Here is a 244,332-nt window from a genome sequence, read left to right on the forward strand (position 1 = left end):
CCGCAAGACGAATGCCTCGCAAGACGGAAAACTCGCTAGATGAAAGGGTTTTCCGTTTTGGAGGTGCTTCGCAAAACGAATTTCCTATGGGCTTGCTTTGCAAGATGACAATGTCTTGCGAGTTCCTGCTGGTTTTTTCCCCTTCCCCCCCTTTTTCTAAGCCGCTAAGCTGCTTATCAGCTGATCTGATCAGCAGATAAGCTGCTAAAAGCCGCTAATAGCGCTAATCCGCTAATCCGTCAATGGGCTTGCTTTGCAAGATGAAAAAACCGCTAGACGAAGAGAATCACAGAACGGATTATTTTCGTCTTGCGAGGCACCACTGTATATGCTAATATAGAAAATCATAAATTAGATTCCCACCCACTCATACTTATGTATCAATACAGTTTATGATATGTTTGTAAGTGGGTCCATATGTGAAATGCCCTTGAAAGAACCTGAGTTGCATGTGAAGATAATTGGAAAGAAAATGCCATGAGAAAGTGCTATTAAATTGAGAAGATCAAACTATTAAATTGTTGTTTAATGGTAATAGTTGTTGTAGTAATGGGCCTGGTATTTAATGGATGCCCATAACATCTACAATGTGGATTGGGATTGTTTCTAAAAATTAGTACTACCTTTGTTTTTATTAGTACTACTTTTGTGGCATCTGAGAACAGAAATATTTGACATGTAGCCATATATTTGCAATGCAATTCATCAGCTTCAGATTTTATAAAACTTTCCCAAAGCTGTTAATCATATTTTGTGAAATTAAAATATTTATCCAGTAGATCCAAAGACAGCAGGTGTCATTATGTTTCATTTCATTAGTTCACCCACTTTTACCTCATTTTTTTTTTACATGCAGTAAAAAGAAATGCTTGTGTGGTCTCTGTACCTAAGTCTCTCTGTCACCATATGCTTCTTTTTGTTCTATTTTTATTTCTCATTGCTGCTTTATGTTCCTCTTACACTGTTTGCATATCTGTAACACATTGCACACAAATCAGTACTCTTTCCCTGTAGGAAAAGAGAACAAATAAGGGAATAATGTACAGGTCTCACAAGCAAGCTGAGCGTTTTTACTCAGATTTTCTTGAAATGGCACATTGTCCCCTATCTTTTTGAAAGCGACTACATTCCTTGTAAAAGAGAACTGACTTAGTGTGGCAAGATGAGCCAGGAAGTTCAGTTGAAATCTCAGGTCAGCTGTGGTTTCACTGAGTAGTTTGCCCAAGGTTACTTGGCAAAATGAAAATGAAAACAATGGCCTGCCTTAAAGGGGTTGGGGCTTTGGGTATAGGTTACTGACATAATGTGTGCAAAGCAATTAAGAACACTATATGCATACAAAGGCTGTAAATCTACAGTTAGTTCTGTTGAATTTGTTGGCACTTACTTCCAAGTAAACATGCTTAGTATCAGTGTGTAAGTATTAAGGCCAGAAGTGGACCCTTTCAGAATTGTAGATGATGATAGTACAGTGGTGCCTCGCAAGACGAATGCTTCGCAAGACGAAAAACGCGCAAGACGAAAGAGTTTTCCGTTTTTTGAGTCGTTCTGCAAGACGAATTTCCCTATGGGCTTGCTTCGCAAGATGAAACGTCTTGCGAGTTCTTGCAAGTTTGTTTCCTTTTTCTTAAAGCCGCTAAGCCTTTAATAGCCACTAAGCCGTTAATAGCCGCTAAGCCGCTAATAGCCGTGCTTCGCAAGACGAAAAAACCACAAGACGAAGAGACTCGCGGAACGGATTAATTTTGTCTTGCGAGGCACCACTGTATATAGGGATACCAATTGGCTTTCTTAGGACTAAAGATTCCTGACCCAAGCCTTCCATTATGCAATCTTTATTAAAACAGATACAGGAGCAGTATAACACCAAACAGTGGTTTGAAGTTGCATGAATAAGCAATTGAGGACATTCAAGCTCTCCTACTCCCCCTCCTTCTTCCATTGCATGCAATAATTCTCTTCCTTCTATCCTGGTGTGGGGGAAACCATGCCTTGCTGTTTGATGTGAACTGGTAATTTGTGATCTGCTTCAAAGGCAGTGGACATCTGTTTGTGAGGTTGAAGAGGGAGTTTGTGAATCTAAAGTTCCCAGCTGGCCTGATCTGCCCTATACAAAGACAGAGCAACAAGGAGCCTCTTAGCATAGGTGTGTGATCCATATAGGCACAGGTAATTGCCACCCTCAGTAGGACCTACTGAATTACAATTAAAAGGTAAGGTCCAAGCTATCCATATTGATACTCTGCTGCTAGGGGCCCATAGAGCTGCTAGGAGCCCTTGGATACATTTGCAACCTGGAAAAACTAGTGGGCACCACAGTCTTGTATGCACTCACACCACTGCTCTTTCACCAGCAATAAGGCTTGGAGAAATATCATTTTTCAAGCCTAATGTGGGGAGGAATTCTCCTGGAGAATGTAGCACTAATCTTCCTACCCAGTGGCAATATCCAGGAAAAGCACCTCCTCCTACAATCACAGAATTAGGCTAGAAAAAAGCTTTAATTGGATCCAATTACTGGAACCAATAAAAAGGCTTTTTTTCAACTCTTAATTGCAGCAATAAGGGCAATTCTAGATGGGAGTAGTAGCTGGGGAAAGAAAGAGTAATCCTTTACTTCCTAGCTCTGTCTTCACCTGTAAGTGTCCTCCTCAGGTGTAAGTTGGCTTCAAACAAGCCTTGTGTTGGCCAGTTGCAGCATGTAGCTGTTTTCAGTGAGGTTGGGGGTCACAGAATTGTAGAGTTGGAAGCAACCCCAAGGGTCATCTAGTCCAACCCCCTGCAATCCAGGAATCTCAACTAGATCATACTTGACAGATGGCCCTCCGATCTCTGCTGTAAAACCTCCAAGGAAGGAGAGTCAGCACCTCCTGAGGGTGGCTGTTCCACTGTCGAACAACTCTTGTCGTCAGAAAGCTCTTCCTGATGTTGAGTCAGAATCCCATTTCTTGTGACTTGAAGCCTGTGGTTCAGGTCCTAGCCTCCAGAGCAGGAAAAAACATGCTGGCTTCATCTTCCATGTGACAGCCCTTGAGATATTTGAAACTGGCTCTCATACCTCCTCTCAGTCTCCTCTTTACCAGGCTGAACATAACCAGTTCCCTCAATTGTTCCTTATAAGAATCATCTTGGTTGCCTCCTCCAGCTTGTCAACACCCTTCTTAAATTGTGGTGCCCAGAACTAGACACGAACATTCCAGGTGTGGTCTGACCAAGGCAGAATAGAGTGGGAGTTGTATTTTTATTTAAATTGTAGTAATTGGGCAGAATTCAACATTGTTCTATGGTGAACGTCACATTAGTGTGAAAATTGCAGCTTGCTAGACAGAATGACCCCCCTCCCTCCCCCCTGCACTGTTCTGGAGGTTCTTCTCACTCCCCACAAGCCAATTCTGGGGAGCTCCTGGGGGGAAAGGGGGCAAAAACCTCGTTGTGCAAGTAGAAGTTCTCACGCAGATGAATTTGTTCTAAAGTCACTTAAATGGCTCTATGTTCTTTTTGTAAAGTGTTTTGACTTTGAGGTGTTTTACAATCAAGTGGGATATAAATTGTTTGAAATAAAATAAATAACTATAATTCAATTTAGTTCATGCTTTCTGATTCTGCTTTTTTGGCTAATTGAAAACTATGGTTTAACAATTCAAATATACCACAGTTAAGTTTCCTTAACCCTGGTTCACTGCAATGCGAGAATGAGCCCAAGTGTTTCTTCTTTACTTTACAACTTAGTATGATGGCACTGAGCACACAATTGATTTTACAGCATATTGAGAAGGGGTGATGTTGTGGCAAAGCCTGGGCATTGTTGGCTGCTAGAGTGAGTGAAATTGTGGACACAGTGGCAGTCATTGTTCATATCCAGTGAATGCATCCGACTTGATTTAAGAACATTAACCAGCACCACAGTCTTATTCCTACTTGGGAGGAAGCCCCCTTGAACAATAAATTTGAGCGCAAGGGTGTGGTTTAGAGGGTGGAGTATTGGACTAGGATCTGGAAGGCCAGGGTTTGAATCCCCACTCAGCCACAAAGTTCACTGGGCGCCCTTGGGCAGTCACTTCTTCTCAGCCTGACCTACCTCACAGGGTTCTTGTGGGGATTAAATGGGGGGGGCATGTACATCACCCAGAGTTCCTTGGAGGAAAAGGTGGGATATAAATGCAACAAACAAACAAATATGCCTAGGCTTGAATCGTCCCACACATTCTCGCCCCTTCAATGGTAGGGAAATTCTCTTGCAAGTCCACCCAAAGAAATTAGATGTGGGGGGGGGGGAGGCTGGTTTGCTGCTTTAAAGAGATCCATCATGAATGAACATTTTGAACTCATTGAAGCTTATGTGATTTACGTTCTCTGTGACTGGGCCTTACCTTGGTGACTGTTGCCAAGGGAGCCATGTACACAAATAACAGTCATTCTCCATGTTTTAGGAGGCTCTTTTCATTTTTCTCTTTCAAAGCAACCCAAACTCTCTCATTCTGATGAGATTCTTTTAATCTATTCTACTGTGTTTCAAAGACATAATTTGCTTCCCTGTGAAGTTCACACCAATTGAAATAGATTTGAAAGAAAAAAACTCTTCATGATCCTTCTGAAGGACTTTATAGCTAACTGGAAATGCTTCATTGTGACAAAGAGTGATGCTGTAGGACTTAAATGATGATCCCTGGGGGCAGAGGAACCTCAAGGAGGACTGCATGTACTGAAAATGTACCACACTCACTTAATACTCCTAGAAGAGGAATATTAGTTTGAATTTTTAATGCCCATTCTGCAATAGAAGTCTTAAACTGATCCCGTTTGTTCTTATTGTCAGTACTGAAATCGATCCTCTACTATTTCTGACCCATATTTTGGAGGTGCAGCCTGAGATAAGGAAGCAGGGAGGTGCTGAACTGTCAATGAGTCTGTTGTGCTTTTAAACATCACACATCGTTATGCAGCTAAATAGGTGGTAATAACATCATTTTAATTATGTGTGGTCATTGCCAGTTAATTTGTGCTTTGAGTAGGGGTTTATGTTATCAGTTCACAGGAACATCTTGACTGGAGTAAATTTTGAAGTTAGTTTAAATCATTTTTAGTTTCTTGACAGGGCACCTGGGGATGGAGAACATAGATAGGCAAATAATGTCTTGGTGTAATGACTCCACAGTAATGTCAGCTGCCTGTTACACTAATTGAAATCATTTTGCATGGTGATGTCTTAATATATTCAAGGACAAGGTAAACTCAGAAGAGAAGGGAATTCATACTTTCCTTATGGCTCTGTATTGGTATCCTGACACCCTTCACAGTCATCTCAAGCTTCCAGTCTCTGCTATTAAACTTCTTTGCTTCTTACCTGACTGTAGCTCCTTGCTTGTCTATTGTTGCACACCTTTTTGCATTTATTTTTTACAAAAACAGAAACCTTTTACTCTGGTACCCTGATGTAGGCAAAATGTGAAGTTACTTTCTCTGTCCTATTTTGAATAGTCTCTGGGGATAAAATGGACCTCAGCACAGATGTTTGGTAGTTTCAGCGTTCATTTCAGCAAAAGTAACTTGCACCCTTGTAGCTAAGTAAGTAAAGCATAACTTTTTAGAAATTTGAAAAGGTGAGGCAGAGGAAGGAAACATCGCAGGACAACTGGCCCCTTAATTGTTGAGGAATACAAAGAGTATGATGTGACTCAAGTTTGCTTTTAAAAAAATGCTAATAAAGTTTTACAAATATTTCAAACAGATGCCGGAAGGGTTAACACCTGTTACTTAAGGTGAATGTCCATGTTACTAAAGAAGGCTTATACTATTGAAATACTGTACACATGGTAATTTCATTATATCATGCCGTAATTTGTGTTTGTAATTCATTTTTTAAAAGACAAAATATGTCTCTTTTGCACAAATCCCAAGGTTCCGTAGCAGTAGGTGATTCTCTGCAGAAAATTAGATTTGATGCATAATCTTCCTAAGAGATGCCAAAGTTTTTTTGTTTTCTGTTTTTTTAATGCAGTGGTCTGTTCAAAATATTTTCAGTGCTGCTGAGCTGCTTCAGTCTCTAGTGTGCATTTATGAAACTTCTTGTTTTGCTTTTCTTTGCAAACAGCTGGCAAAACTTGAGAAACAGCAGCAGAGGAAAGAGAAGACCCGGATGAAGGCACCCTCTGAATCAAGCAGAGAGAGAAATGTTCCCAGAAGTAAAAATGATCCTAGTGCAAGCAGTGGGGCGGAGGGGGACGTGTCTTCGGAAAGGGAACCATAACCTATGAAAAGCAGCTTCAGGTATGGACTCTTGTTTCCCAGCTAATACCTTGAACTCACTCTTTGCATGCTTCCGTTCAGGGTGAAGGGGAATTCATAGGAATGCATAGTTCCTAATATTTTCAATTATTTCCTTGGTGCTTAAAAACACTGAGCTACATCATGATCAACTCTCATATAATCCAGGGATGAGAAGAGGGTAAGTTGGGATGTGGGATCTGTGGCTCTCCAGATGTTGCTGGTCTACAACTTCCATCCTCCCCGACCACTGGCCACTTTCACTGTAGTTGATGGGAGTCTGGCAATATCTAGAGGGCAACAGGTTCCCAATCCCTGGTCTATTAGTTTGCCAACTGGCAGCTGCTAGTTGCTGAGATTCTTACAAACAGTGCTTGACTAGGTTGACTTCTCCAGCAAACTTCTTGCATTTCTAAGCAAAATTGTATATGACTTAGCACTAATTACTTATGCCATAACAGTTAGGAGAACTTGAGTGTATATTGTTGTTTTGTGAATTTAAAGCAAGTTAACAGATCATGGCAGATAATGAGGACTAGACCATGCAAGACCGAAGGCAGCCTGTTCCTGGCCTGCTCAGCTCTATTCCTGCTGGCCTCCCATTCTTCCATTATCTTCTCTCAGTCAGTTTGATTTGTCTCTGCTAAATTTTGTCGACTGCTGTTGAGATCATTTCTCTCCTGCCACTCTTTGCATGCACTTCAAGCTTTGGGTCCTTTTAATATTCTCTTTCCAAATGACTTAAAATTTCTTCCTCCTCTTTCCTTATGCTTAGCTTTTGCTCTTTTGGCACATAATACCTGTTACAAGGTCTAAAGGCTGGTAGGCAACCAAAAATCAGCCCTACCACACGACCAGTTCTGCTTGCATTACAGATAGTCACGTGGCAAATCTGTTGTTTAACTTTTCCGTTGGGTTTCTTGATCCACTGCTGCACAGCTTTTTCTGGAAAAGTAAAAATCAGAGTCTCTGGATCATCTGGATGTAGCTCAGACTGTGGCTTCTGCACATTGATAGCGTCACCCCTCTTGCAAATGGAGACAACAGTGGCTTGTACCACTTCCATGTGACCTATGGCTTCCTTGGGGAGTTGTGATGCCAAAAGTAGTATAAAAATAAGACTGTTGCTACTCCTTTGGGCATTCCTAATTTGAGATTAACATAGCATGTCATCCAGAAATGAAACAGGCTATTTTGAATGGGATGCATCATGATGCACAAAAGATTTATTGGGGCAGAAGGTGAAAACAATAAGCCCTTATGATCAGCAGGGTGTGATCCCACGGGCCAGTCATTCCACAAACAGCTCATGCTCCATAGTGACAAAGGAGGCATCATTTAGGTTGCAATTATCCGAGTCCATCTCTAGGTGGAGTTGGTCAGCCAAGGCCACAGGAACATTGTTTTTGCCATGCAGAGGCTGAAAGCCAGACTGGCAGGAATCCAGAAAGCTGATAGAATCCAGGTGTGCCTGAAGTGATCAGGCTACTCCTCACTCAGAAACCTTCCCCAAAAAGGGAAAGTTCAAAACAAGGTAGTAGCTGTTTGGAGAATCTGCATCCTGGTTTGTGTTTGTTTTTCTTCGGAGCAGAAACTAAGCAACCACAGATTTGATGCCATAAAATAGTATCTAACAAATCCTTCTCGCTTTTTGTGGCAGGATTTTATTAACTTTGAGTGGACATTGGTCCCATTTTTAAAGTGATTACTTGGGAGGAATGAAGTTGAAGGAGATTTAAAAGTTGTAACAGTTACTTGGAAAATGGGTGGGTGGGTGGAATAAGATAATAAAATGAAGGGCCCCCACTGTTATGTTAAACAGGTTTCTGTTTAACTAACATTAAAGTTATCTGACACAATCTCTTTCACATGCCACCTCCCTTAATCGTTTCCCCCTTAGGCTGATGAGATGGCTACTCTACTCTGACCACTCCACATGTCCCTTGACCCCTTGACTTCCTGACTCCCAGTTGCCTTCTCCCCCATTTTTATTGCCTTTCAGCCACTATGTCATCAGCCAATTTTTCTCTGTCCCTTTCCTTATTGAATGCAAACATGCCATCACCTTTCCTATTCTAAAAAAACAACAACCCACAACTGAGAATGGGTTTTACTTTGCTAACCAGCAGCCAATTTCATCTGTGAAAGAAGTTGATATTTCAGGTATCCTTTCCACCACTTCATTTGCAAATCCAAAGGTTGGTACTCTGGCATTTATCACGGTGCTCCATGTGCCAGAAGTGGTTTAGTCCTGCTGGCCACATGACCTGGAAAAGCTGTCTGTGGCCTGAAGCAAGATGAGTGCCACACCCCATAGTCAAAGTTGACTGGACTTAACCATGCAGGGGTCCTTTACCTGGGCTACCTTTGATACAGTTGATCATCCTCCTCAGCTTGACTTCATCTGTGTTGTAGATATCTATGACTATTCTTAACTGTTTCTTCCCCTTCCTGTCTGATCACTGATTTGTTCCCACTGGGCGAAGCTCCTCTTTAGCCTTTCCCTTCTCTGATTGATTTCTCAAGGTTCTTTTCTTGGTTTTCTTCTATTCCTATTCCACTCTTTTCTTTGTGGGGGGGAGGGGACTCCATAAAGGCAAATTATTTTCAGTATCCTATGACAACATCTAGCTATAGATCACCATTTCCTCCCCTCTGTCTAGTGCCCCTCTCTCTGCCCGCTCGTTGTGTGTTTCCTCTCACTTGTTATGGCCAAATCCCTTGTTCATGCCTTGGTCTTTCTTACCCCTCCAGATATCATTCTTATTTCTATCCCAAACTCTTCTGTGAGAATCTATCACTTCTGTCTCCCATACTTTTCTGTTTAATTTTGTATAGCAAAATTAACCTTTTGTAAAAGGTAAGAGTGGTGGGGATAAATGGGCCAATTTCAGATTGGAAAGAAGTAGAAGCCGGTGGTAGTTTGGCTGTGTGCTGTTCATGCCTTGGATTAAGGATGAGGTGTGGCTTGGCAGGGTTGCACACTTTACGCAAAATGTGGACCATTAGACATTGGTGTGCTTTGAGAGGGACTGAAATCATGAAAAATCAAGCTACTGTGTTGGGTGCATCCTCAGTTCCCTCTCTTTCTACCAGTACATGGGTTGTGATATCCTGGTAGAACGAATAAGAAAGCACCAGGTATTTCTTGCTGCTGCCCATGTGACAGCTGATAGTCATGCAGGAATCCTGGAAGCATCACAGTTGCTAGAAAGTACAGTTTTAATCAAGGAAAACTTTGCCCCAGGTATCAGAAGTGTGGGACATCCTGCTAATGAGTAATATATAAACAATATTTCAAAAGATTAACAGTTTTCAAACTGATGTTTAAAATGAAGCTGTCTCCTTGTTTATTAAGGTGAGGAAAAGCAATGGCAATATAAAATAATACTGTGTGTTTGGTGAATATCAGCTCTCCCTCCATGTCTTGTGATACTCCACTTCTTGCTTTGACAGAAGAAAAACTCCATCAGAAGCTTCTGGCAACCTTTTCTATTCATTAGCTGACAGCACTCAATTCCTTCACGAACAAATTGGGACAGAAAGAGCATTTGGAACAGAGAAGTAAGATGTTACGGACCTGCACCATGTTGCATTCAGGAACAACCAAAGGGATGTTACCTGTCTCCATTGCTAAAGTGCTTCAAAGTGGGGGTAGTAAAGGACATTTTTCTGGTTTTCTGGTTCTTATGTTGTTGTTACTGAAGTGTGCCTGCCATATCTGTCTGGTTGGTTCCCATGTAAATGGGAAGTGATCAGATATTCCACATGGTTCTTGGCACACGTCTACAAATGCTTTTTTCATGGCAAGTGTCTCCACCTACCTCTTGCAGTGAATATGGCAAGCCCACTTGTAGTGGGGGAGGGGGGTTGGAGGATTGGGAGCAGAGGACGACCCTGCAGCTGTCCTGTGTTCGGGATAGGCTCCTAGCACATTGGAAAAATAGCTTCCCTCCCCCAATCTCAATTATTGGAGGGAGCCTGGGGCTCTTCAGTGTTGCGCTGCTCTTTTGGAGCCACACTTAGTGCGGCGTTCTCCAGGCCACTTCTTGAACTTGGAACTGGGGAAGGGAACAGGGGCTTGTCTGTAACCTCATGTGGAGCTCCAGAGGCACTTGGAACCCCTTCCAAACTCAGAATGATGTTAGAGCCATCTGACATTATTCTGGTGGTGTGGGTAGTGAACTCCTTTCCATGCCACCAGGAACTGTGAGAAGATGCAGGCCATGCAGAAGGGGCCTCCACTGCAACTCCTCCCAACCCCTTCCAGAAACCGGAACAATGTTGTTCTGAGACGGCCTGCAGCACAGCCTCCTCCTCCCATGTGGCACAAGGCTTTTCCTGCTGCCTTGGTGATAGAGGAAGGAACTCTCTGCAGCAGCTCTTTCATCAGCATCATGTAAGAAGAGGGCCATTGTTACTGAATGAGGAATGGTGGTTTTTTCCTGTGCAGGTTGTAGCAGTCCTGCTTGTATGAGCTATTGATCGTATGCTTTGGTTTTATAAAATCCGGTTTTTCCCCTTACATTTTCACTTGGAATCTCAAGAGTAAGCTTATATTTTGATTCTGTTGGTGTGATGTCACTCGTGTCTCTTTTCATAGCCCTGTATATGCCTATTGTATTGTCTATGTGTGTCTGGCTGTACAATTTGTGGGAAATAATTGAATTTAAATGAGACTGATTTGCCTGTTATTTATTTATTGTGAACAGCGTGTGTCTCTGTGTGTGTGTCTTTTAAACTTTTTGACAGAGAGAAAAACTTTAATAAAGTGTGCCTCCTGAGTACTTCTTCTGTAGGAGTCTGTTCTTTTAGGAAATTCAGTGAGGCTTATCCATGCGAACGGCATGGCGTATCAAAATTACGTCTTAAATCGGTATTTATACATAAGTGTGTCTCAATCAGCCTTCTCAAAAAAGCTTTGCCACATTTCTTTCATGAGGTACATTCAGTATGTCACACTGTTCTGACCACTGACTGCCAAATTACACACTGAATGCAAACGTACGTAACTGCAGCTCTTAGACCTCCTCCGCCCCACAGTATTTCTGCACTTGAAACCCAGTGGGGAGGAAAGCTGCAGTGGGGGTGGATTTGGAACAGGAGAAAGGTTGACCACTCTCTCACCACCTGCTACTTCTGTGCTCCCAGAAGCCTTTTTCTCCTCGAAAAGGGCGGTTGAACTACGATTATTTGTGTTTGTGTTCTGTGTCTGATGGCATTTCTACCTGAGCCAGCAAAGGCAGACTGGTCTGCAGCGTTGTGCAAAGAGAGCAGAGACAGCAGATTGCAAATTGCTGTTGTTTGTGCTGGTAAGTCAGGGAATTTCAGCCCCCTCTAATCCACAGCTTGGCGGATGCCATCTGCTTGGCCAAATATGCCATTCTGTATCTTTGTTTTTATACCAGAGTCTGTGGCACAGGACTTCTAGGAAAGAACAGCAATTTAAAATTCTATTGTTATCAGATAGCTTGTCAGGTCAAGCAGCTCTGCTATATATGTGCTTTTAGGGGTTCTATGCATTTGGATTCATTATATATAACTATAGATTAGATCTTCATTCCAATTGTTACTTGCCTTGACCTTTCAGGCTATTTTAGGCTGCAGATCTGAATAGTCAATATACTGAAGCATTGAAGACCCTGGAACTTGGTTTTTAGGCTTATTGGTAAGGAATGTTCAAACATGTAGCGTGTGATACATGTCTGGAAAACTACATTTCAGATACACATGTCAGTGAACATATCTGAAGCTACCCGGTGAGTGTATACTTGGTGGCACATAGAGATTTCCTGGCCAGTATGGAATGGCCTAAAGGTCAAAAAGAATTCAAGCTTCCCAAAATTCTTTTCGCTTTCTGAGTGACTCAAAGAAGCCATATCCCAACACTGATGTAGACTCTCTCTTTCAATATCATGGGATCAGCCACTTGTATTTTTTCCAGTGTTGTTATGGAAGTTATTATTATCATTCAAATCTATTTACTCTGTATTATTTCTGGAGAAGATTTAGGCGAAGGGTCTACCCACCTGAAATTGTATTGGACAGAGGTAACAGTTGTTCCATTGCAGGCTAACAAAGCTATTGTTATAAGTTGTGGTGGCTCACCGCTTGTCTTGAGGACCAGATTCAAATATGGTCAACCAGAGTTGACCCGGGCAAAAGACAGTGGAAATTTCCCTCCAGTGTAATAAACCAAAACACAAATTAAAAACATCCATCCAAGCGGCTTCTCTCTCCATTAATTGTTATCAGAACACCTTTCTTCCAAAACAAAGTATCATCTGTCTCCCCAAAAGAGTGGTTTTCACACACATCTCATTTGCAGTTTGATGCATGAAGTAAGACTGATTGAGAAGTAAATAACAACAGAGTGGCAGCAGTGTTATCCAGGCACTAAAGCAAAGTGTCCTCAAACGCAGCCATGAAAACTCATGGTAGGAGCAGTTCAGAACCCGGTTTGCAAAGCGCTTTTAGCTCCCAGCAGTCCAAGTAGCTTCCTCTGAAAGGGAGTGGGCAACATTCTGCTGTGAGTCAGGACCTCTCTAAAGCAACCGCTGAGCTGCTAATAAAACGTACCACATTCAGGCTCTGCATTTAAGGAGGAGAAAGGAGGGACAGGGTTGCACTACAGTGTACCAGCAAAAGTAGGAAGGCACAAAAGGTGCAAAGTTCATGCAGTGCACCAGCAGCTGACCTGTGGAAGCAAGTGGCAGTTTGCAATAGTGCTCCAGAGCATCAGTAGCAACCACTGGCCCATTCCCCCTGACTACACTGAGCGGGGGCCCGGACTGACTCCAGCTACAAAAACTGAGGCTGCTGAACAAACTCTTGGGCTGGGGTATTATTTGAGGAGTTTTGTTGCTGTCATTAATACTTTTTTTTGCATCTTTATTTTTAGATCTTATGGAAACTCTTTTTGTGTACTTTTTGGTATATTTTCCATGTTTATGACTACTTTTGTAATTACATAAATCTTTTCATGTTGTGAGCCGCCTTGAGCCTGGTTTTAACTACAGCATACAAATAAAATGGCTGTGGTGATGTTTAAAGATGCCCCTCTAGATTAATGGAAGCTGCAGCAAAGAATTCGCAGCTGAGGCCCCCAAGGAAAACATGGAAATAAAGCTATGGAGCGTGCAGTAATTGACATATTGACAAGTGAGCAGGAAATGGCCTAATGGGCAACTTTAGACCTACGGACTGGAAGCTCAGCTCTGCTGGTATAAACCGTGATGTATCGTGTTCAAAAGTAAGTGCTGTGGAGCATATTCACCAATGAGATAACAGCATGCAAATTAACCAAAATTTGATGCTGACTGGCATCACCCAACAGGCAAATGATGCCTGTGAAACCCAAACCCTACTCAGCCAGACATACAAGTAACACAGGTAACACAGCTGTTGTGTCCGCACTGAGGTAAATCTGAAAGGTACTCTACTATCTGGAATCCTACTGTTACCCTACTATCTGGGTAATAATTGGTAATTCTAACACACACACACAGTTGTGGAAGGGGAAAGAAAGAAAAAAAATCTTCAGATGAAGATCAACACATCTGAGGAAGCTGCTGTCTCAGAGGTGTAATGTCTGGTATCAGCCTCCTCCAAAAATTCTTTGGCAAAAGCCACCAGGCTTCAAAGTGGGCTAGTCTTTGAAGAATTTGACTGCCACATCAAAGAGATTGACAGTACCTTGTGATAAAGGTGAATGCCATCTTTCAGTGGGACGTCATGAATGGAGGGAAGATAGCATAGGCGCCGACTCCATGGGGCTTGAGGGGGCCCGAGCCCCCTCAAAAATTCGTTTGGGGGGGCTCCGCCCCCCCAATAATCTCCAGCGCCCCTCCAGCAGAGCGCCATCGCCGCCCCTCCCCCAGCCCAAAATGCACAGGGTCGGGCTGCATGCCTCCTGCCCTCCCGAGCAAAAGCTCCACCTTCGGAGCTGATTAATAGGAGCAGCACGCTCTCCCCTATTCACTCACAAGAAGGCGGCGTCACTTTATTTGCATATTCATGAGCTTATTTATTATTCATGAGCTTTCCCGGGCCCCCCCAATATTTTTTATAAGTCTGCGTCCCTGGAAGATAGTGGACTCTAGACCTGAAGACTGGCTCTGGCGAGGTCTACCGTGGTGCTTCCTGCAAGGCTGCAAACACCCTTCATTCTCTCTGACCAAAACTTACTTCATGGAGCTTGCACTGGGCAAGATAAAGCCACAGAGAGCTTTCCTGGTTGGGAAGGGGAAGGTGAGGGGCAATATCCTGCTCAGTCATAAACTGGAGGCTATTCTCGGCTCCATCAGCAAGAAAACTGATCAAATCCCTTATTCTTTTTAGTCAACATCTTGGTCATAAGAGAAAGAAATTAAAATGCAGAGTATTTTAATGGAAAGGGGTACTGTTCAAATTTGGTTTTTTATTCATGGTTGCTATTATAATGTTTTATTGTGTCAGATTCATTAATATCTATTAGCTACCATGCCTTTGTTATCTATTCACTATGTCATGGATTTGTGCCATCACTTCAGCAGTGTGAGTAATCATGATGTATTGAAGCTGAAGCTCCAAATAGGTTCTCTATTCTATTGTTCCCATACCTGTGTGCACTCTGTGTGCACTCATACAGTTGTGCACCGCAAGACGAATGCCTCGCAAGACGGAAAACTCGCTAGACGAAAGGGTTTTTTGTTTTTTGAGCTGCTTCGCAAGACGATTTTCCCTATGGGCTTGCTTCGCAAGACGGAAACGTCTTGCAAGTTTGTTTTCTTTTTCTTAACACCGTTAATACAGTTGTGACTTGACTTCGAGGAGCAACTCATAGAACGCGGTGTGGTAGCCTTTTTTGAGGTTTTTGAAGACTTTGGTGATTTTTGAAGCTTTTCCAAAACTTCTTTTGCAGCCATTTGGTAAGTTTTTTTGGGGGGGTTTTGGATTTTGGGTTGGGGTGTTTGGAATTCAAGGACTTGGTGTTGGGGAGGGGTTTGCAAGAATCTGGAAGCTTGTGTGTTTTTTTCCTGCATTTTTATGATTTTCTGTGACCATTGGGCCACTCTGCTGTTTTTTTTTAAAAAAATCTGGATTTGAATTTCTGTGGTGGGCGGCTGGGGGAACAGTTGAGGAGGGGGTTCTTCAGCAAGAAGCAAAGAGTGGAAGAGGAACCTTCTTCGAGTTGTCCCCCAGAGTTTTAGAAAATGTACTGTACACTTTGTTGATTTTTAAATGTTTTTCTGTCATGTTTAGAAACTTAATTTATTGTTCCTTCAATTTTTGAAATGCTCTTTACAGTATGTGTGACTTTAAAGAGCACTTAATAAACTCTTGTTGTACCAAATTTGGCTTTGTTTGGACTTTTTTTGACCATAGGAACGCATTAATTGAATTTCAGTGCATTCCTATGGGATTTCGTGCTTCTCAAGACGAAAAATTCGCTAGACGAAAAAACTCGCAGAACGAATTAATTTCGTCTTGCGAGGCACCACTGTAGTAGTCTGTGGTGAATGTAGGAAGAAATAACAGCCGAAAAAGATCTAAAACAAAGACCTCTCCTCCGAAAGCCCAAACAAGACATTTTGAATATATATCAGGATTTGGAGCACCCTTCCTCAATAAAGGGAAAAATTCCCCATTGGGCATCTTCAAAAAAACACAAGTAATTACTCTTTAAATTAAGGAATAATGGGGATTGTGCTTTTTAAAAGCAAGGTATAGGGAATCTCATTTGACAGAGTGTATTCATCAGTGTATTTATTTCTATATCCTGCTTCTTTATGATCAGTAGATACATATATTGGCTATATAAAACTCTCTGAGGGCGGCTTCCTTCTCTTGCGTTATTTTGCATTGAGTGCAGATACCCAGTTACTGAACATACGTGCATTACATTTATTGTGAAGACATACATGTATATTATTTGATGGTTATTCGTTTGAAACATGCGGAAGCCCTAGTGCTTTCCTGTACACAGTTTCTGGGACAAGCAGAAAATAATGCAAATACATTCCCTTCACAACAGGCCTGCCTCATACATGTCAGCTATATTTGTATCCAAAAACAAAATGTATGCAAAGCCATCCTGAATTTCCAAGGTCCTTTGGGAACTTGGCTGTTATTTTTATCATGGAGTGATGGTGGGGTGGGGTGCAGGGAGCAAAGCACTCTTCTGGCCTTGTTAGAAAAAAGTCCTGTCTTTTAACAGCAGCCTGATGTGCAGAAGTCAACCAGTGAACCTTTTCAAAGCATGGCGAAAAGCACTATCACCTGCTAATATCTGTACATAAAGCTCTGCTCTTAGCGGCAAAGCTATGGTGGCTAGTTAAAAAGTTTTTAACCTTCTAAATGCTCTACCCAGTCAGTAACTGCCAAATTAAATGGAAGTATAACATCCTGAACATGGAAACTGCAGCCCAACACAGAATTGGATTTCAGTGGATTTAAACACCCCTAGCTCTGCAGCTTGGCAATTCTGCTCTTCAATTGCCTGTTTTAAGTTTTGCCTTTACTTTTTAAGGAATAAACTAAATAAATAGTGAATTCAGTTTAAATCATACCGTATTTTTCGTCCCATAGGACGCTCCGTCCCATAGGACGCACCTAGTTTTTTGGGGGGGAAATAAAGGAAATTTTTTCCCCTTTATTTCCCCCCCCAAAAGCAGGTCGGGGAAACCGAACCAGGTCGAGGAACAGCGGGATGGCGGCGCTGCACCTCCCTGCTGTCCCCCGAGCTTGTGGGGCTGGCCCATGTCTGCATGGCGCGATGGGCGCTCTGTTTCAGGGCGCCCTGCCCGCCGGGCGGCAGGCTGCTATCCGCAGCGTGGGGAGCTTTGCGGGGAACTCCTGCAGGGCTCCAACACGCTGCGGATGTCTGCCTGGCACGGGGGACGCTCTGCTTCAGGGCGCCCCTCGCGCTGGGCAGCAGGCTGCTATCCACAGCGTGGGGAGCCTTGTGGGGAACTCCCACAGGGCTGCCTAGGCTGTGGATGTCTTCCTGAAGCCTGGAGAGCGAGAGGGGTTGGTGCGCACCAACCCCTCTCGCTCTCCAAGCTTCAGCAAAAGCCTGCATTCGCCCCATAGATGCACCCAGATTTCCCCTTCATTTTTGGAGGGGGAAAATGTGTTCTATAGGGCGAAAAATACGGTATATCATTGCCTTGACGTCTGCCTCCAATCTTAGTTCTTTTCAATGGTTCCAGCATCAGTATGGGTTAGAATCACAGGACACTGGCAAAAATGTCATAGGAACCTATGACACTAGCATGTACAGATCCCTGTCTGCACTGACGAGCAACAGCTTTCCAAAGTCATGTGCAGAGACCTTTCCAATCCTCTCGTATAGCAGTGAGAGATTGCAGGGACTGAACCTGGGACAGAGGTGGTTTTAGGGTGGCACAACCAGTGCAGTGGCACTGGGCACCGTGCTGCAGGGGGCGCCACAACAATGCTGTGGAATGCTGCGGGGGGGGGGCACCAAATTTTAGTGTCGGCAAAGGTCACCACTGCACTTTGAGAGCCCAAAGTCCTGCCACTGCCTGAGAGCTTCTGGACTTAAAGGCAAGTGAGGAAAGAGAGGTTCCCTGTTGTTCACCTGTTCATATATATATGATTTTCTTAGTTTACAAAAGTACGTGCATTGTCTCATTTTTCAGGTTGTGTTTTCTACAGATCAGTTACATTTGCTGTGAGACATTAGCATTAGATACAGTATAAGGTTGGGAAGAAAAGAGGTGGGAGAAGGTGGTCATTGTCACTTGTGTGGGTTCTCTTTCTATTCACTCGTTATATTTCCTTGGTAGTGAGAGAGGGTGGAGGTGGCCTAGGGCATCGTTGGTTGTATTTGGTGAGATTTGGTTTTTTTTTGGGGGGGGGTGTTGGATCAGGTTAGCCATATTGATTTCTATGCTGTCGATGGATTCTTGTTGGGCTGTGTATGTGATAAAAGGAAGCCACACCAGAGTGAAGGCGTTATCTTCAATTTCCCCAATGTTTCAGTCTATTGGTTAGCTTCTCTAGTAAGGCTGTTTCCCATACAATTTGATACAGTGGTCCATGTTTACTTCTGACAGGTCTCCAATGTCTGGCTATGATGCTTCTAGCTGCTGAGAGTAGGTGGGTTATAAGCTCTTTATATAGTGTGAGAGGGCATTATTATCTTGGAAGATGTTCAGTAGGGCCAGTTCTAGGCTGAATTCTAATACAGTGGTACCTTGGGTTACATACACTTCAGGTTACAGACGCTTCAGGTTACAGACTCCGCTAACCCAGAAATAGTACCTTGGGTTAAGAACTTTGCTTCAGGATGAGGACAGAAATTGTGCTCTGGTGGTGCAGCAGCAGCAGGAGGCCCCATTAGCTAAAGTGGTGCTTCAGGTTAAGAACAGTTTCAGGTTAAGAACAGACCTCTAAAACGAATTAAGTTCTTAACCAGAGGTACCACTGTACTTGTTTAGTTATTTTGAATATTTCTGGTATGACTGTTATCCAGAAGGGTTGGACTTTGGGCTATTCCCACCAAATGTGGAGGTATGTGCCTGTGGTGAGGTCCTGGGCGTATCAGCTCTAGTTTCTGTGGGTACCATGTGTAAGTGGGTTTCAGAGTGAGTGCTTTTCTTTTGGCAGAGATGGATTTAAAGGGAGGTTTAGACCACATTCTAGTCCATTGGGTGGGGTTAATTTTGCAGCACATGTTATCCTCCCATTGTTTTTTTTTTATTGCGTCAAGGTGGTTTGTGGGGTTCACATGTTGTTTCTAAGCTCCAAACACTTTTCTGAAAAAGTGGAAAAACTGGAACACCGTTTTGCTAAAGTCAAACAGTTTGGAAGGAAGTCTTTAAAGAGATGTTTCGTATTACAGCTCAGGCAATCCCAATAACCCCAGCATTAGTCTTACTTAATTTATATATTTCAGATATAGACCAATTAAGAAGTAGGGAATTAACACATTAATTAACAGCTGCTAGAACGATAATAGCCAGAAATTCTAAAACCTTGCAATTAATGAATATTGACCATTTGTATAATATAGCCTGACCAACAGTTTTCACAAAAATTGATGGTGGCAAGGGGGGAGAGGAAAAAATTACACTATATGCTATTATTTTTATTAAATATTCAAATGAAAACACATGGATGAGAAGTACCTACAACATATAATGCAATATTACAATAAATACAACATTGCAATAAATAGCTCACTCCTGTTCTGTTTTCCAAGTTGATTAACTGAATAATCTATTGAACTGCTGTCCTGTAATCATCTCATTATTATGTCTTGTAAAATAATGTTTAGTATTTTACCCCGTGCCCTATATTTTGCCAGTCATGTAATGTTTTATGATTTTATGTTTTATGTTATGTTTGTACAATTTTGTAACAAAAAAATAAAGAGAGAGAAGGGGGTGGGAAGAAGGAAAATATAAGAAAAACATACCAGGTGGTTCTTCCCCCTCAATTCTATCATCAGAACAACCCTGTGAGGAAGTTAGACTGGGAGATAGCGACTAGCTTGAGGTGACCAAATGGGGAATTGATCTTGACTCTAGTCCTGATGTAACCATGGCCCCTAACTCTTGGGGGACCAAAAAATTCGAACCCAGTGTAAAATAACATTTTTTACGCTGTCTGTATTATTTTCCTACTATGTCACATTTTCAAAGGCACCAGATGGTGTCTTGGCTTTTTGTGCAATTCAAAGCTACTAATATTTCATAGAAAAGGCAAACACCAGTGGTTGAAGTGTTCCTGGTTTCACACAGTATTAGAGATTTTCAGGAAAACGCTTGATGGGTTTGTTTCTCTTAGTACAGAACTTGAGCATATGGTACATCAAAACCAGAAGGCTTAGTAAAAGGAGGCAGGCAGATGAACAGTTTGGCGGGCAGGATGCATGCGACTGCAGTCACAAAGGGAAATGGTGAATGAAGGGAAATAAGCCTGATGTTGCCATGGAACTCATTTGCCCCAACAGCTTCAGCGTGGGTGGTTTCTTATTGGTGCTATTAAAAATTGAATTAATTCCTCAAAACCCTACCTTCCTGATTCCTATAGCTCTCTCACACGAGGTTAGACATTCCCCAAGTGTGGGTCTGGACACGATAATGCACCACATAAATTAACTGGAGGAAATAGTGCCCTGAGACCAAAGTATGTATCTACGGAGGAAGCTGCCCAATGCATCTCTAGGTGAGCCGCTAGGCTTACCCTTGGTGCCTTTCAATTGGTTTTTGCTGGAAGATGGGTGTCTTGCAACTTTGGTTGTGGGTGCATCATTCAATCAGTTCTGATACTGAAAAGTTGTAGAATTACAACCCTCCTTTAAAGGAGGGTGCCTGTTGCGTATTGTTACACAACACCCCAATCTATGAACCGTGTGAGATTCCAGAGGTTCCAGGCGCTTATCCAGGGTTCATGTTTCCTTTGGGAAATGAGGCCCAGCAGAGACTGGTTTCGATATGATAAATGGTTTATTTACATATATAGATGACTTGAGCTGGAGGGACTCACAGCATTACCCACCAAGAGGTTATTGCTTCTCCATGACTTCAGTTTCATGACTCATTGATCCAGACCCACCCCTCTGCTACTTGACCACTGTGTCCAGAACAATGATGCACACAAGCACAGAAGTCAACTGTTCTGAAGTGTAATTCTTGCTCTTACATACTCTAAAACTTTGGGGGCAGGAGTGTACCAGTCAACTGTGCATTGAATTTTAATTCAGAAAAAATATTGGTTGCCTTGGTTATCAGGAATCTGAGAAAAACAGGTGAGTGCTAGCGGATTCTAAGGCCAGCTAAAGTAAAATATACTGGAAAAGAAGTACAAGAGGAAGATGCGAAGATTCTTCTAACAGCATGCACACTGGAGATGGACCATAGCTCAGTGGCAGAAGGTCCCAGGTTTAGTCCTTGGCATAGGCAGGTTGGGCTGAAAAAGAACCTCAATATTCGACAGCCACTGAGAGCCAGTATTAAAAATGGACTATATTTAGATAGGGTTAGTGTTGATATTAGATTTGGGTTAGGGATGGGTAAACGTTGAATTATGGTTAGGATTAGCGTTAATATTAGTGTTGGGTTAGGGTTAGGGTTAAGGCTGAATTAGGGTTAGAGATAAAGTTGAATTAGGGATAGGGATGGGATTAGAGTTGGGCTAGGGTTAGGGGTTGATTTAGGGTTAGGGTTGGGGATGGGATTAGAGTTGGGGATGGATGAGGATTAGGGTTGGGTAAGGTTTGGTTTAGGGTTAGGGTTGGGGTTGATTTAGGGTTGGGGTTAGGTTGATTTAGGGTTAGGGTTAGGGATGGGGTTAGGATTAGGGTTGAGTTAGGGTTGGTTAAGGATGGGTTTGGATTAGGGTTAAGGTTGGTTTAGTGTTAAGGTTAGGGTTGGGGTTGGGTAAGGGTTGGTTTAGGGTTAGGGATGGGGTTAGGGTTTGAGTTAAGGATGAATTAGAGTTTGGATTATGGTTGGTTTTAGGGTTAGCGTTAGCATTAGTGTTTGGGATAGGTTTGGATTAGGGTTTGGGTTGGGTTAGCATTAGGGTTCAGGTTTAGGTTGAATTAGGGTTGGGGTTGGGTTAGGATTATGATTAGGGTTGGGTAAGGGTTGGGTTAGGGGTAGGGATAGGGTTAGGGTTAGTTTTGGGAAAGGGTTGGGTTAGCGTTAGGGTTAGGGTTAAGGTTAGGGTTAGGGTGAACAAAGGTCCGCCCCTTGTTGGCCGTAGGAATGTTTGTTTAGGATTTTGCAGCCCTTGGATGGGTTGTGTATTTCTTGTAATTGGGTAATGTGGCTTTTCATGGGACTCACGTATGAGGTGATGCACTTTCTTTTCAAAAGGTTCCCTACGCTAGCCATTCCTGCTTGTTTTTCGTATAGAGTGTTTCTTTGTCAACCTGACTGGGTTGCTCTGACCTATCAGGAGTATCTATGTGACTATATAATCAGAAATCAGTATAAATAATGGGAAAACAATGAGTTTGGAGATGAAGCGCAATGCAATAAATTATGGGGGGGGGAGAGACTGGAATCTATATTGCATCTTTTGGAAAAGTATTGAATTTATGAATTATTGTGACTATAAAATTTTGAAAATAATATATATATATTTTAAACACACACTTGCCTGGCACCTATAGTGAACAAGAGGAAACCAGCCGAAGAAGCTGGCCAAGACCTCCTCCCCTCCCCCCATTCCAGGCCCTTCCTGATGGGCCACAGGGGAGTGAGGCAGGCATTCATGAGCAGGTAGGCTAGTCAAAATGTTTGTGGCCTTACTTGCCAGGCTGCTTTAAACTGTAAAAGTACTATGTGTGCATCTGTGTGTGTGTGTGTGTGTGCATGCATGTACCTAAGAGAGTTGCATATGAGCATATGGGACTGTGGTATGATTGCTAATGCCTCTGTGCCCATCTCTGAAATAAAAAAATGAAAACCAAGAGGAAGAAAAATAGTATATCAGGCAGAGAATAGTATATCAGGCAGTTTTACAGATGTTTGTAACTCTGTGCAACAAGACTTTGACTAGTTAAACCAGGTGGAGGCTTGGTGCAGCGGCAGCGTGTAGGGGCCAGACGCAGCAGCTCAGCAAAAGAGCCGTCTCACTCCACCCTTTTTGTCAGATGCTTGATGAGGCAGTTTGGAAATGCAAATGTTGGCCCCTGCAGCCTCCCTCTAGTGCTTGTCCTTAGCTTCTCTGCCATTTGGCTCTCCAAGGGTCAGCATCCTAAGCGATAAAGAGTAAAGAAGCTGTCAACTGGGGCTGGATCTACACTGAGCTAAAAAAAAAAAAATGCTGTACAGCACCCCCTGGTGTCACATTTGAATAACACATTTATAATATAAATTTATAATATAAATTAGTCCCAGGTGAGAGTCAGAGGCAAGCTGCCTAGTCAAAAGCAGGCAGAGGGACACAATTCAGGGAGGAGTGAGTAAGGAGGATTTTCCTACACATGGGGTGCAGATGTGTGAGCAAATGTGTGGTCCATGTGGTAAAATAATATGCTTCCAATATGTAAGAGGAATTGATTGATATTCCATTCTTCAAGGAAATTCTTCACAAAAGCAACTTACAAAATGAACCCAAAATGCAACAGGTAAAATCTGATTTGGCACAATTTAACACATCTACTCCACCTTACTTTTCACTGTTTCCCTTCTCCATAATTTTCACACGTTTATAATAAACATATAGTGTCCCCTCTTAAAATGTATGTCTTCTGTTCAAAATGTGCATTTTGATGCAACTAACAAAACCACCCTAAAATCAACCATGATATAATAGAAGATTCATATTACTCAATAGCTTAATTCTGAGAGCAAATAATTGTGATATTAGGTCCAGAGGGAGGAATCGAGTATTTTTATTTGTAGAGGAAACATGCAATCTTCATATTCAAAAATGCAAAAACATTTTAACAAGTTTAACACATGGAAGTTCATTAAGTTTAAAATTAAGTTTCTTTCATTACAGGAGTTAAACATATGCTTAAATCTTGCCCATTGAAATCAATGGGACTTAAAATGCTTACGTTTAGTTGGACACTGCTCTGTGCAGTTTGCTTTTTGGGGAAACTGAGTCCCATGTATGTTTATTTGGAGGCCAGTCGTATGGAATGCAGTGGTGACTTACTCCTAAGTAAATGTGTGTTGTAACCCAACCTTAATCTCTTGAGTTGGAGGAATGCGGCTTGTTACATTTACACTCTCCTTCCAAACCGTATCACTTTAATCTCCTCCATAGACTTTTCCAGTAATGCCTACTGGCAATGGAAAAACAAATTAGCTGAAGTTCATTTATTTTCTCCATAACACTTTAACTCTTGGGGAACTTAACACCAAAAGCAAATCCATGGGGGTCAGTCACTGCAGCATATTCACAAAGGCTGCAGAGTCTTCTGGGAATGGAGGCGTTAACAGCAAGGTTTAGTTGCAGTCACTGCTAAAATACAGAAGCAAAAGTTGTCACTGGCCCAGGCATTAATCTTGCTAGTACTGGGCCATTGGAAGGTTGTAGCTAGGAGGGCATGTTTTAGGATAGGAGAATAAAAACATTTCTCCAAGCATGTAGACAGTTTGTGTTATTTTCATGTTACTTTTTTAATGCTTTCAAACTTCAGGGTTAGTTCTGCTGCAGGAATGAGAACTTTTAGAGCTCCTGAACTGCTCAATGCTCAATGTGTTCCTCCCAATCTTGTTGCAGGCCACCCCCCCCCCCCCGAGCGATGCAAGATTCCAGGGGCTTCAAGGGCTTTCTCAGGGTTTGTGCTTCCTTTGGAACAAGGGACAGTGCTGCTTTTATGATATATGGCTTATTTACACATATATGCAACCTGAGCGTACGATGCAGGGGTTCACAGCATTAGCCCCCCCATGTGGGTCTTGCTTCTCCCATAGTCACAGCCTTGGATTCAAATAGAAACCAGGCCTCTCTCTCTCTCTCTCTCTCCCTCCCTCCCTCTCTCTCTCTCTCTCTCTCTCTCTCTCTCTCTCTCTCTCTGGCTTCGCAGTCTGCTGTTTTTTCAGCTTCTGGCCTGTCGCTCGCATCACTCACCCCTCTGTTCTCAGCTCTGCCGTTGTCCTTCTAACCACCCACGAGTTGAGGAAGGGGCCGCACACATATTTGCCCTCCTGCACAGATCCACTTCCTTTGTTCCCTTTAATGACCTGCCACTTCACCAGGAAGCTAGCTTGGCTAGTCCAAGAATTGGAAGGGGATTCAGGCATTGAGTCTACCCTCCTACCTCCCCTCTCAAAAACCCCCACAAATAATATTTTGGAGTCATTGGAAAGTGAATATCAGGTCATTTCAGAGATAATATTTCAAATTGTGGCTCAATAGATTTGAATAGCTGAGCAATTCCAAATTATATGTAAAAAATCTACAGCGTACCTACTGCATCTCCTACCCTGAGTTACTGAATATAGGCAACTCTCAACTTATGTGGCGGATACATTCCGGGACTAGAGCATAAAGCCAAAATCGTGTATAGTCAAAACACACAGGGTTCAATGGTGGGTGGGATAGCCAAAATCTTCCTCGATGCCAAATTCCACCTGCTTTTAAATTGTTTTAAATTTTTTTTGCCATGTGCATAAAGCTAAATGCATGCAAGTTAATGTATGTAAGTTGCACGTTACATGTATCTTAGTGAATGGGGTCAGATACTACTGATATCCGATCATTTTTTAAAAAAATCCTTTGAATCTATTGACATAATTTGTGGTGCAATTTCAGGCCAAATCTATTTCCACTCTACTTTATTCACATCCTGTTGTAACTCCGTATCTCATTTCATCATAAACCTTTCAATTTTATTATCCAGATTTGTGATTGTAGAATAATTTTTGCCAATTAAACTCTTTTTGTTTTCTAATACCAATAAGATTTCAAATTCAGATTCATCCCCAAGAACTCTGGTTTCTTTATTAAATGTAATAGTGCACCTCTTACTTGAGAACATTGACACAATTGTGGGCCACAACCTAATGTGGCATTCAGAGAGTGGTACTTAAAGTGATAATCAAATGTTCTTGTTTTCACATGTACAATTTTGCAGGGCATACCCTTTCATTTATTATTATATTTGCCACCGTGGTGAGAATTATTTGTATTTTTTGCCTTGTGCACTTATTTTATTTATTTTGACAGATTTATAAACTGCTTAAGCAAAGAGTGGTCTCTAAGTGGTGTACATAATACAACTGTAGATAAAGCACAACTAAAACCTACACAACCATTACAAAACAAATATACATGAAATGATTATCATTAAAATACATATCAAAACAGAAAACAGTTTAAAACAAATATAGGTAACTATTATATGCCGAAGTGGGCATATAATTTTTATCAGTTGAGTTTTCATCACTTGCCTAAAATCTGAGAAACCTTGGCAGCTGTGTGTGAAAGAAAAACTATTTGTGGAATTCTGAAGTAAAATCTACTTTAGAAAGGCACCTGGTGTCATAGCCTTATGCATAGGTTGTTCTATACTGTATATATTAATGGAAGAGAGAGAGAGGTTTGCACTGCTGCTGCAACCAACTTCAAAGCTCTTTCACTGCATTTCAGTGCCTCTCCTGTGGTCAGCCAGGCTATGAAGCTCCTTCACCATCAAAACTGAAGAGAGGCTCATGATAGCATCCAAACATCACAAAACAAATGGTCCCCGTCCCAACACAGAGAGTGATGTTTCTGCTGCAAAATTTATTATGTGAAATGGCCTGAAGCTGACCTGATTTCTTTGGGTATCTGTACCTGCATATTTAGCTAGAACTGGATTCCCCCAGATCTTTAGAGAACTGCAGAACTGAATAGCCAAGCTACTTCAGTGACAGCTTCATAGTTCCCTTAGATGGGCCGCAGGTGGCGCTATGGTCTAAACCAGGGGTAGGCAACCTTAGGCCCGGGGGCCAGATGCGGTCCAACCGCCTTCTCAATCTGGCCCACAGATGTTCTGGGAATCAGCGTGTTTTTACATGAGTAGAATGTGTCCTTTTATTTAAGATGCATCTCTAGGTTATTTGTGGGGCATAGGAATTCATTCATCCCCCCCCCAATATAGTCTGGCCCCCCACATGGTCTGAGGGATGGTGGACCGGCCCCCTGCTGAAAAAGGTTGCTGACCCCTGGTCTAAACCACTGAGCCTCTTGGGTAGGGGTTGGCAACCTAAGGCCCCTGGGCCACAAGCGGCCCACGGAGGTCGTTTAACCAGCCCACGAGCCGCCCCCCAACCGAGCCACCCGCTCGGCAAGTCCCCGCACACTGCGCTAAACCGGTGCAGCGCAGCGCAGGGACTTGCTTCCGCAGCACTGGAAATCACGTCTGCGCAGACGCAGGCGCCAGAAATCAGTGCGCGATCCAGCCAATGGAGGGATGTCTGCTGGAGTGAACTGGAACAGGTGAGGTAAACCTGCTCTTGGGCTTGCTGATCAGAAGGTTGGCAGTTCAAATCCGCACAAAGGAGTGAGTTCCTGTTGCTCTGTCCCAGCTTCTGCCAACCTAGCAGTTCAAAAGCATATCAGCGCAAGTAGATAAATACTTGCTGCAGCGGGAAGGTAAACGGCGTTTCCATGCACTCTGGCACTCCTCATGGCCCTCTGTGCACCAGTAGCAGCTTAGTCCTGCTGGCCACATGACCCCAGAAAGCTGTCTGTGGACAAATGCCGGCTCCCTTGACCTTAAAAGCGAGATGAGCGTCGCACCCTGTAGTCGTCTTTGAGTGGACTTAACCATCCAGGGGTCCTTTACCGTATTACCTAGTTCCCTTAAATATTTTCTTTGAGGTGGGTTGTCTTCCCTTGCTAACACTGACCAGAAATCTAAGTGTCAAGATGGAGTTGTGCTGCTGTACAGAAAATACAGTTTACATTCTGAAAATCAGAAATTCACCAATGACCATGAGCTTCTTAGCTATTCACAAGTAACCTGAAGGGTGATGGATCTTTATGACATTTCTGGTTAACCTGACCCAGAGAATGCTTCTGCTAATGTCACTAGCTGTTCTGTCAAAGCCATGGTGACCTTCTGGCTTGTATGCATTTTCCTTCACTTACCAGAGCTCAGGAATCTCCCTGGTTTACAGGGAGTCTGTTTGGACAACACCTAGAGAACAAGTAGAAGAACATACTCATTTTGGCCAAATATCATCATTTGGTGATATTGCAGAGCTATTGTACTTTTCCGTAATCTCTGTTTTATCTCTAATCCTACATTAGGCAGGGACTTTGACCTACATTCCCCTCTTCCTCTAAGATTGATATCGCTTGATTGTAAAAAAAACACAAAACAATTGGATAAAACAATAAATTTAGGAAAAAATCACAACCATACTTAAAAACATAGAAAGATTTTAATTACCTAAATGACCTCCAAAGTCCTTTCCAAGTTCGGTAGTTCCACGAGAAGAGGGAGATACCTTAGGGCTAGGGCACCTCACATGTGTGTGCATATTGCTCACTGATTGTCATTAATGTCAATAAGCAATGTTTTTGTGTGTGTGAATGAGCTGATACAGATGAATGACCACAGGCAGAGTTTTCATATTTTCCACTGTCTCTTCAAACCATGTTTTTTTCTGCCCCAAGGGAGTCCTTTTTTCAGACATTCTAAGACTGTGTTGAATCAATGTGTTAGCTGATACTAATTGTGTTTTTTTGTAAAAAAAACAACAACACAAAAAACCTGCATGTAAGATTCAAAGACCCAGCTTACTTTTATGACTAGTTTGGCCCCAAATTACCTCAAAGTAGGAAATTCTATACTGTAAATGTTGCCTGTAAGAGTTAGCTGACAGCAGTCTAGTTACTTGAGTACAGGACACAGAACAGTATGCTTTCCACTTGCTCAATGTGATCTGCTTTCAGATTAATTTGTTGCTAAAAAAGAGGAGCCTTTGCAGGTAAGCAGAGGGTTGGTTGGTGAGTGCATTAAAATGGTGCTTCAAAAGAATAGGCCTTGTTCTCTTCCCAACTCAAGTACCCATAACTGATTATATTTGATGAATGAATGAAAATTGTACACATGAGTCTGCAATCCCTGTGACAAGCCTAATTTTTCTGGTTGTAAAAATAGCCACCTTGGCTTTATGAGGCTCTGCAAATCTGCGCTCTCTTCTCCCCATCAACATTCTCCCCTGAGAGATCTGGGTTGTTCAACTATTTGGTTTATGTCCACACTTAACGCTCAAAAGTTCTGCACATCCACAATCTTACAAGGCAAAGGAGCTGCCTCAGGCATCAGATTTTGGATTTGTGTAGATTTGATCCTGAAAAAATAATCTATTAAAATATTATTTAGGGCTTAGGCAGGACAATGTCTTATTGTGTCCTGTGTTAAAATATGGGAGGGGAAGACCCCATTTTCATTTCATTTTTTACTTCAAGCACAACTGTGTTCTAGGCCAGCTGGCCTTGGCTTCACGTTGGCACCTATATAATTATAAACTTTTCAGTGAAATCTTCATGTTCCCATTTTTCTTGAAACAGTTTTGTGCTTTTAAAGAAATTCTTGATAATGTGGAGTTTTTAATAGCTTTTAATTCATTGGTTCATAATGTGCAAATTGTCTTTGATTACAAAACCCAACGTGATGAAAACCAACTTGGTTTTATGTCATTTATTTTAAACTGCATCTGGGTAAAATGTGAGAACAAGAAGAGTTGTATTTGAAAGAACTAAAGAAAGAGAAAACAACCAGGGCTGTTTATTAGCGAGAAGGACTGCATTCTGAGCCTAAACAGTTTCCCCATCATGCTTGCTGCTATTCATAATGTATTTAGGCCATTAAATTGTTAAAGATGCACCACACTTATTCTACTCAGCTGTTGGTTTAAACTGAAGCAAGCAAATGCAAACATGCAAGAAATCATAGAAAGTACTGTACATCTTGGGGCAGCGGCGGGCGGGCGATAGTGGTAAGCACATTAGACCGGTTCATGCAATGCTTGTTAATTACGCAACATCAAGTGTTTTGTTTTTTGTTTTGTTTTACATTTTAGTCTCACCCTTTCTCCAAAGGTTCTTCTCATACCCATTTTATCCCCACAACAATCCTGTGAGATAAGTTAGGCTAGGAGATAGTGGCCAAGATGACCCAGTAAAATTGACCTCTGTGTGGGGATTTGAACCTGAAGTCTCCCCAGTGCTTGGAATGGAAACCTACAGGAGGGGTGGGTGGACCTGTTTACTTGCCCAGACACCTGGGCTGCACTGATTGGCCGTTAAGTCAAACCCTAAAAACAACACCACCCAAAGACATCAGTGTTCCTCAGCCTAAGTGCTTAGCTTGAAAACTTTAGCAGTCCCACCACCTTTCTCAGACCCACACTATTTCCTCCTCTGTCCACCTTGTCAGTTCCCCTGTTCCTCAAGACAAAAGCAACAGGACCTGCAGGAGGGGGCAAGAGGAAGGGGGCAGGGGAGGAAAGGCCGGGGGGGGGCTTTTTCCAGGGGCAAATGATGTTGTCTGCTGCCAAAAATCAGGGGGCCTGCAGTCAAATTCTATGGTTGTTAGGAAGTAATACCTGGAGCAAGCCACTTGCTGCCAGTGAGAGGCCCTTGGAGATCCTCTGGACTAATTTTACGCCATGCACAGCCTACTCCCCCCCCCCCCATGCTCCCATATAAGGAATACTTTTCCCTTGGATATGTCGAGGTTTGTGGAGCAGATGAGGTGGGGTGTGAGCCTATTTTCAGTGAGGCTCAGCTCAAAGGTAAAAGACTGGGCTAAACTCAAAAAGGGTTTGTGCCTTTGAGCAGAGGAGAATTGCAGTTTTGAGGCCCCGCCTTTTCAAATATGTTAAAAGTCACCCAATATAAGTATTAAATCCATTACAAACGGATTCATACAAAGGGAAGACTGTTGCTGCTTTGAAAGTGGTTTCAAAAATGCATAATTAGAGAAGTCAGCCTGAAAGCAAAGTAGTGCAGATTATAATACAGCAGCAATTTTCATTTTAATAAATACCGGTATGTATAATGTAAATAAGATATCTGCTCCATAAAGTCAATGGAAGTGCAGTCCATCATTTTGGAAGAGCTTTGTTAGCAGCAATAATTCACAAGGCTTAATGGCATAGTAATGAGTTGTGTGGACAATCGTTCATAATGATACACTCCTAAGAGTACAAAGAACAGTTAATCAGTCACAATACATTTATCCATTCATTTGCCTTGAAATGAGTACCAATCTATAAACCTGAGCAGTGCATGTCCAGATGCTGCCCCAGTGTCAGAGCAGCTGAAAACCCAGTAAATTATGGAGACATTTTGCATGCTTTCATGTACACTAATAATTGCAAATCTTTTCACTCTAAAGGATAAATTTAAGAAGGGCTTAATTCTGTTTCTCTTTTGGCAGATGCCACAATCCAGTGGAAAAATCTCTCATGGAAACTCCACCAAAACAAATGGGAGAAATGCAAGAGGGTGGTAGTAACTCACATATAGACAGGTAGCATATTGGTCACTATTGCTGTCATCACTTGTCAAACCACGTCACTTGCACTTCATTGCAGACAACTTCATTGTCCAGAAAGTGGGAGAAGCAACAAGAGGAACAGCCATTTTTGATCTGGTCCTAACCAATGTTGATGACCTGATTAGTGGGGTAGAAGTGGAAGGATCATTAGGCGCGAGTGATCATGCTCTTCTGAAGTTTACTATACAGCGGAAAGGAGCAGCCAAGCATACTAGGACTCAATTTCTTGACTTTAAGAAAGCCGACTTCATAAAACTTAGGGAAGTGCTGGGTGAGATCCCATGGACAGTAATACTAAAAGGAAAGGGAGTTCATGATGGCTGGGAGTTTGTTAAGAGGGAGATAGTAAAAGCACAACTTCAGGTAATACCAATGAGACGGAAACATGGAAGGTGCCTAAAGAAGCCAGGGTGGCTATCTAAAGAACTTTTAACTGAGTTAAGATTAAAAAAAGGATGTGTACAAAAAATGGAAAAGGGCAGAAACCACCAAAGAGGAATTCAAACAAATAGCCAGCACATGTAGACACAAAGTCAGAAAAGCTAAAGCACAGAATGAACTCAGGCTTGCTAGAGAGGTTAAAAGCAACAAAAAAAGGCTTTTATGGGTATGTCCGTAGCAAAAGGAAGAACAAAGAAACAGTGGGGTCACTCGGAGGAGAAGATGGTGAAATGCAAACAGGGGACACAGAAAGGGCTGAACTCCTCAATGCCTTCTTTGCCTCAGTCTTCTCCGATAAAGAAAACAATGCCCGACCTGAAGAATTTGGAGCAAATGATTCAGCAAAGGAAACACAGCCCAGAATAACTAAGGAGATAGTACAAGAATACTTGGCTAGTTTAGATGTATTTAAGTCTCCAGGGCCAGGTGAGCTGCATCCAAGAGTATTAAAAGAACTGGCAGAGGTGATCTCAGAACCACTGGCCGTCATCTTTGAGAATTCCTGGAGAACAGGCGAAGTCCCGGCAGACTGGAGGAGGGCAAATGTTGTTCCTATTTTCAAAAAGGGGAAAAGAGAGGACCCAAATAATTACCGCCCAGTCAGTCTGACATCAATACCAGGGAAGATTCTGGAGCAGATCATTAAGCAAACAGTCTGTGAGCACCTAGAAAGGAATGCTGTGATCACCAATAGTCAGCATGGATTTCTGAAAAATAAGTCATGTCAGACTAACCTGATCTCGTTTTTTGACAGAATTACAAGCCTGGTAGATGAAGGGAACGCAGTGCATGTAGCCTACCTTGATTTCAGCAACGCATTTGACAAGGTGCCCCAGGATATTCTTGTAAAGAAGCTGGTAAAATGCGGTCTTGACTATGCTACCACTCAGTGGATTTGTAACTGGCTGACTGACCGAACCCAAAGGGTGCTCATCAATGGTTCCTCTTCATCCTGGAGAAGAGTGACTAGTGGGGTGCCACAGGGTTCTGTCTTCGGCCCAGTCTTATTCAACATCTTTATCAACGACTTGGATGATGGACTCAAGGGCATCCTGATCAAATTTGCAGATGACACCAAACTGGGAGGGGTGGCTAACACCCCAGAGGACAGGATCACAATTCAAAACGACCTTGACAGATTAGAGAACTGGGCCAAAACAAACAAGACGAACTTTAACAGGAAGAAATGTAAAGTATTGCACTTGGGCAAAAAAAATGAGAGGCACAAATACAAGATGGGTGATACCTGGCTTGAGAGCAGTACATGTGAAAAGGATCTAGGAGTCTTGGTTGACCACAAACTTGACATGAGCCAACAGTGTGACGCGGCAGCTAAAATAGCCAGTGCAATTCTGGGCTGCATCAATAGGAGTATAGCATCTAGATCAAGGGAAGTAATAGTGCCACTGTATTGTACTCTGGTCAGACCTCACCTGGAGGACTGTGTCCAGTTCTGGGCACCACAGTTCAAGGAGGACACTGACAAACTGGAACGTGTCTAGAGGAGGGCAACCAAAATGGTCAAAGGCCTGGAAACGATGCCTTATGAGGAACGGCTAAGGGAGCTGGGCATGTTTAGCCTGGAGAAGAGGAGGTTAAGGGGTGATATGATAGCCATGTTCAAATATATAAAAGGATGTCACATAGAGGAGGGAGAAAGGTTGTTTTCTGCTGCTCCAGAGAAGCGGACACGGAGCAATGGATCCAAACTACAAGAAAGAAGATTCCACCTAAACATTAGGAAGAACCTCCTGACAGTAAGAGCTGTTCAACAGTGGAATTTGCTGCCAAGGAGTGTGGTGGAGTCTCCTACTTTGGAGGTCTTTAAGCAGAGGCTTGACAACCATATGTCAGGAGTGCTCTGATGGTGTTTCCTGCTTGGCAGGGGGTTGGACTCGATGGCCCTTGTGGTCTCTTCCAACTCTATGATTCTATGACCACAGGTGGTCAGTTTCATTTGGTGTACATACATGCTGTTGATAATTAGCTGTGGCTAATTTATTTTGATGATGCTCATTATGTACCAGGAAACACCTTCTGATTTGATATAAAGAGAATGGGGCCTAATGTTTCCTATTACTTTCCGTAGTCACAAAAAGAACAGCTCAGCGTACCCTTTCAGGCACTGTTGTCCTAACTACAGAGTTTTGGCCTTTTAAATTAAAAGTTGAGTGTACCTGTGGGTGGTTGTAGGTGAATGATAGCAATCTTTGTGTCTGTTTGAAGGTAGTTAAAAGTGGTATCTGTTGTTCATCTGATTACACCCCCCTCTTGCTCTAGGGCGTATATGTACATGCTAGGCTGGATCTGGATGTTACTATCTACGCATTTTTCTGCACACAAAGCATGCTTATCAGGTAGGAAATTGCTAATTATGAAGGAGTGTTTAGTTTAATATGGCAGCCCTGTTTAGGGAAGCTTTTAATGTTTGATGCATTACGGTATTTTAATATTTTGTTGAGAGCCGCCCAGAGTGGCTGGGGAATCCCAGCCAAATGGGCAGGGTATAAATAAATTATTATTATTATTATTATTATTATTATTATTATTATTATTATTATTATCCTTCTGGTGTAGTTCCATCTGTGATGGGACTGCAGTAAGAATATGTGATGGAAATGGATGTGTGGTATCATTTTGGGGGGGAGATAGGAAGCTGCAGTATCCTGAGTCTGTTCATGTTGCACTGAGCTTAGTCTGGGCTCTCCTGAGAGACAGGCTTTCAGGCTCCTCCCGGCCATGTCTGCAGATGTCAGAGACTGGACATGCTTGCTGAATATGTGTTCATATTCAATTTTTTTCTTACGTGCACGGATGATAGTCATTGTTTGGATGGTGTGTTTTTTTTAATCCATTTCTGCAGTCACACCATCAATCAGCAGCTGAACTGGGTTCCACACAGTCACAAAAACAAGTCACAAAAACAAAGTCACAAGTCACAGTCACAAAAACAAAAAAGCCACACAAACAAAAACGCAAACAAATAGCAAAAACAAAAGCTCCAAATATCACCTCTGTGTTGCCTGGGTGCTGGGGACTCAGCCTCTGATTAGCAGTGGGGGACTCAATTTACAAATGAATATATTCGACAGGAAGCTGAACAAGGCAAAGCTCACAAAAAGGGACACCTACTTCCAGGTTTGCAGCGTTCTATTTCCAAGTTGCTCATAAACTAAGCTGTTCTAAAACCAAGGTACCACTGTACTCTCCTTCCTGTTAAAACCCACCACACACAGTGACATGATTCTGAAACTTTGGGAAGTTCTCTTTAAAATGATCTACAACATGTTTAGGAACGATGAGCCTGTAGGTTGACATTTTAATGGAATGACCCTGTGATTTCAAGGTGTGATGTTTACACAGCCTTAGAGTTCAGAGAATAGAGGCATGGAAAGGTCATATGGTTCAACCTTGTAACCAGCCAGATATTCACAACAGAAAATATAATCTGGGGACCACAGCTGAGGACCTGCCAAGCTGTCAACATCTGTGGACAAGTCAAGCAAGGGAACCAAGCCACATGCACCAGTGACAGGTGACGCTAGTTGTTGTTGTTGTTGTTGTTGTTGTTGTTGTTATTTCCATGCCCCTCATCTCCTCTGGGCCTTGCAGCTCCTCCTACCTTCAGAGTTCCTTTTCATCATAACTGTTGGGCACATTTGTCTCAGCAAGTCTCTCACCATCATCTGACAGGCATCCCTCTTGCAGGCCACCATAAGGCTTGCTTGCAAAGCAGCACTTTGTGACATCAGCTGGCAAACAGGGGCCAGGCTGCTGGGCTGCCAGGCAGCTGAATTCAGAAAAAAATAATCGGGGTGTCAAAGTGTGCTGGGATGAGGCCACGGTGAGTCAGGCCAGAGGGTGCTGTTGGGGTATGTGGTTGTGCCTTCCCTTGTTCTGCATCTTGCTCCCCCACCTATTCCTTTAGCTGCTTGATAGAATCATAGCATGGTAGAGTTGGAAGGGATGCCAAGGGTCATCTAGTCCAACCCTCAGCAATGCCAGGATCCTGCCCACAGCCAGCCTTGGCTGGGCTCCAAACTCTGGCCATCTTCTTACCAGCCAGATGCACTGACCCCCTTGCAGTTCTGCATGGGGGGGGTGAGAAAGGGGAGAGGATTTTTTTTGCTTTCTCTCTCAGGACATTGATATGAGAGCTACACCATGCAGCCCTGTCAATATCTCAAGGGCCGTCACAGGGAGGAGGGAGCAAGCTTCTTTTCGCCTGCTCCAGAGGCCCTCAGGACCTGAAGCCATGGCTTCAAGTTACAAGAAAGGAGATTCTGACTCAGCTTCAGGAAGAACTTTCTGACAGTAAACGCTGTTTGACAGTGGGAAGGAATCCCTCGGAAAGTGGTAGACTCTCCTTGCTTGGAGGCTTTTCAGCAGAGCAGGGCCATCTTACTCATAGGCTGAAGGGGCACCAGGGTGCCAGGCTCCCAGTGGTGCCAGCCCGAGAGTCTGGGGCCCGAGAGTTGAGTCCAGGGAAGAGCCTGCCCATCAGTTGGAGCGCGGTGGCGGCCTCTACTGCTGCGGGCGGCTCTGTGCGAGTTCGGGGGCAAGCGAGACAACAAGGCGCTGAGGCAGCCTGCCAGCTGAGCAGTGCAAGAGCCCATGGGGTTCCAGGCTCTCACCTTTGGAAAACTGAGACATGGCGGAGACTGTGGTAGCTTTAAGAAATACGGTTTGTTCCCCTATCCAGATCTTACAGCAGGGTCCTCTTAAGAGGGACTTGTCCCCCCCCCCCCAGCAGGGCAGCCAGCCTCCCCAATTTGGATTCCAGACTCTCTTCCTTCTTCTTCCGAGCACCTCTTGCTCAAAGCCTCTCTTTTCCTGCCACCTAAGCACCCAGTTATCCTGGCCCCCTTTCAAATCCTTCCTCTCTGTTCACACCGCAGGGCAAGGGAGAAAGACTTCTCTTGAATTTCCAGTTAGGCTCTCAGGGGCCTTGAATTGTTTCTTAATGGCCCTTGCAGCTTGTATTTCTCCATTCAAAACCCAAATAATCCCAAATCCAACCATTTTCAATTTCCAGGGTATAGTGGGATTCCACCCCCCAAAAAACCTATAAAAATATTGTGTGTAATAGGATAATTGAGGTGTTGCTATTAGAGTTCCAAAGGGAATGTCAAGCAGGGAGGGAGGGGGGAAGAGAGAGAGTGGAATTCTGGGGGAGAGAGAAGCTTGGAGGAGGCTTGGAAAGGGAGAGTGAATGTTGTGGGGGGAGGCAGTTGAGTGTCGGTTGAGAGCGGAGGGTTCTAGAAGGGGGTACTTGGTGGGGGACCTGAAGCTGGGCTGGGCAGCTATTCAGCTTGGGATCAGTATGACAGTCGCCACCGCCCTTGTTTGTCGGTGGCCAAAAAGGATCAGAGATACAGAGAGAGACTGTAAGTCACCTGTGGTGACCAGGGAATGTGTCAGTCCCATGCCCAGCGAAGAGGGGCTCTGCCAGCTGCACAGGAAACAGAATTCCCGCGATTTAGGTGGGCCACGGAGCCAGGGCATGGCGAGCATTGCTAATGCTCAGATGCCTCACACCAGGCCCTCCAATTACCTGGAAAGTAGCTCTACGGACCTGGGCTATGCCTGGTTATCGTCTTCCCAAGCAACATAAAAATGTAATGCTGGTAGTCAACAAAAGAGGTTTAAAGACTCTCTCAGGGCAAAGAAATGTAGTATAAACAATCGGGAAATGATGGCCTGCGAACGCTCCAGTTGGAGAACAGCCTTTACTGAAGATGTCATGGACTTTGAAGACACTCAAACTCAGAATGAAAGGAGGAAACAAGCTAAGAGGAAGGCATGTTTGGCAAACCCTCACCGTGATCAACTCACACCCGAAAACCTATGTCCTCACTGTGGAAGGTTGTGTGGATCCAGAATTGGCCTTCACAGTCACTTATGGACTCACTGTTAAGACCGTGTTCATGGAAGACAATCTTACTCAGCTACAAGTGATTGCCAAAGAAGAAGATAGATTTGGGGTCTACGGCCAATTTCATGGACATGGACTTCATGGAACACACTTGGGAAGATGTCTCACATGTCCATGCTCCCCCTCCATCTGGTTGGTCCGTCATGCTCCCCAAAAGCCGGCACACACCTGGCAGGTGGAGGTGCACCTTGGGGAAAGGGCATAGAAGTCAACTTTGCCTGCTGAACAGCAGTCTGAAAGAGGAGAGACTCCACCTGCAGATGATCAGTGAAATATACTCGGAGTCGAGAGTGGATTTCATGCTCTTTATTCAGCTCATGGTGAGGAGGAATGGGAGTTCCCCCAGAATGTCTGCTTTATATACATTATTTACACAATGGGCCCCACGTGATTGGCTAATCCCGGCTTCTCCTGTAGGCCAATCAGGTTGCGGATTCACTTCCACCTGGAGCTGGATTGGGTGGCTCCTGTGGACCAATCAGACTGCTGCGTTTTGGATCCTATTCAACTCAGTACATAACAATCAGCCTTCAAGAACTCTGAGGAGAAGACGTTGATGAGAACCAGTTGGCTTCAGCCTTCTTAAGCAGAGCTCCCAACAGCAGTCACAGAAGGCAAAGAAGGAAAGAAAGAAAACAGCTTGTTATTTATTCTTTTTAACATTGTTTATTAAGAAATATTATTTGATTCTTGGCATATCAAAAGCAACCAGTTCCTCCAATTTATTGATTGAGCTTTAACATATGCCAGTGATGCCCTTCTCCCCTTGTCAGGGACTGGCACATTCAGGCAGCAAGCGTGGCAGCCCAGAAGACATGCAAGGCACCAAGCAGCATGGATTCCTTCAACGACTTGGAAGGACTTTACAATCCAGAAAGGCCAGACTGGAACGCCACAGATGACGGAGTTTGGCTCTTGTCCATCAGCATGGGAAGCGGCAACAGAGACCATTCTCTGGAAGCGTGGCCCTGTGAAGGAAGAAGGTATCCTCCTGGCAGACGTGGAGAATGAATGCCCAATGCTCCTGCCCTGACATTGCTCCTAAAGAAAGCTTGGCCAACCCACTTCAGAATGAGAGCACCTCCTTTCTACTCTCATGCAGGAATGTTCTTTAACCTCTGTGAGAACACAGGGCTTCCACCACCACTGGCTAGTCCCAGTCTCAGCTCGCATGCGGCGCTACAGTTCCCAGGTGGACGCAGAGTACAACTGTGAAGATTACAAAACTCAGGAGCCACCAGTGATTTTATGCCCTGCAAGTTTGTTCAGCAGCATGGTGTGACAATGTAATAACTGGGGAATCTGTGGACAGCAAGAGCCCATTCACATGAGAGCCCATACAATATCCTGCTTCCTCCACAGAGTCATGCCTCCAGGGATCAGGCTCCAGCTCCCAGGATGAAGAACCAGAGGACATCCTGGTGATTCCTGGCTGCCATTCCATGCGCCTCTTTCCCACTGCCCCTTCTCCATGCGAGTATGGCTTCTTTCTGGCCCTGTTGGCACAGAAGCAGCAGCCAAAGTTTCCACTGATTAAGACCACATCTCAGCTAATTTCTGAGAAAGTGGCAAAGTGGGGAAAGGTTCAGGTAGGTGGAAATGCCACTTGAGTGTCCTATATGATAGGGATGCTTCCTTCCTGTGTCCCCCCCCCCCATCCCCATGTGTTAGCATGGCTGGGAGCCAGGCGCCTGCTGATGTTTCCATTTTCTTTGCAAGGACAGAGCCTTTCCCCAGTGTTTAACTTGTTCTGGCCAAATCCCTGGAGAGACGTGACAAGCCTCAAGTACCGGGGCAGAGGGAAGGAAGGGGTCCGTGGGAAACACATTTGGGAGTCATAGGAACACACTTCCCACCTGTGGTTGTGACAGCTGAATGGGCGTCTGAGGTGACTTTCTGTCCCTGGCGTTCAGTCTGTGATAGCCCTTTCACATGTTCAGAGATTCTTCTTTCAAAGCAGCCCATAGCGTAGAGTTGTCTCATGCTTCAAAGATACCTTCTTTCTTGCAGGAACAGCTTTGTGCACCACTGTGGCTCCTGCAGAAGCGCTTTGTGTAAAAAGTTGAGCATAAACAGAGAATGGAATAATAATAATAATAATAATAATAATAATAATAATAATAATAATAATAATAATAATAATGTGTCACCTGTCACTGGTGCATGTGGCTTGGCTCCCTGGCTAGACTTGTCCACAGATGTTGATAGCTTGGCAGGTCCTCAGCTGTGGTCCCAATATTATATCTTCTGTTGTTAATATCTGGCTGGTTACAAGGTTGAGCCATATGACCTTTCCATGCCTCCATTCTCTGAACTCTAAGGCTGCTTACACATCATACCTTGAAGTCACAGGGTAATTCCATTAAATGTCAGCCCACAGACTCATCATTCCTAAACATGTAGATCATTTTAAGGAGAATTTCCCAAAGTTTCAGAATCATGCCACTGTGTGGGATGAGTTTAACAGGAAGGAGAGTATACGTTAATTGAAATTTATCCCTCCAGATACCCACAAATGTGAGATGAACAGAGTTTTAAAATCCCCTCCATGACAGCAGAACTAAAAGGTTAGGAATTAGGCTGTGAAACCTTGTTTTGAGCAATTCCCGCTATGAAGTCAGCTGTCCACTTCAGAAAGAATCGGGCAGCAAGCTGAAAAGTTTAAAAATAAGCCTTCCTTACTTTATTATCATTCATTTTTTCATAGCAACAATAGCAGTAAAACCTATGCAGGCAAGAGAGTGTTGTGGATTTGCAGGGGACACCCCTAAACCCTAGAGATAAATAAATGGTAGGATTTTGATAGTTTGGAGTATTGAAGGAAAGACTGGAAGTCAGTGGGAAAGTACAGGCTCAGATTTGTTTTTAAGCCAGGACCTCACCTGGGATAGAGACAGGAACATGCCCAAAGGGGTTGATGGCCCACTGGAGAGCCAGGGAGAGATGCCTGGGACCCCAGGGCTGCCCTGCTGTGGGGGACAAGCCCCTCTGGACAGGACCAGGCAGTCAGATCCGGACTCCCTCCACACAGATGGAAAGAGCCAATGAGGAACAAAGTGTATTTTATTTTATTTTTTTTATAATAATATTTATTGAAAAAAGATTTTTTTTAAAATTACAAAGAAAAAAGACAAAATTACAAAGACAAAAGACAAAAACAGAAAAAGAAACAAAACAAAACAAAACAAAACCATCACTTTCAAATTCTCCACTTTCTTTACCTTCTTTCCATGACCTCCTCCTCCTCCCATCTCTTGTATCTTGATTAATAATTGTCACAGCAAACTTCCATAATTTGTAATTCGTAATTCGTAACAGCAAACTTCCATAATTCCATAATTCGTAATATTCTGTCATTACAATACCTTACTCTATTTTCATCTAATCTTATAAAAAACCTTAAAACTTAAGACTTAAATCTTATTTTTACCAGCTTCTCATAACCATTACCTTTTTACCTAATTCTTTAAACATTTTTACAAGAGCCAAGTAATTTCGTTTCAACATTTTCCCAACGTTCATAAAACATTACTGATGATAAAAAAAGAATAAAAACAATCCAATCTTCTTCCAGTGTCCCCTCTCCCCGGTCCCGGGATTGTCAGTCCTTTTTATCCCTTTAGTCTGGCACATTAACCTGGTGATCTTATATCCAAGGCCTTCAAATCTCTTCCATGTCCCTTCCGCAGTCCTTCTTCATATTTTCCTTTCACTCGTGGGAGCTCCAGCTTGGTAGTGTTTTTGACCCTTTTGCACAAATCAGCCCCTTTCTCATAGTCCAGACTAGACTCCATGTGGTATTTTAAGACATATTTCAAATTCCCTCCAAGATTGAAAGTCCCAACAGCTCCAAACTTCTGACGGCCCATTGCCAGGCTCGGAAAGTCCAAACATCCCTGCATAGGGGGGTCAGTCCAACCCCCCATTTCCAAATCAATCCAAACTTTGTCTTTCCAAATCTGTTTTTTTCCAAGTTCATTTGTCGAATCCAAAGGCTCATTTTCCTGCTGGGCCAAAAGTCCCTCCATCTCTGGCGCCCAAGATTCTGCAACATCCTCTTCTATCATCTGCTCTGTCAGGACACACTCCTGTTTAAATTCCTGGGTGGGCTCCATATAATTTCCCACTACCTGTTCAAATGTTCTGGCCGCATTAGTCATCAAATCTGTCTTCTGACTTAACTGAGCCAATAGGGCATTTATTTTAGAGAAAGCACCCAACAGTGCTTCTGATAACATTGTCCTGCAAGGTCACAAATCCTTTTCCCACGGTTGTAATCTGTGGCAGCTGCAAGCTCCCTAGAATTGGTTACAATTACAGTTCCCCTCTAAGGGGGGGGGGACTTCTGGTTGTTCTTTCTTTTACGGACAATAGCAACAAAGTTTCTTTTTTTAGATATTTTGTCAATATTAGTTCCTTTAAAATGCGAAAAGAAACAGTGGAATCACAATGCTACTCTTCTTTTAACTATCTGTCAAAAACATTTGTCTCTGGTCAATGAGCTTCAAAACGTCAATTCTGACACCCCGCTCCAGGGTCAGGACGGTGGAAAGTTACTTTACTTTAAACTCACTTCTGCAGGTTTAAACAGTCCAAAAAAGACCCCCCTTCTTCTCCTGCTACCGAAGGGAGGTTTCAATGATTTTTAATGGTGAAAAACCAATCCTTTAAAAGTAATTTTCTTTTTTTATTTATTAATAAATTTTATTTCCATTATGCACTATTTTAAAATCACAAACATACCACAAAAGAAAAAATTAAAGAAAAAATAAACAAGGTTTAACAGTAAAACATCATCGTAAATACATTTCTCCAAAAGTACTGATTAACATATCATCGTTCTAACTTCCCTCCACCACGATTTGAGCTGTATCACCATATTACCTTTCTTGCATTTCCTTCTTTCAACCTTTATGATTACTTCGCAGATTCTATAATTCACCTACTGTTATTTTAATATTATCCAAATTTCTTTCCATGTATAATATAAATTTCTTCCAATCATTAATAAAGTTTTTGTTACTCTGGTGCCTGATCTTCTGTGTCATTATTGCTAGCTCTGAGTACTCAAATAGCTTGTTTTGCCATTCGCTGATAGTTGGGATCTTAGATGATTTCCAATTTTGTGCCAACAATATCCTTGCTGCTGCCATTGCATACTGGAACATGGTTTGATCTTCTTTCCTAATCTCCTCACCAACCATTCCCAGAAGGAAAGCCTCCGGTTTTTTAGGAAATGTATACTTCAGTATCTTTTTCAATTCGTCATAGAATCCCAAAACCGCTTCACTTCTTCACATGACCACCACATATGATGGAAGTCACCCTCTTTTTTTTTACACTTCCAACATCTTTTATCTCCAGTTTTGTACATTTTCCCCAGCATAACAGGTGTAATATGCCAACGATACATCATTTTTTCCATATTTTCTCGGAGGCTAACACATGCTGTAAATTTCATATCCTTAGTCCAAAGTTTCACCCATCTCTCATATTCTAAATTATATCCCAAATCCATGGCCCACTTTATCATGACCTCCTTCACCTCCTCGTCTTTAGTATCCCATTCCAGTAATTGATTGTACATTTTAGATAGGAGTTTATTTTTTCCTTCTAGTATTTCTACCTGGAATTTTGATTTTTTCTCATTCATCCCTATTTTTTTATGTTCATTCCATAGGGCGTTAATTTGGTGTACCTGTAACCACCCTATTGATTTATCCTTTAATTCTTCATATGACTTAATTTTCCACCCTTTATCCGATTTGATCAAGAGGTCTTCGTAGGTCCATTTTTGATTTCCCGTATTTAAATTTTTGGTTGATGAGATATTGACTGGTGATAACCACCAAGGTATGCCCTTTTCCAACAATTTTTTAGTTCTATTCCATACCTCTAACAACGCACCTCTAACAATGTGATGGGAGAATCCCTTATGCACCCTTTCCTTATCCTGCCATAAATAAGCATGCCAGCCAAATCTAGCATCAAATCCTTCCAGGTCTAACACATCCAGATTCTCCAGAACTATCCAATCCTTAATCCAGCACAGACATGCAGCCTCGTAATATAGTTGTAAATTCGGGACGGCAAACCCCCCTCTTTCTCTCCTATCTGTAAGCAATTTAAACTTGATTCTTGCTCTCTTCCCCTGCCAAATAAACCTGGACAGGGTCCTCTGCCAGTTCTTAAACATTGTCGTGCCTCTGATTACTGGAATGTTCTGAAATAAGAATAATATTTTTGGAAGGATGTTCATTTTTATGGCAGCCATTTGTCCCTCCCAGGAGAGTGTTAATCTGCTCCAGCTGTCTAAATCTTTTTTAATCTCATTCCAAGTTTTATTATAATTGTTTTCCACTAAATTTATATTTTTTATGGTTACCCAAATGCCCAAATACTTCACCTTTTTCACTACCTCGATCCCTGTTTGTTGTTCTAATTGAATTCTTAAGCCATCATCCAAATTCTTTGTCAATATTTTTGTCTTCGTTTTATTTAACTTAAACCCGGATAGTTTTCCAAACTCCTCAAGCAGCTCTAGAACTTTTCCCACACCTTTTAATGGTTCTTCTAATGTTATTACTAAATCATCGGCATAGGCCTTTAATTTATATTCTTTCACTCCTAGTTTAATTCCTCTTATTTCTTGTGTTTCCCTTATTTTATTTGTAATTATCTCCAGTACCATAATGAACAGAAGGGGGGACAAAGGGCACCCCTGTCTTGTACCTTTTGAAATCATAAAGGAGTCTGTTAAGTTATTATTAATGATTAATTTAGCTCTTTGACTCGAGTAAATTGCTTTGATACCCTCCAAGAAGGGCCCTTCTATCCCTACCCTTTCCATACACTTTAAAAGAAAACACCAAGATACATTGTCGAAAGCCTTTTCGGCGTCAACAAATACTAGAGCCGCAGGAATTTCATTTTTAAACTCTAAATATTCAATGATGTTAATTATATGTCTTATATTATCCTTCAACTGTCTTCCTGGCAGGAATCCGGCTTGATCTTTATGAATTGATTTCATCAAATATTTTTTCAATCTTTTTGCCATTACTTCAGCAAAGATTTTATAATCATTATTAAGTAGTGATATCGGCCTATAATTTTTTATGTCAAGTTTATCCGCATCTGGTTTTAGTATTAGAGTAATGTGGGCCTCTCTCCACGAGTCCGGTATCCTCCCTCCCTGTAAAATGTTGTTAAATACATCACATAGAACAGGTGTTACATATTCCTCCAAGACCTTATAATATTTTTGCGACAGACTGTCTGGACCTGGGGCTTTTCCTGGTTTCATTTTTTTGATAGCTTCCTTGACCTCATCCATCGTTATTGGTTTGTTTAAATGGAATATTTCATCTTCTGTCAGCCTCTCACTTCCATTTTTCTCCAAATATCTACCTATCTCTACTATATCTTCATCCTCCTTTCTTTTGTACAAGGTTTCATAAAACTGAAGAAATTTTTCCTTTATTTCATTTGGGTCTTCTATTATAGATTCCTCTATTTTAATCTTATTAATCACCATTTGTTTTTTCCTTTTCCTTAGCTGCCATGCCAGCAATTTCCCCGTCTTATTTGCAGACTCAAAGTATTTTTGTTTCATTGATTTTATCCTCCATTCTACCTCTTGCCCTATTAATGTTGAGTATTGGATTTGCAACACTTTAGATATTTGTTTCATCTTTTCATCCTCGGGATTTGTTGTTAGTTTTCCCTCACACTCTTTCAATTGTTTCATTATTTCTTCCTTTTTTGATTCCCTTAACTTCCTTCTATAACTATTCTGTTGAATCAGAAATCCCCTAAGAACTGCCTTACTTGCTTCCCAGACTATATCAATTTTGGTTTCTTTGTTTAAATTCCACTCAAAATACTCTTTCAGGGTGTTTTTGGCTTTCTCACTGATCTCTTCGATTTCCAATAGGTAATCGTTCATTCTCCACCTGTACTGTCCCGATGATTTACATTTTATTTCCAAACTAATTGGATTATGGTCGGAAAGTGTTCTGGGTTCTATCTCACACTTCCTTGTTCTTAATGAAAGTTCTCTTGAGGTCCAAATCTGATCGATTCTTCCCCAACTTTGATGTGATTCTGAAAAGTGTGTAAATTGTTTTGTTATTGGGTTTTTATATCTCCAAATGTCAATCAGATCTAGATTTTCCTGTAAGTCTTTAAAGGATTTTGGGAGTTTCCCTTGGTTCGTTTTTCTCCTTTTTTCACTCCTATCCATTCCTGGGTCAGGGACTCCATTTAAGTCCCCTAATAAAATTAACTTATGATTCTCTAATTCTAGCAACATTTGTTCTAACTTTTGGTAAAATTCTGCTTTTTTTGTATTGGGGGCATAAACCGTTATTACATTAAATTTTTCTCCTTGATGATTAATTTGAACTCCCAAAATTCTTCCTTCTTCATCTTTACATATTAACGTCGGTTCCCATTTCTCTCTAACATAAATCACCAGTCCTCTTTTTTTGCTGACATCTGAGTTAATAAATTCCACCCCCAACCTTTTGTTAATCAATACATGTTTATGTTTTTTAGCTATATGAGTCTCTTGGCAGCATATCACATCATAATTTTTGTTCCTCAAAACTTTCGTTATTTTATTCCTTTTGGATTTTTCATTTACACCATTTACATTCCAAGACAAAAACTTCAAAGACATTAATAAAACTAACTTCTAATTGCTCCTTGTTCTCTTTCTAACCTTCTTCTTCCGCTTCTTCTCCGCTCTCTAGTCCTTCTTCAGTCTCCCCCCCTCGTCCCCCCTCCCCTCGCCCCCGCAACTTCTCCCCCTCCCCCCTCCCCCCTTCTCTATCTCTTGTTCTGTCTTCAACCTGCCAAGTTCCCTCTCATATCTCCTCATAAATTTTTCGACTTCCTGTTGGTCTGTCAACTTAAATTTTTTGTCCTTAAAAAAGAAGGTGATTCCTTCGGGAAATTCCCATCTGTATCGTATCCTATTTCTTTTCAGGACCGCTACTATTTGTCTATATCCTTCCCTTTTGCGTAGAATTCTGACTGGAATTTCCTTGAGAACAATTATTGGCCTACCACCAATTATTAATTTCTTATGGTAACTCGTTTTTAATATTAAATTCTTCATTTCAATTGAGTTAAATATTACTAAACAGTCTCCAAGAGGTCTTTTGGTTCTATTTTGAAGTACTCTCATTCTTATTCTGAAGGAGTTTTCAATTGTATATGCAACATCTTCTTCTTTTAATTCTAACCATTTTGCTAATTCTCTAATAATCTTTTCCTTTATATTCTCATTTGTCTCTTCCTCTATCCCTCTAAATTTTAAATGTAATTGTTTCTGTCGCATTTCTGTCATAGCAATATTATCCCAAATTTGTTCCTGCCTTTTATTCACCTCTCTCATCTCTTCCTTTATTTTTTCAGTCTCTTTTTTCTGTTCTCTCATATCTTTTTGCAATTTTTTATTAGTTTCCTCAAAAGCTTTTGATTTGACGGATAATTCCTGGATTTTTGTGGAGAGTTCTCCCACCGCTCCTTCTATCCTCCTATCTATCATTTCTTGCATTTCTTCTAATTTGCTTTCTAGGTGACTTTCATTTTGCTTAAACTCCTCTTTAATTTTAAGCCATAAAAAATCAAGGTCTTTAATTTCCTCTTGTCTGGATGTTTTCCTATCAGCTGGCGTTCCTCCCACCTTTTTCCCGTTTTTCCCTGACATTTTAAACCTTCTATCCTCTATTTGTGTTGTCACTAAATCTCTCCCTGTTAGGGGCTCACAATCTCTTTCTATCAAATATTCAAACTATGCCTCTTTAAACGTATATGTACACTAGAGGGAGTGATTAAACAATGGGCTAGGAGCAACCAGTTATCGTATCTTCTACTTAGCCTTAACGGCTTTTGGTTAGTAATCCAGTTCTCTCTTTTTCAATAAACAGCTAAAAGTCTCAAAAAATCTCCCAAGATTTGTTTGTACTCCTTACTTCATTCTAGTCAATCTGGCTTATTTCCTCCAAACTTCAGCCACTTGCTGGCCTAATCCCGTATAGAAAAGAGGTGGTGTGAATCTCAATGGTGGCTCTCAGAGGAAGCACTTAATCCGTTGGTATAATAATCCACTTGCACAAATAATAAACAATTGAAACTATTAAGTTCGTTCCAATGAGGTGAGAGTCAATATACCTATTAAGGTGAGGGACAGTTTTAAATTAGCAGTTTAACCAGTATTCTCGTGTTAGAAGACTGTTTTTCCTCCAGTTTAAGCAACCAGACCGCTTTTTGACTTTAAAAGTAATTTTCAAAGCTCTAGTTTACATTGTCTTTGCTTTCTTCTGACTACCAGGAAACGGAAGGCTGCCTTCCTGTTTAGACCTTCCCGTTTCAGTGCCAAATGAAGGTAAATTTTTAAGTCCAATTCCTTTCTAATCGCCAGTTCTTATTTGAAGTCCAATTGTTCAATATTTGAGTACTCACGGGTGATTACTTTAGATGCCAAATTGTCCCAGGAAAAAGGCAGCGCTCTCCGGCAACGGCTATGCGGTTCGCTCCACGGAAATAGCAGTTGACTCACAGCACCGCGCCACTTCCCCCTCTTCGCTTCGGAGCCCGTTAGTGGGTTCCTTTGCAGGTTGAGGGGCGCTAAAGGTGCCCACCGAGTCCCACGGTCACAGGCTTCATCCGCCTGTGATTTCTGAAAGGGTCCCCGCTTCGCCGCAGCGGAAAAGACCCGTTTCGCGCGGAGCTGGTCCCTCCGGTTCAGAGGCGATGGCGCGACCCCGGAAGTCTCAGGAACAAAGTGTATTTTTAAGTGGTACAGCAGTCTCTGCCGTGTCTCCATTCTCCCAAGGAACACGTACCCTGGGTGAGTGCCAGGACCCCCCTGGCATCTTGCAGAGTGTGGGGGTGGCAACCAGCTTTTGTAACAAAACTGACATTTACGTAACCAACGCCAGGCACATGCGGAAGAGGCATGTCTGCACCCAACACGGGCCCAAGGAAGAGAGAGAGGGAAACGAAGTACAATATGCTCCTTTCTCTCCATGAGATCAGGGAAAAGGACATCACACAGAGCCGTCTCTGCCAGAGTCCCTGCTTATCAGCAATGCAGCTCTGCAGACTTAGCTCCTTTTCATGCTGCAGGTATTAAGGGAAAGGTGTCTAGCGGGGTTCATCTTGCACAGGGCAGGAGCGTAGTGTGATTTCTTTTGTATTATTTCTTTGCACCATTGCTGCGTGTGACCCTTGAGAAAGAGGTTCCTGCCCCAAGGGGCTTACAATCTTTAATAAGACACAGGGAGGTAACAGAGAAAGGTTGAGGTCCAGAGTGGATCCTAAGTCCTCCTGTGAGACATAAGTCAGGGTCTCTGAGTTTAGACTTTGGGATTCCTGGACATTTCCCATCTGTAACCTGTTCCTCTATTTGTATTTTCCTTTCTGTCTCATACTGAGAGGCTGCTGTGGCGCCATGAAATGAGGCAAGAAGGGGAAGCCGCCATGGAAGTAGAGGTATGTTAATTCCATGGGGAATCCACCCCCCCCCATGGGCCAGGAGGTCATGGTGCCAACCTGAGTGAAACACGGCTGGGGTGGGGGCAGGCCTGACTCCCCCCAGCTGCTCACCCCCTCCTTCTGAGCCAGGCTGGGCCCAGGCAGGAGCAGTGAGGTTGACAGCCAGTGGTGACGTGGGCATGGGCAGCATGGCAGGGAAGCTTGTTCTGTCCCCCTCCTTGCCTGGGTCAGCTGGCCAGGCATGCTTGCCAGTGCTCAAGCTGTCCCTGCCATAGTTTGGGGGCTGCCCTCCTACGGGGCCCTATGTCCCCACCACAGGAAGGCCCTGCCTCCGCTGGCTCGCCTTCCCCTGCGCTGCTGCTGAGCTGCTCTGTGCCAGCAGGAGAAGGAGGGAAGTGGCTAGAGGGAGGCAGCAGATTGAGGACAGGAGGGAGATGGGAAGCGGGGGGGGGGGAGAGAGAAAATATTGAGGGTGATGTGCCCCAGAAGAACATTACTGGGGAGGGACCACGGGATCCCTGTCCCCTAGAGTGGATTCCTGTGCCAGGGGAATACTATGTCCTTCTTCCTTCACATGGTCGTGTTTGGGAAAGGCTCTGGCCAAGCAGTAGCAGCAGCAGCAGCCCAGCGGTGCCGTGGGGAAACCCAGAATTTGTAGGTATGCTGAACAGGCTGGCCGGGATGGAGCCAAGATGCCTGTGTGAAGGCCAAGTGGGAGAAGTTAGTAAGATCTGGTAGGGAGAAATGCCCCCTTCCCAGGTCCCCCACTCTCCTGCCCCAGACTGGGAGCCAGGCGCCTGCTGACGTCTTCTTTTGCTTTGCAGCAAGGGAAAGATGCAGCCTGGGAGGGACTGCACCCAGACAAAGGACACCTGCCTCAGAGGTATGGGACGGGGGAAGGAGGGGTGCCTTAGGAAACACACGAGAAGGGTCTGCAGGATCAGGCCAAGGGCCCACTTGGTCCAGCCTCCTCTTCTCCCAGGGGCCACCCAGATGCCTGTGGGAAAGCCGCCAGCAGAATTTGAGCCCAAGAGCCCTCTGCCCACCTGGGACTTCATGCAAGTGCTTTTCTGAAGCATTGTTTCCTCCATCAGGACTAGTAGCCTTTCACTGCCCTCTCCTATGCAGTCAGAGATGCTCTTCTGCTGCATCTCATGGTCATCTTGTGAGCTCAGCAGTGGGCTCTGCTTTAAGTCCCTGGGGTGGGTGTGACAGATGAATGGGCATCTGCCATTGTGTCCTGAGACCTTCCAGAGCAATTGCTGGTCTCTCTCTCTCTCTCTCTCTCTCTCTCTCTCTCTCTCTCTCTCTCTCTCACACACACACACACACACACACAGAGTAATGAGTAAGGCAGATTTCATGCTGCTGTCTTGTAAAACACAAGCATTCATCAGAGTTCAATGTCAGTGTTTTGCTTAAAATAGCATTCAGTGCGGTCTGAGGAGTAATTTTGTGGTTGCAGTTATCTAATATTAATATTTAACATTAAAACATTGAGATATTTTCTAATGAGCTGGTTGTATACCCTCTCCAGAGTCTTTAGCCTATGTCTAAGATAGAAGCCTGGAAAGATTTCCCTGCCAGACTTGGCCTGCAAAGGCTGGGGGAGATAACAATCTGAGCCACAGAGCCAAGAAGGCTTCCCACCCTTGTGATAGGAAAACAAGCCACCAAAATACTTGGGTCATGTCAGGCATCCATTGTGGGAAAGAAGATTTCCGTTTGGGGAGTTAATTTTCGCTGACACAGAAGGTGAAAGGGCCTGCGGCTCAAAGATAGCTGTTGCTGAATCACTTGCTTCTTGCAATATAAGGCATTAATATATATATCAGCATGTACACAAAAAGAGAGAAACCCCAGGAATGAAGGAAACAAGCTGAAGGAAATCTTGAGGAGACAGCTGAATAACCTCTAGGATTCCCTGGCAGGACAATTAGTTCCAGTTGCTTTACTATTGCTGGCATTTACTGGAGCCTCTAGAGCAGGATGGTCCAACTTTTCATACCAAGTGGGCCACACGACTACTTTGACACAGAACCTATGGGCCACACACTGCCTTCCTGCACGGGATGTGAGGAGCAAGCCCAAAATTTGACACCCCACCCTCCAGCTTTGGTGCTGCCTTCTCAAGCCTGGCTAAGTAACATGCTGGGCTTTGGGAAGGTGTGAGGGCTCTGACAGGGTCCTAGAGTCTGCCCTTCTTCCCAAAGCCTAGTTTGCACTTTCCCAGCTTTGGGAAGGAGGAAGGAGGGCTCAAGGACCATGCCAGAGCCCTTACGCCTCCTTCCTAAAGCGCAGTACTTTGCTTACTCAGCTTCGGGAAGGCAATGTGAGGGCTGGGGGGGGCGTCAAATGTTGCCGAGAGTCGCCAAAAAAAGGCATTGAGGGTAGCATGCGGCTCTTGAGCTGCACTTTGGACCAACCTGCCCTAGAGCATCTGTGTCTCTCTAGGTGTTGTTAAACCCCAACTTCCATCACTCCTTAACCAGCAATACCAATGGTCACAGATGATGGCAATTGGGAATCCAAGTACCTTGGAGGGCAACAGGTTCCCTATCCCTGCTCTGGGAAACCAGGGTTTTGAGTCTATCATTAGTAGGGAGCAGATAAAGGGACTGTGATGGAAGACTGGGAGCTCCGATAGGAGACAGACCAAGGAAGAGACTGGCCTCATTTGCTGTGGTGGCTGTCAAAGGAGGTCAAAGGGGTGCTACATACCTACCCAAGGTATGTAGCACCTTTTGCTGCACTTGTTTGTTCTACTTTTTCCTTGGGGAATCTGCCTTTGCTGTCTCTTTCCCTCTCTGCTTTGGGATGCCTTGCGTAGTCATGGTGCAATGTGTTTCCGAAAAGAGATCAAGTATGTGGATGTCAGGCTTCAGGGACTTGGCTTACTCCCCCACTCCTTTTAGCAGCAGAAAAGGAGAACAAAGCGAAAGGACTCTCTTACCATTTAGAGATTTTAATGAGCATGACGAGAGAACAAATAATCCATTCCTAGGATGAAGGTGCTCCCAATTAAGGATTCCACCCACTTCCCCCTTCATCATCCACGTCACTTCCATGTCTTGCAACCTGATCTTGCAACCACTTTGCTTTCTGTGCTGCCACCTTATCTACTCTCCTTGACCTTGGGCTGAGTGGATGGACGCTTTCCAGCACAAGAGAATCTGTTAACTCACTCTCTCTCAGTTCTTCTTCTCCTAGCTGTTCACCACCCAGTTCTTACCAACTTCTGTCTTCTGAACTATGTCTCTCTGCAATCTCCTGTTCCAAATCTATACTGTCCCATTGCTCCTGAGAAGATTCAGGATCCTGGCCAGGAACAGGGGGAGAGGGAGACTCCTACCATTCCTCCTCAGTGCAGCCCTTCTCAGCATGATCCCTGACATCACCCCCCAAGGCTCTCCTCCTCCTTCCACCCTGCTGGCTTGGGTCTATGGGGGTGGCTTGCATGAAATGCCCTTTGCAATTCTGGTGCATGCACACGCTCTGCATACTCCCACGATCTTTCTGCTGGCCCATACCCCTTCCACCCAGTTAGATACTGCAACTTCTTCCGTCACCATCGAGAGTATAGGATTTGCTCTACTTTGTATTCCTCCTCTCCTTCCACTATGACAGGAGGCAGAGAAGCTTCCTTAGGAGTCTGGTACGGGTGCGCAGGCACCACTGGTGACAACAATGACCTGTGGAACACGGGGTGAATCTTCATGGATACAGGCAACTGGAGTCTAAAAGTCACAGGATTAATCTGGTCTATCACTTCAAACAGACCCACTCTCTGACTATCTAATTTCTTGCATCTGCCTTTTTGGGGCAAATCACGTGTTGTCAACCACACTTAATCCCCCACCTTGATCTCACTGCCAGGCTGCTGGTGAGCATCTGCTGCCTTTTTTATAGGCCTCCTTTGCACAGTCCAGACTCTCCTATAGTAACTCCTGGGTGGTTGCCAACTCATCTATGAATTCTTCTGCGGATGGCACTGACAAGGTGTCGGTTGGTGATGGAAAGGAGTGAGGATTGTATGCATAGCTAGTGAAGGGGACCTGCTGAGTTGAAATATGAAGGGCGTTATTGTACACAAACTCTGCTAAAGGGAGATTGGTTACCCAATCATCTTGCTGGTAGTTTACTGTCAGGTGCTGGTGTGGTTGCTCAAGAGTAAACAGGCAAGACTCCAACCTGTCTTTTCCAAGCTTTATTCTTGGTGCAAACTATTTACAGTGAAGAGCATCGTAAGTTCATATCTGGCTCAATCGCTAGCAGAATCTGGGAGTGGTCGGTCTTTGTATCTCCCCCAGCATAAAAGTTGCGTCACCCCCAGCTTTTTCCGCCCCTCCCTGCGCTGAAGCCTACTGCGCAGAATGGGCGCTGGCAGGGGCGTACTTCCCGCCTCTCCAGTTTGCTCAGGCTCGGTGTTGAGGCTCTCCCTAGCATTCCCTGGTACCCGCACCTCTTCTCCACTGGAGGTGGGGTTTTCCTCCTCGCTGGAGGAGGAACTGCTTCGCAAGATTTTCGGAGGCTCCCTATAACACAACTGCCCTTCCATCTCTCGCCTCTGAGTTGACGGCAGTTCCCTGACATTTATGTAACAACGAAGGTATTTCTGCAACGTGGCATTAGTCGTCTCCAACTCTCCATTAGTCTTGGGATGTCTGGCAGAGGAAAGGCACAACTCCACGTTGAATAACTGCATGAGTTTCTTCCAGAACTGCGAGGTGAATTGGGTTCCACAATCTGGATCACTCTGAGTGGGAGCCCTTGCAACTTGAACATGTGGTCTACGAAGAGCTGTGCTGTTTCTTGGACTGTTGGGAGTCTCTTACACGGCACAAAGTGCACCATTTTGGTGAACAAGTCCACTACTACCAAATTACGGTCTGCTGCTGTGACTTTGGTAGATCCATTATGAAGTCCATAGCAATGGTTTCCCAAGACCCTTGCGGGGTAGTTAACAATTGCAGCAACCCTGCTGGCGCTTTCTTGGGCCTCTTTGCCTGTTGACAAGTCTTGCAGGCTCACACATATTCCTTCACCTCTTCTCATACTCTTGGCCACCAAAACTGCCGTGTCACCTGGTAAAAGGTCTTGTGCTGTCTGAAGTGATCCACTGTAGGGTTATCATGACCTTGGCTCTAAGGTCACCCACTGGAGCATAAAGAGCTTCTCCTTTGGACAGTAGTCCTTCTTTCTCAGAGAAGCCCTCTGCCCCGTTGGTGTCTCCTTGCAACATTGTTAACTTGCCTCTGGCGAAGGCATCCTCTCGAGTTTGCCATTGGAAGTCTGTGTCATCCCCCACTGATCCTGCAGCCAACTGTAGTTGTGTTGGCTTCAAGATATGCCTATGTACTGAGACTGGTTCATCCTCCTAGAAAGGGCATCCGTCCCCTGATTCTGCCTGCCTGCCACATGCAGGACTCTGAAATCAAACCTGGCAAAGAACTGTGCCCAGCGAATCTGTCTCCGATTCAAATGCCTTGTCGTCTGCTAATACTCTAGATTACGATGTTTAGTGCGCACCTCTACCTGGTGGTGCGCCCCTTCCAGGAAGTGTCTCTGCACTTCAAAGGCTTCCTTGTTCTTCCAAATGGTGTAGTTCTGCTTGGAAGGAGTCAGCTTCCTAGAGTGGAAAGCGCATGCCATCTGGGTCTGCCTGCAACAACATCGCGACTTCTTGCCCCTCAAACAATCTGTGAGAGGTGTAGCAAGCCTCGAATAGGCTGGCACGATCTTGCACTAGTAGTTTGTGAACCCCAGTAATATCTGCAGGTTGTTCTTTCTTTTGGGTTCTTGCCATGAAACCACACTCTGCACCTTAGCGGGGTCCATGTACACCCCTTCAGGCATGAGTCTGTAACCCAGGAAATCTACAGTTGAGATGTGGAATTGGCACTTTTCCAACTTAGCATAAAGCTGGTGTTCTCTCAGTCACTACAGCACCTCTGTCACATGCCAGATGTGTTGCTCTGGGTCCTCTGAATAAATCAGCACAGCATCGAGGTGCACCACCATGAACCTATTCATTAGACCACTGAGGACATAGTTGATGAAGGCTTGGAACGTTGCTGTCCCTGACTGAAGTCCAAAGGGCATGACCAGATATTTGAAGCTGCCGTTTCTGGGGCAGAACATCATTTTCCACTCATCTTCCTCATTCCTGACAGTGGGTGACATACTACAGGACTGGCAAGTTGCAATCCAGAAAAAAGCTTGGAACGTGATACTAATCCCTCAAAAAATTGTATTTGTCAACTACCCAAAACCGAAGGGCTTCCTCTCATGGATAGATTGCATAATGCATTTCCTGAACATCCTGAATGATATGTTGCCAGGAGTAGTAAAGCCAAATGATGTTGTTTCTATAGAGTACTTACATTATGATGGTTATTTGGTACGAGCAATGATCACCTTTCAAGATCAAAATTTGGCCAAACTTATCCACATATCAAGACATCTATTCTTAAAGGAAAGGATAGCAATACTAAGATTCTTTGAAAATAGGGTACCATTGATGCCAAATGTGATAAGCCAATGGTAGAAGAGGATCAGGAAAAATCCAAAAAGGAAAACTAACCCCAAAAGGTCTGGTCTGATAATCACAAACAAGAGACCCCAAAATTAAAAAGGAAAAGCACACCCTTACTGGGATTTCACCCCTCCCATATCCAAGAATCTCCTGAGGAGTCTGCTGATTCTCCAGAGAGGAGGAGGCGTGTTCTGCTCTCTACTTATTCTGCTCCAGCACCAAATCAGTCAGTCAGTCAGTGTCGGGGAGAGAGAGAGAGAGAGACTGAGTGTTAGAGATCGTGTGTTGCTGCTAAGAGCAGCTACAGACACTGAGTGTAGCATTCATTTATGCTTAGACCTATTTAGCTCTGTATATAGTTGTATAATAGTTGTAGATAGAATAAAGAAGATATTCTACAGAGCTGCTCTCCGAGTTGTTTATATACTCTGCTAGAGTCTGCTGTACTCTGCTGTGCGACGACTGTCTTCTTGTGGGAGTGAATCCGGTGCTCACAACTCTAAGCTGTGAGTCCACAGCACTTTGACCTGTTCCTGTGCAGAAGGTGGTCTCTGGAAGTGCTACCCAGCTCGCCTAGCCCAGTCGGGGCTGAAGTGGATGAGTCCAGTTGGCGGCACTGGCTCTAGGGCGATGCTGACATTTGCAATGCCCTGTGAGCGAGCAAAAGGACAATTTCTTTACAGAAGAAAACACTCTAGTCAATTCTGGTCATTTCCGTCCTCAAGCCAAGCTGAAATTTTAGAAAGACTAGAAACATTAAGTGGGTGAACATGTGACACACTGACAGATGCCAGCCATGCCAGCAGAAAACTCCTTCAGTGAAATCTGAACACCATTTAGATCCATGAGTCTTCAGTACAAGTTTAACTCGTTCCCCTACTTTAAGGTAAGGTTGCTCCAACTCTAAATCTCACCACCCACAGGTCTTCATGCAGTTGTCCAGCAGAAAATGCCGGGTCCAAAGTGTGACATGCAATTTATTTTAGGCTGATCATATGCTGGCATAGTCCTGTGGTTGCCATGGTGCCCATGATGTTCTGAGTGGCTTCTGCTGAGCTTCCCTCAACATGGATGTTGGTCTTTCAGAACCAACAGCCCATGGGGGCTCCTTAACATCTCCACCAGCTCAGGCAGGGTGATAGTTGGGCAGGCAGCAGCATAGTTGGTACATCTGCAGAGTCCGCATCTTGTCCCCTGCACTCAAAGCTAGGTACAAGAACACAAGACCAGGGCTGTTCTGGGTAGAACCGTGGAGAAGGAAACTGAACTGCTCTTCCTAGCCATGAAGTCTGTATTGGTGCTGCACCAATAATCTAGGATTACAGAACTGGGACAGACTGAGTCCCCATCCCCAGCTCATCCACCAAATTATTGATGATGCAAGCCAGGTTGGCTCCTCCCCACATCAGCTGTCACCTAGCAGCAGCCATTCCATTGGCTTACAGCAAAGGGAGAGGAGGGAGGCAAAGCTACTCCACCAGTTCTGTTGAGACAACAGCAATTCTTTGATCCTCCTTTCCTCAAACTGTTTCCATTCCAGCTGATCATATTCAGCTAAAAACCAATGCATGTTTGTTTTTTCCTCCTCCCTCCCAATCCCTTTTCCCTTTGTGTCATGCACCCTAGATATAAGCCTGAGGCAGAGACTGTCATCCCAGATGGGGTTTGCAAAGTCAAACAAACAATAATCCCGTATTAGAGTTGTTTTACCCTTGTATCAGCCTGGCATTTAGCAGCAGCGCCTCAAGATTTGGCAGCTTGTTGATAAAACAGCGAGGGTAATTGTGGATCAAAAGGGAGCAGAAGCTGCAAGCAGGCTTTATTTACCTGACCTTTCTTCTTCCCAACTGGCTTGCCCATTAATGAGATTATTGGAACATTCCCCTCACCTAAGAAACGGGCATCATATGCTCTGAGCAGTTACTAAGCGGTAGCATGACATGTGCCATATGAACATAATAAAGGCAAAAACACGCCTCCCCCTCCCCAAGGATCATAATAACCCAATTTTTGCAATCCTCTCTCTTACCAGTGATGGAATGGTCCCTCTTCCTTCCTCATCTGTCAGGCTGGGGCAGACTTCTACTATCTATTTCCTGCACCGTTAGATCCATTCTCATACTAGACCATGCGTTTCTTAATGCCATAGGAATGGCCACTCCCATATTCCTTTTGCTCTGAAGAAGCTGAAGGTTGTCAAAACACACATTCAGAGGTCATGAAAAACCACACGTTTAATTCTTGATGAGGAAGAAATGAAAGTATGAAAGAAACGAAGTATGAAAGTGTAGTGTGGAAATAACTGTCCCTTAGCCAATAAAACTTTCCTCTCTCCTGTGGACAGTAGTCTATACCGACACCTTGTCTCTCACATGCCATGGTGGTTTCTTGCTGCTGTCACTGTCTGCCATTTCCCATCACTGTTTCCTCTCTGCAGCCCACGCAGAAGCAAAGGGGCACAAGAGAAACTGACACAAGGATGCCTGGTGCTCCCTGTTGGGCAGCTGGGCTCTTGAGATGTGGTTCAGCGCACAGGGGTCCCCCTCCTGTGGTGGCACTATGACGGGCTTGCCATGTTGTGGACTGGTACATTTCTCTGGGAATCTAACTTAAGGGGAAAGGGAACTGTCACATCTTGCTCTGTGAAGAAACCTAATTAGACAGCTCTGTGGGGGCCTGAGAAGCAGAAGACAGTGTGTGGAGAAGGCAGACTTGTATCAAGAGGCCAGGGAGCCTCGTGGCGGACTGTTCAGCGTAGGGTGAATAACACAGTCTAAACTCTTCCCAAACAAACTGGTAATAGAACTTCCATCAATGCAAGTTTGGAATTAAGTGGACAGTCGTCAAGCAATTATTTGTTGGTGGGCTGTTTTGATACCAACTCTGGCACACTCTACTGCATGCTTCCCTCAATGTCTCTGCTGCTCACCAGCCTTCTCAGTTCAGATGCTCAATATGTAAAAGGCTGGTTTGTAAATGGAAATGTTGCAGTTGACATTGGTGTCCATTGTAAGAGGTGAAGGACAAGCATGATCCCTTTCAGGCTTAGGCCCAGCAAACTGGGGGAGAGCAAGGAGGGTGTGAAGGAGGCTGGTGGGGAATCAGATTGTGGGGTCTCTCTCTCTCTCTCTCTCTCTCTCTCTCTCTCTCTCTCTCTCTGTGTGTGTGTGTGTGTGTATACACACACACACACACACACACGTCTTCCTAGTTCCCTCTGCTGCCAACTTGCTTCCACTGCCTTCACTCTCCAAAGACAACTCTTTCCTCTTTGTGCCTAAAACCTATTAAGGGAGACAATTGGCAGACTTGCCCCAGGGGCCCAGGGGCAGGGGGGCCTGAACTCTTCTCCCATCTGGGACTTAATCCCCCACAGCCCCTCTTCTGAAGTGCTTTTCTGTCAACCAGGGTCACTTCCAGTATTGCAACCTTGTCTGGAAGAAAAGATACCTGGAGAGAAGGCCTGTGTGGAGGCGACAGGGAGAGGGTTCTACCCTCCTCACCTAAACATGCCCTTTTTACTTTTAAAAGTTCCAGGACTGGAGCTCTTCTGTGTCTATATACACTCTGTTCCTAGCACATTCTAGGTTAGAACCCCGTTCCACTATCATTTCTTGCCAGTCTTCCGCAAGGTCTTCCTGACATAGTGGGCTGACTCACTCTATGCAAGTGACCCCTAGATGATTCACTGCTGATAGTTTGAACAGACCCAATGGAAAAGCATGGCCTTGACCTCTTGAGGACTGCTCTCATTAATGCTCTTCTTTGATCAGTGAGGGTCCATTCACAGTTGGAAAGTGCCCTCCAAACCTTCAGTCCTGAAGTGATGTCCCTGCCTCAGTTATCTCCAGTGAAACTGAAAATCTCCAGTGAAATGCAAGGCCTAGAGAGGGAGCCATCTGGCAATGACAATAACTGTGCCTTGTGGACCAGTTCAAGGTCCCAGGAGGCTTAAAGTAGGTGAGTGACAAACCTAACTAATTGGCAGGACAGTTGCTATTGCTCATTTTTATTTCTTCTCTCAGAAGAGATTTCCCTTGCATTTCTTTCCTCCTCTTCTGCCCTTTAGCGTTGTGTGTGAAATTTGCAACCCCTTGGGATCCATTTCCATATTTGCTGTGCCAATTACTCCTATAGCAGGAAATGCCCCTTTATAACAGAAAGCCTGGCCAGGTTGACTCTCCAGTGCTTTGTCAACAAACTCATGCATGTAAGCTAATTAAATTACATGCCGTGCCAAATACTAAATCATGTGTCTGTTTGTTGGGGCGGGGGGAGTGTCTGCCACAGAACTAGCAGTTGTAGATGATTTTCAGAAGAAAAATAGAGAACTGAAAACCTGACGTGTCACTAGGCCAAACAAGGCAGTCTGTGGGAAATACACACAGTTGTTGTTTGTGTGGGTCTGTGCCCGTTGTGTATTTTTAATATGGAAGGGAGCTGAAGGGAGCTGCCAATTAGATCAAAGCTGTGTGTGTGTGTGATTACCCTGTAAACAATTTGTCCACTCAAAATTGCCCTGCATAAGCTACTTTTCTTCCCGTAATGACAGGGAATGGCAGGACACTAAGCAGTGTGCACTGGGGGAAGGGGGACTGGACTCGTGAGAGTGGGCCAGTGATTTGTGGGACCTGTACTGGCCAGAAGGCAAGTGTTGGAGGCAGGGGAGGCTTCAGAGCTGGAGGATGGAGGACAGGATGGGTTGGAAGAAGGGCTGGAAGAGGCAGGCAAATGAAAGGCTGGGTGCTCCCCCACCCTCCCCTGAACCACTATGTCATGGACTGGTTGGACGCAGAGGAATGGTGGGAGAAACCAGCTGGGGAATCACCAAGGGAAGACGGTTCAGAGCCCAGGGACTGGTGGTGGCACAAAGATAAGTGGTCAGAGGGAGAAAACTTGGAAGAGGAGGTGTCAGAAGCTGAAGAGGTAACAGGGAGCCAGGGAGTATATGGCAGAGAGATGTCCAGAATCAGAGGCAGAAGCTGATCAGGGGAGGAGGAAGACCAAGAGGCAGAGATGAGTCACAGGTGTCTCCCTCTCCTGCTGTGACAAGCTCCACTCCACACTTACCTCCCAGAACCAGAAGAAGCATAAAAAGGGTGGAGGAAAGGTTGGCTTCATGGAGGCGCAGTCTCCGATTGCTTGGAAAAGGCCCTGGAGAGGAGGGGACTTAGACGGCTGTGAGTAGGAGGGGATCCCTGGGACAAGACCTGCCGGGAATTAGTTGCTGTGCTCATTGGGCCTGACACTCTGCCAAGTCTGTGCCGATTGTGTTCTTGCTAATAAAGAGTTAACTCCAATGTGCATGGTGTGATTTGCTGTTGGCTCGCTCCTGCGGAGGGTATTGAAGAGATAGCTTCCACGCAGGCACAGTCTCTGGCTGTGTGTGTGCAGCCCATCAGGGGAAGGTACATAAACTGGTGGAGGGGGAGTGGCCTCCTGTTACTGCAACTGCTTCCTAGAGAGCAGACCTGGGAACAGCTGCACAGATTCTAGACTCCTGTGTGTGGGTATTTGGAGCCACAGAAACTACTGTAAGTGTCTGCTTTTGACAATTATGAGTTAACCATGTGCCATGTGCATTTCTTTGGCTGGGGAGCACCCGTGACACATAAGGACAGGATGAGAAACTCTCTCCATCTCTGGCTTGGTCTGATGAGAGTTGGAAGTCCAACAGCATCTGGAGAGGCATAAGCCCCCAGCCCTTCTGTATGGAGGTGGGAAAGGTGTAGCATAACCTTCTCCCTGCCATGCTACTTAACTGCATGCAAGAGCTAGTTTTTTCCATGCGGCAGCATTCAAAATTATGATCCCCCTCAATCTGTATTCTGATGTAGTGAAGGGAGCAAAACCCTGCCTAGGTGCTCAACTTTCCCTCCTCCACTCTGCTGCCTCAGGCTGTTTTCTCCCAGCCCAACTCCAACACCGATGTGAGGAAACCTGGGGAGATGAAGGGATGGGTTATAGCGGGGGTGGGCACAGTATGGGTCCCAATTTGGCTGGTGAGGTCATTTGCCTAGTACCATGCCCACCTGCCCCACACATGATCAGGTGCAGGCAGGTAGAGTAGTCCTGCATTGACTGTGCGACTGCACTCCTCATGGTCTAATGGGCAACGAGTTCAAGTCTGCTGTATAATCCTCACAGTGAGGTGAGGGTTTGGCTCCTCTCACCCACACCTCCCTTTTCATGTGAAATTTAGACCTTCTCATCTCCACTTGAGACATGAATGATGCTGATAGATAGATAAATAAGCAACATCACTGCCTCTGCCATCTCTAGTTTGGCCTTGAATGCTTACTTAATTGTCATGGACTTTAACCCCCCACATTATCTAACCCTGTCCTGGCAGCTGACTCTTAATCATCTTATGTGCTTTCATGTAAGTGTGGGTCCTGTGTCTTGAATTCTGATGTGAATGGCAGAGCAGTTAGTGATGCCCCGGCCTCAAGATCCATGCACACATTCTGCATGCCATTAGGAAAGAAGGACTTTTCATGAGCTAGAATCCATTCCATCCAAAACACACTTTCCTAATAACCTATTAGATGAAACAATGTCAATTCTATGCAATCTAATTATAAATGTAGAGCAGCACACTGCAAATTTCCTATCCCATTCCAGCAAGTTGCCAAACACAGGCATAATCTCACATTTCCATTTGGTTGTGGTTTCTAATGTTTGTTCGTTTTGTTTTGTGTGCATTTTTTCAAATATTGGAGCAATTAAGTTGGCTAAATGTACAGAGCTTTGCAAATGTAACTTGGTTTCATTTCCACAAGAAATGAGAAGTCAGGAACATTTACTTTGGAAGACTGAGAACTCTGTTGACTTTATGCACTTTTTTGGAGGGAGGGGGAAATGTCATAGAATTGTAGAGTTTGAAGGTACTCCCAACGATCATCTAGTCCAGTGCCCGGCAATGAAGGAATCTCAAATAGATCATACATGACAGAGGACCATCCAACTTCTGCTTAAAAACCTCCAAGGAAGGAGAGTCCACAACCTTCCAAGGGAGTCAGTTCCACTGTTGAACAGCTGTTACCCTCAGAAAGTTCTTTCTAGTGGAATCTGAATCTCCTTTCTTGTAACGTGAAAACATTGGTTTTGGTCCTGGCCTCCAAAGCAGGAGAAAACAAGTTTGCTCCATCCTCCAGCCCTTTAGATATTTGAAGATAGCTAGCATCTCCTCTCAGGTTCCTCTACGAGGCTAAACATTCCCAACTCCCTCAACCATCCCTCATAAGACTTGGTTTCCAGACCCTTGATCATCTTGGTCACCCTCCTTTGCACACATTCCGGTTTGTCAATATATTTCCTCGTATCATTTACAGGATGGTACAGATGGCTCACCCTGGCATAGTTCAGTCGTGTAGATGAGTTGGTATCATCCTGCCAAGCAGAGGCTTCTACACCTGATCAGAATTCTGGGGACACAGAGGAGAAGTCAAATTCTTTTTGGCTGGACAATACAGATGACTGAAATATACTGTCTACTTTCAGTATACTGTAGTGGTTTACTTAGTAGAGAATTGCCTTTAATCACCTTTGGTCATTTGCATCTTAATCACCTTTAGTCATTTGCATCTTTACTTTGTGGCTAAGATGGAAGCTGAACCCAGATCTCCACAGCAGAAGTTCATGACCACGCACAGATTAGGAGAGGATGCCCTGAACAACTCATTTCCTATGGATGATTTGAGGAGTGGCAGGACCTCAAACTCTGTAACAATTGTCTCTACAAAAAAGCGCTGCATAGACACCTCCACAATCCTAGGCAGCCACACCTGAAATGTGACAAGCACTACAGGCTCTAAAAGCTATATAATGATGCTTTACGTGACTCAAAGGATTATAGACCAGGAGGTCACAAAGTCCTTTCAACGCCAAAAAGCAGGTTCCTCTACACCAGTAACCTAGAAATTAGTCTGCACAGCCCAAGCCCTTAGCGTGGAACAGGCAGAGGCACTGCCCCAAGGAGCCTACACAGTAGTTAGCTCCTCATGACTAAAACAAATATTTGCATGTGAATGTGCTCAGTTTACAAATACAAGATGGGTGACACCTGGCTTGAGAGCAGTACATGTGAAAAGGATCTAGGAGTCTTGGTTGACCACAAACTTGACATGAGCCAACAGTGTGATGCGGCAGCTAAAAAAGCCAATGCAATTCTGGGCTGCATCAATAGGAGTATAGCATCTAGATCAAGGGAAGTAATAGTGCCACTGTATTCTGCTCTGGTTAGACCTCACCTGGAGTACTGTGTCCAGTTCTGGGCACCACAATTCAAGAAGGACACTGACAAATTGGAATGTGTCCAGAGGAGGGCAACCAAAATGGTCAAAGGCCTGGAAACGATGCCTTATGAGGAACGGTTAAGGGAGCTGGGCATGTTTAGCCTGGAGAAGAGGAGGTTAAGGGGTGATATGCTAGCCATGTTCAAATATATAAAAGGATGTCACATAGAGGAGGGAGAAAGGTTGTTTTCTGCTGCTCCAGAGAAGCGGACACGGAGCAATGGATCCAAACTACAAGAAAGAAGATTCCACCTAAACATTAGGAAGAACTTCCTGACAGTAATAGCTGTTTGACAGTGGAATTTGCTGCCAAGGAGTGTGGTGGAGTCTCCTACTTTGGAGGTCTTTAAGCAGAGGCTTGACAACCATATGTCAGGAGTGCTCTGATGGTGTTTCCTGCTTGGCAGGGGGTTGGACTCAATGGCCCTTGTGGTCTCTTCCAACTCTATGATTCTATGATTCTACCTTTTGGTTTCTGTTTTGTTGATGCTGTTAATATTGTTTCATATATTATAAATGGTGTATTGATTTGTTAATCATATAATAATACTTTTGCTTTAATTGTGATTCTTAGCTTATTTTTTAGTTGTTGCTTTGTTAACAGTGTTTTATAGATTGTAGATACTTTTTATGCTATATTTGTGATGTATGTTCATCATGTTATTGTTATTTATTGTTTGTAAGCCACTTTTGGATTCATTTAATGAAACGTGCTTGCATTCATCCCCAGCATCTCCTGGCCTCATTCTTGTTTTATTCCTTTTGCCTCTACCCTCTTCCCCCTCCCCCTCCCTAAATTGAAATGTGGATTAAAAGCTTATTGAGTCAGGCCTGTCTTTTGTTGCCTTGCATTGCTCTGTAAAGCATCCTGTACTGATGGTGTAGAACAGGATTGGGCCAAAGATACACAGGTGTCCACCAGTTTGCCACTGCCCAATTTGCAGGGGACTCCCAGGTGCTTGCTGGTTGCTGGGTTTTATTTATTTATTTTTTAAAAAGAACATGCCCAAGGTGGGTTTTGTTCCTTGTAAGGCATTTATTATATGCCTAAGCAAGAGAGCATGTTCAGGATCACTGAACATGGATTAGTTTATGCCTAAATTGTTAAGAGATCCTGGAAAACAACTATTGTTTTGTAAAGTCAAAATACATTGTTGAAACACAAACTGGGACCATTCTGATCTTCAGGGATGGGCAGGAAAAGGAGAATCAAAATGAGTGAAATTTTTCTCACATTTAGTGGCTTGCAATCTTTCGCTTATTTATCGGGGGGGGGGGGGAATACATTAAAGCCATAGATGCATAATTGTTTCCAGGGCAGCACACACAATTATATTAAAAACAATATAAATAATATTGTTTAACAGTATAACAGTAAGAAAAGACTGGAGAAAGGGTAGGCCTCGTCCAATCCATTACTGATCCCAATTTTAACACAAGCCAGAAACGAGACTGAAGTGGATCCAGGTAATTGGTCTCATCCAAGAACGACTGGAGTTTCACTGCAATCATTTGCATATTTGTTGGTTTTTACCTTCCTGCCCTGATACACGCTCTCAGGATGGCTTATAGCAGTTTCCCCTAAGTTTTAACAGAACCATCTCTATGGAGCTCCCAATCTATGAAACCTAATTGCTTGAGCGTTTTGCCCAAGAAGGGGATGTCTGTAACTGGGAAGGAGATGCCCTGGGGCCTAAGGAGAATTTCTTCAGGGACATTGACACAACTACCTGTCTCAAGGTGATTGGGAATGTCCAATGTGAAGCAATACTGGCAGGTGTCAGCTGCATGTGGGGGAAGAGTCAATCAAGCATGCAGCAGGCGTTAGTCCTCCAAGCACCTTGTCCACTGCCTCATATTGCAATAACTGAAATCCATTCAATAAAATACCGTGCTGCAATCACTCCTACAGAGTGGGCTGCATAATGAGCTTTTATCCATTATCTCCCACTTGCATTCTAGCCATTTTCCTGTCTATCACGTTTTTCTCAGCTCTCTCTGGTAAAGCAAAGTTTTAGTTAAGTAAGACCATCTGACCTTGTCTTTTTTGCGCTGACTAGTAATAGGTATATACCTCACATCAAACTCAGTTTGACAGCTGATGTCATGTGATGTCATAGGAAGTCCCTACTCACTGGACATTTTTGACTCTACAATGCTCATTCAGAATCGCTTCCATGACTTTACCCCCATCCCAGTTATGTTTATTCTTTATAGCTGTTATGTATCCAGCATCTGACTCCCTCATCCAGTCTATGATATACTTGGGGCACTTGCCACAAATTCTGCCTTAGAGCCTTGGCTATGAGGAAGAACCAGATTACTGATGGTGCTGTTGCCATGGTTTCCATGAAAGCAACACATGACCCAAATGTTTTGATCAAAGGATCCTGTGGAAAGCAGGATCTGATACACTGGCAGCTTTAGAAAATTGTTCAGCTGAATTCATTTTCAAAAGGGTTTAAAAACAAACCAAAAAACCCCATATTTATTGTTCTGTGATTATAGGACTCACACTTCATTTTGATGACAAAGGTAAAGGTAAAGGACTCCTAGATGGTTAAGTCCAGCCAAACTTGACTATGGGGTGTGGTGCTCATCTTGCTTCAGGCTGAGGGAGCCGGCGTTTGTTCACAGACAACTTTCCGGGTCATGTGCCCAGCAGGACTAAACCGCTTTTGGCGCAACAGGACACTGTGGTGGAAACTAGAGCACATGGAAACGCTGTTTACCTTCCTGCCGCAGTGGTACCTATTTATCTACTTGCACTGGTGGGCTTTCAAACTGCTAGGTTGGCAGGAGCTGGGAGCGAGCAATGGGAGCTCAGGCCATTGTGGGAATTCAAATCACCAGCCTTCCAATTGGCAAGCCAAGAGGCTCAGTGGTTTAGACCACAGCACCACCTATTCCCTCTATGACAGACTAATGCAAATTGAGGAAAAAAGCTTTTAAATAAGGCAATATTCACCTATTTCCTTTTACTGCAATCTACTGCATGCCTTCTTGAGTCAGTGAAACAGTGGGATACATAACATTTCAAAATGAATTAATTAAAATATTACCATAATTGTTACTATTCATGTGCTTAAAAAGAAGAGATTATTTTCTTTTTTAAAAATGTTTTTACTGAAATATTTTCAATACATATAGAGTACATATAGAGTCTCTCTTTTCAGTTCATAGAGTCCTGTCTACAGGTCTGTTAAATTTGGTGTGAGACGCTGTTATCATGGGCACTGTGAGAGGAGAAGGATGTGGCAAGAGAGAGGTGGGAGAAAGAAGGGGGGTAGAAGATGACCGTATTTTCAACACATAAAAGGAAAAGTTCTGCACAATCTAATTGAGATAGAATTGTAAAGAAATAATAAATATATAATACTAATCTATATAAATATAAATATATAAATAAATAAATTAGACTAAAAACTGGAAAAGACCAAGAACAATATGTTTTATGATGCAATTGTATGCACCTCAACTCAGAAATATAAATGAATCATGGTTGTTTTAAATTGACAGGTTATTGTACTGTGCTCTGCCCTTAGATTTGCTTGTTTCATGACATTGTCAAGGTACAAAGAGCCTGAAATACACAGAAACCAAGGAGGAGAAATGTAGAGAGGTCAGAGCTCAAATACTAGTAAAAGCTAAAGAGAATGAATACATTTGAAGGTAAGTCACTGATTCTTACATAGGAAAAGTAACCAGTGGAGTGAATTTGTTTTGAAACATGCAGAAACATCGCCACATCTGCATGCAGAAGACAAGCAGGTGAGTGGTATAATTCAAAGCAAAAACAAGAAACTTAAGATGGAAATAGGGGAGACTGACTAAGACGGTAATCCAATGCACATTTACCTGGGAGCAAGTCCACTGAATTTACGTCTATGTTAACATGTATAGGATTATACTGTACAGAGATTATAGTAATCCTTTCAGGACAAAATTAGGGAGGAACTAAAATATAAGCAGAATCAACAGCAAGGTTTTTTTTTATTTTTTAGCAATAGTTGATCACTGAAAAAGATAAGTAAGTAAAGGTGAAATCTGATATGATCAAAAATAATACCAAGCTCTCTTGCCCCAAGAAAAATAAACAAAAGGAAAGGGAAAGGAAGAGTCTGAATGATAAAACAGTCTCTATCATTCCTCCTCAGTCCAGTCCCATGCAGCATTGCATCATGAAGCCTACTGAAGCCAGACTGTGTTATGATGGGGGCAAAGGATCCCATCTCCCAACCTTCAGCAACAAAGGAACAACTCAAGGCAATGGTAGCATCCAGGATGGAGGAGATTCTGAAACATATGTGGGGGTGCCAGCAGGGCTTCTGCACCTTTGTGTGGAGTTGCTTGACAGCAGCATCCCAGGGGTCTCATCTACCCAATAATCGTCTTCCATGGAGCATGCAAGTGTGCAGAAACCTGTGTAGGGAAGGCAATTATTTGTTTTATTGTTCCTTATCTAGGCAATATATGGTCTGCTCTTCATTGAAACTACCCCAGAGAGGGGTGCAATATGCAAAAATAATGCATAATACATTTATCAGTCACATAAAAGAAGCAGTTTAAATCAACAGATTCTGTGAGAGCAGCTACCCACCTCCACAGCCACCTTAATCAAAAGCTTGGACAAACGTTTTTAACTGATGTTTGAAACCTATCAGGGTTTGTGCCAGTTGAATCTTCTGAGAATGTCATATTTCCCATATCAAACCCTCCATTAAGAGGGTGTCCCTACTGGACCTTAATATTTGGGCAGGCATTCTAGGGAGCCAGCAATCCCTCAAGGATCTGGGCCCTTAGAAGTAGTGTAGCGTGGGGGGGCATGGCCCTGGATACAAATTTATGAGGGGGCACAGCCAGGCACCTTCATGACAGGCTCCCACATCAAGGCCAGAGCCACAGGGAGGCAAGACTTGCCCAGCCTGGGCCTTTGGGGCTGAGGTGGTGGTGCCTTCTTCTCATGGCCAGTGAAGGGAGGCAGGCCGAGAGGGGGAGGGTGCTGCCCACCAAGGAGGGAGGGAGGGAGGGGGGACAAGGGAGGGGGGAAAGCACTGCTGGAGCCACACGGGTTGGCCAGCCGGTCTCGCTGCAAGGACAGGAGGGTGAAGGGACACAGCGGTGCTCCTGCTTCACGTTCCTCTGCCTTATCTCTGATCCCAAGTTGCGGCTAGTTTGAAAAGAGAGACTCCCTTGAATAGATGCTGGCCAGCGAAGGGACTGACCGCTGCCCAGTCCATCAGGAGGGTGCAACACTTGCGCCGTCCCAAGTGCCAGTGTGTCCTATAGCTTCCTGCTGAAATCCTGCAGCTTTTCATTCTGCAAGCGTTCTTCGGGGTGAGGGCTCCACTTTTGTTGTGTGAAACAGCAACTGTGCAGCTCCAGATGGCAGTAATGTGGCAAAAATGCAACCATTAAGAAGTGTAATTGTGCGTGGTCCAGTATAAATCCTCTGTGGTGTGGAGCGTGTGGGAGGGCACTGGGCGCTGAGTTACACCTATTTTACATTCTGTGGTGGTGGTGTGGGCAGGGCAGCTATCGTTGCAGGGCTGGCCATTTACATTTCCCCCTCCCACTTAAGTCTACGGGTGGGGATTTTCTTGCACCAGATCTAGGGCTGATGTAAAGTTGCACCACTGATGGAGTCATGTCTGCAATTTGGAGGAATGTAGGTTAGGGCATAAGTGTGCCCCTGCTTTGTTCCAACCCCATCCTGCCCTTGACCCTACCTGCTTTTAGCCATTGTGCTGGTATATCTTTGCGGGCAGAACAGCCCTGCTGGAGTGCTCTTCCAGCATAGCTGCCACAGTGGCAGCTTGCCACTGCCAAACCCTTCACCTGGCAGATCCTGAGTATAGGATATTGCTGTTTGTTTCATTAACTAATCTTCTTGATATAGCCTCACTTTCATTGTTTCTGATCATTTTCATAGTATGAACTTGGTTTTCACAGTTCGGTTCTGTCTTGGCTTTTTCCTTTTATCTTTCTAAGTATACATCATGTTTCTGTTAATAGTTCTTTAATCAGTTTGTCAGGGTTCCACAAGGCTCAGTTTCATATTTTGTGCTTTTTATCCTTTATTTTTGTCCTTTCAAACCTCTTGTGCATTTTTTGGCATTAATTATCTTCTCTCTGCCAGTAGTATTCAGTTCTTTTCTACTTTTTTTGAGCAGGCTGCAGTCCTACACTAACCACCTGGGAGTAAACCTCATTGCACGCAGTACAGCTCCCTCCAGACAACCTGTTTATAAAGTATTCACCTGATTTGCTTTCTCAAAGTAACGTATTTTTCGCTCTATAACACGCACCCAACCATAACACGCACGTAGTTTTTAGAGGAGGAAAATCCGTAGGCATGCCACCCGTAGGCATTTCCTCCATAACACGCACAGGCATTTCCCCTTACTTTCTAGGAGGAAAAAAGTGAGTGTTGTGGTGCAAAAAATACGGTATTTATTGAGCATTCGTTCATGGAATCATAGAATAGAATTATAGAATCATAGAGTTGGAAGAGACCACAAGGGCCATCGAGTCCAACCCCCTGCCAAGCAGGAAACACCATCAGAGCACTCCTGACATATGGTTGTCAAGCCTCTGCTTAAAGACCTCCAAAGTAGGAGACTCCACCACACTCCTTGGCAGCAAATTCCACTGTCAAACAGCTCTTACTGTCAGGAAGTTCTTCCTAATGTTTAGGTGGAATCTTCTTTCTTGTAGTTTGGATCCATTGCTCCGTGTCCGCTTCTCTGGAGCAGCAGAAAACAGCCTTTCTCCCTTCTCTATGTGACATCTTTTTATATATTTGAACATGGCTATCATATCACCCCTTAACCTCCTCTTCTCCAGGCTAAACATGCCCAGCTCCCTTAGCCGTTCCTCATAAGGCATCGTTTCCAGGCCTTTGACCATTTTGGTTACCCTCCTCTGGACACGTTCCAGTTTGTCAGTGTCCTTCTTTAACTGTGGTGCCCAGAACTGGACACAGTACTCCAGGTGAGGTCTGACCAGAGCAGAATACAGTGGCACTATTACTTCCCTTGATCTAGATGCTATACTCCTATTGATGCAGCCCAGAATTGCATTGGCTTTTTTAGCTGCCGCGTCACACTGTTGGCTCATGTCAAGTTTGTGGTCAACCAAGACTCCTAGATCCTTTTCACATGAACTGCTCTCAAGCCAGGTGTCTCCCATCTTGTATTTGTGCCTCTCATTCCCCCCCCCCCAAGTGCAATACTTTACATTTCTCCCTGTTAAAGTTCATCTTGTTTGTTTTGGCCCAGTTCTCTAATCTGTCAAGGTCGTTTTGAAGTGTGATCCTGTCCTCTGGGGTGTTAGCCACCCCTCCCAGTTTGGTGTCATCTGCAAATTTGATCAGGATGCCCTTGAGTCCATCATCCAAGTCGTTGATAAAGATGTTGAATTAAACCGGGCCCAAGACAGAACCCTGTGGCACCCCACTAGTCACTCTTCTCCAGGATGAAGAGGAACCATTGATGAGCACCCTTTGGGTTCGGTCATTCAGCCAGTTACAAATCCACTGAGTGGTAGCATAGTCAAGACCACATTTTACCAGCTTCTTTACAAGAATATCATGGGGCACCTTGTCAAATGCGTTGCTGAAATCAAGGTAGGCTACATCCACTGCGTTCCCTTCATCTACCAGGCTTGTAATTCTGTCAAAAAATGAGATCAGGTTAGTCTGACATGACTTATTTTTCAGAAATCCATGCTGACTATTGGTGATCACAGCATTCCTTTCTAGGTGCTCACAGACTGTTTGCTTAATGATCTGCTCCAGAATCTTCCCTGGTATTGATGTCAGACTGACTGGGCGGTAATTATTTGGGTCCTCTCTTTTCCCCTTTTTGAAAATAGGGACAACATTTGCCCTCCTCCAGTCTGCCGGGACTTCGCCTGTTCTCCAGGAATTCTCAAAGATGACTGCCAGTGGTTCTGAGATCACATCTGCCAGTTCTTTTAATACTCTTGGATGCAGTTCATCTGGCCCTGGAGACTTGAATACATCTAGACTAGCCAAGTATTCTTGTACTATCTCCTTAGTTATTCTGGGCTGTGTTTCCTCTGCTGATTCATTTGCTCCAAATTCTTCAGGTTGGGCATTGTTTTCTTTATCGGAGAAGACTGAGGCAAAGAAGGCATTGAGGAGTTCAGCCCTTTCTGTGTCCCCTGTTTGCATTTCACCATCTTCTCCTCTGAGTGACCCCACTGTTTCTTTGTTCTTCCTTTTGCTACGGACATACCCATAAAAGCCTTTTTTGTTGCTTTTAACCTCTCTAGCAAGCCTGAGTTCATTCTGTGCTTTAGCTTTTCTGACTTTGTGTCTACATGTGCTGGCTATTTGTTTGAATTCCTCTTTGGTGGTTTCCCCCCTTTTCCATTTTTTGTACACATCCTTTTTTAATCTTAACTCAGTTAAAAGTTCTTTAGATAGCCACCCTGGCTTCTTTAGGCACTTTCCATGTTTCCGTCTCATTGGTATTGCCTGAAGTTGTGCTTTTACTATCTCCCTCCCAGTCATCATGAACTCCCTTTCCTTTTAGTATTACTGTCCATGGGATCTCATCCAGCACTTCCCTAAGTTTTATGAAGTCGGCTGTCTTAAAGTCAAGAAATTGAGTCCTAGTATGCTTGGCTGCTCCTTTCCGCTGTATAGAAAACTTCAGAAGAGCATGATCACTCGCGCCTAATGATCCTTCCACTTCTACCCCACTAACCAGGTCATCAACATTGGTTAGGACCAGATCTAAAATGGCTGTTCCTCTTGTTGTTTCTCCCACTTTCTGGACAATGAAGTTGTCTGCAAGGCCAGTGAGGAATCTGTTTGACCTTATGCTCTTGGCTGAGTTTGACAGCCAACAAATATCCGGGTAATTGAAGTCCCCCATTACTACTATCTCCCTTCCTTTTGCACGCTTGGCCATCATCTATGTCCTCCGTTTGGCTTGGGGATCTATAGTAAACTCCCACAATGAGGTCACTGTTATTCTTCTCTCCCTTAATTTTGACCCAAATGCTCTCACTTTGGCTTTGAGGTTCTAAATCTTGGATCTCTTCACAGGTATACACATCCCTGACATATAACGCCACTCCTCCTCCTTTCTTGTCTGGTCTGTTTCTCTGAAATAAGATTGTACCCCTCCGTTATTACATTTCAATCGTGGGACTTATCCCACCAGGTTTCAGTGATGCCTATTATGTCATATTTAGTTTGCTGTACCAAGAGCTCAAGCTCATCTTGTTTATTTCCCATGCTTTGCGCATTAGTGTACAGACATTGAAGTCCATTAATCATTCCCCCATGTCTCTTATTTAAGGATTTTTTCCTCCCACCACTAGGTCTGCGTGCTGTTTGCTCCATTTGGTCTATGACATTTGGATGATCATCTTCATCAAGTGATAGACTCCTACCTTCAGGAACACTGTCTCCCTCCCCCACATTAGTCAGTTTAAAGCCCTCCTGATGAGATTTCTGAGATTTTTGGCAAAAACATTTCTCCCAACCGTTGTGAGGTGCAGCCCATCACTTGCCAGAAGTCCATCTTCAAGAAACTGCAGTCCGTGATCTAAGAATCCAAACCGTTCCTGTTTACACCATTTGCGACGCCAGCTGTTCACTTCCACTATTTTTCCCTCTCTCCCTGGGCCACGTCGTTCAACTGGGAGGACAGATGAGATGACAATTTGTGCATTTAGTTGCTTCAATTTCCTGCCGAGAGCCTCGTAGTCTCTTTTGATCTTCTGGAGGCTATTGCTTGCAGTGTCATTGGTTCCCACATGAACCAAGAGGAAGGGGTATTTGCCAGTGGGTTTTATGATTCCTTGCAGTCGTTCAGTTACATCTTGGATCTTAGCCCCGGGGAGACAGCACACTTCCCGAGACATCTTGTCTATCTATCTTGTCTATCTATTCCTGGCAGCCTGCTGTGAGGGAGAGGGATCAGATTCCCTGTAGCCTGACAGAAACCCAGCCAGATGGACAGGGCATTATTATTATTATTATTAATGCTGAGGCTGTGTGTGTGTGCATGGAGCTTGATGCGTGCAAGAGCAGCAGTCCTTCTGTGGCTGGCTTGCTCAGATTCTCTGAACTGTGGGGGGACAGGCCTCTCAGAGCACACAAGTGGGATGGTTGCTGCTGCAAGGGTGTATGAGACAGTCTGAGGAAAGGGGTGGGCTGTCAGGTGTGCTGGAACACTCACGGGCAAGGCTGGGCGGAGATGGGAGGGAGGGCTGGTCAGATGGGTTGCCAGTGGAAGGAGTGTGTCATGCAGGGTGGATTTCCCCTGCAGCAGCCAAGCCATTGATCCTGATGGACTCAGCAGTATGGGGGGGGCATTTCCTGGTGTGGGGCTGCATTCTGCACATGCTGCATGCACAATGGGAGATGTTCCACTTTGCTACATACAGCCCTCTAACTGTTGTATCAATGACTGTGTCTTGGAGTGGAGTGGAGTGGGAACTTCCTTTTTTGGAATAAATGTTATTAGATTTTATAAAGAGATACAGTGGAGTTTGCCATGTGGGGTTGAGTCCACAGGGGCGCCATCTAATTTGCACCCACCCACCCAACTCAAACGCCCACATCCTGCTTCACAGATTCTGGTCTTTTGAGTCTGGGCCAGGTATAAAGATCTTTTGGAGAGGAACACTCCACTATAGTTATCACCCTTAGAGGACTGCGCTAAAAAGAAATTAATATGAAGGTGGGTTGGGGTACCTATAGAGATTAACTAAGTAGCACTCAAAGTGGGTGGGAACTAAAAAAGCAGGAAAAATACAATGATGGGTGACCGGTTGGTTCCACTATCATCAGATACATGAGCTATATTAAAAAGATGTGTTGATTGGCTTTTAATGAACAAAGGTTGGATTTTGAAAGGAGATTGTTGGAGGGTAAAGAGAAATTAATTTCTAAAATGTATAAATTGCCATTAGAATGGGAAATAAAAGATGAACTGGTGAAGTCAGTGATTACATATTGGACTAAAGATTTAGGATATAATATTATGACTGCATAGGAGGGAAGCGGGTGGCGCTGTGGGTTAAAGCCTCAGCGCCTAGGACTTGCCGATCGAAAGGTCAGCGGTTCGAACCCCCGCGGCGGGGTGCGCTCCCATCGTTCGGTCCCAGTGCCTGCCAACCTAGCAGTTCGAAAGCACCTCCGGGTGCAAGTAGATAAATAGGGACCTCTTACCAGTGGGAAGGTAAACGGCGTTCCGTGTGCTGTGCTGTCTCGCCAGATGCAGCTTGTCACGCTGGCCACGTGACCCGGAAGTGTCTGCAGACAGCGCTGGCCTTTAGAGCGAGATGAGCGCACAACCCTAGAGTCTGTCAAGACTGGACCGTACGGGCAAGGGGTACCTTTACCTTATTATGACTGCATGGGAGAAACTATGGAGAGTGAATTTGAAATTCACTATGTGCTACACTGTGAAAGAAAATTATATGAAAATGATGTATAGGTAGTATTTAATGTATAAAACAGCATCAAGTACTTGTTGGAAGTGTAAGTGGTCTGAGGGGTCGTTTTATCATATATGATGGACTTGTGGCAAGGTTAAAGGTTTTTGGGACATGATATACAATGAAGTGAAAAAGATGTTTAAATTGGCCATTCTAAAAAAACTGAAGCCTTTTTGTTGGGGATAATAGGGACGGTAAATCCCCAAAAGCTGAAAACTGTTTTATGTATGCAAAACTGCAGCTAGAACTTTATATGCACAAAAATGGAAAGATGAAGTCAAAGAGACTCCCAGCTAAGGATGAATGGCTTATAAAACTGATGGACTATGCAGAAATGGTGAAACTGACTGCTGAAATAAGAGGACAACATGATATTTTCAAAGAAGAATGGAGGCCATTGATGGACAACCTATTGAATTATCATTCTTATATGAAATCACGTGCAGGATTTGAGATATGAGCAATGGAAGAATGTAGAGAATGGATTTTGGGGTCTTAGAAAATAAACATAGATGTGTTTTAATGCAGCTATTAAGGAGGAATTAAAAAACAATCCAGGAAGGAGGGACGGGAAGTCAAGAAGATGTGTAACAAAAAAATAATATATATGATTGGAGTTGTGAAATAATTTGGAAAATTTAATAAAAACGATTATAAAAAAGAGAGATCACAGATTCTGCTGCATTTATTCCTTTTCTGTGGCTGCATGTGTGTTTCCCCCCTCCCAGGCCTTCTCCCCTAACCCCCCCCCCCGCAATGTCATATGAGGACACGACTGCTCTCTTCCGTCTTGAATGGCAGTGTTTGTGTGTATCAGATCTTTTCTAATATGTGGCTACTTACAACAACTCCTTAGCTCAGGGGTAGGCAACCTAAGGCCCGTGGGCTGGATGCGGCTCAATCGCCTTCCCAATCCGGCCCGCTGACGGTCTGGGAATCAGTGTTGTTTTTACATGAGTAGAATGTGTCCTTTTATTTAAAATGTATCTCTGGGTTATTTGTGGGGCATAGGAATTCATTCATTTTTTTCCCCAAAACATAGTCCGGCCCACCACATGGTCTGAGGGACAGTGGACCGGGCCACAGCTGAAAAGGGTTGCTGACCCTGCCTTAGATGATGATTTTGTACCACTGACAGTGGGTTCTGAATATAATCTCTTGGATTGTTAATATTTAAATAGCAAGAGGGCTATAAAAAGCTTCTATGAATATAGATGTTATGCTGAATATTTTAAAGACAGGCTTTAACCATCTGTTGGCAAGCACTGCTTACTATGGTGTCTTTTTAAATTGTGGCGGATCCCTGAGGAAGAAAAGCTGATTGAAACACATTGGGGGAATGTGTTTAGAAAAACTTTGAAGAAAAAGGAAACTATAACAAACAACTTTGATTTACTGCCTTCTCAGTGTGTTTCTGAGCACAATTCAAAGTGTTGGTGCTGATCTTTAAAGCCCCAAACAGTCTCAGCCCACTATACCTGAAGGAGCGTCTCCACCCCATCACTCAGCCCACACACTAAGGTCCAGCTCCAATGACCTTCTGGCAGTTCCCTCCCTGCGAGAAGCAAGGTTACAGGGAACCAGGCAGAGGGCTTTCTCAATAGTGGTTCCCGTCCTGTGGGACACCCTCCCATCAGATGTCAAGGAAATAAACAACTACCTGACTTTTAGAAGACATCTGAAGGCAGCCCTGTTTAGGAAGCTTTAATGTTTGATGCTTTATTATGTTTTATATATTCTGTAAGCTGCCCAGAGTGACTAGGGAAACCCAGCCAGATGGGTGGGGAATCATCATCATCATCATCATCACCATCAACATCCTCTACTCAAGTTGCTGGTGTCAATAAATTCATATTGATAATTTCTGATGTTTTATTCATATCAAAATCCAGTTTCAAGGTGTCCGTATTCCATCTTTGTGTCTGAGGCTTCCTTAGCCACCCCTATTTTCCCAAGAGGAAAAGCCATGCCCTCCCTTTGGAGACAGGCTGGCTCTAGCCATTAGGTTGCTCCGTGAACCTGCTGCACCGTGTGACTGCAGCTGCAGGACCCCCTGGGACAGCATGGAGGATGCTAAGGAGCAACTGTCAGCTCTGTGAGAGTTGACACCCCACGTCCTCTTTGCCACTGCAAGGCAATCCAGTCACACCACTTAGATCCGCTGCCTGTCTCACGGGTAATGTTAGGGGCTGCCCAGGTCCTGGGTCTTTTGTTCTTGATCCTTCCTGCTTTGTTTTAATAGATCGCTAAAAATATTTTTATATCTTGATTTTATTCTGTGAATCGCCCTGAGACCCCGGGGTATAGGGTGGTATATAGATTCTAATAATAATAATAATATTTATACATATTTATAAATACTGCCTGGGTGCAGTGCTAGTGAGACTCCCACCCTCCAGCCATGATGATGCAAATTGTATGCAAATCTGTGCCCTGAGCCTGTGCTCCCCGCCATTTACACCCCCACCAACACCCCCCTCTGTTTCATGTAATATTCCTCAAAGAACAGACACTCTCTTGGATCTGCTTGTGCCAGTTGTACCAGCCCTGATCTGGAGTGAAGGAAATCTTACCTTGTAAAAAACCGCTCGCTCTCGGGGTTTCCCCCCCAATGGCCAATGCAGAATTCATAAAATGAAATGTTTTAAGGGCTCAGCTTTGCCACCTTTACCACACCTGTTTAGCGGGGAGGGGGTCACCAGGGCTCTCTCCGGACTGGTTCACACGTGCAGCTGATGACAGCAACATCAGACGGTGCGTGAACGAGCCAACCCTGACCTAACACCACGGAGAGAATTCTTGGATCTCCACTGCCCGCTTCTCCGAACGGAACACTGGTCGGGCGAGCGTTCACACGTTCAGCCGCCCGCCGCCCCCAAATGGCGAACAACCGAGGCGTGTAGCGGGCTGCGAGGGGAAAGGGGCGCCCCGGGACGCCTCCCGTCTCGGTCCGAAATCCACCAGGGGCCGGGGCCAAGACCGGGCGCGCGGGGGACGCATTCTGGCTGCCGGCACTGGGGGTCCCCCAAGCTCTGCCCGGCGCTGCTGCTCCATCTTCCAGGAGGGAAGGAGGCCGCGCTTGCCCGACGCCGAGGAGGCGGAGCGACGGGCGAGCGCCCCCCCCCCGACCCCCGTCTCTCGGTTGGGGCTGCCGGGCCGGCCGAGCGCTCGCCCCCGCCGCCGAGGAGCCCTGCCCAGGGCGCAGCGCCTCCTCGCCCCCGCCGCCTGGCGCTCTCCTCCCGGCAGCGGCGCGGGGAGGCGGCGCCGAGGCGAGGCGGCACTGCCGGTCTCTCCGGGCAGGCAGGCAGGCGGGCAGGCAGCGGCGCTTGTGGGCTGGCGCTGCGGGTCGGGCCGAGATGCTGCTGCTGCGGCCGCCGAGCAAGAGCCCCGCTCGCCGGCGGAGGAGGGAGCGGCTGGCCGGCCAGCTGGGGCTCCTGGCCTCGCTGCTGCTGCTGCTCCTGCTGCTCCTGCTGCTGGCGGGCCAGCGGGCGGCGCGCCCGGACGTCGCGGCCGGTGAGTGGGGGGCGCGGGGGGCCGGGGGGCGCGGGGTCCGGGCGGCGAGAGGCTCCCCTCGAGAGACGCCCCCCATCTCGCCCTCGCTTGCCCTCCCTCGCGGGGCGCGGGGCTTCTGCCCGGATTCCTCCTTCCGCCGGAGAGAGCGGCGGTCCCCTTCCGGCTGCGCCTTAAGTTTCCCGGCGCCTCCATTCCCCGCGTGCTGGGAGCCCAGCCTCTGCCCCACGGCTTCTGCCTCTGCCAGCCACGAAGGGGGCTGTGGAGGGACAGCCTTCTCTGTGGGGCTGGACAGAGGGAAACACGACCCCGCCATCCAAGAGACAAGGGGGACAGATTTGGGGCAGATCGGACCCATGTAGGACAAAAGCCTCCCCGCCCCAGAGGTTTTTCCTGCGGGAGCCCCATTGCCGTGGGGGGCAGGAGTGCCACAGCCCCCATTCCTGGCCCCCTGGCCTGCGCCCCATGGGGATGATGCTCGGTGGGAGGCGAGTCTCCATTGGGGTTTCCACCTGAACTGAAATCTCTTGAGCTGGTCCTGCCAAGTCCACCTTTCTTCTCACCGGCTAATTGCGAAAAGTAGTGTACAGAAAAGGCAGGATTTGGCTGGGATCACAGTAGTTTCAGTGGCCTTATTAAGCACACCTAAGGCTGGGTTGGACAGCGGCCAGCCTGCATATACCCCCATTCAAACAAGGGCCCAGGTATGTGATTCGATACATGTTTTTAAGGCGGCTACGAATATACCTGGGGAAGCAAAGCTGCCTTGTACAGAGTCAGCCAAGCAATCCGTCTAGCTGAGCACTGTTGGCACTGACGGGGGTGGCTCTCCAGGCAGGGATCTTTCCCATTCCTACCTGGGGGGGCCCCAGTGCTTGCCAGTCTAACAGAGTCCAAAGGTGGGCAAATTAAAAGGGCCTCCAATGCTGGTCTTAAAGCGCAAACAATTTCATGTGGGCACTGGTGGATCCTTTGGGGTACCTGGCCCCAAACTATTCAAGGCCTTAAAACTCGCACTTTGAACTGGGGCCAGAAATGCACTGGCGAGAAGTGCAGCTGGCATAGAATAGGCACGCTATATTCTAATCACCTGGTCCCAACAAGCACACGAAGGGATGCATTTGCACCAGCTGAGACTTCTGGATCGTCTTTAAAGCTGGCCCGTTGTAAAGTGCATTACGTCTACAGCTAGCCTGGGTGCACGGCTGCAGCTGTGTCCACACGCCAGCCTAAGATGGCAAAAGTCACTCCTGAATGCTGCCTGCACAGGTCTTGAATCCAGAAGTAACCCCCTCCCCCCGCAAACTGCAGATGTGGTCCTTCAGATGGAGTGGATTTCCCTCCAGAGCTGGTGACACCTCTTCATCCAGATCAGCCAGTTTCCCTGCCCATAGCACCTCTGCCTAGATTAGGCTTCAGCATATTCACCCTCATCCATCCCAAATCCGCCTCCAGACACCTGTCTGCTCAAGAGTGTCACTGCCTCCCTGCAAAAGGTGAAAGAGAGTCCACCCCACAGCCTGCAGTTAATGGAAGCAAACTTTTCTCCTCTATAACTGACAACCTGTCAGTTTCAGGGGCCACTTTTCAGAGCCGCTCTCCATTGGTGAATGTGGGTTATAGTTCTGTGTTGTGGCAGCAGCTGGACATTTTCTGGAGTTGCAAATGTTACTGTTTAGCTACAGTTGCATAACTCTAGTGGAAAGGCTGTTCGTTAGATTTCTTTTGTAATCTCCTCTGTTGGATTTTGTGAAGGGAAAGGCTTTTTGCAATGTACCACCTATCTTCGTACAGAGGAAAATCCCTCTGGCTTCAGCTATTGTCTATTTCTTCAATACAATGAGAGTCACTGACTCAGTGCACAGTTCTGGATTTTTGTAGGAAGATAATGAAATGTTTGGCTTTGGGAAAGTGAACTGACTGACAGTTTAATATCTTCATGTTGCAGTAGGATACTATCAAGCAATGCTGGGAATATGTTAAGAGGATTTTTTTAAAAAGAAGATATACAATCACTTTGATGGCTGAGGGACCCATGCTTAATTTCAGACACCTTTTGATTCTTCTTTCCAGTCACAACCACAAAATGTATTGAACATGAACATGCTATCTGCCAAATCCTGGCATGCAATCCATACTTGCATTGAAAATTAGGATGTATAAGGCTAATCTACAACTGCACAAATAATAGCTGCAGTGATACAATAGAGTACTGTATACACTCCATATTGATTTATAAAATGGTTATTTGTATAAGGAAAGTTCATATATCCCTGTGCACGCAAGAAACATGCAAGGGGGGCATGTGAGCTAGTCCTTCCTTCTGATGCTGACATGCCTGGTGGCCACATACCCATAGAGCCCCTTCTCACATTCATCAGATTGGCATGTGTGATGGAGGGAGGGCTAGCCCACAGAGCCCCAACCCCTCTTGTTTGTTCCTTGAACGTAGCAGGTAGAGTACATGTGCCATCTGAAAACCCTTGAAATTACCAGGAAATGAAGCTTGCATTCAGCAAGCACAGATGATGTTTCTATCTACGTCTTGTTGTCCCCTTCTCCTTGTGCCCTCCATCTTTCCCAACACCAGGGTCTTTTCCAGGGAGTCTTCTCTTCTCATGAGGTGGCCAAAGTTTTGGAGCCTCAGCTTCAGGATCTGTCCTTCCAGTGAGCACTCAGGGCTGATTTCCTTCAGAATGGAGAGGTTTGATCTTCTTGCAGTCCATGGGACTCTCAAGAGTCTCCTCCAGCACCATAATTCAAAAGCATCAATTCTTCAGGGATCAGCCTTCTTTATGGTCCAGCTCTCACTTCCACACATCACTACAGGGAAAACCATAGCTTTAACTATACGGACCTTTGTTGGCAAGGTGATGTCTCTGCTTTTTAAGATGCTGTCTAGGTTTGCCATCGCCTTTCTCCCAAGGAGCAGGCATCTTTTAATCTCCCAAGGAGCAGGCTCCATAATCATCTGCAGTGAACATGGAGCCCAAGAAAGTAAAATCTCTCACTGCCTCCATTTCTTCCCCTTCTATTTGCCAGGAGGTGATGGGACCAGTGGCCATCATCTTAGTTTTTTTATGTTGAACTTCAGACCATATTTTGCGCTCTCCTCTTTCACCTTCATTAAAAGGTTCTTTAATTCCTCCCCACTTTCTGCCATCAAGGTTGTGTCATCTGCATATCTGAGGTCGTTGATATTTCTTCCGGCAATCTTAATTCCGGTTTGGGATTCATCCAGCCCAGCCTTTCACATGATGAATTCTGCATATAAGTTAAATAACCAGGGAGACAATATACAGCCTTGCTGTACTCCTTTCCCAATTTTGAACCAATCAGTTGTTCCATATCCAGTTCTAACTGTAGCTTCTTGTCCCACATAGAGGGAGACAGATGAGGTGTCCCACATTTCTCAGGAGACAGATGAGGTGATCAGGCACTCCCATTTCTTTCTTTAAGAACTTGCCATAGTTTGCTGTGGTCGACACTGTCAAATGCTTTTGCATAGTCAATGAAACAGAAGTAGATGTTTTTCTGGAACTCTCTAGCTTTCTCCATAATCCAGCGCATGTTTGCAATTTGGTCTCTGGTTCCTCTGCCCTTTCGAAATCCAGCTTGCACTTCTGGGAATTCTCGGTCCACATACTGCTTAAGCCTGCCTTGTAGAATTTTAAGCATAACCTTGTGAAATGAGCGCAATTGTGCGGTAGTTGGATCATTCTTTGGCACTGCCCTTCTTTGGGATTGGGATGTAGACTGATCTTCTCCAGTCCTCTGGCCACTGCTGAGTTTTCCAGCATATGGTTCGGAATAATTCTTAGAATAAAGTTTATGTAATCGTTTAAGACACTAACTATAATGCTACTGAGACTTGATGAGGTATCAACTTACACCAAAGAACATGCACATTTGCAGATTTTATTTGGCCCATTCTATCCCAAATCAAACTCAACTAAATAAAGTAAACATGTGCTTCAGTCTTTGAAACCTCCATAGCTATTGATTATAACAGCTCCAGCTTTATTTCATTGAAATGAGTCTTCCCTAATGGGTGTCTCAGTTACTATGCGGTGTGTGTTAGATTCAGACAAACCCCAGATCTCAAGACGAAGCAGGAGGCCTTAGAGATATTTTGAGTTTGTCAGAGGTGATGCAACATCTCTACAATGTTGGTGTGAGACAAAGAAGGGACCCCAAAGAGATCCAGGCATCAAAATTATGCGACAGAGAAGCATCTGCTGAACCTTTAAGCTTTACGCTAATGCCATAACACCAGGGTGCAATGATAGTGGAAAGGAGAGCAAACACCAAAGCAGAGATAGGATGTGAAGGAAAAGTTCTGTTGTAGCTCACAGGTGTGTCCTGTAATCGAAGGGAATGACTGGGCCATTGCTCTCCAAGCTGAGTGTTTCATGGGGAATGGAGCAGATTTGTGAGAATGAAACTTATATTTCTAAGCTTCTGGAAGATGCCAGGTTGAGGAGATGGCGAGAGAGCTCCTCTGTGATTCTGATCAGTGGGATTTTTTTTTTACCTAGAAAATGAACCACTTCTAGTTTTTCTCAGCTCAAAATTAACTTTAAAGGTGCCTAACACAAAAGCCCCTTGATTTATTTTTTTGCAGCGTGGCAGGTTTCTTACCCACAGATACAACTGTGATGTTTTCCGACCAATTGCCCACAAATCCCATGGGGAGATCAAGCAATTTCTTTTGCTTTTTTAAAGGAATATTTTTATTAACTTTTACATTTCGAATTAGACATCTTTTATTATACCATGTGTTCATTGACTTCACTCTCTCCCCTTCCAAGATTCATTTGACTTATCTACCATTCCTACATATTTTAATATATCCATCTAATTTAGTTTCCCTATCTTACATTAGTTCAAAATATACTGTTGAATTACTTTAATACTGCCAGTATTTTTAACTGTGTACAATTTTTTTCAATAACTCGACAAAAAAACCCCATTCTTCTTTAAATATCTGTTCTTCTTGTTCTGTTATTCTACTTGTTAGACCTGCCAATTCTGCATATTCTATCATCTTAAATTGCCAGTCTTCCTTACTAGTGACCTCTCTCACTTTCCATTTTTGGGCTAACAAAATCTGAGCAACTGTTGTTGCATATGTGAATAAGTTCTTCTGACTCCTGGGAACCTTAATCAGAACAATTCCTAACAGAAATGCTTCTGTTTTTTTGGGGGGGGAGAGTTGTTTTAAATATTTTTGTTCATCTCATTATATATAATTTCCCAATATACTTTCACTTTTTTGCATGTCCACCATATATGGAAAAAAGTTCCTTCTATTTCTTTGCAGTTCCAATATACTAAGTCCAATTCCACATTATACATCTTAACCAATCTAATCTAAGTTAAACACTATCTATGGATCATTTTCATAAAATTCTCTTTCAGTGTGCAGCATGCAGTAAATTTCAGATCATTCTTCCAAAGTTTCTCCCAGAGGTTTAAGTTTATATTATATCCTATATCCATTACCCAGTGGGTCATTGATGCTTTAATCAACTCATCTTTTGTTTCCTGTTCCAATAATAGTTTATAGATTATGGACAATAATTTTTCCTTGTTCATCAATAACTCTTTTTCAAATTGTGAGCTTTGGTCAAAAAAGCCATTTTTCTTATCTAATTTAAACATATCATGTAATTGGTGATACTGTATCCAATCAGTAACTTGGCTTCTTACTTCTTCCAGTGGTTTCAATCTGGGTTCACTCCTTGAAAAGTTAAACAAATCTTTATAGACCGCTCACCGTCTATCCATGTTTATTCTTTTGATTGTAATGGTTTCAATTGGAGACAACCATGGGGTGCTTTCAGTGGCGTAGTGTGGGTTGTCAGCACCCGGGGCAAGGCAAGTAATTTGCGCCCCCTAACCCGTGGATTTGCGCCCCCTAACCCTAACCCCCAGATGTTGCGCCCGGTGCGGCCGGCCCCCCTTGCACCCCCCACGCTACACCACTGGGTGCTTTTCTTTTCAACAAATGTTTGTGTTTCTCCCAGACTCTGTACAAATTTCTCCTGATACCATGGTTCATAAAACTCTTATGTACAGTGGTACCTTGGGTTACATAAGCTTCAGGTTACATACTCTTCAGGTTACAGACTCCACTAACCCAGAAATAGTACCTCAGGTTAAGAACTTTGCTTCAGGATGAGAACAGAAATTGTGCAGCGGCGGCGTAGCGGCAGCGGGAGGCCCTATCAGCTAAAGTGGTGCTTCGGGTTAAGAACAGACCTCCAGACCGAAATAAGTTCTTAACCCGAGGTACCACTGTATTTTGAGGGAAGTGGGTGGCGCTGTGGGTAAAACCTCAGCGCCTAGGACTTGCCGATCGCATGGTCGGCGGTTCGAATCCCCGCAGCGGGGTGCGCTCCTGTCGTTCGGTCCCAGCTCCTGCCCACCTAGCAGTTCGAAAGCACCTCCGGGTGCAAGTAGATAAATAGGGACCGCTTACCAGCGGGAAGGTAAACGGCGTTCCGTGTGCGGCTCTGGCTCGCCAGATGCAGCTTGTCACGCTGGCCACGTGACCCGGAAGTGTCTTCGGACAGCGTTGGCTCCCGGCCTATAGAGTGAGATGAGCGCACAACCCTAGAGTCTGGCAAGACTGGTCCGTACGGGCAGGGGTACCTTTACCTTTACCTTTACCTTTACCTTTACCACTGTATTTTAAAGCAATTTCTTTTGCACCCACCTCCAGCGGGGTGCTTGTAAGAAACTGCAGCTGGAAATTGGTAACCTTGCTAGCAAATTTAATCCAATTATTAAAAAAAAAAGTATAGATAATTCCTTCTTAGAAGAAAACCCATATTTTACAGATATCCAGCACAAATGCCCTTGAATCTGTTTGCCTGTAATCTGGCAGGCTTTATCTCTGAAGGATTCTACTATGCCTTCAGATTTCACCCTCTTCGGGTGTGGGGAACAAAATAGACTTGGGCTTCTGAGCTGAATCTGGCAACCTCCAAACTGGTCAGCTTTACAAAGTGCTGAGTTGGGGTCAGTGCCCATGCCTATCAGATCATAAGGTATTGTGGAATGTTTATGTACATTCCAGTTGCTCAAAAGATTTTAAAACTCAACAGTAGTTCCCAAGGCCAAGGGATAAGGCAGTGTGCTGTTGGTAGAAAAGAATGCAGCAGAGAAAGGAGTAGGGAACACAATCACATTGTTGGTCAGCTGTGTCTGTATATTTCAGTAGTGTGAGCATATTAGTATTTCATGTAAGTTGTGTATGTGAATGTAGATATGAAAAACACATCTACAAATTTCATGTCTCTTCACTTTGGGATTTTTGTGTGAAAAATGTGTTAAAGACTAGTCTTCCTGTATGCATCCTATCTTTCTTTGAAAACTGAGGCAATGATCCAGTCAAAGTTAAATGCATCCACATTTCATTGACTTTAGTTGGAGAAATGTAAGTACTTGTTTAATTTTTCCCATTTAAACAAATAAAATAAAAATGCTTATCTTTGGCTGGGCTTCTTTGATGTTCTTTGCTACATTGTTTTCCCCCTCTCTCAAAGTTATTGTACAAGCCTTCCAGTCTAAGAGAAGAATCTAGGGTTAGAAAAGTCAGGGATAAAAGCATGGTTATAAATACACATAGATCACTTGTATCTGTGCAAAGGACTTCCCTTATGAAAGATGTGCAGAGTACTTTCTGTTTTTGTTAGTTACTTACTTTACTACTACTGAATTGCAGCTATCTCTGGGGAAAGCCATGGAACAGAGTGCATCAACACTACAAAGTGATTTCTAGATAAGGAAGAAATTCACTGATCTTTCGCCAGCTATGTAGGGCAATGCTCTCTCTGATCTCTAGGTGGATTTTCCATGTACCGGCTCCCTGTAGTTTCCCCCATTTTGATGTCAAAAGATGTTTTAGGAATGAAGCAGAGGCAGGTGAGAATTCTGACCTGAGCTTGTGTAGCTTTTGTACTTTGATTCTCTGTGCTGTAAAGGTTTTGATGGTTTTGGGTGAAGTCTTGTGTCTGTACTTTGCTGAATCTTAGCTTCTAAGGAGCAGGTCTTACAAGAGGATTTTAAGATAGGCGAGTTCGCCTACCAGCCTCCTGCATCTAAAACCAAGATAATGTAAGGAAAATTCATAAGGTGCCCACGTGAGCAGTTCTCAAACGAACAAACGGGTTGTGCTGGTGGGGTTTGGGCAGCTAGGCGGAAGCAGAAGAAGTTCAGCAGTAAGGCAAGAAACGCAAAATATTTGAGAAACACTGACCTACTCAAAATAGCAGTTGTATTGGGAGTGACTTCAGGATCACCCTGTAACTAGAGCTCTTGACACACTCCATGTGAACAACAGGCAGTAATGAGGGAGGGAGACTAACAACTTTCTAATGAGTAGAATTGTCTAAACTAAGGATGTCTTATTAAAATGTGTTCGGCTTATTTTTAAATTCTTCAAATATTTCATTCTCATATCCCCTGATTGTTACCAAGTTTTTACCCAAAGCCAAACCTTACGTTTGTAACAAGGGAATTGGCCCCAATGGTGGGAATTTCCCTTTTATGTTATGTGGTCCAAGTTCTGACACCTATCCGCCTGTTGGTATACTTTTTTCTAGGCTAAACTTGACCTGGTCCCATCAGTTGGCTTTGTAAAGTGTCCTATGACCCTTTATAGTTCTGAAGGGACTGCTCCTCTTACTTCCTGAGTCTTACAAAGATGCTGCTGTTGAGTCTTCCCAAGTTAATCATCTTGTCGTGGCAGGATGATCTTCAGCACTAGAGTGGCCTTTTAAAAATTCCTATTGATGTCAGCCGCTGTTGCATGCAGGTGAGAGCGGAGTGCAGGGTGGAGACCAAAGGTGGGCAAGCTACCCCAGAAGGAGCACAATGTGTCCCCTCACCAGAGATGCTACGCCTCCCCTAACACTCCATACATGGCCTTGACTGGCTGGCCAAACCAAACTAGGAGAAGGAAAACTCTGACCCTTAACCTCTGCTGCACTGTACCCTCAGCAGAAGGCTAAGGAGTAAACCCTGCAGAAATCCGGGGTGGAGTCCCTGAGATCAGGCATGTCCAAAGTCCATTTCTAGGGCCTAATCCGGCCCCCCAGTTGGAAACCTCGACAACTGAAGCCTTCCATATTAAATATCTTTTGGATGATAGGTCAAAATTTATTCTGGAAGTCAAAAGAAACAAAGATCATCAAGCTTGAGACAAAACAAAACGACTGTCTCGGTTTCTTTATCTTTCGTGGTTGGCTGTCTTAACTCTATTTTGTTCAGAAATTGTTTTATGGGTCTTTTTTATTACTATAACCCTAAGAAAAGCTCAACAATGTTGGGGTAAAATCATTTTAAAAAAGGTTCAATTCTAAAAAAAGGTCAACAACCTTGGTCGGTCCTTCACTTCATCAAATCTGGCTCTCTTTGAAAAAAGTTTGGACACCACTGCCTGAGATGGTTGGGTGCCTTCTGGCAACTCCTGCAGCCCAGCTGCTGCCAGATGTCTTGCTCTGCTTTCCTTTGGACCACATCAGCCCGGCCGAGAGAGGGGAGTCTTGTCATATGGGCTGCCCAAGACCTCCATACACACTGCCTCGGCTTGTGTCCTGGAGAGGTCACTTCAATGCTGCTAACACAGTAATTTGATTTCACCCTGGGAGGTGCACTCCTTAGTGTTCTGTGACAGATGGATGCCAACAACAAATTGAAGTTGGTGGGAAGAAAATTTATTGCACCATGTCTGGGTCTGGAGTCAAGGTCTGCTGTTGGCTGGAATGTGGCATGAGCTGAAGGAGTACAGCTGGTTCATGGACCTGTGGCCCTCCAGATGTTTTTGGACAACAGCTCCTATCATCCCTGATGCTAGCTGCAGCTGATGGGAGTTCAAATCCTCCATCTGGCAGGCCACAGGCTCCCCTCACCTGGAGTATAGAATATGGCATAAGTGTACTTTCCCCCCAATCTGACCACAACTCCACTCCCATCTTGGCCATTCCGTCAACATTTCTTCACCAGTGGTCCAGCTGTGTTGGCATATCTGGCTGCGCTATCAGCATATCTATCATGGGGGTGGCATATCTAGTGTTCTGCTGGCACGGAGGGGCTCTCACCAATCCTAAAGCCCCTAAACCAGCATAACTCCAGAATAGGGATTGTGTGCTTCTAGTCAGCATATCGAATAACATTCCTTTTATGCAGTAAGGTTGTGAATTTTAATTACCAGGGATGCAACGGAGAGATATTGCACAGATTTCCATTTTAGGGCACAGAGCAAGCAAATTGGGTTCAGTTGGGAGGAATTTTCACTCACAGCTGTTAGTATCTGTTCTGTGACATGTGTTTGCTAAAAAAGCAGACACACATCAAGATTTTAAAGGAATTTGCAGTGAAAAATGATGTCTTCATAAAGCATATATTACTTCCTAGCATCACTAAAGGTTATCTGTATGCTACAATAAAGTATTAACAATATTTCTGCACCAAGACGACACAAATCCTGCATAAAGAAAAGCTGATTTCTTCATACATTAGAATTTAAAAGCTGGACTCTCTGACTGGTAGTGATCCTCCCAGTCTCTCAAGCAGAAATCTTGCCTTGTCCTGCAACTGTTGATTCTTAACAGGAGGTGGGACTGACTACATTCAAAGGAAGGGCTCTATCACTCATTCCTGCACACCTGAAGGAAATCAAGCAAATATGCCTGTATATTTTGCACCATTTCTTCTAATTTTGCTAGTCATGGAGAGAGGCATGAACTGCCCTGAGGGTGGTATATAAATTGAATAATGATGATAACTGTTCACTAACTCCCTGCTCCTGTCCAGTTGAAATCTTACCTCTGACAATTTAGATGACAAAATCATCCCACGAAAACTGGAGGAAAGAATTGAAGGCTGCTCATGCTAGGATATAAACATTGCCTACCAGAATCCTTCTGACCATGGAAGTTAGATGAGCCAGTCAAATGCCATTGCCTGCTATAAAGGCTGCACTCCTTCTGTGACCCTTTGAAGCAAGTCATTACTCTGTCTCTGGCACTTCTAAATAGTTTATTTGCTTGCTTCCCTGTTTGTCTTCCTGCTTGGTGGTTCCTACATCAACCTCTTGGCCCTTCAGCCATGGAAACTATAGCATTGGCTTGGCCTTGTGTTGGGCTAAAAGCTGCCTCTCGGATGGCTGCCTCTGTTTCCCGGCACCTGCAACTTATGTAGCTTGACAAATTGAGATGCTCCAAGACCAACTATTGAATCCCAACCTTTTACTTTTGTTAAGCTGACACAACCATAACATTTACAGTCATTTTCTAAAGAGTAAAGATGGTGAAGACAGCAAACCAAGTGGACGGGGACAAACAAAAGTCAATAGCAACTCTTTAAATGTCTTGTAAACTCTTTAAATGTCTTGTAAACTTTTTTGAAACCTAGGAAGTGGATTATAAATAGATATGACCTGACAATGTATTTTGCAGAGTGGGAGCAAAGGCTGCAAAAATAATACCCTATCACAACCTCACCATTCTTCATCTTTTGTTTATGGAACTTTGAACAAAAATGCTCCAGCCGAATTTGAAAGGGGTGTGTTGCATGCGTGAGTGTGCATATATTTTGTGCCAGGAGCTTCATCCATGGGGGACTTGAATTGCAGACCTTCTAAGAGCTGAGGTGGAGATGGGCTACTAACAATACCCCTCAATTGTAACTTTCTTCCTTCTGAAATTTGATAAAGACCCAGTTAAGTAGTTCCTGCAGAACCATCTTACTCAGCAAGCAGTTAGTCGCTGCAGATCAGCAGGATTTTTCAAATTAAAGATCTATTTAAATATAGTTTACGTGGGTTTTATTATATAGTAAATGTTTTTACTTCAGCCAGCTGGAGTGATTTTCTCTGCAAGTAGACAGTGTGTGTCTCACCCTCAGAGGGAGAAAAATAATTTGTGTTATATTGGAATCTGCCCAAAAAAATCTGCCCCCAAAATGCAATGGATATCCTTGAAAGGAAACGCACACTTGCAGAGCAGCTGAAAGAGACACAATAAAGATTACGCCAATCAAGCAAGCAGACTGGAAAGGACATGATGGTCACTGTGATTCCCACATCCCAAGGAGCAGATGGACAGATTCTGACAATCTAAGCGTGACACTGCAAAGCTGCATCAAAGAGACTGCAAGGGGGCTTGTAGTGTAGGTATATCCGCAGAGGTGATGATGGGAAAGAGAGGGGCTGGAGTGGCTTTCCAGGGGGAAAGAGGAACAAGAAAGGGCACGCTTGTGTTCTATCCAAAGAAAGACACTGGTAATTTCAGCAAGGCTTTTGACAAGGTGCCCCATGATATTCTTGTAAAGAAGCTGGTAAAATGCGGTCTTGACTATGCTACCACTCAGTGGATTTGTAACTGGCTGACTGACCGAACCCAAAGGGTGCTCATCAATGGTTCCTCTTCATCCTGGAGAAGAGTGACTAGTGGGGTACCACAGGGTTCTGTCTTGGGCCCGGTCTTATTCAACATCTTTATCAACGACTTGGATGATGGACTCAAGGGCATCCTGATCAAATTTGCAGATGACACCAAACTGGGAGGGGTGGCTAACACCCCAGAGGACAGGATCACACTTCAAAATGACCTTGACAGATTAGAGAACTGGGCCAAAACAAACAAGAAGAGAAAAACAAACAAGGGAGAAATGTAAAGTATTGCACTTGGGCAAAAAAAATGAGAGGCACAAATACAAGATGGGTGACACCTGGCTTGAGAGCAGTACATGTGAAAAGGATCTAGGAGTCTTGGTTGACCACAAACTTGACATGAGCCAACAGTGTGACGCGGCAGCTAAAAAAGCCAATGCAATTCTGGGCTGCATCAATAGGAGTATAGCATCTAGATCAAGGGAAGTAATAGTGCCACTGTATTCTGCTCTGGTCAGACCTCACCTGGAGTACTGTGTCCAGTTCTGGGCACCACAGTTCAAGAAGGACACTGACAAACTGGAACGTGTCCAGAGGAGGGCAACCAGAATGGTCAAAGGCCTGGAAATGATGCCTTATGAGGAACGGCTAAGGGAGCTGAGCATGTTTAGCCTGGAGAAGAGGAGGTTAAGGGGTGATATGATAGCCATGTTCAAATATATAAAAGGATGTCATATAGAGGAGGGAGAAAGGTTGTTTTCTGCTGCTCCAGAGAAGCGGACACGGAGCAATGGATCCAAACTACAAGAAAGAAGATTCCACCTAAACATTAGGAAGAACTTCCTGACAGTAAGAGCTGTTTGACAGTGGAATTTGCTGCCAAGGAGTGTGGTGGAGTCTCCTTCTTTGGAGGTCTTTAAGCAGAGGCTTGACAACCATATGTCAGGAGTGCTCTGATGGTGTTTCCTGCTTGGCAGGGGGTTGGACTCGATGGCCCTTGTGGTCTCTTCCAACTCTATGATTCTATGAATTTCAGGCCAGCGAGTTACAACATCCCAACCCCTTCTCATTCATAGTTGCACAGTGGACCGGTTTATGCTCATAGAATGGCATCCACTCTAATACAGTCAGCAACATTCATAATGTGAGAAGGTGGATCTGTACTTGTTGTTAGTCAAGGTGCCACGAATTCAGAGATTTAGAAGGAGGCTGAAGTTGGAAAGACTCTAATGCATCTAATCCCAGCATCTCCCCAGAAGGCAAAATAGGGACATGGACCAGGAAACAGGGACTGTCCCTGGTTAATAGGCCATATGGAGCACAAGGAAATGCAGCGTGTGGGTGAGTGATTCACATTGGCTGCTTCCATATCAAGCAATGTACTTTTGAATTGTAGTGTTTATGTCTGGGAAGCATTTTTATAATGCAATCACACATTATGTACTCATGGATTTTTTAGTCATGATGATGCACACAGGAATGAGCCTTGTGAGTGGCAGATGTAAACCTTGATTGACACAAGGGTGGGATGAGCTCTGGCTTGCTTGACCTAAAATGAAGAACCAGCGGACAAATTTGTGGAAGTTCTTTTTCCTTCTTGATCTCAGCAGGACTGCAATTTGGCACACACTTTGAATGTGCACGAACTCTTCCATGCAATTGGGACCCGTGTTACATGGGCCGTGTACAATTGGGGCGCCTGATCATGTGTGTGCTTATGCCAGGTGTCAAACACAACTTTCCCAGTGCACGCACAGAGTGTCTCTGAAGCTCTTACAGCTGAATTGTCTCTTTGCAGCAGCCTCGAGGCATCAGCTGTATTGCACCAGCTGTGTTGCACTCGGCAAAGACTAAGCAGCCACACCTTTGTCTTTTGGGGCTAGCTTGAAGTGGTCCCCAGTTAGGTGTCTGTCCTGAGGTGTGACTCCCACCTTTGTCTGCCAGTCACAGCTTCGTATTACAATGCTTTCAGGTTGCGAAGTGCAAAATGTTCCCATGTGACAGAAAAAACTTTTCTGCTGCACTAGGTGGAGTAACTGCTCCTTTCCCCGCCACCAAATCATGGACTCCCTGCCAGGAATGTTCACATCCAGGATGCTAAAAGCTGTAGGGTGATCATTGATTCTCAGGTCACCACTGACAAGTATTTGATTCAAAATGGATGTAGCATTATCTGACTAAAAACAGTTCTGCAATTCACAAACATAAAACCATAGCCATAATAATGGCAGTAATAGTGTTTCCTCCAACTACGTGGTAGGTAACTGAGAGTCCTCTAAAACAACCAGAGGAATTATAGTAACATAGAAGTGGCAATGTGTTGTTCTGAATTCCTTTTCAAAAGTAGCATCATAGAAGAGTTGTGTTTTCTGTTGACGAGGAGGATTGTAGGGCCAGAGATGGACATGGTGCGCAAGGAATCTGCATGCTTTCATTGGGAACTGTGGCTCACAGCTTGCTAGTGATTTCCTAACATTTAAATGTGTTATTTGAGTGGGAGTGCAATGCTAGAAGACCACAAAATTACTGTGGCAAAAATGTAAAAACATATGTTTGGGATTTGTGGGCTATATAAATAGGTTTTAAAAATCTGTAACATGTCATACCATCAGGTATCAAGGGAGAAGTTAAAGAGCTTGTAGCTGTAATATGGGTCCTTTGTTAATTTAATCCATGCCCTTATATTCAGGTCACAAGAGTTGCTGGAGGGCATAAGCTTGAGGCAGCGTAGGATTCAAATTTGTGTTGTCTGTTAGATATATCCACTTGGACATCTCATTGTCATCTCAACATGTTGAAGATAAAACTATTTATCTTGCCTCCTAAAATGGCTTTCCAACTCCTCTCAGTATTGTCAGTAGTACCATCCTTCACATCTGTTTGTCAAGCATGCTGGCTTAGCTGCTATCCCTTGACTCTTCTCTCTTGTTTGCTTCCCACATTCAATCTGCTGCCAAGTCATGCTGCTTCTTCCTCTACAACCTTGCAAAACTCCCACCCATTCCTTCTTGTGCCTTGGCTAAAATTGGTTCGTCCTCAGGTGGTCATCTGCACCTTGACTGCTGGAACCTTAATCTGCCTGACTCTTTTCTTTCATGCCTTGGTTTTCCCAAATCACCCCTCTCTCCCGTCCCTCTGGCCATGTGACCTCTTTTAGCTTCCTTCACTGGCTCCCCATCCCCTGCCAGAACCAAGCCAATCGTCTTCTCCTTCCTGCTAAAACTATCCACATCTTTCACGTCTCCCCACCCCAACTCACTTCTTTGGCCCCTGTTTTATGTTGTGTAGTAGAAATGTTAGTTGTTTTGTCCACCAAGTCCAGGACCGTCTGCTGTGAGTGGCTTCAGGTCTCCAAGATCTCAGGCGCAGAGCAGTCTTTGCCATCATCTACTGCCTGATTTCCCCCCATTTTTACCTGAAGAAACCAGGAACTGAACCCTGGGCCTTCTCCATCCACAGAGTGTGCTCTGCCACTAAGCTCAGCCCCCTCTCTTCCACAGCTGCTTGTGACCTCTGCCACCCCAACTCTGCCATTCTCAGCTGAATGAAAGTCTCCAACTCCTTTATGCAACTCCACTCATTTTCCCCATATGCCCAATGCCTCTGGGAACATGTTTGTGATGCCACCTCTCTCCCCCCCCCCCTTCAAATTCTTCTTTAAAACTTACCTTTTTCTGCATGGCCTTTCACTTATCCTCTTAGTACTCATTACCACATGTAACCAAGCTTTTGACACATGACATTTCCCAAATTCCACCCTCCTCCCTCCCTTTATTTCTCCACCGTCTGTTTCAGCTTGTAGGCTTTTTGCAGTGCCGGAGACTCTGTTACCAATAATAGGCAGGCAGGCAGATGTTCTGCACAATGAATAGTTTTTCCTGGCCAGTTCAGTCTACCTTTCCCCCTCCCTTGGTTTATACATTGCTATAAATATGCATGCATCGCCAAAGGGGGAGGGGACAAAAGAGAACACAGATTTGCATGAAATTTGTATATGCTAAAGTAGATGTATAGATGCAAATTTAGAAATAGTGATCACTTAAGGAGAAATGCAATGTATCTCAGCATAGTGAGGAAGAGTGTGACCAGATTACAGTATGTGTGAACCTGCTCAGTGTGCTGTCTAGGTGTCCCATGTTGATGGGCAAGTTTGAGGGACTCTCTGCTTCCCTTTCTTTTGGTTCTTTATCTTTAGACTGAATTTAAGCCCTTCAGTCAGAGGGCACCTTCAAACACAAGGCGAAGCATCCCTCTTGTAATTGCTGCAGTGAATTGTGAGAGGCAAAGGCAAAACTCAGCTTGACTCTTGGAAGCTGCCAAAACCCAGGAATATCAACAACAGTTTAGATTTTGCATTTGTAAGAGGTAAATTGTTAAGGAAGTGAATGTTCTGATGAAAGAGTTATGATTCCCCCAAGCAGTGATGAAATGGTGAAACAGTAAAAGCTAAAAATACTCAAGACACTGATATTTAAATCAGTAATCTCCCCTTGCCTCAAGGAGGAGGAGTTTAGTCTCCTTGTTTCAGATGACAGCAGAAAGCTGCTATGAAAATGAGCAACTTGAGTGAAAGAGAATTAAATGGCGCAGCGCATGGACAGTGGTGACTGATATAGCAGAGGTGAACATGCCAGGTTTGTTCCTAGTGGGACAGCTCATTAAGCTGAAAGAAAGCTAATATACATAGTTGTGATACAGTATAGACTTGAAGGTTGTTTAGGTCGTCTGGGGAGGTTCTACTCATGTCAACTCACCCTACAGGATACTAAAGGGTGTTGACCCCAAAACAGGCATTTTTTCCTTGTGCTGTGGAATGCCCTTCCCCCTGATATACACGATGCAGCAACCATCAGTTGCTTCAAGATGTCTTGGGAAGAATTCTCTTTTTGGCCAGGCTTTCCATGACACATAAGATAGGTCCCCACTTTACATGTTTGGAGTTCTCTGAAGTTCTGTTAGCTTTTATACACTTTTATGACCTTTTTATACTGCTGTTTTATTGGTTTGGGGTTGTGTTTTTGTTTTAAAGTTTTAAAGATTTATTTTTTGTTATTTTAGACTGTACATTGCATTGGCATTTAAAAAATATTAAATGCACGCTCGCTCGCTCTGTGTGTGTGTGTGTGTGTGCGTGTGTGTGTGCGCGCGCACGCGCGCAAGAAACATCCTGGCACACAGCTTTCTTGGCCAATCTAGGTTAATCTAGGTTATATGTACGCAGAAGTATTTTGCCCTCCATGCTACAATTTTTGAAAGCAGAAAGTTGGAAACTCCAGGACCACTTCATACATCACATTCTTTAGACATTCAGTTAATACATTTAGAAAGAAAATTAGATGGCCATGTGGTTATAAATATGTATGTACATAAGCAGCTGTATGTATGTGTATTGGGAACGGTGAATAATTTTGCTCACTTAACATTTTAATGCAGACGTACCTAATTCACTCTAACTGAACTAATATGCAGACCAAAACACAGCTGTCCTTTGAAATCATTGATGGAGTTCTCTAGCCAAAAGTATACACAAAAATGTGTATATTAGGTGCACACAAAAGTGTACATATACCGAATATTAGAGAAATGTTAAATGAGGCAAGATTGTATACAAAAATACAAACAGTAGGAGAAATATATATATTTTCATGCAGACTCTTAAAAAAAAAAGAGCAAGGCCACCTGAATTTAAGACTGGAAAAATGAGAAACTGACAGAAACCAAAACTGTCAAAATTCTTCCATGGATCTCAAAGTGGTGTACACGGTTCTCCTCCTCCCCATTTTGTGCTCACAACAACCCTGTGAATTAGGTTAGACTAAGAGATGGTGACTGGGCCAAGGTCACCCAGTGAGCTTCATGGCGGAGCGGGGATTTGAACACTGGTCAACACACTCTAACTATTATTATTATTATTATTATTATTATTATTATTATTATTATTTAGGGTTACCATATTTGGAAGATCGAAAAAAGAGGGCAGACAGTGGGTGGTGGTGGTCAGGTGATTGGTGGCAGCGGCAGCAGGATGTTCGGGTGATTGGCAGTGGTAGCGATTGGTGGCAATTGGGGTGATCAGGTGATCGGTGGGGGCTGAGTGATTGGACAATCGGTGGCAGTGGGCGATCAGGCGATCTATGGCAGTGTTGGCAGGGCGAGTGGGTGATCAGCGACGGGTGAGTGATTGGGTGATCGGTGGCGGCCAAGTGTGCAGGTGAGCGGGTGAGCGGTGGCGGCAGGGACACTGGGCAATCAGCGGTAGTGGGGTTGGCAAGCAGGCAGCGGGGCAGTGGTAATCTTGGGGAGGGGGGTTGGGTTACGATTCTCCCCTGGAGGCCACCATCTTCCGCCCAGACTGCTTGCCCGCTCACTCAGGCCTCAGCTTTGTCTGCCTGCCTGGGCGCCGCCTCCTCCACGGTGGCTCCACGGTGGTGGCATGGCCTATGGGGGCTCCTGCCAGGCCTGGGCCTGGAGGTGCCTGAAGGGAGGAGGAAGAGGGAGGCCTCATGCGGCTCTTAACTTGGGAGAGGGAGAAGCGGGAGCCGCTCAGCTGGCCAGCCAGACTGATGGACGGATTGATCACCCAGTCCCTCAGTGCATGCAAAAGAAAAACCACAGACATTTTTCAAAATATAAAAAATCTGCCTGGATGATGCTTTCACCTTTGGAATCCTGGGCGTGTCTGGGGAAATCTGAGCATATGGCACCCTATTATTATTATTATTATTATTATTATTATTATTATTATTATTACTCCACACTGGCTCTTCTTCCCTTCCCTTTTGCCATTTCTCCAGTCTTCAGAGACACTGTGTGGGGCCCCTGGTTGCTAAAGAAAAGAAAAAGGAGGAAAAGTGCATAATACCCAAAGTGTGTGACTATTTTCTCCAAGAGTTGAACTTGGGAAACACCATTTGGAAGTTCTCATAATAAGACATTGGAAGGGTATAGTGCTAATAGACAGGCCCTTGTGACTTCACGAATCCACTCCCAGCATCCTTACTGTAGTTTTGCAAGTCCAATTGTATTGTGCCTTTAAAATGGAGTGAATGAATGCAAAAATGTATATGTGGTGCTTTAAAACAGTCTTTGAAAGGCAGACGGCCTTCCCGAGGCACGAGGAAGATGGATGTCTGAACCAGTGTTTGATTTGCTGGAGTGAGCATCTGTCGTTTATATTGCAAATGTGGGAAGAAACATCAGAGGAGAAAAATCTGCCACAACTCTGTTTTGTTGCTGTAAACACTCTAAAGTTGTGCAGCCTGTTCTATTCCTGATTTTCTCTCCTCCCACTAACGTCAATTAATCTGATTGAAGGAGCTGCACATTTCACATTTCTGTTTCTGTGAAGTATTTGCATACATTTAAGACTGTAGATTCTTATTTTTATTTTTGGGAGCATTGATTAGACTCCAGCAATTCATTCAACACAGGCTAGCCTTTGAAGAGTATTTGGGAACGCATTGACATAGCAGAATGCTCACCCTCCAACTCTCCCAACTGAGAGCAGTAGCACCCCCATCTTCCAGTCCCCACACATTTAAAGAAGCACCTATATGCCTCTGATAGTTAAAGCCGATACCTAGACGCTACAAAAAAGCCATCTCAGTATCTGAAAGGAAAATTCAGAGGGAAGAATAAAATTCATGCTTGCGTTTGCCTATTGAGCTAGACATTCACCTTGCTTTAAACTTTGACCTAGATGCTTTCTGAGGTTTCTTCTGATTTCCTTCCATTCCTAATCTCCATGATGCATGCGTATGAAACAACCCGTTTTTGAAATCTTCCATTCATTGTGAGACAGTTTTTAAAGAAACAAACTTTGTCAAAGCTCTGTGGAATATTCGGAGATGATTCTCTGATTGTATGTGGTTTTATCTTTGTTTTTTAAAAAAATAATTTTTAACAATAATAATGATGATGATGATGATGATAAAAGATAAAGTGAAATTGTTGTGCAATTCTGATCTTGGATGACCCTCTGAAACTATGTACCATGTCTTTCGCAATGTCTTACCTTTCCCAGAAGAATGTTCCAAATTCCATAGATGTGAGGGAGTGAAAATGAGGGAGTGTAAATGATGGCACAGAATCCTCCTTTCTGCATATATAATAGTGGTATGACAAGGGGGAAACTAGGCTAAACTCTTATCCTTGGCCTGCTAGTTTTGTTCATTCAAACCTACAGCACCCCTATATTTTGCCAAAGTAGTAAATACCTTCTCCTTGGTTGTTAAGGAGACATTAGATTCAGTCTGCACTTAAAAGTTAATCTGTCAATTTCTCACTTTCCCAAACAATCTGAGAAGTGAAGCATAGAACCAGCCTTCAAAATTCACACATCTGAAATTTGTAATGCAGTTCTCCAACTTGAATAAAAATGCATCGATTGGGAGAAAGTGTGCATAAAAATTAATATTTTGGTGAAAATAACATACAAAAATGGATTCTATTAGGGAGAATTACCTGAAAAGTGTGTATGCTAGCCAAAACTGCACACAGATGTATTCCTTAGGTAAAATTTACACTAAAATGTTGAAGAATTTTCATTGTTGCAGCACTGTGGCGAACTGAATTTCGGATTGGAATTGAGAGAACCAAAATGGAGAGATTTTTCCATTACTATTGGTTCTACATCTAGTTGTTGTTGCCCTAAGTTTTGTGAAAGTGCTTCCCTTTGCCGCTGCCCTCAAAGGAAGAAAAGTGCAGACGAGAATAGATGTTAAAGTGTGCATGACTCCTGAAAAGGTTTGTCTGTGTCTTGTCCGCCTAGTTTCACAGTTTCCATAGAACCTCGGTGGCGGCAAAGGAGAGCCAGGGATCCTGCCAACACTTGACAATCCTTCGTTGAAACTTGCAGTGATTCTGCAATGCTGCAGTAACACATCATTCTTTTGTACCATTTGACTGGCCAGTGTTCAATGTGCCCTGTGCTAGCAGGGGCTTCTTCTTTCCTGCATGTTCTTTTCAATGTGTGCAGTAAGTTTGTTTGGGCAGATTCTGGAATAGCACAAGTTAATGTCACTGCACAATATTGTTTGGGCTAAATGGTTTTTCCACCAGATGAAGGCAGTTGTTTCATGCTTCCTACTCTCATGTGCGCCCTTGGCTAGCCTTTTAAGGAAACAGTTTCCTCATGACGGGAGAGTGCTGGAGCCTCAACTTGTGCATTTCCAAGTTGAACAGAGTTGCAGCCAAATATAGATAAGAAGTTAGTATGGGAGCACCTTCTTACTCTCAATGAATTCAGGTTTTAAGGGCCAGATAAGTCGTACGTTAGGGTACTAAAGGAAGTTGCAGATGTAATCTCAGAGACCATTTACGATTTTTGAAAATTCTTGGAGAACAGGTGAAGTGCTGTTAGACTGGACAGAGGCAAATGTTGAACCCATCTTTAAGAAGAGGGGGAAACAGGATCTAGGCAACTACTTACTGATCAGGGTGATGCCAATGCTTTCCAGTGCACTTTCCCATATCTTGCCTTACTGCAAAAATTCTGGGCATTTTTTAAAAATAGAGGTTTTTTGCACAAGAGCCCCAGATCCACTTTAGCTGCATAATCCACAGTATTCTTGTTGTTGGGTGAGATGAAGCTACTGTTGGATTTGTAGCCATGAAACAGGACATTCTGAGGGCACGGAGGGGCTGAGCAGGCCTGGGATCAGTTGGATCCCGAATTGGTTCCACTGCTATTGTGTGATAGTATGGGGGCAGGGCCAGTCCAGGCCCTCTTGCTGCGTAGCTTACGGCTGGCACAGCATTCTCTCTGCCCATCCTGCCTACCATTTGTGTGGTGGGGCTGCCGGTGTGGTGGCCCCACCACCCTGCTCAGTCCCAGGGGGATATTTGCATGGCATTATGATCTCATTTTTATAACAAATATCACACAGAAAACAGAATAAATTTGTTTGCTATTGCTCCAAAGGGCAGGACTCAAGCCAGTTGGTTCAAATTACATGAAAAGGAATTTGGAGCAGACATGAGGAAGAACATCTTGATGGCAGGGATGAGGGAGTGGGGCGGAAATTTTTCCAATGCTTTATTTTTCCACCGAACGTTTTCCATTTCCTAAGTTCATTAGTAGCAATGAATGGATGCCAAGTGCCAAAGGCAATATTGGGCAAGCTTGGCAGTTTCAAAGTTGTAATTAATGTTTTTCAGGTGATTATCCCTGACAGACCTGTGAGTCAGCCTACCACGCACAGTTCTCCAGGATGCTAAAATTTATTAAGCGTGCCAACAGCCTTCAGTACTTTTGGGGTTTCCCTCCACTTAAATTTAAACATTGCAAGAGAAGTTCATGCTATTGCCTTTAAATGTTTACAAATATTTTAATAAAATGTTTCTACATAATATAACATTTAAACCATATTAAGCGGGCCTCAAATATTTCAGGTCAAATACTTGAGGTCTATTGGGACCAAAAAATTAACATGGGGTGGGGTACTTTTCTATGTTTACTAAATACAAGTAAAATAAACATACTAAACTAGAAAATTAGGGTTGCCATGTGTTTTCTTTTCCCAGGACATGTCCTTTTTCTCATGGGTAGAGTCATCATAGTGATCCATAGTTAAAAGTAGAAGTCGGCAAATATGTCCTCTTTTTTGCTCTTCAAAATATGGCAACTCTAATACTAGATTATTCTCAACAACATCAGCAATGTTGATGCAACTGATAATTTCGCAGTGCAAATGGCTTCAGATCCCTCCCTATAGTGAGTTTTCCCTCCTATACCAAATAGCAGTTTGGATGAGGGGATTTTCATTAGGATCATAAAGAAAGGGTTCGGGATTCCAGCCAAGCAGCTATGTCTTTTTATCCATTTTCCTTCCCCCTGTTTTTCCATTTTTCTCCCTTCTCCCACCATCAGTCAGCATTTCACGCACATTCACAACACAAGTGAATAAGGACGAAGCATGCTCAATGTGCGTGAGATGCTGACTGATGCGCGAGTCCTCCCCTCCCCTTTTAAGCCTCCCCCCAATTATTTTGTATACTTCTTCAAACCTTGGGGTTCCTCTAAATGTGCTGAGACCTCCCTCTTGTGTGTGGATGGGGGCATTTTGGCTACATAAGGATCCATAGTTGCACAATTAATTCACCATTAGTGTATACATAACACCAGTGCTTTTTTCTCCTTAAAAAATGTTTAGGGGTCCTCTCATTTTGACTCAAGAAAATCACCATTTTATAGATCAAATCAGGAAAAATAAATACAGTAAATGGAAAAAAGCACTGCATTTAGCTCAGCATCCCACCCAAAAAAAGAGGGCGGGAGACTGTGGTCTCTCAGCAGCTCAGCGTTAAGAAGAAGCCACCTTCATCCGAACAGCAGCAGCAACAGTAGCGTCAAGGTGTGCTGGGGACTCCTTGTCCGTGAGGGGCGGTGGGGGGAGAGAGGAGAGTCGCATGCACAGGCACCGCCATGCATCCCTCGCGCCCTCTCACAGAGCCTCGGCTCAACATCTCCCGCCTCGGGGACACCTGTCATGAGCCGCCTCCAGGCTGCCCAGCCTCCAGGCTGCTTCCATTCAGCCTTATGTGCCCGCCCGCCTAGGGAAAAGTTGTGCGGGGGGGGCATGGAGAGAGAGGACGCCCCTGGCAGCGTCCCCTCAGCAGCGGTGGAGCAAGCCGATCAGGCGCCAGGGGCAAGCTGGGCAGGACGCTCCATATAGCCTCTGAAAAGTCTGCCTGCCTCCTCCCACTCAGCCGCCCTGCAGCTGTTTGGGCAGCACAGAGCCCGTGCGCATGCTGCAGGCCCTGCGGTGAGTGCCGCCCAGCATTTGTCACCCCCCTCAGTGGTGACACACGTGGTGGACCGCCCCACCGCCCCTTCCTCCGCCCCTGCCCCTCAGTCACTCCGCTCGGAGCTACTGAGGGAGGTGGGGACGGCACGTCTGTTCCGCTTGGTGCCAGTGCCCCCCTGCCCCCCTCTCCCAAAGCCCAGCCAGAATCCCCAACTAAATATGATGTGCTAAGGGGAGGAAAGGAACCCACGCACAGAGAGGCCATGTTTAGGGGTACGCATACCCCTGTGTCCCCCCCAGAAAAAGCACTGCATAACACCTTCCGCTATGTGACATGCGATTGTGCTGTCTCAAGGCAAAAGAGGAGTCCTGTTGGAATTAGGACTGTGCCTTTTTAACCCTTTGGTTTCCTTTCAGGGTCCTGTGGTGTGGTCCTGTTGCAGGTCCCAGTTGTCATTTGCTAAACAAGGCTTGCTGCAACTGAAGCTTGTTTGGAAGGGACATTCTTTTGAAAGTCAGCTTTGCTCCGTACTTCTCCAAGATGTGTGTAGCATAATCTGTAATTAGTCAGAAGTTAAAGAATACTCTTAATATTCTCAAAGTCACCCTTGTCCCTGGCATTCAGAATCATTCTCTGGCAAGTCCCGACTGTATGCATTTTGTTATGACCTGCCACTTCAGAATTCCTTTGCTTCACGTTTGACTTCCCTGAGGTCACTTTCAAAAAGGAATCTCCTGAGTAATCACTGACACTCATCTGAATGGCAGGTGCAAACCTGCAGAAAAGAGGCACAAGTTGATCTGAGTTCTGCTGCTTAATGTGGCCTTCCGTAAGAGGTAACCGCTCTGCCCTGCTGCCTTCCAGCTGGGTTCCAGGCGACTGTACTGCCCAGTAGGAACACAAACTGAAGTGCTGTGCTTATTTCTTGCAGTATGCTCAGGCTATTAAACAACAGCAACAACAACAACTCTGAGGCCTTCTTGTTTTTCTTGTTTGGTATGAAAACTCCTGACCATGATTCTTATTCTTATTAAAATTTCTGTATTGCCCTTCATCTGAATATCACAGGGTGGTTTACAATATAAAAACACAAAAATATATAACATAATAACAAACAAAAAATATACTCCCCTCCCAGTTAAAAGGCCATATATTGTGCAATTATCCCAAGGCCGAGGAGCAGAGCAATGTTTTTGCCTGGCCCCTAAAGAGATCTGATGAAGACGCCAGGAGACCCTCCCTGGGGAGAGCACTCCACAAGCAGGGAGTCCCCACACAAAAGGCCTGCTCTCATGTTGCCCCCCTCCAGCCCTCGCATGGAGGGCCTCAGACGATGATCGCAGGGTCTGGGTCAGTTCATATGGGGAAAGGTGGTCTTTGAGATATTGCACTCCTGATAGCTATTATTCTTATTCACAGCTAGTTGTTTATATGCCTGGCAGTATTTGTGGTCCCCAAGGATTGGACAGCCAAAGCCCAATTGGGGCTTAGGGCCCCAGGCATACATTTTAAAAAATATTCTGGGAGATTACATGATAGATAGCAAAGTTAAAAAGTGTAACATTAGAGTTCTTGGTGGACTGATCACTGTTGGTGAAATCTGGAATGAGTTTAGAACGGCTGTGGCCTTAGCCAGGTTGCAGACACTCCTGTTGTTTGATGGTGCCATGGCTCAGAAGCTGTAATGCAGGCAGGTCCAACCGGTCGATGGTGATCTACCAGTCAATCACGGGGCATCCCTGGTCGATCCTGGTCAATCGTGTGATCCTGATCTATGCCCCCCTAAAAGCTGAACAACTGTGGTCAATCCAGTGGGTAGTTCACTTCCAGTTTTTTTTTTAGTGGGAGTAGATCACAGTCTCTTGGGAGTTGGACGTGCCTGCTGTAGCGCAAGAAAAGCTACAACTGCTGCTGCCCAATGAGGAATGGCTGACCAGAGACCCATGACTCTCGTTTTCTCCTCCCTGTCAGCAGCGCACAGTGACATTTATGTATTACAGTGGTACCTCGGGTTACATACGCTTCAGGTTACAGACTCTTCAGGTTACAGACTCTGCTAACTCAGAAATAGTACCTCGGGTTAAGAACTTTGCTTCAGGATGAGAACAGAAATCGTGCTCCGGCGGCGCAGCAGCAGCAGGAGGCCCCATTAGATATAGTGGTGCTTCAGGTTAAGAACAGTTTCAGGTTAAGAACAGACCTCCAGAACAAAATTAAGTACTTAACCCAAGGTACCACTGTAAATGCAAAACCATCTGCAGAGGCACTGCTTTGTCAGGCCTGCTCCGCTCACTAAGCTTCTGAGTCAGCTGATCTCTGAAGTGTGTTCCTGTACATGCCTTCTCAGCAGTAACTTAATGTGCCTCTGTGTGATTGTGGTGGCGTGTGTGTGTGTGTGTGTGTGTGTGAAAATGTGGCAACTGTACTGAATTGTCACACACATTGTTTCCGCCTACTTATAATGTCTGGAGTGGAGTTAGGACTTGAACCCACACCCTATTCCACTTGTCCACATTTAGAGAAAAGGTGGGCGGGAGCAGGAGTGGTTGCACCCCTTTTTGTTTATTGATTCCACTTCTGTGCCTTTAAGTGCAACCTGACACACACAGATTTAGTAGTGGATGTTGTTCTTGGTGTGGAGTTAGGTGTTGGGAAGAAAACAATTCTACATTTCTGAGCACAGGCTGCTGCTCAGTGTACAGGGGCAGGGTGTGTTAAAAGTAGATGCAAACAGTTGCTTTATGTGTCTGCTCCGAGCTTGTGTGGCCAGACCTGTCCAGCTGCTCTGCTGCTGAGTCATGTGTTTTCCCCAGAGGCTGAGAGGGGGGAAAGCCCTATGGGAAGCAGATGTGTGGGGAAGGAAGAGCTGCTGTGTTTTAACTGAAGGGAGAAAGAGCAAAACTCTGTTTTTTGAAATGGAAACTTGGCATAAAGCTCCTCTAACACTTTGCCAAAAGGGGTTGAACTATGGGCTGTGCTGCACACGGTGGGCACCCTACTGTTCCCCCCCCCCAGCATGTTTAGCTCTGCCAGATGTTACTGGCACATGAGCATGCACTTTCTGCTTAATCGGAGCAGCATGCAAGTTTCCAGGATGAGCAGCTCAAGCAAAAATAAAAACCCTTGGAGAGGTGCCATGTGTTTGCATTGATGCTGCCAAGGCAGAGTTTTGCTCACCAGCCTCTCTTTCTTCTAAAGCAAGGCAGAGAATGAAGGCAGTGCAGAAGTGGAATGGTCCACTACAGGTGATCACTACACCGGTCTACTTACTTGTGCCTCATAGCCTCAAAAACCTGAGAAACAGTCTTCCTGCAGTCCTGAAAACATTATATAGGCAAATTTGTTAGATGAGCATAACAGGGTTTTTCCAAGTTCCATTTTGTCCATCATTTGCTTCCAACAAACAGCTAGTTGCCACTATAATGCTCTTTGCTTTAGGAAGCCTCTAGCTATTTTGTTTCAGTTTTATTGGCTCAGTCAATACCTAGGATTGCAGGGGGTTGGACTAGATGACCCTTGAGGTCCCTTCCAATGCTATAATTCTATGATGGGTTTCCGGGGGGGGGGGGGCGTTCAAAAGGTCTTTGGTTGAGCAAAGGCCAGATGAGTGGTATTGACTTGTTTCAAATTAGGTATGATTCCCTGTCAATTTTTGTTAGTTTCCCCAACTAGATGCCCTTGTACATTTCAGCTATCGCAATTTGCGCAATTATTTTGTCTCTTTTAGGGGCTGGCTCAGTTGTTTTGCTTTGTCCTCCATCCCACTGTTTCTGTGACTCACATCTCTTTTTGAGCCCACCTTCGAGTCTGCCAGCCTACTTGGGCAATATGGAAACTCGCCACATAATGCTAACCTTATCACAAATATCAACATATGGACCTCCCTCACCACCAATTTTTTACACCTCCGCTTGTCCTATCCCAATATTCTTAACTAGGAACCATATTGGCATTATTGCACCAGTAGCTTTCCTGGGAGAGAATGTACATGTTTAAAGAGGAACTGAATGTTGCCAGAGTTCAACCTCTGTCCAAATACCAAAATGGCAATCCCATCAGCAATGCAGCGTGCCTGCACTGGGGCAGGCTCATGTTTTGGCTATAGAAAGCTCCATGACGCCTTCTCAGTTCTAACTCAGATATCTCACCTTTCTCTCCAAGAATGTTTAGCCTGGAGAAGAGGAGGTTAAGGGGTGATATGATAGCCATGTTCAAATATATAAAAGGATGTCTCATAGAGGAGGGAGAAAGGTTGTTTTCTGCTGCTCCAGAGAAGCGGACACGGAGCAATGGATCCAAACTACAAGAAAGAAGATTCCACCTAAACATTAGGACGAACTTCCTGACAGTAAGAGCTGTTTGACAGTGGAATTTGCTGCCCAGGAGTGTGGTGGAGTCTCCTTCTTTGGAGGTCTTTAAGCAGAGGCTTGACAACCATATGTCAGGAGTGCTCTGATGGTGTTTCCTGCTTGGCAGGGGGTTGGACTCGCTGGCCCTTGTGGTCTCTTCCAACTCTATGATTCTATGAACACCTGTCTCCCGTCCTTACTGCCAGCACAATGTACAGTTACTATGCATAGGAGATCCCACAGTGTTGAAAAAACTAACCTTTGTAACAGAAGAATAAGAATCTAGATTAATAAGTGTGATAACTTGTGAGGTCACTGTAGGAAAGGTGCCATAGGTCTACACTAGGTCTATCACCCCTTCATGCCACCTTCATGCCACCCTCTACCTACTTTTATCCTTGCATGTAAGTAAAAGCCTAGCACAGTGGTGGAACTTACTGCCCTCTTCATTGAATTAATGTGTTACTCTGTTCAGCTGTGCTCCTCACTCTTACATTTACCGTCATACTTTTTCCTCTCTAGGTTATGATGTTCTGAACACTGCTTTGGAAACTAGTGACAAGTGGATTGGGCGACGGCTACTGCTGGAAGTGGAGGAGAATGTTACAGATAACCCTGAAGAGACAGAGTATCCAAATCACAAAAACTGCACTGAACCAGGTAGGATCTGCTTTCTCCTGCCCCTCACATGCTTACAGCTGGTTTGCCAAGCAGTAGAGCTCCAGAATTGCAGACACACGACTCTCTTGCATTTTTGTTCCTTTTTAGCTTTATAATCACACAGGTCTTGGATTTATTTGGAGCATGAATAAATCCCTCCCAGTTTGAACTCAAGAGGATAAGACTAGTAGAATTTCAGGTGTTGCATCTGTATCATAGTTGATATATATGAATGTGGAGTGCAGCGGTTTTTAAACTGGAAATATGTTGATATTATTGCAGGGATGCTGTTCTCTTATTATGATCTGAAAATGTGATATGGGCACTGCAGTTTGAAGATGCAATTTAAATAGATTTTGAGGAGAGGGCATGATTAATAGTAATTCCTATTCTTGTTTTTCAAAGCTACTTCTGATTCTTCTTTTTTAATGGATTTTTTTCTCGTTCACCTTAATGGAAACTGAAACCCATTTATCGTTGCTGCAGAGAATTGTTGAAATCCTTCTTATGCATAAAACCTAAAGTTCTGTTGCTGTTTTTCCTACAATGATCATGAGTCATGTCTGTTTTGCCTGAACTTTATATTCTGCCTTTCTTTGATGAGGAGTTCTCCAACTCAGACTCCCAGAAAAATGAATGGGACTTGAGAAGAGCACTTGATTGTCCCCCTAAAGATTGCCTTCTTTTTCCTCAACTCTCCAATAGGAATGAAAGAGAAATTTACATTTTGATGTGAACCAACATAATCCACACCACCCAAGCCCCTATACAATATGAAACACAACTATCCTTTGAAATTCATTCTTTTCCAAATTTTGCAAACATACCACACTTATATTAGTGAAAATAATGTTCAAAAACCATCCAGAAATATGACGATAAAAATGTCCAAAAATATTAGGAGAAATTGCTTGCAAAAATGTGTATATTAGAAGAAAAGCACATGAAAATTCATGCCCATTTTTATTTCAAAAAATTCTAAGCTGAAGTGGAAATGGGGACAACTGAAATTTAGATTGTAAAATTAAGAGAGAGAAGGTGAAATAGATATAGAGAGGTGGCCAGGGTCTGAATGGTTTGAGTGCTTCTTTGAAAGAAATAATTTTGGTAGACCTATTTTATGCCATCACAATGAGTGCTTTGTTGGCTTATCTTTTTTTCAGAGATCCCAGATGTCGTTGACAAATCATTGCATTTTATTGTTTTTGCTGTTTCCTCCCAGACCAAATTTGTGTTGCTTGCTGCCACCACTGAAGGCAGTTGAAGGACCAGCCAGTCTGGTGTGGATTTTCAGTTGTGCTCTGTATTAAGGCAGGGCAGGATTCCGGCTGCATGCCAGGGCTCAGGCTGTGCTCTGCAGTCCCCAAACTCCTCTATATACATTATTTACACAATGGGCTGCACATGATTGGCTAATTCCGGAATTCTACTGTAAGCCAATCAGGTTGTGGATTCGCTTCTATCTGGAGAATGATTGGGTGGTTCCTGCCAACCAATCATACTGCTGCATTGTTCTAGGACAAAAGTCCACCTGAGGCACTCCTAGTAGACATTTTTCCCGCTTCACCTTGAGACCCGCCGTCTGGAAACGGTGCAGAACGGTGCGGAGGCGGTCCTCAAACTCCTCTGGTGTGGGCCCAGCAATCAACACATCATCGAAGAAGGGGGTGACGCCAGGAATCCCTTTAAGGAGAGAGTCCATTAGATTCTGGAATATGCCTGGTGCCACACTGACCCCGAATTGCAGCCGCTTTACCCTGAACGCTCCTCTGCGCGTCACAATCGTCTGTGCCTCTGCTGTGGCCTCATCTACTGGCAGCTGTTGATATGCTTGGGCCAAGTCCAGCTTGCCAAAAATTTTCAACCCAGCCAGGGTGGCAAGGACATGGCTGACCACTGGCACTGGGTATGCATGGGCCGTGAGGGCCTTGTTTATGGTACATTTGTAGTCTGTGCAAATGCGGACCGAACCATTAGGCTTGATGGGTGTGACGATTGGGGTTTCCCAGGGGGCATTAGGCACCGGCTCCAGCACTCCTTGCTCCACAAGCCGGTCCAATTCCTCGTCTATACGGGGTTTCAGGGCGAACGGGACCCGGCGGGCCTTGAGCCTGACCGGTTGTACTGTGGGGTCAAGCTGTAGAGCAATGGGGGGGGCCGTATACTGTCCCAATTTCCCATCAAAAACCCCTGGAAATTCCTTGCATATGGCGTCCACGTCCACTTGTAAGCTAGTGTGGTTCACCCCGGTGACGGCTAGCCCCAGTGGTCCAAACCATGCCAATCCCAGTAAGCTAATGTAGGGGCCCTTGACCACAAGCAAGTCCAGTTGCCGTGTCCGCCCTCGGTATTGCACCCTGAAGGTCCCCACCCCCATTGTGGGGACCTTACGTTTCTGGAAGTCCCGGAGGGTGAATGGGGCCGGCCTGAGTTTGGGACCCCCAGTTGGACACAGTTTCCTTAAGGTCCTTGCCGAGATTATGGATAGAGTTGAACCCGTGTCAAGCTCCATGCGGCATGGGCCGCCCTCTATCTGTACCTCTACATAAATGTTCTCTACTTTGGGGTGGGGCAACTGGTATACCTGGAAGTCCGTGAGCTCCGTCGAGTTGCCTTGGTGCGTTGGGCCCCGGGACCTGGGGCTCTTGGATTGGTCATCTGATGCCTGGCGTCGGGTGGGCCGAGCCCAACACACCCGGGCGATGTGTCCCGATTTTCTGCACTGCCTGCACTCTGCATTGCGGAAACGGCAGGTCCTCCTCTTGTGACTTTCCCCGCAGCTTGCGCAGTTCCCTCCTTCTCGTCGAGGCAGGTGTGGTATGTGGGCTGCTTGAGTGCGCTGCTGTACTCGGTGCACCTCCTCCCTGTCGGATCCTGAGTCGTCGGTGAGGTCTTCGTGGTGGACCCCCAGTTGGGACGGCAGGTTCGGCCGTGCCTCTTGCGTCGACCTATCGGCAGCTTCCGTTGCCAGGGCCTCCTCCAGAGCGACCTGGAACGTTAGGTCCTTCTTAGCGTAGAGGCGTCGTTGCAGCTTCTCATCCTTCAGGCCACCGATGAGGCGGTCACGAAGCATGTTCTCCAGCTCTGAGAAGTTGCAGAACCGGGCAGCTTGGCGGAGAGAGGTCACAAACCCAGTTATGGTTTCCCCAGGGGCTTGCCGCTTTGTGTAGAAGGCATTTCGACGAGCCACCACTGAGGGCTGCGGCAAAAAGTGCCCCTTCAGCTGTTCCATTATTGTTTTGTATGGAACAGTAGCGACGTCTTCAGGTGCAAGGAGAGCCCGGGCACTTTCGAACGTCTCCTCTCCACAGATGCTGAAGAATATCGCCCTCTTCTTGGCGTCTTCTTCGTCGGTGACCCCTTTGGCTTCTAGGAGGAAGGTGAAATGGGAGGCGTACGCTTCCCAGTCTCCGGATGCTGGGTTGAATGGCAAGAAGCTGCTGTTGGCTGCCATTCTGAGTTCCTTGTGTCCCGGAGCTGAAGCCTGGATACACGGTGCGAGGCAGCGGTGCGGCAGGTGGCGGTGCTGCGGTGCTGTGTGTGGCAGTCAGCTCAGCGGGATCCCACCTTCGTCGCCAGTGAAATATACTCAGAGTCGCAAAGTGATTTCATGCTCTTTATTCAGCTCATAGTGGTAAGGAGGAATGAATCAATGTCCCCTCACAGTATCTGCTTTATATACATTATTTACACAATGGGCTGCCCATGATTGGCTAATTCCGGAATTCTACTGTAAGCCAATCAGGTTGTAGATTCGCTTCTATCTGGAGAATGATTGGGTGGTTCCTGCCAACCAATCATACTGCTGCATTGTTCTAGGACCAATCAGACTGCTGCATTCTGAATCCTATTGTTCTAGGACCAATCAGACTGCTGCGTTTTAGATCCTATTGTTCTAGGACCAATCAGACTGCTGCAGTTTGGATCCTATTCAACTCAGTACATAACAGTTGCTTTGGCAGGAAACAAACTGAGCCTCAGTCCTCCTAATTTTGAGCCCACACTGGAAGATGTTGCTTTGCTATAATGAAACCACATTATTTGCTATGCAGAGTGAAAAGAAAATCAATACAGAATTGAAATCCTCCGCCCTTCCCCCCAGAGCAGGAACTGATATTGAGGGGCAATTAAGATAGTGTTGCCATAAGTCCAGTTTTTCCTGGACATGTCTGAGATTCCAAGGGTGAAATCGCCATCTTGGGGGGGGGGTCACCTAAATATCCCGGGATTTCTGTTTGCGAAGCCCACGTGGTCCACCATTTTGGTGGTGGTGGCCTGAGGGCTGGTCAGGGCAGCAGTGGTGCTCCCGGGTGGCGGAGCAGGAGCATGAGATGGCAACGGGGGGGGGGGGCGCTCATATCCTGCCGGAGGTGGCAGGGTGGCAGTGCTTCAGTTTGTGGCGCCCCAGCCGTGCTGCCCATGTGGTCCCGCCGTTGCCCCCTCAGCAAGGGAAGGTGTGCAAGAACAAAAGTGAGGGCCAAGGCAGAGGCCAGTGCAGCCAGAAGCCTGAGAGCACGCTCTGCTCCTCTCCTCTCTGCCTGCCTGCCTGCTCGCTTCCTCCTTGGCCTTGGCAGAGCGGCTGTGTGTGCCCAGGGCAGCAATGGCCAAGCGATTGAGAGGAGCACAGAGTGGAAGCAGAGCCCCCTGTCACTGCCCAGCCCTCACCTTGGTTGATGGGGTCAGCACCGCTGTTTCTGGCGGCGCTTAACTTGCTGCTCTTGCAGAAGGTAGGAAGCTGGCGGAGGCAGTGAGAGCACATGTGTGCTCTGTTCCTCCTCCGGGAAGATGATGAGGCAGTCTACTCCATGCATCCAGTCTGATTTGTGGCATGTAGCCAACACCTATGTTTGCTGGGAAGCAGGTCTCGTTGGAGTCAGCGTAGGGCACATTCCCAAGGAAACCTGTCCAAGACTGCAGCCTCCCCCCCCCCCCCCGCCTCAAAGGTTCTTTCAGAGCTACATGCCAGGCAGAAGTTCAGCAGATCAGTTGCACTGCATTTGTGAATGGATGTGGTTGGCGAGTGTGTTTGAGAGAGGGGGTGCGCTGTTTTGTCTCTTACCACTGGTATGCTGCAGCTAACACTTTACCCCTAAGAATAAGATTTTCACCCCATGCTAGAAGGTGCAGCTGCCCATGATGTTTCTTGAATCCAAGGTTGCCGCCTTCCGTTAAGTTGTCTGTGTCTTTTTCAGTGGTTATAAGATCGATGGGAAGGTGCATAATGCAGTCCTGTCACAAGGAGGGTTAACTATCTTGGAATATAGGTTTGGGTGGGAAACACTTTTGGGAAAATGTCCTCATGGCAAAATCTCTCTGTGTATGGAAGGAGGCGGCAGGCACCAGGATCCTGACCAAGCCTGATGTCTCATTCCCCAAGCTGGGCAAGCGTGTCCTGGGCATGGGGAACGAGGCACTGCCAGCATCCCGGAGCCTGAAACAGGAGGGCTCTTGAACCCTGGCAGAGGCCGACTGGGGAATGAGGCACGAGGCTCTGCCAGGACCTGGAGCCCTGCTGCCTCCTTCCCTGAGCATGTGCAGAGCGCCTCCCCTTTTCCCACTTGGCTGTCCCTCTTCCAACCATTTATAGGCAGTGAGCACCAGCACCTTATTTTCGGGGGTGGGGGGAGCACTGGCTAAGAGGAATGTGATCGGGGGGAGGGGAGCTTTAGAGTTAAGTTTTATAACACAGTGCAGAGTCACAAAGGATAAATGGGATAATCATAAGTGTATGTTTATGACATTACTAGGAGGAATATGGTTAAAGGATGATAGTGGGTATTGTTTTTATAAATGCTATGTCCACTTGAAAAGGCTGCAGAACTAAGGCCTTGAAATCTAAGGGAGCTGAGATACTGGAAGAAATTTCTGGAGGTTGAGTTAACGTTGAGTTGGCTCAGATGATGATGAATATGTTGAAAGTTAAGAACATTGTAGAAGTTAGCAAATATGTCCTCTTTTTTGCTTTTCAAAATACAACAACCCTAAATTAAGAGAAGCTATTCAAGGAGCAATTAACAAGCTAATAGTCAGTAAATCCCCAGCCAGCTCAACAGGAAACAATAAGACAGGATGAACCTGCAGCCGGCCAGCATTTGATGAATGTTGAAGGGACCTTGAATGGATGGGACTATTGAGTAAACAGAACCGAAGGATCTTGGTCAAGGGCAAGTCCATTGCTAGATTAAGGGCTGTGTGGAACCTCTTTTTTAGTTCTTCCTCTCACTAATTGTGGAAAGGGAGTGAGAAAGGGTTCTGGTCTGGAAACAAAACATGATGGGAAAAGAAGAAACCTTTACTATTCAGTTATTAAAGGAATCCAGCTGTCAGCCTTCTTGCCATCATATTGTGTGAGGTCTTCTACAACACTCATTAAGGCTCCTCCTCTGTATTTTAAGATAATGAATGATTACAAAACTAGTGTAGAAAACCATGATTGAAAGCTGAAATAGCCGTACAGTCTTCTGACTCTGTGAATCAGGAACAGATCTTGTTCCTTTTCTTTAACCCCAAAATAATGTGTGTAAATATTTGCTGAATTAAATAATTGTGAAAGCATAGTTTTGCCAACAATAATCTCCCATAAGGCAGTGGGAGTTTTGTTTGTAAACTCATCCCTATAATTAACATTTACAGTCTCTCTCTTGCAGTTTTCTTTGTAGAGGCAGGATTATCTTTTCAAAGGAGTGACTGTTCTGATGATGTATTCTTCCTTTAAAAAGCTCAACTTTAAATTAATGTTTCATTTTCTGCATTGGTGTAGCGTAGGGGGCCTGGGGGGCCGTGGTCCCAGGTGCATTTTTTTTTTAGGGGGTGCGACCAGTCGCCTCCACGCCAGGCTCCCTCATCAGAGCCTGGCTCCAGCGCATGAGGGAGCTGCAAAGACAGCTTCCTCGCATGGCCAGACGCCACCAGCTGCAGCGCCATCCATGGATCAAGCCTGACCCGGGGCAGAGAGAGGAGAGTGGGCGGCAGCGTTGCTGCCCGCTCTCCTGGGCTGAGGCGCGTGAGGAAGCTACCCTTGCGCCCGGCCACAACACCTCCACCCCTGGTCCAGCAATGCAATTTCTTTTTCAGCTAGAATCTGTGGCACATTGACTGTGTAAAGTGGAGCCCTAATGTCTTTCTGAGGGAGCTGATTGATGAAAATTGCTTGACCTACAACATGTAACTGATTTTCCATACTTGCGATTAAGAAGGTCAGGGAGTAGCGACGCTGTTTAGATTGTGTTGTCTGTTAGTTTGGTGGAATCTGTGCTGCTCTGGGGGTTCCATGGAATGACTGACCCAGCTGGGCACTGACATATTCAGGGCAGAATATGCCATCACACAGATACCCCACCACACATCCTTTAGGAACTATCAAAGCTTCCTGAGACTGAAAAGAGAGGAAACGCAACAGTGGAGGCTCACTGACAAAATGGTAGCAGAAATGTCAGATCAATCCCTTCTGTCTGTCAAAACAGACCCCAGTGTAGCCCAGGACTGGGATCCGGAAACCTGACCAGGGTGAAGTATACATCAAAATGCATGTATTAATGAAAATAGCATACAAAAATGCATTATATGATGGAAAATTGCATACAAGAAAGTATATTGCTGGCATCCGTTTGTCTCAAGAGACAATGGAGTGTGCCTCTGGGGGTGATGCCCAATCTCTGGAGAATCATTGCACCTGCTGTGCTGCAGAGACCAGTAACTTATAACTGGAGCCTTCCATGTTGGTTTTTGCCACCTTAGCCGCACTGAAGTGACCTCTCTGGGGCAAAAGCCAGGGCAGTGTGTATGGAGGTCCTGGACTGCCCAGACCACAGGACCCCCTTCAGCCTCACTGATGTGGTCCAAAGGAAAGCAGAGCAATATATTTGGCACCAGCTGGGCTGCAGGTGTTGCTGGAAGGTGGCATATAAGGCACCTTCCCTCTTCCCAAAACAAAACTGGGCAAAACTTTTGTAACTGGTGAAAATGGATGAGTAGTTTCAGCACAATCCCAGGTTTCCAATTCAAAGGGCTGTGAAATCTCTTTAGTCTAGAAGAGGAAAATGGAGACTTTTTGCTGGAATAATGAAGCCCATGCCACATCTGTCCTCCAGTTTTATTGAAGACATTGGATTTTGACACTGTTTGATTTATAAATGGCAAAAAGCTAGAGTGGGACTTCTGTGTGATCCTTCCTTATGTGATTTGTTGCAGATTGCTGGAAATGATTTTGCTTTTTGCCAGTTCTTCTTCTCCGCAGCAGCTGCAGCCTTGCTTAAGTGGAGCTGCAGCACTGATCTGAAAGCAGCGAGTTCATCCAGCTTCCTCACCTGTAATTATGTTCAGCTTCAATCACTTGTCAGTTTTCATGTATGTTTGGAGCCACGATCAGCTTCACCTGAAAGTAGGCCAGCTGTGAATAGACCATATTGGGGTTCATCTTGGATCCCACATCCTGAATTGCTCTCAGGCAGTTATGAGAGTCCTGTGTAAGGAGCAGCGGGAGGGTCACTCTTTGTGCCACAAGCACAGCAAGACCAGAGATGATGATGAACATATAATGTAGTTATATTAGACACAGTTATATTAGACACATATATTAGACACAGAATTCCCACACAGTTCTAAGGGTGAAGATAGATGTAGCAGCCACAACAGGCTTCAGTGGCTTGAATCCAGCCTTGCAACTTGGGTTACAGACATACCAAAATATGAGTGCTGCCTAGCCCCAATTCAGCCACAAGTATGCCGCCAACCTACAGATTCCACACACATCCTCTCAAAATCTCACTCTAGGACAGAGAACTTGCCATTGTTTGGGGAGGTTTTGAGGGTGTTACAGAAATGCCTCTACCACACTTGGTATTTGTTACATTTGTCTTAACCCCTATAATTCTTAACAAAGGCAAATTATTCTTACAGCACTTAGGGTCAAACTAGATGTGACACTAGGCATGATGCGAGATCTCTGCATCCTGTGTTTAGGATTATCCTTTATTTACTTTTTCTTTTGTGGAAGATTAGCAGCCAAACCTAACAAATGTATATTCTTGCTAGTTAGCATGCTGAAAGGCATATACTCAAACCCAGCGCTGTTTTCTGGGGGTACTCAAGGGTACACAGTACCGGCACCCCCCAAGTGTGACATTTATTGTAGCAACTTCATGGCGAATACCAGCACCTTTGTTTCTAAAAATGAAAACCCCACTCAGACCATAGAAATACAATTGGTAGAGAGGACTCCGTGTGATGTCATTTCCCCTCCTCTCCTGGAGTGGGAGGAGTATATAGTGCTTCCTTTTCCTTTGACCAGTGTTGAATGCAGACATGCCTTTGCTTGCTGCAGCTTCAGGCACATGCCTGAAAGTGGTTATACTATGATGTAAGCCTGTGTAGTTTTTACTTCTACTGTTGCTGTGAACCAAAGCATGATTGTCAAGTAAGTAAATTTCATTTTTAAACTTACTTTACAAGTTGTTGCCTGATTCTTTGTTAAGCAAGGGAAGAAGGGGAAAGCCAGCTTGCTCAAAAGGAGGCTCTGCAGCCTAATTCCTATGCTTTAAATTTTTGCTGCCAAGGATGGGATTTTAAAACTCTGTTTAACACATGTACATGGGCACCTGGAAGGATAAATTGCAATTAATATATCCTCTGCCACCCATTAAAACCTATCCCACACTTCATCAAATGGCCCCAGAGTGGATTGCAAAAACACGACAAATTTATCTCCCTGTATATATGAATGATAAGAAACCCACAAAACAAACCAATAACAAAACTACAGAGCAAGCGCAGAACAACACAGCCCAACAACATTTGTGTCTGGATTTTCACTTTTTGAAATATGGCAACCCTAGCTAACAGTAGCCACAGATGAGAGTTCAAATCAGATTTAGGACTGTGGCATGGAGTGGGAAGTAGGATTAAACCCTTCCCCTCATGCCATTTCCTCACTGGATATCAATTCCCTGGGTTGCTATTTGCCCCTGAAGCTGCAGCCATTAGGTATCAAGGCAGCAAGCGCGTGTGTCGCAGACGAGGGGAAGGTCTACGGCAGAAGGTTGGAAGGTGGAGCTGCAGTGCTTGCTGGAAGACCAAAGGAGAAAGTCAGACCCTTGTTGTTCTTGTTGTGACGCTACCTAATGTCAACAGTAGCCTCTTTCCCATCATCTGTCCCGAAATCTGCCATCAGCCCCCAGGATCTGCTGTCCTCGGCTGACTTTGTAAACAAGTTGCAGGACCACTGGCAAAGATAGAGGAATTGGTTGCACAACATCGCTAAAAATTCTGGATGTCCTTCTGCTCAGGGAATCTTTGGTGTGTTAGAACCACAAAAAAGCACTTTTTAGCTGGGGCGAGGAAGTGGCAGATCCTTCAGCAAGTAACGGAGTGAGGAAATTACAGCAGCAGGATTGGTGTGACGATGGCTGTCAGCCTTAAGTAGTCTGATAATGGTGTCTGAAATACGGATGCCAGCTCGTCGGGAATGGTGAAGCTGGGCTTCCTGCGCCGAGGCTCCCTCTTCTCCCTGAGTCAGGCATGGGCACAGCACACACATTATGCTCATTCGCTGTAATGTCACGAAGATTATCCTCAGGCAGGCAGGAACTTGGCAACACAAAGCTTTCAGTGTGAGTTATTCTCCGTTAGATATTCTTAAGCTGAGGCACGGAAACGAGGGATGGCATTGCTAACTGTTGCTGGTTCTGTTCCTGTTCCTCTGCTTCTGAAATAAATCTACATACAAATATTTATTTTAAATTGTTACAGAATCATAGAATCTTAGCCTTAGAAGGGACACTGAGGGTCATCTGGTCCAACCCCTGCAAGGCAGGCATCTCAGCTAAAGTATTCATGACAGGTGCCCATCACCTTTCCATAAAATTGTGCTCGAGCCATCTAGTACACAACAATTTAAATTAAATTAAATGAACAAACATTTTTAAACTAGCAACAGCTAAACAATGTACCTCAATATTTCTGTTTCAAGTGATGGGAAAAAATGAGGCTTGTGCTTCATTCTTGACTTCTTGTGCTCGTTTTGTCTGAATTGTAAAAACCAGTCATCATCATCATTATTATTATTATTATTATTATTATTATTATTATTAAGCACTGGAATAAGCAAATCAGTTATCTTCCATAGCTTTAAATAGTGATCAACAAGACAAATTCCTCCTTTTAAAACCTCATTTTGAATGTGCCTTCTTGGTAATCAAAAACATGCATAAAAAGGAAAGAAAAAACAAACAAGTTTCTCTGAGCAATGGATAGGGTTGCATCATGTGAAATCACTCAGTTTTTCTATAAATGCATTTTGTTCCTATCTTCCTCTCTTGTCAGCTTTGCCATGTCCCCCCCTCCATTTCCCAGGTCCTCCCAAGCCATTCATCAATAAATGGAGGGTTATTGTTCCGTCCTCCCCACATCTGTAATTTACAACCATTCATGTAGCAGTGAGTAGATGAACTATCATTTCCATGTCTTCTGGGAGAACTAAAGATTTAACATAGCAAAACAACATAGAATCATAGAATCATAGAGTTGGAAGAGACCACAAGGGCCATCGAGTCCAACCCCCTGCCAAGCGGCTGAAGGTAACCAGTAATCTTGTTGATTTTGCTTGTATTATCTACTCAGAAGTTTTTAATATTAGGGACAGGACTAGAGTCTATTTTGTTTGTGGGTCTTGAGATGCTACTTCCCTAACACTGATCATTTACTGATGCATAAATATACTGTTTACATGGCACCGAGGTTAAGCCCAGATGCCTTAACTTTCATTTTTTGGGTACTTTTTCCTGTATGAATGAATTCTAATATGTTTTTGTTAGGGTTATTTTTAAGCTGTGCATACATGTACCCAGATGGGAAAGAACTATTTTTGGATAACAAAGGAAAGCATTTGGAAATAAAAGCTGGACAAATTCAAACTGCAAGCAAGAAACACGCTTTTAGCAGTGAGTGAGGTTAATTGATGGCAAGATGTGCCAAAGAAAGCAGAGGAGTCTTTGTCCCTGGAGTCTTAAAATCATGGCTATGTGCTTGTCTTGTGAAAAAGACACATTGTGCAAGCACACACAATTGTTGCAGTTGCCTCAGTAATGACTGAATAAAAGTCACTGACCGTGTGCTAAGCAAGATGTCAGAATATATAAAGTCAGTGGGACTATTGGTTACAATCAACCTGGATTTCTGTTCCCTTGGAAACAAATTGTGATTCTACTTGAAGAAACATGGGCACTTCTGTAGCCTCTTTGATATTTTGAGATCATCATCATCTTCATCTTACCCTGCCCATCTGGCTAGGTTTCCCCAGTCACTCTGAGTCACTTCCAACACGTATAAAACATAATAAAATGTCAAACATTAAAAACTTCCCTATACAGGGCTGCCTTCAGATGTCTTCAAAAAGTTGTGTAGTTCTTTATCCCTTGACATCGGATGGGAGGGTGTTTCACAGGGATGGTGCCATTGCAGAGAAGGCTAGCCTTTTCCAGCTGGGAGCCCCCCAGATGTTTTCTATTATAAATCCCATTAGCCCCAGAAAACATGGCTGGGCTGTCTTGGCCTTGTGGGAGCTACAGTCCAAAGCAGCATAATGACACCAGGTTGGGGTTGGCTGGTTTAAGCTGTGATGCTGTTGAAATTCCACTTCCCTGGTTCAGGGTCAGAGATAGCAGTTAGCCACTTTTTATGAATAAGCTCAGGTGGGAGCAAAGCTTTCTGGTCAGGATGTTGCACCACAATCCGCATCGTAACAGGTTTGCATAAACCTAATTGTCTCTTAAATTCCCTTGTAGTTAAGTTGAATATTCCGCATTAATAATAAGTTAACTTTGGACACTCCCCCCTTTACTGTTTATTTTCTGCTTTATTGTTTGTCAACACATCTGTACAACATAAACAGTCATTCATTATTATCCATAAATCAAAATTGTCAAACATCACAACACTAACACCAACAAAAAAGCTACAAACTCTCTGACATTAAATTTTCTTCACCAACCTATGACTTCCCGTCCTTTCCATATTTTTTCTATTTTAATAAACTTGTTGCATGAACTTAACTACTTAATTACTAAAAAGATATTAAAGCTCGTGTACATTTCCCTTTACAGAAGTTACTCAAATGCTACAACCGTGTTCAGATCATGGCAACTGTTTTTAAATATATTTTAAAGGGTTCCTAGCTTGAAATAAACTCTTGTTTAGACTTTTCTTTGATATTTTCATCTACTTGGAACTTAAAATAATGTTAAACATAAACCTTTTTTAAAACCCCAGAGTCATTCCTACTCGGTATAACAGGCTTAGATATTCCAAGAAAGGCAAGGACAGTTTTTCTATATGCTACTATCACGGTGAGAAGATTTATAGCGAAACATTGGAAAAGTGACATAATTCCAACTAGAACTGAATGTATTCTGGTTGGTAGTTAGTAGAATACGCTGAACTAGATAATCTTTCTGGCGCTTCCCTTTTTGTCTCCTGGATTACTGGCATTTTTTCTTTTTCTTTATGACCGCCATTTCCCCTTTTCCTTTCCATTTGTTTAACAGTATTCAATTGTGAGTGTGTGCAGCAGCTCATCTTTATAGATTATACATAATTTTATTTGTTGTCAAACATAATGATGGTGATTTCAGGATTCTTCTAAATTCTCTCTTTTTTTAAATAAGTTTTTAATTAAATTTTACAAAATATAGAAAGAATACAAAAACAAAGACAAAAAGAAAATAAAGACACAAAATACATACTACAAAATACAACAATACAAACATTAAGCACAAAAATACAAAAATACATACATTAGAAACTAATAATAAAAAGAAAAAGCACATATAGGAAAAACACAAAAATTCCCTCTTTCTTAATTTTAGATCTTAAATTCACATATTCTCCTGACTTCCGCATGTCCCCCGTTCTTGTATCCCTTTTAAAAGTTGGTTCAGCAAATTCATAGCCCATTAATTTATCTATTGTTGGTTTAATCTTAGATTTTACCTTGTTGCTAGAACCCCAGCATTTCATTTCAATGTCATCAACATACAGAAATTTTACAATATTTCTGCAAATAGGTTTTAAATTTCCCCCAATCTTCTTCCACTGACTCTTCTCCCTGGTCTCGGATTCTGCCGGTCATCTCCGCCATCTCCATGTAGTCTATTAGTTGCATCTGCCAGTCTTCCAAGGTGGGTAGATCTTGTGTCTTCCAATGTTTTGCAATAAGAATTCTTGCTGCTGCTGTAGCGTACATAAAGAAAGTTCTATCCTTCTTTAACACCGATTGGTCAACTATGCCCAGGAGGAAGGCCTCTGGTTTCTTCGGGAAGGTATATTTAAATACCTTTTTCAATTCATTATATATCATTTCCCAGAAAGCCTTAACAGGATTCTTCTAAATTCTCAGTGTTGCTTCTTTGTTTTCACTTTATGATTCAAAATCCTTTACTCTCCAGATCTTAAACTAGTTCCCTTTTACCTTTTCCATTTACGACTCCTTTGCGGTTCCAGAGCATGCTGTGTGTCAGTGCCGGGTAGGGAACCAGAGACCAGGAACAAGTGACCTTGCTGTGGATCTAGACCAGCATTGTAACTAACCATAACAACTGCTCCTAGTGTAAACGGCACATTGTGCATCACCCCTTGCTTTTTGCATAAACAAGCAAAAAATGAAATTTCCAGGACAGTCTTATTTTTCGCAAACTCTTACAAACATGTATCACACAATGAAAATAATAACTTTTGTTATAATGTCAATGCCAGTCACTGATCAGTCTTGTGCACCCCAGATCTTATTTTTGTTTGTTTGTGAATTATTACATTTATACCCCCCCTTTATTTGAAGGAGCTGAGGGACACTTCTTCCCTTGTCCATTTTATCCTCACAACCTATGCCAGGCTAGGTGGGGATTTGAACCACGGTCTCCCAGATCCTCGTCCTGCACTCTAGCCACTACACCACACTGGCTCTCAATCACTACAACCCCTTGTGCCTGGTGTTGGTCTGTTGCCTGGTTATGTTACTGAGCCAGACCTTCATGCTTCTCTGGATTGAATATGTTATGTAAAAGTGAGTCACATCCCTTTGCCTTCAGGAGAGTCTTGTTCATGCTGACACTCAAATGCATACATGGAGCTCACTATACAGCAGTGTTGCCACTTCACAGAGGCCCAAACCCAATGTGAATGCAGTTAATGCATGTATTTTGTTATTTAAAAGCAGCGGCAGAGAAACCTGAGCAGCTTCAGGACTATGGTGGCAAGGACAACAAGCATAACTGTTTCTCTCTGCCACAAATCTGACGAAAATTGCCTCTTTGAAGTGCACCTTATATCAGCTCAAGTCTTCCCGCACCGATGCGAATGGGGAAGCCAGCACATATATTGTACAGCTTGCACTGTATACCAAACTGAAGTATAGCATGTAAAATAGTTCTATATGTTGCTGGATTCCCTGTCGGATTTTAAACATTGGATTTGTAAAATGCTAAGGCTGTGTGAGAGCAACCCACAATGTCATCTAAATTTAGTTATCCTGAGATGCAATGACCTCATCCAATTCAGCTTTTTTAAAAAATGGGATTAGAGATGCTGCAGAGCATGCAAATAATGGACCACTCTGTCCTCTTATACCCTGCTGTCCTCAAAAGGTTATAGGTAGCACATTGGAAATTGCAGTTATAAAAATTTGTCTGGCTTTTATCTGTCCACATGGCTTTACTCTGTACTAGGGCTGGCCCAAGACATTTTGGCACCTGAGCAACAAAATGGCACCCCTCCCCACCACCAGAGAAAAGAAGGGATGAGTGAAGATCTTTATCAGTAACAAGGGTGTGAGGAGACCAACAGTACCTGCTATTTGCCAAGAGGCGGCAGATCCAGTCTCCACAGAGCACGGTGCCACAGCTGCAAGGGATCCATTCCTTTGAGGCCAGATCTGCTGCCCATGTGGATCCTGCCGCCCGAGGCGGTCACCTTATCTTGCCTCATGAGTGGACTGGCCCCACTGTGCACTCATAGGATATCCCACTGATCCAGTGAAGTTTTCAGACCTGACTTATCTACCACGACTAGTTGTGTGTCGAGGCCCCCAGGACACCCCCAAATAAAGACACAGTTCACACATCATTTTTTGTTTTGGTTTTTGGCATAATTTTGGCCACAACTTTATTGAATTACAGTATGTTAGTGGTTGCTTAGGCATTGGTTAGCGACTATCTGTTCCCACTTGGAGGTAGGAACAGAACTGACAACTGCACCCCTGTGGAAGTCAGTAAGGGTAAACAATTTTGGGGAGAGAATAAAGCTGGGTGCCAGGCTCTCCCCTCTCCCCAAATGCTCCCAGGGGCTCTTGCGTGGCCCTAGCCCCTTGCCTGGGGTTCAGACAAGAGCATGACGAGCCCCTGGATTCCTTTATCGGAATACCCTTGCAGCAGCAGCATTAGAGAGGCAGGCACAGCCAACCACATCCCCTCCACCAACCAAAATTAACCAATGCCTAACCGCAACCTTACAAGTTGTGACAATTGGCTACGCAGCAGGCAAAAAACCAAATGGCATCAGCCAATCAGCCAAATGGTAAAAATTCCTACCAGGCCACTGCTCCAAAGCAGATGACCCCATGACAGGCATAGCAAGGGCAGCGCTAAAAAACCCTAAATATAGGGAGGGTGGGCAGGTAATCCGATGTGCGCAGCAAAAAGAAAAAGCTCAGCGCTTCGTACAGGGAATAAATAGCACCCCCATCAATCAAACAATTTTGCAACATTAAATTCTCCCCAGCAACAATTGGAGGTGCCCTATCAAATTTGTGGCCATTCATACTAACCCGCCCAGCAACAGGGGATGTCATGGTTGCCCCCACCACCATGAAGGAGAACTCGCTTTGTTGAATAAGTGAATGTGGTTCTTCGTAAGCTTCTTAATAAATATTTTTTACTTGATTTGAGGATGCTCATGTTGCCACCTGCTTTTAGTCAAATATTTAAAGCCAGGTGGACAATTTCATGAACTGCATGCAGTGTTTAGAAGAGATAAAGAAAAAGCTTTTGTCAAAGAACTGTCCTACCTAGAAAAAACGCTATGACAAAACCAAACCAAAATAATCTCTAAAACATATGACTTACTACTGGAATGGGAGGTCAAAGATGAGCAGATTAAGGAGGTAATGATAAAGTGGGCCATAGATATAGGGAAACCCATAGATTTATCAGCATGGGAAAACTTATGGAAAAACAACAGGAGGTTTACAGCTTGTGAGGCATTAAGGGAAAATCAAATCAAGATGTTTTACAGGTGGTATCTAACACCTTCAAAAATAGCTAGAATGTATGAAACAAAAAATAATCTGCCTTGGAGGTGTAGAAAAACAGAAGGGACATTTATGCATATACGGTGGACCTGTGATGAGATCAAAGGCTTCTGGAACATAGTATATAATGAATTAAAGAAAATGTTTAAACATAACTTTGCTAAAAAAAACAGATGCCTTTCTTCTAGGAATAACAGATACAGACATAGAAAAGGAGAATTACAAAAAATTTCCTCTATGCCACAGATGCTCTAAGGGATTTAATTGCTAAGAACTGGAAAAAGGATTACATGCCAACAAAAAAAGAATGGCAAAATAAATTGCTGGATTACATTGAATTGGCTAAACTAACAGAGGTAATTAGAGACCAACATAAACAAAAGTTCAGAATGGAGTGGGGAAAGTGTAAAGATTACTTTATAAAACAGTGTCGCCAAGTGAAAACCTGGACTTGTTTTGATTAATTTCTGCAATATGATTTATGATTCTTAGGTTATGTATGTGAGACAATCATAATAATAATTCACAAAGGAAACAGTTGAAAATAAATTTAAAAGCTGATATCAGAGTGAAGTCAAAATTTTATGCTATTTATATTTATGTGGTATAAATGCTTAGGTTTCGTTGGCTGTAACTTTTATTGTTATTATTTAATTTCTAATATCTCTTTATTGCTGTATTTTGGTTTTCCCCCTTCTTCTTCTGTTTTGTTGTTGTTGTCCTGATGTATCAAAAAAATCATTTAAAAAATAAAAAAATATTTAAAGCCAGGTGGGTATCCTAGAGCAGAGGAAAACTTGGAAGAGCTGAAGACACTGCAGATTAAAGTTGTGTGTTTGCGCCAGTTTTCATTCTCTCATTGTTGTTTGTTGTTTAGTCGTTTAGTCGTGTCCGACTCTTCGTACCCCCTGGACCAGAGCACGCCAGGCACTCCTGTCTTCCACTGCCTCCCGCAGTTTGGTCAAACTCATGCTGGTAGCTTCGAGAACACTGTCCCACCATCTCGTCCTCTGTCGTCCCCTTCTCCTTGTGCCCTCCATCTTTCCCAACATCAGGGTCTTTTCCAGGGAGTCTTCTCTTCTCATGAGGTGGCCAAAGTCTTGGAGCCTCATCTTCAGGATCTGTCCTTCCAGTGAGCACTCAGGGCTGATTTCTCTCATTATGGACTCACAAACATTGTAACTTTTATCAGGGCAAGACTTGAAAGCGTATCTTCCTGGTTCACATGCCGTTAGTCTTTTAGCTGTACTAGGAATGATTCATGATAGCAAAACACAGGTTTATAACTCATTGTATACTGGTGATGCAACCAAGCAGTCTACCTGCGCACAGGCACACCTTGTTTTATTGCGCTTTGCAGATGTTGTGCTTTTTACAAATTGAAGGTTTGTGGCAACCCTGTGCCGAGGCAAGTCTCTCAACACCATTTTTCCAACAGCATGTGTTCACTTTGGGTTTCTGTCTCACATTAATTAAGGCATGTACATTGGGGGTATTTTAATTTTTTTACATAATACTATTTCACATTTAATAGACAACAGTATTGTGTAAACATAACTTTTATATCCACCAGGAAACCAAAAAATAATAATGTGTGACTTGTTTTATTGCAATATTCATTTTATTGCAGTCGTCTGGAACCGAACTGACAGTATCTCTGAGATATGCTTGTTCTTACTCCAGAACTTAATATTCCATTCCATTATTCTTATTATTGCTCTTTTTTCTGAATTGGGGATACAGTATATAAAGGGGAAACCTCTGTCTGAAAAGAGGTCTGGGCCACTGATAAGTTATAAATTCTGGCTGCTTGGGTTAATTTAAGCTTTCTAGGAAGGAGCCATAAATGGGCTCCATTTTTGAGACACTTTTCTGAATCGTGAGCAAGGGCAAATCCTTAAGGCAAATAGGTCTAAGTATGACATAATGTCAGCGTTATGCTAGATTACCACGTGTGCTGCTATAGTGCAGGAAACCTTGGTTTTGTTCATCATTTTGTAAGACTTTAAAGAACTTTTACGTACTGGATTTTTATTTTTTTTAGGACTGTGCATAGAAGATGCTTAAAGCATTTGGTAAAAAATTAAAGCAGCGCAGATGAAAGCATCAAATAAGGCATCTGACAATAAAATGGGAGTTTTTAATGCGAAAGGAGCTCATAGCCAGGCGGCATTCTCCACAAGAGACCATTGCGAGCCCATGTGCCCAGTGTACACCACTTTCATCTGTTACACCTGCCCTTGCTGTATAGAATATAATTTTTTAAAATGGGAATGCATTTTGCATAACAGTGCATTGCCTCCTGAGCAATCAACTGTTGCAGGGATTTCAAAGTTTGAAAACAGCAGGTATGTTGAAAGGGCATGCAGAATATAAATGTGACTTTTAAAAAGAAATTCATGAGTCTGACTGTTCAGAAGAAAACAAACGTCTCATGAATAAACAAATCAATTTTGAAGTTTCAAAAAGCCATGTTGACATTGCTATGCCAACCAAGGCATGCAAGTACATATGACCCAAGACAAATGATATTGTAGAAAACATGCAGAAAATTGAGTTGTTTTAGCACTCTAGTGTTTTAATAATCCTGTCCTTGTCTCCTTTGTTCATTTCACGAAGGATCATCGTTCTGGAGCGCAGTGTTTTCCTTTTGCCATCCAAGGAGCTCTCGTTAGCCTCCTTCCATGATCTATGTGGAAGGACAGGAAGCATCACACAGTTGCCTGAGCAACACATCGCCGTCTCCTGTCACCCAGAGCTGCCCTGTATGTGCATCCTGTACCCGAGTGTCAAGGAAGTGCATCTTTACATAAAGTTACAAGCTGATAGAAAAGTAGCTGTTTTAAACTTTGCCACATTCTCTGATCTAATTAGTTAGTATAACTAAAAAGCTAAATAAATAATATACTGCTTATATACCAAAAAGCCTTCTAAGTAGTTTACAGCTATAAAATCAATATATAATTAAAATACACAATAGCAAATCTCTTGGAGCCGTAAAGCATCCTTAATTAAAACATGCAATGAGACCAAAAATTAAAAAGCTTAGCAACTAAAACAATTTAGAAAACAATTAAAACGTAAATCAGAAGTTCAGTTCAGGTGAATGCTTGCCTAAAATATCTTCAGCAGCTGGCAAAAGGGCAACACTGATAGGGCCCCTCGTATTTCATTAGGGAGTTTGTCCCTGCAGAGCATTCCAGATTGCCACCAGACTGTGATGCAATGTTGCCAGTTAGATAAGGCTTCCTCTGCATTTAATAATAAGAATAACTGAAGGCAAGTGACCTGATAACGATTGGTCTGTTGCAGACATAGTAGGGCAGTTCTCAGTTAGTAAACGGCTGGAGAAGCTAAAATTCACTAGATTAAAAGATGGTGTGACAGACACCAGAGTCTGGTGACGCACTGCCTCGGGCTGGAGCCGCTCTCTGATTGGCCACCAAGACAGCAGCCAGAGGAGGCGGAGCCAGCACTTGGGGAAGAGAATAAAAGGAGCCGTTTCTGCGCGAGTGTTCAGATCCATCGGGAGATGGTTTGAGACAGAGCAGAGGGAGGGAGAGAACTGGTCCTGGTATTTTCCACTACAAGAAAGGAGTCTCTGAGCTTAGATAGGAAGACAGTGTTTGGGAGAGTATTCAGACAGGAGTTAACTGGAGGACTGAGTTTGAGTCAGGAGAACCATGATCTGCTCCCCTAGATCAAGTAAAACAATAGAAATACATAAGCATCTGACCAATCACATATGTTCTGCCCCCCCAAAAAAAGTCTGCCCCCTCTAACAAAAATCCTGGCCACGCCCATGTCCTGGTGAGAGTTTGTTGGGTAAACAGTCAAACCATGGGCAGGCAAACTAAGGCCTGGGGCCTGGATCCGGCCCAATCACCTTCTAAATCCGATCTGTGGACAGTATGTTTTTACATGAGTAGAATGTGTGCTTTCATTTAAAATGCATCTCTGGGTTATTTGTGGGGCATAGGAATTTGTTCATCTCCCCCTCCCCCCCCAAAAAAATATATTCCGGCCCCCCATGAGGTCTGAGGGACAGTGGACCGGCCCCCTGTTGAAAACGTTTGCTGACCTCTGAACTGTTAAACATTCTGAAAATTTTTATTTCTTACTCTGGGTTTGTTTATTTTTTAAGAGAATTCTGTTGTTTACTTTAGATGCAGGAAATGTCAGTTACACATAGATTATTTGCTACTGTTAAAGCATTTCATGAGTCTTCTTCTATGTATGCATAATGCACATTTCATAAAAAATCCACCTTACTGCACCTCTGTCCTGAATTATGTGGATATACTGCATGCCAAACCTGCTGAACAACACAGAGCTGAACATCTGTATTTCCCCCGCCCCCAATTTAATCTTAAAATGATCCCACACTGAACAGGGGAGATCCAGTAATCCTATCTACATTTATAGTGCGCTTTAATGTATTTGGTGAGAAATCTCATGATGACCCCATTACTTTCTCATTTTACTTCTTTTCCTACTTAGGGTAGCCTTGAGTTTAATGAACATGGCTAACTTAATTTCAGTGGGTCTACTCTGAGTGAAACTTAGCTGATTACAGCTGTCATTTTTTATAAGTGCAGTGACTTAAAGTCTTAAAAGAAATATGAGAAACTGTAGCACCCTGCTTGTGGTTAACGCTTAGCTGGAATGACATATTCAACGCAGCAATAGAGAAATTAAAATAATAATTTATTTGTCAGACAAATAAATGAGAGACACAGTGGTATATGGTTACCAAAGCTCTGCCCACTCCAGCCCTGATGGCCAGCGCTTATATTCCCTCAGCCCAGCCCCCTTGCTCCTCCTTTGGCTGCCTCTGTCCAATCAGCCTGGGTGAAATTCCTATTGGCTGTTTGCTAGAACCAATCATAAAAGATACACCCATTTCCGATTGCCTTTTATGGGAGACAAAGAGCTATATTTCCTTCTATCTACAAATGGCAAAAAAGTAGTCATATATCTTACATTTACCTCGACCAGGCACCTTAATTACCAGATAACCTTTGGCCCCTACTGCCCTATTCACTGCAAACCAGATGGTTAAAGCAGATGGTTTTTAATTTCATTTTAAACAGAGATCTTGGGTTCACCTTCTCACACACCATCTATGAAATATCTCCTTCTTTGGAGGTCTTTAAATAGAGGCCCGACAACCATATGTCAGGAGTGCTCTGATGGTGTTTCCTGCCCGGCAGGGGGGTCGGACTCAATGGCCCCTGTGGTCTCTTCCAACTCCACGATTCTATGATTCTATGAAATAAGAATCTAACATAAGAATGTAACATTTCTTACTTTCTAAATCCTTTGCATAATTACATTTAAGCCAATATATTTAATACATAACATATATAGATTTTTAGTAGAAAAGGAAAGGCCTTTTCAAAGTAAAAAGAAACTTAAAAACACTTTCCAAAAGCCACTTCAGAGAGTAGCCCCCCTTTCCCTGCTGAAACGGCTGCTGTTTCTAAAAGCAACTTCTTCAATTTACCCTTTAACCTTATGAAAATGTGGCTCAAGTTTAATGGGAGGCATAATAATTCTTACTATTTACCAACTCTTAATTGTGTTTTTATAGCTTAATTGTATTCTGTAATTTGTATGGTCAGTGTGACCTTTTGCTCCTAGCCTGTAATTTCCTTTTACAACCCTGAAATATTGTTAGATCAGTGGGGCCTTTGTTCAAGATGAGCATCTGCCGATGCACCCAGCTGCCTGGCATGAGAGATACAAACATATATATATATTTAAGCTCATTTTAAAATGCAGATCTTCATCTGATGCCTCAAAGCCACCAATTTCTTCAGACTTAACTCCCCAAATGTGGTTATGAAATTTATCAGTACAACCCTTCTTTTCAAAAGGATCTGTTAACATATAAGATAACTGCAGCCAGTGCTTTTTTCCTAGAAAAATAGGTGCCAGCGCTCACCATGAAGTTGTTATAGTCAGTGCCACACCTTTTAACAAACAGCAACATAAAGAGTTGTCAGTACTGCGTACCCTTGAGTACCCCCAGAAAGAAAGAAAAAAGCACTGACTGCAGCCTGGATGATTATTAGAAAATTTGCAAATTTAGTAACATTTAAGTTAACTGCAGCCTGGATCATTACCTGGATGGTGATTATTAGAAAATTGGCTAATAATCATCCAGGTTGCAGTTAATTTATGTTACCATATCCTTTTGGGAAGAAAGCAAGGGAATCCTTCAACGAAAAATCAGTAGCACACCCAGTGATGTGATGTTGCAGAAAATAAGATTTTAAAAGTTAATGTCACAAGGGGGCAGGCCGTGGTTGGTTGCCTTCGGTTGACTGCAGTGAGTTTTGTTTGTGGGGGGGGGTAAGGGGTTGTTGGATCAAGTTAGCATATCGATTCATATGCTGTTGGTGGGCTCTTGTTGGTGTCTTGTGGGACTGTGTGTGTAATAAAGGGGAGCCACACTGGGGGGGAAGGTGTTCTCTTATTTGTCTCGGTGTTAGTTTTAGTTTGTTGGTTAGCTTTTCTAGTAAGGCTCTTTCCCATACAGTTTGGTACCAGTGGTCCATGTTCTCTCCTGACAAGTCTCTCCAGTGTCTAGCTATGATGCTCCAGGCTGAAAACTAATAAATGAATAAAAAGAGAACATACCCAACATGATGCTGACACAAAAAGCTCACACATACACTATGTAAAAGAATGAAAGTTTACTACCCCACGTCTCTCGCCTCTCTCCTCCCCTTCTCCCCAACCTTATACTGTAAAAAGGTAAAGGTAAAGGACCCCTGACAGTTAAGTCCAGTTGCGAATGGCTCTGGGGCTGTGGCGCTCATCTTGCTTTACTGGCTGAGGGAGCAGACATTTGTCCGCAGACAGTTTTTACCGGGTCATGTGGCCAGCATGACTAAGCCACTTCTGGCGAACCAGAGCAGCGCACGGAAGCGCCGTTTACCTGCCCGCCGGAGCAGTACCTAATTATCTACTTGTACTTTGATGTGCTTTTGAACTGCTAGGTTGGCTGTATACAACATTAAAGTCTCACATCAAATATAACCGATCTATAGAAAAGACTTTATGATCTTTATGATCTGAAAATAGAGGCAATGTATGTACTTCTGTAACCCAAAAAAATCTTAATAAAAACAATTTTAAAAAGTTAATGGCACAACATAATATAGTTTGACATTCTTTCCTAAATTGCTTCAGTTTCCCAACATGTACTGTTTTCACACAGGATCGTTTACATGGATGTGTGCTCTCTATCTCCTGCCACAACATACTGGTGTAGGATAATTGTTGTAGATGAAGTGTACCTAAGAGACAGTTGTAGGCTCTTTAAGGTGGTTTATTCAAACGAGTCATGTTATGTTATGACCTGGGAAATCATACGGGACCGCCTCTCCTGGTATGCCCCACAGAGAAACTTACGGTCTTCAAATAAAAACATCTTGAAGGTCCCAGGCCACAGAGAAGTTAGGCTGGCCTCAACTAGAGCCAGGGCTTTTTCGGCAGTGGCCCCGATCTGGTGGAACGCTCTGTCACAAGAGACCAGGGCCCTGCGGGACTTGACATCTTTCCGCAGGGCCTGCAAGACAGAGCTGTTCCGCCAGGCCTTTGGCCAGGGCACAGCCTGACTCCCTCCCTCGGCAATCTTCGCGGAGCTCTGGCCCAATGGTTGCCAGTGGCCTGAATTAATTAATTTTACAATGAATGATTTTAGAGTGTTGTTTATGTTATACTTTTATACTGTTTTATTGTTGTTAGCCGCCCTGAGCCCGGCTTCGGCTGGGGAGGGCGGGATATAAATAAAATTTATTATTATTATTATTATTATTATACATTTTTCACAGTGGCAACTTCCCTGGAAAACTCCATAATTTACCTTTGGAAGTGTGGAAGTTGCTGTGAATTTCTGGTTGATGTATCACACTACACAGTGGTAGAATGTACCTATGAGTCCTTTTAAAAAACCATTAGTAGTTCTAGAGCTTACAGTTCAGTCCTGTGCAATCTCACTTGATTTAGTAGGGCTTACTCAGATGTAAGTGTGGATAGGTAAATGTGCCCTAATTGGACAACATCTGTCTTGCAGCATGCCAAACATTCATTTGGCGGCTCCACCATAACCAAAATAATATTGATTTGGTTTGTTAAAATTATTGGTTGGTAAAATAAAAAATGTATTAGAAGATAATTTGTGAGGAGGGGGGTGAGATTTCGACTGCCCAGGGGCCTCCACAGGGATGCTAACAACCAATGCCAAGATAAAGGTCTATGAGGCTTGTGTATGGAGCACACGTCTTTATGAATGTGAGTCATGGGCAACTTACATCCACCAGAAGCGGCGCCTCAATGCCTTTCATGTGCACTGCATCAGGAATATTTTGGGCATCACGTGGCAGGACAAAGATGTGCTCTCCCAAGCGAACATTCCCAGCAAGTTTGCACTTCTGTCTCAGCAACACTGGAACAGATCTGTAAGAACATAGGTACTTCTTCACACACAGCATTGTTAAGCATAACATTGTTATGTTATGTTAAACATAAGACGTAGTGGCCAACAGCTGGATATCCAGAAGGGGATTAGGTGCATTCATGGAGGATGAAGTTATGAGTGGCCACTAGTGGTGGTGTGTTCTGAATACCGCTTGCTGGGGAGTACATGTAGGGAGAGTGCTGTTCTGCTCAGCTCACACTTGCAGGTTTTCCACAGGAATCTGTAGAACAGGGAGAACAGAATGCTGGACTAGATTAGATGGGCATTTGGTCTGATTTAGCATAGCTCTTCTTATGGTCTTATGTCATGGATCTCTATCACCTTGTTTTGTTTGGCCTTAGTGTTTGAGATATTAAGATCTAAATGTATTGTATACAGAATTATGGCTTTCCCCCTTTTTGCCATCCAGTGAAAGCAACTCCGGATTGCTGCATGATTTATTTGTGGAATCCATTTCTTGGTCTGAGATTCAATTGCAAATTGGTCGCCAGCAGGGGGTGGTATTGTTGACCTGGTAGTTTTGCACTCTTCTTGCCCTGCTCAGCCAAAGCAAATATTCAGATGCTGCTAGGGATTACTCTTCTTCCAATCCCCAAAACGGCCTTCTCAGAAAATAGCATGTGAAACTGAAAATAGAGATAAAAGGCTGAGATCTGAAAGAAGACATTTCTGTTTGTTGATTGATGTTAGTCCCAATGAATTAATTCCATGATGTAACAGGCTCCCTACAAAGAGGAGAGCAAGGGAATACAGATTAAATTGATTAAGAAAGGATTCAGCTGAGCTTGGGGGGTGGGGGTGGAAGGGAGACTGGGAGACAATGCTGACAGGGTAATGGGAACATCATCTAGCTATTCGAGACTGAAATAAAGAATAATATTTATTAAGAACTACCGAAATTCCTGACATGACAAGCCAGGCAGGGGACAGAAGGAGGGTGTGTATACTGCAAGGACTTTGGGTGTGTGCGCATCTGCAGTTAATATGCATGCTTTGTCAAAAATATCATTTTCAGTGAAGGCAGGAGCACAGGCAGCCATTTATTCATATGGGAAAAGGTGAAGGAGTAAGAGTGTGGATGAATATCACAGTTGCAGTAGCTGGAACAATACTCCCAGTGTCTAGGGAAGAGGACAGATTTTTCTCATCTTCAAAGACATGCTGATTCTTTGAATAAAGTAAGAGAGATGCCACTGGGACAATAATTTTAGTGAATTACACCTTGCTTTCCCCCCAGCTACTCTGGGCGGCTCCCAACAGAATACTAAAAACACGATAAAAGATCAAACATCAAAAACTTCCCTAAACAGGACTGCTTTCTTCTAAAAGTCAGATAGTTGTTTATTTCCTTAACATCTGATGGGAGGGCATTCCACAGGGCAGGCGCCACTACCAAGAAGGCCCTCTGCCTGGTTCCCTGTAACCTCACTTCTCTCAGTGAGGGAACTGCCAGAAGGCCCTCGGAGCTGGACCTCAGTGTCTGGGCTGAATGATGTGGATGGAGATGCTCCTTCAGGTATACTGATCCCCCCCCACCCACTCACCCCCTGTCCCTCAAAAACAGTATTTCTATCTTGTCAGGATTCAACCTCAATCTGTTAGCTGCCATCCATCCTCCAACCGCCTCCAGACACTCACGCAGGACCTTTACCGCCTTCACTGGTTCTGATTTAAAAGAGAGGTAGAGCTGGGTATCATCCGCATACTGATGAACACCCAGCCCAAACCCCTGATGATCTCTCCCAGAAGCTTCATATAGATGTTGAAGAGCATGGGGGAGATGAAGAAACCTGAGGCACCCCACAAGTGAGAGCCAAGGGGTCTGAACACTCATCCCCCAACACCACTTTCTGAACATGGCCCAGGAGGAAGGAGCGGAACCACCGCATAACAGTGCCCCCAGCTCCCAGCTCCTCTAGATGGTCCAGAAGGATGTCATGGTCTATGATTTCAAAGGCCACAGAGGGATCCAGCAGAACTAGGAAACAGCTTTCACCTTTGTCCCTAGCCCACCGGAGATCATTGACCAGCACAACCAAGGCTAGTGACCCTGGTGTCTAGGGCACTGGACATATGTTCTGACTCAAGGTTCAGCCAGTTTCTCTTGTTCCATAGAATTCAATGGAAGCTACTGAGAAATAATCCACCCGTACCTGTACAGCCGTTTCAAGTGCACACTAAATTAGACCACTATGGCTGAATCTGCATTGATATAAAAAACATTGTGAAAATGCTTTTTAAGAAAACGTTGTAAAGTATATATGGAATTTGTCATTAGCTCATCAGCGCAATCTGGTGTCACATTTGCATAAAATGCACTTAAAATGCACTTAAAACTTTATATTTGCAGTTGTGTAGCTGAGTCCTATGAGCAAGGTTTAGGCTGCACAAATGACTTATGCCTGGACTTACAAAGGGTCATAAAAATTGATACCATAACTACTTTCTTCTTTATTTTAGGATTTAAAATAAAATTAGTGAACATTTGGGGGGTGGGCGGAAGATTTATACTACTGTGAAATAAAATAATTCCTTTATAGTCGGTTAAAGACTGGTCCGAAGACTGAAAAGGTAGTACTAGATGTCCTCGCTATCTGTGTCTTCTAACTTCGTTATGTGTGCTCATTCATTTTCACATCTCATTTCTGGATTTGTTGTGGTTTTCTGTATTGTTGATTGGCAACGTGGGAAATGCTCTTTCTGAATAGAAGTGAGCCCAGCCTAGTATTTACAGATGGGAGGGTCGACTGCAGCCTGCAATGGAATCTAAGACCAGTGCAGTCTTGTCTCTTTTCTCCATGTGGCTCTTTGATCATTTGTAATGAATCTCATGTGACTGAGAAATTCTCCCACCAGACTTTTAGTATGATCTTGACCACACATATTTGTGGAACTTGAATTGTAAGCAAGTCTTCGCAGGACTTTTATCAGAGAGGGAGGAAATATTTGTGTTCTAGCATTCCTGCACGGTTACTGATTTGTATATTAACACAATGCAATCTCTTCTAATGATCTCACATGTTTTCTGTCTCGGCCACGGACCATTGGCGAAAGGCCCCATTGGCGAAAGCGCGCCTTGGGTTGCAACCTGTTTTGGTTTACAACCAGACCTCTGGAACGGATTATGGTTGTAAACCAAGGTACCACTGTATTACACAAGGCTCTGCTCAGAGACAGCTCCCTCTTCGTCCACTCCCAGCAGCGCAGGGTCTGAGCCTCAGCCTGGCCAGCTGGCATCAAGACACTCTGCCTCCTCAGAAAGAGCACCTCTGCCTCAGCCTGCCTCGCCTCGCCTTTCCTTCAGGGGGCAGCGGCAGCTCTTGTTGGGAGGGGGTGCAGTCAGGTGTTCCCACAACAGGCTCCCATTGGAATGCCTGCAACCTCTCTGGGCGCAAGGAAGCTGCCTTGACAGCTCCCTTGCATGCTGGAGCCAGGCTCCGATGGGAGCCTGTTGTGGGGGTGCCTGATCGCACCCCCTCCCGACAATGTGCCCAGGGCGACGGCCCCCCCCCCAGCACTTCACACTATGCCACTGCACACAATCAAGCTTGATTTTCCCCTTCATCCTCCTAAAAGCACTGCCTGATGCATTCCAAAATTACCTACTCCTCATGATTTTACTTTTGAGATGCACTTTAAGTAGATGGCAGGTGCTAGAAGAATTCTTGTGGCGGTGATGAAATCACATATGCATCTCACAAATGTTTTACTTACCCATGTCTGTTTTTGAACAAACATATATTAAGTGCTGTAAAATGTTGGATAATTGGGTCTGAAGTGAATTTTGATGAGTTTTGAAAGTTGGTAACATTTCCCTTAGAGAATGTTTTGAGGGAAGAACATGAGATATAAGCTAAATGTGATTTTGGTAGATCTGTAAGCTTAAATATGGAACAGCCTTAGGGATGCAGAAAGTGTGGTGAGGGATCTGATTTCAAACAAAAATGGGGTGCATTAGGGCTCCTCCAGCCATCCGCTTTGTTGCACATTCATGATGATTTGTGCTCATGATGCTACTGGAGCAGTCACACAATCCAGCATTCAGTACTGGTTGTTTGCCTGCAAACCTTTCCAGTGGTCCACTGTTTCATTTCCAGCCAGTGTATATCCCATAAAGTCATGATGAAATCCTATAACTTTTGATACCACAAATGTTCTGGTTTATTTCTGTCCAACCTTTGCTGCACAGCAGCCTCCCTGACAGCAATAATGTGGCTTCATCAGGAAAGTCTCACAGAACAAACTAAAGCAGAATAAGTTCACCACTAATGTGCTATCATCAAGAATGTGTCACGTAATACACCTGCAATAAAAGATCAGTCTGGAGGGGCCCTGAGCAATGCAGGAACCTTCTCCCTTTTGTGGCTTCCCTCTCATAGTACCTCTTCCCAAGTGCTTTTTGCCCAGCCGGTACTGGAGCTGGATTATGGAGAACAGCACTTGGGAGAAGTTGTCAGGAGCTGAACTGGAGCAAGGGAAGGGAGTACTCCACACTCACCTTTTTTTGCTTTTAAAATCAGAGCCCACTCCTTTTCCCCATGTAATTGGGGCAGTGTTTAAACAAGTGTACTTGTTGTTATCATATCCAGCCTGGCCTTGAAGCTGATGATCCTGTGTCCTTTGCTTTAACTTTGCTCAAATAGCCTCGCTCCTAGCACATACATATCTGTTTACGGGACTGCAGTTTGTGGGAATCTGAAAACCTCCATTAGGCAACAGAAATTAGTGATTGTCCTCAATATTGTTCTGCAACCTAAGTGATTGGTTTTATGCCAGTGACTGTTGCAACCTGCTTTCCGTTATAGGAAAAATACTACAGGATCTGTGTTCATGTAGCTGTGTTAGAAACTGGGTAGAAAAGCTAGGAGCCAAATGGCTTCTGAGACCTGGCTTGTGGGCAGCAAAACAGAACATCTAGTTGCCACTGGTGGGGGGGGGGGTTGGCCACAATTTTTATGTATTATTTTGATAAGCATGAATTAATATGCAAGTGACACATTCTTAATTTAAGCAGAAATTATTAATACATGTATAATTTTGTGTTTATAATAAAAATATTGGTACCATGCTTCAGTTTTCATAGGGTTGCCATATGTCAGGAATTTCCCATGCATATATGAAATTCTGCAGTCGGCAGCAGTGTCCAGTTGGAAATCTGCCGAATGTCCAGGGAAATCCAACCCCCCCCCATAAAAATAGCTCAAAAACAACCTTTTTGCAATTTTGCCAAAACTCTTTGGCCAAAGAAAGCTCAACAACCTTTCTGTCTGGATTTTTACTGTTTGAAATATGGCAACCCTAGATTTCAAAACACTACTCTTTATTGTTAAACTCTTTAACATATTGTCTATCCTTAACATACTTCAAGGCTTCAAAGCACATAAAGGTAAAGGTACCCCTGACCGTTAGGTCCAGTCGCAAACGACTCTGGGGTTGCAGCGCTCATCTCGCTTTATTGCCCGAGGGAGCCGGCGTACAGCTTCCAGGTCATGTGGCCAGCATGACTAAGCCACATCTGGCAAACCAGAGCAGCGCATGGAAACCCCGTTTACCTTCCTGCTGGAGCAGTACGCATTTATCTGCTTGCACTTCGACATGCTTTCGAACTGCTAGGTTGGCAGGAGCAGGGACCGAGCAACGGGAGATCACCCTGTTGCGGGGATTCGAACCGTTGACCTTCTGATCGGCAAGCCCTAGGCTCTGTGGTTTAGACCACAGCACCACCATTTCAGTAATCCTTGAGTGTCAGCCAGGCATAAAAATGATGCCCAGACTTTTTTAGGTGCTCGCAAATGGATAATCTTTAGGCACAAAATGTGCCTGGTGACCTGCTAATTTTGAACCCTGCTGTGTAAAACTCCCAATGGCTTAGTTAAATGATTGGGAGCTGATTTGTGGATTTCATATGTCTAACTGCCCCTCCCTTTTGACTGCAAATGCCTCCTGCCCTGCCCTTGTTAGGCTGAAATACTTAACTGCAGTTAAGGCTAACCAGGATCCCTTCATAACCATGATTTGAAATTAGTGATCAACATTAAGCAATAAAAAGCACTGTCTGTATGTGCAGGAGTCCAAGATCTCAGGGCTAGAACAGTATATACAGTCACAAACAGTGTGGAATCCAGTGTGGTGCAGTGGTTAGAGTGTTGGACTAGGACCTGGGAGACAAGGACTGAAGCTCACCGGGTGACCTTGGGCCAGTCATTGCTTCTCAGCTTAATCTGCTTCACAGACTTCTTGTGGGGATTAAATGAGGAGGAGAAGAACCATGCGCACCAAATCAAGCTTCTTCCAGGTCTATGATTTCCCACATGTCAAGGAGGGGGTCGCTTTCCCGAGTCCTCCCTCCAAGCTACTAATCAATCACACGCAGGCACCAAACGGGTTACCAGGCTTTATTGGCTTCTTCTCTGGCACCAGCTACAGAACATCAAACAGCAAGTCTAAAACACAGCGTGTTCTCTCCCTTCCCCCAGCAGGTCAACTCAAAGACTTATAGAGGATGGGGAATACTGGCAACTAGCCAAAGCCATCACATGCTTCCACTTTGGGGACTAATTGTTACCACCTGCCACCCAGCAACACTTGCTCACAGGATCACTACTTCATGACACCACACATCCACCTTGTACCATCCAGAGGTTCAGGCATAAACCTATATGAATTGTATACAACCTGGTGCTTTGGTGCATCAAGAAAACAGCATTTATCTCCTCATACAATCTTGTTTTTCTCTCTCAGACACTGTCAAGCAGTGACATATACTGCAGACAGACTGGAAAGGATCAACAGGGCTGGTGCTATAATTTGTGTAATTTGCATAATTTATGTTGCTTCCACTGAATTGGCAGAATTCAGTATTGCAGCTTCTGAGTTGCAAAGGGTGTCCCTGGCTGAAGACGCCTGAATCTGAAGAGCACATTTGGTCATTAGATAATCCAGCTTCTTGTGAGGAAGAAAGTAGAAGGGGGAAGCAGAGCCCTAAGCACTTCCCTCTTCTACTTTCTTAGGGAAGTGCATCGGGCTCTGCTTCCCCCGACATCATTGGCGCTTCTGGAACTTCCCGTGGGACGTTACAGCTCCAACCCAGCTTTCTGCAACTACTTCTAATAGTGTGTTCCAGCTTCAGTCCAAGAGTAAATGGGAACATTAGCATCTGAACCTTTGAAATGGGACCTAGTACTACTGTACAGAATTGAGTGCATAAATTGAATGCAGTCAATGAACTTCCAGTTACCAACTAAAGGAAGTTGACTCACCCTTTTGTGGTACTGCCTACCTGTGGATCATCAGCTGCCTCTGTGCACAGCAGTAAAAATCAGACAGTAAAAGAAAGTAGAAGAGGCAAGGAAGAGAGGCATGTGGAGAGGCAAAGGCACAGCAGTGGCTGGGAATAGGTGAAGCAAATACCCTTCTCCCACCTAAATTGTCTGACCTAGGAGGCGGTACCATTACCACTAAAGATGACAGGCTAACCCCACGTTCTTTCTGGAGATTGATATTAATTCCCCCAAATCTCATTGATTATAACTAGCACTTTTAAAAAGGATAAGTAAAAAGGGCCATGAAGTTGTTACAGTAAGTGCCACACTTTTAACTGTTACGGGAAATTCTGGGTGCAGGTTTACTCTGCTGCCCTGCTCATCGGGGTGCCACTCCCCGTGGGTCTTTCCTGGTCAGCAAAAGCAGGAATCTCCAGCAAAGTTAAAGAAGCAAACAGCGGTCAGTAGACCTGATCTTTATTGTTGCAACAAGGTTCAAACACCACAAAAGAGTAGGAACCCCAAGCATGGGGTTGCATGGACTTCTAAGACCTTCCCTCCCTTCCCATAATACAGTTCAAGAAGCATCATCGATACATCATCAATACATCACCAACATGTCATGGAGGGGATCTCTTGAGGTTACATGAGCTCAACCCCCAGTCCTGTTATCAGATACAATTCCCAATACATTTTAAGTACCCACCACCTAAAGAACAATAAAACTATTCACACCCAACCTTGCCCTCTGGGCTTCCTGAAGGTGGGCTTTGTGAATACGTGACTTCAGCAAACTCCATCAATGGATATCTGTCTGGTCCATTGTTACCTACTGACTCTATGCCTCAGGGATTATGGAGACAAGGGAAGCCCTGGATTCCCCTCTTCCAGAGGAGTTATTTGCCATTGGACCAAAGAAATGATTCTATATTGGATCATTGGAGGAAACAGTACTGGTACATGGTATCCACTTATTGCTACAGGTTTTTATAGACAACTTTTCTGAGCTTCTTTGTTATTGTGTATGTATGTATGGTGCCTGTGTCAATGGTCATTGTCCTGGCCTTAGTCAGAGGCTGTGGTGGGGACTTGGGATTTTGGGGGAGTTGTTTAACTGCGCCTCCCCGTTCCTGGTTTTAACATCACATTTGGGGGGTGGGATGGGTGCCAGGTCTGCATACCCCAGAAAAAAGCGCTGATTATTACATGGGCACTAGTCACAAGGAATGCCTCCCAGCACTCTCAGGGCAAAGAAAGAGACACATACAATTGTTTTATGACCAGAGAAGTGGAGGTTAAATGACACACTGTCCAAGAGAGAAGATGGTGGCCCAGCAGGAGACTGAAAGCTATTTACAGTTCTGGCCACCTCACCTCAAAATGGATATTGTAGAATTAGAAAAGTTTCAGTAAAGGGCAATCATGAAGCAACTCCATTATGAAGAAAGGTTGCAACGTTTTTAGTTTAGAGAACAGGCAAGTGAGAGGTAACATTATAGAAGTTTATAAAATGATGTATGGCACAGAGAAGTTTTTCTCCCTTTCTCATTGCACTAGAACTTATGGGAATCCAGTAAAGCTGAATGTTGGAAGATTCAGAACAGGTAAAAGAAAGTACCTGCTGCCAAGAATCATTTCCTTCAACTCAGCTTTTAGAAAAAAGAAAAAAAAGGAGACAAGCTTTGGATTAGGAAAACCAAGCTGAAATGTACACAGTACATTTGAACAATGTTTAAGGAAGTCCAGTGACTCCTGTTTGCCTGTAACCCCTCTCTAACAATTATGTAAAAAAAAATATTTAACAAAATTTGTAGACCTCTTGACAGTAGTAAAACCTCTAACCTCTAACATTATCTGCCTATACAAAGGGAGCGTTCAGACGTTTTGGCAGGCAATACACCTGGCTACTGTTCACCTAGTGAGTGTGATGCCCCAGTGCATCTTTGAGGGGGGGGCAGGGTGCATGTGTGGCAGCAGATTGTTCAAGAATCTCAAGTTCAAATGTTTTTGCTTATTGGTCGCCACCAAAATAATCCAGGGCAAATTGTAATTTGTAATGGAGGCTTAGCTCGCTGAAGGCCAACTTGGAGCTTGTGGCATTGAAGCAACTTTATCTAGCCTCTGGAGAGCTTTTCTTATTGCATTGCAATTTCATTCACATCTTGGAAAGGTAAAGGACCACTGCCAAAGGTCTGCCGCTTGACAGGATCTTTCAGGAACACGTTATTTCATCTGCTGTGTGCCGAACCTCTGAAGGTGATGCCAACTGTATTTATAGGACCTAACGTGGTTCTCTTTGCTCTATTTCCGTAATTGTTTCAGTTAATTGATTTAAACTTGCAGCCCTAGTATTACTGCACAAAACCTCCTATTTCCAAAGTCCCATGGGTTAATAATAGTGGCTTATTCTCTCAGAGCAGAGGTGCACAGTCTTTGGCTTCCTGGATGTTGTTGAACTCCATTTCCCATTATTCCTGAACACTGGCCAAGCTGACTCTGGCTGATGGAGTCCACCAACATCTGGAGGGCCACAGCTTCCCCACCCCTGTTCTGAAACCTGCTGGTACTGCGAAGTAGATATTGTGGCTGTTGAGAAAAAGGCATGATGGACATGCAGGATACAGCTGACCCCTGGCACTAACAACTCTTTCAAGGGCTAAACCCTTAGCATCCACGACATTTTCATACCCTCCAACAGATCCAGGCCAGAAACCAGGATGCACGTTTTCCGGGTCATGTTCCTGGGTGAGACGGGTGACCTACATGAGAGGGTGGCCCTGAAAAAAAGCACTTTTTCAGGGGGAGTTTGTGTGCGATCACAGCACCCAAAATGGCTGCTGTGCTCTCATGTGAAAAATGGGGTGTCCTGGTTTTCCCAGGACAGTTGCAAGGTGTGGTATATGGGTATGCTGTGGTGGCCATGAGAACAAAGCGTCAGTGAAATTAAAGGGTGTGTTCACATTACTGCCTTAGAGCACAGTGAAGTTGTTGTTTCTTCCGTGTATTTCACAGCTCTTTCCCCCCAGCTGTTATATTTGTTTCTGTTTGTGTTCACACCAGGGGGGCATTGAGGGTGGGGATGTCCTTGACCCTATGCAAAGGTTTCATGTCTTGGATAGACATTAATAAGGAAGGGATTAAGGACTCCAGTTGGTGTGAAGCTGGTTTAAGAAACAACACATCAAACGGTAGTAATTTTTAACAAAGTACAGAATATATAAACATTTGGATAACATTGTGTGAACACGGATTAAAAACCCAGCACTGGAAACTCACAGCAAATGGGAGAGTGAATACAGTCTTAATTGGACTCTTCTTCTTAAGTGCAGCCAAGTTTCCCCCCCCCCCTTAATGGCAACACCCTGCCTCAGTTGCTTTGTGTTTATGTGTATGAAGAAAGTTCTGCTTCTTTTGTTGACATGTGTCACGTCTGCAAAAATACAGAAAAGCTGGGTATGCAGATTGTGTGTGAAGCATTGGCCATGCAACAAAAAGACAAATGGCTCATGAAACAAGCAGGCTGGCAGGAGATCTCAGTGAAAATGCCTTGAATCCTGGCGCTAAGCTCATGAGGACACAGGGCATATCCAGACCGTGAAACTCGAAGCTCTGGTGATGTGTTTGTTTTTTGTCTACCTTGACAGCCTTATATCTTCCTTGCTCTCTGCCTACTTGTGCCTTTCATGACTGTGTTTATTTCAGTTAATGGTTGTTGAATCTCACAGCATGGACCAGACTCTTCTTAAATGGTGCCAGCTAGTCTAGTTCCATTGATTTATTTGGAGGTATCCTAATGAAAGTACTTTAGTGCACCTTGATCCAGCTTCATTAATGGCAGTGCTGCAGTGTTTAGACAGTTAATTGGTTAATCTATTAAAAACTTTTGGTTAAGCAGGTGCCCTGATTAATCAGACAACAATATTGGAGGAAATTAACTATTTTTACTCCCAAGTATTTAAAACACGGATGGTAGCAGCCATCACAGAGGAGCCTTCCTGCCCTCTCTCATACCTATGAGTGGGTGCCTCTATTAAGATGATACCTTCTGCATACCCTCCAACATTCCTCAGATGAAAATAGGGACATCCATTCTACACAATGATCACTGCTTGCGCATTTCCTCCTAGTCAAGAACAAAAGTTATTAGAGGAAACACACAATACCACAATATTTTAAGCACAAAAATCTTTGAATTCATATATTGCTTTCAGGGAAGCCGGAGGGGGGAAGAAAATCCCAAATCAATGAACACAACTCTCTCTCTCTCTCTCTCTCTCTCTCTCTCTCTCTCTCTCTCTCTCTCTCTGTGTGTGTGTGTGTGTGTGTGTAGATTGTGTGATGTCATCATGCATTTATGAGTAATTTGGAAGCACGACAACTTTGAGTAACCGTTATTGTTGCAATTGTGCAGGTGTGTGATATAAGGTACCCCAATGTTTATTTTGGGGACCAAGGACATGCAAACCTTTGAGTCTGAGGATACATAAAGTTTCCCTTTTTTAGTGTTTTAAACTTCTGAGGAAATTAGGAATGTGTTAGCGACTGCAACAACCTGGTGCTGTGGTGAATCCTGGATAGATCAGCTACTCCTACAGCCTCCCCCACCTGTCAGGTATCCCCTCCGCCAGCTGTCCTGGGACTCCCCTTCACCCAAATGTACAAAATGGGGAGATTCATCAGATATCAGAAGGTCCCACCAATGCAGCTCATGGGACAGATCAATGCCTTTGCCCCTTCTGCATGAGAAGCCAGACAAGAACGGGCTTTGGAGGGAGGTGTCTTTGCTTTGGATGACCTCTCCCCACCTCCACACTCCCCTTTCTCTCTAGGAATCTAGTCTGATTTGTTTTAAGCCATAGAGAGAGCCAAGCTGCAGGATCAGAGCTCTCTCAAAGAGGAAATGCCCGCTACACAGAGAGGTGGCAGTGGCTCAGAGATACTTCAGGTTTCCAAACGAAACTGGCAATCAAAGATGAGGCAGCAATGCAAAGAAGCTGGGCAAGGACCTAAGAGGCTTGAATGCAGAGCAGACCCTTCCTGTTGTGTGCAATGTTACTGAGCAGCTCATAAGAGCCTGCAAAGGAGAATGGCTGCTTCTCTCTTTCCCTGGCCAGGAGGTGGAAGGAGCAATGAATCAAAAGGTGGAGAAAGATCTGAGATTTTTTGAGGGGAGGGGAGAACAGGCTTGCATTTGGGAATTTGGGACTCTGCATGTCAGAGCGAGAAGCCAGGATGTCTTAAGGGTTTTCATGAAGGTCTTGGCATTTTTGTGACAATTGGAGACTACGTATATATCATAGTGGGGGTCCTTCAAGACCCCACTGCTGTTTGAGTAGATCTGAAAACTAGGCTTCTGCTGGTTCATCACTCCTAGGATTTAGCTCCTGAACTCTTTTTTGTTTACAGGATTTTGTTCCTGGCACGCAGTGCCCTTACTATGCCCTTATTACGGTCTAAACTGACAATTTAATTAAACAAGCAAATACAGGTTACGGTAAATAGTTGGTGCATACCCAATTGTTACTCAGCTGTTACCTTGATCTTTTGTCATTGGACTGAGGTGTTTAATCTACTGAAGCTCCACTTTTGCTCATGGAGCAGGTGAATTCCCAACTGAGCTGAGATTTACGTTCAAGGATTCTAGAATCAAGACTGTCCAGTTGGCAGCACTGACAGGTCTCCTTGGCAACCATTAAAGCACCTAAGAAGAGGAAGGAGGAAACATGGGTAATAAGGCCTGATGTGTCAGCCACTGACTCCTGGCTAGTGTTGGTTGTGGTCCAGCACACAGCTTGTGGATGAGGAGGGTGGCAATTACACAGAGAGAATAATGACAACAACAAAGCTGTCCACTAACACAGCCTCCCATCAAGAGCATCGCCCCTAAACAAAGCAAGCCTCAAAAGAGACAAGAGCCTCCCCAGAGCAGTAGTTCATGGCAGAATCTTTTCATCACTGTTCCTTTGTTCCCAGAGTTTCCAGAGCATGAGACAGGCCCAGGCCTCCTTCCTTTTCAGAGATGGGACCATTTACAAAACGCTCCTTCTCTAACCCTTTTCGAGGTTTCCTTATTCACAAATGTAGTCCAATATGCTTGCCAGGGTGGGGTAAGGGACAAGCCAGAGTATGTTCCTGTTTCCTCCTTTCCCATCAGGCAGCTGAATATTTGAGCTTCCCAAATGGTGTGAAAGATTGTTTGAATTAAATTTCAAATATGTCTTCATATAGAAATAAGAAGCCACTGTTTTTATATTTCTAGATACAGGTAGGTAGCCATGTTGGTCTGCCGTAATTGAAACAAAATTTAAAAATTCATTCCAGTAGCACCTTAGAGACCAACTATCTGAAGAAGTGTGCATGCACATGAAAGCCCATACCAATAACAAACTTAGTTGGTGTCTAAGGTGCTACTGAAAGGAATTTTTAAATTCTGTTTTTATATGTTATGGCAATAGGTTAAAAGCTGTTACCAGCAACTTGCCTGTTTGCAAACATTCTAGGGACTAAATGGGTGGCTGGGATGCCATGCGACATTCAGAAATATTCTGTCTTCCTAGTTTAAAAGCAGTAACCAAACATAATTTCTCTGGGCCCAGCACAAGCATATAGAGCAGAGAAACAAAGATAAAGAGAAACTTGGGACAAACTTTTCTCCAGGGCCTCGGAGCAGAAGGAAGCTGTGTTCAACAATGCAATGGTATAACAAAGGAGCTTTGGAAGCAAATAAATTGGGGGCTGGAGAATGAGGGAGCAAAAAAGTCAGAAAGGTGGTGAAACTGAGGGCTCTCAGTCTCTGGAATTTCTTTGAGGTCACATTTACTGTGACTTGCCCTGGCCCTCCCCTCTGCTCCGACTGTCCTTCGCTTCTTTTTTCCCTTCTTCCCAAGGGATGAACTCCGTTCCTGTCACCTCAGACTCCACCTCTTCTTCCCTTTAGCTGTAAAGCCTCATCATGTTCTTTGTTTCTCTTGCTTCAACCACAGACAGAGCTCAAGCACCTATTCCTACCAGGCAAAAGCACCCAAGAAAAGTGCAAAGCAGGAGCAATAAGGGAAAATGTAATCTCTCATACCTGCATGCTGCTTCTGTGGACAGCAGTAATACTGTTCAAGTACGGTGGATTTAGGTGGTGTCATAGGCGCCGCCCCCCTCTCGCGCCTCCATCAAGCCCCGTTGGCATGCCCCAGGTAGAGCAAGGCCTGGCTCCTCAAGGGGGGGGGGGGACTCAGCCCGTTCCAATTTGTAGGGGGCTGGTCCCCTCAGCCCATGGGAATTGGCTCCTATGGGTGGTGTGGTCAGATGAGTGCTGCCATCTTAAACCTTCCCAAGTCTAGGTAAGTGCTTCATGAAGCCTATGAGAAGGGATTTTTCTTTTTGTTCTTCTAAGTCCCACTCGTCCCTTTCAGCCTGAAAGGTTCTACACTTAGGCAGGAATAACCAGCTGCGCCAATATAAGATGGAGGACACTTGGCTTATCAGCAGTACATGTAAAAAGGATCCAGGAGTCTTAGTAGATGTTATTATTGGGTTTAACACATTTTATGTTACAAGGCACGTTCTAACCAATCGTATAAGCGTTGGTAGACGAACGTTTCAATGGCTAGTAAGCGCATGGACTTTCAACTGTCAACTGTCAACGGTCAGTTCATGCTCAGAATTATTATTGTGTTGTCCAGTCAGTTCAGTTCTTGTTTTCCTATGAGTGAGCTGTTGTCACTGACAAATGTTGAATAAACGTAGTTAAGGATCTTATACTGGCTTGGGCTTCTGACTTTTTCCAAACATTTAACAATGGCAACGAAGATGGGATTCGTGAGCTCCCACCGGCTGCCAGAGGCCCAAGACCACACCGCAGCACCGCCACCTGCTGCCTCGCAGTAAGCGCTACCACACTGGAGCGCTTACTGGACTTAGCAAATAGTACTTAGCGGAAATGGGACCGTGCCTGCCGTGTCCTTGCAACCACCCACAATCACACAAGCGACTGCTCCAGGTCTGAGGATGGCCACCAGTCAAAGTCGGCCGCCACCAGACTATGGCTCCTCCGAATAAGGAGCTACGTCTGACTACAAGGCTTCACTAGGGAGGCAGACAAGGTGGATGTGCTACTGACGGTGCTGGGAAGTTCCGCCATCACTCTACTGGAAGGTCTGATGGCACCCAGGGACATAGAGGCATGCACTTTTGATGAGCTGACACAGGCTATGACAAGACACCTCGCGCCTCAGCCAACTAAGAACCACTGCCGCTATGACTTTGCACACAGAGAGCAACAAGCGCAAGACTCAGTGAGTGAATACTGTTATGATATAGATGCAATGAAGCAGCGAGCTGCAGCTGGCTGGAAAGCAAAACATGATGGGAATGTTGGGACTGTACCATGGAAACAAAGGGACAGTCTAATCACAGAGCTGAGCACCGGATTTAGCTCAGAGTGTAATTTGACCTGTACAGGAAGTACAGGAGGTGGAGTTTTGTCTCTCTGCTGACGGTGTCTGAAGAGAGCAGACGCGTTTCTCTCATAGCGCTCCGGGTGATTGCGATGTATTGCCAATTTGCTGACATCGAGGAGCAACTTCTTGAAAGGTTCAACAGTGGCGTGCAAGACAGCTGTCTCCGCCGCAAGCTGCTGGCAAAGACAACATCACGATGATGGAAGCAATGAATATGGCCACAGCCTTTGAGAAGGATAACGCCCACGAGGCGGCCCATAGCCCACGTACTGAAAGGAGAACTCACCGCATCCAGTGAGACCAGTCGTCTTCCATAGATTCCCACAATGAGGATGTCCACGAGCTTCAGATCGATCCGACCGACACCACCGCTCCCAAGCTACGAGTACATCGTTGAACCAGCGATCATCTGACACACCTCAAGGGACCTGTGCCAGCTGCGGGGAAAACCACAAGCATTGGACATGCAGGTTTCGGGACGCCAGATGTTGCCATTGTGGGAAGACTGGGCACATTGGTCAAGTCCACTGCTCCAAGACCTCCGGAGCACAACCCAAGCAACGTGTTCATGAGGCCTACATAGAGGAGGAGTTACAGTCCATCTCTCCATCTTAGAGCCGGTAGCTTCAGGAATCTGGGAAACCCTAATGGTCACACCGGTTAAGCTGGATGGCTCAGTTCATATCTGTGGTGATTACAAATGCACCCTGAACCAGGCCTTACAGGACCACGCATACCTGGTTCCAGTGGTGAGCCACGTGTTAGCAACCCTGGCTGAAGCCAAGATCTTCGGGAAGCTGGATTTAGCACAAGCTTATCAGCAGCTAACTGTTGATGAGGCCACCGCAGATGCCCAGACAAATGTGACTCATAGGGGTGCTTTCAGGATCAAACGCCTACAGTTTGGTGTTAGCGTGGCACTAGGGTTATTTCACAGCCCAATAGACCGTCTCCTTAAAGGCATCCCCGGAGTCACGCCATTTTTCGACGATGTGCTGATTGCCACATCGTCAAGAGAGGACTTTGCTGCCAGATTACAGATAGTGCTCCAATGCTTCCATGCGGCAGGACTTAAGGTAAAACAGAAAATGTGCCTGTTGGGAGTGAGCAGTGACAGAGAAATGGGTGCTTGGGGAGATTCTGTGCCCAGGCCAGGGTGGGAACCAGACAGGTTTCCGGTGACTGAGTTACCACAGCAGGGCGACTTCAGGTCAGAATCCTCAGCGGCTCCATTGGCAGTGACTCCTTCAGAGCCAGCCTCCCTGACCGCCCCACTCAGACCGTGGGTACCGGAGGAACCTCCTGGGTCACCCACTCGGGCACAGGAACCGCGACGGTCCCAGTGGGAGCAGAAAAGGCCAGCATACCTTGATGACTATGTTTGTTCCTTTTGTTAGGAAGTTGGGGGGAGGAGTGTTATGTATTGGGTTTAACACATTTTATGTTACAAGGCGCGTTCTAACCAATCGTATAAGCATTGGTAGACAAACGTTCTAATGGCTAGTAAGCGCATGGACTTTCAACTGTCAACGGTCAGTTCATGCTCAGCATTATTATTGTGTTGTCCAGTCAGTTCAGTTCTTGTCTTCCTATGAGTGAGCTGTTGTCACTGACAAATATTGAATAAACATAGTTGAGGATCTTATACTGGTTTGGGCTTCTGACTTTTTCCGAACATTTAACAGTAGACCACAACATGAGTCAACAATGTGATTCTGCAACAAAAAAAGCTAATGCTATTCTAGGCTGCATCAACAAAAGTCCCATCTCTTGATCAAGAACCACTCTATTCTGCCTTGGTCAGACCACACATGGAGTACTGTGTCCCGTTCAGGGTAACACAAGTTAAGAAGGATACTGACAAGCTGGAACGTGTGCAGAGGAGGGCAACCAAGATGATCAGGGGTCTGGAAAGCAAGCCCTATGAGGAACGCTTGAGGGAACTGGGTATGTTTAACATGGAATAAAGGAGAATGAGAGGAGATATGATAGCCATCTTCAAATACTTGAAGGGCTGTCACATGGAAGATGGAGACAGCTTGTTTTTTCCTGCTCTGGAGGGTAGGATATGAACCAATGGCTTCAAATTACAAGAAAGGAGATTCCAACTCCAGCTTGTCCTTCCTCCCAGGGCACCCTGATTTTGCGCTGCCTGTGGATGGGGTTTGAAACCTGCACAACCACCATGGTGAAAACCATTTTCATTATAAGGGAGGGAAGGAATAACTTTTCTCCTGCATGTGATAACCCTCGAAGACTGTATGCTTTCTTGTAAAATGAGCCAACCCTGCAGTCCTTTCTTCCAGCTGTGTCCCTTGCAATGCTGTGGGGTTCCTGGGGGTTCCTGTGAGGAGTGCTCCTTAGCACTGCAGACTGTTGGGTCTCCCAGTGCCTTGCAACCACTCTGCCCCCTCTCACTGTTTTGTTCTGCCTCTATCACCACACCCTCACCAGTTGTACTTCGCAAATGTTAAATACTTTCTTCTTTCTCACTAACCCTCCATTCCTTCTCCCGCACTGCCTAATGTCCCTGAACAGTCCTTTTCCCAATATTATAATTCCCTTCACAATGTTTGCCAAGGCTGCCCAGATCTATTTCACCCTTAACTGTGTGCACATTTACTTATCCCCTGTTTTTCCCAGGCAACTAGCCTTATGGAATATGTTAAATCCAAACAGAAACATCTCATCAGAAGCCCGCATGGATAAATGTACATCATCCATTTATAAGACTGCATAGTTAATGTTTAGTAGCATACAAATTATGCTTTTTAGAAATGTGTTGACCAAGAGTGCTGAATGTATTTGTTCTTAGTTTTATAGTGGCTGAAACCATGACAGGTTAATCTAACACCTACATTAAGGAATCTTTTGGAATATGAGGGAAGTACAAAACTAAATTGGAGAAAAGACTTTGAAGAGTTGTTTGTTCTTGCATTGCTGTGCTGCTCCCTGTTTAAACCAATGCATACCTTAAACATGACTCTTGCAGAGACTTATGATTGATTTTTATGCTCCCAATTAAGCTGCAATTGCTATATATGGGGATTATACTCTTCAGACTCTGTTTCCAGTGCGCAAGGTATCCTGTCAGTAAAAAAGGGAATAAAAAAGGGAATAAAAAAGGGAATAAAATGGGGCAAAAACTAATTAGTATATCAAACTAGGAAAATTGTCACAAATTGGGTTCTATATGAACATTAATAGCTGTGCAGGTATGTTAATAAGTAATGGATGCCCCATCCTCCAGCGTGCTGCAATGCCACCATTTGGCTCTGCCTCGTTTTCTGCTCTACCTCCTTCTGTTTTCTAATATTAATTGTGTACTTGCATTTTGCCACAATTTGCAGTTTATGTGTTGTTTTTCTTGTACCCCATGCACACCTCATATACACCTTGATTTAAAACATTGTACAACTGATCTTGCTCGATAAAGCAAATAGGTTTGAAGGAGGGGTCTTGATGGATGAAGAGTCCACTTTTGTAATTCAGATTTTTTGCCCTCTGCTATGCTGTTGCATTTGCCTGGAATACTTTCCACCATCCCTTTGTGGCTCCCCAGCACACCAGCCTCACTTCCACTGTCCCAGGCTATCAGGGCTGGCCCAAATCATTTTGGCACCTGAGGTGGACCCCAAAATAACTTCTTACCAGGGAAAGGGGGATGAGAGAAGATCTACATCAGAAACAAGGGAGGGAAGAAAGATTGACATTGGGATCTGCTGCCCTGGTGAATCCTGCTACCTGAGATGGTCAACTCACCTTACCTCATGGGTGGGCCAGCCCTGCTGGCTATCTACAGATGGACAGTACATCTTAATGTGACATATGTGTATAAACCAAAATTGTGTGGTTGGTTGTCTTGTATTTTTTCCACGGGGCTAACCACATTTTTTTGGCACAAGTATTTTATGCATGTACACAGCCAAGGATGGCAGCAGCAAGGCTGGAGCAACAGATGAGGGGAGAGGGCTGGTACACTCACATTTCCTATACACAAAGGGCTAGAACAAGAGTGGGAGAATATCCATTCTGGCCTTTTGTGTATTTCGTTTGGACCATCCAGTCAGAAAACGCCTCTGTACTCTGATTCAGTGTGTTGCTTCTCTTTGATACTTGTAATGATAACATAATATTTGATGCCCTCAAAATGGCATTTCCACCAAGACATAAAACGTGATTAAGAATACCATGAGGAAGCTGTTTTAAACTATGCAAGATAATTCTGGCTGCAGAGGATAAATCAGTAGATTAAATATATAGTGGAAGCCAAAAAATGAAGGGGAAAAAAACACAACACAGCTCTGAAGCTTGAAGGAATGCAATTAACCAAGGAAGGGCAGCATGGTTGGGTTGTAGTCTGCCTTATTATTCACTCTTTCCAGAGTTGCCCAGGCAGAAATGTATTTCTTAGTAACTTTTGACAAGCAGAGAATCTTCCAAATCATGTTGTAACAGGTAAGAAGGCCACATGTTACATTCATCACATGGAACTTGTCTTATTTGTTTAATATATTCATATCCTGCCTTGCCATATGTAATTTCAGGAAAAATTAGGAGCTAAAGAGGGGGATAGAAAATGAGAAAGGCAGCCAAGAACTCTCTTTGCCTGCCTCCAGATAAACCCTGAAAGCTCTCTGCAGCCAGAGCCTGACTGATACGTAACTATTTACATGATGGTTGTAATGTGTACCTAGAGAGAGGCAAATCTGTTGGTTTCAGTTTCTCTCATTTTCTCATTATTCCAACCTTAATTTCATTTCTCCACATTTCTACATCATTTATTATTTTTAAAAAACTTGATGAAAATTCATCAGTGAATTTGTAATACACACATTTTTGTATGCTGTTTTGCCTAAAACACACATTTTTGCAAAGGAAATTTCCCAAATTTAATGCATTTTTGCAATGCAATTTACACTAATATATGAATGTTATGCACACTTTACCCTAATATATGCATTTTTGTACCCAGTTATTGGCTAGAGAACTGCATTGCAAAGTTCAGAGAAGTGGGGCTATTGAAAGATGTTCTGCTTCAGTTCATCTATTGTTTCAGAAAGTACAATTTTTTAATGGTTAGCTTTAAATGTCAATTGAATCAAATTTCTCCCCCATCCCTACATGCAGCCTTGCTCTCAGTAGACAGTGGTACCTTGGTAATCAAATGGCTTGGCTCTCAAACACCACAAACACTCACAAAGTGCGTGTTCCGGTTTGCGAACGTTTTTCGGAAGCTGAACATCCGATGCGGCTTCTGACTGAGTGCAGGAAGCGCCTGCAGCCAATCAGAAGCTGCGCCTTGGTTTTCAAACTGTTTCAGGAGTCAAATGGACCCCCGGAACAGGCTAAGCAAAAATCGCTGCCTCTTTGAGAAACGGATCTTTCAGAAACAGTTAGCTTTCCCTGCCATAGCTACACAGTCTCCCCTGCCTCCCGATTGTCTGCAGCCGGCAGATGTTTGGCTGGAAGTGTGCGATGCTGCTTTGTCTCTCCCCTCCCCTTTGCCTTGCTCTGCAAATTGCTTCCTTCCTTGCTCCACCTTCTCCCCCCCCCCCGTGTGATTCTCCCCCCCCCATTTGTTGGTGTGCTCAGATGTGTAAAGCCAGCTGATGCTCGGCGCCCTTTGTTAGTTGTCTGTGGAACTCCCCCCCCCCCAGATGCTTGGCTTGGGACTTGCTTCAGAATAAAAGTGGGGGACCCCCTGTGTTTGTTATGTGTGCCTTTCTTTTGAGGAAGAAGCAGCCCAGAGGTTTCGTATTAACCCAGCCAATGCAGCCAGCCCCAAACCTCCGGCCCTCCCCTCCCCAGTTCAAGCAGAAGGGAAAGGCACTCCTCTCGCTCTCCAGATGCTTGCTGGCTTGCAAGTTGCTTCAGAGTTAAAGAAAAAAGGAGCCCTGCTCTGCCTTTTGAGCCTCTTCCCTTTCCCTCTGTCCGCATCTGTGTCTCCCCCCTCGTTATGCCCCCCATTTTCTCCTCCAGTCCCACTCCCTACCCTAGAACTCTTCTCAATTCTCCCCCCACCCTTTGATTTCTCACACATTTGTGATTATTAATAACAAATCAATATATTAATATTAAATGTGAAATTTTGGGTGCAATGTCATTCAATCAAATAACTGGTGTGGGATGTAGAAGACTCAGTGGTGAATTATATTTGAATAGCTAAAAGTGTGACAATGAATTGGCTTTTTTTCTTGTTTAGTAATGTAATTAAATTTTTAGGGAACATTCTCTCACCTTACCTTTAATATATATGCTACTGGTTACTTTAATTTTAGAGAAAATGTGCTAATTTAAACATTATTGCTACAGTAGTACTATAACATAGCAGTTGTAACAATATGTTAAAGGTAAGTAAAATTTTAGCAGTTTTTGAATTGGACCCGTAAGTAGCAGCAGTTGCCAAGGATATTACCACGTTCACCTCCACATAGCTCCAGTCTTATTTCAGATATCGTGATATATTGAAATATCGCGATGTTTAGCTGGTGATATATTGTGATGTTGAAACCAGATATCAACCAACCCAGTCCAAATATATTTGCACTTCATTCTGACAAAAGTGGCTTAGTGCCTATCATAAATCTAATTGGGAAAAGGGGAGACAACCTCAACCCTGAAAATCCCCAGGTGATCAAACAGGAAAGGGTTATAGAAAGTTGCCGTTGCTTCTTTGGGGTCCTGGGTCAGTGCATCTGGCTGTTAACCAGAAGGCTGGTGGTTTGAGCCCAGGCAGGGATGGCTGTGGGCAGGATTCCTGCAATGCAGGGGTTGGACTAGATGACCCTCGAGGTCCCTTCCAACTACACTTGGGTCATAGAGGTAAATATGTTTGTGGGCTGAAGAAAACCATGAATAATCTCTAATAATGAATTTGGAGTGTAGATATGGAAGTACAGTCATACCTCAGTTTGAAGTAGCTTCAGGTTGAGTGTTTTCGGGTTGCTCTCCACGGCGACCCGGAAGTAACGGGACACTGCTCGCACATGCGCAGACACTCAAAATGACACCGCGCGCATGCGCGGAAGTGGCGAATCACGACCCACAGACGCGCAGGTGCGAGTTGCGTTCGCTTCAGGATACGAACGGGGCTCTGGAACGGATCCTGTTCGCATCCAGAGGTACCACTGTATAAGATCTGATTAGATTAGATTAGATTAGATAAATTTATTGTCATTGTCCGTATATACACAGTATACACAACAACGAAAATCAAACACCCACCCAAAGACCGGATTCACATATACATTTGCACGTTATCTCCGACACTCTCGTTCTATTCAAACATAATCTATAAAAGCATAAAATCCAGAATATAACATGACCTATTAAGGCATAACATAACCTAAAACCTAAAACATAACCTAAAACCTATCTCATTCCTTCCTACTCTCTGCTTGCTAAACCTTGCAACTGGCCCTGAGATCATTATTTAATGCAATCAGAGCTCTTGGATGGAACTATTCAGAAGGCGTGTGGTTCGTGTTTTCATTGTCCTATATCTTCTGCCCGAAGGCAATAGTTCAAAGAAGTTGTGAGCAGGGTGGGTGGGATCTCTCAGGATATTATGTGACTTCTTCAAAATGCGAGACGTGAAGATCTCATCCAGGGTTGGTAGTCGGAGCCCAATAACATTCTGGGCAATTTTAATTGTTCTCTGGACTTGCCTTTCTTTCAGAACAAACAAATGGCAGTAAACCACTAACAATCTAATCTGCTTTATTCAGTCACATTTTCTCTTTTATTCATAGCAGCATATAGGCTTTGTTGCAAAGTGCAGAGAAGTGAGCTAGCAGTTTTGAAATGCTGCCTCCATGTCTTTCTTTCAATTAAGTGCGCCCTCCCTGCGAGTCTGTCGGACCTTGACGTCAGTAATAGCTTCTTAAAAGAGAGAAGGAAAGTTCAATTAGAGCCTCATGAAAAATAGGCTTCTCCAGGATAAGATTGATTACACAAGAGCTTTTTTTATTCCTTCAAGAACATATGGTCAAAGAGGCAGGTTTATGGTATCTAACCCAGTTTTCCAATCCTGGATTTTTTTAAAAGCATCCTCAAGCTTCCCCCAACCCCCATCAGGGTAAATATTCACCCTGCAACAGAACTGCCTTTCCCCTAAATTTCTTCTTCAATAAAACTGCTAGCACATTTGCAAAGCTAAGCAGGGTCCAGGATGATTTCAAATTGGATTTGGGATCTCATGTTGAGATTCCTGCATCCCAGGGGGTTGGAGTAGATGATTCTTGGGGTCCCTTCCAATTTATTTCTTGAGAGATTCTTTGAACCACATGGTTTTTGGATTCATGGAGGATAAGACAAGATAAATCTTCCATCTGATTCACCAGGACCTTTCTCACGATTTCCGCAGAAACCCCTTTCCTTTCCTCTATTCAGTCATTCCTTGAAACTCTATGAACAACTTAAAAAGAAGTTTATTGAAAATGTTGGTGTGCCAAGGGCGTAGTGTCCTCAGATGAAAATAGGGACATTTCTCACTTTCCCTCCAACTGACCCTCCTTTTCTATCATCTCCTTCCCACTACAGAGCATTTCCTATCAGAAGAAAGGCGAGTGTCAACATCAGTACACCAACGGGACAAGCACACTGAGAAAACCCTTCATCCCTATTCTAATCCATTCCATTCTATTCTATTCTATTCTATTCTATTCTATTCTATTCTATTCTATTCTATTCTTTGGTAGATTTACACAAAGAATCACCCCAATAAATACTTTTTAGAAAGGGGCAAGATTTGACGTGGACACACAAAGTCATCATCATCAATCTTTATTACGGTCCAGAGACCCAACAAAACACACAAAGTGCTTTTTTTTAGATCCAGACTTCTTGTGCTCCTCTCCTCATCCACATTCTTCTTGCCCACCTCAGAGCTGGTGTGTCACCCAAGACTGGGCCTTGGTGGTGGCAGCTTCTCCCCCTCCTCGCCCGCTCTTCATCAGGCACCATGAGCTGCTCAAAGGAGGAGGCTGGCAGCCGTGGCTGTGGAGAGGCAACAGGATGCGTCCTCACAGCCGCCTCTGTCACTGCTATTCAGGATCCTCATCCTCCTTGAGAGTGGCAGCTAGCAGGGCAAATAGGGACAAAGTGGTACCTCTGGTTATGTACTTAATTTGTTCCGGAGGTCCGTTCTGAACCTGAAACTGTTCTTAACCTGAAGCACCACTTTAGCTAATGGGGCCTCCTGTTGCCGCCGCGCCGCCAGAGCACGATTTCTGTTCTCATCCTGAAGCAAGGTTCTTAACCCGAGGTACTATTTCTGGGTTAGCAGAGTCTGTAACCTGAAGTGTATGTAACCCAAGGTACCACTGTAATATACAGAAGCTTATACAAAACAAATAAACTATACACACAAACACCCACACACCATATTTCAGTTCTTCTTTTCTTCCAGTTGACTTCCTTCGTCTTCAGCACAGTTCTATTTTCATTTTTGGTAAACTGTTTTCTTCTTATTTCGTTTTTACCCCCCTCCCTTTTCTTTCTATTTTTAGCTTTTACACCATAATTTGTTTTGTAGAGGTTAATCGAAACAAGTCCAAGTATTAATTTGAAGGCATTGCTTTTTAAGGTAGTCTCTATACTTTCCCCATTCTTTTTTATATTTTTGCTTGGGCCTCTGTCAGTCTAGCCAATTCAATAGAGTCAAATAATTTGTCCTGCCGTTCTTTTTTTGTCGGTATTATTTCTTTTTCCCCAATTTTTGGCAATTAGTGTTCTTGCAGCCCCTGAAGCATGAAGGAATATTTTCTTATTTTTTCTGGCTATATCTGTATCTAGTATCCCCAATAAAAAAAGGTTGTTTTCTTAACAAAATTTTGTTTGAACATTTTCTTTAGCTCTTCATATACTGTGTCCCAGAAGCCTTTGATTTTATCACAGGTCCACCACATATGTAGAAATGTCCCCTCTACTTGGTTACACCTCCAACACAGGTTTGATTTTGTTTTATACATTTTACATATTTTGGTTGGTGTTAAATACCATCTGTAAAACATATTTATCAAATTTCTCTTTATTGCTTCGCAAGGTGTAAATTTCCAACTCTCCATCTATAATTTTTCCCATGATGATAAATGAATAAGCTTACCTATGTCCATAGCCCATCTAATCATTACCTCTTTTACTTGTTCATCCTTAACTTCCCATTCCAGTAGTATTTCATACATTTTAGAAATTACCTTTGTCTGATTTTGTAATAACTCTTTATCAAGTAATGAGATTTCATTTGTAAAGCCTTTTTTTCTTGTCTGCCTTGAACACTTTGTTTAGTTGGTGATACTGAATCCACCCTGTTAAGTGTTGTCTTATTTCCTCATAGTCTTTTAATATCAACTTATTGTCTTTTTCTTTTAATAAATCCTTTTATGTAGCCCAATTTAGTTCCATGTTTTTCTTTTTTACCGTTATCGCTTCTAAGAGTGAAACCCACCAGGGTGTCTTTCCAACTCTCTCAGCCTGGAGAAGAGGAGGTTAAGGGGTGATATGATAGCCATGTTCAAATATATAAAAGGATCTCATATAGAGGAGGGAGAAAGGTTGTTTTCTGCTGCTCCAGAGAAGCGGACACGGAGCAATGGATGCAAACTACAAGAAAGAAGATTCCACCTAAACATTAGGAAGAACTTCCTAACAGTAAGAGCTGTTCGACAGTGGAATTTGCTGCCAAGGAGTGTGGTGGAGTCTCCTTCTTTGGAGGTCTTTAAGCAGAGGCTTGACAACCATATGTCGGGAGTGCTCTGATGGTGTTTCTTCTTGGCAGGGGGTTGGACTCGATGGCCCTTGTGGTCTCTTCCAACTCTATGATTCTATGATTCTATGATTCTTAGTTTCCAGTAATTCTTTATATTTTATCCATACTCTATATATCGATTTTCTTATGATTTGATTAAGAAATCCCCTGTGGATTTTCACCTTTTCATATCCTAAATAAGCATGCCACCCGTAACGGTTATTAAACCCTTCCAGGTCCAGTAATTCTCCATCTTGTAATATTATCCACTCTTTTAACCAATTTAGGCAAACTGAATCATAATACAAATTTAAATCAGGCAATGCCAATCCACCTCTATTTTTTTATCTATTAAAAGTTTATGTTTAATTCTTGATTATTTATACTGCCAAATTTTTTTTGATAGATCTTTTTGCCATAATTTGAAACATCCCACCCCTCCAATAATTGGTTTCATTTGAAATAAAAACATCATTTTAAGCAACACATTCATTTTTACTACTGATATCCTGCCACAAAGTAACTTTTTCCAAATCTCCAAATCTCTTTTGATTTCTTTCCAAATTTTTATGTAATTATTCTTGAATAAGTTACTATTTTTGTTCGTCAGCCAGATTCCCAGATACTTAGTTTTGTTTACTACTGCCAATCCTGATATCTTCTGTAATTATTCTTTTTTCTGCATTGTCATTTTTTTGCTAACATATTGGTCTTATTTTTGTTTAATTTAAATCCTGCCACTTTTCCAAATTCAAGAATTCTTTCTAATATTTTTGGAACACTCTCTTCTGGATTTTCGGTGGTTAAAATCAAGTCATATGTGAAGGCCTTTGTCTTACGTGATTTCTTTCCCACTGTTATACCTTTTATATCTGGATCTTTCCTTATTGCAATCGCTAAGAGTTCTAGTACCATAATACAGTGGTGCCTCGCAAGACGAAAAGAATCCGTTCTATGATTCTCTTCGTCTAGTGGTTTTTTCGTCTTGCGAAGCAAGCCCATTGACGGATTAGCGGATTAGCGCTATTAGCGGCTTTTAGCGGCTTTTAGTGGCTTATCTGCTGATCGGATCAGCTGATAAGCAGCTTAGCGGCTTAGAAAAAGGGGGGAGGAAAAAAAACCAGCAGGAACTCGCAAGACATTGTCGTCTTGCGAAGCAAGCCCATAGGAAATTCGTTTTGCGAAGCACCTCCAAAACGGAAAACTCTTTCGTCTAGCGAGTTTTCCGTCTTGCGAGGCATTCGTCTTGCAGGGCACCACTGTAAATAATAAGGGTGAGAGAGGACAACCTTGCCTGCTCCCCTTGCCTATCTTAAATTCTTCAGTTATCTCGTTGTTAAGGATCAGTTTGGCTCTCTGATTTCGATATATTGCCTCAATACCCCTACTAAAATTTTCTCCAAGTCTTGTTCTTTCTATAGATTTTTTCAAGAAGTTCCACGAAATGTTATCAAAGGCCTTCTCCACATCTATCAGCACCAGAATGGCCTTTTTTATCAGATCTTTCTTCCAAATACTCTAAAATATCTATTATATTTCTCATGTTGTTGTGCATGTATCTGCCTGGTAGGAAACCCGCCTGATCTTTGTGTATAATTTCATTCATTTTTAGATTAAAAAATATTATAATACTTGCATGCTGGTCTCATAGTCAAAACTAAAAACTAAAATAAAAAAATGACAACCCACTCTATTGACTTCAACAGTCCTCCCCAAAATCACTGTGATTGGATTCAATGGATTGGATTTTATGTATTGTGAATAAAAGCTAAACCTGTCTGTCAAAACAAAAGATCACCTCCTCCCCTCTCAAGCTCTGAGCATTTCTCCCCTCAGATTGCTTTCATTTCTCAAAAATTAAAATGTGGGCAGGGTAGGGAGAGAGGTCACACATTATTATTTATTTTATTTTTTCCTTAGTAAAAACTAAGTTTACATAGTGACTCAGAAATATCGAGGGGTCCTCCTCCACCCCAATATGCCTTGTTAGCAGTTCATTCCACCTTGGGAATGTGAGAGCATGACCAGAATCACCCCAAGTTGCTTTATTATTTGGGGTATGCACAGAGCTGATGCACACCCCTACAAGGCATGAATTACTCCGCTGAAATAAACAGGATTAACTCATAATAATAAATAGTCCATAAGCTCCTAGATTCTACTGTAGGCTGAGGGACAATTTCAATGATGCCATGTACGGTATGAGATCATTACAGTTCGTAGCATGGACGGAGCCAGGACTTTTGTTCAGGGGAGCAGAACCAAAGTGATTGGTCAGTTAGTTACAGTAAATATTTCTAATGTTTTACTTGATCTAGGAGAGGCAGCTGCCTCCCCATCCCCCCTACGCCCATGGTTTGTAATGTGATGATGATAACCAAGACTTTATGAAATTATGTCAGAACTGCTAATGAACTCAAGTTTAGCTATCTACCAACTCTACCTAGCCCTTAATTTCCCACCCCACTTTAGTGTGGTGATTTTGAGGAAATAAATGGAATATTTAAAAATAATGCTCAAAGCTTTGCATTGTATAAATATTACCTAGAGGTGTACTGACTACAAAGCAGCCTGTGCTCTGATGTATTGAATTTGCGTTTGCTGTGACTTTGTTTGGAGAGAGAGAGAGAGAGAGAGAGACTGTATATGGAGCAGATGGTAGAAACCCTGTGTAGACCTTTAAACTATTGAAGGGTTTCCTTTACTTCTTAACTATTCAAACAGGAAACATGAACAGTTGTAATACATGGCAGCCATTCATTTGTAAATAGGGGGTGGGAGTTACGTTGCAGGGACATGACAGGGTTGGGGCTTCTCTTGTGATCTTAGTGGCTGGAGTCGGGGTCAGGTTTGGCCCTCTGTCTGCTGCTCAATAGATTCCAGCCAGTGTGCTTAGTGCCATATAACTAAGTGGGAGAAACCAAAAACTGAGTCAGCCCCTTTTTATGACCTGCATTCTGTTTCCTAGAGTGCATTTTCAAAGAGCCATAATTTGCTTCACTAGTAACTTCAGCAGTAAAGGGCACCACTTCTGTACAATTTGCACTATGGCAATTAAGCTACTGCTGCTCTTCCCTAATTTATCTCCAGGCTAAGAAGAAAAAACAATAGCTATCTTGAAATAAATATAGTTCCTTGAAATATGTAAGAGAGTATGGAGAATTCTGATTTTTAAAATGACATGCTTTCACAGGGACGACAGAAGTTTCACTCTATTCCAGAACCCTTCTTACTGGCTCAGTTCAAGCATTATGCTGTACCATAGTTAGGAAACCATGGTTAGCAAACAGCTGGCAGATTTAACACTGAGCTGCAGTTAACAATACCAGTCGTACAGTGGTTGGTAGAAAGGGAGCCAACACTAAACCATGAGTAAACTGCCAGTGTAAATGCACAGTTTGCTATACCCTTTTGACTTCTTCCTCTCTGTGCTTCAGTGAACACAGGGAGAGGAGGAGCAGGACCACACCCACAGGCCCGACAGGGCAGCAGGCCCACAGAGTGCCCCTTGTGGCGTAGTGTGCGCTGCCAGTGCCTGGGGCAACAGTGGCATAGCGTGGGTTGTCAGCACCCGGGGCAAGGCAAGCAATTTGCGCCCCCTAACCCGTGGATTTGCGCCCCCTAACCCCCAGATGTTGCACCCGGTGTGGCCGGCCCCCCTGCACCCCCACGCTACACCACTGTGGGGCAAGGCAAGGATTGTGCCCCCTAACCTCATTCTGAGTGTTGTGTGGGAGGCAACAGGTGGACTTCACTTGCTGCACACCTGTAGCAGCTGCTCCTCATAGAGGTCGCCTACTAGTTCCTGCGTTTCCCCTCTCAGCTTGTTGAGCTACCAGTGGGGGGGGCTGCTGCTCCTTGGCAGGCTTGGCTGCGCCAGCAGCGCCAGAGCCATGGCTGCAGCAGGTCAAGGAGGATGGCGGCAGAGAGCAGGCCGATGCGCCAAGTGCAGCCCTTCCTTGGCTTCCTCTCTTTGGCTGCACAGCATGAGGGTGGGCACTGACCAGTCCTGGGCAAGCAAGCAGCTCTCCTCTCTGTGCTCCTGCCGTGGGTCATGTGCCTCGCCCAAGGACACATGCCGGGAGGGAGGGAGAAAGGGTCAGCATGGGCAGGGAAAAGTCCAGGCTCAGGCCAGTAGGAGTTCCGCCCAGGGGCAGGAGAAGGAGGCACTGCTGTAGCCCTGAAGGCCCGGCTCAGGCGTGACTCGCCTCCCCAAGGTTTCAGAAGGTGGCAGCTGCGCAGCCTCGGCAAGGGAGCCTGTGGTGGGGGTACCGGGTTGTGCCCCCTCAAAATTCTGTGCCCTCCACTACACCACTGTACCCCCCAGCCTATGAGTGTTCAACTACATGCATAAAAAGGGCCTCTATGCAGGTACAGCTACATGCTCTAGGGAAATCCACATGACAGAACGCTGTACAGTCAAGCACCCAAGTTCCTCTGCCCATATGTTCCTCTGTATGTCTGTAGAGGTCTTTCTCATATGTTCAGCTGAACATGCATAGTCAGGGGCATGGTCTGTAGGCGTAGTCCTGCCCTCTGCTGCAAGAGAGGAGTGAATGAAAAAGATTTTGAAGAATGAGAGTTAAGTGCTGGCTTTTAATAGACACAAGTGGGACTTGGAACAAGACATGGCAGTGTGGCACACCCCTCTTCTGGGTGCTGGTCAGCTCTGCCTTTTCCTTTTCTCAGATACTACATTGCACACACCCCTTTCCAGTTTTCGTCTTCTCTTCCCATCAATCTGTTCCGACTGTACATGTTCGGTCCCCAAAGAGGTGTTCCTACTTAGAGTTTTTCTTTCCCTCCTAAAGTTTTGTTTTTTGGTAATTCTTCGAAACTTAGGATTTCCCCAAGTTTGCTGAGTCCTCTGTCTTTTATGTGGATGGTGCCATTTTGGCTGCATAGTATAAAGTGGCCATATATCATGCCTATTGTGCAGATGATATCTAATTGAACTTCAGCCAATCTTCATCATTTACATGCATCAGAACACAACACAGTTAGTGAAACATAGTAGGAGATAGTTTAGTATAAAATTGTCCAGACATTGTGAGGTACGAAAATGACTCTTGGGACCTATGCTGACATAATTTCATGGCGTCACTCAAAAATCTTGCCACATTCTCCACAACATTGTTACTACAATTGTTCAGCAGATAAAACACCCTAGAAGAGACAGTGTGATAAATTCCCTCTTTCAATAAGGAGGCCAAATACTTATCATATACTTTTGCAAAAACTGGGCAATAAAATAAGACATGTGTGATGGATTTGACCTGCTTTGTGCCACAAGGACAGTATCTTACAGAATACAGGGTTTTCAAGAATCTAATTGCAAAACTGCAGACAGCAAGACATTAAGTTGGAAAGAGCTCTGTGTAGTTGGGGATCATAAAAGTGATGTAAATATGGAGTGTTCTGGCCAAACAAGGTTGGAATTCCCAACCCCAAGGGGGAACAGGTTTTATTGGCTGTGCTGCTAAGGGGTTGGAATTCAGTCTCTGGGATTCTGCACTTGATTGCCTGGAATGCTTCCAGTTGTGGGAGCATAAGCAGCGACTCGAGTGATAGACCACAGGTTCTGATTTTGCTCTCGTTGTGAGCCAACTATTTGGAGTGGTGGGATTCTGCCAGCATATGGAAAGTTAAAGAGGATGGATTGGTTAACTGCGCCTGTTAAGTTGTGGGTGGACATAGCTGTCGACAGAGAGATTTCTCCAAGTGGTTCTTTATATGTAGTAAGCTGGAATTGAACTGAACTGAACTGAACTGAACAGCCTGCTTTTATAGGCAGCCGGCTGTCAACATTGTAACAACAACAGCCCAGGGTTTCCTGCCTAAATTAACGTACGTGGACCTGAGTGAAAACTATATACAGTGGTACCTCGGGTTAGATACGCTTCAGGTTACATACGTTTCAGGTTACAGACTCCGCTAACCCATAAATATTACCTCAGGTTAAGAACTTTGCTTCAGGATGAGAACAGAAATTGTGCAGCGGCAGCACAGCGGCAGCGGCGGCAGCAGGAGGCCCCATTAGCTAAAGTGGTGCTTCAGGTTAAGAACAGTTTCAGGTTAAGAACGGACCTCCAGAATGAATTAAGTACTTAACCTGAGGTACCCCTGTACACAATTCCCCCTGGTGGCTTGGGTGAGAACTTCAATACATAACAGCACCAATCCATAATGGGATGCCATACAGGAGTTTTCGGCCTACTTTGACATTAAAGACCTTTAGTGCAGCTGAGACAAACTAATTTCCTCTGTTGAAGCAGAAATGGGTGATAGCCAGAGCTAGAGTATCCACCCCATTAAGTGTGAGTTTACAATGGTGTTGCCAGAAGACAATATATTGGAAGTGGATGCCTAGATATTTTAAAAAATAAACCTGTTCCAACAGGTTTCCACTAGTCTCTCACCTTTGAGGCTTCCAAGATCTTGAGAAAACAAGCACTTTAGAGTTTGCAAAATTCAGTTACAGTCTGTTGGCTATACAATATTCCTGGCAGCAGCACAAAAGGCGCTTCAAGCCAACCCTTGTGTGACACAAGATGACTGTGTCGTCGGCATATAGTAAGATGGGAACATGGATGGAGCTGAGCTTTGGGCAATGGCCAACCCACCCCATGTAAGCAGCGCAAGGTCGTTTAAGAAAAGGTTGAATAAATATGGGACTAAGACGCAAGCCTGTCTTACCCCTTTGTTGGCAATGATTTGAGGGGTTTAACGTGCCTGATTGGGAGCATCTCACCTGGCAGCACGTGGAGGCGTGTAGTTTTCTGATGAGAAAGAGTAACCTTTCATTGATGTGTCTAATTGAACTTTATAGGCACTGTGATGATCCATACAATGTTTTTAAATCTACTTGTTTTTACTTGTTGTATAACTTGTGTGAAAGGGCGCCTTTTATTTTCAGAATCCTATCAGTTCCAATTGTAGTTGTGAACTATAACAGATGTTTCTTTATTATGAAGTAATCCGTTTTAAAGGCATAAAGTGATTCCAGATTTATGCTATACATTGTGTCCTGTATGACCTCCTTAGCAGCAAAGAAGAATGTCACACTTTGATCAGTTGCAATGGTGGAGAGGTAATATTTATTCAGCTCTTTCTGTTCAGACATGTCTGTTTCATACCCTAAATTCTGATTGGTTGGCAGGGCACATGGAAACCTTGGATCATGTTTCTGGATTCTCTTCCTTGTCCCAGAGCCAGCGTAGTCATTCCAATTCTAGGCTTGTATCTAGCCAACATAAATGCAAGTGGATATATAGGCATGTTGGAACGAATTGCAATATTTACTCTGACAATTCATTTTTTTAGTTGAAATGTCTTGGGTTTAAGTTACGTGTGGTACAATCCTATGCATGTTTACTCAGATGTAAGTCCTATAAAGTTCAGTGAGGCTTGTTCCCAAGTAAATGTGCACAGTATTCCAGCCTTGAAAGGAAATTGTAACCTGATAGACAAACAATAACATTATCTATGAAGCGTGACCTGTAATTCTTGCCAACCACTTTTCCTTTGCTAAACTCTTTTCATTACTGTAGTGGTTCTCTCTTAATTGCCAAGGCTGCATTCCTCTTCACAGTTACTTGGGAGTAAGTCCCGCGAGAGCTACTTTTGAGCAGACGTGAACAGGACTACACTGTTTCCCTGCTTTGTGTATTTTCTGTTATGGCTGAAAAACTGAGAAAGTCCACAGTTTCAAACTCACCTCTACCAATAGCAGGCAGCCTTGGGCAAGCCACCCTTTCAGCCTCACATGGAGATAGTAACTCACATCCGAGTTGGGCAAACTTTTTGCTCCCAGGAACTGTGTGGAACAGTGGGCAGTGGGTCAGTTGCCAGAGCTGCTGGTGGGTGTTGGTGGGGCTCTCTTTGCTTTTTTACCCACATATGCTCATCCCGCAGTCTCTCCCCCCCTCCCTCTCTCTCTCCCTCCCTCTCTCTCTCTCTCTCTCTCTCTCTCTTTCTCTCTCCCTCTCCCTCTCCCTCTCACACACATGAGCCTTCTCTCCTCACTGAGTCTCTTTCCCTTTCTCTTTATCTCTTGAACCCACACTTTCTTTCCTTTGATCTCAACATAGAGGGATGGGAAGATCTAAACCAGGCACGTCCAACAGGTAGATTGTGATCTACTGGTAGATCACTGGACGTCTGCGGTAGATCACTGGTAGATCATTGGCTCCCACAAAGAAGCTGAACAACTGTGGCTCCCCTAAAAAAAGCTCAACATTTTTTATTTTTTCTCCTCCCTGAAAAAACTCAACAACTTTGACCTGAACCCCCCAAAAGGGGGCAGATCACTGCCAGTTTATAACTCTGTGAGTAGATCGCAATCTCTTGGGAGTTGGCCACCCCTGATCTTAACCTCCCCCCCCCACACACACACACATTGCACTGAGATGACCTTACCCCTCCCCTCTCCCTAATGTTTGGTGCTGGGATGTCATGGGGATTCGAACCGCAGAACTACGCTACCCAAATCTGCCAGCACCAGCACCGTGCTGCCTCCACCACTGGTGGAGAAGTGGTTCCTGCGCCCATTTCCAATGAGATCTGGCGAGATCTGGCTGAAATCTCAAGAGATCTCTTGTGCTCCATGAGATCTCATGAGATTTCAGCAAGATCTTGCCAGAAATCATCATCAATGCTGGTGCTGTGTGGATGCTGCCTCAGAGGCTTCCGCTGCCTGAGGTGGCTTCTTCATCCCATCTCATGGGTGGGCCAGCCCTGAGTGAGAGTCAGCCACAAAAACACTTCAGTGAAAATGCTTCATGGTCACAAGATACTGACTGACTGGCCCTCTGAACAGGAGCATTCCACAGTGAAACCTTCTGCTACAAGTCCCACTTGTTGAGCAAGAGCAGTAATGTGTGATGAAAACAAGGCGAGGCCTCGGCTTAAAATGTCATTTATTGCAATCTATAAATTTGTATGTTGAAGTATTCGTAGCTATCTATGCATTCCCAGGGTATCAAAATAGGTTCTGTTCAGTATAAGTCTCTCCAGAATGGTAGCATAGCAGGGTTATTAAAAAAAAAAGAATTTTGTGATCCTATTTCATAATTATCTGGTGTAGAATTCCTAACCAAGTCATGCTCCCTGTGTGCACATGCACTCTGTGTCTAAGATACACTGTGTTTGTATATACAATCTATTTATACTCAAAAGGAGAGGGGAGTCTGAGCTTGACACAAGGGCCAGCAGCCTGCAACCACTGATGTTCCCCTCAAGAATCCATTTCTGGGTGCTTCCCATTTGGTTTCAAAATATTTTCTACCAGCCGGTGGACCAGAAACATAATAAGTTTCATTGGAGCCTTCTTAATGAATGTGTTACTTTGAACAATGCAATATGGAACAAAATATTCAAATGCCACTAACCCCTGTAGCACAGACCATCTTTGTTGTCCATGAGCTCCCAAAGTAACAGTCCTCAGTACTCTTTTAAGAGCCTTTTAAAAAAATATTAGTGTTTGCTGTGGGGGATGTTCATCTGTGGGATAAAGGTGCTGGCCGAGTCTCTGACGCACTGGCACCAACTCCAGGGTGCCCTGGGAATTTTTGCTGCGGGTGCTCGTGGGTGGTTGGACGCTGCCCTCCACTGCTGCCTCTGTGCACTATCGCTGTGGCCACTGCCTCTGCACACCTCCGCCTTCACCCACCGCCACCCACCGCCTCTTTGTGCCACCCACAGTGCCAGCCAAGCATTGCCCGCGGCTGCTAACCAGGACCTGAGCACCAGAGGTAAGGCAGAGAGCAGCACTTGGCGGCTGTGGCGCGCGGAGGCAGAGGCCCCGGTCCTGTCGCTGTTGCGACGCCAGAGCCAGTCTGTTATGACGGTGTGACGTGACATGACATCATCACGTCATGTTGCAACGTCGTTATGGCCCACTGCGGGGGGGGGGGCGTGGGCACGCCTGATCTGATGTGTTGTTCTGTGGCCAGTCTTGTGTGTAGCTGCAGTTCACCTGTCTGTTACTTTTAGAGGCAGTTTTAACAAATATCCATTTGTTCTGGTGATACTTCAGTCTGAGGTGCAGATACCACAAGGCATATTTGTCAAAATTTAAAGTACTGTTTCAAATGACTAAGCAGTGTGATGACTTTAGGAAATTCCTTGTGATTGTTTTTGCACATGCTGCTCTATTTATGTTCAGTGTCCAGTAAGTGCACAATGTCTAAAATCAACAGTAACCTTCATTATAAAAGAAGCCAGACTTAAATGGAGATTGCAGGGGGGTGTATTAGATGACCCCTGGAGTCTCTTGCAGCTCTATGGTTACATGATTCTGTGAAATATGTTATTATGGGATATTCTTAATATATGAAACAAGTTATTACTTGAAAATATTCTAAACCATAATAATTCAAGTGTGAAATCATACATGAAAAATATAGGACAATATATTGATCTGTTATTTGACAACATTTCTGCAACTTTGTTGAAACATATGATAAGTTAACTAATCTGTGTCACTATTGGTCTCCGTTGGACTAGCTGATGGTATATTGCTTTGCTCAAAATCTGAACACCCATACAGTTCAGTGCATGGGGTGTTATTTTATTTGCAGCTGCAGCTTATAGTTTTGCAACCTTTCTGGCAGTTGCACTTTATTAACATCAGGATTGCTTCTGCTACAAGTGAGTTTATGCATGTTACCAAGACAAGCACAGCATTTGATTCCACAAATAGCTCATGATGAGCAGGCAAATGAAGTTGTGGGTAGACTGAATTAGCTGGATCATAATATTCTGAGTTCTTTGAACTATGGATAATAATGAGCCTAATGTAGCCGGAATAAGTTGTTCAACCTGAGCTTGTCAGTTTTGCATATAGTGTAAAATCTAACTATGGAAATAATATAATTAAAAATGCAGTTAGGAACCAGTACCGTCCTGTACCCTTGAGTGGATCTTTGATTTGTACATCAAGCATACACTTATTTCTGTCTTTGTGACTTAGGCAAATATGTAGTCTTTGCTTTTCTGTTCCTTTTTCCTATTACCATAAATTGATTAAGGCATAGTTGGAAATAGTTGGATCAAATCGAATCAAATACCTTTATTGGCATCACAGTATAAAACATTTAAAATCACTGGGATAATTAAAAGGACAAGGATGAAGCTGTCAAAGGTCATGAGATCATACTGTGATTGTGTGCACTTAGATATTCTGCTTCGCCCTGTCTGTTTCCCGAAGGGATGGTTTGTTAGGAACCCTTTTGGGTAAAATTGTGGCTAAAAAGGAAGCTACTGGAGCAGTGATATCTTTGTCCTGATCTGCCAGGAGAAACCTCGTTTGACTTCTTCTTGGAGTTACAGGCTGGAGGTCCAACATTTTGCTCAGCATTAGTTGGCAAGGTCTGCTGTGTAAAGAGCAATCTAAGAGAATGCGGTCCAATGAATCAGGTACTCCTTGGTTGCAGCCACACAGGTGGGCTTGATACGGAGGATGTGAGAATCTGTCTTTGGTCACTGCGGAGGGGAAGGCATTTAATCTCGTGAGCATAAAGGCTCTTCGATGAGAAGGGAGTAGTAGGTTCTTTAGATATTTGGCACAGGTTCCGTGGGGTGTTGTGATACCTAAGGCCTCCGGAGGACAGTATGAGGTAACAAGCGCTGTCTTTCGTGGTCGTAGAGCCACTGCTTGATTGTTTGGAATATGTAACTTTTGTCACATGCTTCAAGGCTCTTGAGAGCAATGCCCAAACTATGGATTTGGATCATCAACAGGGCTAGTATATTGGTATCTGGGGAAGAATTGAGCTTATGTGAAATAACATGATGGTCCCGTCCCAGCTTTTCTTGACTATGTGTTTGCAGAGAACATGGATTAACTGTGCTCCTTCCAGTAACAACAGAAACAATTGCCATTAGTTTCTTCAGTTGATTACCTGACGGAGCTTCTTGTAATCCTTGAATCGAAATGCAGTAAATTATCCTTCACTGTTTATTATGAGAGTGAGCAGTGGTTCAAAAGAAGTATGAAGAAATTGAAAGTTTTATCTGAGCCCTGGTAGAACGTTCCTTTCCTTTAATTTTGTTTCACCTGTCTCTCTTCCTTCATGGAATGTTTGGTGCCATGGTTGGTCACCACCACACTTCATGATAACATTCTGCTGTTTGAATGTGTTTATGGCCAAGCACAATAGGAGCAGGTGAGCCATAATTTTGATAATCATGCTCAGAGAAATACTTTGAGAGGGTTTCTGTGCTTGTCAGGTGTAATATGCATCATTTCGCCATTACTCTGATCTAATAGTAAAATGAACCTTTTCATGCCTCCGAACCACACATATAAGCTCTTGCCTGCTGTTTTCATCAGGCATTCATTATCAATGCACCTGCTGGCCCCACCACTGACCTCTGTGTGTTTGGCCAAAGGTCTGAAGGGGACTTCTATGCATGTAGGAACATAGGTGCTTTACAACTCTGTGGCAGAAGGTGGGAGTGAGCTAGCAGGCACGACCCCCCGTCCCAATGTGCTCAGTATGTGCAAGATCAAATTTGTGAGAAGAGGATAGGTAGGGCCTGTTAGTGCTTAAGTAACTATCATGAACCTCCATATCTCATTGTCATCACCTTTTAGCAATGAAAACTTAAGTCTACATTGGGTGTTTGAATGGTTTTAGGAAAGTGCTTTCTGCTTTTGAAAAGTTGGCTGTCCTTCAGTATTAGGAAATGCCCTTTGCCTTGGGATTTTCTATTAGTGTAGCTATTGATTGATATCAATGGTCAGGGATGAGCTGTGGGCAGCATTCTGAGGTGAGATGTGGGATGAACCCGGTCGCAAGGTGGAAGAGCAAGTCACAGCTGAAGGAAAGTAAACTGCAGTTCCCAGGATTCTTTGTGGCAAAGCCGTGGGTTTTAAATGTGCTTTAAATGTATGGTGTGGATGCAACCAAAGCAACACATCATTCAAACCACAAAGTCATAACAGCAACCATTCAGCTACGAGTAATATCAGAAAACTGCATCTAAAAATAGTTTGTCTCATTATACAAATACCAGGCCAGTAACCTTGTAAAAACAGCATCCCATATCCCCTCCCCTCCCCTTTCCACTGTCCAGACACATATTGTCTCAAGTGAAGGTGAGACTTCAAAGTGCAATAATTAATAAATGCTACGGCAATTTAATGACTCAGTAATGGCAGAGCAATAAGAATAAAACAAGTACAGCAAAACTATCAGCTAATAGTAGAGCAGTACAAATAAAACAAATACAACAAAATAATAGCTAATAATAGAAAGCAAAAATAAACAACGTTGTACCTTACCCCCTTCTCTCCACTCCATAGCAGCTGCAGTAGCTTCAATAGACAGTATATATACACAAACACAAACATAAAGCGACATGTATAGGATATAGTAACTGAATCACTGCCATTTCCACAGTTTCTTGCCTTAGTGGTTACAGTGATCTTCCCCGCAGTGCCTCAAGATGGTGGTCTTCCACTGACACCAGGCCTCTCCCCCAAGCTCTCACCTGGAAGCAACCCCTGTGCCCGTCTCTTCTCCTGATACACCTTTCTTTCCTTACACCCACTTCAGATTCATCCCACCAGCCACTGTTAGATGAGTGATGCCCGCTTGTTGCTCTAGAAGCTGCTCACACTGCCCACATCACACCGGTGCTTTAGCAGAAAAATAGAGCTAAAACAGGGCCTGAGAAACAAGAGGGAAGTATTGGCATGCTCAGATAAACCTAGAGGTTTGCAGAAATTTTTGTTTTTAATCTCAAAAAGCACAAACCTAAGGGCACAATCCCACCCCCTGAAAAAAGGGCCCAGTGAGAACTGAGCATGTTCAGAGGAATATTGAATATTGGTTGGGGGAAGGTGGATTAAAAATGGAAACAGGTGGAAAGACCTGCTGGAGGAGATTCCTTCCAGTAGCACCTTAAAGACCAACTAAGTTAGTTCTTGGTATGAGCTTTCGTGTGCATGCACACTTTTCGTGCATGCACACGAAAGCTCATACCAAGAACTAACTTAGTTGGTCTTTAAGGTGCTACTGGAAGGAATTTTTTTATTTTGACTATGGCAGACCAACACGGCTACCTATCTACTACTGCTGGAGGAGGGCACCGTTAATGGGCTGCCACTTTCCCATAAGGAGGTAAAAGTACGTTGCCACATTTTGTCACAGGTCTCGCTTGCCTTTATTAATGGCCCAAAAGTCTCTGGAAAGTAGAGTGAAGTCATTCACTATTTCTGAACAATAAAATAAGAAAGTGCCCTTTAAACATTACACTTACACCATAGGAGGCAGCTTTCTGTGAGGTGGTTCCCCTGGCATTTGTGTTACTTTTAAATGCCTGCAACCACACGGGTAGGATTTCTCCTCAGAATCACAGCCTTGTTTTAGCCACTTCTCCTTGCGCTCCTTGAATTGGGGATATGTCACTACATGGAAATCTCAGCAATGGAAAGTACTGTGCTGCGGTGTTCTGCTGTTGAAGATGGGAATACATCAGTACTTCTTTTCTGGAAAACTGTCAGGTCCTCAGGCTGGATCTACACCGATCTAAAAAAATGCTAAGGGGAAAAAAGGTAGAATGGTGCGCACCCACCCACGCGTCACTGCCGCTGCTTGAACCCAACCAGAGGTGTGTTTCTGGTCAAAGGCAATGCGCATCAGGTGGTCTCCCTGAGGAGGCAGAAGCAGAGCTGCGGTTGGAGTCAGGGGTTGGTGTACTGGAGGCTTGGACTTGCACTGACCTCTCCTCATCCTCAGCCTCCCATCCCATCCACGTCTGCTTTCCTGCCCTGGCAACTGGTGGTGGCGGCGGCAGAAGGATTGGGGCAGTGTCAGGAAGCCAGCCCACAAGGGCACCTGCCTCCTGAGGGGTGCCAGAGCTGCACTTTGGGGTCCTCTGGCTAGGGGGGCCCCCCTGGAATACAGTATGTGTCGCCAGCCAAGAGAATAGAAACAGTCAACTTGAATTTTATTTACTTAATGAGAGCTACATACAGCTAGACTGCGTCATGTCTATGACTTTGTCAATTTTGACCGGATCTCAGAGGTATTAAAATAGCCGAATGAGCTTGCAGTTGCTTTTATTGACTGAAAAACAAGACCAAATGCACCCTGTGAGGTAAGAACCTCAAGGGTGATATATATGAATACATTGTTCCTTAAATCCCTTCCTGTTTCCTTGTAATTAAAGGACTGCATTTTGAAGGGTTGCATGTGGAGTAATAGCAAATCTGACCAAAATAACTATTCAGTAGAACAATCTACAGCAATAAGTGCCATTGCAGTTTGTGGTTATTTTTGAGAGTGGTGAATAGACTGGGAAATGAGTCAGATTCACAGCCCTCTGTAGCAATCCAGGGCTCAAATGCGTACGTGTCTAGCCCTCAGTTTTATGATGCAAGTGTATATAGGTATACTCGGAAGTAAGCTCTGTTTTGTTTAGTGGGACTTAATCTCAGGTAATAATGTATCGAATTGTATTCATAATTTAATTAAAAACAGAGCTAAGGTGACTATCAAAATAGATCAGGAGGGCATCTTCCCTCTGGTTACGTACTTAATTCGTTCCGGAGGTCTGTTCTTAACCTGAAACTGTTCTTAACCTGAAGCACCACTTTAGCTAATGGGGCCTCCTGCTGCTGCCACGCCGCCAGAGCACGATTTCTGTTCTCATCCTGAAGCAAAGTTCTTAACCCGAGGTACTATTTCTGGGTTAGCGGAGTCTGTAACCTGAAGCGTCTGTAACCCGAGGTACCACTGTACTTTCTAATTCATGTACTGCAGCCATCTCTTCTGGTGTACAAATGGCAGAGCCATCCAAACTATCGGAAACCAATGCAGTTTTTGCCAGTTTAAATGTTGTTGTTGGCATCTGTCTATCTCGGGAGACAGTGGAGGAGTGCACCTTTGAGGTTGAAGGTAAAACTGTTGGAAGGTTACAGCGTCTGCTATGGCTGAGACTGATATGGGAGAGATGTGTTTTGTTGCAGCTGGGGCAGATGAAGGTGACTGGTTGGGCTGCTGCAGATGCACCAGGGCGTTTCTTCTCTCTGCACTCCTCCCAGTGATCATTCCTCTTCTGGTCCCTGCTATGGATACACAGCATGACTGCCAGCGGCGTAGCTAGCTGCTTGGGTGCCTGGTGCGGGGGCGTGTCCTGCAGCCGGGGGCGGGGCAAGTTACCCCTGGGGGCGGGGTGAGCCTCTCCGACGCCTCCCCCTCATCTGTTGGGCGGCTGAGGGAGAGGCCGACGCAAGTCCCAAGCTGCCATTTCTGGCAGCGCAGAACCTGCAAGCGCCTAAGCCACCACGTCACTCCTAAAAAGTTTCATGAGCCCATTTTTTAAAAAAACAACAACAACAACCTCATTTTGTCACTCAGTGATGACACCACACTTGACACTAGATGGCCAGAACTCCACAGAGAAAACATCCTTCTAACAGAGATTCCTTAAATATATTGCTCTCCCTTCATATTTCCTCCTGCCACTGTGACATACATATTAGTATAATGGCACAATAACATTTCATCAGTTCACATAGAGAGTTAAGATGTATACAGCCCTGTTGTAGAATTATTATTTTTTCAGAATTGTTATTTAAATTGTAATCATTTATGAAGACCTTAAGGAAGTTAATATGCCAAGAGAAGAATAAAATAATATTGCAGCTGAGATCCATAGGCAGGGCTGGTGCCTGCTAATCAAAAATGGCATGTATCTCAGCTTGGTAGGATCAGACTTGGTGTTATTTGGGGAGAATCAACCTCCCAATTTGTAGTCAGTTTGCAGGGGATGCCTGCAAGCTATGTTCACAACATAAACAGCTGTCAACCTTGATGTGCTTTCTACCCCACTTAACACATCAGAGTAACAGTGCTTGATTAAATATGTCATTAGATTTTTTTATAATAAATATAATATGGATTTTTTATTATTTTTATAATATAAAACTATTTCATGCCAGTCCTCACATTATCCATTTATGTTATGTATTTATCAGCTGGAATTCTTACCAAGAAAACACACAAGGCATTATATTTCACTACATTGAAAGCCAACAAGGTAGCTTATAGGCGAGTGGCCAATGGGAATGCTGCTGATTCACAAGAATGCAAACTGGAAAACCATGCTTCCTAACAAATTGTATGTATGTCATGTTATTTTAAATGCTCACATCCTTTGAGATAGTGTTGCCATACATCCGGATTTTCCCAGACCCACCCTCTTTTTCATATGAAAATTTCTGTCTGGGGGCATTTTTTAAATATGACAAAATGTCAGATAGTATTAGAAAGGTTGGCAGCAGTGCGAGCCCCATGCTGAAGCGAGGAGGTCTGGAGTTGTCCCCCAATTGCACTTGGGAGAGGGTGGCAGGTATGCTTTCTCACAAGGAAGTTTGTGGCAGGACTTGGAGCCATGCAGCCTGTGGCATATGGGTTGGCGTGTTTACGTGGTGCTTAACTTCCAAGCAAACACGCCGAGGGCCGCAGGGTTTGGGTATTCCGTCTTGGCAGGAGAAGGCAAGCGAGTGGCCTGCTGACACGCAAAGCCCTGCCACCAATCTGTGTGTGTGTGTTAGTGTTAAACCTTTCCCATCCAAGTGTCCTGGCTTGTACATAGGGCTTGCTTTGTGTCCCTGCCCCCCCCCCAGGCTAGATCCAAGTAGTTGGCTTTCCCTCTTGCCTGCATTGGGGGCCACTCTCTGCTTCCCCACCTCCCTTTCACAACCTCCTGTCATTCTGCACATCTACACTGCAAGCTGCTTAGAAACCGCAGACTTAGGAGGCGGACAGGGTGGAGCTCTGACCCTGACGTACAACTCAGAACTTCTCTCACGAGTAAGGCCCACTGCAAGCAGCAGCATTTTGGATGCTTTAGGTGAGATTCCTGCATTGAAGGGGATTGGACTAGATGACCCTCGGAGTCCCTTCCAGCTTTACAACTCTGTGTCCTCTTTTTTGCTTTTCAAAATATGGCAACCCTATTTTTTGTTGTTGTTTAGTCGTCTTAGTTGTGTTCGACTCTCCGTGACCCCATGAACTAGAGCATGCCTTGGAAACTCTCACTTTTTTCTCAAACCTTTTCCTTTTTTTATGTCCTTGGAGTTTTCTTGGCAAAATACTGGAGTGGTTTGCCACTTCCTTCTCCAGGTGGATCACATTTAGTCTAAACTCTCGGCTATGACCTGTCCATCTTAGGCGGCCCTGCACGGCAAAGCACATAGCTTCTCTGAGTTATTCAAGCCCCTTCACCATGACAAGGCAGTGATCCATGAAGCGGAATCCTATTTTAGAGCATGTCAATAATTTTATTGTTTGTGTCAGGTTTTCTCCCTCATCCTGTTATACTACCTGATACATCATAGATCCTGGAATGTAGGGAGAAGAGCCATGGAGTTACAGGATTATGCCTGGTATCTACAGATATGACCCAGAGCAACCCCCCTGATCCTGGCCCCTTACCCTGAAATTATACTCTTTCCCCTGGAAGTGGAAACCCTGAGACGAAAGTTAAAGCCCTAAGCCTGAGACTTGACAACCCTATACCTGTCCCCTAGGTACTGGGAAAGGAAACAGCTGCCATATTTGGGGGGCTTCAGTTGTGTGCTACAGGTGCTGAAGCACCCAGGGGCAATCTTAGCGGGTGCAAGCCAGGATGTTGCACTGGAATCTGCTTCATCGCAGCAGCTTGCTGCTTCCGTTCACCTCAAGTTAATGTGCAGAAGTGCTGCTTGTGACTGTCCACTCCCTCTGCCCTGCAGCAGCCTTCTTGGCACTGCACCCAGCTGGTCCTCCAAAGCCCCAAGTTTGGTGCAAATGATAATGGATGCTGCTGACTGGATGTGGGTAGGTCACCCAGAGTTCCCAGATACATATACCAGGGATGAAGAGTTCAGTCTGTTTCTAGGCCACGTCATTCATTCTTAAGTCCATCCTGTCCTGTGTCTACATCAATCTGTAATCAATAAACCACATGATAATCCACGTTATTTTTCTACCAACTATGATTTACTGAATATGATTTCTGTACCCTAAATTACAGGTGTGTTTTTTTACATATGTTATTTTTAAAAAATGCATTTTTGCACACACACAACCTAAAATACACATCTTACAAGCATCTTGGTGTGTTTTTAAAGTTGAGAATTCTGTCACAAGATTCAGAGAAGTGCAAAAATCAAAGAATGACTGTTTTCTGAACTGCACATTAGTTCAGGAAGAGCAAAACAGATTAATTCAAGTAAAGCTGCAGACCAATCCTTAACCATCACTAGTGTGTTTACGCATGTATTATGTTTACACTTTATATGTGTGCTGTGGGAAATATCCCTATGGCAATTGGTGCAAATCATAATGGATGCTGCTGTTCTTATTGCTGAAGAAATAGAGGCGTACCAGGAGCCCCTAGTTAATAAGTGGATTACATCCCTTAGTTTCAATTCTCTTAAGCCTCTGGTTTATCCTTTAATCATGTAAGCAAATCAGTAGCTGAAGCAAGGCTAAAGCTTTTTTGGGCTTTTATAATTTTGGTGTGGGGCGGGGGGGGGGAATGGTGTGATAGTGGCTTATAAAATTATGAATGATGCAGAGTGAGTAGATAAACACTGTCTCTTCCCCAACCCCACTAGATTGACAGAAAGAATTGGGGCACGTATAAAGAAATTATTGAAATTATTGAATTATTGAAGAAGGGAAAGCAAGATGAAAAAGAAGAGAAGCGATACAAGAATGGATCACCTATTTGTTTAAATATTATCAACTAAATGAGATATTCAAAAAAGACAAGGAATAAGGATTTATGTAAGGAGGTTCAGAATACAAAAGAGTGATATTATGAAATAATGAAAAATTGATCTCCAAAATTTATAAATTTCTGCTGGAATGGCAGACAGAAGATGAAATGAAAAAGGCACCAGTGATTCAATGGGCAATTGATACAGGCTACATCACAGAAATGACGGTGTGGGAGAAACTATGGTAGACAAAAATGAATGTCTCGACCTGTTTTGCTATAAAGGAAAATATGCAAAAAACAATGTATAGGTGGTACCTAACCCCAAGCAAGATTGTAAAGATGTACAAAAAAGGATCCAAAATGTGTTGGAAATACCGCTAGATGAGAGGGGACTTTTATGCATATGTGGTGGTCATGTAAGCAGGCCAAATAATTTTGGGAAATGATTTATGTAGAACTAAAAAAATATGTTTATATTTACATCCCCCCCCCAAAAAACCAACAACAACAACAACAGCAGCAGAGGCCTTCTTACTAGGTATAATAAATGGTGGCATCTTGAAGAAGATGCTCTGTCTCTTCCTATACGTTAGCCAGAATAGTCTATGTGCAGAGATGGAAGGAAAAAGAAATCCCAGCAAAAGAGCAATGGCAAAATAAGTTGATGTGAAGTTAGGTACCATGACAGCAAAGATAAATCAAGATGAGTCATGGATAAGGGAGGAGTGGGAATACTTTGGAAAGTGTATAAAGAGGTAGAAAAGTTAAACTTGCAAGAAGGGATTGACTTACGTGCAGCAGGAAACAACAACTAGGAATCCAAGTAGAATGTAATTGGGTGGAACAAAAGGATATGCAGCTTAATAAAGATCAACTAGGATGGCAAGGAGGGATAGGCTGGGAAGTATTGAGATATGACATGAGATGATTGAAAAAGAATAAAAAAACCTGAAAAATGCTTAAAAAGAATTTGATATTCCAAAAAATTAATAAAATAACAAAACAACAATTGGAAGTCAAACCAGAATTAGCTTTACAGTGGAACCTCATGTTACGTACCGTCCCCCTTACGAACGCTTTGGGTAACAAGCTCCACTAACCTGGAAGTAGTTGCTCCGGGCTGTGAACTTTGCCCTGGGATGTGAGCGGAAGTCGCACACTGGCGGCGTGGCAGCAGCGGGAGGCGCCATTAGCGAAAGCACGCCTCATGTGAAGAACGGTTTCCGGTTACGAACGGACCTCCAGAGTGAATTAAGTTCGTAACCGGAGGTACCACTGTATTAAATATTTTTCAAGACAACAATCTGGATTTACATAATAAATAAATAATTAATAAGTTATTTATTACAAGCAGCAAGATGCAGCATAACCATATATGGGAAAGACCTTTCTGGCACAATGATGGACAATTGGTACAAAACAGTTGGGAAAACAGTCCACCTTGAGAGATTAGCAAATTAACTATAGCTGACACACAGACCGATCAAGAAATATGGATGTACCCTGGTGTGGTTTGATTTATTAACATATGCCAATATTCCACAAAAAGGAACACATCAGCAGTTGACTCAGTCTGGTTGATAAAAATTTAAATGTAAACATAGATTACTATCTTCACACCCCACATTCGAATATACCAACACCTTATGTTGTTTCATGCGTAACTGACTAATATTCAGACTTAATCTAAGCACAACCCCAGGGGCTCCTTTCCCTTTCTTTTTGTTTAAACCAATTCACAAACCAAGAACTTATACATTGAGCACTAATAATGAACTATATGTTGTAGTTATTACTGCAAATTTATTGTGCTATTGGTCTATTTACTTGTATCTATTTATTTGTACTTGGTCTATTTATTTGTATCATTTATTATGCCTATGATCCTTGTTTATAAAACCCAATAAAAAGTTATTTTAAAAAGTAGGTAGGCACTGGGCATCATGTGGCAAAACAAGCGAGGAGGCAGGGCTACGCATTGCAGGTCTTGCTCCTGGGTAGTGGCTAGCAGTGCCAAGGCTCATAACACCAGTATGCTGTGACTGGGGTCTCCTCATCATGTCCAAGCATTATTGCCAAACTAGCCAAACACAGGCACCGAGTGACGGCCTTTGGTAAAAGCAGGCTGCACATCCTCAGTTGCCACTTCAGCAGTGATGACCAAGCAGTGCAGTCAACCCTTCTCTCCTTATGCTCACCACCACTATTTCGGAGTTCCTGGAAACAAGTTCTCATATCGGTGCTCATTGGGGCAGACTTAAAGCAACAAGACAGTGTAGTCTAGCCATTGTTCAAATCATGTGAGGAATCATAAGCATAAAAACAGTAAGGTTCCTAAGAATGTATTGTCTTGGCTACAGCTACAGTTTTAATATCATAATCTAATTATGTGTTTAGAAAGTGCTCTTATAATTATGTCCAGTAGTACAACTCTGAAGATTACAGAACAGAACACTGTGTTTAGAATTTGTTGGCTGTGCCCAAGGCAACTTGATGACACATACTGTTACAATTAATGTAGCATCAAATTCCCCAATAAACGTTTACCCAAAAAAGGCTTAAAATGAAGTAATTTGAAAGTAACATGAACAGTATGATAGTTTCCATGGCAGGAAAATGCCAGGATTGTCAGCCTACAGAAGCACTTGGCTTGTTTAATTAAAGTATCTTTACTATGAAGTAAATGAATGTTTCCATTTGCTTGATTCTTTGCTTTTTCCTTCCTAGCTCTCAATGAATTCCCTAATGACATCTTCACAAATGAGAACCGGCGGCATGGAGCAGTCGTTTTGCACGCCTTCTGTGTGAGTCACTATTTGCCTATATGCATATTATGTTTATTTTTTTTAAAAAAAATATCTTACAACATTAAAAAAAACACATTACAACATACAAATTATAATTGAAAGATAACGTCAGAAGGAACAATTATTAATAATGCCAATCTGTAGACACCACCGGCCTAAAAAATGCCTTATAAATATTTAAAATACTTTAAATGTTCAGCAGCAAGTGAAGATCTATGGCCACCACACAGTGGTGCTGGGTATATGGGGCATAAGGGGCTTCAGCTCCCTCAATATTTTGAGCAGGGGGCATTGCCCCCCTCAATATTGTAGTGGCTGCCATCCCCCGCTTCCCTGGGCAAGCTCTGGCGCCCTCTGCAATTGCCTGAGCGCTGGGATGGGCGGGAGGCTTGGAGGGTGACTTTTGCCCTCCCCGCCACCCGCTGGGATTGCCAGAGTGACCCTGCAAGCGTGGCCTGATGGGGGCGGGGTGTCACACATGTGATGTCGTCATGCGCATGTGACAGCCCCCCTCCATGTCCAACCTGGCGTGCCTGCTACCACAACAGGGGTTTTTAAATATATATTTAGCCATTTAGTCATTTCTCACCAGAAATTCCTTGTAGGAAGGTGTTCTTGTCTTCCTTTGCACTGATTCACTTGTCATTTATGCCAGCGTATTCAGGGTTTGTAGTTTACAGAATCACTGACTCTCTTTGAATCCTTTTTGAATGGACCCCAAGAGAACTTGACTGAATCAGTGACTCAGTTTTCATGTCATGCTAAGCTGAGCCAAACCTTGGCTGAGCACAAATGGACTAGCCTTGCAGGCTCCCAGAGAGGAGCTCATGGCCACTTTGCAGCTGTGGTCTTTTTCATGACTATGTTGGCACCAGCCTAAGGAAACAACAAATGAGGAGAGTGCTATTGCAGCCAGGCACTATTTATTTACTTTTATTTCTTATATTTATTTGTCACTGACTGCAACCCCCTCTCCACCTCTTTAAAAAAGCATAAAATACCACATTTAAAGTACCACTGAAAGGTTAAAAACCATTATTAAGTAAAAGTTCTCCACTTACAATAACATTAAAAATGGCACACCCTACCTTGATTATGTTGTGAACCTTCCTGAGATCTGCAGACGAAGGGCACTAAATAAATAATCAATCAATCAATCAATTAGTAAAGTGAAATGCCTGAGTAAAAAGTCTCCACTTGCATACCCTCCAATATTTCTCTAATAAAAATAGGGACGTCACAAGGAAAAGCATGACATTCCAGGATCAAATTGGAAACCGGGGGCTTCTGTCAATTTGGGACTGTCCCTGGAAAATAGGGACGCTTGGAGAGTCTACACTTGTCATCTGAAAGTTGACAGTGATGGCACCAGGCACATCTCTCTGGGGAGAGCATTCCAGCCAGGGAGTCACCACGGAGAAGGCCTGATCTTGTGTCACCATCTTCTACACCTCCCTCACAAAGAAGGGCCCCAGATGATGAATTTGGGTAGATTCACGTGGGGAGACACGATCGCTTAAGGTTTTGTGGTCATGAGTCACATAAGACTTTATAGGTCAAAACCTGTACTTTTAATTGAGCCCAGAAACTACCTGGCGGCCAATGCAGTTGGGCCAGGATCAAACCTCCGTCTCCCCATTAACAGCCTGGCCACTGAAATGGCAGGCCACTGTTTCCTGAGTGTAGGTGCAACTCATATCACGGGTCTTTTTCTCTTCTGCGTATTTCTCTTCTGTTCACGAGGAGCAGCTTGCTTTCTGTAACTAGCTAGCTCCTTGAGAGTACAGCTGCTTATCTTCAGACCAGGCAAGCAAAGCCCCCAAATAATCAGCCAAATAATTTACATAGACGTGGCTACCAGTGCTTAAGATGTTATACACAACTTCTAAAACTTATGTTGTTGCAGAAAATAATTATCATACCAATAAGCAACACAACTCTGACCATATGGATGTACGCTTCAGTTGCCATACGTCTTTTCCTTTAAAGAGACATCTCAGATAACACTATAAACTGATAACGCTATTAATTCATTTATGTTCTCATTGTCAGAAATAGGACATACATTATTTGAATTGAATAACTCTCTTTAATTAAATTAATCATTTTTGAGTTTATATAATTGGGTACAAAACATGTTGTCTGCAACTAAATAAACCGTGATCCCTTCCCTTTAGCATAACTGATGTGGTCACAATGTATGAAGAACCATGTGAATGCCGCCTTCACCTTGGGTGAAACATTGGGGAAATTATACATGGGGCAGAGAGCTTAATAGACTTGTGTGCAAGATGTGCTCCGACCTTCCATCTAAATTAAAATCAGTTTTAAAATGCCGAAAGAAGTAATGAGCTTTCTTGCCATTAGTCTTTCTTTTGTGTCACTGAAGAGAAACTGATATGAGTTTTTATGGGATGAGTTATTCAGCTAATTTGAAAGTTTTCTCTACTGTTAGGCTGTTGAAATTATGAGAATTCAGTTCTAACCAATAGACCATTAATTAATTCCTTGCTTATCTCTAGTGTCTTTATAGGGTTGTGTTGTGTTGAGATGTTTTGTTTTCTGGAATAAAAGGTTGTGTTTGCAGAGTATCCTTGCTTGACATTTTCATGCTTGGATGCTTACATTAGTATTTCTGTGACAGTGAAGTGCTGTATTAAAACACCTACTCTTAATGTTATTTGTGTCTCCATATGAACGTGGGTGGCGCTGTGGTCTAAAACAATGAGCCTAGGGCTTGCCGATCGGAAGGTCAGCGGTTCGAATCCCCGCGACGGGGTGAGCTCCAGTTGTTCAGTCCCTGCTCCTGCCAACCTAGCAGTTTGAAAGCACGTCAAAGTGCAAATAGATAAATAGGTATCGCTCTGGCGGGAAGGTAAACGGCGTTTCCGTGCGCTGCTCTGGTTCGCCAGAAGCGGCCTAGTCATGCTGGCCACATGACCCAGAAGCTGTACGCCAGCTCCCTCGGCCAATAAAGCGAGATAAGTGCCACAACCCCAGAGTCGGCCACGACTGGACTTAACTGTCAGGGGTCCTTTACCTTTACCTTTTTATAAAAGCTATGTGCCAATCCCCTGTCAGGGCTAGCACTGCTTCACATTGGCTTGGCCCTTTAATAGCACACTGTTTTTACCTACTTTGAGGACATCAGATGTTGAGTTTGTTATCAGGCACTCCATAGCTTAAACTGGAAACTTGATGGCTTTAAGTTGGGAGAGTCTGGTGAGTTAGTATGGTCTGCAAGCAGCTCAGGCTTCTCAGACGCAGAGGAGGGGTGGGGTCCTCTCTAGGTGTTGAGGACTTCAGCTCCTATCAGATCCAGCCAGCATGGCCAATGGTCAGGCATGGGGTCCAACAACATGTGGAGGACCACCAGTTTCCCACCCCTGCTCCAGACCCTGCTTTTCTTCCTTTGTTCAATCGGCAGATCAACGTTTTCTCATTGCTGCATTCCAGCTTTCTGTTTCCCACTCAAATCTCCCAAGCCGAGGTTGTGATACACTTGGATTTCTAACAAGATCTTGTGTGCAGTACTTTTTTAGCTAGATATACTTGTTCAGTACTCAAAACAAGACTAGAAACCTATCATAGTACAAGATTACATAGTTTTGTCCTGTAATCCACAACTCATTTGGGTTTTTATGTGTGGAGATGTCTGCCTTGAAAAGTGAGGAGGGGCCTAAGGCCCCCACCCCCAATGCCCAGCACATGATATTTCTGTCATCTGCCATCCCCTCCACACTCCCCTTTCAACCTCTGAGTTGGGAACCAGGCTTGGCCTCCCAAGAGTCATTTGACTAAGAATACCTCAGCCAGTAATTCCTTGTTTAACTGGAAGTGATTAACCTTTTCGTGGAAATTGTAATCCTTGCTGCTTATTTTTAGCAGTGGCTCCCCACATGCGTTTCTGATCCAGTTGTGATATTCAGCTTGCACGAGGCAATCTACCAAATGCAGATGAAACTCTGCAATGGCACTTGCTAGAACCATTTGTCACATGGAAAAGTTGCAGTTTAGCTTTCCATATGCTGGGTTTCGTTTTTGAAATATTCTCCCATTTGAAGTGTTCCAGCCCAGAAAGGACTCTACTGTATGATGTTTCTGTATATTTGATTTGGCTCTGTAATTGTATGTATTTAGTGACCAGCATCTCCTCGTAGTAACAGACCTTTTCAATGATAATAGACTAGGTAGGGACCTATGCCAATCACAGGACTTTTAGTGGTTTGAGGAAACTGGAAAGTCATCACAATGTGGCTGCGAACATGATCAAGTTCACTGGTTATTAGGTGCTAGATTTTGTAATGGAACATTTTAACCTGGCACTATTATTGGCTTGTAAAAGAGGAAATAACTGACTGAAAAGTTTGTTTTGCTTAGACATCACATCTTCTGGATTCTTGACTGAACATAACAAAAAATGGGGAGGGGTTGCCGGGTCCCCCATGCTTAACCTGGAGCCTCAGGTTTCTAGGACAAATAAGTGAAATCCCAGGGTGAGGGCAGTATCAAGATGGTGCACTTATTTTCTGCCTGACCTGATGAAAGCTTTTTCTATTCCATGCTTGCCTGGCTCCATCCTGCAGACACAATCAGGCTCTTCCCCTAACTGGCAGGTGATATCATAGAACACATCTGTATCCCACCAGGCCACCTTCTGATCTGCCTGGCACTACCCTTAAGCTACCATGCCAGGAGACATGGAAACTCTAGATCATTCACCTTCATAGAAACCTCCCTTGAAAATCAAAATCAAGCTCCAAATTTTGCAAACCTCCCACATGAAAACTACATTTGTTTAGGAATAACCGGAACATTTGACTGGCATAAGTTTTCTAGAGCCGACATATATTCAGTGAAAAAGGGCCATGGAAATGTAGAGTTTGAAGAGACCAGGAGAGCCATCTAGTCCAACCTCCTTCAATGTACGAATCTTTCGCCCAACATGGGGCTCAAACCCACAACCCTGAGATTAAGAGTCATATGCTTTACTGACTGAGCTATCCCAGCAATCCAGAGGCAGCCCTCTCAGGAGGCAAGATGATGAGGCTCCACAGAGAGTGGATTTTAGGTGCTGATAAGGGCAGCAGGCAAAGAAACAGACATCTGTGACTCAGAATCCACCAGGAAGTTCTGTACAAGCACCACTGAAATGAAAGGGAGTTGTGGCTTGTTTCCCATGGATTGATGCCATTTTTTCCTTTTGTTATAAGAAAAAACTGCTCCTTTTCTTTTATGGGGTATCCAGGAGCCTGTATCGAGTCCTTAAGTAGATTCCTTATCGGTAGGAGAAAATAACAGAGGCCAACCAGAGAATATTGAGAAGCAAAGCAGCTAACAAGCCTGATCTTTATTAAACTGTTGCAACAGGGTCTCCCACACAGGGAGGGAGGAGAGGAACCCAGAACACTGGTGTGCAAGCTCTTATATAGACTTTTGAAATTTTCCACCCTGTAGCTCGAGACCACCCCCAAAACATCATACATACATCACAGAAAGAGGCGGTCTCCAGCAGAAATTCTGTTTGCCAGGACACTTGATATTGGTCACTGGTTGCTTTACTGGGCAGCCTGGCCATTCTTTTGTGATGGTAAATACTTTAATTCTTGTTACAGGCTCACCCTATTTTCTGGGTAGGGATGTGTCTTAGGGATGAGTAGGGGCTAGGATGAGTACTAAGATTTATCTGCTAAAGACATCCCCCCCCCACACACACTGCAGTTTCTAGGGTTCCCTAGGCAGCAGGGTTGACTATTACACCAATTTAATTCTGTGGTATATCTTTGATGTCTTTTCAAACCAGTATACATAATGTATTCTTAACTCTTTTAAAATAATTAAATTATGACAGTATCCTGTTTTAACTGGTGCCTTGTAAACACAATGCTTTCTGTTCCTGCAGGCTGTCTACATGTTCTATGCTTTGGCTATTGTCTGTGATGATTTCTTTGTCCCTTCGTTGGAAAAGATTTGTGAAGTAAGTCTATGTTGATGCTACTTACTCATATTTGTTAATGAAATTACCAAACCAGAACTGTAACCTTTGTTTACGTCCCATCAGTTTTACACACTTCATTTCTATGGGCATAGCCAGGTCTTTTTTCAGCTGGAATGTGCTGGAGCTCATGTACAGCTCCTCTCAGGTGGGCTCCATTGCCATGCGAAGAGAACAAGGGAGACGTTCATGGTGATCTCTGGCACCTCTTTTTCTAGAAAAATATCGCTGTGATTGGTATAGCTTTCATGAACAACTGTAGCAAGTTGATTTAAGGCCACTGCCAACCCGGCAGCATATGAATCAAGTACTAAGTCATGTGCTTTAAAAGTGTGTTGAATGAGCTTTAAGTGACTGGTGTGGATCAGCAGGAGGACTACTTGATCTTACCTGTTAGAGGTAAAAATAAAAATCTACTCTTATTTGATGTTTTTTATTGAGCTTGAGCTATCACAAATTTAAGGTAAAAATCATACAAAATAAAACTGAAACATGAAAAGCTTGTTATTAAAATTCCAAGCCTGAGAAACATTAACTTAAGTGTGTAAAGTTTTGATATCTGAAATCATTTATAACATTGTAAGTATGAAATAATGTGACATTTATACATGGAAAATCAAATGGGACAGGCTGATAATTCCTCTTACCAGCAGTCAAGTAATTGATAATGATAATTTAAAAATAATATAAATAATTTCTCAAGTTCAGGCAGCAGCTGACAGCTAATTATTTTGAACATCAGTAGAAAGCTGCTAGAGAAACAGTTGTGCTAATGTCCCATTTAAAAGACACAGACAAGAGTAAAGTTGTAAAAAAAACTGTGTGTCCCTGGAGGAGCTTAGGATGAAACCATGGAGTAGCCGGGACAGTGCTCCCAAACTATCAGAAAGATAAATGGCATCCCTAAAGAGTTCTGCTGCAGGCCCCTTGCGCACCTCCAACATCCTCCTGTGTTAGAGTGACACTGGAGGTAATACTTTGGGGAAAGGATTCTGCTGCAGCTCCTACTGAATTGCTAATAATAATAATAATAATAATAATAATAATAATAATAATAATAATAATAATTTATTTATACCCCGCCCATCTGGCTGGGCCTCCCCAGCCACTCTGGGCGGCTTCCATAGAAACCAAAAATACAGTAAAATATCACACGTTTGATACTATTCTGCCTGGGGAGGATGTTGGGACGACCATGAATCCTGAGTTCTGAAACACTAATAGCCTGGGGACGTGTTATATTTTGCTTCTGATAAGAGACTTTTCTCTTCTCACACAGCGCCTGCACCTGAGCGAAGATGTGGCAGGGGCAACCTTCATGGCAGCCGGCAGCTCGGCTCCAGAACTGTTTACATCTGTCATAGGTAACTAAATCTTCCGCTTCTTTCTTGCTGTAACTGTGAAAGTAAATGCAGCTTTTTAATAGTTTTGTGCCTTATCTTTCCCACAAAGATGATGGGGGATAGATATGCACACCCAGCTTTTGGGTAGAAGACCAAATCCATAAGGTTAACCTTAGCCATTGGCAGAAGGATGGAATGGATGTTGCTGGAAGATTGGCCCAGTGCCAACAACAACATCCCAGGATGATCTTCCTGGGATGACTACCCAGGAAAATATTATGTTTGTTGGGAATTTTCCCACCTGTGTGTTCTTAGTAAGTACAAAACAATATGCTTTTGAATGGCATCCCTGTTGTCATGTGCCATGCAGAAAGAGATGTGAAGAATGGCTCAATCTACAACTAGTAGTGTGTGCATAAAAATGAATAACATACAAAAATGCATTACATTAGCAGAAATAGCTTTTGGAAATGTGTACATTTGTCAAAGCTGCATGCAAAAATGTGTTTCTTGAGAGACAAGCTGAAGAATTTTCATGATCACAAACTGCTGCAGAAATGTAGAAAATGTAGAGAACTTAATTTAAGATTGGGGAAATGGGAAACAGGGAGAACCAAAATTAGCAGGTCTGTTTACCCCTATTTCCAGCTCACAGAGGCAGCCCGTGCAGGCCCTACAGCCTTCCCCTCTACCAACTTTCCCCCAAAGGCTCTTCATGCAGTGCTAACCATGCAGAAGGAACTCCTGAGCACGGGCCATTTGACTTTAAACAAGGATTTTCCCACCCCAAATTTCTACCCCAATGTGTATTGGAATCCTATGCACATTGCCCCCCAAATACCAGACAGCAGCAAAATCTGAGAAAGCTTTTTCTAACAGCTCAGGGCATTCAAGTAAGACTTGGTCTTGTATGAGGTGCTACATGGTGGGCAAGTTCTAAAGTGGTAGAATGCCTGTGCCATTTAAGACTGCTGTGGTGGAGAGAGAGAGCGAGATCCCTGCAAGTAGAAAACCAGCACAGCTGCAAACAGGCAGTATTTCTCTCTGTCTGTCTGTCTGTCTGTCTCTCTCTCTCTCTCTCTCTCTCTTCCTCTTACTTGCTTAGTGAAGCGTTCAAAAATGGTGTCTCCTCCACCTGAAGTGGAACAGCTCATTCTACCATCTCATTCTAACATGCGTTGATCAGACCTGCATGTACTGCTAACCAGATGATGAGAAACCTTTGCACTTGTTTCCTTTTCCATACTATAATGAATTTGACTGTTCAGCTAGTTGATCGTGCTGAAAACACCTTAAGCAATCTTTTTATTACACACATTTTCTCTGCTTCTCTCAGTTTTAGAAAATATGCTCTGGTATTTTCTCCTTAATCCCAGCAGTCTTCTTGAATAGTGCCACTTGTTCTGGTTTGCGGAGGAAAATCCTGCCTGTTCATTCTGAGCGACACAGGAATTATTTTCTTCCTTCAGGTGTGTTTATCACGAAAGGAGACGTGGGTGTTGGGACCATCGTTGGCTCTGCTGTCTTCAACATACTCTGTATAATTGGGGTTTGTGGCCTCTTTGCAGGGCAGGTAAGAGAATATGACTAAATTTCCTCCTCCCCCTTGAGTAGTGGCCACCATTTTACAAACTGCTGCACAATCAGTATGGAAATCTCCTGCTTGCCTCTATTTATATAACATTTCACAAGAGTTCATTGCATTTCTTATACCATTGATGTAGCAAACATGTAAGATAGCTCAGTTTTATTTATCTCTGTAGCACAATGAACTAATTAATATTGCTTCCACCCTAGAGGCCTTAAACACTGTTTGTGGAATTGCATTTTCATAATCAGTTCAAAGTAGGATTCAACTGTAGGTCCCACAAAGTAGTCAATATACCTTTATGTTTTATCTCGGGACCCTTTCTGTGTTTCCTTAGAAGTCACTCCCCTTCCCCAGTATTAATAAAAGTTTCCTGCTTACAAATTCATTTTTATGCATTTCAACAAATACTTTTCATTCAATCATTTATTCAGCCTTTATTTGCATAATTCAGACCATTAAAAATAGTCCAATAAAAAATTAATAGTCCAGAAATATTAAGCACACAAAACATATAAAAGACTCAGTAGCCATCATTAGGTAAGATTAAGAAGTTTCAAAATTGACTTTTAAGAATCTCAATTTTGTATCCTGAAACAACCTCAGTAGTTTCGGGAATATCATCCTTCATCAGATATTGGATTACAGATTCTTTGCAAGTAGATATTTGGAGCTTCAAAGGAATCACCAGTTAAGTCTCTGTGAAGAGTGTTGAATGAAGAGAGAGCAGTCCAAAATTATATGATATATTGTATCTGGCGTGTTCATACCACAGGGGCAAAGTCTATTCTGGAAGGGTATTTTTTTGAACCTTCTAGACAGTTCATTTAAACCAGCTAACATAAAAGCTCTAAGATGCAAAGGGGTATCTAAATTATAAAAATATTGGCCATCATTCCATGACAAGGCTGTAAACCCAAGTAAGCAGATAGGCATACGGAGGGCTGAGTGGGATAAATTTTTTGAATTTACATACATACTGGATTTTACATACTGAATTTACATACATACTGGATGAGTATGTGACTCATCCAGTAAGAGGAAAGAGTCTATTGCAATCCCTGTTTGTTTGAGTTTAAAAGTAATTGCAGAAAACCATGAAAAATATGTGAATCTTTCAATAAATAAGTTAATATGCTTTCTGAGTATGTACTAAAATGAATTTTTAACCAGTATTTAAAGTCATGATCCAACCCCTAGATTCTAAGAGATGTTGACCTAGCTCAGCACATATAGCCAGAATGCCAGAACTCAGCGGCGTAGCGTGGGTTATCAGCACCCGGGGCAAGGCAAGTAATTTGCGCCCCCTAACACCTAACCATGGTCATTAATACACCAAGACGCGCGTCTTTGGGCGTCGCGGTGCAGCCTCGGTCTCCCTCCCCGGCCCGGCTAGTCCCGACGCGGCTTCTTTCTGGCGCGGGGAGGGGGCTTCTTTCTGGCGCGGGGAGGGGGCGGCTCTGGGGCCAGTGCGTCGGCCGGCCTCCGGCGTGGGGGGGGCCGTCGGGGCGGGTAGGCGGTCTTGGCGCGCAGGCACTAGAGCGCCGCCGATGGCGCGTTTGGCGGGCTGCGCGCGTCCAGACAGCGACCCGAGCCTGGGCGGCGTGGCGCTTGGTGCCGGAGCCTCCGCCTGCAGAGCCCCGTCGGGAGACCCGGCCGGAAGGAGCCTCGAGCCGGCTGTCGGACGCGGTTGAAGCAGCCAGGGCGGCATGGCAGGCGGCGGCTCCTCAGCGACTCCACGCGGCCAGCCCAGCGCGCTGGCCGAGCCCCGCAGGCGAACGCTGCCCGTTGGTGAGGAGGGGCTGCCTGGCGCGCCCTCCGTGGCCCTGACGCGCGGGGACCGCGGCGAGCGCTGAGAGCCGCTGCCAGCTACAGCCTGCGCCCGAGGCTCTTCGGCGACTCCGGAGGCAGCGAGCGCGCCCCCCCCAGAAGTTGTGCCCGGTGCGGCTGGCACCCCTGGCACCCCCCACGCTACGCCACTGCCAGAACTTTGCTGTTAAAATCTGTTTTCTGTAGAGGGGTCCCATAAAGGAAGTGTGAAACTGTTTTCTTCCTATAGGCCCTAACCACTACATGTACATTCTGATTACCATTAAGAAAATATAATCGTTTAATTTTACAAGTTCACAAATAACAAGCAGATCAGAGGCAGGTAGAAATCTCACTTGGGTCTGGCATGAGATGGGAGCCTGGGATCTCACCTAATGTCTTATGGAACTGTGCCAAATGTTTTTTTGCAAAAGGGATCTATCTGCTTCTGAGATCAACTTGGACTGCTTAGACATTTTATTTGCTTTGATGAGTGCTTGGAATTTACTAGCATTTGAACATTGTTGTGTGCTCTTCCACCTCCCATAGCAGTTCCAGAGGCAGTGCTTAGGATTTAGGCTATAATCCTAAACCCACTTACCTGGGAGTAAGCCTCATTGATCTTAAAGAGTTTTACTTTTGGGTAGACAGGTATACAATAGCACTTTCCTCTTGGCTGAGAGATCACTGGCAGGAAAGGGGCAATACTTAATAGAACAAACATCTGTGAGGCAAAGGGCAAAGTTAGGAGAAAGCTCAGATCACGCTGTAGGTGATGTACCATTGTAACTTCTCTGCAAATATTATGTTTCTCTCCACCCTTATTTACTGTTTTTCCTTCCAGTAAAGTTCTCTCTGGTTAGAGCTCTATCTGAATGATGTTTTGGTTTTGATGTGGGGGGCGGGGTGGTAAAAAAATCAGAGAACTAGCTAATAGAGCAGTTTTAACTAGCAGTGGAATCCTTACAATGTAAGGCTTACATAAAACTCATAGCAATGTTAATCAGGACAAAGGGTAAGAAAAGCTCAAGGAAGGTGGCTTTTGATCTAATATGGTATCTGTCTTCTGGGCTGCTACAGCCAAACAGGCTTAATCATAGCAATTACACAATAGCAATTTTACAATTGTGGTGGTGTAATCTCATGGAGGAGTAATCTATAATAGGCACAGAAATAGGATGTTAATCAGTGGCGTAGCGTGGGGGAGTGCAGGGGGGGCCGGCCGCACCGGGCGCAACATCTGGGGGTTAGGGTTAGGGGGCGCAAATCCACGGGTTAGGGGGCGCAAATCCACGGGTTAGGGGGCGCAAATTACTTGCCTTGCTCCGGGTGCTGACAACCCACGCTACGCCACTGATGTTAATTACATTACCTTAACTTTCTTTATCAGAAAGAGCTATGAGGTTTAAGAGAGAAATACTCCCACTCTTAAAATAAATATTAGTAGACAAAAAATGAAGTAACAGTATCTGTGGTGGTGCCTGTTATAAGAAGGCACCCTCCAGTCTTGTTGCAAAAGTACCAATTGGTAAGTATATTGTGTTAATTACACCCAAGTAACCACCAGTTGTTCATAATTACTCCTAAAGTTGGCAGTGGACAAAGTCAATAAGAAGTGAAGGCTTAGACTGTCATTTTTCTTCTTCTGTGTGTAGGAAGGAAATTTCCCTTGCAGATTTTCACTTGTTTGACAAATAAGTGCTCTGTTCTAAGGTTATTCTCAATATCTGAATTCATTCATATATCTCGTGCTGTGTTTCCTTGTGAAGCAAACATATCATCCACACAGAAGTAGGTAGTGAAATGTCCACAGTTGGTATCTACTAGGCTGCAAAAGGTTTTCCCCAAGAAAATGTCAGTTCCATCTTTCTCTAGAATAGCTGGCTAGCAAGTTGGAGATGAGCTTTGGTGAGTGTGCCAGTGCTGTGCAGGTTTTAGATTGCCTGTTCCTAATCTAGCAGAACCAGTCCCTTTTTTCTAGAAAAAAGTTGCCGGTTCTCACCATGAAGTTGTTAAAGTAAATACTGCCAGGGGAAAAAAGCATTGGGTAGAAGTAATAAATTATAATTCTTCTTGTATACGAGGGTTGCCATATTTTGTAGAGCAAAAAAGAGGACACTATGATGGCCATTCAAAGCGTATAAATGCAATTTGTCTCAAATTTTATCCCTGAAAAAGAGGACGTGTCCTGGAAAAAGAGGACACATGGCAACCGTATTATTCAGTCTGTAATAATAAAACAATGCATCATCATCATAAAACAATGCCTACTGGGCAAGACGGAGAAAAACATGCTTTTGCGGTGGGAGACAGCCAGGCAGAGGCGGTTCCCCCTCGCCTCCTGCACCCGACTCTGTCTCCTTCTCAAATGCTGATCCGAAAAGGGTTGGGAGGTTGCGCGCACACACACACACACTCACACACACACAATTTTTTCTTGCAAAGAGAAAGTCTGTTTCTCTCCCCTGCATGCTGATGTTTTCCAAAAGGCACACAGCTGGGCGCTGCAGCAGCTGTTGCTCCTCCAGTGAAGGTGCACAATCTCCTCAGATGAGAATCGCGTGCCCCAGGCCCCCTAGGCAGGTTCTTCTGCAAGGACGCCCACCAAGATTCCCCCTTCTCTCCAGGAAGGGGTGGGTAGCCAAAGGCAAGCTTAAAGCACCAGGGGACTGGCTAGCTGGTGGAGGGAAGGAGCTGCAGCAACAGCAGCAGCCACCACCAAAAGATCCACTCTCCTCCTCCTCCTCCTCCTCTGCTGTGGCTCATCCAGCGATCTGGAGCGCGGATCTGCCCAGGGCCACCAGATGGCCTTGCAAAAGCAGCAGCAGTAGTTGCCGCAACAGCAGCAGCAGCAGCTTGGTCCCCTGGCGGAAACAGGCAGAAGCTGCCACTGCCCCTCTGGAGTCACTTCCCTCCCGTCCCCTCAGAGCCCTCCTCATCAGAGCAGCTCCCTCTGCCTCTCCCTCCCACCCTCATAACAGGACCCCAGCTCCACCCACATTGTAATGGGGTGACCCAGCAGGGAAATGGTAGCCCCACAACACGCGGGAAGGGGAAGGGGAAGTGTGCAGTCATTTCCTAACTTTGCCCCCTGATGTGCTTGGCTTTTCCTCTCTGCCTTGTCACCCAGGATCACTTCCTTCTCCCTGAATATCTGGCAAACATGTCCATTTGCCATTATATTTATTACTCCATAACCAGTGCTTTTGTCTGGAAAAAAGGCGCTGGTACTGCATACCGGCATCTGACACCAGAAGAAAAGCTCTGAGCACAACCAATATACAGTGGTGCCTCGCAAGACGAAATTAATTCGTTCCGCAAGTCTCTTCGTCTTGCGGTTTTTTCGTCTTGCAATGCACGGTTTCCCATAGGAATGCATTGAAAATCAATTAATGCGTTCCTAGGGAAACCGCCTTCAGACCAGGTCCGGGGACAGTCTGTCCCCGGACCTCTTCTGAAGGCTGGGGGGGGGGGACAAGGGCTTTTCTTCCCACCCCCAGCATTTTAAAAAACCCCGGGACAGCGGAGGGCTTCTCCGCTGTCCGGGGCGATCTTAAAATGCTGGCGGGCGGCATTTTAAAATCGCCCCGGACAGCGGAGGACTTCTCCGCTGTCCGGGGCGATTTAAAAGCCCCTGGGAAGGCAGGCAGGGGGGGACAAAGACTTTCGCCCCCTGCCCACCTTCAGAAGGTGTTCCCGCCCCCCGCCCCGCTTCGGAACAGCGTTCCGAAGTGGGGCGGCTGGGGCAGGTGTCCCCGCCCCCCCTCCCCGCTTCGGAACAGCGTTCCGAAGTGGGGCGGCTGGGGCAGGTGTTCCCGCCCCCCCCCTTCGGAACAGCGTTTTAAAATGCTGGGGGTCGGGAGCGAAGCGCTCCCGACCCCCAGCATTTTAAAACCTTCCCGGGACACGGGGAGATTTTAAAATGCTGGGGGTCGGCAGCGCTTCGCTCCCGACCCCCAGCATTTTAAAACCTTCCCGGGACACGGGGAGATTTTAAAATGCTGGGGGTCGGGAGCGAACGCTTCGCTCCCGCCCGCCAGCATTTTAAGATCGCCCGGGGCAGGCGGGGGGGAAGGCAGGCGGGGGGGAGCAAAGACTTTTGCCCCCCGCCGGCCTTCAGAAGAGATCCTCTTCTGAAGGCCGGCTGTGGGCGAAAGTCTTTGCTCCCGACCGCCAGCATTTCCCTATGGGCTTTCGTCTTGCGATGGAAGCCCATAGGGAAATTCGTCTTGCGAAGCGCCTCCAAAACAGAAAACCCTTTCGACTTGCGGGTTTTCCGTCTTGCGAGGCATTCGTCTTTCGGGGTACCACTGTATAAGAATGAGCTCCTCAGCAACATAGAGAATATTATTGTTCATAGAAGAGGTTATATATTCTTCATTATGGTTTTCTTTCCCAGTTGGTTTGCATGTATCTTAATGTTTTAAGTTTTAGTTTTACTAACAACAAGTAATTCGGTTTGCTGACTAAAAGTAATTCACACTGGCCCAGCCTTTGATCTCTGTTAACATAATTGTTTATATGAACTTCCTCCCCTGCAAATGGTTTTGGGTGTGTTCATTTTGGTACAGGGCACTCCCTGAAAAAGCTTATAGCCTATGGTGCACTTAATGTACTGGATGTTGTAAAGGGGGCAGGGTGTTGTTGTTTTTCTCCAGAAAAAGGGGACATAAATGTAGTCTTGTATCATGCCACCTTTTGAGAGGTTATCTGCTACAACCAGTGTGAGAGAGCCAGTGTGGTGTAGTGGTTAAGAGCGGTAGTCACGTAATCTGGGGAACCGGGTTCGCTTCCCCGCTCCTCCACATGCAGCTGCTGGGTGACTTGGGCCAGTCACACTTCTCTGAAGTCTCTCAGCCCCACTCACCTCACAGAGTGTTTGTTGTGGGGGAGGAAGGGAAAGGAGATTGTGAGCCGCTTTGAGACTCCTTAGGGTAGTGATAAAGTGGGATATCAAATCCAAATCCAAACCTGATATTAGCCGCATTGCACTGGAGTTAGTGAGGTCACTGAATGAAGTCTTTCCCCTGGGGATTTTTGCCAAATGTAGGATTTCTGCTAAAATGAAATACTGTGAGTCTGACTGGAAATATCCTGGTACCATACAAATATAAATGGGCACGTGTGTGTGTGTGTGTGTGTGTGTGTGTGTGAGAGAGAGAGAGAGAGAGAGAGAGAGAGAGAGAGAGAGAGCATGCACCCACATACACACTGTGGCATATAATTTGTTTGGTACCAGCTACAGTTGGAGTTCTGGTCTACATGTGGCAGAAGGAGGGGGGAATTTAAGTAATGGGATGGACTATACCACTTGAGACTGCAGGCAAGGATTCATATTTTTGAATGCTCCCATATTTTCTCCCCATAAGTAGAAAATTCACATAAGACGGAGTGAGTAGCATAGACACTTTCTCTGTGATGTGTTAGGTTGTGTTTTTTGTCCCAGATGAAGGTTGAAGAGATGTTGTCAACTTACTCTACCACCTCAGGATTTTGTTACCTTATGATGCAGGTTAGACCTCAAGAGTTTTCTGCGAGAAAAAAGTGACCACCGTGCCCCCATTAAATAGTTGAAGACACATGCTTCCCAAAGTATAGCAATCAATTATCTAGTTAGTCAATCTTCCTTCAAGTCAAAATGTGATCATCAGGTTGCCAGCAATGACCATAAATTTGTTTCTGATAGTGGTATATTTCTTTCTGGTTTTTTTGGCTGTCTTCATAAAGAGACCCAGTGTATCATAAAGAACCTGGAAGGAAGAAGGGGTATCTCACTTCATGCCTGATGGGAGACAATCTCCCTTTGCACTTGGAAGCACTGAGAGATTGTCTCCAGGGGTTGACGTAAAGTGAGACTGACCCTGTCCTGAGTTTTCTGTCCATGCCAGAAGATTTGGGGGAGGACCGGCTGGTAACCAGAGATAATGGCTGGCAACCATTGCTTCTTCCCCTCAGAATGAGGAGTCTGAACCCTGTGTTATAGACTGGGCAGGGCCAAACCCTAGAAATTAAGACATTATAGAATTTTGATTATTTGGGATGTGAAGAGGAACCATAAACTGCAGAGGAATTTCTAGGCTAGCCTATGCAAAATGACCTGGCTAAGCTAGGGACATTGAGGAACAATATGGGGCCACTGAGGGCCATTGGCCTGCAAGAAAACTATCCTTACGCTTTGCCCCGAGGTGTGAAGAGACTGAGTTTGGAAGGTTACCATGGTAACTGGGTGTGAGGTGACAGGAAAATAGTGCTTTGAGCACGGTTTGCTGGGAGGAAGAAGGTGGCAGGAGATCTGAGATCTATCTTTGGACAGGCTGACTGCAGAACTGGCTGGGAGAGATGCCCTGGACTCCAGGGTTGCACTGCTGTGGGGTACAAGCTCCTCTTGAAGTGACCATGCTGTAAGATCTGGACTCTCTCCATGCAGACTGAAGATGTAAATAGAAGAATAAACCATATTTCTTAAAGCTACGACAGTCTCCCCCATGTCTCAGTTCTCCAAAGGAACACAGACTTGGGAATCCCATGGGCTCTTGCCACCGCTCAGCAGAGAGGTGGAGGCACCCAACTGTTGTAACAGGTAACCACAGATAATGGCTAGCAACCATTGCTTCTTCCCCTCAGAATGAGGAGTCTGAACTCCTCATGATGTCTCTTCAGTATAACAGGCTCAGCACTTCTGTTGGAGAATCTGGCCAAAACTTGGAGATAATGGACTTTCCACACCGTGTTTTTCCTCCTTCTCAATAAATGTTAATTGCATATTTGTTTTAATAATTGCATAATTGCATGAAATCTTCTTTCACAGATATCTTTCAAAGTAACACTTTTGTTGCAGGAATGTGACCTTTTGAGGTATAAATATTTTATGCCTGGAAAAAATGTGATTCTTCTGACTAGGTTAGTACACCTGTTACAATGACTGTGTAGAATTCTCTGGTCTTTGGGGGGGGGGACCCATCAGCTCTTCCTTGCAGCTTGCTGTTAATGTGACTCTTGGGATCATATATGGCCAGTTCATTTTCTTCCTGTCTGTTTTCTCAGATTGTTGCACTGTCATCTTGGTGTCTCCTGAGGGATTCCATGTATTATACCTGCTCTATTGTTGCACTTATCTTGGTAAGTGCTCAGAGATCGCTTTCCTGAATAAGTCTTTCTTTTGCAATCCAAAGTGCCATTTCTCCCATTTCATAGGGGTTCACTAAGCTGCTTTATTTTTACAAGAACTTTGCTTTTGTTGAGTGTTTTATTTAAATGAATATAGGACCTTGCCCATTGCAATTTACATCTTTACCAGTTTCATCCATAGTGATTTAAGAACTAATGTTCTGCAACTTCAGAACATAGCTTCAAATGCCAAAACCAGATTTGGGCTGGTCCAGCAAAGTCAGGGGGAAGATTTCATTCTAGGTTGTTTCGTTTAGAAAATGTGCAGTAACACTCTAGCTGAATGGTGAGACCAGAATTTTTCTCTATGATAAGCAATTGTTATTTCACACTTCTGGCAAAAATATTGTTATTACTTGCTTTCACTCCCTAATCCATTATGATTCCTACTATTTATTATCAGAAATAGCATATTTCCGGGCATCTGTTGGAATTTATGAAGAATTTTCTGTAGCAGTGCCTCTTAAATTGAGTTCTGAAGACCACCAGTGGTCTCTGGTATATTTTCTGGTGTACCTGAGACCATAATGAAGAGTCTGCTTCAGTTACTGCTGGAGTCCAAGCAAGTGATTTTCTGTGGGCATATATAGGGCTGCTGTTCAATTTGTGGATGTGTGTTTTACAGGTGCTGGGGATGAGGGGCAGCTGGGCAGCCACCATGATCTACAGAATCATGGCAGCTCAAAACATTGAGAAAATTGTGGCAGGCATATGTCCAGAACCATAGAAAGGCATCCGTTTATAGAAGCAGCTGGGTTGTGAGACTCCTGGGACCCCCTCTAGGTTTGCCACATGTCCCTTATAATAAGGCATGGGTAGGCAAACTAAGGCCCGGGGGCCGGATCCGGCCCGATCGCCTTCTAAATCCGGCCAGCAGACAGTCCGGGAATCAGCGTGTTTTTACATGAGTAGAATGTGTCCTTTCATTTAAAATGCATCTCTGGGTTATTTGTGGGGCATAGGAATTTGTTCATTCCCCCCCAAATATAGTCCAGCCCCCCCAAGGTCTGAGGGACAGTGGACTGGCCCCCTGCTGGAAAGGTTTGCTGACCCTTGTAATAAGGGATTGTCCCTTATTTCAAGGGAAAATGCTGCATCCCTTATTCCTGCCCCACTTTCTTCTCCCTGCTCCTTCTCCTCTGCTGAGGCAGCGCTGAGCTCAGTTCCTCCCTCCCTCCCATCTCTGCCAGTGCTGCTGCCTGCCTGTGTCTCTCTTTCCCTACCCTACCCCTCCCTGTTACACTCAATCCAGGAGTGACGCAGCTGTGGCCCAATGGATGGGAATGGAATGGAGGGGCGAGGCTGAGAAAGAAAGGAGTGACTTTGGATAAGTGGGAGGGAGAGACGAGAGGAGGGAAGGGAAGGTGGGGCTGGCCAGCAGGCGTGCGCGTGTGTTTCACATACAAGCTGGCAGTTCTTTTCCTACTGACCAGGGAAGTGGGGGGTAGTAGGCATGGGTCCTTGTTGCTTTTACGTGCTTCGCTGACCCTGTTCCTTTATAGAGGGGTAGGGCGGATATTGCAAACCTATTCTTTAGCTACCAAAGAAACCACCCCCCCAACCCATCACTTTTTAAAGTGTTTTAAATGTGTACAGCAGATGAGGACTCAAACTCCCTTGCAAGAAACTTTCACAGTCCTAAATTCACGTTCAACCTGATCCTTTGAAAACAGAAATAAGTCCCAATTAGTTCAGTTGAATTTACTTTCAATTAAGTATGCAGAGTATTGAAGCCTTAAAATGGTTGTTGTTTTTACTTATTTAAATAAATTGATGCAAAATATTGTATAAAGGACCGGGCCAAAAATGAAGCACACGTGTAACCCTAGTGGCTGGGTGACCTTGTCTGACTATGAGACATGTGCTTGAATGTGTGTGGCATTAGCAGCTACATGAAAGAGATGTTGGAGGCAAAGCTCTGTGAGGAAGAGAAACAGAATTGTTGCTATCCTCACCCCTCCTCCTTTTTTGGGCTGGGTTTCTACATTGTTACCGGAAAAATCCGAAGGCTCCCGTGGACAAAAAGTAAAGACACCAACCAGAGTAAATTGGAGCAAATCAGCAGCCTGTAGGCTTGGCCTTTATTGAACTCTTGCAACAGGGTGTTACCCTCACTTGCAGGAGAGAGGAAAGACAGAGAAAAAATGGTGTGCAAGGCCTTATAAAAACTTTTGAAATTCCCACCCTGTAGATCAAGACCACCCCCAGAAACATCATGCATACATTACAGAAAGGAGGGGTTGAGGGAGGAGTTGTGGTGGTAACCTGAGTGTCCTGTCACCTGGCTGGTTCCCTTCTCCCCTTCCCCATGAGTCATTTTCAGAAGACAAAAGGTAGTCGCAGTTTCCTGCCCCCGAGGGAAGATCTGATCATTGTCCTTTGTTCCAGTCCATGCTGAATCCACTCAGTCCGTTGTGTCCTTGATAGTCTTCTGTCTGAGCCCATCAAGCCGCCTATCAGAGTTGCCATGCCAACTGGGAAGGGCTGCAGAGTACATGCTCTCACGTTTAAGGGATTATGGCTGACCAGAACCAAGCCACCCCCCTTTGATAGTCCTTGTCATATGGAGTAAAATAAAAGTGGAACAGTGCAAATCCGATGTATGGTTGATTTTTCTATAAATTCATAACAGAAGCGTAGTGTATGTAGTGTGTGAGTGTGTGTGAAGTTTGTGCAAACTGAATGATTGGGGGGGGGGTCCTGCTACAACATTTACCATTCTTCTGACAGGCAGAAATCCAGCAGCTGGGAAGGATGTGAGTCCATTTAAATTAATGTGCATCACTAACTAAGATCCGTAAATTTCTTTCAACTCATTGTAATGGATTGCTTTGAAGTCATTTCTGCAGCAGGTAAAGTAATTTTTAGCCCCCACAATTCCTCTCTCCTGACACATTCCTTATTTTGCCCAAACCAAAGGTGGCAACCCTAAGCCCCTCCCATCATAAGAGAGGGGGCTCAATATCTGAACCCACCATGGAAGAGAAAAGATGAAGAGGCCATTTTTGTGATTCCTCATGATAGCAGATCAAATAGCAGGAGCCTTTCCCTTCCCTCTTGGTCTCACCAGCAGCTCCCTATCCTTTACATTCATCCTTTTGCTTCTTGATTCCATACCTCTTATGAGAAATCTTAGTATGTGTGCAAGTGCAAATATCCTTCAGCTTTTCAGTGTATCTATGTCCTGGGGTATGGGGGGGGAGAGTAATGTAAAAAATAAATAAGCAGAAGATAGAGAATTGGACATTAGCTGTTCTGGGCAGAGTTCTTTTTTACAGCAAATAATAGTAGCCCCCTCTCAGGCTAAGCACAATACAGAAATGTCACCCCTCTTCCCAGTTTCATATAATTTACAATGTCATGTTCTGGGAGCATTTAGCCAATTTGGAATGGCAGGAAGCAGGACAGTAAAACCTGAGGAAGAACTGCATCCTCTCTGCCTGACTCTGCCTTGTCACATTATGCCCAGACACCTGACTGAAGCATGAACATGTGTCCTTGGCTATAAGCTGACTCACAAGAAGGCCTGTACTTGAGGGTGACATCTATAAGCCGACAGCAAAGAAGCGATGGATTCCTTCCCCTCTCACACACACGGACTGTAAAAGCAGGAGAAGGCTGGAAGGGGGTGGGTTGCAAATATTTCTTCCCACATTTATCAGGGCACTTAATTTGCTACCATCATTCCAGGCAAAGCCGAGAGAGAAAAGAAAAGCTGAGACGTAGAATTTGAGTGCAACCTAGTGGTGACTGAGGAGGAGAATCACTTTTTTATCTGAATTTCTGAAGGGTAGCCCCGCTTGAACTGATATATACATTATGTAGAATGAAGTGCTAGGAGTCTGGACTATCTCTTCAGACTGCAAGGGGGGGATTTGCATTCTTGAATTCTGCCTTGCCTAAAAAGGTACAGTATCTGACTAAATCGTAATTTGGGTGGGGCCATTGAATCAATTGTCTTAAGTAAGTAATGGTAACTTAAGCCCATGGATTTCACTGGGTCTGATCTGAGCATCGCCTACACCACCCTCTCTGTCTAGGAGTGATTCAAACATATGATACCTTTTGGCTGCTTTCTTGAGTGGCACAGAGCAGAATTCTGCAGGGAGAGAGAGAGAGAGAGAGAGAGAGACTGGAAACCTATGCAGGTTTATTGTAGCTGTGAATATGCTTGTCAGCTAAACATATTAAAGCCAAACTACACATTAGCTCCTGGTGGGCTCTCCTGGCATCTTGGTTTTTTGCTTAAAAGCAGCTGTGTAAGAAAGAGGATGCAAATTAGGTCTGAGCAGGAGTGAGGCATTTTCCCTCCATGCCATTTTTTTCTCTGAGAAGAATTTCCTCCCCCAGTGCTGCTTCTCCCATACAGTTTCTCTTCTTCTTCACAGCTGCTAAAAATCAAAATGTATTGAGTTCTGATTGTAGATAGCCTTCATTTCATGTACTTTGGCCCCACAGGCATCTACTTTCTGTAGCACCTTAGGCTCTGAAGAATATGGACGGCTGACCCTTAGGCCTCAAACCCATGGCAGCACACAGCTTGGTTGCAGGACAGTACCATGGTCAATGCCATGAAAACCAACATGTCATTCCAGACATGGTTGTGCAATGGAGCCCTCTGCACAAGTCTGGTATGCCTTGCATACACAATAACCCAATTTCAGTCTCTGGATCTCAGATGGCAGGGCTGGGAAATGTTCCATTAAACCTGTGCCATATCCACGTGTTTGCTTCTTCATATACTGATTTAGTACATTGGAAGAGGGTTATATAGAAACCTTTATCTAAAGGTTAACAGATTATAATGCATAGAGATTGGATTGAAAAGTGAAAAATCTCCTTTCCATTTTACATTTTGTGTTTCTTGATAAAATCAATTCTGCATCTATAACAAGTAGAGTTGTACATTACAGATGATAAAAATTGGATGTTGGAAGGAATGAACTGTGGGAAATTATTTGGAGTACTAGAAGAGAGTTTGTGTCAAGAGATATTAAAAGTCTTTTTAAAAGTGTGGCATACCTTAAGACAGTCTCACATGGTAATACATTTTTATAAAAAATTTCTCCACAGATTATTTATGATGAAAAAGTTGCTTGGTAAGTAGTGCAACTGTCATTTTTTGACAAATGGTAGCGAGGGAGGCAAAAGTTCTGCTGAGCAACCTGGGGACCAATTTCCATTTCTATAGAGGTTCTAAATAGGAAAGTGATTCATGGAAATCTTTTTAGAGTTAAAAGAGGAAACATCTCTTTCCCAGCACTTTCTGGGCCACCCACACAGATCTCCCCTGAAGATGTAGGGCCTGTATAAGCAGGCGGAATAGACTGTCCAAACAAGTTCCTTTCAGCGTGACAGTCACAAAAGTAGAAAGCTGAGGAGGGCACAGGAGATGTGTAGGTATGTTGCAAGTACTATTGCTCTAAGAGGCTGGCAACATGTGATTGCTACCATGGGGATGTCTGTAGAAATGGCCTCATTTTGGGGAGCTATTCCTTGCCTGCCAGCCATCTACTGTCACGATCACATTGTGAAGGAATCTCCATGAGCTCCCTGTGACTGCTGGGGTTCCCTTGCGTCTGGGTTTTCAAGCACTGCGACAACCTGCAAACCCATCTGAGCTGAAAATAGGGTGTGGCAAAGTGAACATGGGTATGCACAGGACTATGCATAAGACTGTTATACTGCAAAGACAAAGAAGTGGTGCAGAGAATGGTTTCTGGGACAGAAAAGGAGAATTGGCAGCTGGGGAATGAAAGGAGGCAAAGACTCATTTGTATGCTCACCTAGATGCATTGGTGCTGCTACTTCCAGTGAAATGCTGATTATTTGGGAATGGCTTGTCTCTGGGTCCCACTCAGCTAGGTGTAGTGCTTATATACATGCGCATACATCTACATACCACAGACATTTGGAATAGTACCATTAAGAAGACAGTCCTATGTAACTCAGTGAGAGTGTGAAAGGAACAGAAGACATGTCAGCAAAGAGGTTAGCAGCATGAAGAAAGATTTGGATGGCAGCTAATGGGACGTTGGAGCTAGGAGGCAATAACTCAAGAACAGAACAACAGAGAACTGGAAATGAGCGTGATAATTGTTGCTAAAGTTATTTAGCAAATTATTCTGATATTTTATGATATGGCAATGTAGAAATACTGAAAGGAAGGAAGGGAGGGAGGGATTATTCCCTGTCCACCTAGTGAGATTCATTCAGCTACTGTGAGTGAAGGTTTACTTGACTTCCTCTGGGGAGAAGGAGTTGGCTCTGTTATTCCCCATCAGCTTTCAGTACAACAATAAACTAGGGAATTTGGGCAAGGCCACAAGGAAATGGCAGTTCCATAAACCCTGAGGTCACAATCAGCAAGAGCAAGTACTAAGTTAGGAGACCAGGCTGGAGCGTCCAGCTGGAATGAAGTAACAGGAGCAGGGTCTTGGGCAAGAGTCCTGTACTAGCAGGGAAGTCCAGCAGAATCCAAGAAGCCAGAATTAATTTTGCCAAACTAGATGAGGTTTCCCACAGGGTTGTTGAGGAACCAGGGGCTGGTGGCGTGTATTTTTTTAGTGGATTGTTATCTCCTTTCTGAATCTTCTCAGTGTCATTTAAAGTTTACTCAGTATTGATCCAGAGTAGATTCCAATGTATAGTTAGCAGAGTAAAAACTTGAACACATTGCAGGATTCCCAAAAATAGACCAGAGGCAATTATATTTCATCCAGCAGAGCTTTACTGCTACTGAAGGCAAATGAGCATAATGGTCACAAATCCAATACATTCAGGATTGACACATAAGAAACCCAGTTGCAGCAGACTTAACGTAAACTTACAGTAACTTATAACAAGACTAAAACTTAACACTAAGCACACAGAACACCACACCAGACAGAAAAGAGATAGAAAGACATCAGATCAACACTTTCTTGCACTAAGAAATCCACTAAGCTGACACTCAGAGCTCTGAAGCAGAGCATGCATGAGACTTCTTCCTCCCAAGCTGGCCAGATGGAGGGAAGGCCTCACAGGACCAAATGAGCTGCAGAGGAACCATCAGGGCAAGGCAGCTGCCTGGCTCCTCTCCTGCCTCCCTCCACCACTTCCTTCCTTCTTGATCTCTGCTGCTGAGCCTGAAATGGAGGTATCAGTGTGAGGGAGGCATTATGAACAAGATGAGCAGTGGTGGTTGAGGCTGTGGTGGGACAAGATAGTTGCTGAGGCACCGGAGCTACAAAGGGCCTGTGCCTAAGACTCTGGCTGGCAATAGCTCTCCAGAAGAGGCTGAGCTAGATCTATAGTTTTAGACAATCGGTCCCTGGCAGTTTCATAAAGTGCCTGTGTTGACTAACTGAAGCTCATACAACTATTAGAAGTAACAGATAAGAACACCTGGTTCCAATTGAAAGAAGAAAATTTGCTGGTCTACCAAGACAACACATGCTTTAGCCACTTGATCATAGGAACTCCTGCTTAGCCTCATAGTAGCTTTTGAGATTCCTTCTTCACTGATATCATGTTAGGCATATGGGATCACCATGCTAGTTTCAACTGCTATCTGAAATATATTAAAATGTTGTTCTAAATTGTTCTATGTAATTTCATTTATTATAAGCTGCCCTGGCGTCCCCTTAGAGAGGAAGAGTGGTGTATAAATGTGAAGCTGATGATGGCTGATGAAGATGCAAGGCAAAGATCCATATAGAAAGAGTAATGATATAGGAAGTTAGAGTAAGGACCAGCTTTTATGATGAGATTAGGTAGGCTCCATCTTTGAAGCACAAGACACCGCCTGCACCACTAGACTCAGCTGCTGCCCACCATGCTCCACCTCCTATCTGCCAGACACTAGCCTGTAGCAGCCAGGCTCACTTTCCTGAGTCATGGGCTCTAAACTTCAGAAGACCTTGTAACTCTAGGCATCAATGGTCTAGAAACAGATCCATTTCAGCTACATGGAACCCTATTCCTTATTTGTCTTCATTTTCTTCCTCTTTTGGTTGCAGGTGGGAGTCTTTAATTCTAGTTCTAATGTATGCTGTCTACATTCTCATCATGAAGTAAGTATCATGTATTCTTGTCTGCACATTGCTAAGGTTACCTTAAATGGATGTGGGTCTAAACCACTGAGCTTCTTGGGCTTGCCAATCGTAAGGTTGGCAGTTCGAATCCATGCGACAGGGTGAGCTCCCATTGCTTTGTCCCAGCTCCTGCCAACCTAGCAGTTTGAAAGCATACTAGCATGAGTAGATAAATAGGTACCACTGTGGCAGGAAGGTAAATGGTGTTTCCATGCTCTCTGGCCTTCATCACAGTGTTCTGTGTGTGAAAAGTTTAGTCATGACCTGGAAAAGCTGTCTGTGGACAAACGCTGGCTCCCTCAGTATGAGTGCTGCACTCCATAGTCGAATTTGACTGTACTTAACCATCCAGGGGTCCTTTACCTTTACCTTACCTAAATGGTTGTCTTTCAAGGAGCACTACCTACAGGTAGAGATGCTGTTTAAAAAAACCAAGCCGCCAATTTTCTATTCTGTTAAATCAGAACAAGAGTGTCAGTGTAGCCTCAGGACTTGGTTAATCATGAAAACCTGACTATGCATTCTTTTAATTAAAAGTAGGTGCCCTGCTTCCAGGCATTTGGACCGCACTTTTGGTCAGGCTTTTGGTAGCTACTTGTGTCCATCCTTTGTTAGCTGAGTGGATATTTTGTGTTGCTTTAGACAAGTCTTTCTTTGGATGAACACTTTTCATATGTTATATTTGTATTGCTTTATTGATTTTCTTTTAAAAAATGTATTTTGTATTTTATTCTTTTGTTATTGGAAATCTCTTTGGGACATCTGAATATGTGAAGTGATATATAAATCTTCTTTTTTGTCAATATCTTGTAGCCGAGTAAGATTGTATTCCATGAATATGGTCTTAATGGTGTGTCTATAGTTGACTGTGGAGGCCAGTTCTGGGGACATCAGTTTCCGGGTGGGAGTTGATCATGGTCAGGATTTGCCAAATGTGCCTTCCTCTTAGTTCGTTTCTTCATTTTCCCCTGTGTTCTGGCTTTTTCAAAGTCCGTGATGCTTTTGGTAGAGGTTATTCTCCAATTGGCGTGCTCACAACCAGTGTTTCCCAATTATCTGTGCTTTATACTGAATTTTTTTAGATATGCCTTGAGAGTGTCTTTAAAGCTCTTTTGTTGTCCACCAGCATTTCGCTTTCCATTATTAAGATGGGAATAGAGTGGTTGCTTTGGAAGACGATAATCAGGCATCTGAAAAACATGACCAGTCCAACGAAGCTGATGTTGAAGAATCATTGCCTCGACACTGATGATCTTTGCTTCTTCCAGGACACTGGCATTGGTTTGCCTGTCTTCCCAAGTGATGTGTAAAAATTTTCGGAGACACTGTTGATGGAATCTTTCGAGGAGTTGGAGATGGTGTTTATAAGTGGTCCATATTTCACAAGCATGCAATAAATTTGATAGTACAATAACTTTGTAAACAAGCATTTTGGTTTCCCTGTGAATGTCCCAATCCTCAAACACTCTGCACTTCAGTTGAGAGAAAGCTGCATTTCCAGAGCTCAGGCAATGCTGGATTTTGGCATCAATATCGGCCCTTGTGGAAAGATAACTGTCTAAGTAGGAAAGTAATTGACACTTTCCAGCGTTGCATCATTAGGTTGGATTTGTGGTGTGGTGGTGGGCTGCCTGTTGGTGCAGCATTTTGGTTTTCTTGATATTGAGCGATAGGAGCAATAGTTAGGAAACAGTTTGTTAAGATCTTTACAATAATTTTGTCTGCCACAGCTAATAAAAAGATGCCTTGATAGTTTCCGCAATCCTTTCTATCGCCCCCTTTTTTTTAAAGATAATTTTGGCATCCCTAAAGTCTGCTGTGATCTTCACTCTCTCCCAGATTTTTTTCGATGAGCTTGTGAAGTTGTTGTGTAAGTACAGTTCCACACACTTTGAAAACTTTGGCAGGTACCCCATCAGGTCCACTGGCTTTGTTGTTTTTCATTTGGTTAATAGCTGTACACAACTCTCCCAGATTTGGAGATACTGCAGGCTCATCTCTAAATTGTTTTTGCGGGATTTGTGAGAGGACCTCGGCAGCTACGGGAGAATTGCGTTTAAGGAAATGCTGATAATGTTCTTTCCAGCAAAGTGCAATGGCTTCTGTATCTTTTAGAAGTGTGGTACCGTCTGTTGAGCGTAGTGGTCTTATACCATAATTTAATGGCCCATAGATCTCTTGAGATATATATAGATATATATATATATATATATATATATATATATATATATATATACACACACCAGGTGTTCTCTGGTTCTTCTTTGAACCTCAGTCTTAGTGTTGGTATAGGTATTTATCTTAGTGACACAGTTTCTAACTCTTTGCCAGATCTGAAAGGCCTTTCTTTTATTGTCAGTAATGTGTTCCATCTCACTATCATTCTCATCAAACAGTCCTGGTGTTTCTTGGTTTGGTATCCAATAGTTTGTTCACAGGATGCAGTAATGGATAGTTTTAGCTTGCTGAAGTGTTCCTTGATGTTATCAGGAAACTCTGAAAGCAGGTGGTCCTTAAGAGTTGTTTGAAAGCAATCCCGATGAATTGGATCTTGAAGGGCTTGAGTGTTCATGTTATGCCTTGGTTTCCTTTGTTGAAGCCTGTGTTGAGGTATAATCTTAATAGCCATCATGGAACATATTAATTGTGATCTGTCCAACAGTCATCGACACTCATTATAGCTCTGGTAAGGAGTACATCACAGCAATCATTAACTTGGACAATTACCGTATTTTTCGCTCTATAGATGCACTTTTCCCCCTCCAAAAATGAAGGCAAAATGTGTGTGTGTCCTATGGAGCAAATGCAGGCTTTCGCTGAAGCTTGGAGAGTAAGAGGGTCAGTGCGCACCCACCCCTCTCGCTCTCCAGGCTTCAAGAAACTATCCGCAAGCCTTCGGAGCACGGCGGGAGTGCCCGCCGGGCTTCCAAGGCTTGCGGATAGCAGGCAGCAGCCCAAATCCCGGGGAGTGCAGCGATGTGCACCCCGGGCTTTGGGCAGCTATCCGCAAGCCTTCTTTTCAAAAGAGTGTATTGGTAATAACAAGGTTGTGCACTGCACATACAGTCAAAAATAAAATTCTGTTCTGGTTGCTGTTGCCAATTCCTTTTTTCCCAATAGTCCCGGGCCACAGATAGATATCTTGCCCAACTCTTGGGTTAAAATCGGTATCTCTGATAGGTTGGCATCCAGTTGAGAATATATTTTTTCTTTAATGTCTTCATCGGCATCCAGCGTTGGTGCATAAGCGCTTAAAATAGCTGCCTGCTGGGTTTTTTGTGAGTTTTATTTGAAGGGTTGAAAGTCACTCAATATGAGAATGTATAATAAAAGCTTTGGGAGAGGCAGAAGAGGAAGATCAATCCCAGCAAGAAGACTAGATAAGACTTGAAACGCTAAGAATATGAGTGACCTTAGACTTTTTTGTGGGATATAAACTGTTTGAATATTAAAGCTAAAAGAAATAAAATTATGGACTTTTTGTTAAAACAAAAACTGGATTTATATGTGTACAAAAACACACATAAAAAGGCAACACAGGAGATTATTAGTGAATAAAAAGCTGGGCAATGACATTATTGCTTCAGACACAGTTAAAAAAAGGGGGGTTATCTATGCCAACCCCAAACTAGAACCAAAACAAATAACAAAGGATGAAGAAGGCAGAATATTAGTGGTAGAAATCACTATAGAAGGAGAAAAAAATACTAGTTATGGGCATCTATGCACCTAATGAAAAAAAGCTGGAATTTTATAAGTCCCTGGAGGAAAAATTAATAAAAGATAGAATGGAAGGAAAATACTATTAGGTAACTTTAATGGGATAGTATCTCTAGAAAAGGACAAAAGAACTAAGGATGGTGAGGCCAAAGAAGGTAAACTTCCAATAACCTTTTTTGAAATGATACTATTTTTGGACCTAACAGGTGGTTGGAGGTACAGATACCCGACAGAGTATGAGTTCACATACTATTCCTACCTGAAGGATGCCCATACCAGAATCGATATGATGATATGGCTCTCAAAAGAATTAATACAAAGAATAAAAAAGATAGGTTGCCTGAGAGCACTCTCAGGCCACAACCCAATCAAAATGGTTTTAAAAGGAGAAAATAAACAATATATGGATGGAGATTAAATGAAAACCTCCTAAAGAAAGAGGAAGTGGTAGAGAAATAATTAGAGAATACTTTAAAATAAACCTAAAGGAATGGACCAGGAAGTGGTCTGGGATGCTGGTAAAGCAGTGCTGCGAGGCTTCTTTATTCAGAAGAAAATATATTACAGAAAAAAGAAAGAAGAAGAAAAGCAAAAGATTTTACAGAAAATAATGTGTTTTGGAAAAACCTTGGTGGAAAAGCCAGGAGACAAAGCAATGTTACAAAAGTTGAAAACACTACAAGTACAATTCTCCTTGCTAATGCAACATGAAATTGAACAGAATATAAAATCCCTAAAACAGAAACAATTTGAGTTTGTGAACAAATCAGGGAAGTTATTAGCATAATACAAAGTCACAGAAAAATATATCACCAAGGACAAATGCTCCAAAATAAGGAGTATAGACAAGCAGACAAATATAGACGTAGTCTTTTTCTTTACAATCACTCGTGTATTTGACAGATGTAACATCAATTTTTCTCATTATGAGAAAATTGGTTAGAAAGAAGGGTGGCTCCCGAAGCTTTATAGGACCAGTCAGGTGAGCTGCATTGGCTTCCTTGGCTTCCTGATTAGCTGTCGAGTCTGTAATGGGGCTTCCATTGCAAAAGATAAGGTACTGAAGGCTGACACCTTCATTCACCCAACCAAAAGCCTTTGCTCTGCTGCTCCACACACCACAGCTTTGTGGGCATCGCTCCTAGTCTTATTTTCTATGGACTCACATTCTGAAGTTTCTCTTCAAGATCTTCTGCAATGGAAGAATTGCTGGTAGAAACAGTGTGGTCACTTCACATGTAGCCATATTTCAGTCCTTATTTCTTCTATTTTAAAAATGTAACATTTATTTATTAAAAGGCTTCTTAGACACTAAAATACAGTGGTACCTCGGGTTACATACGCTTCAGGTTACATACGCTTCAGGTTACAGACTCCGCTAACCCAGAAATAGTACCTTGGGTTAAGAACTTTGCTTCAGGATGAGAAACAGAAATCGTGCAGCAGCGGCAGCAGGAGGCCCCATTAGCTAAAGTGGTGCTTCAGGTTAAGAACAGTTTCAGGTTAAGAACAGACCTCCAGAATGAATTAAGTTCCTAACCCGAGGTACCACTGTATAGGGATTGCCAAAACCTACAAATTGATACACAGGTCTGTCAGGAAAACCCCATGAGAAAGCCATTGAGAAGACATCTCTTTGTTCTTTGTATAGGTTTAATGCCAGTCTACAACATATCTTTGAAAGGAGGACAAAGAATGCAACAAATATGGTGAATGGACTAGCAAATAACACAGAGATGGATGACAACAGCAACTGTGATGCTACAGTAGTATTATTAAAGAAAGGTAACTGTTCCAGTAAGTCACAATCTGCTTGTTTGCAGAATCCTTCTTGATGTTCTGGTGGGCCAGGCTAGATGCCACTTTGAATACATCTTTGAATCCCATACTTGGGAATCCCCATGTCATCTTTTAATCAAAGCGGTAGTGGAGTGCCAGTCTAGATGTTGTTTTCTCCCTAATAAAGCTGCTATTTGCTTCCTGGAGCAATATGCATCCGGGGGAGGGGGAAGAAGCACAGGGGAAAGGGTTAAACCATGGGTGTAATCCTGATCCATTGGTCACAGCTTCCTGTAACTTCTTTTGAAAACAGTAACAGCAATTCCAAGCATGGGATTCAAAGATGTGAAGTAGCATTTAGTTTGGCCCCGATCTTTGTGAGACATGTCAACAACTGGAGAAGTTAAAGAGTGAAATGGTGGAATGCCATTTTTGCAAAAGAGACCTCAATGTAGGAGCATATTACAGCATCATAACAGATTTTCATGATCATTTTGCTTTATCGCCCATTGTTTATAAGGCTTTATAATCTACGTGGCACTTTACGGAGTCACATTTAAAGAAAGGGGGGTCAGAGAAAGAGCACCTCACCCAAGGAGATTAAAATCTAAATTTAAACAGTGGAGGAGCTAATAGAAGAGGAGAGGTAAGGTGAACTGGGCATGACCAAACACAATTATGTGTTTTAGCTGGGGAGGTGAGAGCTTTGGCTCACAAGAAATTATATCATTTTTAGAGAGTTGTTGACAGCTTGAAAGAGGAATTGCTGCTTGTATGTACATTCATCCCACTTTTGCCTCCAGTAAAAAAATATATGCCAAACTTGAATGATAGAAGGAAACAGAGGGGTAAAAGATTTGTGTGTGTACACCATGGGATGCAAAACCTCTTTTGAGTCACTGTCAGGTCTCTTAAAACTATTTTCTGTCTCTGGCCTAAGTTTTCCAGCATGCTGTTCAAAAGCTGTACCCAACATCCAATGTATCCATCTCTGAGATGGTTCCCATTGATTTCAATGACATTTACTCCCTGGTAAATGGAATAGGATTGTAATCTGAACCATCTATTAGGATAGCCTGGATACTGACATTCAGCAAGAAGATACTGAGTATGCAGGCAGAAAATTCCATGATTACAGGCAATCAGTGAGCTTATGCAGAAACAAAATAGCAAGAAGATGATTCCAGCTGCCTGTAAGGGTGATGTCAGGTAAACCCAACCATGCTCTTAGCTAGACTGAATTGTTTAATTAGTGTTAATTAATGTGAGTGCAGAGTCTGCCTTTTTCAGCAGCTTTAAACTTTTGAAATATATTTAGTAGTCAGGACTTCACTTTTCCTGTCTGAGAACCTGGTCTATAATTTCTTCTACAAACTGTATAAAAGTCTTATTCAAGCTGACCAAGATAAATTGCCCTTTATAATGTATTTTACATGTCTTATATTCTGGTGCAACTGGACATCTCCTGTTTGCACCCATTATCAGTTATTTAGATTACTGATTGATGTGCTTGCTGCTTTATGTGGCTGTCACATTATGTATTAAGTCACATTGAATAAATCCCCCCAAATGTATGAACAAAACTGATAGAGTAGTCTTGCTCACATGAGAGTGGCTCCAATTATATAAGGGGAATATGATTACACCAGTGTTTCCTGCAGCAAACTCATAAAGTGTATACAACATGCATTCACTTTGGACTGCACTGGGGCCTTGTTCAATGCAAGCCTTTCATGGAGCTAGTTTTAACCTTTGAAGCCCTAAATAGCTCGAGACCTGGGTACCTAAAGGACCACCACCTTCCACACCTCAGAGGTGAGGTGTTCGTATATAATGTTTTAATCCAACAGACCAGTTTTTCTGTTGCTATGATTTTATGCTCTTTGTATGTATTTCTTGATTTAGTCATTGTTATGTTAGCTGCTTGGGTGGCTTTATCTGAAGGGTAGGACAGAAATGTCTTAATTAAAATAAAACAAATAAAACTGGGCCAGTCATGGTTCCCTATTGAGAGTACATGAGGAGGTTGTCTTGTTTACATGTTTGCCACAGGGAATAGCAGAGCAGATGTGGCAAGGACAATGTGGAGCCACCAACAGACCTAGTGCATTGAAGTAAGAGGAGAGGATGCGGTCAAAGTTCCCCCAAGTATAAGGCAGTGATAATTAAGAACTAAGCCTGGGAGCTGTAACCCCCACCCCCCGTTTCCCTCATGAGACTGATCTGCATCATGACATCAATCTGCTCAGAGGGAGGATCATGGGGGGGAACAAAACCCAGATGATGACCACCAGCAGAACACTGCTGCTGATGCCACCAGTGAATTTCGTGCCCCCTAATTTCACTCTTCCGGAAGGCAGTCAAAATGCCCTCCCCTCATTTTTGCCACTTGCAAAATGGGATAGTAAAGTGGGAGGGATACATATTGGCTCAACCACACAAATCAGAACTGTCCCCCTGACGTGGTCTGAAGGTCTTCAGTGGTAGAGCATCACCAGGTCACCAGAGGTTCTTTCCCCAGCCTCTCCAGGTATGGATGGGAGAGACCCTCTGCCTGAAGCCCTGGAGAACCACTGCCAGTCAATGTGAACGGAAAGAGTAACAGCAGGTGGACTAATTACATCTGCTGCTAAAGTGTCAGGTTTTTCTGAACTAGACATTCTTTTAGAGTTTCTAAAAAAAATTAGGAGAGATTCTTAGCGCTGCTTATTAAAGAGAAGCAATGTTAGGGAACACCACTGAACAGCTGACTGTCATATCGTGGCTTCAAATAGGATAAATATCTGATGATGCAAAAGACTTTTTTTCTCTTGTTAATTTCCCTTAATTGTCTTTAGGAAACTTCCATCGCAAAGCCTCTGTGATCATGGTGGATGAATTGTTGTCTGCATATCCACACCAACTTTCCTTTTCAGAGGCTGGGCTGCGGATTATGATAACCAGTCACTTCCCCCCCAGAACCCGGCTCTCCATGGCCAGCCGCATGTTGATCAATGAGGTATATTTTATGTTTTGTGTAAGCAGTGCTTGCTTCAGCAGTGATCTGTAGACTGGAAGCTAATCTGGACTCTTTCTTATGGGGCATCTTGGTGGGTTGCTATGAGTGATGACCACACTTCTTCCTCTCACCTCATACTGGGTGGCCAGAATCTTTATCACAGCAGGGCTGCCCTGTATGTTTTCCCAACTGGAATATAATGGTAGAATGAGCCATATTGGGGTCTGGAGCACGAGAGCAGAGGAACATGAGCTGCACTGACAGGGTCAAGGAGGACCTCTGTTGTCTGAGGAGAAAAGAGGAGGGAAGCAGGTCCCCAAGAATGGAACACAGCCCAGTCATGGCAAGAACTTGGAAACACAGTCCAAAAATAGAATGCTGCTTTGTTTTCAAGACAACGTATGAGATGGGTCCCTTTTGTTCCTCATGTGTTTCTCAAACAGAAATCTCTGCCCTTAGTTCAGGCCATTTCTGCATAGGACAGAACAAAAAATACACCTCCTTAAAGGATCCTAAGTATTCATGTAAAAAAGCATTGTATTGATTAAATTATTTATGATTTTTCAAAATAAAGTACATGAATATATTGTTATTTGTACTGCTACTTAAGAGCCTTTAAAGGTAAGGTTGCAGTCTTTAATAAGTTTACTTAGCAGGTTAATCAACTAGAGCTTTAGCTGATTAATCAGTATGTTCAGTTATAATCAGTGGGGCTTGGAACCAAGGATGAAGTTGTTCATTTCTTGATGCTGTTGTGGTTTTATAATACAACACAAGTGGCTATTTAAGATGGCTGTTCTATCTAACAGGGAGTGAGAAATTTTTGTAAATTCAATTACAAAACAAGTGTCAGTGATGTACATATATTACATAAAAGACATATAGTAAAATAATGTTATTTTGATAATTTAAATATATACTGTACTTTTCTGTATATAAGACGAGGGTAGCATTCCTGCTCTGGCAGGAAGGTAAACGGTGTTTCCGTGTGCTGCTCTGGTTCGCCAGAAGCGGCTCAGACATGCTGGCCACATGAAGCTGTACGCCAGTTAGTTCCCTCGGCCAATAAAGCGAGCTGAGCGCCGCAACCCCAGAGTCGGTCATTACTGGACCTAATGTTCAGGGGTCCCTTTACCTTTTTATCTAACTCTAAAGTAATCTTCTAAATGTGGGCTCGTCTTATACACGGAGAGTGCAGAGGGGGGAGAAGGTTGTAAGTGGCGAAAGGGTGGGTGATTTGTGGCTGCGACAAGGGCTGTTTTTAATTGGCTGCTGCTGCGGCAGTTGTGTGTGCGCTTGCTGGCTGCTGCTGGTGACCAGGCAGATGCTTTATGGCTTTTGTTACACGTGCGATTGTCAGCGTTTGTCAGTCTGTTGAGTGATTTTTGGCATTCCCCCTCCCAAAAAAGCATGTCAATAACTCTGTGCACCCCTCCCCCCAAAAAAGCTCAACAACTGTGGGTCATCTCCCCCCATTTTCTAAAATTGGAGTCCCCCAAAATTCATGGGGGCGTCTTATACACGGAAAAATACATATTACTTGCCCTCTTTAAAAGGTAGCAATTTCAGCTTTTATCAATCTATATTGAGATTCTTATTAACTGAGATATGCAGTGGTTTTGTACATCAGCACAACTTGTAAGAGCTCTGAAATAACATGAGTTGATACTACTATATTACCTGCAGGTGGAGCATTTGTCTTTAGCAGTTGCTATGGAGATTTGATCCTACAAATCTCTTCTCCCTCCTCCCTATTTTAGGCTCTTTGCTTTTTAAAAACTCCTAATGCATTTGCCATTGCTTCTTCCAACAGAGACAAAGACTAATCAACAGCAGAGTATACACCAATGGAGAATCAGAGGTGGCCATCAAAGTCCCTGCCAAGCGCACAGTAGAGAATGGGTCAGGACCCAGCAATTCTGCAGAGAGAGGTGCAAATGGAGCGAGACGAGACGAAGAGGCTGCAGAGGCTGGGAATGAAACAGAGAATGAAAACGATGACAATGAAAACAATGAGAATGATGAAGAGGAGGAGGAGGAGGAGGAGAAGGAGGAGGGTGGAGAGCCTTACACTCCTTTTGATGTACCATGTAAGAAATTCCTAGGTTTCACAAATCTGTTTGCTTGTTTAATATTAAACATACTTATTTAATTTTAATATTAATATTTCAAAGTCTGCTTTTTAAAACATTCCTTAGACATCTAGACAATTGGGAGAGATCTCCTTCAGAGTAAGGCAAGTTGCTGAGCAAAAAATCCTCCTCGCCATTAGATGCTACATGAAGGCTTTGGAGTGGGGAAGCGCAAATGATCATTCAACCTAAATGGCAGAAAATTTAGACCTCAGTTGAAACATCCGCTATGGTTTGTAGGCGAAGTGAGGTTGTTGTGCTGGCCTCAGTTGCTCAGTTCTTCATTTTGATGTGCTATATTCTTTTTCGTATGCATTTATCTTAGCTCTGTACTTAAGTAGAATTTTTGTCATTTTAAAAAAGGAGGTCATAAGGCATACAAGATGGAATCACCTTCTAATGTTGGGGTTTGGGTTTTTTGCAGCTGGCGTAATAGAAATTGCCAAATGGTTATTCACCTGGCCTCTGTCCTTCCTCTTGTACTTCACGGTGCCCAACTGTAATAAACCCCGCTGGGAGAAGTGGTTCTTGGTCACTTTTGCCTCTTCCACCCTCTGGATTGCAGCCTTTTCCTACGTGATGGTATGGATGGTACGTACTGGGCCTGGCGAATGCTGGAGTGCTTTGAATGCTGGAAGTGTCCCCTTCTCTTGACAGTGCCTGAGCACATGGTGGGTCAGATCAAAGAGTCATCTGATCCGGCATCCTGTTTCCAAAAGTGGCAAGCCAGGTGCTTCTGGGCATGGCCCTCCATGATTTACCCTTCTGCAGCCAGCTTGCTAAGTACCATTTTGGTATCATAGAAAGGCAGAGTTGGAAGGGACCCTGGGGCCATCTAGTCCCTGCAAGGAAGGAGAGTCCACTACCTTCCAAGAGAATCTGTTCCATTGTCAAACAGTTCTTACTGTCAGAAAGTTCTTCTGATGTTTAGTTGGAGAATATTTTCCTGTAACTTGAAGCCATGGGTTCGGTCCTACCCTCTAGAGCACAAGAAAACAAACTTGCTGCATCTTCCATGTGACAGCCTTTAAGATATTTGAAGATGACTATCACATCTCTTCTCAGTCTCCTCTTTCCTAGGCTAAACATACCCAACTCCCTCAACTATTCTTCATAAGGCTTGGTTTCCAGATCCTTGATCATCTTGGTCACCCTCCTCTGCACATATTGCACTGGTCAATATCCTCCTTAAATTGTGGCATTCAGAATGGACACAGTATTCCAGGTGGGATCTGACCAAGGCAGAATAGAGGGGTACTATTACTTCCCTTGATCTGGATGCAGCCTAGAATAGCATTGTCCTTTTCTGCTGCTGTGTCACACTGCTGTCTCATGTTAAGTTTGTGGTCCTCTTTTAAGGGTAGAACTTTATGTTTGTCCCTACTGAAATTCATTTTGCTTGTTTGGACCCAGTTCTCCAATATGTTAGTAGTCTTGAATCCTGATTCAGTCTTCTACCCCTCCCATTTTGGTGTCAACTGCAAATTTGATGAGCATCTCCTCAGTTCCTTCATTCAAGTTGTTTATAAAGATGTTGAACAATGACGGGAACAGGACAGATCCCTTGCCACATCCAGGATGATGAGAAACCATTAACGAGCACACTGTTGGTTTGGTCAGTCAAACAGCTACAAATCCACCTAACACTGACCTAATCCAGCCCACATTTTACCAGCCTCTTTGCAAGAATATCATGGGGCATTTTGTCAAAAGCCTTACTGAAGTCAAGATACAGTACATCCACCTCATTCCCCTGATCCACCAAGCTTGTAACTCTATCAAAAAAAAAGAAATTAGATTAATTTTCCGTAACTTGATTTTGAGAAACTGGGTCTTAGTAATCACAAGTCCTCAGTGACTGACCATTTAAATATCTGTTCTAGAATCATATTTTGTTTTATTAATTATCTGCCCTTCACCCTAAGGTTAGGTTAGCAGGTTACAGTATTAACACAACTTTAAAAACGGTTTAAAACAACTTGCAATCATGAAAATAGGCAAAGACTGGCTGTGCAAAGTACTGATTGGCTAGCTCTTCTGACAATCACAAAGCCCTACCCCACCCCCTGCATTGTTTCTTTAAATAAAATACTGGCTTCATACCATTAGATAAATTTAATGGGATGAATGTGCCAAATGTCTAAATTTCTTTTCCCTTTTCTTTTCCTCCTCTTTTCTTTAAAAAAGACTGCTTGAAGCAAGAAGGGAGGGAATCAGCACTGGATCCGGAGCTAAACTGGTGAATTTGGAAGGGGCACAGCTCAAATTAAATCCACAACATTACCAGGCAAGGCTGGGAAAGATTCCTGCCTGGGACTGCGGAGAGCTGCTGCCAGTACTGTATTAGATGGCCCAGTGGTCTGACTCAGTATAATGAGCTTGCTATGTTGAGAGCAGGGGAAGCTGAGTTCTTCCTGGAACGGAAAAACCCTCCTATAGATTGGTACATCTGTATGTGCTCTGAATGAGCTTAAGCATCCTAACGGTCCATTTATTTTCTCTAGGTAACAATTATTGGTTATACTTTGGGTATTCCAGATGTGATCATGGGGATCACATTTCTGGCAGCTGGAACCAGTGTCCCGGATTGTATGGCAAGCTTAATTGTAGCAAGACAAGGTAGGTTTGTGTAGTTTGTTAAAACATGGCTATCAAAGAAGCTGTTGAAGGTTTTTAAAACAGAACCATTGCCTGTGCTTAAAGTTAAATGCACAACAAATACTGTAACATAGAGCAGGCACTTGGAGATGGGAGGCTATTCAGATGCTACTTGGTAGAACACTAACTTAACTGAGTGAATTGACAAAAAAGTTTCAGATTACTTTCAGTATAAGTAAATGAAAGTGATGCACCAACCTCAGCCATAGACTTTCATATACTTCTACTGAAATTGAGGGTGTCTAAACCTTTTATTCCACTGAGTAAATCTGAGGCAGTGTGGAATGTTTTGTAGTGGCTCATGCAAAAAAGCTTGTGTGAATGAAGAACCAAAATTCTCATCATTATTATGTGGATAACTGTTGAACTTTCTGAGACTGTTGTGTGGATAACTACTGGACCTGTGTGTTCCAAATTAGTGAGCATCAAGACACCTAAAAGAAAGCAGGGGAAATGGGGCAAGCAGAATAAGAGAGAACTTTGGAAAGGAAATAATACTTGCAACTCGGACATAAACAAACTTGCATAAGATGGGTCTATAATAATTCTTGTTTTCTTAAAAAAAGCCCTAACTACTCTTGTTTCCTCAGGAATGGGTGACATGGCTGTGTCAAACTCCATTGGAAGCAATGTTTTTGACATTCTGATTGGCTTGGGGCTTCCATGGTCTCTACAGACTCTAGCAGTGAACTATGGCTCCTATGTAAGTACTATGTTTCTAGTCGCTTTTTTCTTTAAGTCGCTTTTTATGTTTACAAATTGCTACAGCTGCTTTTGTGTGATATCGTGGTTTAATTTCTGTTTAACAAATAGCCAGCAAACTGGGGGAGTGCTGGACTCGAACATGATCAGGAGAGCCAGTGTGGTGTAATGTTTAAGAGCGGTAGACTCGTAATCTGGGGAACCGGGTTCGTGTCTCCGCTCCTCCACCTGCAGCTGCTGGGTGACCTTGGGCCAGTCACACTTCTCTGAAGTCTCTCAGCCCCACTCACCTCACAGAGTGTTTGTTGTGGGGGAGGAAGGGAAAGGAGAATGTTAGCCGCTTTGAGACTCCTTCGGGTAGTGATAAAGCGGGATATCAAATCCAAACTACTACTACTACTACTACTACTACTACTACTACTATTCTTCTTCTTCTTCTTCTTCTTCTTCTTCTTCTTCTTCTTCTTCTTCTTCTTCTTCTTCTGTGGTGTGTTGAGAGGTTGACTTCAACTCTTTGTCCTGGCCACAGACCCAGCTAGAATTGAGCATCCTTGCTCCTGCTGTTTGCTCTAGGGTGAAATATCCCATTGATGGGATGGAAATTGCCCATTCAATTCAGGATTAGGGCAGGTCCAAAGTCCTTTCTTTCACACATCATGGTCCCAGTCTAGGTCGTCTTCCCTGTGTCAGCTATTTGCTGTTGCTGTTGTGTGTGTGTGTGTATATATATATATATATATATATGCAGGTTTTGGTGTCTTCGGGTGTCTTCCCGTGTAAGAGTTGGGGTGTCTAGGCGACGTTTCGACGAGGTCTCACTCGTCATCTTCAGGCTGGTGCTTTCGGCTTCTTGTTACTGGAACAGAGCAGGATCTCAGTGTTTGAGTTCCTATAAATACTGTTGAGGGGGTGTGGTGTATAGCCTCCAACGTTCTGGGCAGAGAGGAAGTTCCCAGGTTAGTGTGCCTTTTCTTCTTTTGTTCCTTAATTACTTGAGGGATATCTTGAGTGATATCTTGAGGGATATCTTGAGTGATTTCCCTCTCCACAGATAAATCACAGACACCATCCATTAGCCAAACCATAGTGGCACCTCCGGATGCTGCACCCCCCTGCAATCCCTACACAGATCTGGCTGGCACAGGGCACAAAACCACAGCTCGCCCCTATACACGAAGCCAAGCCAGAGCACAACTAAGTGCAGTACAGCCATCTTCTCAGAAAAACTCCTCACAAGCTCAAGAGGTCAAGACACGAAAGCTTTAGCAACTAATCCACACTTAATGACCCACCTAAGTGGTACTCAGAATATCACTCAAGAAATCACTCAAGATATCCCTCAAGTAATTAAGGAACAAAAGAAGAAAAGGCACACTAACCTGGGAACTTCCTCTCTGCCCAGAACGTTGGAGGCTATACACCACACCCCCTCAACAGTATTTATAGGAACTCAAACACTGAGATCCTGCTCTGTTCCAGTAACAAGAAGCCGAAAGCACCAGCCTGAAGATGACGAGTGAGACCTCGTCGAAACGTCGCCTAGACACCCCAACTCTTACACGGGAAGACACCCGAAGACACCAAAACCTGCATATATATATATATATATATATAACCCCACGCCAGACCAAACACTCAGAATAATGTCACACCCAGCTTGGTTCCGCATCCAACTCATTAGCTGTACACCACAATGTCTAATTCCTTAGGCAGAAGCAATGTAACATCCTAACTAAAGGCATTGAGATATTTTAGTAGCAGCAGAAGAGATGAGATGATGACATCTCCTCTGTTGGGCCTCCTGGGACCAACTGCCATTTGGTTCCTCCTCTCTCAGAATTGTCTCCTGCAATGGCTATTCCACCTGGTTATTATGTAACTTCATTGTGTAATATAATAATAATAATAATAATAATAATAATAATAATAATAATAATAATAATAATAAAATTATTTATACCCCGCCCATCTGGCTGAGTTTCCCCAGCCACTCTGGGCGGCTCCCAATCAGTGTTAAAAACAGTACAGCGTTACATATTAAAAACTTCCCTGAACAGGGCTGCCTTAAGATGTCTTCTGAATGTCGGGTAATTATTTATCTCTTTGACATCTGATGGGAGGGTGTTCCACAGGGCGGGCGCCACTACCGAGAAGGCCCTCTGTCTGGTTCCCTTGTAGCCTCACTTCTCGCAATGAGGGAACCGCCAGAAGGCCCTCGGCGCTGGATCTCAGGTATACAGGACCGAGGCCGTTTAGGGCTTTAAAGGTCAGCACCAACACTTTGAATTGTGCTCGGAAACGTACTGGGAGCCAATGCAGATCTCTCAGAACCGGTGTTATGTGGTCCCGGCGGCCACTCCCAGTCACCAGTCTAGCTGCCGCATTCTGGATTAATTGCAGTTTCCGGGTCACCTTCAAAGGTAGCCCCACGTAGAGCACATTGCAGTAGTCCAAGCGGAAGATAACAAGAGCATGCACCACTCTAGTGAGGCAGTCTCCGGGCAGGTAGGGTCTCAGCCTGCGTACCAGATGGAGCTGGTAGACAGCTGCCCTGGATACAGAATTGACCTGTGCGTCCATGGACAGCTGTGAGTCCAAAATGACTCCCAGGCTGTGCACCTGGCCCTTCAGGGGCACAGTTACCCCATTCTGGACCAGGGAGTCCTTCACACCAGCCCACCCCCTGTCCCCCAAGAACAAAACTTCTGTCTTGTCAGGATTCAACCTCAATCTGGTAGCCGCCATCCATCCTCCAACCGCCTCCAGACACTCACGCAGGACCTTCACCGCCTTCCCTGGTTCTGATTTAAAGGAGAGGTAGAGCTGGGTGTCATCTGCATACTGATGAACACCCAGTCCAAACCCCCTGATGATCTCTCCCAGTGGCTTCATATAGATATTAAAAAGCATGGGGGAGAGGACAGAACCCTGAGGCACCCCACAAGTGAGAGCCCAGGGGTCTGAACACTCATCCCCCACCAACACTTTCTGAACACGGCCCAGGAGGAAGGAGCGGAACCACTGTATGACAGTACCCCCAGCTCCCAGCCCCTCTAGACGGTCCAGAAGGATGTTATGGTCGATGGTGTCAAAGGCCGCTGAGAGATCCAGCAGAACTAGGAAACAGCTCTCACCTTTGTCCCTAGCCTGCCGGAGATCATCAACCAGCACGACCAAGGCAGTTTCAGTCCCATGGTGAGGCCTGAATCCCAATTGGAAGGGATCCAAATGGTCCGTTTCCTCCAGTATAGTAGCTGAGACCTAAATTTTCTGTCCTTTACCATCTTTTTTTTTGGGGGGGGGGGGCTTCTGTATCTTGTCTTAGATTGTAAGTAATATTTTAACCTATAAATTACTATGAGTACTTAGTTTCATAGAAAGTATGTGGTCACTAAGTAAATAAGCAACTATAAGTGTTGTTCAGCCATAAAACTTGCTTTAGGAGGGGAAGAAATCTCCTATCTTGAAAAGATTTCCAGACAGCACCAAATATAGAGATAATTAGGTGTCATTGGGCATCAATTTATACTATAGGTTAGACCAGACTTGCTCAAGCTTTGGTCCCCAGGTGTTGCTGGATTACAACTCCCATCATCCCTAGCTAGCAGGACCAGTGGTGAGGGATGATGGGAGCCGTAGTCCAACAATATCTGGGGACCCAAGGTTGAGAAAGGCTGCGTTGTACCATCACCTATCAAGGTCTGGACTTCTGGGACTTGCATTAGGGTATTTTTGGTGGTGGCACTGAGGCTGTGGAACACTCTCACCTGACCTTAGACTGGCACCGACATTGGCTAGTTATCAGGGCCAGTTGAAAACATTTCTCTACACCAGGCTTTCTGATTAAACATCAGCTATGACAGTTGAAGGGTAGTATACATTGTTACCCACCCAGAGATCATTTTAAGATGGACAGGATATACATTTTAGAAATAAAGGGGGGGTGTCTCTGATGACTCCTGTGACTCAGAATCTCCCTGAATTGTTAATTCATTCCACATCTAATGTAACATATTCAACAAAGAGAAAATAAGTAATAGTGAAGCCTTTATATATAATTCCTAGAAATTTATACAGTGTTATTAAAGTCACAACATGTGAACATGCTCACAACTTAGAAGCTCGGAGTGACTGTTAGTGTTCCGTGGTAATTTCATGAAACCACATGACCACAGAAAGTTTAAAATGACAGGGAAGATTGTTAGCAGCAATGTCGTGTGTTCTGACCTCCACCCACTGCAAGGATCCTGGCGAAGACTCTCCTTCTGACCACCTCAACTAGCTGCCTCTGGGAAAGGGAAGCGGGGTGGGTTGGCTGTTGCTGCTGCTACTTACCACTATTCTCCCTCTTATTGGCAGCTCTCAAAGTTGCATTGATTTTCTGTCCCAATTGTCATCTGTGCCAGTAGGCCTTGTTTCTGAGCAGACTACAGCTTCTGCTACTGACTGAAGGAGTGTTTTGGGTCACATTCCATTGTGCATCTCTCCTCCCAAATTGGCTGCTGAGAGGACACAGCCCCTCACCACTTCCACAGTCAGCTCCTGTTGCTCCCTCTGTGATTCTCCACCTTGATTCAGCCCTCTTTCCCTTGCATGGACCCCATTCCTATGCAGAGCTGAACTTTCGTAATATGGCTTCTTCTTCACTCGTAGCCGAGTAAGATTGTCTTCCATGAACACGGTCCTAACTGTGGGTCTGTAAGAGATTGTGGAGGCCAATTCTGGATCCACACATTCTTCAACAGTGGGGACATAGGTTTCCGGGCAGGAATTGATCATGGTGAGGGTTTGCCAAACATGCCTTCTTCTTAGCATGTTTCTCCCTTCCGTCCTGAGTTCGCCTTGCGTTCGTGCTTCTTCAAAGTCCATGACAGCTTTGGTAAAGGCTGTTCTCCAGCTGAAGCGCTTGCAGGCCAGTGTTTCCCAGTTATCAGTGCTTATGCAACATTTTAAAGATTTGCCTTGAGACTGTCCTTAAACCTCTTTTGTTGTCCACCAGTATTTCACTTTCCATTATTAAGATGGGAATACGGTAGTTGCTTTGGAAGACCATAATCAGGCATCCGAACACCATGACCAGACCAATGAAGTTGATGTTGAGGAATCATTGCTTTGACACTGATGATCTTTGCTTCTTCCAGGACACTGGCGTTGGTTTGCCTGTCTTCCCAAGTGATATGTAAAAAAATTCAGAGACACTGTTGGTGGAATCTTTCGAGGTGTTGGAGATGGCATTTATAAGTGTTCCATGTTTCACAAGCATACAGTAAAGTTGGTAGGACAATAGCTTTGTAAACAAGCATTTTGGTTTCCCTGCAAATGTCCCAGTCCTCAAACTTTAATTGGGAGAAGGCTGCACTTGCAGAGCTCAGGCGATGCTGGATTTCAGCGTCAATGTAAGCCCTTGTGGAAAGATAACTGCCCAGGTAGGAGAAGTGAAGAACACATTCCAGGATTGCACCATTAGGTTGGATTTGTGGTACTGCAGAGGGGTTCTTTTGTGATTGTTGGTGCAGCACTTTGGTTTTTTGGATACTGAGGAATAGACCAAGTTTTCTGTAAACTTCTTTTAGGATATTTAGGATGGTTTGGAGGTCATCCTCTGAGTGTGCGCACACTACATTTTCATCAGCATACTGAAGCTCTATGACGTAATTTATGGTAACCTTACTCTTTGCTTTTGGCCTACTCAGATTAAAGAGCTTTCCATCTGTTCAATATATGATTTCTACCCCAGTGGGAAGTTTCCCTTGGACAATGTGTAGGATCATGGCAAGTAAGATAATAAATAGAGTTGGGGTGATAACGCATCCCTGTTTAATGCCTGATCCGACTTTGAGAGCCATTGTAATCCACAATTGTTGCTGTCATGTTATTGTGGAGGAGCTGAAGGATGTTCACAAAGCAGCCGACTTTCAGAAGTACATTCCACAGGGCAGTGCAATTTATGCTGCCGAAGGCCTTAGTCAGGTCAATAAATGCCATATACAGGGGTTGGTTTCTCTCTCTGCATTTTTCTTGAAGCTGTCGGGCAGTGAAAATCATGTCCACTGTCCCCCTAGAAGGTTGAAAACCATTTTGGGATTCAGGAAGGGTATCCTCAAATATAGTTAGGAGACGGTTTGCTAAGATCCTTGCAAGTATTTTGCCAGTTGCAGCTAATAAAGAGATGACTCGATAATTTCTGCAATCCATTCTATCATCTTATTTAAAAAAAGATTGCTGATTTTGGTATCCCTGAAGTCTGCTGGGCTCTCCCAGATTTTTTCGATGAGCTTGTGAAGTGTAAGTTCAATTCTGCCTGCTTTGAGGACTTTGGCAGGTATCCCATCAGGTCCGCTGATTTTGTTGTTTTCCATTTGAGTAATAGCTGTACACAACTCTCCCAGATTTGGAGATACTGCAGGCTCATCTCTAAATTGTTTTTGCGGGATTTGTGAGAGGACCTTGGCAGCTACGGGGGAGTTGTGGTTAAGGAGATGTTGGTAATGTTCTTTCCAGTGCAATGCAATAGCTTCTGTATCTTTTATAAGTGTGGTACCATCTGATGGGCGTAGGGGGCATATGCCATGATTTATTGGCCCATAGATGATCTTTGTGGCTTTAAAGAAACTCTGTGCATCATGAGTGTCAGCTCAGTGCTGGATCTTTTGAGCTTTTTTTATCCACCAGGTGTTCTTTAGTTCTCTGGTTCTTCTTTGAACCTCAGTCTTAGCATTGGCATGGGTATTTTTCTTAGTGGCACAGTTTCTATCTCTTTGTGTGCGCCCAAAATTTGGCACCCCCAAATGGATCTTCTCAATTATGGATCTTCTCAGTTTCATGCCTGCTTGGCTTGCTGCCCTCTGTGAGGGAACCACCTGCACCACCCTTAATCCAGCGCTATTCCTATATCTCGGAGCCTCAGTGTGGCAGGGATATGTCCCAACAACTCTATTCTCAGTAACTCCAAAATGGGACACACCATTCCACCACAAAAATTAAAGGATTCTGTCAAGGTTCTGAGGGTTTTCAGTTCTGTTGCATTTCTCCATCAGGTGTGGAATAATGGCTGTGGTCTGTGAGCCCATACGGTCCTTGTCACAGACCTCCCTTCTCTTTCAACTCTGCCCCATATCAGTCAGGCTGGAACCTGAGCCCAGAGTGGCTCCTGAACTGATGACCTGAGCTGGGAGATGTCAGCACCACCACCTGATTCTGTCTAAAGGAGGAAGTTCCAGGAAGACTAGTTATACCAGCTAAGGAAGCCTCGTTTCAGCATTAAGCCAAGGAGGTCTGGTGCCAATCCCTGACTCTTATTAAAGTTTCTGGACCTGGTTTGTTTGTCTTGCTGACCTAAGCAAGTAAGAGACCTGCTGAGCTACAAGTTACCTTTCAGCATTGCACAAGAACCGGATTCAACACTGACATATTTTGACCAACTTTGCCCTACTTCTCCTTTGGCTCATTGAATCCGACCATGCTCCACCCCACCCCGGCCCTGGAGCCTTTCTCCTTGAGTTGGCAGGAACAAGGTTTGGCACCAGCATATGTTGACTGGGCGATGTGTGCAATTTGCACATGCAGTTTGCATCAAAGTGTGGATTTATATGTGCCAGGTGTTAGGTGTGACACAGAATATCCAGGAAGCAGTTGTGCTTGAGGAAAGAGAAGATGGAGTGGCAAAAATCCTTCATAATGAAAGACATTCGCTGTCTAATACTCCCTCCTCACATACAAGACTGTTTTTCCCACTGTCCACTCTAATAGGGACACTGTCATAACCATTAAATCAAGGTATTTGCCACTAGAGATGATCAGAAATAAAAATACATTAGTGGCGATAAGGAATGCTTTTACTTGTATGGAATCTGTATCCAAATTGCTTTTGGCTTTAGCAGCACTACCTCACTTTCTCCTGAACCAAATGCCAGAGTAGAAGTGAAAAATGGAGTGTGCCCTTGTTCCTACTTTCTGGTTTTTCCATTGCAGAAACTTGTTATTCCATTGATATTCTCTGTAAGTAGGACACCAGGGGAGACTCTGAGAGCCACAGGAATACTGAAATGTGTAGGTATGTGTACTGCTTTTTTTCTGGGGACATTCAAGGGTATGCAGTACCATCACCTTTTTTCCTAGAAGAAATGCACTGGTTAAAAGTGTTGCACTTACTGTAACAACTTCATGGTGAGTACCAGCAGCCTTTTTCTAGAAGGAAAGCCCTGGGAGTAATATTATTTTAATAAATGGGAGATACGTCATAGTTCTGGCTCGTATGCTCACTGGGATGGTGTCACTCTTTATCTGGTAAGCGAGTGAAGATGCCCTTCTTCCTCCCCATCAGTATGCACATAACGTCATGTGCAAGCTGAGAGTACACACATCCTACTCCAAAAAGAGAAGAAATGTTGTCCAGTTGGGCATTCTTGTGCAGAGTGCATGGGGGGCAGGCAGAGGCCTGTTCTTTCTTCCACCATGTCCTGAGTTCTCAGTAGATAGAGCTGAGCCACCGCTCACCATCCGGATGATAATCTTTGTAATCTGAGAAGGCTGGTGGTCTTCTGGGAAGGGAAACCTAAAAGCGCTTCCCTTCCCTACTACAAAACAGAAGAGAGCTTCCCCCTCATTCTTGGTATGAAACTTCCTGATCACACTCTAAGAAGGCACAGTCAGGAAATGTGGTTGGCAGAGGCTTTTTGGAATTGGTTGCTTTTCTGCAATTCCAGCCAAGTCAAATTTTCATTGTCTCTCAGTAGTATACAGAATAAGAAGCAATTAAGTGATGCCTAGTGAATAATCTAGGCCAGTGTTTCCCAACCACTGTTCCGCGGCACACTAGTGTGCCGTGAGATGTTGCCTGGTGTGCCGCGGGAAAAATTAAAAAATTCGAAAGATAGCTTCATATCCGGAGAGGCGGCCTTCAGGCGAGTTTTAATTTTAATTTTCCTACTCCCACTAAATGCCCCACGCTCGCCCGAGCAGCTTGCAGTCCTCGGTAACCACGGCGACCCGAGGGAGGGGAGGGAACAGGGAAGTCGAGGGCGGCGGCAAGCCGCGATGACGTCAGTGGGCCGCGCCGCCTTGCCCTGGCACGGTGTGAGAGCCCCGGCTAGTGGCGCGAGCTTCAGAATAAGTGGGATACGCGTGCGCGAGACCGAGATCGCGGGTAAGGAGCTCAGCCCTGGGCAGGAGGAAGCGGGGCCGCGCGTGCGGGCCACATCCCCACAGAGAGCGAGCCTCCCCCGGCCCACCACTCCGGGCAGGTCCACTCGCATGAGGGGGCGGCGATGGCGACGGCCGGCAGCTTGCCTGCAATGCCATCCCTCGAGCAGGCGAGGAGCCCGGAGGCTACCAGATGCGAGTCCTCTTTCCCACCCTGCTCGGGAGTCCAGAGCACTTGGTCGCATTCAGGATCTAGAGTGGGGAAGCGGGGCTTGTGTCTGGGCTGGACTCATTGGGCTGCCTGTGCCGCTCGACCTGCGGGGAGAAATCAGGGTGGGAGTCACGACCGTGAGGCAGGGCTGCCAAGTGTGGCAGAAGAGGACACGGCCGTCGCACCTGTCCTTAGGTAGGAGCTTCTTCCGTGTCGACCTGCTGCCCTAAAGTCTTGGCTTTTTTCTTGGCTTTTTGGCGGTTGGCACAGAAGGAAGGCAAGGGGGAGGGGAAAAAATTGAAACTTACACTTTCGTGCGTCCCTCCCGGCGTGACGCTGCGCGCTGACGTCACGGGGCTGTAATGGTGGTGTGCCTCGAGATTTTTTTCATGAAACAAGTGTGCCTTTGCCCAAAAAAGGTTGGGAAACACTGATCTAGGCACTAATGTTGTATCCAGCAGGGGGAGTTACTACTGTGTTGTTTTAGTCCTATTTTGCCATTCAGAGTGTGCATATTCCTGGTCCCTAGCGGGTTTTTCAACTATAGTTTCAGCTGCTCTGTTTAATTCTTCTGCCTCTACCTGCAATGTGGCATGTCAAGTTCACCTTACTGACACCCAAGGGGAATTTACGCTTTATGTGCCAACAACAACAAAAAGCACAGTGAAATCTAGCCTTTGTTCCAGGAAATGCAGCTGTGATGTCTAGTGTGGGCAGCCGGACTTCCTGGCAAAGTGCATTCCAGAGTCATAAAGCCATCTTGCCAACTGTCCCTGGGAATTTCCACACACACTCCAATCAATCTTCCCTAGGGAAATTAGCCTCTTTTGTTTACTTGAAATACTTTTAGATCTGACATCAAATGGAGAGTGCAGAGAAACAGAGTGATTCAGATTTTACTACAAATTAAAATGCTGCCCCAACCCAATTTCATCTCTTATAAGCACCATAACACCAGCACATTAAGCGACAAGGAAGAGATCAGGATATAATTTAATGCTTTCTCTCTTAGGAACTTGCCTCCTACCAGGTCAGATTATTTATCCATCTGTCAATAGCAGGCCTGCTCAGTCTGGCAGTGGCTCTCCAAGGGCTCAGAGAGAGGCCTTTCCCCCTTTCCCCCTTTCCCTTCTGTGATCTTCTTTTAACTAGAGATGCCAGAGGCTGAGATCTTCTGCACGCAATAGATGTGCTGCAAAAAAGGACTGAGCTACAAGTCTTTCTTTACTCCCTCTATTTTACAACAGTGTCTATAGAAATCTTTATCATGTTTCCTGGACTGTGAGTGACGAGCTGCTAAGTTGTCTCTGAGCACCTCCTGGAAAATTGCAAGCAACGCTTTATCTCCCTGAGTCATTTGCATAGCTGTGGCCTTCTCTTAAAAATAAAACTTTTTTTTTAAAAAAATAGTGGTTCTGGTGGGAAGCCTACGAGCTGAAGATCCATGTCCTGTGTCTTGATAATTTTAGAATCATTTGTGTGCTTATTATAGATGGTGCTAATGATATAACTTTGGCATCCACACATTTGCTAACTAAGAAATGGGTGAAAAACGGCTGCTGATGCAGTGTGGAAAATTATTTATTCAACTGGCAACACAGTAAATTACTTTAATGCAGAAAAAAAATTGATTTGAATTGCTCATTAGATTGAAAACAACTTTATGAAGCAGGGGAAAAGCCCAGCTGTTGAACAAACAAGAGACACATTGTTAGTGGTACATGAACTTTTATCCTCCAAGTTATTTTGTGGTGACAGGCGAATGCTTTTCCTCCCCTCTTTCTGTCCATGTGTCAGCCCAGCTGAGTAACCGAGATCTGGAACCCGTCCCGTCACCTTTGGAGGAAGAGCACTAGTTCTGCCCTGAGCCCTCAGATGGCAGTTTGCCATTAAAAATATTCTTGTACTCTAACCGAAACAAAAACAAGCAAACCAATATTAGATGATGTCTTTTATCAAAATGACTCGGGGGGGGGGGAACTCCCACTCATGTTTAATATAAACTGAATTACTAAATAAATACACAACAGAATAATTCAATGTAAGGTCTGGAGACAGGCAATAATTTCTCAGAGGATTGAAACCAGTTTAAGGAAGTCTTTGCTTGCTATTTAGTATACCACACAGATTTATTTGGTCGCCCTGTCACCTCTGATCAAACAGTTTGGCAAGTTTTATTTAAAAAAAACCAACAACTTTACAAACCTGAGGCAAAAGTAGGCCAAATTTGTATCCCTTTCAAGCTGCCTTCAGTTGTTCAAGAAACTTATATCTCTCTAGCCTAAATGTGCCTTTGCAATTGCATTTATTCTAACTGCACATTTTGAACTCACCTCATCCCCAGTTACTATTATCTTTAGACAATATTTCTATGCAGATACCCAGTGCAAAAATATGGTGCTTCTACGGTGACTAAATGCAAAGGTGAATGGGCCTCCTGTACCTTTAATGACTGTCCAGACTAGCAAAGCTAGCTGCCTGTCCAGATTCCATACTTTCAAAAATTACAGGGATCCTGCACCCACGAAAGTAGACAATATTGTACCATAATCATGATGTGCCTAGCAGATGCTGCTTGAAAGCCGGTGTAGCATAGTTATGAAGAGTACAACAATGATGCTGAGGGATGGGGATGCTGCTGCTGCTGGGGGTTGTACTGTGATGGACGCCCCAGCTGTACCCTAGGGGACAGAAAGCTGGTGCTTGTCCAAGCAGTAATAGCAGGCCCTGAAGTGAAGTGTCATTCCTTGAACCTGCTGGATCCAAAGCCCCGTGGATCCTGGAAGGGACCCAAGCTGAAGCTGGTGTAATGAGAAAGGGGAAAGGCCCACTTACCCAGCTTGTCCTGGCTGGTGTGAGGTGGCAGGACTTTTGATGGGCTCCCCTTCCTTAGGACTGCTTGGTATGAGACTGTTCTACTATGTGTGTCCCTGCCATGTCCGTAGGGTATTCCTAAGTGTCTCTTTTTTTGAGTCAAAGCCTCCCATCTGCATTATGGAGACAATAATACGGAGGTAGTACTACTATATATGTGCCCCAAGCTTCCTCCAAGGAGTGGAAGGGGGCAAGCATGGTTTTCCTAGGCCGGGCGGAAAGAGAGTGGGAGGCAGGCTTTTGCCTTCATGTCCTGCTTCTGGGCATTTGGGTGCCGCTGTAAGAAACTACTAGGCAAACTAGATGAGGGTCTTTGGTGGGACCAGCAGGATAAAACTGAAGCAGCGAGTTTACAGGTTAGACTACTGCTGGGTGTTGTGATTGTTCCTGAATGTCCTCATGGAGGTAGTGACCAGGAATGAGTGACAGGTTTATTTATTGTTCCCGTTGCACCCTTTCCCACAAAAATAGGACTGACCTCAATGACTAAGGCCTGTAGTCACCAGTAGGTTAGAGAGGTTTTATACATTTTTTGTGGGTTTCACCTTCAAAATCGTCTGGAAGCTTCTTTCGATTCAGAAAATAGTTTGCAGGGTTCTAAATTGTGCTATTAGATCAAATCACATTATACCAATCTTTTGGCAACTTCGCTGGTTATGGAATGGGTAGGCAAACTAAGGCCCGGAGGCTGGATCCGGCCCAATCGCCTTCTCAATCCGGCCCACGGACGGTCTGGGAATCAGCGTGTTTTTACATGAGTAGAATGTGCCCTTTTATTTAAAATGCATTTCTGGGTTATTTGTGGGGCCTGCCTGGTGTTTTTACATGAGTAGAATGTGTGCTTTTATTTAAAATGCATCTCTGGGTTATTTGTAGGGCCTGCCTGGTGTTTTTACATGAGTAGAATGTATGCTTTTATTTAAAATGCAAATGGGTTATTTGTGAGGCATAGGAATTTGTTCATTAAAAAATAATAATAGTCCGGCCCCCCACAAGGTCTTTGGGACAGTGGACCGGCCCCCTGCTGAAAAAGTTTGCTGACCCCTGGGTTATGGTTTATTTCTAGGTTCAATTCAACCTCCCCCTACCCAAGTCATTCCTTCCAACCTCTTCAGTGTGGGCCTAGTCATTGGCTGGTGGGCATTAGAGACGGAACCTTTTTGGTTGTAGCACCCATAATCTGGAACAGCCTCATTGCTGCTCACTTTTATTGAGAAACAAAGACTACCTTATTCCTGTGGGTTTTTGCCAAATACTGCCCTTAACAAGGTTTTGGCAACGGCTGTGGCTGCCTTTAGAATATCTGCTATAATTTGCTCTTGGTCTGATTATTATCCTATTATTTTAAGGAATGTGAGGTGCTCTGATTATTATGGAAAGGTGAGGTTGAAATGCGAAGAATAAATAAATAAATAAATATAGATTCAGAAATTGAAAACAGCCAGCCCTGCCCAATTCTGTGGATCAAAGGGCAGCAGTGTTGCTTTGAATACAATATTCCCTTTGGTGTAAAAGAATGTGACATAATGGACTTATCTCATTTATATCTATGAGATTACAGTTTTTTGCTGTGTAGCGATTATAACTAGTTCATTAAAATCAAAGTGGAGACAGAATTCTTAAACAGTTGCATTAACTTTTCAGATTCATTTAAACAGCCGAGGACTTATCTATTCTGTGGGCTTGCTGCTGGCATCAGTTTTCGTTACTGTAAGTAGATCACAATTTTATTCTGGACTTTTAAGATAGTAGCAAATAGTGAAATAAAAGCTTAACCCCATTTTGGTGAGGCATGTATGAAATATGGTGCAGTTGTGGAATGTAGCAGTGTGTGTTATGATAAATGTAATGGGTGATTCATGGGCAGCAGAGAGTCTGCTCAGACCAAATGGTAGCTGTAGAAGTGAGGAGAGATTTCTAGGAGCAGGTTGGTAGATCTAGGCTGTGGTGGACTTTGGGTCTCAAATTTCAGCGATGCCAAAATTTGAAGCCCCCTTCCTCTCTCCTTCGATTCTACATCATAGCTGTGCTGCCCTTGAGGCTCCATGCCCAGTGCAACCAAACCGGTCAGGCTTCATTAAATCTACCTCTGATCTAGGTCAGCTCTACATCAATGTGAAATTGTTTTATGTGCCTCAAGAAAAACATTTCTTATTGTCTATTTGCAGGTGTTTGGTGTTCACTTGAACAAATGGAAGCTGGACAAGAAGTTGGGGTGCGTGTGCCTTCTGCTCTACGGCATCTTCTTGTGTTTCTCCATCATGACAGAATTTAATGTCTTCACTTTTGTGAATTTGCCTATGTGCAGAGATCACTGATCATGTGGATGGACTGCTGAGAGGCAATTTTCTTCTGTACCTGTGCAATATGAAACATGGTTGGCATCTCCAAGCAGTGTGGGTGCCTCATGAAGGCCGTGAAGTACACCTCCTCACTGTTCATTGGGTCCTCTTCCTGTTTGGGCTTAGCTCTTTCTAAGCCACTCCTTCACACATACAGACACACACCTGGAAACTCCTGAATCGATGTGAAGATTTACAAACTCAGATACTCTCAACAGTGACTTGCAGTCTATATGAACTATCTTCTACCTGGCACTGAGCCAGAGAAACTGAACTGCCACAGTTTCTTCTTTTTAACTTATTTGAAGACTAATCTAATTTATGAATTGAGACTATAGCTAGGATACAAAGAAGAGGTACATTGTGTTGGGTGCTTTCTGAGGAAAATAGAAGGGACCTATTTTATTCTCCCCCCCCCCTCCAAGACAAGCTTTCTTGCAACTTCCTTACGTTTCTGAGTTTTCAGTTTCATTTGGAAGATCCAAAAGTCACAAATGGCACTCAGGGAGCTGAGTTCCAGGTACTTGTTAGTAGGAATGGACTTCATACTTTTTGAAAGAAAGCACGGAGGTAGTACAACATGGCTTCCTCACAGGAAGTCATGTATTGCTCAAAGCTATTTGAGAGGAACCCTAACTGAATGCAGACTATAGAACTGAATGTTGCTACCATTTTATTCTTATCATCAGAATTTGATTGCTAAGTTGTTTGTTATATTTCCAAGCAATAGTTTTAGGCCTACTCTGGAAGGCTAACAAGGTGGAGTTCTGGTTTTTAACTGTCAGTAATCTGAAATGCAAGGTCAGAAGCAAAGCCTGGACTGACCTTTTTGTGATTTCTCAATATTTCTAGTTTCTGTAGCACTTTTAGATTGAAAAGTGCTTTGCAATCCTTACCTTCTTTGCCCTGACAACAATCCTGCAAGGTAAGTCGCTCATATTCCCACAGGGAATTTTTTTTCCAGATGGTGGAGCTGAGGCTGAGCGAGAACGATGTGCCAAAAGCCGATGAGTCCCGTGAGGGCTGAGCCAAGGCTTGAACCAAAGCAGTCTGGGTTCAGCTCAGAGCTTAGGCTACTGGATTGTCCGATGAGCTCTCAATGTATTGGAGGCTGGGAAGTGAGGAAAGGGCATGTAAAGCTATCTTTTTAACTGAGAGGAGAACATAAGCACATGGCACACATTTTTAAAAAAGTTAGTTATAGACACTGGTTTCTGAAAGGCATATTTTGCACATTTATTATTGCTGATGTTATCATTTGCCACTCTGCAAAGGATACACTGGACCTGGGTAGGGTTTTTTCTCTCTTACAGATGCATCTGGCACAATATACTGGGAATTTGTCCTGTGTGAGCTCCATTTCAGGAGCACTTCCAAGTGAATTGTGTCATCTACCTAATACAAAACTGCTAATTCATCCTATGTCCTCTTGGAGGTAGGGCTGGGGAGAGGAACAGGGAGGAATGACGATGACACTTTGAAAACTGAGTATCTAGTAGCTGAGGTGATTGTGAAAGATTTGCCATTCAGCATTACATTGGCCCTGCTGTCTTTGGCACAATACTGCATTTGTCCGTATGACAAATGCCTTACACCTTGGTAGAGCCACCCATCACTGTCCCAGCTTCATAGTTGTCCTGCTAGGCAAATGTTTGAGGTATATTTTGTCTATGGTACAAACAAAGGTCATTATTAACAGAGAAGCAGCAAGCTTGAAGTGTTGGGGTTAAAAGCATGCTCCAGAGTAAAAAACCTATCTACCCACTGGTTTGCACTTTTACACTTGATTATTTTAAAATGAATTTCCTTGGGATAAATGGTGTGAAATAAAATTTTCTAATCTGCAAACTCCCTTCATCCTAGCACCTTGCTTTATCTTACGATATCCACAGTGAGCACCTAGTAGTTATTGGAGTTTTCCTTGTTTCTTGTAGCCACATACATGGCTGATCAATGGCCAGCCTGGGAGAGTGAACCCCATAGTTCAATGGAGAATGGAGGAGGTGGTTCATTTTCCCTCCATCCCCACCACTCTCACAAACACACACATACTTTTTTGATGTTTGCATTTCTGTGTCAAACAACTTCAGTAACATTTGTTCAAGTTGTACAGTAGGCCCACAACTTACATGGGGGTTACGTTCCAGGGATCCTATCTAAAGCCATAATCACATAGAGTCAAAAACCTATTGGGTTCAGTTGTGGGTGGGATTGCCACATTTTTCCTGGAAACCTGCCCACTTTCCACCCCCTTAAAAGAAATTCCACGTGCGTAAAGCTGAATGCACAAACTAAATGCATGCAAATTGTGGGTTTACTGTACATTTTTCTACTAGTTTGTGAATAATGTTCTAATGCAGGGGTCAGCAAACTTTTTCAGCAGGGGGGCGGTCCACTGTCCCTCAGACCTTGTGGGGGGCCGGACTATATTTTTGGGGGGGAAATGATGCAAGAGTACCACGAGCCTCAGTGGCTGCTTACCTGTGTCTCGTGAGCGGCAGGGGCTGGTGGTGGCTGCACCAAAGAGACAATGAGTGGCACATGAAAGGGCTCTGGAGAGGGGCTGCTTAAAATGGCGGCCGCTTGAGCTCTGGCACAAACAAAGCCCATCCCCTTCCTCTTCTAGGCAGGGCGGGGAGAAGCCAGGAGGAGGTGCCGCCGCCGTGTGAGGGAGAGGGAAAGAACGCGTGTGCACGTGTGCGTTCTAGCGATCCACGCGGCGATTCCCGGACCTTCCACAGGCCAGATCCAGAAGGCAATTGTGCCTGATCCGGCCCGCGGGCCTTAGTTTGCTGACCCATGTTCTAATGTCTGTCATGAGGTAATCCCATTTCTCTAGACCAGTGGTTTTCTGATTTCTATCTTTAAGGGAAGGGTGATTCCACATCAGCTTGTCTGTGGAGAAGCCCCAAGCATCTCTCATGGGACACTTGTGTGCTGCAGAGGATTCTGGGACATATTCTAAGTTACACACACTCTTCGTATAAGGAACTAGTCTCACCTTCAAGTGGCAGTGCAGTCTAGAACAGACCCAAGACTTTGCTACAGCTGTTGATTGCAGGGAAAGTTAAGTAACGGGGATGGAACTTGTCCTCCTGATAAGCATCAGAGGAACTCCAGGATTCCCAGAACACAGTTTGAAAAGGTTTGCCTTTGACATTTGTGCCATTCCTTCTTAGTGGTGTTTTTTATTAAATCAGTAATAGTGACCATTCTTCCTTTATAGGAATCAGTAATACTGACCATACTTCCTTCAATCAAATTTTTAGCTCCCAGAAATACATCAGGATTTTTAAAAGTTAGTTGCTTACTGCTTACTTGATTGTACAAGAGGGCTAACACTTACTTCACCTCCACTCTTTCCAGTCATGGTCTACACTTTAAAGCTCTGTTTCTGGGCACCTCCCCCCCCACCCTTGCTCCAGAGCTTTCCCTGCAAAAAGCCCTTTCTTTAAAGTGCAGTTGGAGCAAACAGCAATCTGCTTAGACTTGACACTTGTTCCAAGCACTAAAGAACAGGTTTTCACGGGGAAAGCTCTGCAGCTAAAAAAGGAACATGCTGGGATACAAAGCTTTTAAGTGTGACCATGCAACTGGAAAGAGCAAGGCAAAAGGTAAGTGTGGATAAGCCCATAGCTTGTATTTGGAAGACCTTTTTAAGCAGAATATCTTTCAACTATTTGGAGGGCAGCTCCAATGGAGCCAGTTGGATTTATTTCTATGAAATAGCCTTTATATATCTTGTGATACAGCATAGTATTATCTGCATCAAAGAGACCTTTCATGTGGGAGGGAATCATATATTGTAGGAGTTCTGTAGCATTGAATGTGCTTTTCTAGCACAGCAGGTGGACATTATGAAAGCAGGTCAGGAATGTGAGCCAATTTGATTCAAGTTGGGGAATGAGGATTTGGTTTGCATGTCAGTTCCAGAGAAAGACCACTGAGTGTTCCTAAATTCAGACCTGAAGTGTGTGCCCCCCAGCCCTGCCTCTCTGAGGTCAGTTGATGAAACTGGAGTTGGTGAAGGTCAGACTCCTAGTATTTTATATACAGTCTTGGTCAGTCCAGAGGCTTCATTACAGGGTCTGGTGTTGCATAGCCGTGTTCCCTGTTGCGCATGGCCAGGACTCTTAAGGCTGGAATACACACAACCCTAAATAGCTTTCTAGACTGAGTCCTAGCCCCAGCTTCTGATGACCATGTGTATCCAGTCAAAATTCAGTGCTTGGTGATGTGTGTGTATCTGAATGAGAGATTGATTCACGTTCAATCACTCACTTTTGGCTCATTTACAGAAGTAAAGTCTATGTAACTTTGAAATGCTGGCTAGATGCATGCTGACGTATTAATGCAAGACAAATGGATCATTCTAGAGCGATCCATTCAACCCACATTTTGAACATATCAATTTAGTTGTCTGAATTGGCTCCTGTTGCTGGTACACTGGTTGCTGGTTTTAGGAAGACTTCCATATTTATTGCATCTTAACAATGTGTAATAGCTTACTGTGATGTGTAGGGAACAATTAAAATGATCAGGTGTAATGCCTAGTTGTGAAGATAATTTTACCGTCCTTTCTGCTTCAAATCATATAATTAGGGGCTGACTTGGGGCAAAATTCTCATTACTTAGTAGGATTGTACAGATTACCAACTGAGGTCACATGCACATTTATAGTGAGTTACCACTTGTTATATAGTGTAGGGTATAATCTGGAGCCTGTTGCTCACCCATAAGTCCTGCTGAAATGAGTAGAATGTATTTGGTAGCCTTCCCCCCCCCCCCCATCAATAAAATAAAATAAACCCAGCATAATAGGTTCAAAATGAATTGGAGACATTTCTTTGGTGAGCAACTTTCCTTTGTTTCCAAGATAAAATTAATAACACAAGCTTTTGTACCAAGTTGTGAACATTTTTTGTATAATAATCTGTGTGCGTTTTAAGTAGCTACAGTCATGGAATCACTGCATATATAAAAGCAAACACAGAACAGAAATCCCCAGGAATAAAAAAATATATGTTTTCATTGTTTTTATCTTGGCTGTTCTTTCAAAGAGTTCTGGGGGATTTTTGTGTAGACTGAGCAGCAGGGTCAGCTCTCTTAGCCTTGAGTGTACTTTCAAGAACTCAGTGAGTTGGCTACTACCAAAGAGAATGTTGTTCTTGTAGTGTCTGGGGTGGTGGGATGGGGGGGGGGTTGTTGAAAAATGTATGTAAGCAAGCATGGATTTTTCTAACAGAAAATGCACTAGTGTTGGAAGTTGGTTTATTCAAAAAGTATCCCTTATAACTGTATAGCCAAGGATTCATATTGGTTGGGTCAGTCAACATGCTTTGCATTTTTATTTGATGTGTGAAACAGGAAATGCTTGCCAATTTGAGATATACAGACTTCTCAGGGGGAAAATATGATTAAAGATTATCTGCAAAACCAGTTGAATGAGCTAGGCATTGAGAAAGCTTCACAAGGACAGGCTCACAAGCTGCTGTGGCATGTGTATATCATGAGCTGGAGAAAGGAGGTGGGTCAGAAGTACTGTGCCAGACACACAAAGCATTCTCAAAAGCAGAAGTGGGGAGCCTGTGGACCTTCAGATGCATTTGGACTGCAGTTGCCATCTGTCCTAAGCAGCAAAACCAGTTGTCAAGGATAGTGGGAGTTGTAGTCAAGCAGCAGGGAGAGGACTACAGGGACTCCCACCCCAGCGTAGAATCAACAAAGACATACATCCTAACCCAATCCATAAATAATACAGACTTGATGTTTTGTTTCCTGGGCATCCTCTGGACTGAATCAGAGTTGGGAACAAGACATTTCCCTGACCCTGGGCAATGACCTCAGCTGCTGCCATGCTCTAGGGCAGGAGGAGGTTGCAGGTTGCCAAAGAGATACAGCTTTCAGCCTAAGTCCAAACCCCTGTGCAAGCAGTCTGCTCAGACCTCAGGAAAGTGCAATCTGGCCCCACTGGGCGGGGAAGAAATGAGAGAGATTGGGGAGGGGGGAGGCATGGCAGGAAGAAAAGGGGTGACCTACTGACCTGGGTCCCACCTGCAGCCAGCATGCAGCTCCTGGCAGATTCCCATGAGAAAAGGTGGCCCTTCAGGACCTTGCTAATGGTCTTCACTCCACAAAAAAGGCTCCCCTCTGTTTTGAGTAGAGTATTGTTTCATATCCCTTGCAGCCTGATCCTGTACATGATCAAAATAAGTACTGTGCAATTCAGTGCAATTTGTAGGTTTACAACTTAATTCATTCTGGAGGTCAGTTCTTAACCTGAAACTGTTCTTAACCTGAGGTACCACTTTAGCTAATGGGGCCTCCCGCTGCTGACGCGCGATTTCTATTCTCATCCTGAAGCAAAGTTCTTAACCCGAGGTACTATTTCCGGGTTAGCCGAGTCCGTAACCTGATGCGTCTGTAACCCAAGGCACCACTGTACTAGATTAGCCAAACTGTTACAGTAGATTTAGTCAGGCTAACTGCTTTTAGATGGTTCTCCAGAACGTTCTGATTGTTCAACGTAGCTACAGAAAATAATAACTCTGGAGATGAAAAAGAAAGGTTTGATTCAGCAGATTTTCCTTACCAAAACACATGCTAGTGAATGCACTGTCTTTTACATTGTTCTCAATAGACAAATGACCATAATACAGAAAATGTTTTTGGTCATTTGTATTGAATTACTTTGGCTGCAGTTGGAGGCAGAAATTAGGAAGTATTCTGGGGAGGCAGGAATGAATTGCCAGGCCTCAACACAAGTATGCTCCAAACCGTTCAGGTTTCGTGACTTGGAGAGAGAAACTGACCATCAGTCTGATTGGACAGAAGCAGGTGGGTGGTCCAAAACAGGCACAGGGCTTGCCCTCTAGAGCATCAGTCAGGAGAAGGAAGCAGGAAT

At 44.0% G+C, this 244,332-nt stretch overlaps 3 protein-coding genes and 5 long non-coding RNA genes across 13 annotated transcripts in view; 4 read left to right on the top strand and 4 right to left on the bottom strand.

Annotated features, from left to right (window-relative positions):
• DTD1 (D-aminoacyl-tRNA deacylase 1) overlaps window positions 1-11,051 on the top strand; it is a 20,530-nt gene extending 9,479 nt beyond the window's left edge. Inside the window, exons 5-6 of one of the 2 annotated variants that reach the window (XM_083519751.1) lie at window positions 6,092-6,267; window positions 9,721-11,051. In XM_083519751.1, the coding sequence (XP_083375877.1) occupies window positions 6,092-6,247 (156 nt within the window). In that variant the 3' untranslated portion in view covers window positions 6,248-6,267; window positions 9,721-11,051. The remainder of the gene's footprint in view (window positions 1-6,091; window positions 6,268-9,720) is intronic. The other variant, XM_083519752.1, reaches the window with a different exon arrangement.
• Window positions 329-6,083, top strand: LOC310714418. Its single transcript, XR_014529730.1, has 3 exons — window positions 329-1,474; window positions 1,774-4,951; window positions 5,729-6,083. It is a non-coding gene; the product is annotated as an uncharacterized lncRNA (long non-coding RNA).
• A 19,652-nt stretch (window positions 11,052-30,703) lies between the features above and the next one.
• LOC310714524 lies at window positions 30,704-35,505 on the bottom strand. Its single transcript, XR_014529866.1, has 2 exons — window positions 34,491-35,505; window positions 30,704-30,881 (listed from the first exon to the last, which is right to left on the bottom strand). It is a non-coding gene; the product is annotated as an uncharacterized lncRNA (long non-coding RNA).
• Window positions 35,506-37,717: 2,212 nt separating this feature from the next.
• LOC310714410 lies at window positions 37,718-63,206 on the top strand. Of its 2 annotated transcripts, none has more exons than XR_014529720.1 (5): window positions 37,718-37,826; window positions 37,860-39,208; window positions 49,070-49,124; window positions 49,952-50,010; window positions 59,436-63,206. It is a non-coding gene; the product is annotated as an uncharacterized lncRNA (long non-coding RNA). The 2 variants fall into 2 exon arrangements; XR_014529721.1 differs by lacking the exon at window positions 37,718-37,826 and having other exon boundaries at window positions 37,832-39,208; window positions 59,436-59,622; window positions 62,997-63,206.
• LOC310714485 lies at window positions 50,295-55,773 on the bottom strand. The gene is made up of 3 exons (XR_014529829.1): window positions 54,248-55,773; window positions 53,059-53,318; window positions 50,295-51,252 (listed from the first exon to the last, which is right to left on the bottom strand). It is a non-coding gene; the product is annotated as an uncharacterized lncRNA (long non-coding RNA).
• Window positions 63,207-78,171: 14,965 nt separating the features above from the next.
• Window positions 78,172-239,276, top strand: SLC24A3 (solute carrier family 24 member 3). Of its 3 annotated transcripts, none has more exons than XM_083519344.1 (17): window positions 78,172-78,197; window positions 107,976-108,113; window positions 182,815-182,891; window positions 188,797-188,871; window positions 190,169-190,253; window positions 191,702-191,805; window positions 200,674-200,748; window positions 205,870-205,895; window positions 208,797-208,850; window positions 214,243-214,388; window positions 217,208-217,368; window positions 219,182-219,458; window positions 219,925-220,091; window positions 222,005-222,119; window positions 222,749-222,861; window positions 236,731-236,796; window positions 237,255-239,276. In XM_083519344.1, the coding sequence occupies exons 1-17, from the start codon at window positions 78,179-78,181 to the stop codon at window positions 237,402-237,404; spliced, it is 1,848 nt and encodes a 615-aa protein (XP_083375470.1). In that variant the 5' UTR covers window positions 78,172-78,178; the 3' UTR covers window positions 237,405-239,276. The 3 variants fall into 3 exon arrangements, with proteins under 3 accessions (XP_083375470.1, XP_083375468.1, XP_083375469.1); XM_083519342.1 differs by lacking the exon at window positions 78,172-78,197 and adding an exon at window positions 78,669-78,956; XM_083519343.1 differs by lacking the exon at window positions 78,172-78,197 and adding an exon at window positions 78,669-78,956 and having other exon boundaries at window positions 214,243-214,376.
• Window positions 109,642-111,750, bottom strand: LOC310714304 (uncharacterized protein). The gene is made up of 2 exons (XM_083519676.1): window positions 110,698-111,750; window positions 109,642-109,796 (listed from the first exon to the last, which is right to left on the bottom strand). The coding sequence occupies exons 1-2, from the start codon at window positions 111,565-111,567 to the stop codon at window positions 109,758-109,760; spliced, it is 909 nt and encodes a 302-aa protein (XP_083375802.1). The 5' UTR covers window positions 111,568-111,750; the 3' UTR covers window positions 109,642-109,757.
• Window positions 143,415-148,307, bottom strand: LOC310714482. Of its 2 annotated transcripts, none has more exons than XR_014529825.1 (3): window positions 148,232-148,307; window positions 146,695-146,860; window positions 143,415-145,282 (listed from the first exon to the last, which is right to left on the bottom strand). It is a non-coding gene; the product is annotated as an uncharacterized lncRNA (long non-coding RNA). The 2 variants fall into 2 exon arrangements; XR_014529826.1 differs by having other exon boundaries at window positions 146,673-146,860.
• Window positions 239,277-244,332: the final 5,056 nt, after the last annotated feature.

The sequence above is a fragment of the Podarcis liolepis genome, assembly GCF_965112155.1.
Source record: "Podarcis liolepis genome assembly, chromosome: 8".
Classification (NCBI taxonomy): Eukaryota; Metazoa; Chordata; class Lepidosauria; order Squamata; family Lacertidae; genus Podarcis; species Podarcis liolepis.

Coding starts and splice junctions, on each gene's coding strand:
- SLC24A3 (XM_083519342.1), top strand. CDS start 78,800: ATGCTGCTGCTGCGGCCGCCGAGCAAGAGCCCCGCTCGCCGGCGGAGG. Junction 182,892..188,796: donor TCGTTTTGCACGCCTTCTGT/GTGAGTCACTAT, acceptor CTGTTCCTGCAG/GCTGTCTACATGTTCTATGC. Junction 208,851..214,242: donor GTCTACATTCTCATCATGAA/GTAAGTATCATG, acceptor TTCTTTGTATAG/GTTTAATGCCAGTCTACAAC.
- LOC310714304 (XM_083519676.1), bottom strand. CDS start 111,567: ATGGCAGCCAACAGCAGCTTCTTGCCATTCAACCCAGCATCCGGAGAC. Junction 109,797..110,697: donor CGGAGCTCACGGACTTCCAG/GTATACCAGTTG, acceptor CTCTCCTTAAAG/GGATTCCTGGCGTCACCCCC.